Source organism: Lytechinus variegatus, chromosome 6 (assembly GCF_018143015.1).
Source record: "Lytechinus variegatus isolate NC3 chromosome 6, Lvar_3.0, whole genome shotgun sequence".
Lineage (NCBI taxonomy): Eukaryota > Metazoa > Echinodermata > Echinoidea > Temnopleuroida > Toxopneustidae > Lytechinus > Lytechinus variegatus.
Genome location: NC_054745.1, coordinates 39,446,970 through 39,735,327, shown reverse-complemented (window position 1 = coordinate 39,735,327; position 288,358 = coordinate 39,446,970). Strand labels below are relative to the sequence as shown.

General features: G+C 36.7%; 11 protein-coding genes, 1 long non-coding RNA gene and 2 pseudogenes across 20 annotated transcripts in view; 8 read left to right on the top strand and 6 right to left on the bottom strand.

The window, feature by feature from the left end:
* The window catches only part of LOC121416644 (allatostatin-A receptor-like), a 1,333-nt gene extending 224 nt beyond the window's left edge, over nucleotides 1–1,109 (bottom strand). Inside the window, exon 1 of the mRNA XM_041610121.1 lies at nucleotides 1–1,109. This exon is cut by the window's left edge and continues 224 nt beyond it. Coding sequence (XP_041466055.1) covers nucleotides 1–1,108 — 1,108 coding nt within the window. The 5' untranslated portion in view covers nucleotide 1,109.
* A 12,156-nt stretch (nucleotides 1,110–13,265) lies between these two features.
* Nucleotides 13,266–15,837, top strand: LOC121416643. The gene is made up of 4 exons (XR_005970225.1): nucleotides 13,266–13,303; nucleotides 14,157–14,240; nucleotides 14,503–14,706; nucleotides 15,713–15,837. It is a non-coding gene; the product is annotated as an uncharacterized LOC121416643 (long non-coding RNA).
* Nucleotides 15,838–56,820: 40,983 nt separating this feature from the next.
* LOC121417467 lies at nucleotides 56,821–66,181 on the top strand. 2 transcript variants are annotated; one of them, XR_005970355.1, is made up of 5 exons: nucleotides 56,821–57,303; nucleotides 59,018–59,178; nucleotides 62,429–62,567; nucleotides 63,606–64,241; nucleotides 64,436–66,181. XR_005970355.1 is itself a non-coding variant. In XM_041611187.1 (4 exons), the coding sequence occupies exons 1-4, from the start codon at nucleotides 57,259–57,261 to the stop codon at nucleotides 63,690–63,692; spliced, it is 432 nt and encodes a 143-aa protein (XP_041467121.1). In that variant the 5' UTR covers nucleotides 56,821–57,258; the 3' UTR covers nucleotides 63,693–64,311. The 2 variants fall into 2 exon arrangements, 1 of the variants encoding a protein (XP_041467121.1); XM_041611187.1 differs by lacking the exon at nucleotides 64,436–66,181 and having other exon boundaries at nucleotides 63,606–64,311.
* Nucleotides 66,182–70,903: 4,722 nt separating this feature from the next.
* LOC121417466 (ceramide-1-phosphate transfer protein-like) lies at nucleotides 70,904–77,748 on the top strand. Its single transcript, XM_041611186.1, has 2 exons — nucleotides 70,904–71,047; nucleotides 76,132–77,748. Exons 1-2 carry the CDS (start codon nucleotides 70,932–70,934, stop codon nucleotides 76,646–76,648), a joined length of 633 nt encoding a protein of 210 aa, XP_041467120.1. The 5' UTR covers nucleotides 70,904–70,931; the 3' UTR covers nucleotides 76,649–77,748.
* A 14,692-nt stretch (nucleotides 77,749–92,440) lies between these two features.
* LOC121417465 (plakophilin-4-like) lies at nucleotides 92,441–178,821 on the bottom strand. 7 transcript variants are annotated; one of them, XM_041611182.1, is made up of 29 exons: nucleotides 178,714–178,821; nucleotides 173,783–173,919; nucleotides 167,118–167,224; nucleotides 142,043–142,198; nucleotides 141,031–141,143; nucleotides 138,880–138,996; nucleotides 131,247–131,308; nucleotides 130,333–130,424; nucleotides 128,558–128,784; nucleotides 127,163–127,305; nucleotides 124,579–124,758; nucleotides 117,765–117,908; nucleotides 115,768–115,815; nucleotides 112,388–112,526; nucleotides 111,257–111,446; nucleotides 110,505–110,552; nucleotides 109,838–109,992; nucleotides 109,313–109,430; nucleotides 108,839–108,980; nucleotides 107,938–108,016; nucleotides 106,911–107,097; nucleotides 105,765–105,915; nucleotides 104,492–104,636; nucleotides 103,206–103,299; nucleotides 102,134–102,335; nucleotides 101,134–101,295; nucleotides 98,600–98,665; nucleotides 95,137–95,270; nucleotides 92,441–93,772 (listed from the first exon to the last, which is right to left on the bottom strand). In XM_041611182.1, exons 4-29 carry the CDS (start codon nucleotides 142,151–142,153, stop codon nucleotides 93,614–93,616), a joined length of 3,408 nt encoding a protein of 1,135 aa, XP_041467116.1. In that variant the 5' UTR covers nucleotides 142,154–142,198; nucleotides 167,118–167,224; nucleotides 173,783–173,919; nucleotides 178,714–178,821; the 3' UTR covers nucleotides 92,441–93,613. The 7 variants fall into 7 exon arrangements, with proteins under 7 accessions (XP_041467116.1, XP_041467113.1, XP_041467112.1 ...); XM_041611179.1 differs by lacking the exons at nucleotides 98,600–98,665; nucleotides 115,768–115,815 and adding exons at nucleotides 100,553–100,606; nucleotides 114,952–115,071; XM_041611178.1 differs by lacking the exon at nucleotides 115,768–115,815 and adding an exon at nucleotides 114,952–115,071.
* A 5,465-nt stretch (nucleotides 178,822–184,286) lies between these two features.
* LOC121417812 (ankyrin repeat domain-containing protein 65-like) lies at nucleotides 184,287–184,685 on the bottom strand. The gene has a single exon (XM_041611547.1). The coding sequence runs from the start codon at nucleotides 184,683–184,685 to the stop codon at nucleotides 184,287–184,289; it is 399 nt and encodes a 132-aa protein (XP_041467481.1).
* Nucleotides 184,686–189,213: 4,528 nt separating this feature from the next.
* On the top strand, nucleotides 189,214–191,559 carry LOC121417811 (ankyrin repeat, PH and SEC7 domain containing protein secG-like). The gene has a single exon (XM_041611546.1). It carries the CDS (start codon nucleotides 189,214–189,216, stop codon nucleotides 190,819–190,821), a length of 1,608 nt encoding a protein of 535 aa, XP_041467480.1. The 3' UTR covers nucleotides 190,822–191,559.
* Nucleotides 191,560–191,590: 31 nt separating this feature from the next.
* Nucleotides 191,591–194,741, bottom strand: LOC121417464 (annotated as a pseudogene).
* A 2,979-nt stretch (nucleotides 194,742–197,720) lies between these two features.
* On the bottom strand, nucleotides 197,721–204,472 carry LOC121416642 (di-N-acetylchitobiase-like). The gene is made up of 7 exons (XM_041610120.1): nucleotides 204,104–204,472; nucleotides 203,243–203,381; nucleotides 201,085–201,287; nucleotides 199,937–200,105; nucleotides 199,413–199,510; nucleotides 198,786–198,920; nucleotides 197,721–198,106 (listed from the first exon to the last, which is right to left on the bottom strand). Exons 1-7 carry the CDS (start codon nucleotides 204,275–204,277, stop codon nucleotides 197,912–197,914), a joined length of 1,113 nt encoding a protein of 370 aa, XP_041466054.1. The 5' UTR covers nucleotides 204,278–204,472; the 3' UTR covers nucleotides 197,721–197,911.
* A 9,327-nt stretch (nucleotides 204,473–213,799) lies between these two features.
* LOC121417462 lies at nucleotides 213,800–221,760 on the top strand. The gene is made up of 5 exons (XM_041611177.1): nucleotides 213,800–213,907; nucleotides 216,043–216,164; nucleotides 217,910–218,147; nucleotides 219,093–219,244; nucleotides 220,774–221,760. The coding sequence occupies exons 2-5, from the start codon at nucleotides 216,055–216,057 to the stop codon at nucleotides 220,946–220,948; spliced, it is 675 nt and encodes a 224-aa protein (XP_041467111.1). The 5' UTR covers nucleotides 213,800–213,907; nucleotides 216,043–216,054; the 3' UTR covers nucleotides 220,949–221,760.
* Nucleotides 221,761–223,647: 1,887 nt separating this feature from the next.
* LOC121417461 (histidine-rich glycoprotein-like) lies at nucleotides 223,648–233,879 on the bottom strand. Of its 2 annotated transcripts, none has more exons than XM_041611175.1 (4): nucleotides 233,598–233,879; nucleotides 229,194–229,388; nucleotides 225,538–225,616; nucleotides 223,648–225,105 (listed from the first exon to the last, which is right to left on the bottom strand). In XM_041611175.1, the coding sequence occupies exons 1-4, from the start codon at nucleotides 233,676–233,678 to the stop codon at nucleotides 224,756–224,758; spliced, it is 705 nt and encodes a 234-aa protein (XP_041467109.1). In that variant the 5' UTR covers nucleotides 233,679–233,879; the 3' UTR covers nucleotides 223,648–224,755. The 2 variants fall into 2 exon arrangements, with proteins under 2 accessions (XP_041467109.1, XP_041467110.1); XM_041611176.1 differs by having other exon boundaries at nucleotides 225,592–225,616; nucleotides 233,598–233,876.
* Nucleotides 233,880–240,452: 6,573 nt separating this feature from the next.
* On the top strand, nucleotides 240,453–245,171 carry LOC121417460 (tripartite motif-containing protein 12A-like). The gene is made up of 2 exons (XM_041611174.1): nucleotides 240,453–240,546; nucleotides 243,991–245,171. The coding sequence occupies exon 2, from the start codon at nucleotides 244,020–244,022 to the stop codon at nucleotides 245,028–245,030; it is 1,011 nt and encodes a 336-aa protein (XP_041467108.1). The 5' UTR covers nucleotides 240,453–240,546; nucleotides 243,991–244,019; the 3' UTR covers nucleotides 245,031–245,171.
* A 7,660-nt stretch (nucleotides 245,172–252,831) lies between these two features.
* Nucleotides 252,832–260,201, top strand: LOC121417459 (annotated as a pseudogene).
* A 4,968-nt stretch (nucleotides 260,202–265,169) lies between these two features.
* On the top strand, nucleotides 265,170–287,423 carry LOC121417810. The gene is made up of 3 exons (XM_041611545.1): nucleotides 265,170–265,388; nucleotides 282,313–283,500; nucleotides 286,754–287,423. Exons 1-3 carry the CDS (start codon nucleotides 265,354–265,356, stop codon nucleotides 287,262–287,264), a joined length of 1,734 nt encoding a protein of 577 aa, XP_041467479.1. The 5' UTR covers nucleotides 265,170–265,353; the 3' UTR covers nucleotides 287,265–287,423.
* Nucleotides 287,424–288,358: the final 935 nt, after the last annotated feature.

Below are 288,358 nucleotides of genomic sequence, written 5' to 3'. Positions count from 1 at the left end.
TGCAGAAGGCTAACAAGGTCAGGATGCGATTGAGATCGCCGTAAAGGTACGTGTAATCTATCACCCCGACGTTGAACAGGAAGTAGCCTATGCTGTTGGGCCCCCAACAGACTATGAAGATGATTATCACTATCAGGAGAAGCTTTATCACACGGTTCTTGGCTTTGAGGAGGCGGTAAGAGGAGGTTGAGCGAGCCCCACTTTCGACGCCACCTTTCCCGAAGAATAGAGCTTGTCGATAGAGGGCGTGAGCGGTGATTGCCTGTGTGCCCAGCATGATGAGCGAAGGGAACAGGAAATGGAGAAGAAAGGACGTAACTCCGGCAACCTCTGCCGCTAGCTCGGACGAGTAAGAGTAGATGCAGGATTGGGTGGTTGGGTCTACGGATATAGAGAGTGGGATGAAACTATCTGCGACAATGGCTGCTAGCCAGATCAACAATATGGCAAGGACAACGTGATGCTTCCGCAGAATGCGGTTGAACTTGATGGGAAACACGACGGCAAAGAAGCGCTCCATGGATATGGTTGTCAGGGTAAAAATGGACACACTGACAGATAGCCACATGAAGAAGGATGTAAAGAGGATTCGGCAGTATAGCTCGCCAACCCAGGTGGAGGGTACGATTTTAGCTTCTGGGATGGGGATGATCAGCACGGAAGTCAGTAAATCAGCAAAGGCCAGAGCTCCTATTAGAGTGTCCGTAGATCTACTGGCAGACCTTCGTTTAAACAAGACGATTATCACCAGAAGGTTTCCGATGATTCCTAAGATTCCTAGGACTAATTGTAGGACCATGTTCCATGTCCAAAGCACTGGTGCCCAGAAAAAAAGGTCAGTACCCATAGTCGTGACCTCTATTTCCTCCGTGGAACCAATACCGTAACCTAAGGTATTGAAGGTGACAGTTTCAAAGACATCATCTTGTGGAGGATACAGTGTGGTCTGGGTATCTTCTAATGCACCGATGCTACTAAAGGATACATCTGTGGTAGTTGCATCAGGAGTCGAAGTCACATTCTCACCCATTGTTCCTCCAAGGAACATCATCGAGAAGATGAGTAGTGCATACATTACCATTGCAGAGTGCGGCGCCATATTATTCATATCCAGGACAATCTGAGTATAGAAAGAAAATAAGAGTGGAATGTTAGACTGTAAACGTCTGGAAGGTATTAATACGTTTGATACTTTTAGGGTTATTCAAGGTTTTATACATATCAAACATACCACACTTTCAACAATGTCGACAACTCAGTACAAACAACAATATTAAACAAGACAAACAATAATATTATACAATACAAATTATTAAAGGTAAGCATAAGTAAATATCGTAAAATATGAAAAGTGTACTTAATATAACAATATAGAAAAATGTACTATAATGCATTCTTGTAAATGGTTGTAATATAATGACAGAGAAAGAAAATGTGAGGTGTGGATATGGGGAGCCAAAGGTAAAAGCAGAGCTTATGGCAGTATATTCCAATCACCATCTGCGCCTTACGGGCACAGCAAATCTGGAACCTTGCCCGATCATCGCTGTATAACAATCCTCTCGTTTAAACGATCAATCTAGCACGATTAAGCTCGACTATAATCTCAGTAGGAACTGGCACTCACAAAAAAATGTTACAGTTACACCAGCAAAACCGTCTCCAAGCCGACGGATGGCATGTCATCGGAAAGTATCGTACTAGCTTTGGGTCGGTCCAAGGTGTGTTTTGCCGATGTGACTGCAGCCCAAAGATTCAAATACCTCCAAGACATTGTGCCACGTTGGGTAGCAGAAGCTTGACAAACTCCCCAAATGTATGGCACTACAAGGCATTAGAGTAATGGATACATTTTGGCATTATGCAGTCCATGCACAACTTAAAATAAAACAGTATGAGCATGATGAATCCTATATATTTATGTATACGTGTATTTTTTTCTAACTAAAGGTTTCATTGTGGACAGACGGGTTGGTAGTGTTCAGGAATTTGTAACAAGATCGCGCACCAGTATATTTATTTATTTTGTTAATTTAGCCAAATGTCGTAAATATTGATGTACTTGGAAACGAAGGCCAACTGGAATGTTTATACCTGTTTTACAGATTATAATCCAGTAATACATCTGTGCGCTCCAGTTACTCAATCACCGACAGACGTATGAACGAATGCCCTTGGACACGTTGAAATTATCTAATTAGGGGGAAAACGTCGGTTATCCTTGTAAAGTGCAGGGGTGCCACATGTAATGTAGGCGGGGCGACCCTCCTCCCCCCCCCCATTTCAAGCAATAATATTAAATGAACAATAATATGTGATTAAAATAGCGCACGTAATCCCCCTTGTTAAGTGCTCATGGCGCTCTACTCCTCTACTCTATATAGCTAAGCTATAGTCTACCAATTCATATGCTCACAGCTTATGGAGGGATTACTTCCTGCCGGTGCCCATTTACCTCACAAGGGATGAGTGCAGCAAAATCTGGGTAAATTTCATGCTGAAGGAAAACACGCCATGGCTGGGAATCAAACCCACGCCCATCAGATTGAAAGACGAGAGTCCTGCTCATGTTTAAAAAAGCCCAGGTTAGAACTACACTCTAAATTGAATGAAATATTACCGGATTTCCAAAGCTTAAACAATAATGATAAATTTAAACTAATGATGTCGAATTCCGAAATAGACTTAAACGCAATAATAGTTAAGGGAATAAGTGCAATGTTTGATAAACGTCTGGAGCTCTTGCAACATAATAAGTAATGTATTCATAATAAAAATAATGACAATGATAATAGTGATAATAATAATAATAGTGATAATAATAATAACAATAATAATAATAACAATAACAATAATAATAACTAATAATAATAATATAACTTTTTATAGCGCCTAATACTCAAGGTTTTTAAGTGCTTTACATTGTAATTATTTACCCTTACCTATACCCTTTTATTTATTTATTTTTTCACCTGAATATGGCTAATAGATAAAAGTAGAAAATTTTTGTTATTATTGATCTGCTTATGTTTCAATATTGTTGTTGTCATTATTATTGTTATTATTGTTACCATTCTCCTCAAGCTCCCCTTCCTCTTTAAATATCACAATGTACTTATTATAATTTGTATTAATTCATTATTATGTAAATATGAATTATTTCAGTAGGTCATGTGACCTAGGACTCCACATACTGTATTATGTTTATGTTTATTATGTATATTATTATGTAAAAAGTGTGCTATATCCTATTATGTATCATATTAGGTATATGCCTATTATGTATTTTTATGTATGTATTATTATAATATTATGTATATCATTTAAATTATTTTGTTTCTGTTTGTGTTTCATTGTATAATTTTGAGAACAATCCAACATGTTTGTGATTATAATCAATAAATTTTGAATTGAATTGAATTGACTTACAACCTGATCACGATGAGCCACTATCATGACTATGGCTCATCAAAAAATAATGAATTTAAATAAATTGACCTATCATGTTTCCTGTGTCTTGGCGCATTTTGTGAGGTAGCGGGTAGGCGGGGAGCAACACAGCTGATAAGATCCTACGGGAGTTTCTTCAATAGAAATGATAAACAGTTAAAAGAAAGAGGGGACCTGTTGACAAAAGAAATGAGATGTTTTTAATGGGGATAGCTGCTTCATAGTCATACGTTATATGGTTCAGCCCTTTTAAAACGCCCCCCCCCGAGATGTCTCGATCGCCCCCTGAATGAAACCTCATGAGTAATTTAGTGCGATACTTCCGAAAATAATGATTTGCGCGGCAGTCTTTTGCGATAATTATTATAATAGTGGTTGCCCTCGGGAAATCCAGTTTCCGTTAACATTAACCAAGAAAATAACTGTACCGTGTTTAGAGGAGCCGCTTGACCGGGGGCTTTGGGCTGCTCCCCGTTCAATAATCGTGTTTAACTGATTGTTTGCCTTCCTCTGATAATAAAGATACATATAATCATGTTACAAATTATATTCTTTCATGACAAATAATTATTGTGGTTAATCTATATTTTTTTAATGGTGTTTTGTGAAAATGGAAGAAGAGAAACGTATATTTTAATTGAATGAACGAAAAGTAGTAGTACTATAGTAGTAATACTAGTAGAAGCAGTATATGCCTTATTATTATTGTTATTATTATTACTATTTATAGTATTATCATTATCATCATTATTTCTATTTATGTTTTTATCATAAATCATCAAGAATCCCAATATTTACAGGGAATTGGCAGGATAACAAAAAAATCAAAACATAGAATATATATCAAAAACAAAAAAGGCAGAATATAGTATACTATAATATACTATAATAAAACATACTAGTAAGGAATTATTATCATTTTATTATTGTTATTAATATTATTATTATCATCATCATTATTAGTAGTAGTAGTAGTAGCAGTAGTAGTAGTGGTAGTAGTAGTAGTAGTAGTAGTAGTAGTAAAATTAGTAGTAGTTGTTGTTGTTGTAGTAGAAGTAGTAGTAATAGTAGCAGTATTATTAGTAGTAGTAGTATTACTATTATTATCATTATTATTACTATCATCATCATCATCATTATTATTTCATTTTCTTTTATTGTGAAGATTCTTAAAACTATACTGGTTCACAATAGCCATGATGTGTTCCCGTTATTCCAGAAAAAACGCCACATATACTGTATACCCAGTACGTAACGGAGCAATACATTTATCCAAACTTTCAAAAGTAGTTATTTCGGCTTCAAAGGCTAATTAGAAACTACTTATCCAAACGAGTAACTCTTGCATCGACCATGATACGGCAGATTTTGGCAAATGCACACTCTGGTAAATTACCATCATGTGCAATTTATCGAATTTTTCCGTATCTATGTTACGGCAGATTTTGGTAATTTACAAAAAAAATGCAGTTGCCAAAATGAGCCGTTACATATAAGTTTACGACACATATTTGGTAACTTCTGGGATTATTCGCTTATTTGGTGATTGCATTTTAAAAAAAATACAAAATACCCTGTAACTACACAAGAGGGGAGGGGGGGGGGGGGGGCATTTGGTTTTGTCTCTATGTTCTATAAAACCACATCTATCTACAATTCATTTTGTCTAAGATTCTAAAGGTTCTAGGACTGCTAAGATTCTAATGGTCTTATACCCACTTCGTCCATTGCCACTTCAATTGCTTAATTATTTCAATTGACGGTTGATCCTATACTCATTTGGTCTAACTAATATTGGTCCAATACCCATGTGGTCTATTAAGTATAGGTCTACCCCGGGGGGCCACTTATATTGACGAGTGGATACCATGCGCGACCAAAAAGCACGTAAAAAGGATGTCTTTTTCACGATAGGGCACGTTACGTACGTAACGTAATAAGGGTGTAAAAAACACAAAAATAATGAAAAGAGGTATCTATTTCGCTAGGAAAATTACGTGTTTAGGGTGCTTTTCGAGACCCCATGGTCGCGCATGGTATCCACTCGTGAATGGAAGTGCCCCCCCCCCCCGGGAGGTCTACGCATTTGCGTGGCAATAACAGGTGCCAACGCCTCTGGCTCTTGCCTCTCACGCCCCCCCCCCCACACACACACAAACACATATTCACCCCTGTGAAAATTTTGACTTCCTCAATATCACATATTCGTTTTTTTCTTCAGATCACAAAATAAAAAAATTCATTTTTCCGATTGCCATTTGTTTCACAACCAAAACAGAAAACATTAACAGTAATCTGCCCAAAAAAATCATTGGTTTTTATTAAAATATCGGAGTCATGATATACACCACCTAGTTATAGAAATCCAGTGAGGTCAAACAAAATGGAATCTCCGATATTTAATTTAATTTATTGGATAACTCTGAAAAAATAATACGGAAAAAGATGTGGAATTTTTTTTATGTTGTTGTTGTTCTAAGATATTACAAGAGTTAAGCCTCGGTTATGCTGATATGACTCTCATTTAACTGTCAAATTCGCAGAAGCATGAGTGACACACCATATAAGGACGCGCTTAACTGTAATTGACATGTTAAAGGGGAAGTTCACCCTGAAGAAAACTTTGATGTAAAAATAGCAGAAAAAATATTTAAAAATATTGGTGAAGGTTTGAGGAAAATCCGTCAAAGAGTAAGAAAGTTATTAGAGTTCAAAGTTTTGGATTTGTGACGTCATAAACGAGCAGCTGCCCCATGTGTTATGTAATATAAAATGCATGAATTTCAAATTTTGCATGGTTCCTGATGACTTAATTTTGTTTTCTATTCATGATCGGGTGTGAAATGATTTGTCTATTGATATACATAAGGTACAGTGAAAAACCATTTTTAATTTTCTGAGAAAATGAAATTTCATTGATTTTTTACCATTCGTTATGTAGGAATGCTGCTCGCATATGACGTCACAAATCAAATAATTGAAATTCTAATAACTTTTCAATTATTTGATGAATTTTTCTCAAACCTTCGGCAATATTTTTTATTATTTTTTCTGCTATTTTTACAATAAACTTTTTGTCAGGGTGAACTTCCCCTTTAATTGCCCACTTTATGTGCAGTTCGATTCCCCCAAAAAGGATATAGTTTCCTCATTAAAAACCAAACCTGCATGACCTACACTCTAAAAACAAATCAGTCAAAAATGACTGGTTAATATGGTCAGCTGGGAGCAACTGTTATTCTAGTCATATTTGACTATTTTCTAGTCATATTTTACTGAAACAGAGTTACTTCTAGAATATATGTCAGAAATGTGAATATCAGTGATTGCCATATCAGTTGCTCCCAGCTGACTACTGGTCTAGTCAATGTGACTGATTTGTTTTAAGAGTGTAGGAGAAATTTAAAATAGTATTCATTTAATCAACATATTCTCTGGACTAAACACGCTAAAAGTAAACAAAAAAGTCTCACAGTTTCTTTTTACAATATTACTCGTAACCCAATTATTGAAACACTCGTTCCCCTTTTAAACATAATGGCCCGTATTCTGAAGTCGGTTTTAACTTAAACTCAGGTCTAAAGTTGTGGTTTAAGTTTGAGAAGCCAAAAGCATCAATTTTTTTTTATTAAGTTGTATGTTTCTTATGTTTACTGCGCTCATTCCTGATTCACTACTGGTGAAGACAATCATCTCATATACTTCCTACACAATTATGAATGATTTGAAAGCCGAGTGATCTGGAGTTTGATATCTCTACAGTTAGTGATTATGTAGCAATTGGCTGTCCATACTTAAACCGCAACTTTAAACCTGAGTTTAAGTTAAACCCGAATTCAGACATGTGAGAATACGGGCCAATGTGTTGTTTCTTCTAAAATTTTCTTGAAGTTACACGATATCACGTTCGTATACATTCGTAATTCCGAAGGTTCGTTAATCCGAAAGCGAAATAAGGTTCGTTGTTCCGAAGGATCGTTAATCCGAAAACGAAATAAGGTTCATTGTTCCGAAGGTTCGTTTATCCGAAAACGAAATGAGGTTTGTTGTTCCGAAGGTTCGTTTTTCCGAAAACAAAATGAGGTTTGTTGTTCATTTTTGTTTTCTGACTAACGAACCTTCGGAATTACGCATTATGAAAGATTTCTGCCTAAATGAGACAGAAAATCGTGTACAACTCTTGAACGCACACACAGGAGTGACCCTGAGTGCAAACAGCTGACTGTGTTACAACTTAGGGGTGATACATTTTCACAATAGGGGTGATCAAACTCACTGGAGGGACTTTAATTGACTTATAACAAAGAAATGTGTACTACAGTACTCCTGTTGAATGCTCTGATGAAAATTATATGAGTTTCAGATTCATTTGAACTGGAGGACAAGATTATTGTATATATCGAGTGCATTATGCATAAATCATACTACCATTGCGACCCCTGCCCGGCCGATGGTTCAGGCATGACGATCCTGAGTGACGTCACCGATAGAGACCTCAAATGCCAGGAGAGCCCATTCGACAACTAACTTCATCTAAAAAACACGTATTGAAGATAGCATCCAATGGGGAATGGATTTCATTTTCATAAAAAATACACTCCATTCTTCAATAAATCTTTCACCCCGTCGTTAACTGCCCATTCATTCTCGAGCAATGGGGGAATGAATACAGAGGCCCGAATTCACGAAAAACCTAGCTCCTGGTTTTTGGTGGTTTAAACCCCCTCCTGGTTTAAACCCCGAGCTGGGTTTTTCATTTACGTTTCACGAAAGAGGTTTAAACCCCGAGGGGGTTTAAATGCGTCATAAAACGTCATGAAACGTCATATTTTTTAGTCTGCTCTTAGATGTGGTTTAAACATAGAGATGTATATTATTGACACTAGAGGGCGGACTTCATCAAATTGCTGTGATTCCATGTTCGGGGCGGCCGCCATCTTAAAGAGGGCAAGAGCGCGGATTTATAACACACGGCTCTAGCAGTGATTCACCATATGATTTCTACTTTGATTTCCTCAAAATTAACTGAAAGGAGGGGAACTTCAGACCAAGCCCTGATCTACATCATATAATGCACGTACAGCAACCTATTTTTCCCCCGTTTTCTGGATGTTCAGTCCATCTCCTTTATAAAATATGCATGGTTATCATATATATTTAACATAAAAATGTTTTGCCTTGTGATTTTAACGTTGCATACAGCATTAAATTGAAAATATAATGTAAAAAAGTGAAATATGTGATATTCTCCCATAGAGCCGTGTGTTATAAATCCGCGCTCTTGATCTTGCCCTCTTTAAGATGGCGGCTGCGCAATGACAATGACAATGACAATGACAATGAATTTTATTCTTGAACGGCCCCGCCAGGGGGCATGGAAGAATAACAAACAAGTAAGATATAAAGATAACACAGAAAGCATATATATACTATTTACAAATCATGAACTTCATAAGGCAGACAACTTCAATTAACTAACTAATGATCAAATACTATTACTAAATAATAGTTAAATAGGTTCTTAATGGCAAACAGTGGCAGTAGTATCTTTCAAAATATGTATACAATGTAAAAGGAAAATAGTATGAAGACATCAAAATCTGGACATAATGATTTGACAGAATCGTGATAATTTCTTTAACACATTTTTGTTTCTAGAATTAAAAAGCTGCTTCATTTTCAAAACATTCGGTCGACGAGCATAAAAGGAATTAATCAGAGCTTTCCGATCTGTTTCAAAAAACGGACATTTAAAAAGAAAATGAAACTCGTCACCTGGATCATTCATTTTACACAAGGTGCACAATTTTACTTCTTGATCAGGAAATCACAGCCGCATTACGCGCGCGTCAATACGAGCAATTACTCTAGTGTCAATTATGGTTAATTGTACGAGCATGCGCACTTGAGGAGTTAATGAATAATCGCTGAAGCGCATAGTTGCCAGAGTTGGCATAATTATGCTTTTTGGCATAATTTGGACCACTTCAGCATCTGGCATTATGCTTGGCATAATTTGACAAAATTTAGCATAATTTTAGCATAATTTGGACTTTTTTGGTGAAACAATTTTCCCCGACCCTACAAAATGTGAGACGACTTGCCCTTGCTGAACCGAGGCCGGATGAGCGGTCTCGGGGTGACTGAGTTGTCTACCGGGTGAGTTGTCCAAAATTTAAACTCAAACTCGTACACGTACTCCATAATTCTCTAGCTCTCAACACTACACACAGTATGCCTTCCTTTGGAAGGCATGTATGCATATCGTATTTCTGTGTGTCAACACACAGAGATACGATCTTACGTATACGTATTGCTCCTAGAGAGGCAACTCTTTTCGCGCGTTTTTTTATTTTCCATAGGTTTTGTACATAACAAACATGGCTGCCATTTGGCCAATTTGAAGGTTGATTTTGGAAGGTCAATGTTTAATTCATGATAATGAAGTCAAAATACGCATAATGCACTTGTATGATTGGATAAAACGCTAATGTTTTATTCATGTCCTCATGCATTAAACATTTTTTCCCGTCCCACAATTCCCTACGATATCTGTGCGAAGTCATGTCGTTCTTTTTGATTCTGCGAAATTCAACTTTTTGAAATACAATAGCAAGTCTCAGTGGCGTAACTACGGGGGGGGGGGGCATGTGGGGGCACGTGCCCCCGCCCAATCGGCTGGCTAAAAAAAAACGGGGAAAAGGAGAAAAAGAGGGAAAAAGAGAAACGTAGTGGGGGAAAGAAGAAATTGTTGTTTATCATAGTATTATATTATGTTATGTAACATAAGAAGCATTTTTTCACAACTTTATGAAACATTATTTGCCTAATTGTGTCTTCATTGTTCCTGGCGCTCACATAGACATTTTAACGAGATATATAAAACTGCTGTACTAAAGCCTCCCGTTTTCAAATCAATGTACAACAAAATAATATATTTCCTCTCAATTAGAGTTATTATTGTTTTAAGTAGTAATATATTCTTTTTTATGACTACTGAAAGTTATTGCCCTATTTTAAGGTCTTAATATAAAACATTTCCTGTCCGTGCTAACGTTCGCATTAGTGGATTGGTGAGATTTCTGCTCTTCATGAACTCCTAAAATCAGTCCTTAAAATGTCAATTTTTCTGATCTGAATATAAAAAATTTTTTAGCTCGCGCTTCGCGCTCGCAGTATTTCATTAGTGAGATGCGTATGCTAATCATGATTACAATGACTTCAAAAAGTGCTCCATGTGTTTAGATGTAATTCTAACAAAATCAGCAAGCACTTGGCACTTGCATTAGATTACTATGGTGAGATATGTATAGGCCTACTCTGACTTAATGGATTCGTAACTATAGTCCTTAAAATATCCATGTTTGGGTTCAATATATACAAAAATTTCAGCTCGCGCTTCGCGCTCGCAATATTGGTTAGTCAAATACGTAGGGTCTTAGAGAATTCCTACAAACAACCCTTAGAATGCCCCTCTTCAGGTCTATATTTCCTAAATTTTCAGCTCGCGCTTTCACGCTTGCAGTATTTGATTAGTAAGATACGTATGATAATCATGATTACATGACTACAAAAGGTGCTTCATGACTGTGTTTAGATGTAATTCTAACAAAATCAGCAAAGGATGGCACTATAGCATTAGATGACTATGGTGAGATATACTCTTAATGGATTCTAAAATATAATCCTTAAAATTTCCTTGTTTAGGGTCAGTATATACAAAAATTTTAGCTCGCGCTTCGAGCTTGCATTGTTTGTTTAACGAGACAGTTAAGTATCATGATTACAAAACAATTCGCTTGTAATGTCAATTTTTAGCCCTCAATATCAAAAATTTTCAGCTCGCGCTCGCATTATTTAATCAGTGAGATACATATTCGTTTGATGGCACTGCATGTCCTTAAAATATCTCTATTAGTTCAGTATACCTGACAACTGAGCGCGCTTCGCGCGCTCTCTAAGTGACCCGAAATTTTTGCTGGTGCCCCCCCAATGCCGTGACCCACGGTACGCCACTGGCAAGTCTAATTATCTGTTTTTAGAATTGATGTTCGAAATTTGTTTAAACTTTTTTTTCCAGATGTCTTGTTAAACCTTAAACTTGAATGTTGTAGGTGTTTTCAGATGCCTTGATATACCTTATAAACTTGAATGGTTTAGGTACATGTGTCATCAGATGCCTTGTTGGACCTTTGACTTGACTTCTGTGTTTTCACTTTCCACATGCCTTTTTATATTAAACTTGAAACTTGTGTGTTCAGATACCTTGATATACATACATGAAACTTGCTGCTGTCTTTCCACTTGTCTTTTTTTATACATTACACTTGAATTTTGCTATGAGATGCCTTGCCATACCTCAAACTTGATGACTTGTTATACCTCAAACTTTACTTTTGTAGTTATTTTCATATGCTTTGCAAACTTTGACAACAAATATACATGCCTTGTTATACCTTATTAAGTAACTGCATAGCCTTTCAACCAATTCTATTCAAAACCAAAAAGAGGTACTCCCTCCCGTTAGTGTGCGAATTGCAGAATCTAGCTTATATGTCGGTCATTCCCATGTAAAATGTATTCAGTTGGCAAGTACATGTGTACTCCTGTTTTCATGAAGTAAGACTGTTATCTGCTTCTGAATTTTGGTAGCTATGTAATTGTTATACATGTTGGTAGATGCATTGTTATGCTTGTATATAGATTTGATATTAAGTCATGAGTTTAAAGGTCAGAAGTCTGAGGTATTTCATTTTGTGCATGCACACATTATAGATTATATAAAAATACTTATGTTGACTCAGGGTCTCTGTGAAAATACCTCACAAATAAGCTGCAGATGCCAATAATTATACCAGACATATATGGAAATATATGCGTCATTTTGTGTTGTTCTTTCTCTGGTTGTAATTCAGTTGTGCATGACAGATGTTGATTCATGATGTCATAATCGCAGTTAGGGAACAAATGGGTTGAGAAAAAAAATATACCATTTTTTAATTTTATTTTAAGCAGTCACAAAATTTGAGACAGAAATATTCAATAATGTTGTTGTCTTTTATAGATTTGAAGCAATTCCTGCAGCATCATTCAGAAAAAAAAGATATAACATGAATTTTACATGCTTACTACAAGAAAGTTTCCCCCTCAGTTACTATGTCAACCAAGTATTCCCATGCAGGATCTAAAAATCTTATTTTGAATATAGAACTATACCCCTTTCAGCAAGCTTGACTATTCTGTTTATTAAAGATTAGAATAAAGACAGGCAGGGTGTGAGTGGCGATGCAAGGCTGGATGCATTTTGTGTTTGTGTGGGGGGGGGCTCAGGCCAATATTTTTATGTTTTTTTTTAAAGTCTTCACAATCTGGACAAGATACATACAGGTTTTCATACCCCCTGCCCCTTCTTTCAGGCTTCTCCCAGCGCATGAGAACCGTGCAAGTCATTGCAAGCAGTTTTGCATCTACTTAGCAAATTGTTTTTTGTAATTGAATTGTCCAATTTTTTTATTATTTTTTTATATTTGATTTTATAATTTAAAAAAAAATCAAATTTTATTTTCAATTTTTTGTTTTTTTAATAGTTTTTATTTTATTTATATAGACCTATTTATTTATTTCATTTGATTTCAAAAAATTGTTTAGTCATCTCACCCATTTTTGCATAAATTTTAGCGTAATTTAGTATTTTTTTCTGCTCCATGTTGTTATTTCATTTGGCATAATTTTAGCATAATTTTGCGGTCCTCCCTAGCATAATTTCATTTTGAGCGCTGGCCACACTGCTGAAGCGAAGAAAACTTTTCTTGCGTTCCTGGACCTGTCAAGCAGTCTTCTTGATTAGAAATTCGTAAGTATTCTTCTTTGAATTCGTAAAATAAACTCCCTCTTTCCTTCTATGGAATATATTGATACGTTTTTTGCAGTTATATGAAATTGGTAGTATTGTTTTTCATGATTGCGAACGAGGTTTTTATATTGACAAGTCCTAGTCCAGACGATGCACTTTATCGTCGGGTGTGTATTGCCACAGTCCCATCCGTGCATTTAAGTGTTGGGATATTTTGACGCTGTGTTGTTGAACGAATTGAAGGTGCTCAGCCGCGGGCCGGGCTTAATTCATTGTTTTATGAGCTTCACAATGATGTTTATATTATTATGCCATCTATATCTTAATTTGTGAATGTCAAGATAAAAATGAAATATCTAAATCTATATAATTTTTGTACTATTTGGTGCATTTTAAGAGGAGAAACTCGGAAAGAATTTTTTTTTTCAATTTGATTTTGAATTTGCCTTGACTAAACTTTGTACTAAAAAGCCTGAATTGCAATTCAAAATATACATTTGTAGATCGAGACCTACCTTTTTTCTTTCAGCACAGGCCAATTTTTTAGGCTGTAGGAATATTAAAGAGTTGATTACTCAAAGTTTGGTCTAAACTAAAGTCTTTTCTTTTGCAAATAGAGAAAATAGAGCCCCCCCCCCAAAAAAAAGATTTAAGTTAAGACAGTCATTAGGCCTAGAGAGGCCTAATTTTGAAAGGCATATTCACAGTTTCAAACAAATTATTACAATGTTTTTTTAATTTATTTATCATTCACCGTGTTCATTGTGAGATTTGCATTTAAAAAGTGATAAACCAATGAATATTTTTTTTAAATGATTTTTTTTTTTTTTTAACTTTGACCATTGTTTCACAGAATTACATCGGCATCAGAGGTACCATACAGTGTAGGTCTCTATGGATTATCTCCATCTTCTTCACAGCCTTAAATTACTAAGAGGTATGATTATTAATTTGGTTTACATTGTTTTGATTTGTTTAAAAGTATTATTGAAATGATTTGTTAAGATATCGAACATGAAATATTTAGAATGAAGAAATGAAATGGCTTGAATGTAGTTTTTGTTAATCTCAGGAAGTAAATTAAGATTGCAGTAATTATGTTGGCAGATCAAATCTACATGCACATGTACAGTTTGGAATGATTATAAAGATCACAAAATAAAAGAATTAAAAATAATATTCAACTCTTCTGCATACAGCTACCTTTCCCAAGACATTGTGGGCTACGTGATGCTAAAAATCCATCAAAATCGTACAAGGATGGCCATCTCGAGATCAGTATCGACTGTCAAAAGAAACCGTCACCAATATGCTGGAAGCCGAAATGAAGAGGGACACACAGAGGATTGATCAACTTCCTGTTTATTTGCAGGTGTTGACAACTCTCCATTTTTATGCAGTGGGTAAGTAATTTAATTTTTCATAAACGATTATTGAATGTTTCTTGGCACTGTTAAATCTAAATGACTGAGATTGTTTCTATAATTTTAGGACTCCAGATAAAGCTGATGACAATATCTAGAAATCAGAGAAGGAGCACATAAATAAGAGTATCATTTCAGCAAACAGTCAAGTACCTATGAATTGCATAATTTAAAAATTCCAAAACTACCACAGCAGTAGTGAGGCTCTGCTTTTACAACTGTTATGTCAGGTTAGAGTTATAAATTTTGCCATTAACCCGTGGTAGAGCTTCATGAGGTTCACCAAACTTGTACACAAAATTTTGAAATTTTGAGTATAAAATTATGCTAATTTATGCAAAATTTATTCATGCTAATTTATGCGAAATTCATAATCACAAAAAATGCTTCTGTATTTGTAGACCAATTTTGATTTTTTTTTCATCCGTCTGGTAGAGCTACATGTACATGAGGGTCCCCAAATTTCCACACAGACTTGAAATTTTGACTAGAAAATTATTTATGTTAATTTATGCAAAATTTATTCATATATCACAAAAAAATGCTTCTATGTCACTTCTCTATTAATTTCAATTCTGTTTCCTCAATTTATGTCACAAATATAATTCACTAGTGACGACTTGGCTGAAATTAAAAATTGATGGTACATTGTTCGGGTACTGTACAACCCAATTATTTTTTTTTTACTTTCAATCAAAAGATGTGCAAAACTTCAAGGTAAAAAGTCATTAAAGCATTGGGCAAAAAAATTATTCAATAGTTGTTTTTGAAGTCAGCACTGCTGCTATATTGAATCGCATAATGATGGCGAGACTGCCAAAGGCGTTCCACTTGTTAAAATATATTGGAGAAAATTGTATGATATTTGTACACGTTGAATATTCATTGTTTAATTAACTTCTGTATGTGCTTCAATGAAATGTTTTAAATTACCTCAAAACAATCACCTCACCCATCAACCATATGGTTTGTTTTTATTTTACAGGATCATTTTAAAAGATGCATGGTGATGAGGCAGCAATATCGCAGTCATCAATGTGTCAGAAGCTAAAGCAAGAAGGAAGAGGCAATACATGAAGATTCCCACAACAAGAGAAGTTGAAGCAACTCAGAGACAGTTCTATCTTACTGTTAGATTTCCAGGAGTGAAAGGTGCAATTGATGGGACACATGTCTACAACAAGAGCCGGGGGGGGGGGGGGATTGGGCCATATGCTTCTTATATACCCCTTCCAACTTCATGTGGAGAGGAATGCCTATAACAATGGCAAAAGCATTAAGAACATAGAAACACAGAGTTCATTCAAATTCATGAAGAATACTTTACTTCTTTATTTGTTAATAAATTGATTGGTATAATTTCGGTATTTTATACCCCAGACTTTGGATTTTCGAACCCTGTTTGCCGTGGTCAGCAAAGACCGTAGCAGACAACATACGCTCTACTGAGCATGCTCAGAACCGTGGACTAAAATTAAACCATGGTTTAAACCATGGTTTAATTTTAAACCATGGACTAAAGAAACCATCAAGGTTTAAACCTCCTTTGTGAATTCGGGCCAAAGACGGAATTACGAACCTCATTTTCTTTTCGGATTAACGAACCTTCGGTATAACGCCAAAAATGTTCGGATTAACGAACCCTTTTCCGTTTTCGGATTAACGAACATCGAGGCATAGGCAATTTACGTGTTTCGGAATTACGAACCTTCGGAATTAGGAAGGGAATATATACTTGTCTGGATTTGCTTATGCACAATATATTTATGTTGAATTTTTTTTAAACATACACACATTATTTTAGTATGTATGTGTGTGTGTCCTGCAGGTTGCTTGTCTCTTTGAACATATTTTCTTCCTTGTTTAATATCTTTATATGTTGATATATGTATGTATTTGCTACTTGTAGGCAGGTCCCCCAAGAAAAACAGTGCTTAGTCCACTGATGGGGTTACCCTGGGTAAACAAAACGAAATAACTAAATAAATAAAACCATCGCGTTAGAATCAGTGTGTTAACTGCATGCTGTTAGGCCATACCGGGAGTACTTCCATTAAACTATTAAATCTTAATATTTTTCCCCATTTCCCATCATAATTGTGTAAAATTATCATAAAAGTCGCCCCTGATTATTGTGAGCAATGGTCTAGTTTGCTTGATTTATGAAATGAAATAATGAAAAACATATGTTTTTCACTGTCCCGCAGGCACCATAAAGATAAGAGCAAATGTTTACGCTGGATAATATTCCGGCTAATAATATTTACCAATGATTGCCAGTGTCAGTACTAGCGGGTTTCCCGGCATTACAACGTATGTTCCTCTGTTGCTAGGCAGATTGTATAACATTTTCATTGACACTAACATAGCTCCCTTCCGGGACTTCTATATACTTTTTTATGTTTGTCTAATATTAATGGTCATTATCGACAAGGTCTCTTTAAAAAAATACATTGAAAAACCCGAGCATTTGTGGCGTCGCATTCATAAGGGTAGTCATTCAATCGCGCTTAAATTTGAAGAGTTTTGTTCCAAAAGGAGCTAAATCCACTTTTTGTACGTTTCTGTAAATCAAGGTTTTTTAATTCTCCACTTTCCTTTAGCCACTGCTGTTTTTTAAATTAAAATTTATAGGTGATAGTACAACCATCTTAGATTGATTAAATCACGATTTCAAAAATCCAGCACCTATTATCAATGTTTTAAGAATTTTTGAAATTTTATTTTTCATGGATTTAGCTCCTTTGGAACAAACCCTAGGAAAATGTCAATATTTGCCAACTTAGACATGTTTGATATTGGAAATTGAACACGAACTACATAAATATGGCTAGCGGAGTACACTTCACATCTTTTCTGATGTTTATCCATTTGAACTACGAAAAGAAAAAAATGATATTTTGTCATCTTTTCTAAGGAATGTGACTTTTCGATAACTAATTCCTAAAGGAGCTAAATTCAAAAATATTCATAAAAATTGTAAAATTCTGTCATTTTCAGCAAAATTTTGCATTGATGGTGTGAACTTCTATCCACAACATGTACCTAAGAATTGAATGCATAACTTTATTTAAAATTGGAAAAATAACCAATTTTAAATAACCAATTAGTGGATTTAGCTCCTTTTGGAACAAAACTTAAATTTGCAATCAATTTTTACCATCATTTAATTTTTTTTTCAAATGCGATATGTTGCATTTGATTCTTACATCTAAGATACATATATAGTTGTATCAAAATATCAATTTTAGTCAAAGTGGATTTAGCTCCTTTTTGGCATCAAGTTCTTCATTTAAAGATTCGAAATTGTTATTAGGTCACATATTCAGGATGCTTATACATTTGTATCACTCACGACAAATATCTTATTTGAATGAATATTTGAATTCAGGTTTCTAATAGATTTCAGTTTCAATGTAAACGCATCAATATTATCAGGATGATGCCATTCTAGATGAAAAATATATAAAAAAGAATGAATTAAAAAGAAAATGTGATATGCATTCATCTATGTCCTTTAATGATCGCATTCACCTTTTAAGTTAATTCGATAGTTAGTAATAGCGGTAATAGCGGTGATAATGGGGTTACCTTTTCATGGAATCGAAATCTCCATCTAGACTGTCCTAAATCTCTTTCTATCTCTCTCATTTTTTTCTTCATTCTGTGCACAAGACTCGTAACTTCCCTCTTTTTCTTCAGATCTACGCCCCCTTTCTCTCTTTATCTTTTTTTGTCTCCCTCCACCCTCTTTACAGTATTATAAAATCACACTTCATTAGTTAAATTGGGTTACGATTGAATTTCCACATGATGCTTTGGCTTGATTTGTATTATTTTATATTACTTTGTATTTTGTTTTGAATGGAAATGAATAAACAAGAAATATAAACAAGATATATCATTGCACTGTTTGTCTGATTTTCCTTCCCCTTTCCTCTTGAGGCCTTCATCAATTTCAAGCTCTAAGCTTAAGATGAACGTCTCCCACATTTCAAATGTATTATGTTGATATATTTAAATATATGATTTTTCTCTGCTATTTTTATTTTATTTTGTTTACAATTAAAAAAGAAATTTATCAGGTATAGCTATATTTAAATAAGATTGTATATGCACTCTAAAAACACTGAGTAAAGTTTTACCCAATATTGGGTAGAAAGGGAACAGGCATGTTTGCTGGGTATTCCCCCCCCCCATATTTGGTCATTTCAACGCAACATTGCGTAAAAATTACAAAATATTACAAATATCTTTTTACCTAACCAACATACATGTTCCCATTTTACCCAATTTTGGGTAAACCTTTTTTAGAGTGTGTGTATATGTTATCAATTATATTATTTACTTGTTATGTTATGCTAAGAAAAAAATATTACTCCTGTATATGCTCATTGGAATGTGGAAATAAATCAAATCAAATAAATAACGCTGCACGTTTGTGCGTGTGTGTGTGTGGAAGGGGGGTTGTGGGTGCGTATGTCTTTGTACTACCCCCCCTCCCCCCCCCCCCCCAACATACCTTTCTCTTTTAGCTTTTAGCAATTGATTTACAGTCTTTTTTGTATCCTCTGGTAATTTAAAAAACAAATATGTCTATTCGCCACCGACATGGATCAATATGATGTTACTACACCGTTAGAAAATTTATTCTTCAAATTAAAGAAGTTCCAGCAGCAGAGTCTCGAGAATATCCGTAATCTTACCAGATTGCGTAATCTTATTTATATCATGTAAAATTACAGTATATTGGTATTTGGTGTATGGATCCTTACAAAATTCCTAAATAAAACACCCTTTTCCCCTTTTTAAACAGACCCGTTCTGTTAAATTACAGAAAGATTCCTGTTTTATGAATTTACAGAATGATTCTGTTATTGCTTTTTGCAAAATCTTGGGGTTTTTCTGTAAAATCAGGGTTTTTTAAATGTGTACGGTACATGGACTTTTGTTCACTGTATGTGGAAGCTTTGAAGCCAACTGTGATACGAGGAGCGATGATATTGTGTTGAAGTTTGTTTGTTCTCGGCAAATCTTTTTTTGGTAATTGTGAGGTCTGCATAGAGGATTGGGTTTTTTTTTCCAGGCATTTCATTCCATCATTATTTGTTTCAGTAGTCCGTATGCCTGTTAGACTGTCCGTAATACAAAATTAGGATTTGTAAATTATGTCGCAGTTATTTACCTCGAGTTTATGTAGTAAATTATTATAATAATAATAACGTTTTACTTTAATCATAAGACTGCTCTTCTAGCGGGCACTGCATGACATAATGGCCCGAATTCACAAAGGTGGTTTTGAAAACCTACGGTTGAGTCCATGGTTTTCATGGTCTTCAAACAGTAGACTCATGAATAAAATAGCGTATCTAACCATGGTAACAGGCGTCAATTTGGCGCACTGTAACAAATGCGCGCATCAGCATTGGACATGTTTTATACACGCGCCCGATACGCGCTAAATTAAGCGTAATTTATAAATTTATACAGGAAATCTGCATAAACCATGGACTCCACCTTAGGTTTTCAAAACCACCTATGTGAATTCGGGCCAATATGTTATTATTACCCTTCACCAGTCTAAATGCTGAGCGCCAAGCAAGAAGGCAGAAGGTCCAATTTTTATAGGTCTTTGGAATGACTCGGCCGTGAATCGAACCCACGACCTCCTATTCATGAGGTGGACGCTCTACCACTGAGCCAACATGCCCGGTCTATTAAATAAGAACACTTTGAAAGTGTGTGTGGGCGTGTCTAAAGTGAGGGTGTGTGTGTGTGTATATATATCTTCACACGCATGTCGTAAATGGCGATGATGATGATGCAATGTCATATAAAGAGAGAAAGAGAGAGAAATTAGATACATGAAATAACTTGTTTGTGTTTCAAGAACATCTAAAATACTATATTTATCTGCATGGGATATAATGTACATATATTCTTGATTTGATGATTATTTTTTTTTTTACTCGAATAGGGAAATAAGTGAAATGAAACTTGTGACAGCTCTCTTGTAAATAATAAACAGTGACACAAATACATATAGATAAATAAAGGTTAGGTATTTTGCCTGCTGGTTGATTGAACTCGGTCTCGCCTAACTGCTGGCCCGCCTCCGTGGTCTAGTGGTTAATAAGGCATTGACGTTCAGAACCTGGGACCCTGGTTCGATTCTCTGCGGGGGCATTTTTTCAAACTTTGATTCAGAATGGACGACATCTCTGTGGGACCTTGAGAAAAGCTACGCTACGCATCTGTTATCCTCTCATTATAATTTGTTTCACCATAATTATATTTAGGCAACATCCGGGAGAAAGAAAATCATGATCGATGGAGATCTCATTAAAAAAATGCACCGACTGAGCATAGAACTATTAACAGACTGAGTGTCGCTCAACGTTGATTGTGAAAGCTTTCATATTCCCCACTTCGTATCTCATTATCTCCCCAATTTATACAAACAACATCGTTTAGTTCATGAGATGAAACAGTACTTTCTTTCAACCTTGAATCAGGCCCTAATAGACCAATCAACGTAATATAAGAATTAGATCACGACGCCAACGCGGCCAAGCTAAGCGTATCTTACATTTTTCAATTTCTTAATCAGACCAATTAGAATGTTCTTGAAAACCACAATAATACAGTCGCATCCGGGCCATCTGGGATCCCCTACGGAAGATTACAAAATATGGTAATTTTGCCATTATATACCTACCAAGGAATCCTTGATTTTGTTGAATTTCCTATAATTCGTCGCCCCCCCCCCCCCACATCGAATCTTATAATACTCCACGATCGTTGAATAAGGAGCAAGTTAAAATAGAAGAGCAAATTAAAAGGAAAGGGGGCGAAATATAAATATCATTTTCTTAAAGAGAAATTCCAGTATATGCAGCAAACACTGATTTCATGAGAAGTCTGTAAAACAAGGCTTAATTGTCAGTATATCATCGAGGATCTAGATCTGGTACAGTTACATAATCTGAACTTTGTGAAATCTTGAAATCTACGCTGAAAAAGGTTCAGTCTGAAGATCCCCAACACAGATAAGCGCACGTGGGACCGTGTATAATTATTGCTTCGAATGTCGGGCCCGACGCTCTACCCGAATCCTGTGCTTATTTTATTTGCTGATTTCTCAGCAATTACACAATTTTTTGCAGAATCCTTTGGCACATACGTTTTACTTATACAAACAGACACTTTGGTGGTCATTTCATTGGATTCTGTACGAACTCATTTTGATATCGTTACCAAAACTAGCATTTACCTTTAATATCATGTCAAATGCCTGAAAGAAAATATGTATTTGTATCGATTATATCACTTTTCCTCGCTCGCTCTGATCAATTAATAAACAAGATCACTTTGGAAGTGTGTGTGGGCGTGTCTAAAGTGATGGTGTGTGTGTTTGTGTGTGTATATATATTTATATACATATATATATATATATATATATATATATATATATAGGCCTATATATATCTTCACACGTATATCGCAAATGGCGATGATGATGAAGCAATGTCATATAGAGAGAGAAAGTAGATAAATGAAAATAACTTGTGTGTGTTTCAAGAACCTCTATTTTTTCTATATGTGATATGTGATATCTGTATTTATATTCTTGTTTGGGATTTAATTATTATGTTTATTTTAACTCTTTGCATGCTGAATTAATTCTGGGGGATAATAATGACATTTGTTTCCATGCTATTTTCTTTAATTCAAGATTTCCATATTGCACCATTGATATTTATCATTATTAACCGTATCAGATATCTGAGCAAGGCAACTTTGATACATTGCTGCCTGCTTAAGGCCCTGGATCAATGGCCGGTCAATAACATTCAAATTATTTATCCACTGGCCCAATTTATTGCCCGCACTAGAAAGTCAATGAGAAAATGCGTGGAAACGTAGCGGGCAATAATGCAGAGCTAACATCCGGGTATTCTACACGTTTTCGTACGCGTCCTTGAACTGCACAGTGCTATACGTCATAATGGTAATAGAGTTGAGACAACTCTGGATACTTCGTCCCTAGGCCAAAGGCCCAGTCTGCTCAACATGACAAAACTAGATTCTCATTCTCAAACTTCGAAATATCTAAATTTTAACGATTTTTGCTCTAGATGTCTGATTTAGTTGATAATAGCAATATTGACTGGGCTAGGGGCGAAAGGACATACATCGCCCTCACTTAATTGATATCAACCTCGTCTACGACTCGGGCGATATAAATCTAGTTTGGGCGATATATTTCGTATCGACCCGACGCCAGTCAAATGTGGAGTTCCACAAGGATCGATCCTTGGCCCCTTACTTTTCCTTATATATATTAATGATTTGACTACTGTAATGCCTTTATTATCATTTGTATTATTTGCCGATGACACAAACATTTTTTGTTCAAACACTAGCTTAGAAACTTTAGTAGATACATTTAATCGTGAATTACCTAAACTATCTTTGTGGTTTAAATGTAATAGGCTCTCACTTAATATAGACAAAACAAACTTTATGTATTTTAAGCATACAAGTTCACATATTACTGAGTTTCCGTACGACATAAGCATAGATAATATTCCTCTCAAAAGGAAAAAAGAAACAAAGTTTTTAGGTGTCACAATAGATGAAAATTTAAATTGGAATGAACATATACGTTGTATAACTACTAACATCTCCAGAAACGTAGGTGTACTTTACAAAATGAAAAACATAATTCCTCATACTACACTTGTTTTACTATACAATTCATTAATATTGCCGTATACATCGTACTGCAATATAGTTTGGGCAACGTGTGCAAAAACTAAGATTAATAGAATACACTTATTACAGGAAAAAGCAATTCGAATTTGTACTAATTCACAATATTCATCACACACAAATCCATTATTCAATAAACTAAAGACTCTAACTATTTTTGACATAAATTCATTTCAAAGCTTACTGCTTATGTTCAAATACGTAAATAACATGCTCCCACCTTCATTTCACAATTTTTATACTATGAACACATCTATCCATTCATACCCTACGCGGAACTCTTCTAATTTCCATTTAATCAACCCCAAATTGCTTATTGCGCAGAGATCCATAAGACACCATGGTCCTGATTTGTGGAACTCTCTACCAGAATCTATAAAAAGATCCACGTCTCTTTACTCATTTAAGGCAAACGTTAAATCTATGTTGATATCAGAATATTTGAAGTAAAATTTCTGTGTCGATGTGTCATCATTAAAGCATCATCAGCATCATCACCATCATCATCCTCTCCATCGCCTTCATCTTCACCATTTCACCATCATCTTCATCCTTATCATCTCCATCTTCATTGCTCAAATTACATTACTGCTGTTTTTCATATAATGTACTGTTTTTTTTTAGATTCTGCTGTATTAATGTATTATATTAATCAATGAGTTTTAACCTGGGGTTGTCATTTTTTCAAGCAATCTGCTTATGATGACAATCCTTCTCCTGCAAATTGTAAATGTTAACTAATTTGGTATGAGATCAGTTTTGTTTGTAATGATAATTTTAGTACACTTAGTTATGATTCATGTCAAAACAGTTCTCAATTTACTATGTTTATATGTTAAGGAAAATGTATTATATACGAATGATGTGATTGCAGAAGTAAACAATAAAATCAAATCAAAATCAATTGCTTTATTATTTTTATGATATAGATGTTTTTCAAGAACTATTGCATTTCATTAGCTTCTGTAATTTGAAGGTAGGGGAGAAAACAAATTATTATGATTGTTGAATTTAAATGTACGAATAGGCAAGATTGCAACATTAGCGTGCAAAGGGTTAATTCAGTAGGGAAATAAAGGAAATGAGACTTGTGACAGCTCTCTTGTAAATAATAAACAGTGACACAAATAAAAAAAAATAAAATAAAAGTTGGGAATTTGGCTGCTGGTTGATTGAACTCGGTCTCGCCTAACTGCTGGCCCGCCTACGTGGTCTAGTGGTTAATAAGGCATTGGCGTTCAGAGCCAGGGACCCGGGTTCGATTCCCTGCGGGGGCATTTTTTCAACCTTTGATTAAGTATGAATGACAACTCTCAGGGACCTTGAGAAAGGCTTCGCTACGCATCTGTTATCCTCTCATTTTCATTTGTTTCACCATAATTGTATTCAGTCAACATTCGGGAGAAAGAAAATCATGATCGATGGAGATCTCATTAAAAAAATGCACCGACTGCGTGTCGCTCAACGTTGATTGTTCGTAATTGATATTAAGAGCATTCATATTCACCAATTCGTATCTCATTATCTCCCCGATTTATACAAACAACACTCGTTATTAGTTCATGAGATGCAAAAGTACTTTTTTTCAACCTTCAGTAGGGCTTAATCAGGCCCTAATAGACCAATCAACGTAAAATAAGAATTAGATCACGACGCCAACGCGGCCGAGCTAAGCGTATGTAACATCTTCAATTTCTGAATCAGACCAATTAGAATTTTCTTAAAAACCACAATAATACAGTCGCATCCGGGCCATCTTTTTTTATTTTCATTTCATTTATTACATTTTCAACAAAATATAAATCAAATAAATACAATCATAACAAGTCAACATCATAAAAAATATATCAATGTCATAAAATCAACTCGAGAAAGACATGTTATAACACAGTCACATATAAAATGATCATGTGTGAAGAAATTGTGATTTTTAATTTGTGAAAATTGAGGGTCCCACTGGGATCCCCTACGGAAGATTACAAAATATGGTAATTTTGGTATTATATACCTACCAAGGAATCCTTGATTTTGTTGAATTTCCTATAATTCGTCCCCCCCCCCCCCCCCCTTCACATCGAATCTTATAATACTCGTCGATTAAGGAGCAAGTGAAAATAGAAGTGCAAAATAAAAGAAAAGGGGGCGAAATATAAATGATATCATTTTCTTAATATCATGTCAAATGTAAAGAAAATATATATTTGTATCGAATAGATCACTTTTCCTTACTCGCTCTGCTCACTCGTGGCCTTTTATATTTAAAAATATTAAATTCTCAACAACAAACCAAAAACAAATTTACTATTGTTATATTCAATTTATGATAAATTAAGCATGGTCGTTAAAAAATTTTAAATACTTGTTTTAATACCTCGGTCACATTTGCTCTACGGTGGCCGTACGGCGAGTCGAAAACAGCCGTTTTATTAATTTTTATTCAAACCACCTATATGTAGCTTGTACAAAAAAAGGTTAAAACAGCTGTTTTTGACTTGCCATACGGCCGCCACAGAGCAAATGTGACCGAGGTATAACTGTATAACAACTACTATAAAGGTCATATTAAAGCGTTGTATAAAACTTGAACAGCATTTCGCCTATGTACATAAACGGCGATCATTTTAATACCGAGTGTCGAGGTTTAATAAACGCATGTTTTTATGAACGATCACACCAACGAGATCTACTTCAGACCGATACAAGCTATTACGTTATTACCAATGATATAACATTGGTCGGTTTGGAGTCCGTTTGTTAGGTGTGACTTTTATGAGACATTTTGCATATGAACGCACAGAGGTCAGAACAATTAAATGAAATGAGTGCTGTAATTAGGATATTAACCATCAAGGTTTATGCCACAGCAACATACGACCCCAACAGGAAAAAACAAAATCTCGACTCTCTCTCTAGCTCTCTCTCTCTCTCCCTTTCGCACTCACCATCCCTCTACTAGCATGATAGTAGACTTGTTAACTGCAAAAAAGGGGTGAACGCTGCATTTTTGAGTACAAATGTCCCACCTGGCACAAATGTTCCTTGAGTCAGAAGAAAATAATTCATCCAAAGAGACACGCTGTATCTATGCAAATAAGCAAGTAATTTGCATATATTTGCATATTAGGTCGATATAGTGAAAACAAGTATTTGAGAATATATATTTAACCAGAACTGCCCTAAAATTGGAAATAAAGACTTGGGGTAAGAAAGGGAAGAAAATTGACATAAAATGATTGGGATATCCTTGTTTATTATTACCTAATTTACATATATTATGCAAATTATAATTTAAAACAGAGTATTTTTTCATGAATCCTAAACTGTTTTATAAAAAACAGCAATTAATACACAATGTCAACATTCTACATGAAAGAGAATATATTAGCGAAAACATCGATATGCTTCATGACAGTATTAGTGTATTAATAGAAAGAGGGCAAATATGTCAAAATGTATGACGTGATATTGCGCTAAAACGAGACAAAAACAACCTCTATATCACAGTCACACTCACGAATCGGACAATAAAGCGATCAATGGTATGTCATTCGAGATAACACAATCTCAACACAATAGCTTCCGTCGGCTTCTCGTATCGCTTTTGTTGGTGTATCTGCCACACCGTAATCTATGGTATATACGGGCAAAATGCATTTCGGTATCGGTAAAACACTATTGATTTTGTTTTATTTGTTTCTGATTTGTTTCACTTGGAAAATTTACAGGAGACATTGCTTTACAGGTTACTGCTTTAATGAAGCTCTGGCACATGAATCATAACATGTACCCCACCTCAATCCATATTTTAACTTTGTTAAAATATATATCTTTTTGAGACCCTGAAGTGGCAAATCTGCATTCCCCCGCGGCATTCCCGCTACTTTACAAAACCAGTTTGACTTGTATTATCGACTTGGAAAAGACAGATGTATGAGACATCAGTTAACATGTTTCCTGAAGATATATATTTTTTATTTAAACCTACGTCCACGGGAGCCCTCCTAATTTACCCCCATCCCCTCTCTGTATTTCGACACTAAATAAAAAAAAATATCGTGTTTTAAAGCCACCGGCAAGGTAAATTGCGTTTTTGTATAACAAAGCAACTTTTATATCTATATTTCATATTTATCTGTAATAGTATTGTCATTATCATTATTATTATTGTTGTTATTATCATTATTATTGTTCTGCAGTTTGTAATAATGCTCTAGCACAGTAAAGGCTATAACCCAACAGGAGCATGCCTCGGATACCCTTTCCCCTATTGGTTTTATGTATTCAAAAATAGTTTATTGTCTTTAGAATTCTTAAAATATTACTTTTGTTTGTATTGATATCTTGGAATAGATTGAGGAGAAAATACTCTACAATAGACATGTAGAAGAGTTGTGGTACATTGAAGAAAAGCCACACGTAAGCTCTAAATATTTATTTTATTGATTCCACTCTATGTTAAATTTAAATATTTTTAGAGCCCATTCGGAAGAAAGATACATTTCTACTACACACAGTAAAGCCTCTTTACTTTCTTCTGTTGAAAAAAACATGGAAGGCATTGTTTCATATCGCATAAAATAAGTTCGTGTACATGACGGTGGCCTGTCGAAGTTGCCCAACCCTTCATTTTGTTTTGACAATATATATTTAGAATATCGTCTAAATGAAGCCCTCATCTGGAAAAGGACACTTATTAAAGGCAGCATCTACACTGGGGAGGCCCTGGTACTTGGAAGCGGGGGCTGAAGCCCCCGCAAGATTTTCCGGAAAGGGGGGGGGGGTGCTGCGTGTGTTATTCTGCATAGACAGCACCCCTGGTATTCCGACAGATGTGATAAAACGAAGAAAAAAGAAACGTTACCCCCAAAAAATTCATTTTGTCGTGCAATCCTTTTTGTTTATTTGCTTGTTAAATTTCTTGATGTAAATTTGAAAAGCAAAAAAGGTTATATGTAAAATTTTGGTCCCAAGAAATTTTAACAAGCTTTAGCCCCCTCTTCCCAGTGCCAGGGCCTCCTCTATATAATGGAGATGCTGCCTTTAATAAGTGCCCCTTTCCAGATGAGGGCTTCATTTAGACGATATTCTAAATATTATATTGTCAAAACCAAATAAACGGTTGGGCAACTTCGACAGACCACCGACACGTACACTAACTTATTTTTTGAGATATAAAACCATCTTCTTCTATGTTCTTTTTTTTTTCTAGAGGAGAACGCAACAGAGTGGAGAGTGGAGTCAATAAAGGGCTGTATGGCTGTTCTTCAATGTACCACAGCTCCTCTACATGTCAGTTGTAGAGTATTTTCTCCTCAATCTTGCAAGATATCAATACAAACAAAAGTAATCTTTTAAGATTTCTAAAGACAATAAACTATATTTTAATACATAAAACAAAAAAGGGGAAATGATATCCTAGACATGCTCCTGTTGGGTTATAGCTAGCCTTGACTGTGCTAGAGCACTATTACAAACGGCAGAACAATAATAATATTAATATTAATTATAATAATATCAATAATGATGAATGTAAATATAAAAATACAAATATAAAAGTTGCTTTATTATACCAAATAACGCAATTTGCCTTGCCCATGGCTTTAAAACGCGATATTTTTTTTAAGTCGAAATACGGGGAGGGGATGGGAGAAATTAGGAGGGCTCCCGTGGGCATAGGCTTAAATATAAAAAAAAAATCTTCAGGAAACATGTTGACTGATGTCTCTTATACATCTGTTTTTTCCAAGTCGATTATACAAGTCAAACTGGTTTTGTAAAGTGGCGGGAATGCCGTTTTTTTTTTTGCAGGTTGTTTTGGTCTCGTTTTGTTAGCGCAATATCACGTCATACATTTTGACATATTTGCCCTCTTTCTATTAATACACTAATACTGTCATGAAGCATATCGATGTTTTCGCTAATATATTCTCTTTCATGTAGAATGTTGACATTGTGTATTAGTTGCTGTTTTTTTAAACAGTTCAAGATTCATGAAAAATACTCTGTTTTAATTTATAATTTGCATAATTTATGTAAATTAGGTAATAATAAACAAGGATATCCCAATTATTTTATGACAATTTTTTTCCCTCTCTTACCATAACTCTTTATTTCCAATTTTAGGGCAGTTCTGGTTAAAAATACATTCTGAAATACTTGTTTTTACTACATCGACATAATATGCAAATTTAAGCAAATTACTTGCTTATTTGCATAGATACAGCGTGTCTCTTTGGATGAATTCTTTTCTTTTGACTCAAGGAACATTTGTGCCAAGTGGGACATTTGTAATAAAAAATGCAGCGTTCAACCTCTTAACAAGTCTACTATGACTGGTCTCAATATTGAGCAAACCAAACATAGGCCTATAGATCCATGTAAATGATACATGCTTGGTTTTTAACAAATTTATTCATTGATTCTTTCATCAATTCATTCATGCATGCATGCATGAATTCTTACTTTCATTCCTTCAATCATTCATGCATTTATCCATCCATCCATCCACCCATACAGACATATATACATACACACACACATACTTACATACACACACATACACCCAGGCAAGCATAATACATACATACATGTTTGTTAGTACTATACCTTTGTACATGCACGATAATGTAAATGATTTATCAAGATGACTTTGAAAAGTTAAACGAAAAAGTAATCTCAAAGAAACCTTAACTACGGTAAAGTTTTCTTTTCCCCGGTGGGGGAGGTGTTATATACATGTAATTTTGAGTAGAATTGTAAGAGCATTTACTTTCACTTATTTAGTTATTTTCTCTTTAAGGATATTTATAGCATAGAATGATTAAGAATATTCCAGAATGTCTCAGTAAAGCTTTGTTAGGCATGCCTACACATGTTTAAAGGTTGAGGAATTTTGTTATTTCTGAAAAGAGATTGCTACACAAAAGACTCATAGTAGCAGTGAAAAAAACAATAGGATTAGCTATGTTGTTTACAATGTTAATTTCACTGAGGTCATTCAAGAGTCTTCTAGAAGTGGACTATTCTGGAAAGAAGGAGAATGCTCTTTTTGAAAACAATACTAGAAGCTTCCAGTATAGTAGAAATTCTTATGTATAAGCTGGCAGTTTCTTCAAGGACATCATCATATGAGATCAGAACTCAGAGTTTCACACCAGACTTTATGTCAGAGCATAGTTTATTTCCAACTGGAATACATTTATCTTCTGTGGAATTATTTGCACGCCATCAATTAACTGTTTGCAGTTACTTTGTGAGATGAATTCTCAGCACTCATCGAGATCATAAAGCTGTTTTAATCAAAGCTTTTCACCCCATGGATTGCTGAAATTGACTGTTAATCATCATCAACATCGTCTTCACAGACATTTCAACTCGTTACATTGACTCTTGATTGTTATTCATCGTGCTTCAACATCATTTCCAACATTGCCATCATTGTGAACTTTAATTAAAGGAATCTTCGCCAACTGACTTGGGTTTTAATCGGATTTATATCATAACCTTGGATTGCACATCTAACTCTTCAAGACATGTAAAATCATTGTTTGTTTTTGTTTTGTTAAATGATCTCTTTTCTATGATAAAAGAAGGAAATCAAATTTAAAACTAAATTTTCATTGTTATTTGTTGCAGTAACGTAACAAAATACATACATACATACATTCATTCATTCATTATTCATTCATTTATCCATCTATTCATTCATTCCTTCATTCATCCATCTTTTCATTATCCCTCCATCCATCCATCCATTCATTCATCCATCTATTCACGTCCATCCATTTATTCATCCATCCATCCATTAATGTGAGGTATCACAGTTTAAGAGACAGTTTTATTAAAACTTTGATGCTATACTATCATGACAACAATTGTCATCATCTTGATGGTTATGAGGCATGTGAATGTTTTATTATATAGGACTCTATTAGAGCGAGATGAAGATCTCAATTAAAAAAATTGTGTAGGCTGATATAACTGATCAAAATTTTTCCGTTAGATATCTTTGTATAACTTGTATTTGCTATTAGTTTTCGGACTTTGAAACAGAGGGTCGTGGGTTTGAATCCCAGCCATGGCGTAATTTCCTTCAGCAAGAAACTGATCCACAGTGTGCTGCACTCAACCCAGGTGAGGTAAATGGGTACCGGTAGAAAGTAATTCCTTAAAAAGCTGTGTGCGCTATGAACGCTTAGCCGGGTAATATAGGAGCGCCTTGAGCACCTAACAAGGTGGATATGTGCGCAATACAAATACCCTATTTTATTATTATTATTATTATTATTAAAAATGTTGCGAGAACTAATTTGTATGAATGAGGCAAAAATTGAATACGAGTCGAGAAGATGGAGACTATTATTGAAATCTTGTATATTGCTTTTCAAATAAATGATTAAAAAATCGATACAATGTAAGCCGATAGATTGCTGGGGGAAAAGAAAATGCCACGAGTTTTATTTTTTCAATATAATCCGATTGTAACTATTATGCAGACCAGACGGTGTGTGCATGGTTGCTGAAAACATGAATTATTTGCCCAATATATCATACGTTTATTAGCCGAGTATGCCACATTCATCAATGAATAGGAATTAGGATTCATTGGATTTATTCATGGTTGCTTCGAATAAAACGAGAAACATAGACCTACTATGTATGTTAAGCGATTATTACTTGGCCCCAAGGCTCTCCGTCTTTACGTCAGCGAGCCATGCCTCTAAACATGCTGAATATAATTATGTCTTATTTTGATTAAATCATCCTCCCTTTTCTTTACCTTTAATGCACAGCAGCTGATGGAAGCATTCGAATATTGTCCGAGAGGTTAATTGCTAGTAATTGTCATGAAATTTCATAAAAATCCATTTTCAATTCAATATCAAATTAATCCACATCGCAGAACAATCGGTTCATGTGTTAAGTGGTATGTGTACGAAAGAGATTGTGAACCTAGGAAAGCAATCTCATGCTTGAACTTTGAAGCTTGATATATCCATTTAGAATCTCTTTCGCAACCTTAAGGCCACCGCACACCTTCGACTGTTCGCGATCCAATTTTGGAACAAATCGCATTTTGCTCATTTTCTGAAAATGCGAATGGAACATATCATTGTATTTGGGGTTTAAATTAATTGAAAGAATACAAAAATAACCATTTTGAAAGATTGCAAGCCATTATTTTGGAGTAATTAGTTTCAAATCGTAGTCAATCGTACGACTGCTAGACGTCATTACGACTAGATATTAAATTCGCTTTTATTCTAAGAAGGGTGATAGCATAGTCACAGAATTTGAAGATAGGTATATTCTTAAGATGATTTAGAACGTTACACAGTTAGCCATTCCAAGTCTCAATGTTAGCATCAAATTCTACTACATTTTTTTTCTGAAATCGGGTCACAGACCAATCGTAGGGTGTGCGGTCGCCTTTACACAGTAAAAACACTGTTTAAGATTTTATACAACGTTGTTTACTATATGAACCTTACAGCAGTTGTTTAACAGTTTAAACAATCATGTCTAATTTATTTAAGATTAGATATTGAAAATTAAGCTTTGTTGTATAAAATTTAACCTTTTTTTTACTGTTTAAACAATTAATGTAAGGTTCATATAGTAAACAGCGTTGTATAAAATTTTTAAACAGCGTTTTTACTGTGTAGGTCTGCTAGTTCATCCTTACTTACTGTACCACAGTCTCATAATTCATGGGGGTCGATCGTTTCAACATGCCTGGCCATTCCTATTAAATAAACTTCCAAAAAACAGCCGCAATATTTCTTGTCTCACTACTTTCAAAAGTTCTCTTCTCTAAAACATGGCTATTCCACACAAACTTATTATCCCCCTTTTTTCTTAGTAGGTTTCTATTTTACTTGCCTTTCATAGTATTCGTGGATCAGCACCACAATACAGTCTTTCATGTACCAATCACTACAGACCAGGCAGAGCTTTGCGCTCATCCACCTCTGGCTTACTTGTCATTTCGAAAGTTTCAAAAACTTGGGGGAAAGATCATTTGCTTTTGCATGCCCCACTTTGTGGAATAGCCTTCATGAAGACATTAAAAAATGTACCTCTGTCGAAACTTTCAAAAATCTTCTAAAAACTTTGCTACTTAACTCTTAGCTCTTTATGCGCCTTGAGCACTCTACAGAGTGGATTTGGCGATTTACAAGTCTCATTATTATTATTATTTATTATTTTAATTTTCATTTCTTTTCTTTATTGCTCCATGACCCTCTTTTTATGATGGATACCGGAGCATTTCAAAAGAATGTTCACATTGGCCCGAATTCACATTAAGGTGGACTAAAATTATACCGGGGTTAAGTTAAGACATGGGTTAACTATTACCCGGATCCACCGCGCTATTCACAAACGGTGGACTATAAGCCATGGGTTAACTTTAACATCCGGGGGTTGTTTGGGTTTCTAGTCGTATTTTACTATAGAAAATAGTTACATCTGACCACAACTGCACCCATCTGACTATACTAGTCTTGTAAATTTGACTGATTTGTTTTAAGAGTGTATGCATGAAGAACTGAGCCTGTATATCAATGGCTCCGAGTACACTTATCAATCCGTGTCTTTTTAAAGTGTTAATCCTGTTTTCTATAATGCATTTTGTTGTGATTTTATACGGTAAAAAAAATACAAAAAATGTACAATGCTGTTTGGATTCAGAGATCCCAGACAAAGACTGCTTTGACATTAAAGGTATTGTTTAACTTAGTGAGCAGCCAATTTAAAAAATTCTCAAACCAAGATGATACATGTGTACAAGTGCATGTATTATAACTAATAAACCCTGAAAACAGCCATTATTGAGAATGAAAAGCTAAACTATAAGGCAAACCCCGATTTTGTAAATAGGCGTCTTATAAACGCCTAAATAGTACACATAAGTGATTAAGTGTATGGGATGAAATTGAGATGGTGTTTCCGGTCACTTTATATTTCAATTTTTGAAGCACTAAATAATTATTTTCGAACGCATTTTTTTCTGGGCTTCATGTTTGTAACATATCACAGACACAGGTGACAAGTGTGACCTTCTAGCTCATATTTTTTAAAAGTCAAACCAATGTTAACCAATCACTTTAAGGGATTTTGACAATGGATTCTCTACCTTCCAGAAAGCGCGTGCTATAACTTATCTTTACTGTAACTCATAGTTATTTTTTTATCCAGAATAAAAGATAAAAAACAAATTTACAAAATCATAAAAACAAATTAGCTACATTTCTCCAAGGCTTTATAGGGCCTGCACGGTTAGAAAATTTATCCTTCAAGGGGAATAAAACCTTCAGAATATGTACGCTTGTGTCGAAACAGAAAAATCAAAGAATAAGAACAAAGAAAGTTTGAGAAAAATCGGACAAATAATGAGAATGTTATGAGCATTTGAATATTGCAATCACCAATGCTTTGGAGAACCTCCAATTGGCAATGCGACAAGGATGTCTGATGTCACATGTGAACAACTTTCCCTTTGACAATGTTTGATGGACTATAAAATACCCTCAAAATGTCTCTTTCTGCTTTTTCTTGTGGTGAATCAAACGCTTTATCCATGATGTATTCTTTAAAAATCTGTATTACATGCCCTCCTAAAAAAATGATCTACCGATATATTTGATAAAAGAGGCAATTTAAGTGAAATATATACTAAAGTAATGGGGAGAGTTGTTCACAAGTGACATCACACATCTCTGTCTCATTGCCAATAGGAGGATCTCCATAGCATTCGTGATTGCAATATTCAAATGCTCGTAACTTTCTCATTATTTGTCCATTTTTTCTCAAACTTACGTTGATCTATTTCTTTGATTTTTCTGTTTTCGCACAAGCTATCTTGTTCCAAAGGTTTCATTCTCCTTTAAAATAAAGAAGTTTCTCCAGCAGAGTCTCGAGAACACCTGTAATCTTACCAGATTGCGTAATCTTGCAGGAAATTAGTATTTGGAACCTTACAAATTTCATTTAAGAAAACACTCTTTTCCCCCTTTTAAACAGACCTGTTCTGTCAAATTACAGAAATATTCCTGTTTTATGAATTCACAGAATGATTCTGTTTTTGCCTTTGCAAAATTCTCCTTTTTTCCCCTGTAAAACCAGGGTTATTTTTAACAGTTCACCTTTCCATTTGTTACACTTCTTCTTGCGGTACCCTCGTCAATATTGAGCATGTGGGGGAAGAGTGCAATTATAAATGCATCACTTGACATTTTCGTACTAATCTTGTAGCATAATGTGTAAAGCCAGTCTTCTTGTGAAAAACATTTTTTTAAATAATGAATAAGGAAAAGGATTATGTTATCTTAGTAGTGTAGGCGCTAACTTCATCGAAAATTTCGCCCGAATTCAATAAGCCAACATTTGATTTCCCTGATTTGCAAAAGAGGATATATATAGTTTAGACGCAAAAACAAAATTAACAAAAAGTTATCCCTGAATGAGCGCGTTTGATTGGTTGAAAATCAAGTTGAGTTTATTTTAAGAGTTACACTTCATTGCAACTTTTTTTTTGCAACAGGGGCCCGGGTTTGTTAAAGTGACTAATGGTGGTTAATAATTTCTAAGAATTTGCACTATTTTGTTATTATTCATTTATTCTGTCTTGTTCACCATGAGAGAGCCGTTTAATAGGTTTATTTCCAATTTGTCGAATGCCAATTCGTCAAATTGCCCACTCACCTACTACCATTTTGTCTACCATCGGCTCGTCCACTATCCATATGGTATAATTGCCAATTCGTCCACCCCCCAATACGTCTAATATCCAGTTAGTCCAATAGCCATTTAGTCCGTATACAATTTGGTCTAATTAGACTAAGTGTTAATCAATTGGGCAAAATGAATGAAAGTAAACGAATATTAGACCAACTGGGGACTGTTTCATTAAAGTTGTCAGCACTGAAAAGTTGTCTTTCTCCAACAGTTACTATACACAGCAAAATTGTGGTGTTAACCGGTGTACATAGAGGACCACACCAGTTATTTTACACCGGTGTTAAATTGGTGGTGTTATTTTTACACCTGTAGGTGTTACTACAACACCTATGGTTGTTACATTTACACTCTTTGGTGTTATGTTCAATCTCTAGGGTGTTATTTGAACACCTCAGGGTGTGGTCCTCTAGTAAGACCAATTGGTGTCAGTTTTAACACCACAGAAAAAAAAAATTGTCTGCACGTCAGTACTGAAAACTTTCATAAAACACCCACCTGGGGTTGTTTCACAAAGATTTAAGTATGACTTATAGTTGCACTTAAATGCCAAGTTGCGCGCAGTATAAAAGGCATGACAGCATTGGTCAGATCATGCCAAGAGGACGCGCACCACTGCGTATTGATCAATAAGATCGCGCGTTGCATATCGTGTACGCGTCGACATTTAAGTGCGACCTAAGTCATACTTAAATCTTTGTGAAACACCCCCCTGGTTGTGAGATGACATAGTCATAGACGAACAAGTGATTGAGCCAAGTGCCGATTGAATCAAAATTGGATTAAAATGTAGTTAGACGAAATGTTAATGAACGGAACGGCGAAATGATGCTTGGACCAAATGGTTATTGAATCAAATGTTTTTTAGACTAAATGTTAATGGACGGAATGGCATTAGACTAAATGAAAGTCGACCAAGTGGTGAGCGGACGAATTGGCACTTCACTGTTTTATGAAGTTGGAAAGTATTTCATGAAAGGAGTGACAGATGTTCTAGTCAGTTTCATCTGACAGTTACCATATTGTAACAGTGCTTCTCAGCCAATCAGAATCAAGGAAAGTTGTGCAGATCTGGAAACTTGTTGGCCGAAAATGACGATGAAATCCTCTTTCTGATGGTAAGTTAGGGATGACTTTAAAGGTCAAGTCCACCTCAGAAAAATGTTGATTTGAACCAATAGAGAAAAATCAGACAAGCGCAATGCTGAAAATTTCATCAAAATCGAATGTAAAATAAGAAAGTTATGACATTTCAAAGTTTCGCTTATTTTTAACAAAATAGTTATATGAACGAGCCAGTTACATCCATTATCATGATTATGAGAGAGGGATGACGTCACTCACTCACTATTTCTTTTGTTTTTTTTTATTGTTTTAATCATACAATATTTCAATTTTTACGAATTTGATGATAAGGACCTCCTTGCCTGAAGCACAAAATGTTAAAATAATGGAATTCCACGTGTTCAGGGAGGAATGAAACTTCATTTCACATGACAATGATGAGAAAAAAAATCAAAATATTTCATATAATAAAATACAAAAAATAGTGAATGAGTGATGTCATCAGTTCCCTCATTTGCATACCGACCGAGATGTGCATATAACTGTTTTGTCCATGGTGAAATGAAGCGAAACTTTAAAATGTCATAACTTTCTTATTTTACATCCGATTTTGATGAAATTTTCAGTGTTATGCTTGTTGAATTTTTTTCTTATTCAAATCAAGTTTTTGTTGAGGTGGACGTGTCCTTTAAGAACGAGCGGTGATCCTTCCTTTTGGTAAGTGATATTTACTATTTAATATCCATTCATTATCTAGCGCGTCGTTCTTAAAGTCGCCCTCTAACTTACGAATACCACCCACCGGGACCAGTGTGATTTCTTCAATATACCACACTGCTTTACAATAGAGCCCTGTAGAGTTGCAATATAATCACCATACAATAAATAACATGACAATTATAAAACAGTACAACATAAAGCACAAAAAATGTAAATAGTACCCAAACGTTACCATCCGCGAAGGATTTAAAACACACATCTGATGTCATTAATTACTTTTCGTCTCCCTGACGAAAAGTTCGATTTAAAAGTAGCAGAAAAAAATAATAAATTATTGATGAGGGTTCGAGAAATTCCATCACGAGCCGTGGAAGCGCCGTGGTATAGTGGTTCTGACTCTCGCCTTGTAAACATAGGGTCGTGCGTTCGAATCCCACCACGGTCTGGCGTCCTTTGGCAAGGCGTCACTCTACAATTTGCCACTCTCTACCAAGGTGCTAAATGGGTACCCGCGAAGATACGAAAGTTATTGTATGTTTGAATTAAATTTGCCAGCTGCAAGGAATGCTTCCCAAGGGGTGGAAGTTGTGCACTTTTCGTGCAGGATTGAAACGAATCCATTGGTCGGGATAATAATATGCTGTACAGCGCTTTGAGCCGTTCTTGGAAAAGCTCTGTATTAAAAACTATCTATTATTACTATATTGTTTTTATTAACAATATTATCATTATTATTATCATTATTATTATTAGTTTAAAAATAGAAAAATATCGAAGGCTGTCATATAGATATAAATTTTGCTTAATCAATAGCTTATTATGAATATTATAATGATAGGTTTATTAATAATGATACTTCTGCTGATTGTAATATCATAATGGCGGCGATGGTGATAATGACAATGATGAGGATAAGGACGAATGACGATGAAGAAAAAGAAGACGATAATTATGGTGATGACGGTTGTGGTGGTGGTGGTGATGATGATTGTGATGATACTGATGATGATAGTAATGATAATGATGATGATAGCAATGATGATAATCACGGCGATGATGATTATGGTGACGGTAGTGATGATGATTTGTATGATGATGATGATAATAATGATAATGCTGATAATGATGATTATTGGTAATGATACCGATGATGACGATGATGACGATGATGATGATGATGATGATGTAGATGATGGTGATGATGGTGGTGATGATGATGGCGATGGTGATGATGGGGATGATGTTGATGATGGTGATGATGATAATGATGATGATGATGATGTTAATGATGATGTTGATGATGGTGATGATGGTGATGATGATGATGATGATGATGATGATGATGATGATGATGATGATGATGTTGATGATGATGTTGATGATGATGATGATAATGATGATGATGGTGATGATGATGATGATATTGATGATGATGGTGATGACGATGATGGTGATGATGTTGATGATGGTGGTGATGATGATGATGATGATGGTGATGATGATGGTGATGTTGATGGTGATGATGATGATGGTGATGATGTTGATGATGGTGATGATGACGATTAACATAATGATACTGATAGGCATAATAATGAAGGTGAAGATAATATCAATATTTCTTTTGTCTCCTTTTTTAATGATACAATGGACATAGTGAATGCCGTAGCCTAATAGACTTAAACGTAAGCCATCCATATCTGGCTAATAAAATCATTTTAGTTTGCTATAAAAAAAGAAAGTCGTAAGCATAAGTGAATAGCTCAATAGAATAAGAACTCAGCAAACTTAATTAAACGATGAAATGACATCTTACCTCATTTAAATTGACGATGATGCAGGAATCAAAAAATAGGAAAAGCACCGCAACTGACTTCCGCTAACTACCCGAAGTGTCGAACGTTACTTGAAATCAAATAAGGAAATATACTATGCGTGTATATTCATTTCGGAGAATAAATTCTGTTTAGAGAGAAGTAATTGTTGAGCACATTTTAATTTTCAGTAGACAACACGCTTCAAATTGATTATCTCTGCTCCAGACATGCCAAGGGCTTCTTGGACGCGGGGTTATGAATGTTCCTCCCCCTCTCTCTTACTTGTATCCCAAACATCGATCGTCTGCTTATAAACGGCGCTTTTCTGCGCGGTGGGAAAGTTATCGTTGTACGCATGCGTATTAAGCTGTCACTCAGAAACTCTTCAATTACTGCCATCTCGTATGTCATGTCTGTAATGCATGCCAAATCACAACAACAATGCCCACGTCTTTTGTTTTGTAATAATCTTTATTATTCATTCACTCGGAATAAAATTCATACATACATGATGAAGAAAATATCATAAAAAAATAATTCAACAAATTGATTGCATATGTGAATACAAAAAATAAAATGACATTATAGACAATTGGAGAATAAACATAGCAGATAAATTGTATCAGGAAAATCATACAAAAAATACATTTCTAACGACTACTGAATGCAGCTAACGCAATTGAATAAACTCTACGCAAACTTAATGAATGAATGTACTAATAGTATGCATTCTCCCGCCCAAAGGATCCCCCCCACATAATCAGACACCGATGCAGAACAAACTAACACATATACAGGTCGTGTGGTCCAGTGGTTAGGGCATTAGACTCATAATCGCAAGGTTGTGAGTTCGAATCCCTACTCTGCCATTGTCTCCCCTTTGTAAAAAGGCCCAAGAGTAATATCTGTCGTGTATAAAGTCAGCCACTATGACTGATTAAACTAGACTACGTAAAATGTTTCCTAGGTAATTGGTTATATACCAGCTTGGCGTTTACCAGCAACACGCTGGCCTACCGAGTTCCTACGGGAGTTAAAATAACAGAAACAGAAACTAACAATAACAACAACAAACATGAGAAATAGACAGAGGGGGAAAAAACGCGAATTCGTTATCGGGCATGAGTCCTTTTCGTTGGGCGTTGCTGGGGTTAATTCATTATGATTCCATGAAGCTTGAAATGACCAAGTCACAAGAACGACCCGTTCCAGATCCGATCAAAGGTTTCATGTTATTTCCAATGGAACATAATCAATTGGTATGGAGTCGGAATCGTCTGTATGTGACTTGGGCAGCATTGATATCATTCTTTGGGAGTAGCCTTGTAACGTTCGGATGTTCGCTACTTAATTGGCTGGCCAATCAAAATCAAGGATTTGACTGTTACGTTCAGATAATGGCAATGTATATTGTCAGATTATAGTGATGCCGGCTTCGCGAAACGGTGCCTAGATGTGTAATTGAAAATGTAATTTGTAACTAATATAAAATGCAAAACGTTTGAAAGACATCCAGTCGGCCTATGCCTTATAGGCATACATGTCTGCGATTTTTCTTTCCGTTTACGCTTTAAGCGCCATCTCATCAGGGGTCTTTTACCATGTTTATCAGTATCTGACATTTCATGCATTTAGGAAGTAGTTAAATCCGGTATTTTGTCGTTATGCCTACTCAGATTGCATTTCCGTAAAGAAGCATCTTTTAGTATATATATAGTTATATATACAGTGCGTCCCAGAATAAACGAAACCGAGATTTAGCGATCATTAATCATAACTTAATCCTAATTAGAATAGATAAATGACCTACCAATTTGAAGCTTAGAATCTCCTCTTTCATCTGATATTACTTAGCCTATTTCTTATTCACGCATGAGTGAGCGAAAACAATTTGAAGAAAGGATACCAAAAACTCATTTGGCGAGGGGTATCTGGGTTTCAAAACGAAAACCACATTTCTGAAAAGTTCAATATCTGCTCTTAATTTGATACCTCAATTACAGAAAATGGTCAAGAAATAAAAAAGTTCTGGTCATTTGAAATAAGGCTTGTATTTCCATAATTTCATGAGATAAACGGTTTCCCACAGAAGTTTCGCATGGTGAACAAAAAGATTTAATGCATGGCTGATCGTCAACAAAACTGAGTGTTGAGTGAGTTTGAAAGCCAGCCTGGAGAACCTCTTCATTTTATGAAATTATTAAAATTCAAGCCTTATTTCAAATGACCAGAACTTTGTTATTTCTTGACCATTTTCTGTAATTTAGGTATCAAATTAAAGAGGAGATATTGAACTTTACAAAAATGTGGTTTTCTTTTTGAAACCCAGATACCCCGCCAAATGAGTTTTTGATATCCTTTCTTCAAATTGTATTTGCTCACTCATGCGTGAATGAGAAATAATCTAAGTAATATCAGATGAAAGAGGAGATTCTAAGCTTTAAATTGGTAGGTCATTTGTCTATTTTATTTATGATTAAGTAATGATAAATGATCGCTAAATCTCGGTTTCGTTTTTTCTGGGACGCACTGTATATATATATATATATATATATATATATATATATATTTATTTATTTATTTATATGTATATATATATTTATATCGCATGAATGTTGAGTGTCTCATATAATAATGACAGAGGAAGGATATTGACGAAGAAGAAGAAGAACAGGAAGAAGTAGAAAAAGAAAAAGAAGAACAAGAACAACAACAACAAGAGGAAAAATGAGAAGAAAAAGAAAGAAAGAAAAACAAGCTGAACAAAAATTATAATACTGCTTCGTCTTCAGACTAGTAACCAAAAAGAAAATAGCATAAATTTCTCAGTTTTGTCATCTTGCCCCAGCTCCCTTTTTTCGAAGTCACCCTTGAAATAATCCTTCCATCGGCAGTGATTTTATCACGAAAATCATGTTCGAATGTCTGAAGCTAGGTCGATGAGGAATATACTGATTCCTTTAAAGCTATTTAACCCAATTCCAAAGCCACTTTAACACCTTGACATATAGCCTTATTGATGGGATTATCGGTGAGTCGTGTTTTGATGTGGTAAGAGGACTTGATCAAGAACTATAAAAAAAACTCTTTGGTCCATATTTTAGACTACGGTCAAATTCTGTGCTAAAATTATGGAAACCCAAAAGTGTCAAAATTGTCCTTATGATATGGGGGTTTTTTTTGGTTTACTGGTCTCACCAACTATTTATTGGATAATGAATTGTTTGAACCTTTCCAATCTGCATATAGGAAATGTCATGGAGTAGAAACTGCTTTGGTTCGTGTATCAAATTATATTCTTCGTGTTATTGATGACAAGAAGGCTGTTTTCCTCCTTCTGCTTGATCTTTCGTCAGCATTTGATACTGTTGACCATGATTTGCTATTGGATCGTTTGAAATATTGTGGCATAGAAGGAGTTGTTCTTGATTGGTTTTCATCTTATCTTCATGATAGATCACAGGTTGTCAAGATTGGTGAAAATATGTCGTCTCCTGTTAAACTTCCTTTTGGAGTGCCCCAAGGTTCAGTCCTCGGGCCGTTGTTTTTTGCCATCTATTCCAGTCCTCTTGCGAAAATTGCGCATAAACATGGCATAAACATTCATATGTATGCGGATGATACACAGTTGTATGTGTCATTTGATCCAACTGACCCTGCTAGTGAGTTGTCTGCCAGGCTTCGTTTACAAAATACAATAGATGATATGCGGTCATGGATGCTAAACAATAAGTTGAAATTAAATGAAAGTAAAACAGACTTGTTGATTATTAGTTCTAAATCACAAAGTCATTTGATTAAGGACCGGACTATACAGGTTGGGGACTCCTTGATTAAAGCCTTGTCATCAGTTCGAAATCTCGGTGTCGTATTTGACGAACATATGTCTATGGATGCACAAGTAAAGAAAATATGTCAATCAGTATACTATAATATTCATAATGTTAACAGCATTAGGAAAGTCCTTGACCATAAGTCTGCTGCTATGCTTATACACTCATTTGTACTATCTCGATTAGATGTTGGAAATGCTCTTCTTTTTAATATAACCTCACGCAATGTTAATAAACTTCAGTATGCTCAGAATACAGCTGCCAGGGTTTTAACTGGTACATCAAAATATCAACACATCTCACCAATTCTCCAAAAGTTACATTGGTTGCCAATCCGGAAGCGTATAGAATTTAAAATACTTCTTCTCACTTGGAAAGTGTTAAATGGTTTGGCACCAAAATATCTACAAGACCTTGTCACGCCTTATGCACCAGCTAGAAGCCTGAGATCATCACACCAGCAACTTCTTAAGACTCCCAAGACACGTGTAGCATATGGTGCACGAGCTTTCTCTGCCTCAGCACCTTCTCTCTGGAATAATTTGCCGTTAAATTTAAGAATTATACAATCACTGGAGACCTTTAAATCCAAACTGAAATCTTATCTTTTCTAACAGTATTAGTTATTGGCACTTTGACACTCATCCAAACTTTCTCATTCTTTCTTTTCTTGTGCGCCTCGGAATAGAATATTTCTAGATAGATGGCGCTATATAAATGCCTATTTTTATTATTATTATTATTATTTACTGTGCATTTTCTTAACTCGTGAATGGTGAAGAAAGCTATCTTATTTATCCCTCCGAAACAGTTAAGACGGGTTTGAGAGAAAATTGAGCTGATACATTACAATTATACTGTTAGATATTTATGCCACTATTGGCTATCCATAGTTAAACACAACGTGAAACCAGAGTTTGAATTGAACCCGGTTTCAGAATACGGGCCAGTGAATTGTATCCCTATTTAATCATTTATTTATTTATTTAATCTATCTATTTTTTATCTAATATTTTATTCACTTATTTTCTCATTCATTAATTATTTCAGTTTTTTATCTGCTTATTTTACATTTGTTCATTTTTCCTTCATCTATTTACTTGATCAACATATATATATATATATATATATATATATATATATATATATATATATATATATATATATATATATATATATATATATTATTCATTTATTTGTTTATAATAACAGTCATAATAATAATTACAATGATAATAGGCATTTATATAGCGCCATCTATCTAGAAATATTCTATTCCGAGGCGCGTTGTTATTATCATTATCCCGGCCTTAGCTCGAGCTGCCTTTCAGTGCTCATGCATTCAAGGAAATTATCCTGCCAGGTACCCATTCACCTCACCTGGGTTTAGTGCAGCACAATGGGGATAATCTTGCTGAGGGAAATTTCGCCATGGCTGGGATTCGAACCCACGTCCCTCTGTTTCAAAGTCAGAAGACTATCCACTGGGCCACAACGCTCCACATGCGTGTATGTTTATGTCTCCCTTGTAACAAATTGCAGCTATTATTACCTTACACATCACATTTGTCAATTCATTTGTTTTTCATTATTGGTTAAGACTGATGTTATAAAATGATTAAAGGTCAAGTCCATCTCAGAAAAATGTTGATTTGAATCAATGGAGAAAAAGCAGACAAGCAGAATGCTGAAATTTTCATCAAAATCGGATGTAAAATAAGAAAGTTATGACATTTCAAAGCTTCGCTTAATTTTAACAAAATAGTTATATGAACGAGTCAGTTAAATCCAAATGAGAGAGTCGATGATGTCACTCACTGTTTCTTTTGTTCTTTATTTTTTAATTATAAGATATTTCAATTTTTACGAATTTGATGATTAGGACCTCCTTGCCTGAAGCACAAAATGTTAACATAATGGAATTCCACGTGTTCAGGGAGGAATGAAACTTTCTTTCACATGACAATGACGAGAAAATCAAAATATGTCATATTTCATACAATAAAATACAAAAGAAATAGTTAGTGATGTCATCATGTCCCTCATTTGCATACCGACCGAGATGAGCATATAACTGTTTTTTTTTAATGAAGCGAAATTTAAAAATATCATAACTTTCTTATTTTACATCCGATTTTGATGAAATTTTCAGTGTTCTGCTTGTTGATTTTTTTTCTTTTTATTCAAATCAAGTTTGTGTTGGGGTGGACTTGTCCTTTAAGAATAACTGGGATATGACTCCTTCAGCTTGCCCGTTACATCTTCATAAACATGGTAAAGATCTAGACATCGATAGAACGGTTTCACCGAAATAGTGCAAAACTTTGAAATCTCCATAACTTTGAGATTCTTCGTCTGATATCGACGAAATTATCATCATGATTATTATTTTGTTCGCCTGCATGCTCTTATACTTCATCTTTTTGAATCATTTGAATTATTTTCAGCTCGGAGTACCCTTTTTGATCTTCTTTAGTCGTAAACTGTGCGTACCATCGAAGCGACGTGTCTACAATTGAATACTTATCTATCACTCCATCGCAATATGACTCGACATATTTTATTCTTGTAAGAGTAGACGCCGATTGAATTTTCGTTATGATGATAAACATGCTTTCGTAATTTCAATTTTATATTTTACGCCTCTACGTGTGGCTAAGTTTTCTAATCGCTTTGCATCTATAGGCCTACTGTCTCATCCGATTATGGAGCGATTTGACACGCACTGAGAATAGCGAAGAGTCTATGTTAGACGGCGACTCATGGTTATGATCCGTGATAGACTTGGTGGCTCCGGCTTTCATCGACGTCATCGTCGTCGTCATCGCCATTAGCATTTTTTTCTCCACCACGATCCTTACACTTTCATCGTCATCGGTGTTTAACATTAGCATGAAAATTGTCATAATTATAGTCATCATCTTCATCATCATCTTCGTGGTGGTGAAAAGGAGGTTGCTAGTGACGATGACGACGTCGATGAATGTCGGAGTCACCAAGTCTATTACGGATCATAACCATGCACAGCAAAAAACTGTGGTGTTTACCGGTGTACATAGAGGACCACACCAGTTATTTCACACCGGTGTTAAATTGGGTGTTAGTTTTACACCTACAGGTGTTATTACAACATCCTTTGTTGTTACATTTACACTCTTTGGTGTTATGTTTAATCTCTAGGGTGTAATCTTAACACCTCAGGGTGTGGTCCTCTATTCACACCAATTGGTGTCAGTTTTAATACCGCAGTTTTTACAGTGTGCATGCGTCGCCGTCTAACATAGACTCTTCGCCATTCTCCTCATTCGTGCGTGTCAAATGACCCCATAATCGGACGAGACGATGTAAAGCCAGCCTGACACTTGCACGATTTTGTGTCACGCCAAAGCGCAAACTAGTCGTGAACTGGCGTGAGGTGTGCGTAAACACGTCGTGACATGTCGTGACTGCGTGCCATGTCGGGACGAGAATTTTGAAATGTTCAAAATTTTGGTCAAGACAAAATTTACCGACCGGGTCGTGAACTATGCGCAAACTGTTCGTGAACTCGTCGTGAACTCGTCGGGACGATGCGGGAGGATGCGTGCCAGTGCGTGGCAGTGCGCGCCATGCCACGACTGCCACGAATGGTTCACGAACAGCTCACGTCGTGTTCACGAATAGTTCCGCACGACACCGTCCGAATTGCGCAAACTCGTCGTGCCAATGCGGGAAGTGCGTAAACTATGCGCAAACTATGCGTGAACTCATCGTGCCAGTTCGTGTCAATGTGGACACTGACGGGCACGCATTCGTGAACTATTCGTGAACTCGTCGTGAACTATGCGTGAACAAGTCGTAAAATAGTGCGGGAGTCTCCAAGTTCTTGCCCCAAAATGGCACGACTTGCCACAACAAAATCGTGGCCAAAAGTCGTGCAAGTGTCAGCCTGGCAGGACATTAAACCATGTGGGACGAAATGGAAAAGAAGTTAGACAAAGTGGCAATAATTTATATCACATGTCTACACTCTTAAAAAAAATCCTTACCAATATTTAGCAAACGGGAACATGTTTGTTTGCCCAGTAAAAAGATACCAAATATTTCGTAAATATTTTATGCAATATTACGTTGTAATGTATCCTTAAACCATGTATTTTACCCAATATCTATTCATTTATTTATTTACTTTTTGGGGGGAGGGGGGGGGGTATCTGTTCCCTTCTTTCCCAATATTGGGTATATTTTACTCAATGTTTTAGAATGTATACTGCTTTGCTCCAACTAGGACAATACCAATCAGAAAGATCAATCCAAAAAGAAACAAAAACCATTCAAACTGATTCTTGTAATGAATATATAAACGAAAACACATCGAGATCGTTATTGTTGGTGGGAATTTATCTTGTTTGTGTGGTTTTTTAAGTGAAGGGCTTTGACTCGAATTTTTAGAAAAGATTACGGGAGTATTTTGAAAATGGAATATTAATCGCATAGGTACCCACGCACGATTAGCGTTTGTTTGTTTGCAAAAGGGGTTAAATCCACTTTAGACCATTCCGAGAATATGTTTTTTCTCTCTCTCCCAAATCATTTTGTATCTCATATAGGATATTCATATCTTTATGCAGTGTCAATCATAATTTACATTATTTTGGCTTCTATGTTCTCCATGTCACCCTCCTCTTCTACATCACTTTCTGTTTTTTCTCTCTACCTGAATCAGTTTTCTCTTTCTAATTGGAGGACATACCCCCTCTTTCCCACGCTTTCTTTCCATTATTCTCATTTCTCTTTCTCTTCTTCTTCTCTTTCCCTCTTCCCCTTTGCTTATTTCTCTCTTTCTCAAACTTCAATTGATGAGATACATCTTTGAGTTGGAGATAAGTTTTGATGTAGAATACTATAATTATATTTTTATGCATTTGCTTTGTTCTATCTGTATATTGTACTTCATGAATTTTTGTAAATTGACCCTTTCAGCTTGTGCTGCTGGTCAATTTTTATGCATATATACCAATAATAAATATATTGTAATATCATTATGCGGAACTAGATTGTCATTATAATATCATGACAATATTGAAATATCGGCAAAAAAATATGAAGACAGGTAGATTTCTTTTATACTCAATTTTATGTTCATATGGTAGGGCAGTGAATTAGGTTACACTTCGTAATTCCGAAGGTTCGTAATCATGGTAATTCCGAAGATTTGTAATTCCGAAACACGTAAATTGCCTATACCTCTCTGTTCGTTAATCCGAAAACGTAAAAGGGCTCGTTAATCCGAACATTTGTGGCGTTATTTCGAAGGTTCGATAATCCGAAAACGAAATAAGGTGCGATGTTCCGAAGGTTCGTTAATCCGAAAACGAAATAAGGTGTGTTGTTCCGAAGGTTCATTAGTCCGAAAACAAAATAAGGTTAGTTAATCATTTAGTTTTCGGACTAACGAACCTTCGGAATTACGAACCTCATTTCTTTTTCGGATTAACGAACATTCGGAATCACGAACCTCACTTCGTTTTCGGACTAACGAACCTACGGAATCGCGAACCTCATTTCATTTTCCGACTAATGAACCTTCGGAATTCCGGACCTTCGGAAATACGAACCTTCGGAATAACGATTCTTCGGAATATCCGAACTTTCGGAATAACGAAGTTTCAGAATTACGAATGTATGCGACAGATTATACTACCCTACCATGTGAACATGAATTGGGTATAAAAGAAATCTTCCTGTCTTCAAAATTTTTCAATACCTTTTCCCTAAAAATTACCTGTGGATCTATCCCCTTTTGCAAACAAACTGAAAGGGATCTAACCCCGTTTGAAAGAAAGGGATTTTTCTTTGCCATTTTCGTTTACTTTTTAATGTCAATTTCAACTTTTCTCTTAGAGAGCTATTAAAAATCTATACAAAGAGACAAAAATATCAAGTTTGATGAAAAGGGGATCTAACCCCTTTTCCAAATGAACTCTTCAAATATCAAGCCTATTGTCCATTGTTTGCTTTTATCTTAAAAAACATGAAAATTGGGCAAAATTGGGAGACAACCCCCTCCCCCACCCACTCCCCTTCTATTCTTGTTCGTAAATATCGCGTTGAATATAATGTTCCCATGCAAATGCTTATTAATTCGTTCATCAACACTCGTGATTATGAAATATCGAATCCCCCTCGGTATATAGCTAAAACCTAATGTATGATGCAAAATGTTCATTATATTCATTAACAAGAAATTAATCATAGTCCCAGTTCTCTGCGGCTTCATTGTTAAACATGTTGACAACGCTCATTACAACTCCCAAGGGTGATTAAATTCAGCTGTTTTCCTCTTATTATCCCGAAGCTAAAACATCTACCTTATTAATGAAAAAATAATAATAATAGTCATGAAAATCAATGTTTCTCCTCACATAATCGTGGATAGATTATAGGCGCCGCTTATTCAATTTCTCATTGGTAGATTAATCAAATTATTTTGTTTGTAGTAATAAAATTTCACGATTTTTTTTTAATTTATTATTTCAATACTTTTTTCAGATTTGTATTTTTATCATTTTATAAGTTTCAGAAGAAGACTGGAGTACATGTATAATTCTTAGAAGGGGGGGGGGGCACAAGGGCCCATTTCGTCTTCCGAAATTCTCAGGGACTTATATTTTATTTTTAAAAATTGGAGTTGAGGGATCGATCGAGCTCTCATCATGCTCGAGTACATATTTTTAGGAAAGAAAATTCTTTGTTTTAAGAAAAAAAGGTACGACGTTTATCTTTAATAATATCACCATTTTATTTATTTATTGATTGAGTTAATTTATTAAAATCAATTGTTTCATTTATTTAATTTATTTGTTTATTTTCTTATTTAACTTATTTATTTGTTTATTTGTTGAAAATAATTAAACATCGATACATTTCATAATTTAGAGCAAAAATATCGGGGGTTGCCCATCCCTGCTATTAAGTTCATGCAGAGATTCTTCAAGCTCATTATCAGAATTGAATTCTGTGAAATGACGTCATCGCGTAAGCAGATTACCACCATAACGTAATACCACTTTAGCCGTAGATTAGGCCTAAAACATGTAAAATTATCAAGATAATCAATCAAAACCGCGCTGAATTTGCATTACTTGAGATGTTCCTAATATGCAGTAAATTAACCCATTAGACATGTTAGAAGGGGACAGCTGCTTCGCATTGATTACGAGTGCTCGATATCAAAACCCTAATAAATAAAACGTGGGAAAACTTAAATCATGATGATAGATCACTATGAAAATGAATTATGCCTCTAAATAAAACATAACACTGTCGTATATGATCACCACCATTGGTCACGTAATAAGGAAAACACTTTGAGAGGAGAATGCGTGACATAATGGGGCGAAATTTCTAACCGGGGTGGGTGAGAGAAGCAATTAGAGACCAACCTAAATTTGTGATAGATTAGATATTATTTCAGAAGATAGTGTGATATTTCACAATTTCCTTTCCTTTTCTGGCAATTCTTATTTATTTTAAATTTCTAAGAGGAACAGGTGTTTGGCTATATAACATGGTAATTTTCGGATAAAACAGGCTTTGTGGATAAAACATCTGACAATTCATTTCGCGAAATGCTCCAAGAATTGAATACAGGTACCTAATTCTAAGGGGCTAATTGTTACTAATCAGTCGCTTTCAATATTTTTATCACAACCACATGGCATGCGTAACGGGTTTTTTTTCGAGTGAAAATTCATATTACCTGATCACGTGAGCATCATTTCCGATCATGTGACACTCATCGATGGTAATCATAAAAACTCTAATTTATCCAGGCTAGCGAATCATTAAGCTTTCAGGTTCACAGCAAAAAGTGTGGTGTTAACCGGTGTACATAAAGCGCCACACCAGTTATTTTACACCGGTGTTAAATTGGTGGTGTTAGTTTTACACCTATAGGTGTTATTACAACACCTATGGTTGCTATATTTACACTCTTTGGTGTTATGTTCAATCTCTAGTGTGTAATTTTAACACCTCAGGGTGTGATCCTCTATTAACATCAATTGGTGTCAGTTTTAACACCACAGTTTTTACAGTTATTTCTACCGGGCCCCTGCAGAACATTATGGTATTATTTCGTGATACGAAGACCAGAATAAGAAAGACAGTAAAGTGACACTGATTGGAGGCTCTAACGCACCGACAAATAAAACAGCTGAACGAAGTTTGAAACACACTCAAACGTATCATTATAAATGTATAACAGGGGACCGTTTCATCAACATTTTTGTCTGACAAGTTGTCAGATCTGACATCTTTCCTTGATCTGATTGGCTGAGAGGCACTGTTTCTATAGTAACTGTCGGATAAAATGGGACTTGTCGGATAAAACGTCCGACAGGTTCTTTCATGAAACGCTCCCCTGCTTTGGACCTTGATTTAAGCTACGCCTACCATTGTTCTCTTCATCCATGTCTTTAAACAATATTTCAATAAAAGAGTTGCCAAAGCTGTTGTACATGTATAACTATACACTTTTGTATACTTTCTCTCATACGTGTACTGTATCAAAGCAATAGCTTTGATCCAGCTGAGGCATGGCGGCTTGTCATCGTTCAAAAACCCACCTTCACCCGACAAAGGAAATCATAATTGGTATAGTGTCGAAAATCTGTCTATCTGATCTGACGGTCAATCGGATCGGGTTCGCCCTAGCCACTAACCCGTCTCTGTGGTCTAGTGGTTAAGGCACCGGCATTCAAAGCTGGGGGCCCGGGTTCGATTCCCTGCAGAGACATTTCGGCATCACCTATTTTTCCAAAGGGTAGATAGCTCTGGGGAACCTTGATTTAAGCTACGCCTACCATTGTTCTCTCCATCCATTTCTTTACACTATATATATATATATATATATATATATATATATATATATATATATATATATATGGAAATGTATAATCTTCTTTCTTCTTTAATTTGGAATATTTAACCCTAATTTAAAATCATTTCACCAACCTACCAATTCTTTGATTAACAATGAGGTAATGTCAAACAATCCCAAAGTCGGATCTATAAAATTTAAATTCTGTTGATATTTACACTAAAATCAATTTCCCCTCTCCATCCTATATTTTTTTATATTTTTTATTTTCAATTCGGTATTTATCACCCAGAGCACATGTATGTTCGTGCCTCTGATGTTTTGTTAATTATATCTATATATATATATACCTACATCACTGATTTTTTTTCTCTAACCATGGTAAATATTGCATCTTAATTTAATTCATTGATTTCCTTTATGTCTTTTTGATATATTTGTTTCTTACGTCAACAGCTAGGATAGTGTTGAAAAACAGTGTATATTATCGGCACAAGCCATCCTACACGAAGATGTTTTAATAAATGAATAAGTAACAAAATAAATGTAATGAATAGATATACAAAATAAAAAAGAAATAAATAACTAAATAAACAAATAAATCTTCAGCTTGTAAAAAAAAGTTCCCAAACTGAATCAATGCTTCTTTCCTATTGCAAAGGTGTAAAAATAAAAAATGAATAAAAATGAAAATGAATGAATAAATAAATCTCTATAGCCAGTAAAATAGTTCCTAAACTGAATAAATGTTTATTTGCTATTGCAAATGTTAATAAATAAATGAATAAAAATAAATGAATAAATAAATCTTCAGCCGGTAAAATAGTTAAAAAACTATATGTTTCTTTCCTATCATGCCTATTGCAAAGTCATATAGTCGTCTACTACGAATCAGTGTGATCTTTGCAAATACATTACACTGCATACACTTTGGCAATCAGCTCAATCAAATTACGAAAATGAGTTGGGTCGAATGAATACACTTTACCTTCTTGTTGTAATTAGGCGTGTGGACCTCAGCGTAACTCAAACACAGCTCTATTTCTACGAATCGCGTCCTAGTTAAGTATACAGGCCCACTATGCAGCCAAAGCTGGGAATTAAACTGTGAGATATTATTAGGTTTGACCAGATGTCATCCGTGAATTATGCCAATTATAACTAATTTTATAAGTCACATGTTTGATCAAGAATAGCTAGTACCATTGAACATGCTTCGAACTTAACACTAGATTTCTCTTTTTTCTGATTTTCTCGTTCTTTATACATCCCGTCGAAGGCTTTATCGATTGATAAATTACATTTAAAAAGGAAATCATTTATATTGAATTGCAGTATCTTTTAATGTTTTTTTATCATTAAAATTAACCCCATTTTCGTGAAAACTTGGATCGAGCTGACTTATATTCGATTTATTATGTAAAAGTGCAAGGCAATTTTAAAACTCTGAGTGTATCATACAATTATGGTTTTAATCAAAAGTTTAGAAGGAATATCTTTAAGAAGGTGGGATCTCTTCTTTCTTAGATTTTAAAAAAGCCCTATGCATCATTCATCTCTGATTTTTTTTTCTTTTCTGACTTACATATACATTTTATAATTTATTAATCGAGATCCTGTATGCGAAGCAATAGTTCTCCATGAGAAGGCTTCATTCATTTTTTCACTGAAATTCGAATATCTGTTCTTGCAAAGAGGCACTGAAAATTAAAATCTGAATATCTAATAATGTATTCATGCTTATTTTGGGTTCTTACTTGGCATGTCCAAATTCGGCCTTGTCCTACTCGAAGTTTAAACGGTATCGATAGTTTCGATCAAAGATTTGTGGTTACACTTCGTAATTCCGAAGGTTCGTAACTCCGAAATACGTAAATTGCCTATACCTCGATGTTCGTTAATCCGAAAACGAAAAAGGGTTCGTTAATCCGAACATTTGTGGCGTAATTCCGAAGGTTCGTTAGTCCGAAAACGAAATGAACAACGAACCTCATTTCGTCTTCGGATTAACGAACCTTCGGAACATCGAACCTCATTTCGTTTTCGGATTGCCGAACCTTCGGAACAACGAACCTTATTTCGCTTTCGGGTTAACGAACCTTCGGAATAACGAATGTATACGAAGATTTGTAATGTAACGCACATAAAACCATTCCAGTGCCAAGGGCACACGAAGATGCCCATGAATTCTATTTACGACTTTTTAACTTTATTGTTCATTCTTTGAAATTAATTGTAGGTCCATATGGAAAATCATATTAACCGCGTTATACATTCGGGCGGGAAATAGTGTCTTTTGTATATAGCTGAATGTTGGATGGACCTAAACTTTACGCCACTTTTGTTCCTCGACTGAATAATAGCAGTACTATTGACCGTCAAGATTTTTTATGTCATTTTTTAAATGTCTTTCGTCCCCTTTATTCAGTTATCTTGGGAGGCAATTTTAAGGTTTGCTCAGGCCTTCAGGTTTGGACTCTAGACCAGTCAATTAAGTCGTTTTCTTTTTAATACGTCTATGCCCCAAAGTATATTCAAGTTCTGCTGAAGCGACAGGTCCACGCCAACAAAACATCATTTTGAATAAAAGGGGGAAAAGTCCAACAAGCATATACATGTAGCACTGAAAATCTCAAAGTGTACAGTAAGAAATTGTGACATTGTAAGTTATACCATGGTCACATTTGTTCTAAGGCGGCCGTACGGCGAGTCGAAAACTGCCGTTTTATTCATTTTCATTCAAACCACCTATTATTTAGCTGGCACAAAAATGTTAAAACGGCTGTTTTCGACTCGCCGTACGGCCGCCGTAGAACAAATGTGACCATGGTATTAGTTGTTTGATCTCACAAAGCAATCATGCACACCCTGCACGGCACTGGCGGATCTAGGGGAGGGATCAAAGCCGAAAGGACAAAATGTCATTTTTTTTTCTTTTAATTTTTGCTTTTATTTTTTTTTTTCGTCTGGACGAAATGTTCCCTTTTTTTTTGGGGGGGGGGGTGAAACATTGTTTTTTGCTTGTCAATTGCTTTGTTATATGAAATATTTTAATTTTCTTCTCACTGTCATGTGATGTATTCATTTCGTGGTTCAGTCAAGTTGATAGTTGTCCGTAAAATATGAAATATTTTATAATTCGAACAATAAAAAAACAAAATAAATAGTGAGTGAAGGACACGACCTCACTCACTAAGTTGTACATATTTATAACTGTTTCGTGAAAATAAGAGAATGTCAAAACTTTCTAATTTCATGTCCGATTTCGATGAATTTTTCAGCATAATGCTTGTTTGATTTTTCTCTATTCGATAAATCAGCATTTGCCTGGGATGGACTTGACCTTTGAGGACTAAGAATTTCACAAATCATGCAGTTACATATTTTGGAACACCCTGCAGCCATGGCCTAGATAATGCCACTCAATATGCACAGCAAAAACTGTGTCGTTAACCGGGGTGTACATAGAGGACCACACCAGTTATTTTACACCGGTGTTAAATTGGTGGTGTTAGTTTTACACCTATAATAGGTGTTCTTACAACACCTTTTGTTGTTACATTTACACTCTTTGGTGTTATGTTTAATCTCTAGGGTGTAATTTTAACACCTCAGGGTGTGGTCCTCTATTAACAACAATTGGTGTCAGTTTAACACCACAGCATTGTAAAACTGTATAAAAGTTGTTTTTATATCCCCTGTAATGCTTTGTTGATGTTATTGACCTTGCGTGGTTTAACATACATGACAAATGCTCCCGGTCTAGTGAAATAAGATATCGTGCCATCAATACGTCACAATGGTTTTTTTTTCTAAGTGCAGGCAATAATACCTATACAATGCTATATTGCATATACATACACCGGTAATCATATTCACGAACATGACGAATGCATGTACGCGGGCATTTTATATTCGCCTAGCTCAGACGTTCAAGTACAGGTTTTGTGTGCGGAAGCCAAAATGACAAAAGGTAGTTTATTTAGTGTAAAGAAATAGGTGAATGCTTTGTAATCGCGTTTGCGTTTTTAAAAAATCTTTTGTAAATCACCGACAATGAGATATCAGGGCAATGGTAGAAAATATAGCCCGGCACTGATAAATTTGACATCATGAGAAGGCTACACTAACACGCGTGTTAATATATGGGACTGCATCTGTGTGAGGATATATGTTGATTATTCGACGCACGACAATGCATAGTAAACTATTTTGATGAAAGATGATCGAAATTAGCATTTGCGTGTTAATCCCCCCCCCCCCCCCCACAAGAACAGCATTCCTGAACATAATGAAGTGACTAGGATCTTGGTAAGCAGCTATTTTCCAAGTCATCGCAGTTTTCATGGTATTCCAACCACCCGGATTTCCGGCTGATGGCAGACGGATCAGATCATCAGATATCTGACTTCGGTCCAAATAGATGTCCTCATTCCAACGGTGTTGTCATGCGACTCTGATGCCATCTGTCCATGATCTTTGCATTTCACAATAATAGTAATAATTATCATATTTCGAAGAATATTTGTCATACACATGCATCGTTGGATGTTGGACTGCGGAGTGCGGACGATAGAAAGGAGGAGAGGTATATAGCTCTGATCTCACAGACGATCAGACTTTTGTCACTGGCAAATCTTCGACAAAATAGACAAAATATAAATAGGAGCTGAATGTTCAATAGCCAGAGCTGTGCACAGGTTTCTTTCATCGCAGGTTAGCCATGGATAAAGAAATAACCCCAACCAAGCCAGTTGAACCTAAGGAGGTAAGCAGAATTCGAAGTCTAGGCCTACTTGCAAAAACTGTGGTGTTAAAACTGACACCAATTAGTGTTAATAGAGGACCACACCCTGGGGTGTTACAATGACACCCTCGAGATTGAACATAACACCAAAGAGTGTAAATGTAACAACCAAAGGTGTTGTAATAACACCTATAGGTGTAAAACTAACACCACCAATTTAACACCGGTGTAAAATAACTGGTGTGGTCCTCTATGTACACCGGTTAACACCACAGTTTTTGCTGTGTACTATTAGTAAAGGCCACCGCACCGCGCACACCTTGATAACGGTTGGTCTGCGACCCGATTTTGGAATCAAATTTAATAGAATTTGACGCTGAATACTGAAGCATGGAATATGTTACTGTGTAATGTTCTTCGTACGAAAACCTATGTTCAAATCTGTGACTAGATTATAATAGAATCGAATTTAATATCAAGTCGTAATGACGTCATAGCAATCATACGATTGGCTAAAGTAAAATTAATTTGTCCTTTACTGAAAAATAATGGCTTGCAATCATCCAAAATTGTATGATTAGTATTATCTGCGTTAATCTTACCTCAAATAAAAATATACTTTTCATTCACATTTTCAGAAAATAAGCAAAATGCGATATGCTCCAAAATCGGATCGTGGACCTAATTTCGTAATGTGGGTGATGACCTATATCATGTTAATACGTATAAATATAAATCAGTAGAAAAAGTGGCCGGCTGTACTAGTGCAGCAGTAGATACAACGCCGAGCTGCAGGGGTGCATGCTAATACTGAATGGTGATTCCATCATCTTAATTTAGTTTATTGTATGGAGACAGTAGTCCGGAAATTAATAATGAAATATGTACATAAAAATATGATGGTGATGGACATTTAGAGATTTTACGTGACATTTGAAAATGTGAAAAAGATATATAGTTGACTTGAAACATTGATGATCAAGATTTCAATATGGCTGCAATTATAAGATCTGTACTAGTAGTAGTAGTATATTAGTATCAGCAACATAGTAGTAATATAGTTGTAGTAGTAGTAGAAGTACAAGTACAGGTGGTAGTAGTATAGTAGTAGTTGTAGTAGTAGAAGTAGTAGTATAGTAGTAGTAGTAGTAGTAGTATAGTAGAAGTAGTATAGTAGTAGTATAGTAGTAAATGTAGTAGTAGTATTAGTAGTAGTAAATGGTAGTAGTAGTAGTAGTAGTAGTAGTAGTAGTAGTAGTAGTAGTAGTAGTAGTAGTAGCAGTAGCATAGTAGTAGAGTAGTAGTAGTAGTATATCAGCAACATATATCAGAAGTTGTAATAGCAACAGTAGCTACTACTGTAGTAGTAGTAGTAGAAGTAGTAGTAGTAGTATAAGTAGTAGTAAAGTATAAGTAGTAGGATAGTAGTATAGTAGTAGTAGTAGTAGTAGTAGCAGTAAGTTTAGAAGTAGTAGTATTAGAAGTAGTAGTAGTAGTAGAAGTAGTAATAGAGGTAGCAGCTAGCGGCAGCAGATTTCATTATTATATTATCTTCGTTATCAAATATTGCTATTTCTTAATTTGCAATTGCCATTTTTAATCCCATCATCATCTGATAACATATTCTTTTCCTTATAATTATTGTTACTTTCATTTTTTATCACTAAACGTTTTTATTACGATTTTCATATTTTCGACTTCCGAGTCTCGTACTATCTACTTCCGGTTTATGTAGGTTGAGGTCACCACGGATGGCGGTGAAAACGGAAAGGTAGTCGTTACGCAACCCATCCCCGAGGATCCGTCAGAGTGTGAATCAGATGACGTCATAAAGAAACGAAGTAACATGGTTGGGCGGGGCGAGTACGGTTACACAACAAAGGTCACATCAACCAGGTGAGCATGTTATTCAATACAGAGGTTTCACACCGCTTCCAAGAACATAGAAAATATATTGTCGAATGTCCTCCATGACAATTTGCAACCAAGAAGTCTTTGTCGAAAACTGGTGAATCAAAACAGAAGTGTTGTCCTGGGGGGCGTTTCATCAATATTTTCGTCCGACAAGTTGTCAGATCTGACAACTTTCCTGGATTCTGATTGGTTGAGAAGCGTTGTTACTATAGCACCTGTCGGATAAAACAGGACTTGTCGGATAAAACGTCTGACAAGTCCTTTCATGAAACGCTCCCCTGGACTCTCATTGACAAACGATGTATTTCGACGAGGTACATTCCTGTCGAGTCATTTAAAAGACATCTGAAAACATTCTTATTTTTGTTGTAAGTGCATATTGTAGCACATGGACAGTAGCAGGGGCCGCGGAACGGTTTTCAAAGTGGGAGGGGGGGGGGGGGGGCTGACCATGCTAAAAAATCACAATCATATGGTCATTTTTACACTTTTGTACACGGTTTTGGAAAAAAGAGGGGGGCTGAAGCCCCCCCCCCCCCGCCCCCCCCCCGGTTCCGCGGCCCCTGAGTAATATGTAAAGTGATTAGAACAGTTTTAAATGATTATGCACTGAATAAGCACTAATTCATTATTATTATTTTTTTTATTATTATCATCATCATCATCCTAGCTGTTCATTGTCTTTTGACAGGCATTTTCAATACATCGACGGTGCTCTTAGATACGTAGAACTGTTAATGCATAAGATATTGTTTGATAGTTATTTCCACATAGTATATTATGTTGAACTCTTTTTTTTTTACTGAAAAATTTCTACAATTCCCTCTAATCAATTAGTCCGTGTGCAACGACTACAAAATTGGGCAGCACGATTAATTTTACAGGTTTCCCGGGATCATCCTTCCCAACCACTCTTTAATTCTCTTCACTGGCTTCCTTTTAAACAGAGAATTACGTTCAAATTACTCTTGACACTGAATAAACAGGCTCCACAGTATTTAAGTAACTGCTTGAATCTTTATACACCAACTACAGCTCTTAGATCGGCCAGTGATCACCTTCGCCTCACATATTCATTAACTCGTACATTAGCTGGTGACAGAACTTTTACGGTATCGGCTTCAAAATTCTGGAACGACCTGCCACTAATAATTAGACAGTCTCCATCATTCATTAGCAAACTTCAAAAAATCATTACAAACTCATCTCTTTCATACTTTGTAGTTTTTTACATCTTATTAATTCATTGTAAGCGCTTCGGGCCTAATGGGAAAAGCGCAGTACAAATAATAAGTAATAATAATAATAAAAGATGCTCCTACAGGTTTCACTACCCCTATTAAACACTGACACTCATGGGAAGGTTCCATTCGAGATTGAGAATTCAACTTTAATAATCATTACTAGAATCATGACTATGGAATTCCTTTACAATTGATATAAAACAATGCAATTCTATACAAATGTTCAAAAAACGACTTAAATTATTTCTCCTGAATTATTACTAAATATTTAATTCATCAATTACAAATTAAGCCTTCAGTGTTAAGTGGAAAACCTTTAATAATTTGTATATACTGTGAATGATTGATATATATAATTTCTTTTAATATGATGCACATGATTTGTATTATAATGTATATATTACATAATGTAAATATTGTTGTTTTTTGTTTGTTTGTTTTGTTTCGTGTTTACAAAAAAAAGCAATTCAGTTGCTATAAACACAACATTAAGGGGGCCCTACATTTTACAAGCTCTGCTTTTCAGTTGGCCCTCCCTCCCTTTCAGTTATTTATATATCTCGATTTGATGATTGTCTATTGTGATCTTAGAATGTTATTTATTTTTTGTATGTACTTCAAATGTGATTATAATATGTTACTATGTCAATTGTATCATAATTGTAAATATGAAATTGAAAGTGGAAAATAAAATAAATTGAATTGAAATAAACACTCACAAAAATGCACGCGTGCGCCTAATATCTCATTGTCACGTCCGCTCCAAGTTAGCAGCAAGTTTGTGTCAATACATTGAGGCATATATGCAACACTGAAAATAATCAAAATAGGATTCCAATAAAGAAATATGACATCATCACCTTTTTTACATCCAATTTTAATTGAATGTTCAGTCTTGCGCTTGTTTAATCTTTCTCAGTCTGTTATATAAACTTGATGTGCGTCTGAAAAATTAATCGGATATTATCATAAAACTGTCTAAGATGTTCTCTATAAAATTCCGCCTACTTCCACATAAACAAGCTGAATATTATCGAGGTGGATATAATCATATTTGTTTGGGGTTTTTTCTAGCATGTATGTTATGCTTATTCATTATATTAGCAAACTTCCTTATGAACAAACAAAAATGTAAACGTTAATCCATAAGATGACAAAATTTTATAGGTGACATTTTAGTCAAAAAATAAAAACAAAAATAAGAAGTGGTTTTAGACCAGGGAGAATACCAGGTATACTATTTTTGTCGTTATTACTTCTATTTTCTTTAACTTACTTTCGAACGAGTGACAAATAACATTAAAAAGTTTCGATCGAAAGGTTGGTTTGTTCATCACCAAATCTTTGAAGTGTATAACAGCAACCTTTGAAAGAGGCATTATTTTTTTCTCACCTCTCCAAAGCAACCTTAGTAACAGTCATTATCTTTCACTAAATCACGTCTCGGACGCAACAATATAGTATTACCTCTCGTAAGCAACCATACTAACCATGCTGACGGTCATTATTTTTCACTATTTCACCTTTCCGAAGCAGCCATAATATTAATCATTACTTTCACTATTTCTTCCTTCTAAAGCAACCACAGTAACATTCATAATAATTTTTGTTTACTATTCCTCTCATTGAAGGGATCGGCCTTAGCCACAGTCCTTATTTTTCATTTTTTTCACCTCTTCAAAGCAACCATGTAATAGTCATTGATTTTCACCTCTAAGAACAATCAGAGTAACAGTCAATATTTATCACTATTTCACCTCTCCGAAGCAACCACAGTAACCAGTCTGTTGTACAAACCCTTCATTTGAGTAGAGGGTCTGAGTGTGCCCTGTGCAGCCTATTAAAGTTTCGTGTACTAAAGGCCTTCTATATATGCTAGTCTTTGTGTGGAGACCCACTTGTTGATCAAAGTTTCAATCTGGGTCTGTGCCTGCAGACTACATAGTAACAGTAGTTATTTTCACTATTACACTCCTCCGAATTCACAGCACTCATAGGACGGATGACCGATGTGCGAATTGGGATTGCCATGGTGACGGGGAATGTATGGAGGTACTCTTCGGATGTCTTCTGTGCCACTGTCTGTTCGGAGGTGACTCGAACGACTCCTGCGACGATTGTTGCTCGGTAAGACTGTGCTGATACCCGAATTATTTAACTTATTAGTCTTAGATAATGATCTCACATTGTGCTAAATACTGTTTCCGCTTGCTTTAAATGGTAAAGGAAACTATTATAGTTATCACCAGACAACTTTGAATGATTTTAGTGTCACCTGAACTGATAGATATACATGTATGTGTGTATACCAAAACCCTAGTTCAGAACAAGAGGGTTAGCTTAATTATTCAGAGAAATGTTCATACTGTCAGTGACGTCACATCGGGGACTGCTTCGCCTGATCGTTTCTAATTTTGCACTTTCGGTGACGTCAATTCGGGGACTGTTTTGCCTAATGGGATGGCCCTGTCGGCAACATCATACCCATAATACCTGGAACTTCCTCGCCTGATTAGATCTCACTGTTGGTGACGTCATATCAGGGAAAGCTTTTCCTGCTGGGATTTTACTGTCAGTGACGTCATATCAGAGATTGATTTGCCCGGTGGGGCCGCGCTGTCAGTGACGTCACATCAGGGACTGCTTCCTAGTACGTTGTACAAACCATTCACTCCAGTTAAATGGCCTGAATGCGCATTCTACAATTACTTGTGTACAGACATGACATGTATTTTGGACGAGATGACCTTACTTTTAAGGGTGATAACCATTTTTTTTTTTGCTTGTTATTTTTTCTGTGGAAATGACCTGGCATTAATTTTGTGGTGATAACCATGTTTATTTGTTTGTTTTGTTATGTTTTTTTGGGGGGAGGGGGCTTGTCAAATTTTCTAGCCCCTGGTCGATCCCCCTACCTTTGGGGAAAGATTTTCGCCCTTGCAAAATGCTAGTCACGTTTATGAACATTATCGCTCTAAACTAAAAAAAAAAAATCTTTAAAAAAATCAGAAGAAGAACAAAACAAACCATGTCAGGTTAATGATAAGATTGGATCTGTTGGAGCCACATACCATTCCGGGTATGAAATAACCAGGACAATACGTTTTGTGTGTGTGTGTGTGTGACTTACTGTGGCTTCTTTTTGTCTTTAATCGATTCATCCAGGCATGCGACTGCAAGGACTGTGGCGACTGCGACTGTGGGAATTGCGATTGTGGAGACTGCGGTAATTGCGATTGTAATTTCAGCTAGTCTTTGACACCGTAGCTGTCTGGGCAAGTCGTGAAAGGTGCGAGATGAATGATATAAACGACAGCTACCCAGGATCAAGACTGGCAATAAGGGCAAAGAAACGCAACCCATAAGAACAGCAATCCAATGTGATTCTTTCTCATTATCAGAGTGTCCATGCTTGGACAACCTGACTTCTGAAAGAGATTTGGGAGTCTCCGCAGCCAATATGCAGACGTTTCTGGGACGTAGAGAGTCTGTTGTCAAAAGCCTTACAATATATAGTTGTATTTGTAAAAAAAAATCGTTAAATTCAAACAACAGTGTCGTCCGTGACTCTTGGCAAACGACATATTGTTTGCAATTTTCTGTCAGCTCCAAATCTCAGGTCGATCAACTGTTCCGGTTCACTAATATTTTCGACAATGACCTCCCAGGTTTTCATTGTGCCTGCTAAGCTTGATTCCGCGTTGTTGAGCGAAAACACGCTATTATCACGATTATATGGACAATAGCTCGAATGACCACATGGACCACAGCCGAGAAGAAAATATGCTGATCACCAATAACGTCGTCAACATCAAGCAGGTCGCTCATGACGACGGTCTCCTGCGTTCTGAAATTTAGTTAAATAATATTTTTCATATACTTTTTTATATTCAGAAAGAGATTGTAAATGATACGTGTGTCTAAAATGTATATATATGTAAAATCTATGTAATAATTGATTATGTTGTATTATGTTGAACATTTCAAGCAAACAGACACCAGTTTGATCTGCTTCGAGTTTGAGCAGAAGATAACTCAACAAACGTAGAGGGCGCGCGTCATGAATGACCAAGGCCTCATGAATGACCAGACGAGTGGGGCATACGAATGCGACTTATTTTGCCTATACCAGTATATCGCAATTTTATTTATGGCCAGCGATAGCCGATGATTTTTTTATTTATACTTATACCTACAAACGTGTCTTTTAACTTATTCTTTGAGGAATCCACACTCAACAAGCCCTGCTTTTTAGTGGATCCCTCCATTTCCTCAACATTTATTTAAATAGTAAAGATGAATAAAATAAATCATATGCAAAACTCTTTAACATGAATAGTCTGCAGCTATCTGCAGATTATCTAGTTCATCGTAAATATCATTATTATTATGATTATATTGTTTCGTGTCTATTGTATATATTTACTTATGCCACATTGTCATACTGTATATACTTGCATATTCATTTATATATTTGTAATGATTTCTTTTGCTGTTAAAATTGATTTGAGTTGAAATGAAATAAACCAAACTGAAACTGAAATGATGATAATTTCCAATCGATGCACCTCACTGTTTTATCAAACAAAATTCATGATGCACACTCTTTTTAGTTTGGTTCGAAAGAGTATACTGCTGTATCACATATTACATCTTTAAGTTTTCCGCTCCATATAGATGGCGAAAATCGATAGAAAAAAATAATTTTCTCAATAATTAGACCTCACTATTTATATGTTACGAATTAAATAACTATGCAATGTGAAGTTCAGAGAACTGTCAAACAATTAGGTCATCGTGCTGTTGATATGAAACAAATACTCCCTCCCCCTTTTTTGTGTATAGGGATGCTGAATTAAATGAAACGTGTATTAATATAATCATTCGTGTTTGTACAGTAACAAAAGTAATTCTATTTTTATATTACCTGTATAATAACGTTCGGAAAAATTACTAAGTATGAGGCTATATTGCATTATCATAAACCTTTTTTTTCCTGAAAGCTGAAAATACACTTTTATCAACAGGCCTATATATGTTTATGTTTGCATGAAAGTGTTGTTTTTTAGGAGCAGCTGTGTAAAATAAGTATGAAAGAAAATTATTATTTTTGCAGTTTAGTTTAGTAATTCAATTTTTAGGGGCATCCCATTGCCTTTGCCCAAAGAATTTGTGTGTCTTGAAATATTGGTGTATCATATTTAGTAATATATATATATATTTCATTCTTTGTATCGTACCAGATTTTTCTGTATAAAATATCAAATGATACACTGTGTTGAAATTCACTTCAGAAATTTATGATGTAAATGAGGTGAAAACGATCTGTAAAATTAGCTGGTAAAAATGGCACCGTTCAGATCATTTTCATGGTACTTACATAACAAATGCCAAGATTTAATAAACAACTAAAACCAACCCCAAAATTAGGTACAAATATGTTTTTCTTCATCTAAAGGTATTGTAATTGATAGTATCCCATGTTATTGTATACTTCTCAGTTGTTTGTCATATAATGGTTATGTATTATTTTTGTTGCCTTATTTTTTAATGTCAGTCAAATTAATGTCAATGAGAAATATAAAAATAAATGAAATTAAATGAAACTGTATGTATTTTTTTCTGAAATGTTAAATCTCCTTGAAAGAAGAATAGATTTCTGTATTCGAAATAGAAATAATAGTTGTTGAGTTCAAATAATTTATACATCGGATGTAAAATAAGAAAGTTATGACATTTTAAAGTTTAGCATAATTTCACAAAACAGTCAATATAAGCACATCCTGGTCGGTATGCAAATAAGGTGACTGATGATGTCATCCACTCACTATTTCTTTTGCATTTTATTATATGAAATGGAAAGTATTCTAATTTTCCCCATTGACAATCCCCCCCCCCCAAAAAAAAAAACCTTCCTGAACACCTAAGATTCTATATGGCTCTTTTAAGTTAGCCCTTATTGTAAAATCTGTAAAAAAATGAAATAAAATTGCAAAAGAAATAGTTAAGAACATCATTTACTGTCTCATTTGGTTGTCTCTGACTTGTGCATATAACTGTAAATTTGTGGAATATAAGCGAAAATTTTAAAAGATGCCATAACTTTCTTATTTTACATCCGATTTTGATGAAATTTTCGGCACAATGCTACCTTTTTGATGATTTTCTCTAAACATTTTTCTAGGTTCTCCAAGAGTTACATTGGTTGCCAATCCGGAAGCGTATAGAATTAAAATACTTCTTCTCACTGGGAAAGTGTTAAATGGTTTGGCACCAAAATGTCTACAAGACCTCGTCACGCCTTATGCACCAGCTAGAAGCCTGAGATCATCACACCAGCAACTTTAGCATATGGTGCACGAGCTTTCTCTGCCTCAGCACCTTCTCTCTGGAATAATTTGCCGTTAAATTTAAGAATTATACAATCGCTGGAGACCTTCAAATCCAAACTGAAATCTTATCTTTTCTAACAGTATTAGTTATTGGCACTTTGACACTCATCCAAACTTTCTCATTCTTTCTTTTCTTGTGCGCCTCGGAATAGAACATTTCTAGAAGATGGCGCCGGGGATGGCGCTATATAAATGCCTATTATTATTAATATTATTATTATTAGGGTTGACATGACCTTTATAGCTAATTGTCACAGTTTTGGTTTGAGCTTTTTAATCGAAAATACTTCCTTCGCCATTGAACATGAATACAATGAAATGAGTACTGTTGTATATGAAATATAGATATATTTGAAATAATATTGTAGGCCTATATAACTATCGGGTGAAATGTTTGATTTATTAAAACGTTTGGCAATTTTGATTCAATATGAATATTGTTCATAGTTATTTCCGAAGGAATACATGACTTTGTGAGTGACGTGAGAGACTGCAAAACCTTTCTTTTCTCATTCTCTTCTCTGCTCTTCCCGTCCTTTCCCTTTCCTTTATCAGGCGCGTAGCCAAGGGGGGGCGGTCGCCCCCCCCAAAAAAAGTTCCCAAAAAGAAAAAAAAAGGAAAAATGAGAGGAGAAAAGGAAAAGGGAAGGGAGGAAAGCGAAGAAAGGTAGCTTTGTGTTTTTTTTTCTTTTTAATCTTTTTTTTTCTCTCAAAAGAGAAACTCCTTCACTCTTCTTTCTCTAAATTCATATATGTATTTTGCTTCCGCGCTGCGCGCGGTTAAATGACAATATTGAAGTTCTCCATTGTTTCCCCCATCTTTTCTCTAACCCTGTCTTTCCACCTCAGCTATGTGCTTCTTGCCAGTTAAAGTTAAAATTGTATACACTAGGGCATGAATTTGAGTGTAAAGTAAGGCCGAAGTAAATATATGAAGTTATCTTTTTTTTTCGCGCAACTTCTGGTCTGGTCGGCTCCGAGCGGGTAAAATCTTTATATCAGTTTCTGCCGTCACCTCCATAAAGTCAACTTCTCCCGCTTTTCAGCTAATTACTAAACAACCATAATTTGGGGGCAAAAGGTTCCTTATTTAAAAAGAGGAAGGTATGGAATTCGTGTCGTATTAAATAAAAAAAAAGTACAATATTTTTTTATCAAATTGTATTAAAGGGGAAGTTCACCCTGAAGAAAACTTTGTTGTAAAAATAGCAGAAAAAATAGTAAAAAATATTGGTGAAGGTTTGAGGAAAATCCGTTAAAGAGTATGAACGTTATTAGAGTTCAAAATTTTGGATTTGTGACGTCATAAACGAGCACCTGCCCCATGTGTTATGTAATATAAAATGTATGAATTTCAAATTCTGTATGGTTCCTGATGACTTAATTTTGTTTTCTTTTCATGATCGGGTGTGAAACGATTTGTCTTTTGATATACAAAAGTTACAGTGAAAACCATTTTCAATTTTCTGAGAAAATGACATTTCATTGATTTTTTACCATTCGCTATGTAGGAATTATGCTGCTCGCATATAACGTCACAAATCAAATAATTGAAATTCTAATAACTTTTTAATTATTTGATGAATTTTTCTCAAACCTTCGGCAATATTTTTTATTGTTTTTTCTGCTATTTTTACAATAAACTTTTTGTCAGGGTGACTTCCCCTTTAAACTTCATGTCATTTCCCTGTATACATTCATCTCCTGTCCTGTTTTGCGCCCTCAGTTTGAAATTTTGAATGACACTTAAGTTTTTATATAAGTCTTTTTATTCAAAATGAAGCGCTTCAGGGTAAGTAAAAAAAATTAGGCATCCTTTATTATATAGATAGATAATTTTAATAAATCACAGAAGTTTATACTTTTTGCGCACTATTTTCCTTGTAATGAAGTTCAATAATCTTAGAAAATCAATTGAATTAGGGCCGATTGGGTATTAGAGATATCTACATTTGATGAAACGTCCGCCCTTTGAAATTTCAGAGTTTCACTGCTCTGCGCGGGGAGGAATATTTTCCTCAACCAATCTTCTCTGTTTTGCGAGTTAAAAATATGCACTGTTGCTAAATTGTTTGTAATCAAATCTGATCTTTCCAAAGAAAGTTTCAATATATCTTTGAGAATACCCTTTTCTCGGGACCCTTCTTGTGGCAAGAAAAATTGATAAAACATTTTAGCTTCCGCGCTTCGCGCGGAGTTATTATCATTTTAATTTCGGAGCTCCATTGTATACCTCTTTTGTGCGTTCACAATCACTTTTGAAAACAAGTTCAAAATCGCAATATAGTCAACCGAATTGGAGGTACTAGAGACAAGAGAAACGGCTCCTTTTCATTTTAATTTATGAAACACTAAAAGCTTCGCGCTTCGCGCGGGAGGGGGAAACTCCCCCTCCCTGCGCCCACCCCCTAGGGAGCGCGCTTCTCGTGCATTGGCGCCCCCTCCGAAATGAAATTCTGGCTACGCGGTTGTCCTTTATTACTTTCTTCTCTTTCCTTTTCCTCTTATCTATAGCTTCTTTTTTATCCTCTTATCTCTTCTCATTTCTTCTTTTCACTTCACTTTTCTCCTCCCCCTTTCTCTTCTCTTTCTTTCTCTTCACTAGCTTCCCAGAAGGAAAAACTAGTTGCACTGGACCAGTATAATTTTAACTGGTAATTCTGGAAATTGGAACATCAGTTTACTGGTCTAACTGGAATTTTATACTGGTCTTGTCTTGTTTCTGGTGGTTGATTCTGGTCTCATTGGTCTTCATACTGGTCTCACTGGTCCTCAAACTGGTCTCACTGGTCCTCGTACTGGTCTTACTGGATCAGTTTATTACATGCATTTGGTTTGTTATATACCATGGCCAGTGAAATGTGATGGAAAAGATGGTTAGTAAATTAATCTTTCTGCCGTTATTTTGAATGTGCTGTATGAAATTACACATTTTCATTATGAATTAGTTCACACACTTATTTTGAAGGGTTTTCAAACAACAATGAGTGCTATTGCAAGAATATTCCATTATAAATCCTGATTTTTCTTTAAAAAACAGGAAATATGCAAATGAGGTAAACCACATGATCAGCATCATCAGTATTACTGGTCTTGACCAGTTTAATTTCAAACATTGAATTACTTTAGACCAGTTGACTCATATCAGAGGACATCTTGCTTTGATCTTAATCATAATTAGAGGAAATATTTTTTTAATGATAATATCAATACTTGATAATTATGATAATATCAATACTAATAATAATTACAATATCATAATAAAATTGTTGTAATCATTCTTATTTTAAAAAAATCGCGTCAGAAAAACATTATTTAGTGCTTCAAAAAGTGAAATATAAAGTGACCGGAAACACCATCTTAATTTCATCCCGTACATTTATGTGTTGTTTTTAAGTGTCTTTATAAGACACCTAATTACAAAATCAGGGTTTGTTTTGTATATTTAGCTTTTCATTCTCAATAATGGTTGTTTTCATTGTTTTTTAGTTCTAATACATGTAGGCCTACTTGTACACATGTTTCATCTTGGTTTGAGAATTGGTTCGACCACCATTATAAGCTTCTGATATCGTCTCTCGATCCTCCTAGCTCCTACTTCTCCTCCTCCTTCTTCTGCATTCGACTTTAATAATTATAGAAAGATAAACACCTTTTTATTAATCCCCATATCGATGTACCGACAACAACAATTGAAACTAATAAACAACAAGTACGCAGCTATATTCTACGTCATAATGCATACATCAAGTAGTGGTCAGGGATATTAACACAAATTTGTTACATAACGTCAAATTAAACACCGCAATCAAGATGTAGCCAGGGTGAGGTATATATAAAGTTAATATGTACATAATTCAATCAACAACCGTTTCTCATTAGTCGAAGGTTAAAAACCAAGTAAACAAGCAGGAAAGATGAAAACTCAAAATTCTTAGAATAAACAAATCCATTTCGTCATCAGCGAGTCAAGGAAACCCTCCTCTTGTTCATGGATATGAGTCATGCAGCTATTTGCATATCGCATCATCGATCGCATGCATACCAATATTATGACAACGTTGGACTTTAGCATTCGAAACGAAAACCGTTGAAGAAACATGGCACCAAACGGGTTCGATTTGGAGAAAATTCGAAGAGAATTCACGGCAGCCCTTCACGAAGATGGTACAATAGATCTGGACCACTATTTATGCGGGCATTGTGAGATAACAAGGTGAGATTTAGAGAATATATTTGTCATTAAAAAATCATGCCTCACGCGATTTCGATTCATCGCAGATGCGCAAGCACATACATACCGGTACATGTACACTGCCAATAGCAAACGCTAGCTGGCTGAGCTGCCGCCCCGCCTTGACTTTCCCGGCCGATTTCAGGAAGTGGGTGTGATGTGAACTCATGCGTTTATTGCGTAGTCCCATGGTCAATTATTGGTGTGTGTGTGGGTTTGACAACACTGTCTGTGATGTGTTTTAACAGAAATACAATAGAAAGATGTGTAAGATCAAAAGAGAAGAAAAAAAGTGTGAGACTGAGAGAAGGCGGAGGTTAAAAATAATCGAGATGAAGGATATAAATAATGGACGCGAATCGATTCGATTTACACATGATTTAAGGAGGGGCAAGAGAAAAATGGAAATAAAATAAAATATTTTGAAATTGAAATTCATGCATTTACTTTTACATGTAACAAATAGGGTAGCTGCTCGTTTATGACGTCACAATGCCCAATCTTAATAATATTCCAATTACTTATAAGGCAGTGTATATGATGGGGTGTCCAAACTTCGCGCACTTTTCAAAACTATTCATCAGGCTTAAAAGTTTGTCCACAAATTATTCATAATGCATACAAAACCAATTCAAGAAATAGTAACCACATTGACGGCAAGATCGTAAACTATAAAATCATAGACGAAAATGTAAAGTAGGTCAAGGGGTTTCGCCGGTATCGCGATCTCAAAATTCTATTCCGATCGGCGAATGCGGGCTGTGCTGGAAAACCGTTCAGAAAAAGTGTGACCTAACTTCGCGCACCAAAGCTTTTGTGGATATTTAAACAAAGACTCAAGCTCAAAAAGTGAAATATTTATATCAGATTAATGGCAAAATGCTATGGAATCGGTTAGTACCACATTTAACTCACATTTTTTATGATTTCTGCTTGTAAAATGGTGATATCATGATGCTTGTTGCTTTCTTCAAAACGGGCGCTAACAGTGACAAATTTGCCGATCTTTTGCCAATATTTTCATGAATACTGGACTAATCCTAAAGAAACTTTCAGCGAAGGGTAATTTTAGGTCGCTTTTCACATTGATGATGTCAGATTTTAAGGATATTGGCTAGTTTTGGAGATAATGACCGTCCGCGAAGTTTGGACACGCGCGAAGTTTGGACTCACTGCCATACAGCCACACGCGTGTGTCTTTACCATCCAGCCACACGCGTGTGGTTATATCCAGAACACCTATCTGTGGATACCGCCACACGCCGCCAGTAATAACAGTAAAACACGTACCGTATGTAGGTCTGACCGTCTATATCACGATCAAAATAACCTCATTTCTTCATTAAATTCTTACATTCTAAACCCCTTTGATATCCTTAGATCGTTTCAATTTCATTCTCACCGTCTTCTCTCCTTGCTTTTCTTGTCTTGTTACAAACGGTCGTCTGTTTAACAGCAAATTCTCTTTTTCTACTTGTGTCGATTCTGGCTTCCTTCGCGGTGGCAGACCCATACAGCGTTAGCGCAGCGCAGTAGTAGACATACAGTTTGGGTTACGTAAACCCAAACTGTGTATGTCTACTACTGCGCTGCGCTAACGCTGTATGGGTCTGCCACCGCGAAGGAAGCCAGAATCGACACAAGTAGAAAAAGAGAATTTGCTGTTAAACAGACGACCGTTTGTAACAAGACAAGAAAAGCAAGGAGAGAAGACGGTGAGAATGAAATTGAAACGATCTAAGGATATCAAAGGGGTTTAGAATGTAAGAATTTAATGAAGAAATGAGGTTATTTTGATCGTGATATAAACGGTCAGACCTACATACGGTACGTGTTTTACTGTTATTACTGGCGGCGTGTGGCGGTATCCACAGATAGGTGTTCTGGATATAACCACACGCGTGTGGCTGGATGGTAAAGACACACGCGTGTGGCTGTATACACTGCCTATCTTTATTGGATTTTCCTCATATACGGTGTATTTAAAAAAAAAATCTCCGTTATATTTACAACAAACTTTTTTTCAGGGTGAACTTCCCCTTTAAAGTGGTGCCATTAAATATACCCTCATAAAACATGCAATGTTGATCCTGTGTAGATGTATAGGAGAATGACCTAGGGTGGTATTCTGAGGTCATTTTATCTTTAAAATATTTTATTTTATCTCTTAAAATGAAATTGGTATTCTGAGACGAGATTTTATCTCTCAGATAAAATTATAGTTTTTATCTTGCGTATAAATTTTATCTTGCGTGTCTACAGATGATACGCAACAGAACAATGCCTGCGTACACATACCCATCGCGTATCTGGCCATTGCAACGCAGATGATGTGCTTGCGCCCACGTTACTTTGAAGAAAAAATAAAATAAACTTAAGAGGGTAGAGGCTATTTTATCTCTGACGTTGATTTCACCAGTATTTCTAGGTAAATTAACCCCGGGGGGGCCACTTCCATTCACGAGTGGATACCATGCGCGACCATGGGGTCTCGAAAAGCACCCTAAACACGTAATTTCCATATTCTGAAAATGCACCCCTTAACAAGTATTGGCGTGTGAAACCCTACCCTTAACAAGTATTGAAAACAAAACGATACTCTTGGCAAATATTCCCTGAAATGAACCCCTAAACAAGTACAGGAATGTTTTATTGTTACGGGTCCTTCGGTCGTCGGCTTTACCTTATTTGGTTTAGTACGACCCCACCTTCTACACCTCGCGCAAATCGGACTCTAAACACGTAGTGTTGGGGCAAAAAGGACTTCCTTTATAAAACATTTTAATTTTGTTTTATCATCCCCGCTAAGTCGACCCTAAACACGTAATTTTCCTAGCGAAATAGATACCCTTTTTTCATTATTTTTGTGTTTTTGACACCCTTATCACGTTACGTACGTAACGTGCCCTATCGTGAAAAAGACATCCTTTTTACGTGTTTTTTTGGTCGCGCATGGTATCCACTCGTCAATGTAAGTGGCCCCCCCGTGAAATTAACCCCAAATGATGATATGAAAATGAAGAAAAATTATATATTTATTGAGAATAACACCTTAACGTTGTTCCTGTACAATCAGAGAGTATTTCATAAGACTTTTCTTGACTAATATTGTCTTTGAAATGATGCTTGAAAAGATGCGATATAGACTTCGAAAAAAGATGAGAGTATTGTCCTTTTTGTTAAAAAGAAATCTCCGTAAAGACGCGCAAGCGTATAGTGCAAGCGTATTTGAAGTCAATAAATTGACGCAATCTCACCCCTTTGCCACACCTCCTGGCGGAATGGATTTTAATTGGTTGAGTGATATGAGAGAGCTATAAAAGCGCGTTTCTAATTGGATATTGATTAAAAAATAGGTGTGTCTTACAGAGATAAAATGAAGATAAAATGGTTCTCAGAATACCAATTCGGAGAGATTTTAAGGGCATTTTATCTCACTGATTTTAACGGAGATAAAATATTTTATTTTATCTGAGATAAAATGGATCTCAGAATACCACCCCTAGTCTTGAGGACGCAATGATGATGATTTTTTTAAGATATGTCACATACTTCTTCATCATTGACGTCTTGACACTCCAAGACTCCATAGTGTCTTAAGCGAAGGACCAAAACAAAGATGGATTTCCCTAAGAAATCCATCTTTTTAAACCAAAATCACGAGAATTCTATTAATTTTATTCATTCTTACACCTTCCTACGCCTAATGCGTAGGAAGGTTTTAAATATTATTACATAAAAATATAAAAAAATGAAGATTTCTTACCTAACTGATGCCGCGTAGACCCCTCGTTCCACATGTAAACAACGGGAATACAATAGCGTCGACCCTTGAACCGCTTATGTATGACGTACTTCCGGAAAGCAATGCCGTCTTAACGAACAATTTAGTGATATAAATTCTTATTTATATACAGCTGTATATATATATATATCTATATATATAAGATGAAAAAGATTTTGATGCACGTTATGAGGAAGAGTGATGGATATTTTCAAGGTGATTTTGCAATCCTGAGCTTTTAGAAACTGTCAAGCGAAACTGCATTTACTATTTATCAAAGAGTACTGTATATGGTTTTATTTGGTTTCAGGGGCCCGTATTCTGAAGTCAGGTTTAAAGTTGTGGTTTGAATATGGATAGCATATTGTTACATAACAGTAGAGATATAATATTTCACCTCATTTGGCTGGTTTTCATAATCGTGTAGGAAGTAAAATAGATGATTGTCTCCACCATCGATGAATCAGGAAAGAGCACAGTAAACATAAGAAACATGACTTGATACAAATTTTGTCACGTTTGGCTTTCCATAATTTTAGCACTGGAGTTAGGCCTGACTTCAGAATACAGGTCAATGAGTCGGGGTAATTCCTTTTGAGCTTTCTTTAAAGGTCAAGTCCACCTCAGAAAAATGTTGATTTGAATCAATTGAGAAAAATCAGACAAGCACAATGCTGAAGATTTCATCAAAATCAGATAAGAAAGTTGTGACATTTCAAAGTTTCGCTCATTTTTAACAAAATAGTTATATGAACGAGCCAGTTACATCAAAATGAGAGTCGATGATGCCACTCACTATTTCTTTTGTTTTTTATTGTTTGAATTGTACAATATTCCAATTTTTACGAATTTGATCATTAGGACCTCCTTGCCTGAAGCACAAAATGTTAAAATAATGGAATTCCACGTGTTCAGGAAGGAATGAAACTTCATTTCACATGACAATGACGAGAAAATCAAAATGTTTCATTTCAAACAATAAAAAACAAAAGAAATAGTGAGTGACATCATCTACTTTCTCATATGGATGTAACTGACTCGTTCATATAATTTGTTTTATGAAATAAAGCGAAATTTTAAAATGTCATAACTCTCTTATTTTACATCCGATTTTGATGACATTTTTAGTGTTATGCTTGTTGAATTTTTTGCTTTTTATTCAAATCAAGTTTTTGTTGGGGTGGACTTGTCCTTTAATGAGGGATATCAATATCAGAGACTTTTAATTCTATGGACACCCATGATATTACCATTCAGTATGTTTTCATTGCTTCATCTTTAGATTGCTATCACTCCTGGGCACGGTGTTCGGGTTTGTTGCGTCCGACATGAAAACCAAATGCAACATCATCGACAGCCATCGAGAGGACCACCCCGAGGAATTCACCACCGTCCAGACTATGATCGATTACGAGATGCGGGAGAACCTCACGGCGCGGAAGGACGAGAAAGGGCGCGACAGCGGCTGCCGGACTTTCCTCCGACTCCACAGAGCGCTCGAGTTCTTCTGCGTCCTCCTCAAACGGCTGAAACCCGCCAAGGGGACGGACCCAACGTCGACTCTCACGTCGAAAACGTACGGGGAGACGCTCGGGAAGTACCACCCGTGGGTCGTGCGGCAGATGGCGTACCTCGCGATCAAGACATTGCCGAACAAGCAGCAGCTCATTCACCGTTATTGTTTGCAAGACGCGGAGGAAGCGCAGGCACTAGTTATACTCTCCCTTCAAGCGATGGAGGTGGTCTACGACAAAACGCAGGATATCTTGGCGCACCACGATCTACTCAATTTACCTTAACCCCTTCTAATAGCCACAAACCATATTTATATAATATATGTACACCTAAAAGCAACTGAATTTTATGGTGGGGAATAAAATTTGTGTAAAATGTCAATGCCTAGCGTCATTTTTGCAAGTCTTTTTCCAGTGTTGATGCCCTCTTCTGCCAAAAAAGAACTTGTACGAGTACTAGTAATTGAATTGTTTATATTAAGATTGCATATTTTTCACAATATGTAATGTTCATGTATGTTGTGAAACGCCTTTTTCCCGTAGACGATAGAAAAGGGTTTGCCGCACAGACGCAGTTTGACCTTTGACCTTCGATTGGGGATGGGCAGTATGCATAGACCAAACCCCTTGAGCCTAGCAGTGGCAAGGGAAAATGATGTGCTATGCCTAGATGGCAATGCAAGCTGAATTCTATTACGTAGGCTGGTATGACCAACTGCAAGTGCTATGAAATGGTTTTTCTATCAGACTATGGATTGATTGTTTCTTTTCTTCTTTTTCTTTCATTGTCCGTATTTGACACCCTTATTATTATTATGAACTGTATCGCACAGAAACCATACCAGTTATTGAGGCTTTATATACTATTATCTTTCATTGTACCCTAGAGCTATTCAGAATTTTGATGAAAATAATGTTCTATTTTTATTTTATTGAACTTTCATCAATGCCAACTACCACATCTTAGCAGCATATACGCACGTGTTTTACCAAGTTGCCCATAAAAAGCAAAAGTTATTGAAAAATGAAATTTTTAGAGAGTAGGTATGTACACGTATGTGAAGCCTCAAGTTTTGCAAGCGGTATATTCATCCTGAAGACGACAAGAACACACTTGTCGAAACTTTGAGGTCCTTTTCAGGACCAACAATGCCCAGGAATGATACACGGTGTACCGTGAAACCTACTACACTATTCTTCTTCAACATGGAAACATTCAGAAGTTAAATAAAGAATGTATTTGTTGTGTAGCAAAGAGAGGGAAAATGATGCTTCCTATGTTTCAAACCAAGACATACTGTAAGCTGAGATCTCTTTCTTTGGTTTATTAAATGACAAGTCCACCCCAACAAAAAATTGATTTGAATAAAAAGAAAAATTAAACAAACATATCACTGAAAATTTCATCAAAATCGGATGTAAATAAGAAAGTTATGGCATTCTAAAGTTTCGCTTATTTTCATAAAAATAGTTATATGAACGAGCCAGTTACATCCAAATGAGAGAGTTGATGACATCACCCACTCACTATTTCTTTTGTATTGAAATATGAAATATTTTTATTTTCTCGTCATTGTCATGTGAAATGAAGTTTCATTCCTCCCTGAACACGTGCAATTCTATTATTTTGACATTTTGTGCTTCAGGCAAGGAGGTCCTAATCATCAAATTCGTAAAAATTGAAATATTGTTTAATTCAAACAATACAAAACAAAAGAAATAGTGAGTGACATCATCGACTCTCTCATTTGGATGTAACTGGCTCGTTCATATAACTATTTTGTTGAAAATAAGTGAAACTTTGAAATAACATAACTTTCTTATTTTACATCCGATTTTGATGAAATTTCAGTGTTGTGCTTGTTGAATTTTTCTCTTTTTATTCAAATCAAGTTTTTGTTGGGGTGAACTTGTCCTTTAATAGCGTACTGCTTTGTAAACAACTGAAAATTATTGGCATGCTTTAATGCTTGCACCTACATTTAGTCATATTGGTTTTTAAAATAAGTCACATACGTGAACCCTATAGTGCAATTGTGAATAGAGGCTTTGAAGTCAAGATATTTTCTTTAGTTTAGTGTGTTTTGCATATTTTTTAATGATCATTATTTTTATCACAAAACTATTGTATGGATTAAATTTCAACTTTTACATTAGATATAGTTTGGTATGATTTTTAAAACTACTGTACTATGAATTATTTGGATATAAGAGAGAGCCTTCTGAATCTGACCACTCTTGCAATGTGAAAATATTAAAGGTCAAATAATTATATGCGTATACTTTTTGTAGTATGGACCATATATATAATGATCGTGATGTAATGTTGAAAGCCTTTCAAATCCTTATTTATTTTTTTTAGAATTTCTATTTTAATTGACATAGTTTGCACTGTACATTGTATTTCACTTCGATGGCACAATCATCTGTTTTAATTACCGTAGTTTAGCATGACCGCACAAACTAAGAGTTTGAAGTTAAGAAGAAAGAAAAAATCTTTGTTAATTACTTAAGAGGAGGCAAATGTAGACAGATTTTGGAATTGATTATTTGTTTGCCTGTCGAATATTTGATGCGATAACTGTCAAACAAATTTTCCTTCCAGAATGGATGAATGTAAAATTTTCAGAAAACCACCCCCCCCCCCTTCCAAAAAGGCCTATTTACGCTCATAGACAGGCATGCCTGCCTACAGAATAATACAACGGGGAATAATTTTGCTTTTACAAATTTGAATAGCATTTTTGGTCCTAAAAGAAAAGCTCTCAACTACATGTAAGTAATGTACAGTCCTATGTACAAATATGCTATAAAAAAGACTAAGTTATGCTTAGCAGTCTTTAAATAAAATGTGGAGCAAATTGCGATGCGATATTAGGAAAATTACTCCCTGTACAACTAAATTATGGGAATACTGAATGGTTTGAGGAAGTATTTTGCCAATCTGCTCTTCGTATATGTTGAGAAAAGGAAGAAAGTGAAAAGAGGTGTACTTTCCTGTACATGTGTATGTGTCAAGAGCATACTACATGTACATGTAAATGTGTCAGCCATTTGTGTGCACATGTGTGTGTACTGTACACATTGACACTATTAAATCTATGGGTTGAGCTTGGTTGAGCAGAGCAACTCTACATTTATACAAAATCAGTATTAAACAGCATTTTCTATGAACGTGGAAGAAGAAATCAGAGTGTAGTTCTATGTGAACACATTCAAAGTAAACAACATCCTCTAGGGATTTGGATGATCTAATTGTTTTCTTTTGTTATACTGCATTGTCCTCTAAAGATGTGCGCTACATTATACTTTGTACACGTATGTAGTTGCTTGCCAATAGTTTAAACATTTTGCCAAGTTATATTTTTTTTTACATTCATGTATTATTTGTTACATTAATTTGTGTAGAGTAACCAGGCATACTTAGTGTCTTGTTCATGTAGCAATAATGTGGTTACATTTTCTCATTTTCGATAATAATGTGATATGATCGAGATGTTCACCTTTTATGCACTTTATAATTGTATAAAGACGATATTGTACCAGCAATTTCTTATGATTAATTATATAATTGTTGTATTGGTAAGTTACTGGTAGAGAGCGCTTTAAAAAAGGGTTTTAGTATTTGATGATACCAGAATACCGATCATTGATTATATATTTTGAAGATTTTTGCTATGTACATGTAGTGGCAAATTCCTTGTATACTGTAATTATTTCACTGGTAAGTTGCTTGTAGGGAGCACTTTAAAAGAGTTTACTAATGATACTGGAATAAAAAAAATGTGCTACTTGTACGTTAAAGGCAAATGACGGATCGGAATCCCAATCATGTGAATTTCAATCCTGATGCTTTCCAGTGTTTGAAAAAAAAATCAAATTATGGGGGAAATCTCTTTTTTGTTTCAAAGGGAACTGAAATTGATTGAATTTGTACATGTATGTTTACACATGGTCAAATAATTCTTTCCATGGACTATGTGTACTATACTGAATATCTTGATACAAATTTTCATAATGCTCATCAACCAGACAAACACGCACATCATGGACAAAGTATGGTTTGAAATTGATTGACCTTCCTTGAAATACACCGGTACAGAATTTGCAAGGTGATTCTGTTCATAAGAGTTGGACATGCAGGGCTATTATCTGAAGCTGATCTGTAACTGACAATCAAATAAATAAATTAATAAATAAAGTTAATAAATAAAGAAATAAATAAATGATATGTAAATGAATAAATAAATAAATAAGATGAAATACATGTATAAATTTGAATATATTAGATATGAATGAATAAACAAATAAAGTAACTAAATAGGTAAATGAATAAATAAATAGATATATAGATTGATAAATAAACAAATGAATATTTTTTTAAAGTGCATTTGCATATATTTTGCATTGAATTCAGTACTCTACTTTCAGCTGCCTTTTAAATCTGTTCTAAAGTCATTGAACTTGCAGTTCATGCTTTAAAGAATGGAAAAAGGAAAAAAAACAGAAAACAAACCTCACACACACATTGCTAGAATACTTTGTCATTGAAGGTTTGCTGATAGTATCTTGATTTACACATTGTATGTTAATCATGTTTTTGTTTCTAAATGATGTGTTTTATTTTGAGCCAAAGAGACGATTCATTCCTGACCATGAAGCCTTTGATAAGGGCATTTACCTAACCATGGTCCATTATCTAACCATGGATTACTTTCTCAGAGATCTATAACTTGGCTAATTTATTGATCCTTGAAATGTGTATTACACAGACACTATTGACTAAAGGCCTACTTGTGTGTGATTTAGTTTTTTCAGAAATGTATCAATCAGGTAGATGATATTTACATTGTAGAGGTATTGTGGCTCAGTGGGTAAGTCTCTGGACTTTGAACCACAAGGTCAGGGGTTCACATCCCATCGCATCACTCGCGTCCTTTGGCAAGGCGATTATCTACATTTGCCACTCTCCACCTAGGTGTGGTGAATGGGTATCCGGTAGGAAGGAATTCCTTGAATGCTCGATGTGCCCGATCAGGATAGCTGTGCTAAAGCCTGGGTAATAATATGCAGCGCTTAGATTTGTATCAAGTGCTATATAAAATGTTGCATATTATTATTATTAATACGTGTACATCTGTGACTGACCTTTTCTGTCTAGAGTTTTATTAGCCTCTAGACGAGGCTTATTTAAAGTGATTGGTTAACATTGGCTTGACTTTTTAAAAATTTGAGCTAGAAGGTCACACTTTTCACCTGTGTCTGTGATATGTTACAAAAACGAAAATAATTATTTAGTGCTTCAAAAATTGAAATATAAAGTGACCGGAAACACCATTTTAATTTCATCCCATACACTTATGTGTACTATTTAGGCGTCTATAAGATGCCTATTTACAAAATCGGGATTTGCCTTGTAGTTTCAGCTTTTCATACTTAATAATGGTTGTTTTCAGGGTTTATTAGTTCTAATACATGCACTTTTACACATGATTCATCTTGGTTTGAGAATTTTTTTAAATCGGCTGCTCACAAAGTTAAACAATACCTTTAATAGGTATTTTCTTCCTCTTCTCCATGAATCAGTACAGGGCACTGACTCTTGACTCTTCATAGACTAATACATGTATCATTAAAATGTGGCTGAATCCATTTCTTTGCCCAGCATAGCAACACATAATAGTAAGTGTTACAATGGCTGGTATACAATACAATTATATGAAACCGTTCAAACTTCCCCTTTCACATCAGGGACTTTCCCTTAATGTATAATGACGTCATGTATTGAACTGCACTATACTACATGTAGCTGGAAGTCCACCGAATATTGTTGAATTTATTGTACCTTTATTATGTGTGTTTATTATACATTATGTACATTTTATATGCTGCTTAATCTTGCATTCTATGATACAGTAAATATATTTAGAAATAAAATGAAGTATCGGTACAAACTTCATCACAAAGTATAACCTTATTGTGTGTACGTGTATTTACTTTATAGGGTATTGTGAGTCAGTTTTACATTTATATGTTGCCAATTTGCATGGTGCTAGTGATCTATTTGATGAATGGAATTACTGTGCACAGTCATGTAATAGTTATAACTATCAAGGGGCTACGTGTGGATATGAATGGATATTGCCATTATTTGTATGTGGGCTAAGAACCTTAGCCCCCCCCAAAAAAAATTTAAAAAAATATAGAAATAAAAAAAATATATAAAAAAATAAAATCAATGAATGCAGGGCTAACTGAATTACTGACAGAATAAATGATTGAATGGATGACTGACTGACTGACAGAATAAATGAATGGATGGATGAACAAATAATTAGAAATAAGAACAAATCAATAAGTTTTTCAATATTCTACCAGAAGTAGTCTGCCATTTATATGTAGACAGGTCAAGTTGAATACATAGAAATCATATTTGAAAAATTGCAAATAATGACAACTGATAAACGATACATTTATTTTTGTAAATGAATGCCTTTTTGTGAACATACAGTTTAGAATATTAAACTGCAGAGGAACCGAGAGAATGAAGAGATTGGCAATGAAGGAGAAGAGAGAGGTGTGGGTGAGAGAAAGAGGGGGGCTATACCACATTAGCCCCCCCCTTAAAAAATCCCAGATTTTGCGAAAAAGTATGTCAAACACACAACTATTATATATGGCCTGAAAGAATACGTTCTCCCCAATAATGTGATACAGTACCACATTTGTGTGGTATGTGTTAATGCTTCAATGACAGTATTCTTTGCAGTATATGTTAATTTTGACTTCTGCCAAATTAAGGCATGACTTCAATGAATGAATCCAGATGCCAATATGTCTTAATCATGCATGCGTTTTTCAATAGAATTTAATGCAACCCTTTTAGGATTATGACATCATTAACATCTGTCTGGATTCATTCATTGCAGTCGTGCCTTACTTTGGTGCAAATCAAAATTAACATCACAGCAAAGAATACCTCATGATCATCCAAGCGTGAACACATACCCCATAAATATGGTACCAAATTATTTGGGAGAACATACTCTTTCAGGCCATATATCTAATATTATGTGTTCATGACATATTTTTTCTTAAAATTGGGGATTTGAGAGGTGTCGATTTTTTTTTTACCATGCACACAGTAGTATAGGGAGGAAATGAGGTCCCAACGAGGTGGGGGTAGGAAACAGTGATATTATGAATGCCTGACACAAAAATGAGAAATCAAATCTTTAAAATCTTTGAAATATAATAACAAGATACTGCATGACTTTGTTGTGATATACAGTTCCTTTCACTTTGTATTTCTTCTCCGTGTAAGCACAAACTACTTGCAAAATTTAAAACTTGGCGAAATTTCCACTTTAAATCATCTTCTGTTGTCACTATATTTTTGCTAGACACCCCAACCCATATATACTCTTACAATTAATTACTTTTTAGAGGTTTGTATTCCTTATAATTGTGACAGGTTTATAATAGATTCATATTATGTATGTCGTGTTCTATATACGTTTTTAAAAACAATACTATTACTACACATTTTCGACATTTTGTTGCAATGGAAATCTCAGCAATCCTCTTGAACGCCTGACCTCATTGATTACATGGCAGATTTGGAATTTGATTTATTACTGGTACTCTACATGTATTAACAGCTAGATGAGGGTTTATAGTATTTGCTTTCATTTTCAGTTCAGCAGTATTGAACAGCTCAGCTTTGTACATACATGTACTGCAGGTAGCTCAATGCATGTCATTGATTTTGTGGTTTATTTTCAATTAGTCTACTGCAGATTTGTCCAATTGCCAACTCGTCTACTATCATTTGATCTACCATCAATTCATCCACTATCCACATGGTCTAATTGCCATTTCATATCCAATCACCATTTGGTCTAATAACCAGTTGGTCCAATAGACATTTAGTCCATATAGGCCTAAAATTTGGGCTAATTTGACTAAGTCTTATTTTGGCAAGAATGAAAATAAAATATTAGACCAACTGGTTATGAGACAAAATGGTCATAGACGAACTGGTGATTGGACAAAGTGATGATTAAACAGTTGTTAGACGAATTGTTGATGGACGGAATGGCATTAGACTAAATGAAGTAAGACCATGTGTTGAGTGGACGAGTTGGTAATAGACAAATTTTCAATTTACTGATCGAGTTTGTAATAGGTACACACTGTATAAAAGAAAAAAAGCAGGAAGGAAATTATATGAGCAACGATTGCTCTGCTATGAATTTCACTGATTGAAAAACGAACTTCAGTTAACCTACATTTAACACTATACCCTACCCAAAAAGATCCCTAAACTTTGCTTACAACCCTATAAAATTATGGGTTACACTTCGTAATTCGGAAGGTTCTTTATTCCGAAGGTTCGTGATTCCGAAACACGTAAATTGCCTATACCTCGATGTTCGTTAATCCGAAAACGTAAAAGGGTTCGTTGATCCGAACATTTGTGGGGTTATTCTGAAGGTTCGATAATCTGAAAACGAAATAAGGTTCGATGTTCCGAAGGTTCGTTAGTCCGAAAACGAAATAAGGTTCGTTTTTCCGAAGGTTCGTCAATCCAAAACATAATAAGGTTCCTTGTTTTGAAGATTCGTTGGTCCGAAAACGGAATAAGGTTTGTTAATCATTACGTTTTTGGACTAACGAACCTTCAGAATTACAAACCTCATTTTGTCTTCGGACTTATGAACCTTCGGAAATGCAAACCTCATTTCGTTTTCAGACTTACGAACCTTCGGAATAACAAACCTTCGGAATATCCGAACTTTCGGAATAACGAAACTTCATAATTACGAATGTATGCAAAAAATTATGTACTGAAGTGTGACATCATCAATTTTCACTTCTTGCTAATATCCTAAACCAGGCCAATAATACACAATGGAGCTGATTGTGTATTCATGAGTTCACATCTAAGGCTTCCATGGCCATGGATTGATTCCTTCCCACCAAATTTTGGTAGCGGGAGGTTGTTTTAATCATGCCCTACCAAAAGATGATATCAAATACACAAATCGTTTTTTTTTGTGACGTCATAACAACGGAACTGTAGCCTATTGCAACCCTCATCGTATATCATGAATTAAAGCCTGGGGGGTGTTTCACAAAGATTTAAGTATGACTTAGAGTCGCACTTAAATGCCTAGTTGCGCGCAGTATAAAAAGCATGACAGCATTGGTCAGATCATGCCAAGAGGACGCGCACTACTGCGTATTGATCAATAAGATCGCGCGTTGCATATCATGTACGCGTCGACTTTTAAGTACGACCTAAGTCATACTTAAATCTTTGTGAAACACCCCCCTGGAGCAATTGTTGCTGGAGCAAATGTCACGTCACCAGGGAAGACATATCAATGCCATCATAATTAAATATACCAGTAATAATAACGCAGTTTTTGTATAGCGCATATCACATAATGTCATAATGCCCCTTTGTACTTCCAAAGGACTTTGATATTATTACCCTAATAATAATGTTTTATTTACCCAGGGTAGCCACTTCAGTTAGGAAACTGCTCTACCAGCGGGCCCTGCATAACATTATATGTTATTATTACCCTTCTCCAATCTAAATGCTGAGCGCCTAGCAAGAAGGCAGAAGGTCCCATTTTTATAAGTCTTTGGTATGACTCGGCCGAGGATCGAACCCACGACCTCCCGTTCATGAGGTGAACGCTCTACCACTGAGCCACCATGTCCTGGCTTTAGCCCCGCAGCCTTTTACTGCGTGGTGGCATTTCGAGGAATAAATTCCTGCCAGGTACCCATTCACCTCACCTGGGTTGAGTGCAGCACAATGTGAATGAATTTCTCGCTGAATGAAAGTACGCCATGGCTGGGATTTGAACCCACAACCCTCTGTTTCAAAGTCAGAAGACTAATCCACTGGGCCACAACGGTCCATAATGTAATCAAAATACAGAAGAGGAACAAAAACTAACAAAGATAAATCATATCTTGCAAGTTTGTATTTTTATTGATTTAAATCAACCTTCAATGAACACAAACAATGTATTTAGTCCATTATCGTAAACATTACAAAACACTAACAAAATAAGTTCTTTCAAAGCTAACATACGGAAGAATATTAGTAATATCGCTATGACAATCATAGGATCTGCTTAAGTTACATGTATTTTCTTTGAAAAATCTAGCTTGAATCTCACATATCATGTTTCTTTTCTTCAAATGCAAGTGCACAAAATATATACATGCTTTTTTCAAATGCAAGTTGAACTTTAACAAAACAAAGTGTTTACACTTATAAAACAGCGTTTCTCGTCTTGAAGTAACGCAACGTCGACATGATAGCGTCAATCGGAAGTCAAAGAAAACAGGTGACTCCTGACTATTACAATCATGAATACATTACATCAAATGTTTTAGAAACAACATCAAAATTATCTCCCTTTTTAGAAATCCTCAAATGTTGAATAAAATGCCCTCCTTTGAATAATACAATTGCAAATCTGACTCAGAATTTTAATGCAAGAATAAACACTTTTCTTTATAGATTTTTTTTGTTGCTGTTGGTGGGGGTGTATATACATGTATTTCCAAATAGGTCACACACGTTCGCTTTGAATATTCAGCCAATATATGTGACAATTTTTGTTAAATTTCTTTGGATGCAGAGAGCCCCTATTGAAATTGGTTCTTGTTCATCACGTTACTAACTTTAAACCTCAAACTTTCACTCGCTCTCTCAACTTATAACTAGTTTTCACAACTTACTAACTAGTTGTCTCTGCTTTCTAAACGGTGGATTAAAAACCGATAAAGCAAACAGACACCAGAATGTACACAACAATATCAAACATCTCTTTGTATGAACGCAGCAAGAAATATATAAAGCAAGACATTCCTAATTCATAGTCAAAATACCTTCTCCTATCCCTCTTTTAACATGTACACGAACATCTTTTTTTCTTTTTATTTTACATTTTTTATGAATACAATTTGTGAATAATAAATAGAAAATGGTGCATGACTGTACACTTTAATATTTCAAACTTTTCACAACGATCTACACAATATAGTACCTTTTGCATTTAACTTTGATTTCAATTCTATTTGGTTTATTATCATCAATTCTGGGGTAAATGCCATCCATTTTCTCCCCTTTTCTTCAAATTCTGACCTAATTCATGCCATAAATCAAATATCTTTTGTGTATTACACATCACAATTTACACGTAAGGAAATTTATGCATACTATCGACATATGCCAGTACTCTGAACTCTGGTTCAACGTAAACCATGGTCTGAATACAGAAGTTGTGGTTTTTACTATGACAAGCCAAACGGGGGCATCAATACCTAGCATTAGGTGATCAAGTTCTTACTATCATTTTTGGCATTCAAATCATTAACAAAGTTCTTGAATTGAATACAACAATTTTCTTCCTTATTATTGGAAAGATACCAGTAAACACACACACACAAAATGCAGTGTTAACAATATCTTGAACCTTGAAGCTTCTCATAATCTTATTCGACAGTTAGACCATAGCCTAAGTTAAACTGGACAATAGAATACTATCTTTTGGTAGTTAAAAGGCATTATCTACATAAGTAATTCATGTTGACATACATGGCCAATGTCCTTCTACCTCCAATGATGCTTTATAAACAATACAATCTGTAACATTTATTATGACTAGCATTTATTAATTTGTACAAGTACTTTCAAATGGCAATAATTTTCCCTCAAACATCAATCATTCATGCACCCCCATCTACAACAATAGACCAGCCCGTCAATATGTTGAAGCTCAATATGCTGCTGTGCTTTGGGAAGTTCCATTCATTTCAAAGGGGGTGACTTTACAAAGCTTTGTATGCACCCATGTGTACATAGGCCCAAATGAATGAAAACATAATTATGTACAGTACGGTTAATATAACATCAATTGCAAGTGTATATCAATGACAAACATTGACTTAGGGCAAAATGACTCAATGATGAAGACTAAAATGAGATGAAAAAAAAAAATCTTCAAAAGCAACAAAATTCTGATGAATAAATAATCTCGTAAGACATACAGTAAGGGATATAGAATAAAGAAAAATAGAAAAAGAAAGCAGGAGAGAGATGTGATAAAATACTGTATATCACTCCAAATCTCAATTTTATTACAAATATATCTTTTATATTTTCACAAAAACTTTAAATTTACTACAAGAGCATATTTTACCTGAATACATAAAGTGGACAATGCAAACAATCTTAGAAAAGCATAATCATCAAAATCATTATCACTAGTCTATTGTCATCATCATCATCATCATCACCATCACCATCATCAACAACATCAACATACAAAGTTAATGAATTTCTGACCAATTATTCTTTGTACAAGACCAAAATGTAAGGCATTTTCTCCACAAAAAAATATTTCCATCCTTTTCTAGATATACTTGACAAAAAATGAAACAAATATTTCTTAATTTTTGATCAACATAATGTATTAACATAACTTTGTTACTGTTCATGAAGACATGGATGCATTTGCATGTATGTAGGTATTGTCACGATTCTTTTGTCCTTTGCGATGAGGAGAAATTGGGAAAAAGTCAGTAGACGTTTTCGCTCAACTCAGACTTACAATTATGGTAACTTTGCTATTACGGTGTCTACAGTGAAAAGCTTGATTGTGATTGGCTGCTGAGCTGTTACCATGGTAATTGATATAATGACATTATGGTTAAAGATAAATGCCAATTAAGGTTTCAACATCAAGATGAGTTCGAACAGAATCCAATAAAATCGCTACCCAAGTGTTTGTATACTATGAATAAAAAATATATGCCAAATGACTCTTGAAAAAATGTGTAATTGCTGAGAAATAAGCAATATAAGCACAGAATTCCATGGGTTTTTTTTTTAAGTAATATAAAAACACTGTCCCACATATGCCTTTTTGTGTCAGTGATCATCAGAATTATCTGTTTTCGGCTAAAATATCAAGATTTCACAAAGATAAGTAGATTTCAATGTACCAGCTCTATACCTGTGATAATATGGTGGTAATTACCCTTGATTTTAAAGACTTTCTCATGAACTAATTGTCTGCTGCAACTACAGTGTACTCTTTTTTTACCTTTAAGATACCATAATTGTCTGTACTTAATAAAACAGCAGGGTGAGTAGTCAAGGCTGGCAGTTCTGAAACATGTGAACAAGACTCGGTACGAGGCCGAAGCGAGGGTTGGCAACATACGGCCACGACTCCATCCCTGCAAAACTGGACTCTGGCTAATACCTAACCCCTCAAATATATTTCTCTCGCAAAATCTTTCTGGAATACATGATAATCACATAAAATGTTGTAAAAGGTCTAAGCACAGTAGGAGTTGGCACGTTACTGATCCCAAACCTAGAGAATTCTAAGTACAATTTTTAAAGCTGCTGCGTAAGCAATAAATTACGACTCTAAACTACTCTGAATACATGTGACGTATGAATACAAATAAAGGGCATGACTGATTGATTCATTTGTGGCCTTTGAAAGCCGTCAATAAGAACTCGGCATTAATGCCAAAATTTATGGTGCACAACAGAGTGAGATATCATTTTGTAAATGCACTCAACATGGAAATGAACAATGATTAGAAAGATACAAATCGGAAGTACATTTTTTCTGATGGAAAGTTATTTCGAGGGTGTTTCACCTTAACTTTTTACAAAGGAAGTCTTACAATTATTTGAATTATATTTCATTATTTTTAGAGATTGGAAGTAATAATGAATGAAAACGATCTAAAACCAACTCTTTCTATGAGAGTGCACATTGCAAAGGTGTATGATTTTAGGAAGAAATATTAATGAAAAGAAATTGTGCTCTAAGCATTGGTGATAAAATAATGTGCAAAAAGCTATCTTCCATTTTATACACATCTGAAAGCAATTTTTTCACAACCATTTTCACAAGCTTGTCAAGCAAGGTGACATCAGGACCCTGTCTTACAAAGAGTTATGATTGATCCAATCGATTGTAACTCTATGGAAATCCATCAGGGTCATAATTTGTTCAACAGGAAATTTGCAAAATGTCCTTTGAAAACTAAGGAGAACACACCCAATTGTCAAGAAATCGATGAATTTCTGAAAATACATCACATCTAGAATTTTTTTTGTACAGACATGTATTTTATATGTTGACTTTGCTGGCTTTCCATAGTTGCGATTGATCAGATCAATCTTAGAACTTTGTAAGACAGGGCCCAGGGTCCCGTCTTACAAAGAGTTGTGATTGATCTTATCAAACAAGTCTATGGAAAGCCAGCAACGTCAACATATAAAATCATGTTTAAAAAAAAATGTTTTATGTATATTCATCATTCATTGTTTTCTTTACTATTCAGTATGTCCCGCTTTGTTCACAGAAGGACAATGTGGATATTTCCTGTATGAAAAATGAAGACAATAATGGATTTCCAAATAGTCGAGGTTGATCGAATTACTCAGAACTCTTCATAAGACGGGGGGCCCAGTTTGACAAAAACAGCTTCGAACTAAGACATTAGTAAACATTCAGTTCTGAAAAGCGTTGATGTCTTTTTTCCTTCATCACTCCATAATTATAATACACGGTAACTTCATACCGGTGATCTAACTACTGAAAAAAACTTTGATGTCAGAGTCAAAACTTTGATGCGACAGATCCGGACAGGTGAAAGCATATCAAGAATTATTCTATGCCTAAACTTCCTTAATTTTCTCATTTGATTCGAAGAGGGGAAATTTATAGAAGTGTACATTTTCATGATGTTATGTAAGTATACATGTAGGTATGCCAGGAAGGGAATACTCCCATTGGTGAAATTTACAACAACAAAATTCAAATATTGCATTCTTCTGAGTTCTTAACAAAGAGTGCAATTCCCTTGATGGGGAAATTTGGCAAATGCATTTTTTTTTTAGAAAAAGCAAGAGTATGATTTAGTTTGTGATTACATATTGATCTATATAATGTGCAAAACCCCCCAAAATGAATACAATCATGATTGCAAAGTTGAAATGGGCATCTATTCCCCAAAAGAAGCAAAAATACAAAATCTACCCATCCTAACATCCACACATCACTGAAAAAAAAGTTGAAGACAGTGGAAAATTTAGGACCTAACGCAAGAATTAATATCATTTAGCATTGGCCTCTAGACATTTTACGTTTTACTTTCAAGTGTTGGAAGCATTGATCATATAAGAACTAAAACAGCTTTACATGTTGAAAAGCATGTGCAATGTATTTGACGATATAAATTCAAAAGTCCAAAGTAATATTAGTGATTGTTTTTTTTTTGCTAAACTCGAACTATGAAAAATTGAACTCCTCAAAGTACATGCACAGATCCTCAGAATTGGATAAGAACTTACATGAAGGTAGAATATGTTACATAATAGCAGCAATGATATAATAACCATCCATATTTGGGCTATTTTTTATAAATTGAATACATTATCATTATATTTCAGTATGAATGTGAGAATAATGATAGGACAATAGTGAATTTGTGTACGATCATTCTTTACGCATTATGTGAATTGGAACTATTAAAACAAAATTCACACCATCAAATTCAATGTTCAAATAAGCAACGTAACACAGTGAAACATTGATTCTCTTCTTCGATACATACAAATTTGTGGTCATTATTTAGCAGAGATGATGGAAAAGCACTAGTCTGTAGGCGCAGACCTTTTGGTTTTGCACAATTCGCGTAGTGCATAATGCAGAGTCTGGAGTAGTGAGACTAGACTCATTATGTACTTTGGCTGCATTTTATTTGACACAGACACAGAGCATTTGGAGTCTAGTCTCGACTCTAGACACAGTACCTGTATAATTGGTTAAACTTACCAAATTTGAGTCAGTACTTGCAGAGTGGGGAAACATGGTCATAATTTGTTGAGCAGTGACAGTTATTTATATTCTGAATATTCAAATCTGGGGCCCCATTTAACAAAGGACTTGCAACTGTTGTAACTTTGCCATTATGGCAACTACCATGGTAACGGGGATCAGCAGCCAATCAAAATCAAAGTTGCCATGGTAGTTGCCATAATGGCAAAGTTACAACAGTTGTGAGTCCTTTATGAAACGGGCCCCTGAAACATATTTGCTGTTTAAATTTATTCCTAGTCCGAACAGTTCCTGGAACTACTCCTGAATACATTATGTACATTCATGGTAGGAAAAAATGTCCATCTTGATATATTAGTGTACAGAAAACTATCAATCATCAAATTATTTTCCTCAAAATGTCAAACTCTACACGAATGATAAACTGAATACAGGTAATTTAAGCTTACAATTTTGTAAGTACAGTCAAACTAGTGTTAGCGACTACCTGCCTATGGTAACCACTAAAACTGATTCCCAAGAGACAGATTGTGTGTATAAGAACCTGTCTATAGCAGTAATCTGGCTGCATGTGTAAAGGCAACATTTTGTGTTCCCCTTGGGTGGTCACTATAAACAGGTTTCAATGTACTTCAAGTATGTATAATCAATTCTTAGTTTTAAAATTACATTGAGCTAGATGAAATTCGACCTCCTTGCTTTCCAAATTGATCATCAGTCATGAACCGCAGCTGACTGAAATTTGCCCGAGTAGAAAGTACCAATTCATCTTGGGATAAAAAAATGGCATGGTCAATGTAGAGGCATACTTTTACACCCATTTCTGTTTATCTTGGGTTTCGAGCTTGTCATGTTAAGCAGTAATCCAATTCATACTATTCTTATTCTGTCATCAACATCTCAATATAGGTCTGCGATTAAAGTAGGAAGTGCCAATCCTTGATGGGGTAAACAAAAAAGGGGGCTTGGTCGGTAGAGGGTGTACTTTTACACCCGTTGGTCTCCTGTCTGTTTATCTTGGGCTTGGGATGTCAAACAGCAATCCAATTTATACTTTTCTTAATCTGCAATCAACATGTCAATATAGTCTATTGAAGCAGATAGTGCCAATCCATGTGGGGTAAACATAAAAAGGGCGTGGCTGGTGGAGGGGTGCAGTCTTACACCCACAAGTTACTTCCCGGTTCATCCTAGGCTAGGAGCTTGGTATGATAAGCAGTAATACAATTCTTAATCTGTAATCAACATCTTGATTAAGTCTGCTGTTTAAGTATAAAAGATAAAGATAGTACCAATCTCCATTGGGGGTAAACATGAAAAGGGGTGTGGTCGGCGGAGGGGTGCAGTCTTACACCCATGAGTCACCTGCCGGTTCATCCTGGGCCTGGAGCTGAACGTGCTGAGCAGTACTGTAATCACCGTAATCTTTGCTGCGGTCGTAGGAGTCGTGGCTCATCGATTGGTTCACCGAGGCATAGTTTGAATGCTCAACTTGGGGTTCTGGAGCCTGCATAAAAAAGGATTTTTTTTTTTTAAATCAGAAATCAAATAAAAATCATAAGATACTTTAACCCCTGGGGCCCGTTGCATAAAACTTTTGCCTTAAAAAACTCTGGCAAATTTTTTCCAGAGTTTTTGTTTATTTACCAGAGTTTTTTATGGCAAAAGTTTTATGCAACAGGCCCCTGGGCCTAATCCAATCAATGACAACTATGGAAAGCCAACAACGTCAACATCTGTTATGCATGTTTGTTCTAAAATATTTTCAAACTATGATGTACATGTACAATCATGCATTCAATGTTTTCTTGAAAATTTGCTGTGCTTCTCTTTGTTTACTAAGGACATTGTGCAAATAACCTGTAGAAAAAATTATGACAATGGTGGATTTCCAGAGTTACGATTGATTGGATCAATCGTAACTCTAATAACCTTTCTTCTACACATAGGTCCCTCGATAATCATGGGTCGAAATTGCAATCAAGGCCAAAAACAACTTTGTTTATCACCTTGCCTGAGGTTATCAGGCATAGCAACAAGCAAAACAGCGGGGGTGCCTATTTTCTTCAGGGGGCGCTGCGTTTGCTATTTACCGTAGGCAGGTGCCCCCTGGCAAACGGTGACAAAGCCAATTGAACGGTGTTGAGCATCTCACAGACGTCCTTAGCCTTATCCTTGGAATCTAAGATATTTCAACTCTATCAAGACCTGATAAGGACGTCCGTGCTGGAAACTGTGGCATGCTACATGTAGCTCATTATCTGTGACCACTGGTTGGTCATGTAAATAGGTCAACTTTTTTGTGATTTCAGATAATCAGCAGGATTCCCACAGTCATGAAAAATCCAGGAAAAGTCAGGGAATTTCGAAAATTTGTAAAAAGTCATGTAATTCATTTATCTCTTGGCTATGGCAGCTCTCCAGTATGTCATGACTCGCAACTCTCATACTCTGCTATTATAATCGGTGCTCGTGATTTCCATTTTTCCCAGTTTCGTGACATCCAAAATTCTACATTACTCCCGGGACGTCACAGGAAGTCATGGAAAGCAGCAAATTTGCAGTCGTGGAATTCTGTTTTCAAATTCCTGTGGGAACCCAGGGGAGCATGTCATCAATATTTTCATCCGACAAGTTGTCAGACATCTTTCCATGATTTTGATTGGCTGAGAGGCACTGTTCCTATGGTAACTGTCGGATAAAATGGGACTTGTCGGATAAAACCTCCGACAAGTCCTTTCATGAAACGCCCCCCTGATCAGGGAGCCTTGTTTGAATTCTTTGACTGTTTACTCTGGCGAACAATCAAATGGCAACAAGATTATTCATCCCAGGGCTTATAAAGAATCAAGAAATTAAAATAGGACTCACCCTTCCATAGACAGACACTCCTCCGATGGGTGCAGATTTCCGGCCTGTGCTGGCGTAAGGATTATCAGCATAATCTGAGGAGAGTGGTTGCATGGGTATCTCCTCTCCAGGTATCATGTTATCAGCTAATCGGTCTAAAGGAAAAGAGAAACAAGAGATTCATTTAATCAACAAATTGGCAACAATAATAGTAATGTTTATTCCAAAGAATAAAAAAAAAACACATTGAAATACATCTATTTGAACTAAATACTTATATCAAGTTGGCAACGATAATGGTATTTTTATAACAAAATATTGCACTATATTTATTTCAATTGAATATTCATTATCATATTGGCAACGGTAATGGTAATTTTTTTAACCAAAATAGAAGACAACAAAAAAAACCCAAAAAGCACTGCAATATATTTCTTTCAACCAAACATTTTGATATCAAATTGGCAACATTATGGTAATTTTTAATACCAAAGAATAAAAAAAAACATTGTAAAACATTTATTTCAACTATATATTTCTAATCAAATTGGCAACAATTATTGTAATTATTTTACCAAAGAATGAAAAAAAAAAACACCGCAATATATTTATTTCAACTTAATATTTATTTAGAAATTGGCAATAATAATGGTACCGGTAATTATTTTACCAAAGATTAAAAAAACACTGCAATATATTTATTTCAACTAAATATTTATCATCAAATTGGCAACATTAAAAAGCTAAGCAATTTGAATCAAGCAAAAACAGAAGATGATAAAAACGCTGATCCTGTAAGTTCATCAAATTGGCAACAATAACACTTCTGAAACACTTCATGAAAAACCAACAAATCATTACAGTACGTTTCAAATGAATTTTTTTTATCAAAGTGGCAATAGTAATAATGCTTCTTGTACTATGTAATTTAGTATTTTGATTAAATAATTTTCATAAAATTAGCAACAATGATAAGGATTCTTGTACTGCCGCACTTTAAAAATAAATATTAATACATGCAATACTATGAAAAATACAATGATTATATTTTGCTGTCAAATATATTTTTTTCATTATAATTTGAAATTCAAGGAAAAATCATTAACAGATTTTCTAAAATTTGGGAGCGGCATGACATTCTTCAAATAGTCGAATAATTTGTATAAATAAACTATAATTAAGCATAATTTTAATCAACAGCAGAGCATGTGCACAAAGTTATGTATATTTTGAATAATACGGTATTGACTATAATTCCTTTTGAACACATTCATGATTAATATAAATATGAATTCAAATAGGTAAACACAGAGAGGAGAGAGGGAGAAAGAGAGCTGGAAGTAAGGATGTAAATAGTGAGAGAAAGGGAGAGATAAGGAGGGGGAGGGGCTGATTAGCCACACCCCTAAAATCACAGTCAGTCACACCCCAAATTCAACTGAACTTGGACACATAGGCCCGTATTCCGAAGTCAGGTTTAACTTAGACCATGGTCTAACTCTGAGCTAGAATTATGGGAAGCCATAAGTGTCAAAATTGTGTTTATATTGTATATTTCTTATGTTTACTATTTAGAGTCCTTTTGCTTTGATAATGAAGCAAAATACTTCACAATTCTTCAGTTATCATTTCCAGACAATTATGAACAATTTGAGTGTCCAATAAGTTAAAGGTATTGTTTAACTTTGTGAGCAGCTAATTTAAAAAATTCTCAAACCAAGATGAAACATGTGTACAAGTGCATGTATTAGAACTAATAAACCCTGAAAACAGCCATTATTGAGAATGAAAAGCTAAAACTACAAGGCAAACCCTGATTTTGTAAATAGGCATCTTATAGACACCTAAATAGTACACATAAGTGTATGGGATGAAATTGAGATGGAGTTACCGGTCACTTTATATTTCAATTTTTGAAGCACTAAATAATTATTTTCGAACGCAATTTTTTCTGGGCTTCATTTTTGTAACATATCACAGACACATGTGACAAGTGTGACCTTCTAGCTCATATTTTTAAAAAGTCTAACCAATGTTAACCAATCACTTTAATAAATTGGATGTGTACTGTTAGTGATTTGTGCTCTCCGTACTTAAAACACAACTTTAAACCAAGGTTTAATTTAAACCCGAGTTCAGAATACAGGCCATATGCCTGTATTCTGAAGTTAGGTTTAATTTAGACCATGGTCTAACTCTGTGCTAAAATTATAGGAAGCCATAAGTGTCACAATTTTTATTAAGTTTTGTTTCTTATGTTTACTGTGCTCTTTCCTGATTCATCAATGGTGAAGACAATCATCTATTTATACTTCCTAGACAATCAAAATGATTTGAGAGCCAAATGAGCTGAAATATGATATCCCTACAGTTAGTTATTTGTGTAAAAATTGGCTATCCATACTTAAACCACAACTTTAAACCCGGGTTTAAGTTAAATAAACCTGACTTCAGAATACAGGCCATACAGTCTTTCAAGTAAAACTACGAAAATGTGGAGTTATATTTACATCATTTCATGTTAATTCATGCATTGATACTAATGAAAACAGAGAAATTCTCTAAGAGATGTCAACATTTCTAATGTTATCTTTTTTTCTGCATCGAATATTCAGTCATTTTCATATCCCAATTCAGTGGGTACTCCTATCTAGAATAATGTATGTGGAACACATTATTTAAGGGGCTTTCACAATAGCTTGTGAGATCATTTGCGATCGCCTGGTCACATTATGGCCCAAATTCACAAAGGTAGTTTTTAAAACCATCAGTTGAACCCATGGTTTTTGCAGATTTCCTGTATAAATTACACTTATTTACCATGTATATTAAAAAATGTCCAATGCTGATGCATGCTTTTGTCACTGTGCACGAAATAGATGCCTGCTGCAGTGGTTATCCCTGCTATTTCATTCATGAGTGCACCGTTTTTAAATGAGTCCACCCTTCAAACAGTGGACTCATTAACAAAATTTGGCGCACTGTGACAAAAGCCCGCATCAGCATTGGATGTTTTTTAAAATATACGCGGTAAATAAGCATAATTTATACAGGGAATCCGCATACACCATGGGTTCAACTGATTTAAAAACCACTTTTGTGAATTCGGGCATATATGTTGCAAACAATCGTGACAGTTTAAAGCAGTCGCACCACCAATTGTGAAAGGGGCTTTTAATAAAGAGTACTAGCATCGCTAGACAATATAATTGTTAAAACACAGTGCAATGGGTTATTTCAAAAGAGTTCTAGCACCCCTTCCAGGTAACATGGAAGAATCTTAGTGCAATGCTACCATGCAATGCAAGGGATTATTCCACTCACGCAAGAGGGGGTTTACCACCTATCCTACTGTATGTGGATACACTTTCCTGTGTACAGAATTCTAGCACCCCTCCTAAAAACATGGTGCAATCTCAGTGCAATGCTACCGCACAGTGCAAGGGGTTATTCCACTCACCAAAGAGGGGTGTTTGCCACCTACCTTGACTATTGTATGTGGATATGCTTTCTCTAGCATAGGGTTCTAGACGCTGCATCAAATCATCCTCTACATACACACACACAGGGCAAGAGAAGCACAGACATGGGGAGAAAAGCAATGAAGAAATACAAAATGGTTTAGGAAATTAGTATGTTGCAGCTATTAGCCACCCCTGTTAGGCATAATGGCACATTCCATGTGTAGAGGAGCATGCAGGAATTAGATCATTCCATTCAAAATTAGGGGGTGTTAGTTGAATTAATAAACAATCAATCGAATACATAAATTTAGCCAAGTTCTTACACCAATCAAATAAATATAATATATATTATCCATTTCCCATGCACAAGGCAATTGATACAGTTTTAGCAAACAAAATGTAGTTCCAACAAATATTTTAGGGAGTTCACATTCTGTTGCATTGCATAAGTGTCAAAGTGTCATGGTTTATTTAAAGTTCTTGCAACTTAGACAGATTTGATGCACAATATAGGAAAATATACCCAGTACAATGCCAACAAGAATTATGGGTAATTTGCTGCACACACGGGAAAGATAGTGAACTGGCAAGCTTGAGAAATAGCAACTGCATTAATCTTTCCAGCCACATAGAGCACTAAATGTAAAAAATGTCCCCCTGCGAGCAGGCACGGCGAGCACACATCCTGGGAGTTGGTAGGACTATGGGGGGGGGGAGGGGGACATGCGATCCCCCCCAGTAAATTTGGCAATTTTTTTAATGAAAAAAAAATCAGGTTTTAGTGCATTTTAGAATAACATTGTGGGGGATATATATAATATGGATACCCGCTCTGCCTTACTCACAAAATATTACAAGAAAAAATATTTATGCGACAAATTATTTAAAAATCTGCGGAACTCCACTGATCCACTGAGAGAAATAATGCCTAAAACTACTGCTAATTTCTATCATCAGGCAGGATCATGCTTTCCTATTGATGCTCACAATCATCAGTGATATGATATAAAGATATAACAGATCAGAAAAAATGCATCTTCATCAAATGTTAAAGCTGTGTATATTATGGAAGGAAAATAAGCCTTGGAGAGCGTTTGCAAAACGTTAATGAATGCTAATGTGAACTCCCCTTAGGCTATAGTTACACCAATGAACCCGGCTCAAACTAATCAATGGCATGCCATTGGGTAAAATGCAATAGCTTTGATCGGTCTGGGCTCCGTAACACAAAGATTAGCAATTAATCGCTAATATGAAAGAACAATTCTGATTGGTTCCTATCAGTCTAGGGAGCAAACATACGCATGCAACGATAATCTTGATAGGCCATTTCATTTAGCGATTAATCGCTAATCTTTGTGTTACGGAGCCCAGGAGTCGGTTTCGCTAGCATGACAGTGGCATTAAGTATTAGAGTCATGCATGGAAGGAAGAAATATTAAAGGACAATCTTTGGAAAGGAAATGCATGTTAAAGACTGAGATAAATAGAAAGACAAATAAATACAGCCCTTTTTTGATGGCATGCAAAGTACATACTGTATCTATAGAGTCAAACCCACACCATAATTAAGGGTCTATTTAGAGCATGGTTAAGCTGATGTTTAATAGCGTTCAAGGAAAAGAGCAATTTAAATATATTTTGGGGATAACTTATATAGTTCAGTTTAGTATTTTCAGAAGGTAGATGTTCTATTTAAGGAGGTGGAATAATTGTTAAGCTTGTTTCAGAAAGGGTAATTCATAAAGTTAACTTTAGTTTTCTTAGACGGTAGATGTTGCTCATATCACTTTGTTTGAGGAAGGGGAATGAATATTGATCAGTGATAATTTCTCCATATGATTTCGAATAGAAATTACAAGAATAAATATTTGAATATCAATGAGTATATTTTTCAACGGGATTAGATGAGAGAGTATAGAGCTACTTCAGAGTAATTTCATAGGTAAAAAGGATCATAAATCAAATGTTACCTTTTGACCTGAATCTATAATTTGTATACGGATCGTCCTTTAATCGATTCTTTTCTGGAGTCAAAAGTAAACACATTATCGTTCTTTACTAACAAGAATACTAGATAACCAAGAAATGTTTGCAGTTACATGTAGCTCATATGGGAAAAATAATAATAATAATCAGTTCTTGTATAGCGCATAACATATTATTAATAACGTCTCTATGCGCTTCCAAAGGAAAAGCATTAGTGCACTCATTGTCATGCCTAAGGTAAGTTCATGGCGTAAAAATTGAGAAAAGGGTATATCAGACAGATAAAAAGGTTGATTATTTTATGGACTTGCCAAGGGCCATCTAACACTTGGGAAAACATGTAACTTCATCTACAACTTAATATATGTACTGTGAATACCAGTACGCACACAAAAAATCGACATGAGGGGCTTGCACCATCAAACATGAATAAATGCTAGCTAAAGGTATGTTGAGTGTTGATAAAAAGCGTTTTTTGTTGAATAAAAAAGATGGTAATTTTAGAATGTTCGATATCTATGAAAACATTACAAAATTGAAATAAATTGTTTATATTCATTCTTACCTGCAGCAAAGTCCCTGTCAACGGATCGTTCGTCATACATTGGTTGATTCCCTGTATTCATCGGGTATGGGTCGTCAAAAGCAGGAGGAGCCTCGTTGCGATGGGTGTCACTTAGCTCCGGGGCGGGTCTCGTGGGCTGGCTGATGTCGTAACTGTTGGTTTCTGGAATGATGAAGTTAGATGGTGGAGCAAATAGAATGATTGTTAGGATTACCATGGCGATTCAGTATGAGTACCATGGTAACCTTGGCTACCATTGTCACAAAGATCATTGTAATCATCATCACCAACATCACCATCACAATCTTTATCATCATCAATATCATTGTCACCACCACCATCATCGTCATCATCACTATCAACATAATCTTCGTCATCATCAATATCATCATCATTATCACAATCATCACCATCATCATCATCATATTTATCATCATCTTCATCATCAGTACACCCACCACCAATACAACCACCACCATCAGCATTATAATCATTATTATCTCCTTCATCATCATAATCATCATCACCATCATCATCATAATCATCATAATCATCATCATCACCATCATCATCATAATCATCATAATCATCATCATCACCATCATCATCACCATCATCACCATCATCATCATCACCATCATCATCATACTCATAATCATCATATTCATCATCATCATAATCATCATAATCATATTCATCATCATCATAATCATCATAATCATCATCATCATATTCATCATCATCATATTCATCATCATCATATTCATCATCATCATCATCATCATATTCATCATAATCATAATCATCATAATCATCATCATCATATTCATCATATTCATCATCATCATATTCATCATCATCATCATCATCATCATATTCATCATCATAATCATCATCATCATATTCATCATCATCATATTCATCATCATCATATTCATCATAATCATCATCATCATTCCTCATGACCACCATCACCATCCTCCTCCTCAAAGTGACTCACTACTTGTATGCCTCTGGACAGTGTTCGTCCTGCTCGTCGGCTCGCTCTTGCTCTCGCTGGCCGTCGGCGGCAGGGACCCATCTACTGTCGTTTTCCTGGGGAGCGTCGTGAAGGTGCTGGAGGCGTGGAAGAACTTCTCTTCCCATCCGTCCTTCTTGTACTGAGGACGTAGGTCCTTGTAAGCCCACATGGCATGTAGCACCTGTGTAGGTGTTAAAAGGATGCAAGTCATTAATGGATGTATCGACTTGGAAGGGTGCAACAAGCCTTATTGTACAACACCTACATGTACTTAGCTTGTTGTACGCGAGCAAATGAGAGGCTGAATGTCAAACATTTGTACAATTGCACACATACCACTTCACAGTTCAGGAAACAGTGACGTCCCCACAAAAATATCACTATCAAAAGTTTCTTTCTTATTTCAATAGATTTATGTCTACTAGGAAAATCCGATCATTGTTCATATTATCGCTAACTTCAGAAGCATTGTACAACACAAATAGCGAATATTCTTCTTCGTGCAATGGTGAGAAATTTCGCATTTGGTGAAAGAAAGATACACTCTATTCAATAGAGCTTCTTTCACCTCATGCGAAATCTTGTCCCAACGCTCTCATGCCTATTTCACATTTTTACATTGGCTGGTCATCCAGAATTGTCTCCAGTTTAAATTGGTGTTTTGTTTAGTCCCCATTTGTGGATTGCTGTTAATTGCTGTGTTCAGTTCAGTGTTGTATTCAATTGGTGCTGTGTTTAGATTGCACTGACAGATGGTTGCTAAGTGTTATGTTGACTTTTGTGATGTGTATAACAAGTGTTGTGTACCATTGGTGTTATGTCAAGGTCAATATTGTGAATGGTTGTGAAGTGTTGTGTTCAATTCAGTGCTGTGCTCTAACGCCAACACCTGATAAGCAGCAACAATAAACAGTGGAAGCCTAATTTCAGTTCAGTGCCATAACTGGACTTTCAGTGTTACATTCGGTTCAATCTCATGCAGTTTTGTTTAGTGCTCTGTTTTCAGTGTAGTATCTGGTGTAACGTCGACACCAGTTTCGTAGACACCTACCTGGTAAGCAGCCTTGATGACTGACGCTGGGTAAGCACCGTTGGTTTTGGTGAGAGAGACCAGACGCTCAATACCTGATGCACCCCGCAAGGATCTGCAGATACATCAATGTTGGATATGATCATCAATCATCATTATCATGAGAGATGAAAGAAATACATTTAGATTGATTTAGATTAGATTGATAGCATTTATTCCATTCATCATAAAAAACAAATACAAAGCACATACAAAGTTTACATAAATTACATAAGAAAATTTCAAATATCACAATAATAAAATCTGGAAAACAGTTGAATAAAAGAAAAGAGTGTACATAATTTATAAATGAATGAGGAGGCAACTAGAAAGGGAAAGCCTTATTAGTGTTGCCACCTTAACAAAATCTGGAAAATGAATATAATTATATGATATTGTAAAATGTAAAATGTAATAAATACTGAATACCAGAAATAAACATTGAACATAAAAGGGGAAAACACAAATTATAACACAATGACAATATACATTAATAATATATCAACGATTAAAAAAAAAAAAATAAAAAAAAAAAAAATAAAAAAAAATAAAAAAAATAATAATAATTACACGTATACATAAAATAATTATAATCATAATCCCCTTTTAAGCGCTATATAAATGCGGATTATTATTATCATAAAATCAAACCTCCAATCAAAATACGTCTCTCAGGGCTTTACAGATATACACCACGGAACAACGCCTATAAGCGCTTTACAGATATATCACTGGTGACACAACATTTGCTCGTGCGACATTTGCTCTGAACTTAATATATCAGAAGGCATGCGGTTAGAGTTGGGATTAAAATTGAGTTTGGGGTTCAGAATAAGGCAAAGATAAGGATTATGGTTTATTTATTGGAGGCTTGACTTTATGTTGGGCTTAATTTGCAGATTTTCCATCGGAGCAATTGTCGCCAGAGCAAATGTCATTGAACCATATTATTACTTCGGTCATCGGATCATGGGTATACCCGCATACAATGTATGCACTTCCTCCACTCCCTGGGGAGCTTTCCAATAAGAGTTCAAAGACTCAATTGCTAGGCATATTACATAATTAGGCTTTCGCATCCTTCCGGGTAACCAATTAACACTTGGGGTGGAGAGTGGCACAGGGTGGATTGTTGCCATCTAAAGATTGTTCAAATATGGTACAGCAGACAAAGCTCCGCAACAAAATTTTCTGTCTTTTTTTCTTTCACCAAACATAGGAACTGCCCTTATCAATGGGATACAGCTGGCAGGTTTCACTCTACTTACTTTGCATTTTCTTGGTTCTTCGTAACCAGTTCCGTCATCGTGTTCAGGACAGCGACGACGCCTTCATGAGAAATGTCTTTGGCCGATCGTCTGCTGCTGGTGGAGCTCGGGAGACGTTCTACAAGATCCTGCATACCATACTTGCCTGGATAACAGAAAGAAATAGAAGAGAGTGAAGAAATACATAGTGCTGCCAGAGGAAGTGGTTGGGACTATGGCTCCCGAAGTGCCATCGGAATATTCATTCCTACCCAACTCAACAAGTACACAATTTCCACATTTCCCCAGTGCGCACTGTTCTTGCCCTTAAATCATTTGCTATTACAGGGCCTTCTTTTTGGAATAATTTAGACACCCATATAATTCAGGCACCCTCTTTATATTCTTTTAAATGTAGGCTGAAAATATTTCTTTTACAATCATCGCTAGTGGATATGCGGCTTGTTCGAGTGACTATCATGTAGACCTCTTTATAATGTATTGATTATTTTCCATTGGATTTATCTCGCTTCATTGCGTTAGGATTTTTAATCCTTGATTATTTTCTTCTGGTAACCTATATGTCTACAAGCTTTGCTTTTTAATAGGTTTCTCATATTTCACGTAATTGTATTTCCTTGTAAAATACTACAACCATGTATTTTTGTCATTATATTCTCATAATTATGTTCAAGATGTATGTTTTTGTGGAATGTGAAACAATAAATCAAATCAATAAGACTTTTTTCTAGAGAGGCGCAACCCCGTAGGAAAATGGTGGCATTCGCATCACTGAGAGAGGGGATCACAGATTCACCAAACCTCCAATCGAAGGCCGAAATTATTTGGTTTATATCCAACCAGCTCTCATCGGAATTAAACACATCAGGATGCTACAAACTGTTGTGTGAAAGCCTGTCTAAAACTTTGTTAAAGGTATAATAATATGTATTAGAAGGTTCAGCTATCCTGTCTACACACATTGTAAATGGACCAGGGCTCCATAACACAAAGCTTTGCAAAGAATTGCAAATATGAAAGAATCGCACTGATTGGTCCCTGGTCAGTATTTTAAACCTAATGCGTGTGTAACATTGATATTGATTGGACAGTTCATTTAGCAATTGATCACTAATCTTTGTGTTACAGAGCCCTGATCTAGATTTACTATGATACGGTGACAATTGACTTTGATTTTGATTCTTTTAAACAAAATCATTGTTTTCTTAACTTCAAGTTCATCCCAGTAAAAAAACAAACTTTGTAAACAAAAGCTTGAAGATCATCCGCTTACCAATGAGATCTTTATTTCTTGGATCCATAGCGAGGTTGCGGAGAGCCTTGGCGACGGCGATCATCACACGGTCATTCTTCATCCTCAGAAGCTCAACAAGGATAGGTAAACCTTTCTCTTTCCTCATCTCAGCACGGATATACATTGCCCACTGAAAAGAAAGTTTAAGAAGAAATGTAATTGACATTAGTAATATAAAATTTACAAGACGTTGACAGGAATATTGAGCAATGGTTATTAAAACGATAGGTCTTACAAAGGTTGATGACAAAAAAAAAACATTATAAAAAAATAATTGTTAGAAATTTCACTGCGATACGTAGACTTTCAGCTTCCCCATCTCAACTCAAATATACATTTCTTATTAAAATATTTTTTATATCTAGTGGGCAATGTATATTTGAGTTGAGATGGGGAAGCCGAAAGTCTACGTATCAAAGCCTACTTGCATGCATACATATATATATATGCATGCAAGTAGGAGTATTATGCTATTGTTATCATTACATGTACATGGACATACTTAATTCTTACAAGTTTCACTAGGATAGGTTGATCTTTCTTTTTTTGGAAACTGAACCCCAACATACAATTGCTCCTGGGAAAAAATTTCAAGAATCATAATCAACTTAATTGCACAGCCCCAATAAAATTGAGGGAAATCCCATTTGTTATTCAGGGAATCCCCCCTACCCCAGAACACTCACCTGCCACTCTCCAGCTGTTACATTCTGTATCGTTCCAGCGGCTGCCTCCAAATAGGCCGGTCTGGGGCATTCCCATAGTACAATAAAATCAAAGTTACAGCTACAATGAAACGAGGGGAGTCCCCTTCTTATTCAGGGGATTCCCCCTACCCTACAACACTCACCTGCCACTCTCCAGTTGTTACATTCTGTATTGCTCCAGCGGCTGCCTCCAAATAGGCCGGTCTGGAGCATTCCCATAGTACAATAAAATCAAAGTTACCTACAGTGAAACGAGGGGAGTCCCCTTCTTATTCAGGGGATTCCCCCTACCCTACAACACTCACCTGCTACTCTCTGGTTGTTACATTCTGTATTGCTCCAGCGGCTGCCTCCAAATAGGCCGGTCTGGAGCATTCCCATGCTCCCCATGAATTCCCCCATACACCATAATACTCACCTGCCACTCTCCAGCTGTTACATTCTGTATCGTTCCAGCTGCTGCTTCCAAGGAGGCTGGTCTAGAGCACTCTGATAGTACAATAAGATACGGGTTGATGATACTTGGTTGCCAGAGCTTCTCCACACCTTTGACATCCTTCTTCAGGTTAGGGATCGGTTGGGACGGGTTCCAGGTGCCAGTTTTACTGCAAGAACAGAATCAGGTGTATACTTTGAAATATCAGTAGCCTTGGGCGATTCTGACCTAAGGCATTGGTTCCGAGAGGGGTCAACTCAACTGACACTAAATACCAGATAACACACAGAGTTCTTTTTATGCCCAAAGAGTAAATGGACCTACACACTAGCATGGCTATTTTTTTTTAATCTTCCTCTCTTTTAATACCCCTCTCTCTCTTTCTCTTCTCAAATCAAGGTTTTGGGTTTCTTTTTCATTGAAACCTTGAATGTGTGTCTTTGAAGGAGGCAATTATGTGGTCAGACAATAAGAGAAGTCTGACCAATGTTTCCTTTATACACAGTCCCTACATGACACAAGCGGGTCTGGAGAATCCAACTGCAACTCACTAGTGTATACAAATTCTAAACAATGGTTTGAGCATAGAATTATAAACTAAGTCTTGAAGGAGTATCAACAGGGCTTTTAGGTGTTGTTATAAAACAGGATCGGCTCTCGTGAACAGTGGATCCCTCAGGTTCGAGTAATGGACCTTGAAAGAATGGGGGTCGGCTCCTCGACTCTGGAAACAAGAATCGGGAAGACTCGATTACTCCACTCTGATGCCCAAACCTAAATACCTGTGCCATGCTAAATCTTGATTGGTACGCAGTAGAGCACGTCCTCTTAGCATGATTTGACTAATGCAATGATGTCTTTTCTACGGCACACAACTAGGAATTTAAATCCGACTCTTAAGTCACACTTAAATTGTTATGAAATACCCACCCAAGTGCCGTCTCAAATTTTAAATCATATCTGACAATGGTCAAAAAAGGTCATCTGAATGATTGAATATTAAACTTACCCTGCCGTTCCGTTTGAAGCTAGCTGGGCATCTTTCTTCTTACTCCCACCAAAACAGATCAACGAACCACTCTGTGGACCTGGTCAAAAAAACAGACAATAGAGACTTTTAGAAACATACATGTACGTCCACGTAGACGACTGGTACAAGATGACGTCATTTTTTTGGCCTGCCATTATGCGTCAGGTCCTCACCATTGCAGAGTATCAGATTTGAGCACCTCGCCACCTCCGTTCTGCAATTCTCCTACATTGAAGCCGACGTGCAAGTGAGTGACGTCATCTCAACCGCTCAAGCTCAGCATGAAGATCAATTGCTTGGAAAGATCCTACTAATTGGCGGTTGTGTCACTCTGATTCGATGGGTTCACAATACGGTGCGTCATCTCTCAGTTGCAGTGGACTGGCCGAAATTCACAGTGCCTCATGGGAAAAATTCAGCTCTCACCGATGCAGGTGGGAGAGAAATGTGCCTCCATATTTCTAAGCGTTTTTTGTGAATTCTTGCCGTATGGTTTTCATTTCTGAAGCATCACAGTGACAGTACTGTGCGCTACCTGCGCCTGCATGCAATGTCGACCCCAAAGTTAGACATTTGGCCTGCTCTCCTCAAACGATAGATGGCGCACCATATTGTGAATCCACCGAATTGGTAGTGATGGTGAACCCACCAAAGGAGGCGCGATAGCTCAGTCGGTAGAGCGGGGGTTTCGTATTCCAGTGACCCGGGTTCGATTCCCATTTGGTGCGCTAGTGCCCTTTGGTAAGGCATTAATCCTCAGTACCAGGTCCTTTGGAGAGGACCTTAAGCCGTTGGTCCTCTGGTTGCTTGCTTACAAGCATTCTTGCTCTCTTAGCAATCAGGTAAAAAATCACCACCAACCATACGTGGATCAACTTACTCTTCTTCTGTTGTGATTTGGGCATGGTGTCAGGGAAGTTTGACGATGTGTTGCTGCGTAGGGGGATGGCGTCCGGGTGGTTGGCCTCGTTCGCTATACGAAACGTCAGGTTCCTCAGGATACAGAGGGTATTCTCCACAACCTGAAAGAAAGACAAGGCAGGAAATACTTGAAACATAAAAGAATCTTAAAAAGCATACCATGGGCCATAGTTAATACACAAACCATGGAAAATGATGGTGTCGGTGATGATGATGGTTATGATGGTGATGATAGTGATGATGATGAGGAGGAGGAGGAGGATGATGATGATGGTGATGATGGTGATGATGGTGATGATGATGATGATGGTGATAATGATGTTGATGGTGATGATGATGGTGGTGATGATGATGATTGTGGTGATGATGATGATGGTGATGATGATGATGATGGTGATGATATGATGGTGGTGATGGTGATGATGATACTCACTTGACTATCCATGTCATTGTTCCTCATTGACGAGCTGAGTACATGGAGTAGACTGTCTACCAGACCCTCGCACTCTCTCATCCGATGCCTGGCTTCAATCCCACCTGAACTCACATTCCTGTAGTACAGAAAGAAGTAATAATCATATTGAATATGCAATAGAGTGACTGGTAAAGAAGTCTAATCCATGTACATATGGTAGACTGTCTACCAGGCCCTTGTATTCTCTTATCGGATGCCTTGCCTCAATATCCTCTGAACTCACATTCCTGTAACACAGGAAGAATTAAAAATCTCAATGAATATGCAATAGAGTGACTGGTTGAGGAGTCTAATATTTGTTCCAAAAAGCAAACTGTTTACCAGAACCTCACAGGCTTTCATCTTATGCCTGGCTTCCATTCCTAGGAACGTTATACTTTGCTCATTAAGTAATTTGCTTTTGTGTGCTATCAATCCTCCTTGCATACACTGTAAGCACACTTTCCGCTCCCTGGTGGGGAATATTCTATCCGCATGTCATACCTCAAACATCCTGTAGCATTGATGAAAGTTTTAGTCCATGGTTCGTCGGCCGGCTTGAAAGGACTGTTGCCGCTAGGCTTCCATCCAGACTCTGGGATTAATACATTGTTCACTAGGACACTCAGGGCATCCTCCAAGATAGTCTTCTTCAAAGGCTGTTGGGATTAATAAAATACAAGACAGAATATTTTTTATTAATTCACTACCAGTGTATCCCTAAATGGACCGAAATCTGACGAATATCACATGGGCTCCTGTACAAAACTTGCCGTTGAATACGAGACCAGATTCAACATTCTAGTGCCCATGCACGAATGCGTGAAACGTACAACGCCGAACAAAAATTAAAGTAATGCCATGCGCAGCATTGAGCACAATGATACTCAATGACGTCTTAATGAACTACATGTACATAGGAGTTGCATGTTAATTACTAAATTTGATTTTATAAAGTGATGATGCCCTATAAAGTGACATGACCATATCCCTATTTTTTTTTTTTTTGGGGGGGGAGGGGTGGGGGATGGGATAGTTTATTATATTTGATGATTTTTTCATGAAATAGCAGAAATATTCGACTGGTTAGGGCTGATATTTCAATAATTATCCTTCTGAGACATCCAATATTTAAATTGTTGATAAAAGCAAAGAGTAACAGTGATCTCACCTCAGAAGAGCTTAGATTCCATAATGTTCCTGCAGCAAGATCTTTGGTCTAATTGAAAGAGATAAAATAAAATTGAATTGATAAAAGATAAATGATAAAAGATTTCATTCATGAAAAAGTTGCCAATTATTATTTCACTATCAACAGGCCATATAAACATGTAGAGGACATCATTTCCTTCTATTGGCAAGGCAATGATCATAATTATCACCATCACCATCATCATCATCACCATCATCATCACCATCATCACCATGACCACCACCATCACCACCATCATCATCATCACCACCATCATCATCATCACCATCATCATCATCACCATCATCATCATCACTATCATCATCATCATCATCATCATCATCACCACCACAATCATCATCATCATCACCATCACCACTATCATCACCACCATCACCACCATCACCACCACTATCATCATCATCATTACTACCATCATCATCACCATCATCACCATCTACACCATCATCATCATCATCATCATCATCACTATCATCATCATCATCATCACCACCACAACCATCATCATCATCATCATCACCATCACCACTATCATCACCACCATCATCATCAACATCATGACCATCATCATCATCATCACCATGACCACCATCATCATCATCACCACCACTATCATCATCATCATCATTACCTCCATTATCATCACCATCATCACCATCACTACCATCATCATCATCACCACCATCGACACCAGCACCCCTTCCCCTCACCTCTGTATCTGAAGATGTTCTTAGCAGCCTGGCAAGTGCCGGTATACCACCGTTGGCTTTGATCTTGACTTTGTTCTCTTCGTGTTTTTTACCGTAGCTAAGGTTCCTCAAAGAGCCACACGCTGTCCGGTGGATCTCGGGTACCGGGTTGCCTAGCAACCCGACCAAAGGTTGGATACCTCCCATTTCCCTGTAGAGAAAAGAACAAATATGATTTCACTACACAGTCATCATGTTTTAACTAAATGTAATTAGTGTTGAAATTTAACATACAAAATACCATTGGCAAGACAACGCATCTTGCCATGCTGCCATAATACGGCTTTTTCATATATCTGTCAGTTATTTGCTCTCCCCAATTAGATGCAAGGATTTACAGTAGCTTATAACAAACGTCATCATGGCAAGTTACATCATTATAATCCAGAACGTAAATCAACTTGGTCAATTTGGCAAGATAACAAATCTCGCCATTTTACCATAGGGCCATTAAATTTGACTTGGCGAGATAATATATTAAATCAAAAAGTTAGTGCACCCCACCACCAAATGCACTCAACACTGAAGACAACAACACTGCCATGTTCGGCGAGCCCAGAGATACAAACTTCATTGAATGGAATATTTTATCACCTGACTTCACAATTAGATATCTAAAATGTCAGAACTTTAACACTTGAAATATGTTCATTTTCTGATGGTGCTCACTCACTTTTAAGCACAACTGAATGTCTATTATCAATTATGATTAAATACAGGTATAATCTGCTGGATAATCGTCCCAACTAGTTTTCATGAATGAAACTTGACTTTGACCTGTCTATTCCTTCTCGGTACTGGTTTAGGCTGATAAAAAAACAATCATACATGTAACATAAATCCTTCCATTTGGACAACATTCACTAAAACCGAGGAGGGATTATCTATCAAATCCATCAACTTTTTTTGAGGAGATTACAATGGTTGGAAAGCCCAGAGAAACAATCTTTATTGAATGTAATATTCTATCCCCTGACTTCACCATTAAACATCTATAACACGGCAGAACTTGGACTCTTTAAATGCGTTCATTTTCTGGTGGGGGTCCCTCAACTTTTTAGCACCACTGTACATATAATACTGGATAAATACCTTGTCTTTCTCTTGATGTCATCGTTCTGGTAGGAGAGATGTTGTATGTAGCCTGCTGCGTGTGCCACAATGGACTGGTTTGGATGACCCAGGTAATCAATCACTTCCTGTAGGTCAGGGGCCCTCCATTTGCCATCGCCTACAAAGGTCAAAGAGGAAAAAAATTATCAAATTATTGGTTTATTACTTTTAGGTTATTCCAGGCTTGTTCTCAATTCGTTCCCATTGGCCTTGTAGATTTGGTTTTACATTTTTTTTATTTTTAAATTGGTGCAGTAGAAAAGAGATGTGCCCTCAAAGGGAAAAATGGGTATCTGGTATTCAATATAAGGACTGCAAATCTACCATAGCAAAGTTGGTTAAGTAATGAAATTTTTCTAAAATCAAAGTTACCAATGGTATAAAGTTTCAATAATATCACCAAGCACTAGACATGTGTATGAGGTAAAACACCGAATGTGCGCTATTATAGTTTTGTGGATACTACAGTATGTACATGCAGTGATACTCAAGCTTACATCTTTACAAGACGTAAAAAGGCAAGACAGAACAGTCGTGTACACAGTATACGTGTGTGCATAAAGTTTAATAGGCCTGTACAAATCACTGTTACTGCATGGAAAAGCATGCAAGGACATGAAGAATGAAAATAATATGGATATAACTGAGATGCTGGATGCATGGATGAAAGTACATGTATCTGATACGAATATTCAACATAAAAAACAAACACAAAATGACAACTACATAATTTTGTCCATTCATACTCGTATCTCAAAACCTATGAATTCAGTCTGGATTATTTTAATAATCAAAATATAAATTTGCCCCCCCACCAAAAAACAAACGAATTGAGAACTATTCATTTGTATGTAATGCAATGCATACTGGTACAATAGGGAAGACATTCTTTATTTCTTCTTGCCACGTCATCCCCTACATGTATATAAAGACTTGTTAGGTATATCATTGGATGTTTCATCCAATAGTTACCATAGGAACTGTGCTCCTCAGCAAATCAAAATGAAGAAAGAGTTCCATATGCACTCCCACCAAAAATAACAAAAGATTGTTGAGACTTCCGGTTCGTTCATTTTTTTTTACTGTTGCTTACCTTAGTTGGGACTCGAACTCACCTCATTTTATCTGCAGTCAAGACCTCGTCCCGCTATGCTCGCGAGAAGCGCTGATACCGGAAGGGGTATTTTAACGATTATCAGCCGATAGTTTGACTAGTCTTGACTCACAGACCCTTTACTGACTAAATAAACCAATGTCTATGGACAATTACACGCACTCGATCCTGCTCGAAATTTGACGGAATAAAGCCATATTTTGGTATGTATTTCCACTCCCCCATCATATATGTTCTATATTAGGGCTAGATATATTATTCTGAACCTTCTCCATGTTTTTATTTTCAATTTTAGTGGGGGGTGCATATGGAACTCTTGCCAATGAAGGATACTGTGGCAGTGGCAGATCTGACAAATTTGACGGACAACAAAAATTGATGAGACGCTCCCCGGGATGTGTCCAGGCCTTTTAGGAATTGAGTGAGACTGTGACAGATGAACAGTCTATTTTAAAGATTTAAAAAAAATGAATGGAATTTGATCTCTTGTGGATATTTAGTAAAAACAGTGACAACAAAAACACCACCATGAAACTATACATAAAAATTAAAATACATAACAAGATTTAACATAGCATGGAAGTGTAGAACATTGTAAGTACATTGTATACTAGCATCTGACTCACACTACATGATCAAATTGTAATCCAAATTGTAATCCAATTCCAATTATGACCCAATTATTGAACAAATTATACTTTGCATTAAATATAAGTTTGAAAAGTGGAATTATTTTCATTCTTGTATTTTAATTTGAAAGAATGCTAGGAATACTAAAATCAGAATTCCGATTGACTGCATATTGGTTGGAGCAGGGTCAAAAGCGACTTCAAACTGCAGTGGATTGGAAATTTTGCTTTGACGGCACTGCAATCTGGAAACAACAAATTTCCAATTATTCATCCAGATAAGTTTGCTAAAAATTACAGAATACAGCCTGAAAGTTCAATGATAATCTTCATTTTATACCATATCTTTGGAACTTTGATGATTAAAATTTCAAAGGTTAGATAATATGCCATCGATTTTTTTTCTCCAAATAGGATGGAAAATGGATCATTAACACTGGAGTCATATTTCCCCTACAGCCCCGTATGGCAAGTCGAAAGCAGCCGTTTCATTCATTTGTATTCAAACCACCTACAGGTAGCTAGTACAAAAAATGTTAAAACCGGTAGGAAGTAATTCCTTAAGAAGCTGTGTGCGCTATGAACGCCTAGCTTAGCCGGGTAATATAGGAGCGCCTTGAGCACCTAACAAGGTGGATATGTGCGCAATATAAATACCCTATATTATTATTATTATTAAAACGGCTGTTTTCCACTTGCCATACGGCCTCCGTAGAGAAAATGTGACTGAGGTACATGCAGAAGTGTGTGACTGGCTTGAGATAAATAAACAGGGGACATTTTGTCGAGGAGTTTCTCACCAAAACTACATGTACTCAAAGATGAACGAGACGACTTCCTTGATAATAGATCTTGATAGGTAGGGAGATGGTGATGATAGTGGCCCGAAAGGTATTTGGAAGGCCGGAAAATGAATTGCGCTGTTGTTAGGTTGCGTGTTAGAAGGAAATTGCATGTTAGGAAGAGATATAAAGAGAGCAAGACATAGTGTGAAAGGGGAATGGAAGTTACAGTGTTAGATTGGGTTAGAAATGGAAGAACAGTTCACATATGAAAGTTAATCCTGAACCATGTTCACATTTACAGCAACATCAGGTATTAATGCCAAGAATTAGTATGTCAATGCAAGAGATACATGATTAAAGAGACATGTTCAATGAAAAACAACGTTTTCAAGTCGGAAAGCCTATCAAGAAATAATTTTATTTGTTCATATGAACATAAATGAAATGTTCACCATATGATCACAAACTTATCAAAAAAATATCAAAATCTAACCTATTTATATATGCCATAGTACTTCCTTGCAAGCTCACTTAAAACATTTTAACTATCCAGCCTTTCACAATTCAAATAAAGTTTTATTTGTAAAGAAATTTTATTCGTTCATGTAAAATGAAATGACCACCATACAGTATGATCACAAACTTCTTACATATTGCTAAAATCTAACACATTCATATATGCCAAAATATGTATGTTTTATGACATGAATAGCAAAAGTTATGAGCATCATTTCCTTTGAAGACAAGATCACGGTTATGACTGGATTACATATATTTCATGTGGATGGTAATAGGCTGAAACACATTTACTGAGTATCTTAAAGAATATACCTTGGCTGTCAGGTTCATATTCACTCTGTTGGCTTTCCACAAATTCAGCTACAAGAATTTGAATATATGGTGAAATTAAGTGATAAAGATCTCTACATGTATCCTATCAGTCTATAAAATACACAAATTAACTATGCATTGTTAGTGATTGTTCTATTTTATCTGACTTCAGCATACCTCTGCATCATTAGATCTTTTAATTTATTCCTTTTTTGTTAAGGCAAAGATACTACAAGGGGAAGATCGGACAGTACATAGACCGCGTAATGAAACGCTCGGGAAGAGCGCCCAACAGCGTTGAGTAAGTAACGACCTTTTTTGACCTTTGCGTATCGCGAGATAGTTGTGTACAAAACATATGAGAGAAATGGTGAAGGGTTGAAGGGATAGACTATTTTTACATTTCATAATTTTTTTTCTTCAAATTTTCCCCCCTTATATTTGAGATGAGTATATTTCAGATGTTTCTTGGTAAGAAAATATGGAAACATTTTCACGAGCCACTCTTGAGCCCTCTCCAAACTCCACTCTCTCATTTTCCCCATATGTTTTATACACAGTCGCGTGCCGATATGCGAAGGTTTACTTACTCAACGCTGTTGGGCGCCCTTCCCCATAAGCATTTATCGAGCGTTTCAAAAAATCGCCGAAGTGTTTGATCTTCCCCTTGTAGTATCAGGGGGTTCACATTTATAAAGGATGCAGAGAGAAGCTTCAAACAAAAATTCAGCTTCAAGTATTTGAGGTTAGTTTTGAGATCTGAGAAAGCTATCTATATTACATGTAAGCTGAGCATTATCATAAAGTCTAGATACCAATTTATTATGCATTGTTAGTGATTTTATAAACTGACTACAATACTCAGAAAATATATATATACGCACTGTATATGTGCCTTAAAGAGCAAACAAAGACCTATAATATTTTCTGACACATGAATGTGTTATCCTATTTTGTATATTTTCTAGTGAATTTTGAAAATAGGCCGGGGCGAAAATAAAGGCATCTTTAATCAAGCCTTAGCAACTGACTGACCGACCGATGAAAACAATGCACTAGCGACCCGTACAGCGGCATTTTGACATGACTAGAATGCATAAAACACAAACATCTCATTCATACTTTGTGCTGAACGTCATAATAATCGAGTCTACCCATTTCGTTTTCTACAAGTTCACAAATCTTTTCAGAACTTTCGGTGCTGTTTCGGACATAATTCCATTGTTTCTTATTCTTTGTTTTCATCGCCCTAAGGTCAGTGCTGTCGTCGTTAAGCGGATGTAACGTCACTCCGCCCCGGCTATAGGGATCAAATACATAGCACTGATCAGAGCAAATAGATGAGTTGCCCCACCCTCCCTATCCTTTAATATATTTTCTAGTAAATTTGGATAATATATATGTGTAGATGAGTTGGTTCCTCCACCCCCATCCACCCCGACTTTAAAGAGAAATGCCAGTAGTTGCAGTAAACACTGATTTCATGAGAAAGTCTGTAAAACCAGGCTTAATTGCCGAAATATCATCGAGGACCTAGATCTGGTACAGTTACATAAACTGAACTTTGTGAAATCTTGAAATCTATGCTGAAAAACGTTCACGCTGAAGATCACCAACACAGATACATGTACATGTCGGCACACGTGGGACAGTGTATTATTATTGCTGGAATGAAGACCCGACGGAAGTGACCGAATCCGTGCTTATTTTGCTTATTTCTCAGCAATTACACGATTTCTCCCAGAATCCTTTGGCACATAGTTTTTATTCATACAAACAGACTCTTGGGTGGTCATTATATTCTATTCTGTAAAAAGTCATTTTGAGATCGTTACCAAAACTGGAATTTATCTTTAACCCTTTCAATAACAGATTTCAATGGTACATAGATTTCCAATAGACCTGAGGTCTTTTTTTACTTTCGCATAGGGATGAATGTGTTAAAAACAAATATAAATAAAAAAATATATACCCACAATGCATTTCTAACAACTTACCTTTTTCTGGGGGTATGAACGGATCATGTGAGGGCGTCCTATCAAGTGTACCGGCCGGCGACCTGTCGTTAAGGTCAGGGTCATGACCTCTGTTGTCGGCATAATCGTCATAAGGCTGCCGTGACGACACGTACGGGTCCTCTTCTATTTCAACAAAAGTTCAAAAGGTTAAAGGTGATAAAGAAGAAAAGGTTAAAAAACGATTCATTTCACGAAGGATGGGAGGGGAGGGGGGTTGGGGTGATTACAGTATTAGGAAAACATTGAATTTCGTGACTGAAAACATCAATTCCCACAATCATGAACAAAAATACTACTGTACATTGGACTTTGGTGTTTGGAAGTTCTCTTTCCCAAAGCTAATATAGAGGGCACATGACTCCCAATCTCTAATCAGCGCCAATCCACTCATCTTCCCTCCTCGCCTGGGGGGCGTTTCATCAATATTTTCGTCCAACAAGTTGTCAGATCTGACAACTTTCCTGGATTCTGATTGGTTGAGAAGCACTGTTGCTATAGTAACTGTCGGATAAAACAGGACTTGTTGGATAAAACGTCCGACAAGTCCTTTCATGAAATGCTCCCCTGGAGAACTTCCAAATACCAAGGTCCAATCTGGACTAGTATATCAGTGAAAATTGACATATTCTTCATGTCGATCTACATGTATATGTAGGTACAAAACATGAAAAAAAAACTTCAGATGGATAATACATTAGGCAAATTAAATGTTAAATTGACTACACATAGTAAAGGCTGGTGATATGGATTATAGAGATTAGTATTAATTAAAAGCTTGAAAATAAAAATTATTTTTTTTCAGAGAGAGAAGGTACATGTACAGTATGAATGGGAAGTGGGCTGCACACTTGAAACACGGCAAAGTACGGTGCATACAAACAAAAGAATATCACTCACACAAGAAAGTGCATCATTTGGTATTTAAAATAATTTTGACACCAGTTTCAAAAAGAGTTGCAACTTTTATAACTTTGCCATTATGGCAACTACCATGGAAACCTTGATTTTGATTGGCTGCTTAGCCCTGATACCATGGTAGTTGCCATAATGGCAAAGTTACAATAGTTCATGATACAGGCCCCTGAACTATGATGCAATAGTCAAGAGGTACATGCCTTCTAAGAGTTCATCCAGACTCTGCGTCTTTTGCAGAGGTGCGAACCATGCACTCACTTTATCCATCTTAATAACATTCAAGATCTTCATGGAGTATCAGTTTTTCAATCTCATATAGTCACGATTGATCTTTAATTCGCAAGACTAAAATAGCAGGTCAGCCTGCATGCAGTACATTCACCAAAATGTGGTATAAGTACTGTATATCAATGATTGGTCTATCTTTCACTTGAGTATGTGCATTGTAAAAGTTTGAAATATGTTCCCAGGAAAATGTGATCTAAGTGCATATCACAAAGTCCCTTGGAAAGGATGTAAAGCCATAGGACCTCTGGTTCCCTGCTGATTTATCACACGTATGGTCCCTATAAGGAGTAGACTTCTGATCTTGGAAATATCACTATATATACCGGTATATGTATGGATATTCCAGTACAAGTCCCAAGCCAAGTGCGAGAGTTGTAGAGAGGCTCAAAAGACAGTAAAACTCCTTTGGATCAATGATGTACAAGTTTGTTGTTAATCAAATGATATTCCAAATATTCCGAGTATATTTCCAAGCACACATAGAAGTACCACAAAGGGTAGTAAGTATAGATTCCTAAAGAAAAAAAATACATGTATCAGCACATGAATATTCCATAACAAGTTGCTACCCAAGATCGATTTGACGGGCTCTTGAGGCATAAAATGATGTATCAACAGGGAATCATTTTCCCGGTGTTGCATCGAAATTCGCTCCACATTTTTCAAAAGATTGCTTTGCATGAAGTCTTTCATGAAGCACATTTTTTACCTAAGACTGTACATTATTTTAGTTGAGAGCTTTTCTCTTCTGACCCGATATGCTATTCAAATTCGTAAAGCAAAATTATTCCCTGCATCAATGATGAACGATATTCCACATGTTCGTACATGCAGTACTGAATCTTTCCAAGCTAACGTCCACAAATACATATAGTAGAAGAAACGTATGCATTCTGTTATACTACACAGAAAATCAATGCTATAATTGTGCAGTGTTTTGCTGAAATGGTGTGAAGCGCACCTGGTGGCTCGTTTCACTGTGCTTTAATACTTGAAAATCTCCTTTCCATCCAATTACAAGCTCGTTATAAAAATCTGTCATGCCAATGATCACTTCACACTTAAAACCTTGAATACAGGATCAGTGGTTTTCTCATCAAGGCGAACATATCGTTGGCAAATTAAACCAGCAGACACGATGTTGGCTATTGAACCGGCAGATGCATCATTGACTTTTACCAATTCCAGTTCAAAAATTGGACAAAGCTCCTACATGTGTTCACATGGGTTGTGAGCTCAAATGTACATAAGCAAGAAGTTATTTAAACATTTTATTTCAATATTCCCAACTGGACTTATCCTAGTAAAGTTTCAAGGAGTAAAATGCTGAAATGTTTCCCCGTGATCAGAAATGTCTTTACAACAAACATGCGATGTCTATTTGTCAATCAACTAGGGATGAATAAAAACATTTGAACGCAATCGTTGGTAATTAAACCAGCAGATAGTGCTGACTATTGAACCGTGAGACAAATCTATGGCTATGAAACAGATTCCAGTTCAAAAATCGGACAAAAGCTCTTGCATGTATACAGCATTACAGGTGGTCTTGTATTAAAGCTCAATTGTACATATATTGACTTATCATTTGAGTCTACTATTACCTAAAAGTTACACCCAAATTAAAGTAGCAACATGCAGAAATGTTTCCAGTGATAAGAAATGTCTTATAAATAAACATAAACCAGATGACCACTTGTTAAAAAACAAGGGCCGAGTCAAAACTTAAAAATGTTCAAACGTTGTTTAAATACTGCTAAAAACATTCCTGTTGTACACTTGTCAACCGTTTGACCCTAAGGAAGAAACAAAAAGCAAACTGATGAGCAACAGAAAACAACCAAAAGATCAATTCAGAATTGTATCCATTTTTTATCAGATAAGAAGCGGAGCTTTGGTGATAGTAAAACAAAGCAAAACAATATTCCACATCGTAGAAGTATGTTGTGTAACAATCCATCTCAAACTCAATACAGCAGGTAATTTCTCCTTTAAGAACAAACAGAACTCTACGAAATTAGTACCGGTAGTCCATTACGTAATCCAATACTCATTTAAAGCACAAAGTGACATGGCTGAGAGCACAGACTGATCAAAAAGCAAAATTGATATTTGAAAATACAGGTAAGTCGCAGGCAATAGTTGATCATCAACATCACCATGTTTTAGACACAAGAACGCATTGTCGCTGATTCTAAATGATAAGAGCCGTCCAAAGGGTACGATGTTTCAGGACAGATAGTTATAGCACAATCAATAATACTATAATTTGTATCCGCAAATGAAACAGCTGCAAAGGTGTTGTATATACCTCTTGTGTATAATTCTGAAATAATATACCCGAACTGGACTCATGTCTTTATGCCGAATAACTACAATGTATGAATATATCTATTATGTGTAATAAGATAAACACACAATATATACATGTACGTGTCGGCTGCAGTATGACATCATACGGGTACCGGTAATTTTTTTTTCCATGTAAAGTCCCTCACATATTTGGTTAACCCATCTAGCCGTGGACGACATGACTGGGCACTTGTGTTCAGATGGCATCTAATCAGCCAGGGCATTTAATGCGTTAACTGTGCAGTCGTATGGGAATCTTCTATCTGTGTAAACACACCTTTGAACTGTGAAGATCTCTACGTGAATAAATGCATTTCTTTTTCTTTGAATGTTATTGAAAAATGATTGAAGTATAATGTGGGTTGGTGACTGCTATGTATCATCACACAGACTGTAAATGGCTGCGTCATATTTGTGTTGGTATATGAATAGGAATGGGATGACAATATGTTCACGCCCTGTTCACAATATATGAAATAGGCCTAGATGTAAATTGTAAAGTATCTCTTATAATCAATAAATTTACATTTTTAGATAATTCATAACTTGATCAATAAATCTTTCTATTCACGTCCTTTCATATGTATTTTTATATCATTTTTTAGTCTTGTTGATTCACTTTTAATTGATTATTTAAAAAAATATGTATATTTTGAAGTTGATACTTTTTACATTATTGTTGTTTTTTCTTGCCCAGTATCTTCATTTAACAAACTATTTCAATTCAGTTTATTTGTTTGGTCTCACTATACTCACTACGTCTTACAAAGAGTTACAATTGATCCAATCAATCGTAACTCTGGAAATCCATCAGTGTCATAATGTCCTTTGTAAACAAAAGAAGCACAGTGAATTTTCAAGAAAACAATGAATGCATATACATCACAGTTATGAGTAATATATGTTGATGTTGCTGGCCGTTCATAGTTGCGATTGATTGGATCAATCTTAACTCTTTGTAAGATGGGGCCCTGATATCAAAACATGTCTACAGGTACATGTGTGCTGTATTATAACACTGCATCTTTAATTCATTTCATTTTCTCATCAGTGAGAATGACCCCCTGTTAAATGTTTAATGTCAATATCATCATAAATGCGAATAGTCCAAGGTTCAAGATGAATTCCTGAAAACAAACCCAATAAAACAAATATATCTACAAATAGAGATGATATTAAAATGAAACTACCAAATGAATGTCTCTGGCATTCTTCTTCAAGAGAGTGAAACTAATAGGAATTCCACCTCACTGCACAAGTTGAAAAATGGTTCACATATTCAAAAAGTAACGATGACAAATTGATTTTTTGTTGTATTTGAACAATATTTTGTGACTAAATGTGCATCACTTTGTTTAACCAGGATGTGCATTGCATGTAGTGCAACCAGGCATGATTCTTTTTTAAGGTAAAGTAAATGGACTTACAATAATAATAACAAGACTTATAATGGAATGAAAAAGGCTGTAAAGAAAGTTGCTATATAATGCAAAGACAGTGGTAGATAATAATCAAATGTGAAAAACAAGAAAATGAGTGTGGAATTTTTTTTTGTCTGTTTAATTTTTGTTATAATTTTCTTTAATTTTGTGAATTACACAAACTGATTACCCAAAATAACAAGATATGCTTGTACACGAAACAGTAATAAAAAAATCTAACTATCTAAAAATGAACTTCAATACATTACAATTATCACCATTTTTGCGACCTGCATTTATTTTTCCAAAATTGAATCCTATTGAGAAATATTGTCTCTATTACATTTCTAATTCATAAAACTTTACACAAGATTAGGTTGAGTTGATGTATGTAATTTCAGGTAACTAGACCCAAAATAAAAGGTCATGTGTGGGTCATCAAGTCTCCGTGATAACATTTTTTCTTTTTGGCCCGATCGCTCCACCCAAATCATCAATTTCATAATTTTGGTGGCCCGCAAAGCAAATATTAGTGGCCTGAAACAATAGAAAACATTACAATTTATCAAAACTTTGGTAGCCTGACCGGGCCAAAAAGTGTTGGCTTTTAAAGAATTTTGGTGGCCCAATTTTTATTTTTGGTAGCCACTGCTGTCGAGCCTTGGGGTCATTATTTCAGAACACAGTTCTCATTCCCAGAAGTTGGCGGATCTGGTTTTAAGGGTCGGGTTGAGAAGTTCCCTTTTTTCGCTGGAAATTCCTTTTAATTTTGCTGTTTTCATTATTTTTTGTGTGTGTTTTCATGGCAAAAGGTTCGCAATTCTGGTACCAGTGCTGTACTTCATCACAATACCAGCATTGGCGATGCAATGACAACAAATAAAATTGCTATTCAATGTCAAGTACACTGTAGCAACTAGTTATGAGATAATGGAATGATCATTTTTTAGCAGTGCTCAAAAGTTAGTGGAATCCACCAGAAGATGAACGATGAAGAAAGAAAGATGGAGACAGTAGTTGGTTAGTCATGTAATACTAGGGCAAGTCCACTCCAACAAAAAATTGATAGAAATAAAGGGAAAAATCCCACAAGCATAACACTGAAAATTTCATCAAAATCGGATGCAAAACAAGAAAGCTCTGACATTTTTAGCGTTATGCTTGAGTTTTCTTTATTGATTCAACTCAAAAATTTTCGGGTGTGGATTTGACCTTTAAAGAATTTTTTGATTTGAACATTCACTAGTTAATGCGATGAATAATATTAGTATGTCAAAATGGCCTGTTACATGTACATGTATTCATGGCAAGCAAAGTCGGTGGAGTGAAGATCCATGTTACACACGGTATGCACACACCTGTCCGCGTGACTAGGGAAAATCAATAATGTTGTCACAAATAGTGCCACCGCATTCTTTATTTATGCTGCCGTACTTTGGCAAAAGGAAGCAAGTTACAAAAGTATCATTTGTTGTAAATGAGCAATGTGTGTTCATTATTTACATACTCATAGACATAGGCGTCAATTAAATTTAACAGCATACTTTTGTCAATATATTTCCATAGAACGATCATTTCTTCCTCAAATTTTGTCTGAACGTGCAACATACGAAGGGTGTTTCAGGAACAACAATGGCTCAAATTTGACCAATGTGTCACTTGCTTCCTTTTGCCAAAGCTGGGCAGTATAATGTACTCACGCCACATCCACTAGTGGACATACATGGAAATATCAAAAGGTTCTTAAAACATATATTTGGTGATTGTCACTGAACTGCAAACGTGCCTCACATTCAAACACACCACACCAATCATACTTGGGCCCGGGCTGGTCGCAGGGCGGGGATGGTCGTAGTTATCGCGGGGGTTGACCCCCGAGGCTTCCTGGCCGGCGTCGCTGGGGGCGACCTCGGGGTCAGAGGTCAAGGGGTAATCGTCCCAGGGGTTACCGTAGTCGTCGACCCCCGAGGGAGGGGTGGGTTGGATTGGGGAGATGACTGGGACGGAGGGATGGTAGGAATGCATGCAAGAAGATGAATATGGAAAGGAAAATTAGCAGATCGTTGAGGATTGCATCAGATAAACACATATCATGCAAAGATTATGGACTGCTAGAGAAATAAACTGAGAGGTCAAAGCAAGCAAGGATAATCAGATATTTAATATGAAAGCAGGTGGGTGTTTCATAAAGCTGTTTGTAAGATACAAATGACTTTTACGCACAACTGGTGATCCTTTCTTGTGCTATGTGATATTCCTTATGTAATAGATTTATGACCTAAGAACATTTTCCAGTCGTGTGTAAAGTTGTGCGTAACTTAACGAACAGCTTTATGAAACACCTTCCAGAAATATATCAATATATGCTAAAAAGTAAAAAGAAAATGGGCCCCCTGTTACATTATAACAAAAACAATGTGATTGATTAATGTTAATCACAGCTATGGAAAGCCAGTAGGGACATTATATTGATAGCATTACAGGAATGCAATTGAAAGGTGCGACTCTTCTGCTAGTGAAAAGATTTGGATCTACTTGCTCTATCTAGATGAAGCCTGGGCATTGTATTAAAAAAATGTCACTATCTGCAAGTTCTATACAAATTCTAAAAAAATGAATGTATGGAAATGATAAGGTTTGAGAGAGAAAGCAATGGGATGAAAAATTTAGAGACGGCTAGAAGATGGAAGGGGCAAGGAAAGAAGGCAAGCGAAGAAGGTAGCAAATGGAGGTAGGAGGCAATGGGGAATTGAGATACTGGAGAAGAGAAGAGAAGAGAAGAGAAAGGACAAAGGAGGCAGGAAAAAATTGGGAAGCTTGAGGCAATGGATAGGGGGATGGAAAGGGAAAGGGAGGGGAAAGGGAAGGGAAGGGGAGGAAGAAGGAGAAGGTGGGTGAAAAGAAGCCGAAGGAAGGAGGCAAGAATTCCGGTACAGGTGAAGGAAAAAAAGGAAAGGGCAAGGGTAGAGAGGAATTGCGAAGATCGAAGCAACGGATGGGGGATGGAAAGGGAAGAGGAAGGCACAAGGAGAAAAGGGGGCATGGAAAGAAGGCGAAGGAAGAAGGCAAGAACAGGTGGAGGAGAATGAAAGGGAATGGGGATTGGCGGTACAGGGGAAGAGAAGAAAGGAAAGGACAAGGAAGGCAGGAAAGAATTGGGAAGATCAAGGCAACGAATGGGGGATGGATAGGTAGGGGGAGGGGGAAGGACGGGAGAAGGGCATGAAAAGAAGGCAAAAGGAAGAAGGTAAGAATGGGTAGAAGATGGAATGCTGGAATGGAATCCCACCACTGCCACCATGATCCAATACAAAGGACTCTGGTGGAGACTTTGGTATGAACGTATATAATAATAATACATAACATTTATAACGCGCTTACTACTGTTGTTTCTAAGCACACTGTGTTCTGTTTATGGTTTGTACTTGGGTTTTGAAAAAAAAGAGTGGCAGGGGATAATGAAACAGGTAATACAACTATTGTAATAATCAAAACTCAAAACTGGTGTGCACCTCAATTGACCGACCCACAACTGTGAATTATCTGTTAAACAGGTAGGTTAACAGGTTTATTATACAGGCCAGCTAGGCAGGTCAATCAACAGGCATGGTATCCATGTTGCGGGAGGTGTATGGAGTGCTTAGATATCCATACTGATATCGTAACAGTACAGGGGAAGAGGAAAATGGAAAGGATGAGGGGGGAAGGAAAGAATTGGAAAGATCGAGGCAACGGATAGGGGATGGAAAGGTAGGGGAGGGGGAAGGGCGGGAGAAGGGCATGAAAAGAAGGCAAAAGGAAGAAGGTAAGAATGGGTAGAAGGTGGAATGCTGGTACAGGGGAAGAGGAGAATGGAAAGGATGAGGGGGGAAGGAAAGAATTGGGAAGATCAAGGCAACGAATGGGGGATGGAAAGGTAGGGGGAGGGGGAAGGGCGGGAGGAGAAGGGCATGAAAAGAAGGCAAAGGAAGAAGGTAAGAATGGGTAGAAGAAGGTGGAATGCTGGTACAGGGGAAGAGGAGAATGGAAAGGACGAGGGGGAAGGAAAGAATTGGGAAGATCGAGGCAACAGATAGGGGATGGAAAGGTAGGGGGAGGGGAAGGGATGGGAAGGAAGGCAAGAGGAGAAGAGGAGACATAGAAAGAAGGTGAAGGAAGGAGGTAAGAATGGGTGGAAGAAGGCGGAAGGAAAGGGGAATGGCAATACAGGAGAAGGGAAGAAGAGAAAGGACGAGGGGGGGCAGGGAAGAATTGGAAAGATCGAGGCATTGGATGGGGGATGGGTAGGAAAGGGGAGAGGGGGAGGAATGGGGAAGAGGAAGTGAAGGTACAAGGGATGGTATAGGGGAAGGGGTGAGGGGATTGGGGAGGGAGGGGTCTGAAGATGTGGGCGTGGCCTACCTGCTGGTGGAGGGGTGTGGGCATATTCCCTGTATCCTGATGACGACTGGTATGGGTCCTCTGTCTTTGGCAGTGAGCTGTAAGGGTCCGGTCCGATGGGGGAGGGTGCACGGTAGGGCGCATCATCACCAGCACCATCGAATCTAAACACAGAGGGAAAAGATTTTAAAAGATGTTGTTATTTGTCGTAAAAACATACAATTTATTCATTTATGGTAACAATTTGAAGAGGAGTATTTATAGTAAATGCTGCTCTTATTACTAACATCTTCATCATCACCGTTATCATCATCATCTGCATCGCCATCTTGATCATAATAAGCAAAATTTTCATATCCATTACCACAACCGTCACTATCATGAACACCATCACAATCACGATGGTCATTATAATCATGATCATAGCTACATGTACATGTACCTTTACTATCATTGTCATCACCAAATCAATAATTTTGACCATTTTATAAAATATAATCACCAGTTGCTAACCCTAACTTCCATCATCGTTATAGTACCATTGTCATCAGCATCATCACCACAACCATGATCCACCATCATCATCACCATTACCATCATCATCATCATCATCATCTTCACCATCACCATCATCGTCGTCATCATCATCATCATCACCATTACCACCACCACCATCATCACCATCACCAAATCCCTCTCAGTCCATCATCATCATCATCTCATTATCATCATCACCATCATCATCATCATTATCATCATCATCATCAACATCACCATCATCATCACCACAACCACCACCATCGTCATCATCACCACCACCACCATCATCATCATCATCATCATCACCAACACCATTGTCATCATCACCACCACCACCATCATCATCATCATCATCACCATCACCAACACCACCACCATCGTCATCATCACCACCATCATCATCATCACCATAACCACCACCATCATCACCATCACCACCACCATCATCATCATCATCACCATCACCACCACCAAGTCCCCATCAGTCCATCATCATCATCGCTATCATCATCACCATCATCACCTACACCATCATCATCATCATCATCACAATCACCACCATCATCATCGTCGTCGTCATCCCCATCATCATCATCATTACCATCGTCATCATCCCCATCATCATCATCATCATTACCATCGTCATCACCAAGTCCCCATCAGTCCATCATCATCATCATCATCATCACCATCATCACCTACACCATCATCATCATCATCATCATCATGACCATCATCATCACCGCCACCACCATCACCATCATCATCATCATCATCATCACCATCATCATTATCATCATCATCAAGTCCCCATCAGTCCATCACCATCATCATCATCACCATCATCATCAGCACGAACCTCCACCATCTCCTCACCTATCCCTGGTACCGTAGGGATCCTCCATCTCCACCACCCTCGGGTCCACCTCCCTAAAGCTATCCCTTGGTTTGGTGTCACTGCTATATCCATTATAATCATCATTAGAAGGGGGAGGGGGGTCTGCGTACCCGTAGCCCCCCTGCCCGCTCTCTGAAGGAGGGTATTCCTGGTAGTTGGAGTGATGCGGGCTTCCGTAATCCGATTGTCTGTCATAGCCTTGTGACTGCAAATGAGAAAGAGTAAAAATATGAAGACATGAGTGCAATAAAAAATTAGGTATGGGAGTAAAACTTACATGTAAACAATCAATACAGTTGATCAGTTTACCAACAAGCAGTAACCGAATACTACTATTACATGTAACACTACAATTGTTCGTCGGATGTAAATGGTAAAGATCTTTTTTAACCTGATTGCTATTAAAGAAAACACAAATGTTTGTAAGTAAGCAACCAGAGGACCAACAGCCTATGGTTCTTTCCAAGGGACTGGGTAATGAGGATAAATGCTTTACCACAGGTGTGCAGTGGGAATCGAACCCGGGTCATCGGAATCTGACACCCCAGCTCTACCGACTACTGTTTTGAGACAATGATGACTGATTTGAGACAGTCACTTTAACATAGTGCAAGATAAGAAATGTAACTGTATCAGGGTACAACATGCTATGGTTTGACAGGTTTTCATTTGCATTGACAACAGATTATTCCAAATTTTATCATTCAGACTTTTCTTTTTAGTCTCCTATTTTTTGTCTCACCTGCATGGCAGAGCAAGACTATAGGCTCGCTTTTCCAATGATAGCGGTGGCAACAGCATCGTCAACAATGAAATCTTAACCAAGGTTAATTTTTGAAAGGTCACTTAACATTGACAGAAAATGAACCGAGTTCATGAAACTTAAACATAAGAGCAATCACTGATCAGTTTTGCATGAGTTTCAGGTCACTTGATCAAGGTCAAAGTTATTTAAGATCAATTAACTAGTGTTTCATTATCATATGAATGGAGTTTTTGTGAATAATTATTCATCTTTAAGTTGTTTTGAAAGTAAGCACTGCTTCTATATTGAATCGCGTAAGGCAAATCTGCCAGAGGCAGTACACTTGTTTTTTTTTAGATATTGTCAAAGACGAACGAGTGAAAGTGAACCAGGAGTTTAGACTAAGAGATGAGCTTGACATTGACAAGTAGTCATAATCTGAATCAAAACTGGACCGACAAAAAAGGTCTATTTCTGTCAGGGATATGCTCTGCTGAGAATTCGTCTGGTTCTGCAAAATCCCCTCCGTCAATTGGTGGAAATTTATGCCGGAAAATAGCTAATTTTAATGACAAACAAATCAGGTTCTTCTACGATCACCGTCAGCGCAACTACAGCTGAACATACATGTACGAACGTGCCAGCCAATTCGCTGGCGCATCCGTTCGCTCAGCTGTAGCTGGCTGATCCTGATCTGTTTTGTCATCAAACTTTGCGATTTTCCAGCATTATTCTCAGAAAGGTGGCAAGCTGATTGCATTCAATATTGATTTATCTTTATTTCTTCCTTTTTCCCCCCATCAAAAAGCAAAATTTAGGAGTAATCGAGGAGGGTACGAAAATGCACCCTTTCTCCATAGACGATGTAGTCAAGTGGCGGTTGTTTGCTCGACCATTACGAGCCCAATGGCCGTCATCCATCCGTGTAGGAGGACAAGAAAAATCAGAAAATGTTGAAAAACTCCTCCGAAACAGCAGATTTATCAGTCTATTATAAAACATACTTACCCCTGCATCGTACGGATGAGGAGCATAGTCTCCGCCCCCATACGGGTCATGTGACAGTGATCTGGTTGTGTTGCCGTATGGGCTGGCATATGCTGTAAAGAAACAAAAGACAATTAGAAAAACGGATGAAATATTAAAAATGTGTTCTTACACTGTATTAAACAATACGCATTAGATAGAAATATATAAAAGGATATCAAATTTATTAAAGCCTGTGTATAGCTTTGGTAAAGGGTCAATAATGTGATTGATAATCGAATATCATCTAATATGACAGTCTTACTGAAGCGTAGAGACCGTTAGATATTTTTCCAACAGCACTTCTCTGAGAAAATTTCAAATGTTCAAATCTTGGATATATAGCGCCCTCTCTCGGCGTTGCTTGTTTTAAATTTAAAAAATGGGCATTCAAGCACTTATCTTATAAATTTAGTGATTAGATATCCAAAAGTTACAGACAAAGAACATATCTTGAAAGTTTCAGCCCATTCCATGATTTGGAATAGGATTTAATTGAAAGACAAAAACACACAGATATTTTAATTTGATCGGGTGACCCGATCAAGTTAAATTTCCATGTAAAATCACAAAATTTATCCTGTAAAACACATTTTCATTTCATATCCTCCACATCATAACTGTTATAGGGCATATCCATTCATATTAGCTAGCAATGAATTGGAACAGTGATAGATGCATTTTGGTGGATTTACCAAAACTATACACAAGCTGTAAGATAATTGTTGTAAAACAAAACAAATAAAAGTTTGATATCTGAGTGAAAAAAGTGTGTTTTAGAATTAGAATGCTCGATCAGTGATAACACGTTGTAGGATTGATGATATTTAGGAAATCCATATACGCAGAAATCTGGTATTAAAACACTGAATTGAAGTACAATTTGAAGTACTTACGATCTGAATACTGTAGTGATTCCATGTTGGGATCTTCGACGTTCCTCTCTCCTAATTCTCTTCTGCAAGATACAAAACATTAATTAAAATTGTAAGTGCCTATTAAACTACACATATGAAGTAAAGCTTGGGGTTCAATTCATGGCGCATGCCTACTGTCCTTGAGTACATTTAATATTAACATACAAAGCATTTTTATATACATCACATACACGATAATGTATTAATTGACACCAATATGTGCACATGTTTTGTAGAAAAAAGATAAGAAAAAATATATCCAAACTATAAAACATGCAAAAAGAAAATATTGACACAAACATTTCGAAAGCAGCACTGTATAAAGGCAAGCAAAATAATTGAAGATTTAATATAAGGTTAGTGCTCATAAGTTGTTAGGATCACAGAAAGTCACAGTTTATGAACATCATGGATGTACAAGCATCGTAGCATGCATACAACTTTTCTAATAGAACACTGATGCCAACATTCACAAGTATGAATTGTACATGTATGTAAATATGGTGTTTTAATATTTTATATTTTGCATTATGAATGGCTACATTTTACTCATGGATGTTCTAAAATGGTGTAAATCTGTTTTAACTGAAATTGATTAAATACTGAAATGAATTGCACTGAAATGAATCGGAATTTATGCTTGATTATATACTTGTGGCACTGACAGCCACTGACTTCAAGTATCATACATGATTTTTTAAAGGAAGAAAATAGACATAATGAATAATGCATGAAAATGTATTGTATTTGTATGCATGGGATGAACATGGCATGCAGATTTCACGCACTGAACAGAACAAACTGAAACAACATGAAAAGCCAAGGCAAAAAAAAAACGAAAACAAAACCAGGAGAATCCGCATTACAACAAAACAACAAATGAATAAATGTCAATTTGTACTGCTATCAGAGTGTTTAAAACAGCAAGATAAATGCATGTACCAAGTTGTGTAGAAGGCCTATTTTCACACCTACTATAGAACAGACAAGTTGCACTTTCACACACATACATGTATCATGCGTAGATGTGCAGATGAATATTAGAACAAAACATATCATACTCCGTGGCTTTGTCCTTTACAATTCTGCGATTGGCATATCAACAAGGGTACACCTGTAATAGCACACAGTATATTTTCATCTTTGTATATTTATCTTTCTGACTCAACCTTACCAGCAGTCATGTCTCAAGAATGTGCGGTTCACATAACGACTGCACAGAGATCATGAGAAAGTTCAACCCTAGAGGGACTCCATGACAAAACATCTTCCTCGTTTACTTTGCTACTTCTTGAAGGTGACAAAACATTTTGTAACTTTCAACACTTGTAGATTTACAAGTGTGTCAGTGTTCAACCTTAACTGCAAAACATTCTTTATAGTTTAATTGAAGTAATGATTTCTTTTATGGGGGAGGGAAGGGGCACAGCAAAAATTATTTTTACAGTTACTCAAAATTCGGGGTAACGTAAAATTGTGTAAATATGTAGCGTAGGCCTGTAAAATGCACATATGTGTGTACCTCAATGATAAAAACCTACACGGATAATTGAAGGTTCACATGAATGTCTAAATTATTAAACTTCTTGAAAACATTTTGTAGATTATTTCATGATTTGAGGACTGGAAGGGGGGTTGGCACCACCAATTACTGAAGTACATTATAAGTTTGTGTCTCAACAATGTATAATTTGTAATTTTTGTGAGTGCTGAAATTCAAAGCTCTGCAAAATATTTTGTATCTTGGGCATGCTTCTATAATAAAAGAGGGGGAGGGGGTGAGTTGGGGTTTTCAGTTTCATTGGCTGGCTGCTCCTTCAACTTATAAAGGTAATGAAATATCTTGCAAATTTGTTTTTCACAGATGTAGATCTTTGTCAATGTTTAACTTTGTGCTAAAAAAATGTTATCTTTATATTACAAGCCACTGTAAATGGTGATTAAAGAGGCTATAATTCACAAGAAGAAGAACCGCTCAAATATCTGCAAAACATTTTCTCATAAATGTCAGCTTCTCCTGAGAAACAGCTGGGGATAAAAAATATTTTGTAACATTGTATCTTTATTTTGATTAACAAGGATATAAAATGTTCATACATGTAGGTCACAGTTGAAATTTTGGTGCAAGACAACCTCTATCTATGAGCAAATAATAGTGGCTATGGATGTGTAGGCTATAAATGTCAAGGCAAACGTTCTCTCAAAACAAGATCTTTAACAAAATAAATGATTGCTCAACTTTGTATTGCATAATTGCAAAAAGAATATACCCTCATGGTAGAACAATAATGCTTCCACTTTTAGAAAACTGACTTTGGCACAACATTTTTTAGAAATGAAAATAGTAGAATGGTTTTCAAACTTTGAACTTTGTAATATTAAGGAAGTTGTAAAAAAAGTCATAGAAAAGTAATAGCCATCATTGAAAATCTGTTCACTGAAGTCCCCATTGCTAATCTGTACAAGTAGTCTGCTGGCACAGACCCTAATTGAAAATTTGATACACAAGTGGGTCTCCAAGCAAAGACTAGCACATGCTGTTCCTGAGTAAGAGGACCTTCAGTACATGAGTAGGCTGCACATTCAGACCCTTTAAACTCGAGTGAAGGGTTTGCACAGCAGACTAGTATACGGGCTCAAGGAAAACTGTATGTTTTCCCTAAAATGATTATTCAATAAACTCTGCCATTTTCAATTGCCCATATTTACAGGACTGTTCGCATCATTTTGTCTAGTTTTGTCTAGCAATGACATTTATCATTTGAAAATTTGACTTCACAAACTAACTTTTCTCACATCATCTCTGCACGTCTCTGCTTGTATATATTGGGCTGCGTTCAATAAGTAAATGATTCGCAGAGTTGCAAAAAGAAATGTAATTTGTGGTGCATCAGTATCAATTTTAACATGCAACCTGTATTAAAGTCTCTTTTTAAGGGCTATATACACTTGCGCATATTAGAGAAAACTTTAACAGCAATATTAAAGAAAACTTTAACAGCAATATTTAGCAATCAAGAATATTAGCTTTTGATATGACAGCCACATCCATCATGGCATCATGTCCATTTAAAAGTTTCGTTTGCCTATTCACATTTTGTTTGCGCCCTGGCAAGAGAGCAAACATGCAGTATTAAAGGTATTTGAGAAGAGGGTTCAAGGGTCGAAAGCTGAAATTAAAAAAAGGAGAGGCTCACTGGAATATTTCGCCATAATAGGACTTTATACTTTTTATACACAGTAAAAACGCTGTTTACTATATGAACCTTACAGTAGTTGTTTAACAGTTTAAACAATCATGTTTAATTTAATGAAGATTAGATATTGAAAATTAAACTTTGATGTTTAAGATTTTATACATCTGTTTAAACAATTACTTTAAGGTTCATATAGTAAACAGCGTTGTATAAAAAAATTAAAGTGTTTTTACTGTGTAGGAGGTACTATTTCACTATGGATTACTGCTTTTTAAGAAGAACAAGAAATATATAAAATGATGATCATCATGATGATAATAAATTGGACTTGTATCATGTCGAATCCAATCTGTAGAGTGCTCCAGAAGCTTTTCAAGAAATCTTGAAGGAGATAGAAGAATTGAATAGAAACATTTTTACATGTTTGTTTTTCTTTCTTAAAGTTTCAGAAGTTAAACATTTTCAAGTGTCTATGGGAAGGCTGTTCCATAAAGGGCTGTTCTATGACGAGGATGGGTGGAAAATGATCTTTCTGTCCACAGATTTGCTCTTACCATTAAATCTGCAAACTTGAAACTCTTAGGATAACAGAAATCTACTCAATTTTTGCAGCAAAACTCAACATAGATGTACATGTAGAAGATGTATGTATTGTTGGTTTGTCTGTTTGTTTTTGTTGTTTTTAGCATCTATAGACCTACATGTTAATGGGTCTGAAAAATTCTTCAATTTTGAAAGATAATTATCCTACTCACAGAAGGTTGAGTTATTGAGACTATTGTGTATCTCATGGGTAAAGTAATTCCTTTCTGATTCTCATTATACAGGATATTAAATTGCATTGAAGTCCTGAACTAAGTTTATTCAAGGATTAACTATCAATATGAACAAGGCCACTCAATGACATAATAGTGCAAAGCAAACCCTTCTTTAGCTGACAGCTGAATTGTGATAGATGTGTTCATACAAGACATAATCTCCAAATAGCAAATTACAGATTATCATAATATGAACAAGGCAAGGTCTCCTCTCTTGAAATTCTGACTAATATGCCATGTGAATAAAAAATAATGTGAAATTAAGGTTTACATGACATCCTGAAGGTATTTGTCCTTTATACTCTTTCAAACCTACTGGGAAAACGGTATAATTGCAGTGATATTGTATTCAAGATGGAGAGATTATTTGTCGTTTTCTTGACTTGAGGGCCTTACCAGGATAAGCCTAATATTTTGATGACTATGATACCCCCAACACCCCCCCCCCCCCCATTCACATTTGAAACAAGAGTCATACCCCTTTCATAAACCCAATTACTATGAATTAGGCGGCTAATAGCAGCATAATTTGGTCCTAAAATTGGAGGAGGACAAGAGTTATCCGCATTACTCTGATGCTGCTATTATCCGCATAATAGCGGCATCGGGATAAGACTCTGAGTTTATGAATGCATTTCCAAATAATGCGGATAATTGCCATGGTGCGGTCACAAGGTCACCCTTTTCCAACACAACCGCATCGGAGGGGGCGTGTCCAGTTGTCATGGCGATTATCCGCCTTTTTCAGGACGGGCGCTCGTAAAAATAATGCGGCTTATTTTCGGAGTTTATGAACGCAATTTTTATTGAATTATCCGCACTTCTCTTAGGCGGCTAATTGGAGGATAGGTTTATGAAAAGGGTATCATTGATCTTGTTTTAGTACCATGGACCTATTGTGTTTTTTTACATATGATCTGTCCCAATATATGATATTTGGCAATTCATGCAGCGTACAGCCTAATGATAACATGTAAATTCACATATACTATATAAAGTGATTAGTAAATGTATGGTAGGGGGTCCTAAAGCTACGCGGGTCCTAAAGCTACGCACCACTCATTGCGCATGCAGTTTTCAATGGCAAATGCGCACTCTGTGTGTGGAACTGTGACTGCAGAGTGATGAACAATTCCTATTAATTTTTTTCTACAGAGGCTGCAGTAAATCTCTAAATGCAGAGAAAACCAACTACTGTTAGGGAGTTTGGAGTTATATTCGCTTTAATTTCATTTTATCCTATAATAATTTGAATATATTTTGGAAATTGAGGCACAGGAAATATTATTTTTTTTGCATGATAAAGCGAGTGCGTAACTTCAGGACCCCTTCTACATCGGGCGGCGAAAATCAAGAGGTGTTCGAAAAACACGACGGGATTTTCGTATAAGTGAGTTTTGTGATATTTTCTACTTGGTTAATGATCTTTAGAATGTTTGCCACAAATTATTGAAATATAATTTGTTGAAATATTAAAATTGGGACAGTTTTTATTGTTTGAAAACAAAGTGCGTAGCTTTAGGTCCCCCATCATACATTCAACAAAGAGAAAGGTCATGTATTTGTATTGGATTTTTACCCAAAAAAATCAGTATTCACACTTTGTCAAAAAATGTGTCTAAATTTTAAATGAACTGTTATAGCAACAACTGTTATAGAAACATAGCACATGACAAGGTTAATATGGGAACAGGGCAACATTCTAGATGTTGGCCTACATGTATGCATTATATATCAACACTGCACACTGAAACACAAATGGCATGCAAATGTGAACAAGGTTTACATACATACACTCAATGGGGCATTCACGCTTCAATATGTCCAGAGACAAACAATACCAAATATGAACAAGGCCAATGCATGAAACCTTTATTGACGAAAAGGCCAATAGATGTGGCTTTGAATGAGGCCACCTCACTCTGCAAATATGCAATGTAAACACAACATGCTACAATGCACACAACACGCAAATATTCATGTTTTACACGCAGTGGAATATAAACCTTTCACAGGTGTATAATTGGTGCATCATTTGAATGGAAAGGTGAGGTCATGAAAGCGGATAATTTGTTAAGATCTGTTTTGTGGGGTTTCGTTTTAATTTGAATGGAGGAAGGTTGTTTGAAAGGTCAGCAGTTTCCAAACAGTTTATTTTATGAAGCAGCTCTGCTCTTGAAGAAAAACAAGACTACAATGCATGCATGTGTATGTAGATGCTGATAAACATGTAGTATTTTCCCCATTTCACACATAAAGAACTTTTTAAAAACAAAACATTCTACCCCTCCCCCCATTCATTGTTTCCACAATTAATCAGTTACAGCATGTTCTTTATGCAATTGCTCTTCTTGTTTCTTTCTAATTCTACTTGCTCTTCTGTTTTATTCTCTTTGTCCCTTTTCTCCTCCCTCTTGTTAAATTCTGCCAACTTGTATACTTTTCTCCTTATCCTGCATCTCTTGTGTATTCTTTAATTGTACACAATCTGGTAATCATTTTTTTGTTGTTTATTTTGCATACATGTAATTTGTATGTCTTATCTTTTTTACTCGTATGATTCTAGAGCATTGTCTTTTTCTTTAGTTCTGTGATTCTGGTCATAGATGTTAATGTTGTATTGAACATATTTTGTCTTGTGACAATTTTTGTTTATCTTGATATTATGTATTAATTTGTTGCTTTGTTGTATTGCGTTTTTGTTGTTATATTGTGCACTACATATGTATGCTATTTCCATTTAATACACTCTAAATTACAGGGATTTAAAATAAGTCCAGATGGACTGTAGTTAGGGACCAATCGATTTCTGGATTTAGTTTTAATCCTAAAGACTTAAATTCAAATCTCAAATGATTTAAATGTAAATCTTTCGAGATTTGAAATGAATCTTTAAGGATTCAAACTAAATCCGGAATTCGATTGGGCCCTAACTACAGTCCATGTGGACTTATTTTAAATCCCTGTAATTTAGAGTGTATGATTTCAATCTTTTATTTATCATTTTATTTCATTATGTACATTACTTTTATTTGTGAAACAAGCAATGAAGCAATGTAAATACATGGATGGCATGCAAACACAAGTCATTGAAACTGAAAGCGAAACCCAATCTACAAAACATGTATTAATAATGACTGCTCAAACAAAGGTTATTACAAGTGCATGCTGAATAAATGTCACACAACACAAAAAAATAGCACATTGCTAATTAAGCCTGTCACTCTAACAAAAAGTTGTTTAAAGTAACTTTTTGTAATTGCTTAAACTTTTTAAACAACATGTTTAATAACATTAAACAGTTGTTTAAAAAGTTTAAACAGTTGTTTAAAAAGTTTAAACAGTTGTTTAAAAAGTTCAAAAAGTTGTTTAAAAAGTTCAAAAAGTTGTTTAAAAGTTCAAAAAGTTGTTTAAAAGTTTAAAGAGTTGTTTAAAAAGTTTAAACAATAGTTGTTAGAGTGATGGGATTATTTAAACATGTCTACAATTTCAATCAGCGTTTTTACAGTGAAGCTTTATCCAAAGAGTTAATGGACGTATTAGAAAGAATTCCAAAGAATGAAATCATCTAGTAACCATGACAACCACACCACTTACAAACAAGAATCAAGCAGATTAGTGGAAGGCACGTCCACCACGAAGCTACTGCCTTCGTCCATGTGAGACTCTGTCTGGCCGGCAGAGCGCCGCCAGGAGAACGAATCGTTTGTCTCGCTGTAGTGATGGATGCATCATGGGAAGGTTGCGACCCGGGGGGGAGGGGCAAGGTAATAGGAAAGAGGTAATACAGAGCAAAGCATGCAGATAAATAATAGTGACTTGGAGGGGAAATTCACCCTGAAGAAAAGTTAGTTGTAAATAAAGCAGAGAGAATAATGAATATTGGTGAAGGTTTGAGGAAATTCCTTAAAAGGTTAAGTAGTTATTAGAATATGAAGTTTTGATTGTGACATCATTAACGAGCAGCTGCCCCATATGTTATGTATAAATATAAAATCCACAAATTTCAATTTTGTTATGGTTCATGATGACTTTTTTTTCTTTTTAAGAACAGATGTGAAATGATTTGTCTATTGTTATACTTAAAGTACCATCAAAACTATTTTTAATTTTCTAACAAAATGACATTTCATTGATTTTTTACCATTTGCTATGTAGGAATGCTGCTCCGATATGACCCCACAAATCAAGAAATTAAAAATCTAATAACTTTTATCTTTGATGGATTTGTCTCAAAGACTCAAACCTTCTGCAATATTTTCAATTTTTCTGCAATTTGTACAATAAACTTTTTGTCAGGGTGAATTTCCTCTTTAAAAGGCCCATTGTGAAATAAAGAGTTACGTTTACAAGTCCATGTAGACCTACATCAGTACACAAAATGTAGGGGAGACCAGGGTTAGTTGGAACATGGGGTAAGTTGAAACATAGTAATTTTCTTTCAAGCCTGTAAAATAACTTTATGCAATACTGCCCTCAATTTATTGCTATTAATAATACAACAGTGTTGAATCATTATTGCAATAAATTGAGGGCAGTATTGCATAAATTTACATGTATGTTACAGGCATTTAAGAAAAGCACAATGTTTCAACTTTTCTCATGTTCCAAATAACCCCAGTCTCCCCTACACAAAATAAACCATCTTCCTTTATGCTATTTAATAGACAGCAGCTTTGCCCACTTTTGTTCTATTTTATCACAAGTTCTATAAAAACCAGTACAAATATCAAGGGGATAGAAAGAAAATAATATCAAAAAGCATGGATACCATTAAGAATAGAAAAAATAGACCCATGTAAATATCAAGAATGGGACTTCTTGTACACAAAAAATGGGTTTTCTGCGATGAAAAATATTTGAAAAGTCTGAATTTTTTCATCCTTGACACAGAAAATAAAATACATGTAGTGTGGTCAAAAGACTAAGTCAGAAATTTTGCAAAGAAGAAAATTGAAAGCTCAATAAGTTCATTCCTTTTCATTATTTTGTTCTCTTTCTTTTTTTGTCTATTTTCTTCTTCCAGAATAAGTGCTGCATCAAGCCAAGGTCTACTTTCTAACAACTAATTTGCCGCCAGTTTGAAGAAATGTTGACTTGATAATGAGGAGAGTGTAGAATTAGTCTTCCTTGCATTCCCCAGTAATCAATTATTTTTTTTTTGTACAATGCATAATTTCACCAATTGTTAGATTCATTGTTAACATTAGAATTTCCTTTGGTGATATTAGCAAGTATGAATATATTTATATATAGGAATATGAAACTAATATTCCTTTTTAAGTTTACTGTAAAAGGGCCTGTTACACCGTGAAACATATATAAATTCAGTCCAAATTTTTTAGGGTTAAATGAATAATCCTTTCAAATACCAGTTCATGCACTATACATACATTCCATTCATGCTTTGGGAGCGTGCAAGACTGAAATACATTCATGAACTTATATTAAAAGGGTCAGATACAAGTCACCAAATAAAGCATATAATAATAGAATACATGCCATGATAAACTGAGGCATTAAAAAAGCAAGCAAACAATAGCAAAGGCATTACAATCAAACATATTGAAGTTCTAATACTAGTATAAATTATCATACATTAAATACATATGCTACCATTTGAAACAGCTCATATACTGATTCCTGCTATTCTGGCATAATCAAGAGTGTGGCAAACTGATTGGTCTAACGAGGTCTTATTGCAGTTTAAGTGAATAAGACCATTCACCTGATTGGTCAATACCTTACCTGATACTATTCAGAGTAGCGGTGTCCGAGTCGACTCTGCTACGGTTAATCTGGTTGGCCGCAATCAACTTGTCGGCCTCAAATTCTCTGGTAAGCTGGGCAAACTGGGCTTCCTAGAATATGTTGAAAATTGCATGAAAGGAGATAAAGAGGTGATTGATTGCATGCAAATAATACTTCAAAATAACAAATTTTAGCATTTTTTTGGAATCTCAATGCAAAACCCCACTTCTTGTCAATTATTAATAATAAAATTTGTGATTATCCTTAGTTGTAGCTATAAACAAATAAACAAATAATTTTGTTATCCTTTATATATTTCTTCATATTTTTTTTTTTCTAATGTTATGCAAAATGTATGATGTATTATGTAATTTGTATTGATTTGATTGTTTAGCCCATTTTTAAGAAACAAAATGAAAAATTTCTTAAATCAGAATCCAGCACCTCCAGAATTGGGCTGCCCGTATTATTTTTGAAGTCCGCCGTGACACACCTCTTGAACCCCTGTTATATGATTTACACTGGCTCCCGATTAGACAACGTATTATTTTTAAGTTACTACTTCTTGTATACAAATCACTCTACAACCAAGCCCCAAAATACTTGTCTGATTGTTTAGAAATTTATGTCCCAGGTAGAAGAACTAGATCCTCTGAAGACCCACTTGAATTAACATATCCAACAAAAAGAAAACAGACTGGAGATAGAACATTCACCGTTGCATCCTCAATGGAATGGAACAAGCTCCCTCTCGCAATAAGACAATCCCCAACAATCAAGTCCTTTCAGAAGTCCCTTAAAACTCTTTTGTTCTAGGCGATTGCCTTCATTATAATAATATATCATTCTGATTTTTGTTTGTATAAATATGTTAATTGAAATTGCGAGCGCTTTCGGCCATTTGGGAAAAGCGCGTTATAAATATTGAGTATTATTATCGTTATTATTATTATTAAAGTGAAATGATCATTTTAAACTCGGAGTGTGGCAAATGCAAATTAATTCTTACCTGTTCTTTGACTGATTTCAGAATGGTATTTGGGTAGTCCGAGCTATAATCGTGGCCTTTCTGCGACGAGTAAGTCAGAGTTTGGCTGTTCCCATCGTCCCACCCGGGCATTATAGAATTGTGTACAAATCAGAGTACAGTTCTGGGAGCAGCAAACTGAAGAGAAGATATATAAAGACATAATAAATTATTATATAAACAAATATGTAGAAAGATAAAGATGGTAAAACATGACTAAAGATGTATCAGGCAGCAGTTTCACAGCATGATTTAAAATGGTAAAAAGGAAGTTAAAAGATATAAATTTAAAAGAGACAAATAGTACATGAATGACCAAATGGATGAATGAATAATTGAAAAAAATAATTTATTGAATAAATGAATGAATGAACAAATGAATAATCAAATGAATCATTCAATTATAGATTGATTTAATAATCAATTAATTGACCGAATAAAAAGATAAAACAAATGTATGAATGATTTTTTTAATCAAAGCACATTTATGATTGTACATGAATGAATTATTAAAGTAATGAATGGATGAATTGACGGACGGATGGACGAACGAATGAATGAATCAATCAATCACTCAACTAATCAATGGATGATGAATGAATGGATGAATGAATGTGATATTGAACAAAAGAATTATAAACTTACGAGTAAATTAATATAATTCAATAGAATTACTGAATAAATACAAAACTTTTTTATCTCAACATCATGAGAGGAATGTGGTGACTTTGTGCATAATAAAGTGGATAATGTGACTTTACACAGTCAGCATATTTCATCACATTCTGACCAAACATTCATTTGGCCACCAAACCTGCAATGTGCTTTACCCTCCCAACAACCTTCCAATAATGTTATTCCCGAACCCCAATGAATTTCGTTTGTTTATATGTTCACTGTCAAACGTGTATAAGCACTGGTAGAGATGGATGACTGGGAGAGATAGGCCAAAACATCTGTTACCCCTGGATCAACCCATCTCCCGTCAAATAAGATAACTCAATCAAGCAATTATTGCCAGGTTCATACTGTTCCAATACAAATGAATCATGTCGATTTGTTGCAGGATATTATGCCATTTACAGTATGAATAAGTGGGACTAAATGAAAGCAGTTAAGGCCGGCAAATTGAAGCCATAAGATCTAGACTCCATCCCAGGATCGAGGGAGGGGGGGGCTGATTTTTCAATATGTGGACTTTGCAAAATGAACCCGTTATTGTTAAAAATCTTGCTCCAAAACTCAGAGAAACGTGGTCCACAATGTCTTGTTTTTTTGTCATGATAGGTTGAAATAGAGGCCTATCCCCTATTCCTGCATCATGAGTATACTACATGTAGGCTGTTGTACATTGAGTCCTTTTTTTCCAATTTAGCCAATTATAGTACTTAGCCTTTCAATGGAAGCAGGTACATCGCCCGTTCATGAAAGAAAAAACAGATTTTTTACATGTTTTTACAAACAAGCATGGTGCTCACCTTGCAAAAGCCTCCCCCCCCCCCACCTACTGCCCCATTCACTTTTCACTCAGTTTACAATCACCCTGAATGTACATGTACTGAAGCTTTTAAAACATGGTATGAACACAGATCTGACAAGATAATTCAATCATCCAATTTATACAGACATGTTCACGCTTGGGAGTTCATTGGGCTAACATCCTGCATTCCAAAAGAATTATAATGCCTCAGTGTTGCATACAGTGTACATGGCGACACGACATTTGCTCGGGCGACAATTGCTCCAGGCTTTACATCTAAGAAGATATAGGGTTAGGTTTAAGATAGGGTATACATGTACTATGAAAGCCAGGGTTGAAGTTGGTCATTCCATTTGTGAGTGGAATTGAGGCCTTTATCAATTTCAAGCTCTTAGCTTAAGATGGAGGTCTCCCACATTTCAAAATGTATTATGTGCATAAATGTATATATAAATATATTCATTTTCTGCTAGTTGTTTTAATGATTAAAAAAAATAAATTTATTAGTAGGAGTGGGCTATAAATGGGTGATTTTTGGTTTTACTGTGGGAACAGTTTTTTTGTGTTCCTTTTACCTTATCTCAACATGAAATGACAATATTTTTTGTCTCGGGTCCGAGAAAAAAGTGTGCCGGGCCAAAATCCAAAATGGCCGCCAAAACCCCCCAAAATCACAGTTTTGGCCACAACTTCTTTATTTGGTGGTCTTTTTCTCTGGTTTTGGTGTCTATTCATATGTTTTAGGGGGCAGGCAGTTTGTTTTTCCTATAATTAGCACTTTTAAACCATTATTTGTAGAGTTAAAAGGTAATTATACCTAAATTTTCCAATTTTTATAGCCTTTTTTCAGCCAAATGTAGGTTTTATCGTCCTGGAGTTCTTGGATATTAGATGGTACGAGGTCAACAATAGCAAGCAGCTTCATAGAGCTATATTGCTTTTATTCCTCTACTATGGGTTTTACGAATATTTGTGAAATATATCTTATTAAATAAAAAAATGTTAATTATCCATAGTGGCAATACTATTGAATACAGTACTATACAATGTACTGTTACTGTACATATTACAATGCATATTTTCATGCATTGACCACCATGACATATGACAAGGCCTGTATATAAACTATAGTGTCATAGAAATAAGCTCCTAAGGTTTAAAATTAGATTGTGAATTGTGAATTTGATTGCTTGTCAGCTGATGTACATGATGAAACCAGCAATGTAAATTGCACATAAAACATCATATAATATACGTACATGTACATCACATACATGTACATGTATCTACATGTAGCCATATCTTCTTTATTTGGAGGCTTTTTTTTACCTGGTTGTGGTGTCTAACTGACCAATGTTTATGGGTCAGGTAACTATATAATCATGGTAACGTTGATCAACAGCCAATCAGAACCAAGGATTCCATGTAAGTTACCATTAAGTTAACATAATGGTAAATTTTTATGCAACGGGGCCCAGAATATCTACAGTGTAAATGCCATGATGTGGGGTTAATTACCTTTCTCCGCCCCCTGAATTAGCATATTTGACAAAACATGTCCTCAGTTTTTGAGACAAAACATATCTTCAATTTCTGAGGCATCTAATTCTAAACCTAAGAGCTCATTTCTACATGTATAACACTATAGTTTATACATGCCTTGTCATGGTGGCCAATGCATTTATGCAGTGCAGTACATGTATGTACAGTACATTGTATACTGTATAGCCCCTATGGATAATTAACTTTTTTTTTATTTGAGATATATTTCACAAATATCCGTAAAACCCATAGTAGAGGAATAAAAGCCATATAGCGCTATGAAGCTGCTTGCTATTGTTGACCTCGTACCATCTAATATCCAAGAACCCCAGGACGATAAAATCTACTTTTTGGCTGAAAAAAGGCTATAAAAATTGAAAAATTTAGGTATAATTACCTTTTAACTCTACAAATAATGGTTTAAAAGTACTAATTATAGGAAAAACAAATTGCCTACCCCCAAATACATATGAATAGACACCAAAACCAAAGAAAAAGACCACCAAATAAAGAAGTTGTGGCCAAAACTGTCATTTTGGGTGGTTTTGGCGGCCATTTTGGATTTTGGCCCGGCACACTTTTTTCTCGGACCCAAGACAAAAAATATTGTCATTTCATGTTGAGATACATTACAAGGAATAAAAAAAAACTGTTCCCATATTGAAATTACAAAAAAAGTATTTTTGACCCATGTATAGCCCACTCCTATTATTAGGTATAAATTTATTTCAATTAGATTGTTAGAATGTATATGTGCATATATGTTATTCATTATGTCATAAGCTTATTATGCTAATAAAAAATGAATACACTTGTATATACTTTTGTTATTGGAATATGGAAATAAATCAAATCAAATCAAAATTTATAGCAGAGCAATTGTTGGCAGATCAAATGTTATAGAACCGTCTACAGGGGCCCGTTGCAGTTACCAAAAGTTACCATTATGGCAACTTTGCCATCCAAGGGTAACTTAAAACTTTTTCATTATTTATAGAATGGTAATAGCTATAACATATAAAAAAATTAAATTTTTGACCAATTTTACCCTGTTCGCGAAATTGGACCACCTTATGACATGCGACCATTTATGTATTTGTATAGGGTGTATTAATGTTAGTGAATCTGATATTATATTGTTACTTGTTCATTGTAGGAAGGGGTGCACTCTCTCCCATCCCACTTGTTTCGCGAAACACTATAATACAAATTCAAATTCAAAAGTTTATTGATATAAAATCTTGACATATAAGGATCATCATCAAAAACAAAGAAACATTAGAAAAAAATAATACAACATAAACATAACATAGTGACAACGAGGTATTAAAGAAGAAAAATACAAAGAAAAAAAAGAGAAGAAAAATACCAATCTTGGGCGCAATGAGATACATAATGCATACAATATACATACACATACATAATATACCTAAACATTAATACACCCTATACAAATACATAAATGGTCGCATGTCATAAGGTGGTCCAATTTCGCGAACAGGGTAAAATTGGTCAAAAATTTAATTTTTTTATATGTTATAGCTATTACCATTCTATAAATAATGAAAAAGTTTTAAGTCTCGAATACCGTTATTTTTCCTTAAAATGACTAATTAACAGCTAATCATTACATAGATGTCAATGTAAATGTGAATTTTGAAATGCGTTTTTCTCAAATTGGACCTTCTGCACACAAAATGGTGTCAAAAGTTAATTAATTAGTATAATTAACATGCATAAAATAATAGATAATTATTTTATTTTTGGTACAGATTTAATCATTGATGTTTATAGATTATAACTGCAAAATACTAGGGTGATCCAATGTAACATGCATAAAATAATAGATAATTATTTTATTTTTGGTACAGATTTAATCATTGATGTTTATAGATTATAACTGCAAAATACTAGGGTGATCCAATGTTGCATTAACAGTATTTAATTTCACATTTTTACCCCCAAAATACCTGTCACTGTATTTATATGCTTGGCAAAATGACAACATCATGGGTAGAAATGTTTGTTGCAATGATACACAACATTTGTACTAAAAATTAAGATTACAAATTAGATAATTAACCAAATCTCTCCGGTTTACTAATTGATAAGGTTGCAGATCAGAGCTGACATACACTTGATTCCATTGCTGCATATTTTCAAAATTGTCAAATCTTTATGACATTTAGTTGTTCCCTGCTTTAAAACGCCCAGAAATATGAGGATATCAGTCATATTACATATTATAGTAAGTTGATAATTAGGTTTAATTAATATTTTATCATTTACCGCATCCACCGGCTCCGCCACCCCTGTTACTTCAAACTTAATGTGCTATAGTTTTTGTTCCTGATATTGTATTAATCTAATTCATAGTAATATATTTAGCCTATAGTTCTAGCTTCAAAATGAGATATTACTCAATAAATTTGGTCAAGATGCTGTGATGTAGCAACAATTTATCCATGGCAGCATGTGGAAAATTGTTCATACGCCACCCTTTTTGCATACCCAACTTATGAAATGCAACCATTTATAATCCTTGATTTTGATTGGCTGTTGATCAGCATTATCGAGGTAGTTACCATTGGAAGGCAAAGTTTCCATAGTGGTAAAGCAACGGGATCCAGGACGTATGTAGCTCAACTTCATTGAAAATTTGAAGTATGAAGAGGATGGATGGGTAGAAAAATGTGAAATTGAGAGGAAAGGGAAATGCATTATCCTCTTACAATGTATTCATAGTTCCCAAAGAATGTGTGAAATCCTTGTCTTGTTGACACTTAATTAAATGTTACAGGCATTTTGCCCTTTTTTTATTTGACAATTCACTACAAATTAGTGAGTGTGCGACATGTATGTGTATGTAGTTGAATTGGATATTCCTTTGTTCAGAATGACAGATGAAATATCAATCAGCAGTGCCTTGTTCATTCATTAATTAATCAGCCTTGCATGTCTTGACAAAGACATAGGCCATTATTAACATGCCAAGATGCTTGGGTGACATCAAGTTTGCGATAAGTGAACTTGTGGTAACGATCTCATTATCTCAAAATGAGTTGGACCAGAATCCAATCAAATCACCAAATTGTTTAGATATAAAAATACAAAAATATGTGCCTAATATGCATGTAGCTCTGGAAAAAAAATGCTTACTTGCTCAGAAAAAATTACTTATGAATTTTAATGAAACCTATGGATCCAGCAAAATTAGTAACAATGCCATCCAGGGTAGACGAGTAGGCAGGAAAACGAATTGGCAATTTAATCAGAAACATACATGTATATTATAGGCCTAAACTGCCTAATGAACTTATCATGGATGAGAACTCATACATGTACTTGACCACTGCTATGATAGGGATATCATGATGTTGATCTGTTATTGTAAAGGATATCTCTGCTTAAGAGATCAATAGGTCTGGACACCACATGTTATAACAGACATATCATGAACTGTCCATTAGAGGTCAGTTCATTCCCACTACCGACAAAATGTAGAGTGGACATGTAGTGCCCTGCTGTAGTGTGAATGTGGTCCTTGATGATGTCATGGAGATGGAGGTATGTGTACAGGGTGTGTTCAGTGTCGAGTTTCAAATTTAAACTGCAACATGAATCGTGATTGAAAACTCAGCACTGATCGTGTTTGTGTCCTGTGTTTTAAACACACTGTACACAAACACAATCAGCGCTGCACTGTTCAGTATAGAAAATACGAAGTTGCTTTTATGTTGATGATCTCTAAATTTCCCGCTTTCATTAGCGCAGCTTTATTTCGCAACTTGACCCATCACAAGAAAGGTCAATATGGCACCTGCTTGTGTAGGCTTCCACTGTGAGAGCTAATTTAAAGACGTTTCCAAACTCAATCACGTTCAATGTCGCATTCGCGATGCTGAAGGTGATCGCGTTGCATCTTTTTCGACATTTAAATTTCCCCCAAATCGTGATTTGAAACATGTTTACTTTTCCGAACGGGAATAGAGGACATTGAACACACCCTTTGTTTTTCGTTACAATTGCGTTTTGAAATCATGTTTTCAATCGTGATTCATGCTGCAGTTTAAATTTTGAAACTGACATTGAACACACGCTTTATAGTCAATTGACTCTCATTATAAAAAGCCAAGGGTTGAAGGGCAGGCAAAAAAATGATGGGGGGGGGTGAGCTACATGTACTTTTCCCAACATACTGCCTAAATCTGCAACATAAGAAAGCTTTCACTTTTCAATGAATTGGGATAGTCCAAGGGTACATGTACAGTACCGGGTACTTTTTTAGTTCCAAGGCCCCGTTTGAGCATTTAGGGTATTTTTTATTTATTTACTCTTTTTTTTGGGGGGGAGGGGGGTTGAAATCCAGGAGACCATGTGTGATTTTTGCCCCTGCCCCCCTACCTCAATCCAAACAGGAATGATGTCCATAATAATACTAGACATCAACAAGCTATTAACTACTCCTCAGCTTATATGTCACATGTAATAGCATTACGGCTGAAGAACACGATGATATGATCGTTTCAACAGCACTCCGCAATTACACATCATGATGGCCTCTTTATGAGTGCTACTATTCATGATCCCCTAAAGCTTGACTAGAAGCTGTTCACATTGACATTTCTTTGGATATCCCCTTCCTTTGAACTTACCAGAATACATTCATTTTCGGTTGTACATTATAGTTATCATTTTCATTCAGTTAATTTCCTTTCTCTTTGCCAAATAAACAATACAAATGCATATGTATTGGCACTTGCTTGAACAAATACCCCCCCCCCCCTTATTTCAATAAACACAGAGGCCTACTTCAAAAGTGGGCCTTCATATTTTCACACTGACTTGATTTTTCAATCACCTTATAATGATAGGGCTCAAATTCTGTAGGTCTATATGTTTGTTAGCCTTATTCTACTTCCACTGACATAGCAACAGTCATGGCCAATTGCATCTAGCCTAAGCAAATTGCATTGAAGAAGCTTTTGTTAACCTTTTGATCCCCCTTCCACCCCACCCCCTTGTTTTAATAATGCCACCATCACATCAATTGTAGTGCTCTAAACTCTATTAAAAGGGAGTTGATCTTTGGGCCAGTACAAACTGCTTCAAACCCATGTGATGTCTCCCCCCCCCCCCATTCCCTCCCATCTACGATACAAACTGGCAATGTGAAGAGGCCCATCATCTCGGTGTAAGTATACATTCATGAGTTAAGATGTTTAGAGAGGCCCTCCTATCATATTGCTATGTAAGGAGATGCTATTTGGCCCCCAGAGAAAGGATGCAAGCAAGCTACCACACTTCATCTACATGTACATCTTAGAGGCATTATCGTCACCCGTATCGACAGAGTCACGACTTAAAGCACAAATCGTCATGTCGGTGCAGGAAGGAACTTAGCAACCACACTTCCACACACCTCACCAGTGCAAAACGCCCTTTATACACAGTGCCCTTATGTGCACTACCAAGGGCGTTTCTGCGCGCATACAATGCGCATAATTAAAGTATGGTGTTAAGGGCGTTTCTGCACTGACAGACGAAACAGTTAGGTTTGTTGACTGTGCTCAATGCACATCATTAAAACCAACATTGATCTCCACAGTATCTGTACATGAAGGTCATACATAATCAAGAGAAAGTGAAATTTTACAACAACAAAAATGATGATTTTGCATGACACTGTGATAGACCTTTCTTTTTTAGGAATTTCCATTGAAATTTTAAATTGTCATCCACAATTTTATAAATATAAAGTCCCTGTACAGTAGTATAAAAAATTCTTGTCTTTTTTTTTACTCACGAACAGATTTTAATATGAAAGACCCACAGGCTCTATTTTCAAGCCTGCAGTACAATCCTATTGAAAAAAAAATAAATCCTATTTGGAAAAAACAGCAATAATCATCACTCTTAAAAGTTTTAAAAATAATGTGTTTTGTGGAAAATTCTACTTTGTGACACCTTTCAAAAGTTTCAACTTAAAACTCCTACAGGTAAATAGGATAAAATTGTAATTGTCAGCTCTGTACATCAACCCCATTAAAATGCAAGTTAACTTGACCTAAAAAAAGTCTGAATCCACCCGCATTTCTCCACCATGGGACCGCACCTTGTCTACACCTGTTCTTGACGTATTCCTTCCATACTGAGACAGCAGAGCATGATGGACACTAATCAATACCGCTAATGTAACCCACATTAAATGCACTGTATCTGTTTTACATTATTGACAGTTATGGGGGCCATTTCATAAAGCTGTTCGTATAGTTCCATGTAAGCCGGGGGGGGGGGGCACTCAATATGTAATGCATAGTGGGTATGTGCCGCGGAGGGGACCCCCATTTTCACACTCAAATTTCCGTTCCAAGGCACAGCATTTTTGCCTTGTTGAGAAAAAGAACAAAGAAAGCCGCTCCAAGGCATAGCATTTTCTTCTTATCGAGAAAAAAAAGAGAGAAATCCGCTCCAAAGCTTCGCATATTTTTCGTTACGCCGCTCCGATCGCATTGAATGAGCTGCAGTTTTGGTGAAAAGCGGCCGCAGAGCTCCCCCGGCGGAGGCGGCGCTAGCTGCATCATGCACACATGACCGTTCCATAGGGATGCATACGCACTCACACGCTGGCGATCCGTTTCAAGGACCCCCGTTTTCACAAACATTTGTCGTTCCGAAGCCCGTTCCGAGGACCCTCCTTTTTACAATAAGCCCGCTCCAAGGCCCCCGTTTTTTGTCTCGCCCGCGGCACACCCCGCCACTTTTTTGGTCGAGTGCCCCCCCCCCCCCCCGGGCATGTAAGAGCAACTTGAAAAACGACTGGTGATCCTTTCTTGTGGTAAAATGATATTCAACATTAAATGTTCATTGGTGATGGTTTTAATAGTGCAAGAAAGAATACCAGTCGTTCTTGAAGGAGTTCTTGACACTCATTGACAGTTCTGGGGGCCATTTCTTAAAGCTGTTTGCATGAAGTTAAGAGTGACTTTAGGAACAACTTGTGATCCTTTCTTGTGTATCACTGGCGATGGTTTACTTTAATAGCCTATACCACCCGTTCTTAAAGTCATTCTTCACTTTTAATACGAACAGCTTTATTAACAAGTGGAATGCCTCTGGCCGTCTCACGTGCATCACGCGGTTCAATATAGCAGCAGTGCTGACTTTTAAAACTACTCTAACTCGCACAAGATGTTCAGTGATACATGGTTACTCTTATGTCCACTTTTTATGAACTAGAGTTATGATGGTTATTCAACAAAAAACCCCAACATGGCCAATGTTCATTGGCCTTACATGACCTCTGACCTTGATCATGTGACTTGAAACTCGCACAGGATGTTCAGTGATACTTGATTACTATGTCCAAGATTCATGAATCAGATCCATAAACTGTCAAAGTTATGATGGTAATTCAAAAGATACACCCAATTCGGCCAAAGTTCATTGACCTTTGACCTTGGTCATGTGACCTGAAATGCGCACAGGATGTTCAGTGATACTTGATTACTCTAATGTCCAAGTTTAATGAACTAGACCAATAAACTTTCAAAGTTATGATGGTAATTCAACAGATACCCCCAAATCGGCCAAAGTTCATTGACCCTAAATGACCTTTGACCTTAATCATGAGACCTGAAACTTGCACAAAATGTTCAGTAATGCTTGATTACTATTATGTCCATGTTTCATGAATCAGATCAATAAACTTTCAAAGTTATGATGGGAATTCAACAGATACCCCCAATTCGGCCAAAGTTCATTGACCCTAAATGACCTTTGACCTTAGTCATGTGACATAAAACTCACGCAGGATGTTCAGTGATAATTGATTAACCTTATGTCCAAGTTTCATGAACTAGGTCCATATATTTTCTAAGTTATGATGACATTTCAAAAACTTAACCTCAGGTTAAGATTTCGATGTTGATTCCTCCAACATGGTCTAAGTGACCTTTGACCTTGGTCATGTGACATGAAACTCTAATAGGATGTTCAGTAATACTTGATTAACCTTATGGCCAAGTTTCATGAACTAGGTCCATATACTTTCTAAGTTATGATGTCATTTCAAAAACTTAACCTCAGGTTAAGATTTGATGTTGACGCCGCCGCCGCCGCCGTCGGAAAAGCGGCGCCTATAGTCTCACTCTGCTATGCAGGTGAGACAAAAACCTGACACAATCAGATAGAATGAATGTACAGTGTACGTCTGATTTGGGGGTGGGGTGGATTGAAGCAGAAACTGGGCCAGCTATAAACATTCATTTGTTTTTACCCTCTTTTCAATAAAGTCTGATTTGAGGGCAGAGAATGTCGTGAAACAGAAACTGGGCCAACTACATGTATGTAGGCCTTATAATCAATTTGTTATGCTCATCTTCCCGGCGGTTTCATCCCGTTTCATTTCATCCCTCTTTGGAGGTTATTTTCAACAAACCAAATATAGCCCAGGACCTATGAAATTGCATCCCTTATCCGAAATTTCTACAAGCTTTTTCCTTCATCATCCTTTCTCTTTTCGGTTAGTCTGCAGGCACCAGACCCTTGATTTTCACAATTCGCACAGTGCATAATGCAGGGTCTGAATTAGTGAGACTACAATCACCATGTAACGATGGCTGGTTCAACAGACAGGTTCATATTTAAGCCAGTTTATAGTTCCTTTCTGCGCATGATCAAAAGATTCTACGCATGATCAGAGGAAGGTCATTTGTACTAAAGTGACACGGTGGCTTAAAATCTAATGAGATAAGCACTAACGCTGATATCTTGATTATTCATATATTCTTTTGAATTGTGGTTTTCATTTACATCCACAACAAAACAATGCGTCCACAAACGACTGGTATTTCACAGTTTGCCAAGTACATTGTCCAACATGCTATGATATGCATTCAAAGTAGGAATACAACAAATACCTTCTTAAAGTGTTCATTGGTGTGCAATTCTAGTCACCCGGTCTATTCAATTTCTTCATCCTGCTATGTAAGGCAAGCTTACGTAATATCTTGCTTTGAAATCTGCCCATCATAATGAAAGAAATGAAAGGTCATTTGACCAAAATTGTCCATGAAGTAAACTACGAACTGGTCTATTCTGATAGCAGGTTTAATTTAGACTCAGGTTTAGAGTTGTGGTTTAAGTATGGAAAGCCATAACCCATAAGTATCAAAATTTTTATCAAGTTGTATGTTTCTTATGTTTACTGTGCTCTTTCATGATTCATCGATGGTGAAGACAATCATCTATTTATACTTCCTAGACAATTATGAATGATTTGAGAGCCAAATGAGGTGAAATATTATATCTCTACTGTTAGTGATTTATGTAACAATTGGCTAGCCATAATTAAACCACAACATTAAACCTGAGTTGAAGTTAAACCTGCTATCAGAATACGGGCCACAGGGTCTTTGGAGTCGAGTCTTCACACAAGACCTTTTACTGGTTGAAGTGTCAAATATTAGTCTGAGCTTGCAGACTACTTTTTTATCTCTTCACCTGTTTGACCTAGTCTACATGCACAGACTCAAATTTGACACATGAGAAAATTATGCCACGTCGAGAGAGTGAAGACTTCAATCCAAACTCTGTCTTTGAAGCTCATTTCATGGTATTCCACAGTACATAGGCCTATACGTGAATTTAGTCTCAATACTTAGACTGCATTAATATGCAGCATAACGTGGGCACGTCGTGGTGCAGTGGTCCCGACTCTCGCCTTTCAAACAGAGGGTCGTGGGTTTGAATCCTAGCCCCGGCACAATTTTCTTCAGCAAGAAATTTATCCACACTGTGCTGCACTCGACCCAGGTGAGGTAAATGGGTACCGGCAGGAAGTAATTCCTCAAAAAGCTGTGCGCACCAGAATCGGTAGACTAGCTTTAATAGCCGGGATAATATAGGAGCTCTTGAGCACCCAGCAAGGTGGATACATGCCCTATACAAATCCAATATTTTATCATTATTTAATATGTGAAACTTTAAAGGTCTGTGCCTGCAGACTACAGTACTTTGGACTCATCACCCTCGCTCCTACCTCACTCTCCTACAAGTTCATTTTCAAACAAACCAGAATAGCCTTGAAGATCGCATCCCCTCTTCCAAATTGCCTTGAGATGTTTACCTCCATCATCCCCATCTCAGCACGGATATAGGTTAATAAGCTCCAGGCGTTGCTGTTGGTACTACTTCTGTCTGTCTTGCGACTCTTGAAACAATGCCGCAGACGTCCTTGTCTGTCACTCAAGCTCAAATGGTCTCTGCCTGTTCCTCCTTCACCCGATTCTCAATCAATTCTTCTCTCATCTTTCTCATCATATTCAGCGGGTCCAATCTAGTCTGCATGGCAAACCCTCCGCTCGAGTTAAGGGTCTTAATGTGCAGCCTACTCATGCCTTGTGTACTAACAGCAAGTTTTGTATACATGTGCTAGTCTTTGCGTGGAGGCACACTTGTTGATCAAAGTTTCAATCAGGGTCTGTGCATGCAGACTAGGTCCAATCCTCATCTTCTCATCATCTTTATGACCTTTCCCATATAGGCTTTATAATCCTTCCTTCTCAACCCAACATATGAATATTATTTTTTTCATACATGAAGGTCTGTCATCGCATCAGGGCCCAGTTTAATAAAGAGTTGTGATTGAGCTGGGCCCCATCTTACAAAGAGTTGCATTTGATCTGATGAATTGCAACTATGGAAAGCCAACATATATTAAAATGCATGTTTGTTCAAAAGATTTTCTAGATGTAAATGTATATCCATGAATTCATTGATTTCTTGACGTTTTGGTGAGTTCTCCTTTTTTTAACAAAGGACATTTTGCAAATCTCTTTTAAAAAATGATATTTCTCCAACTCTCCCTTTTCTACATCACATACATGTACAAGCTCCATCATCGCATCCCAATGTCCCCCCACACCCCCACACCTCCTCCCCCCGTCCCCTTTCCAATATGCCCCCTGGCCCAGCCCAGCGCCAGACACACTGCTACTGGTTCTAAATCAGTCCCATCCCCGCCGGTTTTGAAGTCTAATGTCAAGCCGCAGTCATGCCATGAGCATGAATAATGCCAAGAACCCAAGACCGCATGTTGTGCTGATGTCGAACATTCTGATTTTGAATTCCGTACGTGATCGTGTACAACAGTCGAGTCAAAACCCTACATAGATGTGCCACAAACTTCCCATCGATCCAGTATAAATTATGTAGAGCCTACATACATGTACACCGTGACAGTCACGCTCCCAAATGACAAAGCCATTTGTCTATTGTCAATTGTTTCATTTGGGTTTTCACTTGGGTGGTAATGATAATGGCTTGGGCTACATGTAATTGCAATTTTCTGGTCTACTTGTATACATGTACTATTAATATGAAGTTCAATACAATTTTTTCTCTCATTACTTTAAAGCTCAAGTCCACCCCAGGAAAATGCTGACTTGAATAAATAGAGAAAAATCAAACTAGCATAGTGCTGAAAATTTCATCAAAATCGGATGTAAAAAAAGACAGTTATGACATTTTTAAAGTTTCGCTTATTTTTCACAAAACAGTGAATACACAACTCGGTGATTCAGTCAATGATGTCCATCACTATTTATTTTTTATTGTTTGAATTATACAATATTTCATTTTTTTTATAGATTTGACAATAAGGACCAACTTGACTGAACCATATAGTATCAAACAATGCTAATTCCACATGTTCAGGGCGGAATTAATCGTTGTATCCTTGACAATATGGAGAAAATTAGAATACATCATATTTCATATTGATACATATTGTTTTCAAATTTTAAAATGTCATAACTTTCTTATTTTACATCCGATTTTGATGAAATTTTCAGTTTTGGATTTTTCTCTTTTCATTCAAATCAACTTTTTGTTGGGGTGGACTTGTCCTTTAATAACTAAGCAGGAAGTTCTGTATCATTTGGGGCCTTCAAGTGAATGCATTTGAACTTGGAAACCCTTGCTGGCCATCAATACGTGAAGTATACCAACTGATATGATCTGGAATTCTGGATAAATAAAATGAATATGGTTGCAATTCCTTTGCCTCTTTTTTTCACGTTCAGTGTCTGGATAAAAAAAAGGTTATCCATTATACTTGGCCAAATAATGGCTCATACTGTCATGACATCAAACATTCATGAATACAATAGGTGGTTTCAAACCGCCTCAATCACAAGAATCCCCGTTAAATTACGAGAACTTTTTAAGGCTAAATAATACCCGTTAATTATTCCTGCATTCACACCGCCCCGAAACACATCCTTCGGGATAAGTTCCCGAAGTTACGAGCATGCGCAGTGTGGTCTGATAAGCAGGCATGGCGGGAGATTCAAAATCACTAGCCCAGCAGCCACCCACGCCGCCGCGCCCAACGACACGCTGGGATAAAAGTTCCCGTAATTTGCTTTCACATCGCCAAAATACCTGCGACCTTGGAAAAATCCCCACGAAAGTTCTCGTAATTTCGCCAAGTACCTACTATTTAGCGGGTATTTTCTTTCGGGGAAATTACGCGTAGTTTGCTTTCACATTACCAAAATACCTGGTATTTTCTGATCGGGGTAAATTTCCCGATCAGAGAATACCTGGAACTGGCGAACTTCGAGGCGGTCTGAAACCGCCTAATGTATCTACACATTATAAATCACAGTCAAAGTCGCTGCATGTAGCTGACATTTGAGTGTTTTTCCCACGCTCTCCCCTTCCATAACACATTTGGTCTGAGGATGTTTGTTTGTGGGCTCTTGGAATGCAAACAAGATGTTCCTCACCTGCCAAGCTTCTAGTCTAGCATCAAGGATAAATTAAGGTTTTTAATTAAATTCCATCAAAACAAAATTCAATTAAATACTATTCAATTTGATTTTGATTACTACCATGTACTGTAGCATGGACAATACAAATGCAGTGTTTACATAATTCAGAAATTAAACTTTCAATCCCTTTCGGCCTACATTGTGAATAATAAACTTATATTATTCCCCCCCAAAAAATATTGTATTGAACAATGTATGTTGATATGGATACATTATATACACATGTAGGCCTATATGTTGTGTACATTATCCAACAGAATAGGCCACCCCGCCCCAAATCCCCCAGATGCTGTTTGACACTATTTAAATCCACATCTAGAGGAAACATACTGATGAAAAATGGCACAATGGATGCCTACATATTTCAGCTGAGATAATGTTGAAAACGTTTTTTCTGTATTGTTTCGCAATTGTAATTCTGGTGCAATACAATTTTGAATGACGAGGCCAATTATTAGAGGTCTATTCTACCACTACCAAGAAACCAAAAACCATTTGTTTGTGGTCAGACCATCCTCCAAACAATGTGTACTACAAATACAATGTACTATTAATAAATACAGATAAATTCTTGAAAACTCAATGCAAACAAAGAATCGTGGAAGAGTAGCAGAGAGAGAATGGCAACATTACACGGATGGCTTGGTTTGAACGAAGAAGACGTATGCAGAACATGTATTCTATCTGATGTTAATGCATGCATAGCTAAAAGCTGAAATCATGCTCTAATGGAGAGATTTTGAAGTGAAAAGGCAAAAAATGAAAGGCACAATTATACATACAGTGGATAGATTGATACAAAGAATATGAAGAAGGTTGTACATTGTACAGTACATTGCTCATACCAGATACTGAAGGGCTGATGATTCTAAATTTATAAGCCTTGAAAAAAAAATTGTAGGGCCAATGAGGCAAGTATTATCCTGGCCTATGGACATGGTCTATCAATGGTTTTATCCTCATCTACAACATAGAGCGTTTAGCTGATGCATTTAATACAAACACATATTTTGGACCTAAATCCAATGAATATCCCATAGGCTGCTGTACAACATTTGCCATTAAAATTTATGAGACTAACCCCCACAGAAATTTTCAAGCTTGCGGCAAGCGTGCGACTACATGTAGCTTGCGGCGTGCTAGTAACTAGCATGCGGCTAGCTTAATAAGCGTGTAATATGCGTGCAGAGTAATAGTTAAGCAATCTTTTAATGAGCAGGGACTGTTCGCTAGCATGCACTCGCTTTAATATTAAGCGAGCGCCCTGCTAGTCGCATGCTAGTTACTAGCAAGCGGCACGCTTAAATTTCTGTAGGGGAATATTCAAAGGTGTATAGTGCCAAACTGCGCATGCGCGAATGCGATTGCGTGAATGAAAACAATGAAAGCAATGTGATGCGCAGCGTCCATGCAGAGTGCAATGATGTCACAATCAACTACACGTTCGTTGCATGTCAACGGCTAACTTGATCCCCATGAAGTAATGATGCCATAAATGTGATGTGATATATGGCTTGTTCAACCAAATTCCTCCCTCTTTTCTTTTTTTATGGGGGGGGTGGGATAGACGATGATTATAATGGACGGCTTAATTTCATGGGGTACCAGAAATATTCCACCCATTAGGGCCAATACTAGGTGGTTTCAGACCGCCTCGAAGTTCGCCAGTTCCAGGTATTCTCTGATCGGGAAATTTACCCCGATCAGAAAATACCAGGTATTTTGGTAATGTGAAAGCAAACTACGCGTAATTTCCCTGAAAGAAAATACCCGCTAAATAGTAGGTACATGTACTTGGCGAAATTACGAGAACTTTCGTGGGGATTTTTCCAAGGTCGCAGGTATTTTGGCGATGTGAAAGCAAATTACGGGAACTTTTAGCCCAGCGTGTCGTTGGGCGCGGCAGCGTGGGTGGCTGCTGGGCTAGTGATTTTGAATCTCGCGCCTTGCCTGCTTATCAGACCATACTGCGCATGCTCGTAACTTCGGGAACTTATCCCGAAGGATGTGTTTCGGGGCGGTGTGAATGCAGGAATAATTAACGGGTATTTTTTAGCCTTAAAAAGTTCTCGTAATTTAACGGGGATTCTTGTGATCGAGGCGGTTTGAAACCATGCACCTACTCATTTGCCTAAACTCGGTGGAAAATTTCTGGTATTCCATTCTGAACCATCCAATATTTTATTATAAATATTCAACATTGCCTCCCATTCATCAACAGGTTTTTATTTTATGGGTGGCAGCAATAGGAAGCTCCTTGGTAATACCAAATCAGCAAATGCATCTCATTAATAACACTGTATTTTGGCAAGGCTTGTCATAAGCATCATCAATCATTCCTACATGTGCATACATGTATAAAGAGGGAAAATTCATGTGCAGTGTATGTCCACATACTGAGAGAAATAATTCTTCCAGTTTATTTGACTTTTATTGTAGTTTCATGGGTTTTTCTCTCTCTCTCTCTCTCTGGTCTTTTTGTCAAAGTTTGATTTAGTTTTGACAAAAATGTGTATAAGAAAAAGATTTTCGTTCAGATAGAGGAAAGGACTCTTTATTTTGTTAAAGGTTTTTTATGTATAATAGTGCCTGTTTCAGTAAGGGTTTTTTTCATATATGACATCATGCAATGTGACATTTGAGGTTTTGAGATCGAAGGACCATTTCATGAATGCAAGTTTAATATCAGCAATGACAATTTTCATGTCATTATTCAACAGTTATAAAGCCAGACACCTGTACATCCAAAGCCATTCAAAACTGAGCTGTCAGATATTTGAATTCGTCAAATGATGATTAATGAACACACATTTGGACTCTGTGTGTACATGTCGTCGGCGGTCATCCAAACCAATGTATCAGTCAAGCAATGAATATGTTGTAAGGCTGGTGAACTATTATTTAGTGAAAATTATGGTAAACTTTGGAGTCCATTTTCTCTATTTTAATGGGTTCGCATCGCCGTATGTGTGATACAACGGTTCGGATGACCGCCGATGGTAGACCCTACTACTGACATGATTAATTACATTGATTATTTATTACAAATGCATGATCAGTTGTTAAATTCAGCCAAACGATCAATCACTAGATGCATTATCAGATTAAACATGGCTTTTGCCTTTTCATACAGTGCATCCCAGAAAAAAGGAAACCCGGATTCCCATACTTTTTTTCTTCAAAGGCAAATGAAATATATGATATCTAATAATCATATACCAGTAGTTCAATTATTCCTCTTTAATTTGATACCTTCATGTAATATGTAACGAACACTTCACGCAATAACGAGCAAAGCAAGTTAATGAGCAAATGAGCATTAATGAGCAAAACTACATGTTGGTTGCGCAGAAATATTGGACAAGATATTTTAGATTGGTTCGTCATACGGCGAACATGCTTATTTGACGATTGGCATTTCTTTCGTATTCTTTGTTATTGTTTCTCTCACTGATCCCTCAAATGAGAGTGGATTCAGATTCAAATGCAAGTTTCTGTCCAAATCGTTTCTGATACTAGTATATGCAACAGTGTAATTGTTTGTAATCTGTCATGCCTGAATGATTTGCTAAATTTTTTGGTTTCAAATTACTATGAGATTCCACTCTTACCACGAGTATCAAATTTATAGTAAAAACATACATGTATTAAATATTTCTGAAATCTTTCTCTGAAAACGGGTTTCCTTTTTTTGTGGGATGCACTGTTACATGTATTTAAGCCATGAAGTGTATATTAAGTCGACATGAAAGCATGTACATCGATTTGATTATCAGACACTGTAACAGTCGTGTAATGGAGTAAAATCAATAATCCATACGGGGGATATTATTAATGACTACAAACAATTGTGATTCATTCAGGGCCATTCAGACAAGCAAAACGTAACAGAATACTGACTTTTTAGTTTTTAGATTAAATATACATAATTTGCAAAACGATTAAAAAATAAAATAACTACATTAAAACAGGCCTATAATAATGCTTGAGCAACAGGAGGATTGTTTAAAATATCTGGGTAAACTCTCAACATTTTTTTCATTTAAATCATAGGGTCCACGCATAGGCCAACATGATGTATTTCCTCATACATGTACATTATGTAATTAGTCTTTATACAGTAAGAGCAAAATCGTGAGGAATTAGACTGTGGATACATGTAAGAATGAATTAAGTCATGCTATGGTATTAAAAAATCAGACCCCCCCCCTCCCTCCCCAAATGTACCCATGCAGAAATCCTGATTGTTGAAAAAATATTTTAAAAAAAACTTAAGAACATCAAAAAGTAGTCACAAGTCTGAGCAATCTCCACACACACTGCAGCAGAATTGCTGAGAGGAGCCATCGATGGCATGATTGTCAAGCTTAAATTTTCTAAAATGCACCTTGGCAAAAAGCACAAAATGATCAATAATTTGTCAGGGACACTGGTATTAAATGTGGGTGACACAATTAACAAGCCAGCTGTGAATGTTGTCACAATGTAGTGTCATAAGGCGGTTTCAAACCGCCTCGATCACAAGAATCCCCGTTAAATTACGAGAACTTTTTAAGGCTAAAAAATACCCGTTAATTATTCCTGCATTCAGACCGCCCCGAAACACATCCTTCGGGATAAGTTCCCGAAGTTACGAGCATGCGCAGTGTGGTCTGATAAGCAGGCAAGGCGGGAGATTCAAAATCACGAGCCCAGCAGCCACCCACGCCGCCGCGCCCAACGACACGCTGGGATAAAAGTTCCCGTAATTTGCTTTCACATCGCCAAAATACCTGCGACCTTGGAAAAATCCCCACGAAAGTTCTCGTAATTTCGCCAAGTACCTACTATTTAGCGGGTATTTTCTTTCGGGGAGATTACGCGTAGTTTGCTTTCACATTACCAAAATACCTGGTATTTTCTGATCGGGGTAAATTTCCCGATCAGAGAATACCTGGAACTGGCGAACTTCGAGGCGGTCTGAAACCACCTATATTCACGTGCAGACTGTTGTCACTTGACAGCTCAAATGCCTATTAAACAAAAGTGATAGGCTTGTATGTAGGCTAAAATGTACACTACCCAAGAACTTGGGGAGGGGGGCTGAAGGCTAGTACATGTACATGTAGGCTACCCAAGACCCGGGGGGGGGGGGTTACAAGGAATTCAGAGCGATTTCACCCCTCGAAATTCTAATAAGACTTTGAAAATTCCCATGCATTGCCATGTCTGTGCTTATCCAATGAGATTTTGGCAGTATAAAGTTGAAAAGTAGCCCCCAAAATTAAAATATCATATTTTGCCTGCCATAAAGTATGAGAGGGTCCATGTACATATAAACATACAAATATGTACATTGTAGTATATAGCCAGTCTTGTAGCAATGGATAGATTTTCAATGTTTTTGTTTTATTTTTACAATAATGGATGAGGTTTTATTATGTCCGATTGGCTATCAATCATTAAATTGGTGAAAGATAGAAGACCTTCCATGACATTGGCAGATTAAAGCCAAATGGCAAATATTAGTTTGTTGACCCAAAACTTGGCTTGTCAACATAGACATAATACAGAATTTTTTTCTCGTTTACAGTTTACACTATATACATGTAGGGCTCAATCTAATGTTAAGATGTGACTTGTACAATGTACCTCCCCACCCATGGAAAATTGAGCAAAAACTATACAGAACATGATATTGATACCAGCCCCTACAGAAATTTTCAAGCTTGCGGAAAGCGTGCGACTAGCTTGCGCAAGCCTGCGGCATGCTAGTAACTACATGTAGCATGCGTCTAGCTTAATAAGCATGTCATATGCGTGCAGAGTAAAAGTTAAGCGATCTTTTAGCGAGCAGGGACTGTTCGCTAGCATGCACTCGCTTATTAAGCGAGCGCCCTGCTAGTCGCATGCTAGTTACTAGCAAGCGGCACGCTTAAATTTCTGTAGGGGAGAACTTACAATTCTCCCTGGCTACAGTACACTGTACATGTACATGTATGTCCTTTTCACAACATACAGTACAGCCTCAATCAGCAACAGCTCCATTGCAGCGAATTCATTTTTTTTTAGGGGAAGGGGGGCCTTTTGAACATTTCAGTGGCAACAGGGGAAGTATTATGTCTACTTCTTGTACTGACAAAATTGAAGCAAATGAAAACTGACATTTCTGAAAGATATTTTTTTAGCACATACTGTAGGCTACATGTAGTGCATGAGTTCATGATACACTATGACAATGGTACCATGAATGATGATAAGTATTGGGTCATTTGATTTCTTCAAGACTGGACCTAAAAAAATTGAAAAAAAGGTAAAATGAATACCCTACCCATCATAGGAATTTGATCCTACAATTAAATCAGATAATACACTTGACCTCACGGTCCTCACCTATAAAATGCTGATAGGCATCAAGTGTTAGAAAAGATCAAATCTTCCACTACAATACAAAACAGTGAACTGCATGACATTGTAGTGGCTATAAAACAAGTGTCTTTTTATACAATACTGAGCGTTCTCGCAGATCTAAGTTTCAAATGGCTGGATATTTGAACCAAAACAAATTTGCCTCAAACAGTCACATGAACCTTGTACACCTGAGCCTTTATCTAGTCTCAACACCAGGGATCTGTTGCATAAAACTTTTTACCTGAGAAAACTCGGGTTGTTTTTACCAGAGTTTTTGCCATGTTAAAGTCAATGGCAGTAATCAGACTAACCTTACTGTAGTTTTCAGTTTTTACCAGAGTTTTCTCAGGTAAAAAGTTTTATGCAACAGGCCCCAGGACAGTACAAAGGGACTTTTAAAAATATGAGTGTACATGTATGTACATTGTACAGACTCCAGGATACATTATATGGGATGGGATGTACAATACAAGCCTACATACAATTACGTGTAAATAGGCCAAAATATTAAATGTTGACATAAATTTTAGGTTTTCTTCCAACTGTAATGAATGAAACCTGTACCGTACACCACGAGCCTATGTAAACTTTAAATAGTGAATTACAAGATCATGTATTGTACAAAGTGCAATTTGATTTTTTATACAAGTTTTGTTTAATACATGTGTAGGCTGATAGTGTGAAAATACTTGGGCAGTTCAATGCCAGGTTTTTAATACACACATGACACACATTCTGCACAAACCAGCACCCCCCCCCCCCCCCCTCTTATCCCCGTCACTGAAAAATGAGCTTTTTTATACTTTGTAAGTAAAGGTTACATTACTCTTCATCAAGTTGAAAAGCCTCTCCACCAACTGTCTCAATCAAAAGAAATTGCAAAGGTAATTCAAACACATTACGACAATCCATACAAATTGGCTTCCCATTCAAAAGCAATCTGGCTAAATGTTTCAGAGTTTACAGTCAACTCAGGCCTCAGCAACCTGTTTTACAGCCACAGGGGGTGAGCACTGTGGCCAGGGACTGTTGGATTGAAAATGCATATGATGGTGGGCCAGCCATATTGAAAACGGCCATATTGAAAACGCATCCGACTCCCAACCCAATGCCATTCAATAAATTGCGAACAACGTGAAGAATCAGCATGAGTACAATACAAGATGGATGGAAGGTGGATTTGGATTGAAGTTCACTGCTGAGTGATGGATGGGTAGTCTGATATCCAGACCTCTCTATTTACATAATTTGCGTTTTAATATGGGACATACATGTATGTATTACATGTACATGTACATACATGTTTGTGCACACTCACAGTCAAAGTTTTTGAAAATGTATCTCACATCAATTATCATCTTCAGCAAGAAGATGTTTTCCTTCAGCAAGAAATTTATCAAAACTGTGTTGCACTCAACCCAGGTGAAAATGGGTACCGGCAGGAAGTAATTCCTCAAAAAGCTGTGTGCACCTGAATCGACAGCCTAGCTTAGCCGGGTAATAATAATAGTGCAGGGCCTACCGGGAGAACAGTTTTCGGAACTGAAGTGGCTACCTGGGTAAATACATGTATGCCATTATTATCATTACTATCTTCATCAAAATTACAGTATGAAGATGAACAGAACAAAACATAAATATTGGAAATGGAGGTATTAAAAAAGAAATAAAATGTAAACGAAACTAGTGTACTTAAGTTATGGAAAGGGAGGTGCTAAACGAGAATAAAGAACTACAGGGGCGAGTCATGGGTGGCTTCATATACCGAAGTTCAGACCAGTCTAATGAATATGACCTGTGAATTACCTGTATACATTGCTAGTAATTCACAATGAAATATTGAAAAGGAGGTAGGGCTGTTTTTATGATGATTTTCAAAGGTTGAGTACAGGTCTCAACAAATGGAGGAATGAAGAATGACTTGGGTACGGCCTGTACAATACAGTATGAATACAACATAGCAAACCAAATGGGGTTCACTTTAAAGGGGAAGTTCACCCTGACAAAAAGTTTATTGTAAAAATAGCAGAAAAAATAATAAAAAATATTGCCGAAGGTTTGAGAAAAATTCATCATGTAATTAAAATGTTATTAGAATTTCAATTATTTGATTTGTGACGTCATATGCGAGCAGAATTCCTACACTAGCGAATGGTAAAAAATCAATGAAATGTCAGTTTCTCAAAAAAATTGAAAATGGTTTTCACTGTACCTTTTGTATATCAATAGACAAATCATTTCACACCCGATCATGAATAGAAAGCAAAATTAAGTCACCAGGAACCATACAAAATTTGAAATTCATGCATTTTATATTACATAACACATGGGGCAGCTGCTCGTTTATGACGTCACAAATCCAAAACTTTGAACTCTAATAACTTTCTTACTCTTTAACAGATTTTCCTCAAACCTTCACCAATATTTTTTACTATTTTTTCTGCTATTTTTACAACAAAGTTTTCTTCAGGGTGAACTTCCCCTTTAATATCACTTTTGGATAAAATCAACTTCAAGTAAAATCAAAGTATGGTATATACGCCTACAGCACACCATTATTAGCCCATTAAATTATTAAATAGACTAATGAATGCATGCATGTGTGTAGAGGCTACTGTCAATGTATGGATTTGAGAAAAAAATGAAAATGCGCAAGAGCTTGGTTTTGAAACACCAAAAAGTTGTTTTGATAAAGTCAATTAAAGTATGTATGGCACATAAAGGCAAATCGATGTAATGGCAAAATCAAAGGCGATGAATATTTTGGATGGAAAATTTTGATGTGGAATGTTGGAGCAAGACTTACTTTGTTTTTGGCTACTGAACGTAGCGGCAGATGGTTTACGGCAAAATTTGGAGCAGGGTCAGAGAGCGACTGTCGCTCTTTGGCAAACTTTGATAAAGACCAAGGTGCTGTTCAATATGAAAAGGACATGCAAATCACATTTTTTCAAGCTGAAGTTAATAATACACACAAAAATCAAACACAACAAAACAAAGTGTTGATTGATAAAACTTGAAATGAAAATTTCAATAAAAAATATTTTTTCTAAATGTACATGTAGGCCTACATGTAATAATGTACATGTACATCAAAACCTAAGCTCAATACACTGCACAAATTCAACGACCACCAAAACCTATAAAAATTAAACCAAATTCTGGTATTCATCATGCTCAAAGTACTGTAGCAGTATGCTGCAGGTCAATGCACAATTCAATTTCATTTTTCATTTTTTTCTAATTCAATTTTTTTTGCCTCCGACGAAGATTCTGCTAGGATCGAAAGCTTAGGCCCCTTTTAACTCTTTGATTTTTATTCATAATTATTCTCAAAATAGTATTTAAAAAAAATTGTATACACGCCTATTAAAAACTGCATCATCTGCTAAAATGGTGGAAGAAAATTACCGTCTGTGTGCAAAAAACATAGATAAATGTCAAATGAATCACTCAATATTTTGTAATATCAAACTTTATACTCAAATATTGCTTTTGACAAGTGACAAGTAATGGATGACTGTGGCTTTTGTTACAACCCATTGACCTGATGAGGTCAGGGGTCATCTGAGGTCGGTGAGTATCAACTGTATTGAGTTTATCCTAGTTTGCTGGGTAAATAATGCCCTTGGTCATTCAACACCTGTTACAGACAGAGAGGGATGCACCAATAACAAACAGTTCTTTATAAAAGGAAACCTCTCCCTCCACAATTAGCTTTATGGGAGAATCAAGTATATTTATGTACTGTACGTCATACATTATCATTCACCCTTTGCAAGCATACACAATTGGCAAAAAAAGTAAACAGCATCAATGCCCTTTTTACACAGGATTTTCTTAACCCCGGACTATCGCTAACCCCGTACTATCCTTAACCCCGTACTATTTTTTTTTCCTTTTCACACATGCCAAATTGTTATTGCTAACCCCGAATAAGGAATGCTTGCTTTTTACACACGAAACTCGCTAACCCCGGACTAGTGGTTTTTGTCGATCATTCGTAGTACAAGTGCTTCACTCGTACACTTTTTACACACGCTACAATTTCCTTAACCCCGTACTATAGGTGGGGCCAAATTGCCATTTAGCCCCACCTATAGTACGGGGTTAAGCTTAGCCCACTTTCGTTTTACACATGCGATCTTAACCCCGTACTATTGCTCTTAGCACCGCAATTGGTGGGATAACCCTGCTTTCTTGCAGGGCCAAATAATCCTGTACTATAGGTGGGGTTAGCCCACTTTGCAAAAACGCTGTGTAAAACGAAAGTGGGCTAAGCTTAACCCCGTACTAAAGGTGGGGCTAAATTGCCATTTAGCCCCACCAATAGTACGGGGTTAAGGAAATTTTAGCCTGTCTAAAAAGGGTATAATTGTATCCAGTATTTTTAATGCACATTCGGATGCACCAACAATACCGGTAGTTGTACAAGGGCGTGAGAGGGAGATTGTACGTGTAGTACATGTATGTCTGCATACATGTACATGTACACAGTATGATAGAGTAATAGCATTATATTGGAGCCAAAGTTTGCACCCTTCCCTTTGCATACAAAATCTTAAAGGAGAATGAAACCATTGGAACAAGATAGCTTGTGTGAGAACAGAAAAATCAAAGAAACAGATCAACGAAAGTTTGAGAAAAATCGGACAAATAATGAGAACGTTATGAGCATTTCAATATTGCGATCACTAATGCTATGGAGATAGCAAATTGGCAATGCGACAAAGATGTGTGATGTCACTTGTGAACAACTCTCCCCACTACTTTAGTATATATTTCACTTGAATTGCCTCTTTTTATCACATCTATCCATAGATCATGTGTTCTTTCTACATGAGGGCATGTAATACATATTTTTTAAGAATACATCATGGATAGAGAGTTTGTATCATCATAAGAAAAAGCAAAAAGAGACATTTTGAGGGTATTTTATAGTCCACCAAAGGGAAAGTTGTTCATCAGTGACATCACACATCCTTGTCGCATTGCCAATGGGAGGATCTCCATAGCATTAGTGATTGCAATATTCAAATGCTCATAACTTTCTCATTATTTGTCCGATTTTTCTCAAACTTTCTTTATTCTTATTCTTTGATTTTTCTGTTTCTACACAAGCCTATTTTTTCCAAAGGTTTCATTCCCCTTTAATTTGCCTTTGTAATAAAGTGAACCATGTCAAATTTTCAGGTAATTTTCTTTTTAATAGTGTGCATTACCACTGCAAAAATATCATTCCTTCATTTTCATGCACTTGTAAAGAAGAATTTGTACATGTGTGAATGATTTGTACACACAATACTGTATATTTTGTAATCATACAGAGAGAGGAATGTACACCTTATTTCACACAATACAGCTTTGCATTATTCCGCCCAGCATGAAAGGAAATTCTTTCGGGAATTAGCAGGATTTACCGCTTTGTAGACCCCACATCTTATGAACATATGTACATATATACTAGAAGCCCATAAAATTCTTTGAGGGCTTTGCAGATTTATCTGATTCAGAATTTCAGATCGAAGGATTCAGGAAGAAATTGTACAGTGTGTACACAATGGGTTTTTTCACAAGTGAATCTTTAATCATGTTGTAAATGATTGCTATTGTACATGTAATCGTGACTGTGATTAGCATTCGTAATTGCAATCATGTTCCACATGTAGTTTGATTTCACACGTGCTAAAATGTCATTAGCCTTATTTCCACTGGAATCATCATTCAAATTTAAAACATTTTTTTTAACCGTGTGAAAAGGCTGCATGTCCTATGGGCTACACAATGGGCTTTACACATGTGAATCTAAATCTTGAATCATCATTGAAAATGATTGCTAAATTGTAATCGTGACTGTGTACTATAGAAGTAGGCCTAATATGTACATGTACATGTACAAGGAATATCACTGTCAGCTTGGGTACAAATTTACATTACTAGCCTACAATACAGTTTCAGTATGCCTTCATGACTTTCACCCCTTGATTAGGGGCGCAGAATCCAAAGTGCAAAAAGGCCTCAGTATTGTCTACATTTCAGGTAGGCATACATGTACTGTGATGTACATGTACATCTTGTCAATCATGGCCCTACATGTATATGGGCTTTGCAAACAGACATTGAGACAAACATTGTTTAAAAAAGCTAGCAATACTCGGTCAGTACATGGATAGAATACTCCCCCCCAAAAAAAAAAAAAAACTTTTTCACGCAATCAGAAGCATTCATATACATGTACATGTACATGTAGATCTGTCAGTGTGTATGACCCTTGGGTGTTTGACACGACTGAGCGCATCTATTGAAATGCGTTGAAAAGGGGAGAGAAAGGGTGAATAGTGACACTTCACCTCATGCATATAAAAGCATTTCTCATTCACCAATTCAAAGACTGCACTCAAAAGGAGTGTGCCACAGTATACTATACATCATTGTATGCAGACCAGCATTTACTGTCTGCCTACAGAGGTCTCAAACCTACATTATATAGGCTTGTTAATACTTGTGCTGTTGTTCACCGTTTGATCCTTCACATTATGTTGCTTTCTATACATGCGCGCCCTATCATTAAAAAAAAACATACGCTGTACAGGCCTACTGTACATGTAGAAGCCCTTACATGTAGGCTAGGCATCTCTCTAAATTACACATGTACAATTGTACATGTAGTCTTTAACAGTAAAGTCCACCTCAGAAAAATGTTGATTTGAATCAACAGAGAAAAATCAGACAAGCACAATGCTGAAAATTTCATCAAAATCAGATGTAAAATAAGAAAGTTATAACATTTCAAAGTTTTGCTTATTTTTTACAAAATATGAACGAGCCAGTTACATCCAAATGAGAGAGTCGATGATGTCACTCACTCACTACCGTATTTTGGGGGGTTTTTTATTATATGAAATATTTCTATTTTCTCATCATTGTCATGTGAAATGAAGTTTCATTCCTCCCTGAACATGTGAAATTCCATTATTTTAACATTTTGTGCTTCAGGCAAGGAGGTTCTAATCATCATATTCGTAAAAAATTGAAATATTGTATAATTCAAACAATTGATTCAAATCAACATTTTTTTGAGACTGTGGACTTGACCTTTAACGATATTACTCTTCAGTATTTGTAATTTCTGAATGGGAATTCTTCTATCATGACACAAGAGATGATCATCCCATCCCCCCCCCCCCCCCTCCTTCCCAGCCAAGACAAAACTCTGAGTCTGAACTCTAGTGTCTCACCGCCCACAATGGTAGAATTCTTTTGCCATGACAGTTCAACCTGTCATCTCAATAAACAAAGCCTTGCAGGATTCATGCTTGTTCAAGCTCACGCCCACATAAAATGAAGTGTAAATTTCACAATTTTGGTATATATTGAAGAAGTGCTATAGTCTTTCATACATGTACATCATACTTGTACATGCTTTGAAACAAATGTAAATTTCAGAATGTACAGTATGTACATGTACATGCATGTAATAACACAAACATGTACAAATGTAAGACAAATGTATGTACATGTACATGTAGGCCTAAAAGTGCACACAGGTACATGAACTGTACAGATAGTGTGCACAGCATACCAGTAGGGACTCTCAGAAAATTGTGCACGACTCTCCTGATTTTGAAATTTTCATTTAAAAGTATGAAATTGGAGGAATCCACAACAATAAACATAGAAAAATATAAAACTCTCAGCATGATGTTTAGGGGGAATGAAAACTGAAAGTTCCACTAGGCCTGGCACAGTAGGCAATAAATCCGTCAAACAGAAAGAGGCCTGTTTACTTTTTGTCCTCAAAAAGGAGGAATTATTCATTAATTTTCCTCCCATGCTGTGTAAAGGTCAGCGAACAATTTTCTGGATTAAGATATATCTGACCACAGCATTCTTTCTGCTGCATATTAAAACTTAGTTTATTGAGGACTCATTACCATGTACATATTTCGATACTGAGGTCCATTTTTTTTGTAAGTAGAGACATGTGCATAAATATTTGAAAAATACATGTAGGCCTGTATGATGTTCATAACTTCAAAGGAAAGTGACAAAAAATAAGAATTTGCAGAGACACGAACCGTCCTCTCTGCGCAGAAACAGTGCGCTATCGCGCCTCGCAATTTCACCACGAACCGTCCTCTCTGTTACGATACCCACTATGGCATAAATACATGTAATTCACTTCAAGAAAATGTAAAGATACGGGATGAAACTTTGGAACCTGAACTATCCAACAAAGACACCAGTAAATAATTTGCTCTCCTTATAGGTGCACTGATTGCTGGTTTTAAAAACCTTTTTTTTTAATGCGTTCTCTGCAAAACTAACTTTCGCATCGAAGTGCGCAGAGAGGACGGTTCGTGGTGCGTGCGACGATATATATGCAAAGATCCACCAAAATCATCAGGCCCTACATGTAGATATAATATCCAGCTATATGTAGTACTAGTTTAATGAAATCTCCCCTCAAATTCCCATCCACCCCCCCCCCCCCCTATGATTACACTCATCAGTAGGCCTATGCTTTCCCTCTGCAATGAACATGTACAAATGTACACAAAGGACTTGCAGCCATGCACACTACCTTGCCTCTTTCTCTGATAACATTTTATGTCCCATCTAGGGTCCGTTGCAGAAAGAGTTGCGTTTAATTGCAAGTCAAAAATGCACGCTGTTGATTGGTTGAAAACCAAGTTGCGATTGATTGCAACTCTTTCTGCAACTGGGCCCCTAGTCCTATAATGGGAAAGGCCATTAGGCACAAACAACCCTTTTCCAGCAGAGACACAAACAACAAGATTAAAGCATTAAGGGTACAAAAAATCAATAGGACTACAGGTTTCTCACTGACTCACTTGGGTCAATAAAAAAGAATGAAAGAAAGTAAACTACATGTAGATTGTCTGTTATAAAAAAAAATGCTATCCTTGACTGAACCCAATATCTGCACACAATGAAAATGCATTTATTGCAGGACTACAGGTGTACATGTACAGTAATGTCTCTAAAAAAGGCACTTTATTGTGTACACATGTAGGTCTGTATAGGTCTGTGCATATTGTACATGTATGTAGGCCAACAATATTACCAAGGCTAAGTGTGTACATGTACATGCCTACATTTATACAGACATTCATCAGGCCCAGATGTAAATCTCTAGAAAAACTCAAAAGAGAAACAAAAATTAATCATGTGATATAGGGCTAAACATGCACACATGTAGCACATGTACATGCATGTATGACGTATATGCAGGCCTATAAATGTACATGTATATTTTGAGGCCTACATGTATTACTCTCACATTCATAACTCTTTTTACCAAAACATACTACGGTACATTGTATAGGCTGAAGTACATGTACATGTAGATCTGCATTCCTCATCCTGCAAACAAATACGAATGTACATGTATATCAGACTACATTATAAATGTAGACTTTCATGAGTTGAAGGATTGAGTAAACTTACCTCACAGGGTAAAAAAAGAAATCTTCAAGATGTTTGCCGTCCTTTGGTAGAATGGTCCTTGGATTCAAAATGTGGGAAAGAATAAAACAGGCAGTCTCCTTGCTGAAATTTTCAATTGAATCTTCAGTAGTGAAAGTCTGTATTAAACAAAGTGAAGAAAAAAATGTTTGTCCATATCGTAACAATGTACAGTACATGTACATCAAGTTGCTCTAATTTAATAGCCCTTCTTTTCTTGGATAAAGTGAAAATTTAAATTACATTCAGAAGCAACCTGATTATTGACCAATTGCAATAGTGTGTACATATGTACATGTATACCAGTGAAGACCAATCTGATGTTTGGAATTCAATTTGTAAAAAGATGCACTTGTATAATGTCCCTTTCAATTCATGACAAAAATCAAAATATATGAGGCATGGAATTTCAGAAGGCTGTGCAAGGTCAGAGGTCAAATTCACTTGACCCATATTCTATTAAAACGTATTGGGGCGATCATTTGACACAATAGTCAAGGTATTTTGGCAGCCAGTTTGTTGGGCTCAAACCCCTCAGTTCGATCAACATACAGCTATTTGTAGAAGAGGACTGCATTTTGTGTAATTGAATCCTTTGACCTGCTAATATCTATAGGCTACAAAAGGTGAATTCTCAATGCTTTCGTAAGTACCTGATCTGTCACAAAAAAGCTGGCATTTAAAGGGAACTTTACCCTGACAAAAAGTTTATTGTAAAGAGAGCAGAAAAATAATACAAAATCAGTCAAAGAATATTTAACTTTTTTTAATTATTATAAAGAAAGTCAAAGAGTTTTCTTTAGGGAAGGGGACTAGAGGATTTCACTCTAGCTTCAGGAGTCAGTTTTATAATGGACCCTATTAAAATTGTTAGTTCTAGTAGGATATGTATGGTAGATGTGAATATTGAAATCAACCAAGGAGTTTATTGATTCGACTAAAATTGCAAGTTTGCTTCTTCTTTTTTCTCAAGGAAATAACAGCAAATTCTTAGGGAAGATTGGTGAAAGTCTGAAGAAAAAAAAATAAACACAACACACCCTCCTAAAAAACAAAACAAAAATAAAATGTTAATGTATGTATGTACATGTAGGCTTTAATAAATGAAATACAAAGAGAAGACAATTATGAAAGTTGTAATTGGAATAAAAGAGACCTTTTAGTAGGCTATGCCTATGGATATTTACATGTTTTATTCCAGACCATTTTACTGTAAAGGCCTACACTCACTTCAGTTTTTAAACTGAAAATCTCAAACAGCCGGGTCGGATAGCAGCTCAATTTTGTTCTCCTCAAGACGGTGTACTACAGGCTACTAGAGTGTCATTCAAAAATGTAGAGAATGTTTTACTGCCTTTGTCAGCTTTAGATATCGGAGTCATGGTTTATTCTTGTTTCAAAATGTCATGAGAATAACTGCAGAGACCTTGAACAAATACATACTAGTACTGTACATGTATGAGAGAGAGGCTCTTCCTAATGTCATGTAGATCTACATGTACAGTACATGATGTACAATGTAGACATTATTACATGTGTAGACCTATAATTTTGAGGTGCATGTGAAAAAAAAGAAGACGGGCTACATGTAGGCCTACATGTACATGTACATGTATATACATGTACATGTATAAAGGGCAAGCGACAAGTCCCTAAAATTTTGAAAAAGCCTATCAATTGAGAAATGAGCCAAATAATACTTCTGCCAGTCATAGTGCAAATATCTGAACACATTAGACACACTTCGATGTATAAACCAGCCCTAAGATGAATTTGATTTTTACAGAGCTGTAAGTAGGAATGTAGGTCTTCATGAATGTACATGTACATGTCTACTGTACAGTGTAGTATGTACATGTACAGGGTAGGACCCTACATGTTCATGTGTGTACACAACCTTGCCCAGATTTGTCAAGAAATTAGATTTCTTGAATTTGAAGACTAATTGAGACATTCCTGAGGCATGATCAATATGAAATGTAATCTACCCCATGGGACGTTTGAATTTATAGGCTTTGATTTTAGAGGTGTTTCAGAGAGCTAGACAAGATATACATGTAGTCTACCCATGCAGACTTATTGTAAAACAATTATTAAAGGACAAATCCAATAAGAATCAAATTTCAGCTAATTTTCCTGAAATACTACATTTAGGCCTACGCCCTGATTTCTCTTCTCGTTGACAAACTATGGACGTTTCCTGAATTTCCTGAATTTTTCATCTATTAAGAAGGGTGCATGATTCACGTTCATATCAAGGGAAAGACTGGATCTAGGCACTAAAATTATAACATTGATGCAAAGCATTATATGAAGTCGGAAAAGTGTCCAATCTTTTTTTGTAGGGACTTTGGTGGAACGTTTGTTGACAAACGAATGGGGGGTTCTTCTTTTTATTTGGCAACCAGTCAATATGACTATATTTTGCCATAACGGTAGCTCGCACTGCTGGCTTCATTTAAGGCACATAGAATTTTATATTTTTTGTTTCATGTGTCATCGCTTTGAATGTTTCCAAAAAGTTTTATCGTCAGCAAAAAGTATGTTTTTTTAAGATTGGTGTCCATATTTCAAACAGTCATAGGAATTGCGCATTGTATACAATGAATTTAGATAAAATACTGCCTAGCTGAATTAGGGTTGTGAAATGTATTAGCGCCACCAACGAACTTCCTTTTATTTCTGTGGAATAGACATGCGAAGCCACTTTCCAGGCCTTTGCGCTCTCAACACCAAGTGTCTACCAAGGAGACTACTAGGGCGTAAAACTGCCTAAAACGAACAACAACAACAATTTCCATGCCAAGGTACATGTGAGCGATTATTATCAACAACAAAAATTAATAATTGAAAGTGGTTAGCCCATCACCGGAAAGAGCCCTGGTGAACTCATTTAATAGCAGTACGAGTTTTGGCAAACATTAATCCTGTTAAGCAATGTTAAGCGACAACTGTAATCATACTCGTAATACAAGGTTAGTTTAGTAAACCTTGCAATATGTGTCAGCGGATAGGCCAGGGCTCACCCGCATGTATTTCAATGTTAGTATGCTATAGGCCTACTAACTTTGCACTACGAATGTGTTAATGGATTTTTTGAGTTGCTGATTAACATTGTTTCATAACGGGAATAATGCTAGCCGAAACTCATTCCGCTACTCACCAGGGCTTTTTCTGGTTACGAGCGTTCCATTTTCAAATTTTTAACTATTTTTTTTATTTAAAAAACACATAAAGAAAGTGCAAAAGCGCTCATCTCGGCCTGGAAAGTGGCTTTGCATGTCTCTTCCACGGAAAAAAAAGAAAGCTCGTAGGTGGCGCTAATTTACAACGTTAATGTTAATTCAGCTCGGCAGTATCCGATAACTGGATTCTAGATTAATTGGATGTGGTCGCATGTCATAAGGTGGTCAAATTTCGCGAACAGGGTAAAAATGGTCAAAAATTTTATTTTTTGATATGTTATAGCTATTACCATTCTCTAAATAATGAAAAAGTTTTAAGTCTCAAATATCTTTATTTTTCCTTAAAATGACTAATTAACAGCTAATTATTACATAGACGTCAATGTAATTGTGAATTTTGAAATGTGTTTTTCTCAAATTGGACCTGCTGCACATAAAATGGTGTCAAAAGTTAATGCAACGTTGGATCACCCTAGTATTTTGCAGTTATAATCTTTAAACATCAGTAATTAAATCTGTACCAAAAATCAAATAATTATCTATTATTGTATGCATATTAATTATACTAATTAATTAACAGTATTTAATTTCACATTTTTGCCCCCAAAATACCTGTCACTGTATTTATATGCTTGGCAAAATGACAATATCATGGGTAGAAATGTTTGTTGCAATGATACACAACATTTGTACTAAAAATTAAGATTACAAATTAGATAATTAACCAAATCTCTCCGGTTTACTAATTGATTAGGTTGCAGATCAGAGCTGACATACACATGTATTCCAATGCTGCATATTTTCAAAATTGTCAAATTTTTATGACATTTAGTTGTTCCCTGTTTTAAAATGCCCAGAAATATGAGGATAACAGTCATATTACATATTATAGTAAGTTGTTAATTAGGTTTAATTAATATTTTATCATTTACCACATCCACCGGCTCCGCCACCCCTGTTACTTCAAACTTAATGTGCTATAGTTTTTGTTCCTGATATTGTATTGATTTAATTCATAGTAATATATTTAGCCTATAGTTCTAGCTTCAAAATGAGATATTACTCAATAAATTTGGTCAAGATACTGTGATGTAGCAACAATTTATCCATGGCACCATGTGGAAAATTGTTCATACGCCACCCTTTTTGCATACCCAACTTATGAAATGCGACCATGCGCAATTCCCATGATTGTCTGTTAAGACATAGGCCTAGATGCATTGCAATAACTTAAAAAATATACCGGTACTTATTTTTGCTGAAGTCCGTAGGCCTAGTATATCAATATAAATGTTTGGAAAACATTTAAAGTTAAACTTTAAATTAAAGCGATGACAAATTAAACGTTAAAATAGAAAATTCTTTGTGCCTTGAAATGAATAACATAAAAATCAATCCGCATCAATCATCAATCAAATAACACAAACACATATTGGATTAGGAGGAGCTGCCGAGCCCGAGGCCGAGAACTAGCGCTAGCCTCTGCACTAGGCCTAGCCCTAGGTCTAAATTACAAATTGTATGGTTTCCCGAACCCGGATCTAACGGTCACCTAACGGTACCCCGGCGCTGCCGCAGCACTCCACGGACGGGCAACGCCAACCTCTCGCTCTCAAAATCGGTCAATAATCTCACCTTCATTGCAAGACAGACACACAAAATTAACCATCAGAACTCAAATCAAACGTTCTTTATAAATTATCTAAGGGAATGAGGGTTAAAACTCACCTAAGAAAATTATTAAAGGGTAGAAATCCGAGTTATTATTCCACTGACAAGTGAGTGACTAGCTGTCCAAATTCACAACATCGACGTTCGCGTTGCTCGACACTCAACAAGAGAGGGCGATAGACCACAATGTGAAAACGTTTCGTACATAAATTATACGGTACGTACAGACAGGATTTTGTATCATGAAGTATATTCATGACCAGTCAAAAAAAAAGTTTGTCAATTAACGCTGCATTTTTTAGTACAAACGTCCCACTTGGCACAAATGTTCCTTGAGTCAAAAGAAAAAGATTCATCCAAAGAGACACGCTGTATCTATGCAAATAAGCAAGTAATTTGCATAAATTTGCATATTATGTCGATATAGTATAAACAAGTAATTCAGAATATATATTTCACCAGAACTGCCCTAAAATTGGAAATAAAGACTTAGGGTAAGACAGGGAAGAAAATTGTCATAAAATAATTGGGATATCCTTGTTTATTATTACCTAATTTACATAAATTATGCAAATTATAATTTAAAACAGAGTATTTTTTCAAGAATCCTGAACTGTTTTATTAAAAAGAGGGCAAATATGTCAAAATGTATGACGTGATATTGCGCTAAAACGAGACCAAAACAACCTCTATGTCACAGTCACACTCACGAATCGGACAATAAAGCGATCAATGGTATGTCATTCGAGATAACACAATCTCAACACAATAGCTTCCATCGGCTTCTCGTATCGCTTTTGTTGGTGTGTCTGCCACACCGTATTTATGATACATACGGGCAAAATGCATTTCGGTATCGGTAAAACACTATTAATTTTGTTTTATTTGTTTCTAATTTGTTTCTCTTGGAAAATTTACAGGAGACATTGCTTTGCAGGTTACTGCTTTAATGAAGCTCTGGCACATGAATCATGACGAATGTACCCCACCTCAATCCATATTTTAACTTTGTTAATATATATCTTTTGGAGACCCCAAAGTGGCAAAACTGCATCTCCCCGGCATTCCCGCTACCTTACAAAACCAGTTTGACTTGTATTATCAACTTGGAAAACACAGATATATGGGACATCGGACAACATGATTCCTGAAAAAAAGTTTTTTATTTTTGTTTATTTAAGCCCACGGGAGCCCTCCGAATTTACCCCATCCCCTCTCCGTATTTCGACTTTAAATAAAAAAAAATATCATGTTTTAAAGCCATCGGCAAGGCAAATTGCGTTTTTTTGGTATAATAAAGCAACTTTTATATCTATATTTTTATATTTACATTCATCATTATTGATAATATGATTATTATTTAGACGATATTGTAAATATATATTGTCAAAACAAATAAAGGGTTGGGCAACTTCGACAGGCCACCGTCATGTACACAAACTTATTTTATGCGATATAAAACAATGCCTTCTATGTTTTTTTTTCAAGAGGAGAAAGTATAAAGAGGCTTTACTGTGTGTAGTAGAAATGTATCTTTCTTCCGAATGGGCTCTGAAAATATTTAAATTTAACATAGAGTGGAAGCAATAACGGGGTTTGAGTATTATAGAGCTTACGTGTGGCTTCTTTTTCCAATGTACTACAGCTCGGTAAAACACTATTATTTTTTTTTATTTGTTTCTAATTTGTTTCTCTTGGAAAATTTACAGGAGACATTGCTTTGCAGGTTACTGCTTTAATGAAGCCCTGGCACATGAATCATGACGAATGTACCCCACCTCAATCCATATATTAACTTTGTTAAAATATATATCTTTGGAGACCCCAAAGTGGCAAAACTGCATCTCCCCGGCATTCCCGCTACTTTACAAAACCAGTTTGACTTATATTATCAACTTGGAAAACACAGATATATGGGACATCGGACAACATGATTCCTGAAAAAATTTTTTTTTATTTTTGTTTATTTAAGCCCACGGGAGCCCTCCGAATTTACCCCATCCCCTCTCCGTATTTCGACTTTAAATAAAAAAAAATATCATGTTTTAAAGCCATCGGCAAGGCAAATAGCGCTTTTTAATAATAAAGCAACTTTTATATCTCTATTTCATGTTTATCTATATTAATATTATCATTAATGTTATTATTATTATCATTATTATTATTATTGTTCTGCAGTTTGTAATAATGCTCTAGCACAGTAAAGGCTATAACCAAACAGGAGCATGCCTAGGATACCCTTTTCCCTTTTGGTTTTATGTATTCAAAAATAGTTTATTGTCTTTAGAACTCTTAAAAGATTGCTTTTGTTTGTATTGATATCTTGGAATAGATTGAGGAGAAAATACTCTACAATTGACATGTAGAAGACTGTTATTTATAAAACAGTTCAGGATTCTTGAAAAAATACTCTGTTTTAAATTATAATTTGCATAATTTATGTAAATTAGGTAATAATAAACAAGGATATCCCAATTATTTTATGACAATTTTCTACCCTGTCTTACCCTAAGTCTTTATTTCCAATTTTAGGGCAGTTCTGTTTTGAAATATATATTCTGAATTACTTGTTTTTACATATCGACATAATATGCAAATTTATGCAAATTACTTGCTTATTTGCATAGATACAGCGTGTCTCTTTTGATGAATCTTTTTCTTTTGACTCAAGGAACATTTGTGCCAAGTGGGACATTTGTACTAAAAAATGCAGCGTTCACCCCTTTTTTGGCAGTTAACAAGTCTACTATATAGCTTATTCGCGAACGGGTATATGTAGGCATATGGCTATGCAATGCCCTGTATTTTTGTTTTGCTTGTTAAATGTTCTGCTATGCATTGTTGATAAATTTCATGCTGATTGATTGATTGACTGACTGACGGATTGATTAATTGATTGATTGATAGATAGATAGCAGCCGGCGAGCAAGTCCCCCCCCACCCCCCCCCCCCCCCCCTCCTTACTGTATTAATTTTCCCCTTCTTAATCGGTATCATTATAGAGAAATGTACAATGCTCAGTCTGGAGAGGGCGCTAGACGTGATCGTATAAACGTAGAGACTTATTTTTTATTGTCTTACAAAATATGAAGATATATATATATGTACATGTATATATATATATATATATTTATTATTGGATAGCCTAAACAAAGAATTATATATATCATTTTTATTATTTGCTCAGAACTCAAAAAGTCTTTATGATTGGTTTTTTTTCATCATACAATACCGCATTATTATACAGTAAATACAAATGAAAATATCTGTTTTCTCTGTTTGTATATGGGTTGTGATAATCTTTGTTCAAAAAATGTTAATCAGAATATATGATATTGTATTGGTTATATTGCTGTATGCATGTACTTCATTTCATTTTGTATATTTTGTTTATTACCCATGCATGTATGAAAAATGTGATATTATCTGAATAAAAGCATTAAAAGGAAAGTAAAAGGTAGGGTAAATTGCCAATTCGTCCACTGCCAACTCGTCCACTCACCACATGATCTACCTTCATCATATTCTAATGCCATTCCGTCCATCAACATTTAGTCTAAATCATCAATCCAATCATCACTTCGTCTAATCACCATTTCGTCTATTACCATTTCGTCTCATAACCAGTTGGTCTAATACCCATTTTCCCCCTTCATTTTTGCACAATTAATTAGACCAAATGGTACACTGCAAAAACTCTGGTGTTGACTTAACACCAGCCCGGAATCTTTATATGTCCACACCAGAGAAGAGTTAAACAGCACCATATTTCAATAAAGTGAAGTTTTACACCTTTACTGGCCACTATCCCAGCTCTTTACCCCTCTAAAATTAATGATTACTGCCATATCTACACCTCATCAGGTCTCTCTTCTTTGCTGAAAGAACTCTAAGACATATATATGTCACTATGCAGGCTTCGCTCCTTTGCTCAGAAGGAACAGCACCATATTTCGTTTCGGTCTAACATCAGATACTAGTAGGTGTTTACAACACCAATTAGAATTAAAACAGCATCGGTTTGATTCCAAACTGGTATTGTTTCAATACTTCTCTGGTGTGGACATAATCCGGGCTGGTGTTAAATCAACACCGGAGTTTTTGCAGTGTATATGGACTAAATGGCTATTGGACCAACTGGTTATTAGACGGAATAGCATTAAACTAAATGAAAGTATTCCGTGCGGTGAGTGGACGAACTGATGGTAGACGAGTTGACAATAGGACAAATAGACGAATTGGAAATAAATCGAAGGTAGATTCACGTGGATGACATAAGCATCAGCTACCTAATGATTATGAAAAAAAAATAAAAAAAGAATAAATATGAGAGGGCGACACATCATGTCGTGCGACAAATATCTTCCCGAGGAAACTTTTTTTTAACATGATATTATGAAAATTAGCATCATATCTAATCCTCTCCCACTCCTTTTCTATCTGTTCCTCCCTCTAATTTTCTCTCCTTTTTCTTGGTCGTGAAACTTTTTGGGGCCATGGCCCCCAATCCCTAAGTGTCAAGCAAAGTATGCATAGGGGAGCGTTTCATCAAGATTTTCATCCGACAAACTTTCCCTGATTTTGATTGGCTAAGAAGCACTGTTACTATGACAATCAGACAAGTCATTTCATGAAACAATCCCCATGGAGGGTCCCGTCTTACAAAGAGTTAAGATTGATCCAATCGACCACAATATGGAAAGCCAGCGACGTCAACATCTTAAACAAAATAAATATGTTTGTTCAAAATGTTTTCTAGATGTGTGTATATACACATATATATATATATATATATATATATATATATATATATATATATATATATATATATATATATATATATATATATATATATATATATATATATATATATACACACACAACATATGTTGTAGTAGTAGTATAGTAGTAGTACTATTTTTATTACTATTATTATTATTATATGATGTATGTATATGCATACATTCATAGTTTTATTGAAAATTTAGCTTGCTTCTTTTTGTTTCGAAAATGCATTGTGCAAATTTTCTGAAGAAAAATTATGACGTTGATGGATTTTCATATACTTGAGGATGATCAGAAAACCCTTTGTAAGACAAGGCCCAAAACCACAATAACGACAGACACACACGCATAAAGACTTCCACAATTGAATATGATGACATTTTTATGTTTGCATTTATGTTTTTGTTATCATCGTGTTAATTCATATACTTTGATGTATTCTCTATAGTCCAGGTTCCTCAAATTCATTTCAAATTTTCCATCGGAAGGGTAAAGGTAAAAAAATATGATACCAACAACGTAAAGGGGGTCTATGACAATTATCTACAAATATTTTTTTGATGTATATCATTTTAAAGTCCTTACGACACAAATCATGGTTTATAGATACCAATTATTCCGGCTGATAGGTCTCCCAGCACAGACCTTCGATTATTACTCTCTTTAGTCAAGTAAAATTCTATTCAGATATGGCGAGATAAATTATATATCCCTGTACAATAAAGTGAAGTTTTACACCTTTACTACTATCCCAGCTCTTTACCCCTCTAAAATTAATTATTACTGCCATATCTACACCTCATCAGGTCTCTCTCTTTGCTGAAAGAACTCTAAGACATATGTCACTATGCAGGCTTCGCTCCTTTGCTAAGAAGGAACTCTACGACATCCTGGTGCCCTCCGGACGAAGCGATCTGCACCGGTGTCTTTCCGAGCCAGTCGATCTTCTCAATCAACGCTCCCTTACCGACAAGGTACTCCACGACATCGAGATGACCACCGTCAGCAGCGTGGTGCAACGGCGAATTACCCCGACGGTCCTTGTCCTCGATCTCGACGCCGTGGTCGACCAGGTACTTCACGATGTCGAGGTGGCCTCTTTGAGAGGAGATGTGGATCAGTTTCTCGCCATCGGGGTCGGGGAGGCTGTAGCATACTTCACGTGGGTCGGCGCCCTTCCCGCAGAAGAGGTCTTTAAGACGTTTGAGATCGCCTTCCCTTGTGGCTTGAAAAACCAGGTTCATGGTTCGATCGCTAAACAGTGTTAGTCACAAAGAAACCCCCAAAGAGCGTGGGGTTGTGGTGTTCACTGCATTAAACAATTCCGAATTAAAAGAGTCTTTTTTTTAATTCACAGATTATACAAATTGTCCGATATTAAGGACAGTATAAGCGTTAGTGTCTAGATGGCAATCCTATAACCTTCTTGATCGATTAACGAATGAGTGAAACAGCATTTGGCGTAGTCTTTCACTGACTCGAAAGCACAGCCTAAGAAGTAAACAGAAAAGGAATTTAAGAGTACTGGAAAGTGTAATTATATTGAAACTTATCCGGTATCAAAGTGATTCTTTATAGAATTAGAACTGTGCCTAGTTAGTATAGTTCATTCGAGAGTTGGAGTGATAGTACTGGTGGGTGTTCCATAAAGTTGTTCGTAAGTTAAGAGCGACTTTAAGAACGACTGGTGATCCTTTCTTGTGGTAAATGGTATATACATTGGCGATGGTTACGCGCGTAAGAAAGGTTCACCAGTCGTTCTCAAAGTCGCTCTTATCTTACGAACAGCTTTATGAAACGGCCCCCTGATTTCATTATCAACACTAAATTTGAACTTTGAAATGTGACATTTAAAGTACTGTGAACTTGGTGCAATAAGAAATCACGAGGCATCGTTGGCCTATAAGCTGGGGATAGTTCTCGACTAATGCACTCTGCCAAAGTTGCATTCCCCTATGCCTTTGGAATCCTTGAATTCAACGAACGGAGTGTTGGGCACGTTGCTACATTTTAGTAATCAATTACTATAATTGTAAAATTCTAGACAGGTCTGGATTTCGGTTGATTTCAAATTGGTCTAATGCCAGTTGGTCTAATTGCCATTTCGTCCACTTAATATTTCGTCTAATAACCAGTTGGCCCAATAGCCATTTAGTCCATAACCATTTGCTATAATTAGATGTTAATTGAGGGTGAAATGAATGAAAAGAAAATGGGTATTAGACCAACAGTTATTAGCTGAAACTGTCATAGACGAAGTGGTGATTAGAAGTGATGATTGGACCACATGGTTGTTGGACGAAATGTTAATGGAAGGAATGGCATAAGACTAAATGAAGGTAGACCATGCGTTGAGTGGACGAGTTGGCAATAGACGAAATGGCAATTTACCTGGATTTCAAGAGAAGATATGTGCTGAACACTATGAAGTGCAATGAGAAAAGCTAATGGCTTGGTAGGACTACAACATCTGTCATGTCTGTTAAAGATGCATTATCCTTGCTCAGGATTTTTTAGAAAAAAATTCTTTGGACAAATCGAATGTTCTAAATAATATACAAATATAACCGAAGACCGAGGCTCATGATGCAGCGTTACCGTCAATAGATCGTCAGCACTTTTTCCTGTTCATCATGTTCATGGCGATACCTTCGCAGAATGAAGTAGTATTATGAGGTAGAGGTCGTCGTGCAAAATAATTTCAGAACTCTATTCTGTTCACCGCATATTTGCATCTGGTGTTTCGATCCCTGAACTCAATGTGGTGTTGCAGAGTAAATATATATATGTATACACTGGTCGATACCAAACAAAGCTCAACATAATAAACCTAATATGATTATCAATTTAAACCAGGGAAATTGTTCCCATTATTCTAATTTGCATATTCACCTTTGAACTGAAAACTGAACTGAACAATAAGTTTCATATTTACTTAATGATTATGTTTGCATACTGTATTGATTCTGTAAATGGCAAACATGATGGGGGGGGGGGGTCAAATATTAGCCTATGAAACCATTCATGCCATTAGCGACCGGCCAGTTTGGGCGGGGGGGATGGGTGTGCATTATCTCTTGAATTCGTTTGTGTTCTCTCTTTCTTATTCTCTTTCTCTCTCTAATATATTTTTCTATATCGTTACTACTCTGTTTTACAACGCATACATTCATAATTCCGAAGCTTCGTTATTCCGAAGGTTCGTTTTTCCGAAGGTTCGTATTTCCGAACGTTCGTTAGTCCGAAAACGAAATGATTAACTATATTTCGTTTTCGGACTAACGAACCTTATTTCGTTTTCGGATTACCGAACCTTCGGAACATCGAACCTTATTTTGTTTTCGGATTATCGAACCTTCGGAATAACGCCACAAGTGTTCAGATTAACGAACCCTTTTACGTTTTCGGATTAACGAACATCGAGGTATAGGCAATTTACGTGTTTCGGAATTATGAACCTTCGGAATTACGAAGTGTAACCGTTTTACAATGCTTCTTTCTTGATTTCTCCCTCCCTTCTTTTCTTAAAGGTCAAGTCCACCCCTGAAAACGTTGATTTGAATAAATCAAACTAGTATAACACTGAAAATTTCATCAAAATCAGATGTAAAATTAGACAGTTATGATATTATAAAGTTTCGCTTATTTTTCAAAACAGTGATATGCACAACTCAGTGACATGCAAATGAGACTGTCAATGATGTCCCTAACTCACTACTAGTATTTCTTTTCTTTTTTTATTGTTTGAATTAAAAAAAATATTTCATTTTTTACACATTTGACAATTTGACTGAACCATAACGCATCAAACAATGCTACTTCCACATGTTCAGGAGGAACCATTCGCTGTTTCACTTGACAATGAGGAGCAAATTAGAAAAATACAAAAGAAATAGCGAGTGGGTGACGTCATCAGTCTTCTCATTTGCATACCGACTATAGGATATGCATATAACTGTTTTGTAAAATTAAGCGAAACTTTAAAATGTAATACCTTTCTCATTTTACATCCGATTTTATGATATTTTCAGTGTTATGCTTTTTGGATTTTTCTCTTCTTATTCAATTCAAATTTTTGTTGGGGGTGGACTTTTAATAATCACCAACGCATTTTGAACAATATCTCTGAAGAAAGTTGAGATGGAGCCCCCTGATAAATGGCCCCGCCCATTTTCGGTGACTGGCGGGGGGGGGGGTTTGTCTTTGCAGTTCATCGAAGTGTTCATTTTCTTTTACAATGTCAATAAATAATGTCATGATTGAACCCCTGAATATGTGTTGTCCCCCTCCCTTTTTTTTGGGGGGGGGTGTGGATGTCAATGAACTGAAGTGTTCATTTTCTACAATGTATTAAAGGACAAGTCCACCCCAACAAAAATTGGTTTGACTAAAAAGAAAATTTCATCAAAATCGGATGTACAACAAGAAAGTTATGGATTTTAAAGTTTCGCTTCATTTCACAAAACAGTGTATGCACATCCTGGTCGGTACGCAAATGAGGGACTGATGACGTCACTCACTATTTATTTTGTATTTTATTGTATGAAATATTCTATTTTTCTCCTCATTGTTCTTAAGAACAAAGTTTTACTTTCCAATGAACATGTGGAACTACCATTAAACATTTTATGGTTTAGTCAAGTTGGTCCTTATTTTCAAATCCGTAAAACTTGAAATATTGTATAATTCAAACAATAAACAACAAAAGAAATTGTGAGTGAGGGACATGATCGACTCTCCCATTTGCATGTGGCTAAATTGTGCATCTCACTGTTTTTTTTTTTTAAATAAGCGAAACTTCAAAATGTCATAACTTTCTTATTTTACTTCCGATTAAAATGAAATTTTCAGCATCATGCTAATTGGATTTTTACCTATTTATTCAAATAAAAAAAATTCTGGGTGGACTTGACCTTTAAGACCCCCTAACTTCCCCGTGGATGACGTGATACAAATGCACTTCGTTAGGCCTTTATAATAGTGACGAAATTGTAGTAATACTAAACGACACTGCTTAAAATGTCTTCCTGGCTATTTGTCTAGTGCAAATGTGTACAATATTGACTCAATTATTTTGTGCGACAGATTTGAACAATATTTTATAACTTATACATTGTGTATGGAGTTATGTGTCATGGGTATTTTTGGCTGGAGCTTTGTGTCAACAGAAAGTCGAATTTGCCCTGTTGGCTCTTGGTATGAAAGAGGCCATGGGCGGAAATCCAAGGGGGACGCGTCCCCCTTACCAAAAAGTTAGTGGAGACACACCCCCTATTATATTTTGTTGGAAATAAATACGTCATTTAAAATCGAAATAAAACAGGTATTTTGTACGAGATGACGTTACTTTGGGGCTGATTACTCTTCTCCCTTTTTTTGCTTGCTTGCTTGTCAAATGACCTTGCTATTTGTGTGATTACCCCCTCTTTCTTTGCTTGACAAATTTTCCAGCCTTTGGTCCCCCTTACCTTTGGGGGAGATTTCCGCCCTTGAACTGTTGAAAGTGACAGCGTAGTGCCTGATCAAATATTCAAACATCGATCACCACTATATTGTATATTTTCAATGGCACTCTGGCACCGTCATGCACTGTTGTGCACACTGTCTATATGAAGGAATAAGCTTGCCAAAACCAAACATCTGGATAACTCATACCAGTTGATACATATCGGTAAATATTTCGTAGAGTTGAGTCAGTACAGTTTAACATCCAGGGTTTTCTTCTTCAAATGCTATTTTTAATGTCCTTTAAACGAATTGAAACAGCATAAAATGGATCGTATTTTTCTTGCAGCGAGCTCTGGCAAGCTGGACAATCTGATAGCCATCTTCGAAGGCAGAGCCGGCATTGACACGAGAGAAATCAGCATACATCTACCAAATGAAGAAGGTCAATTCCTTATCCATGTTGCTTCGCAGCGTGGCCATACCGATATTGCAAAATTCCTCGTTAATCTAGGAGCTCAGTTGGACCAAGGAGACAGGTACGAGAATACAGCTCTACACTATGCTTCGTCGTGTGGTAAATTGGATGTGGTGCAGTATCTCTTAAGCAAGGGCGCGGATATTGAAAAGTGTGATATGAATCGCGTGAGGGCACTTCACTGCGCTGCATCTAAAGGTAATCTAGATGTTGCTATTTGCCTTATCAGAGAAGGAGCTGAGATTGAGGCTGTACAAAAGGACGGGAGGACGCCTCTTCACTACGCATCTTGCTATGGTCGCGGTGCTGTGGTTGGGTATCTTATCAGTAAGAGGGCACAACTAGATGCAGTAGATAATCATGGTCGGACTCCTCTCCTAGAGGCTTCGTCCAATGGTCACGTGAACGCTGTTCAGTATCTCACGACGAAAGGAGCAGAGTTGGAGAAAGTGGATGACAAAGGAAGAACGGCATTGCTCGAAGCATCCAGCAATGGTCACCTGAAAGTTGTCGAGTATCTCCTTGGTAAAGGGGCGAAGCTGGAGATAGAGGATAAAGATGGCCGAACACCTCTCTACTATGCATCACTCAATGCCCACCTGGATACCGTTCAGTGTCTTCTTGACAAGGGAGCAACGCTTGAGAAACCTAAAAGGGATGGTTTAACCCCTCTCATTAGGGCAACATGCAGCGGTGATCTTCCAGTGATGAAGTACCTAGTAGATAACGGAGCCAACCTTGATGCAGTTAATATAAAAAACATGTCACCACTGCATTTTGCCTCATCCAAAGGGTACCTTGACGTGGTTCAATATCTCGTTAGTAAAGGGTCACACTTAGACAAGGTGGACAAAGATGGTTTGACGCCGCTACATTATGCATCAGCCAATGGCCATACCGAAGTTACCAGGTTTCTTGTAGACACAGGAGCAGAGACCGAGAAAGGAAGCACGACTGGTGTGACACCTCTTCACTTTGCAGCTGCAAAAGGTCGTCTCGATGTCGTTAGGTATTTCATTGGTGAAGGACTAGACCTTGAACGAGTGGATGATTCTGGTGAAACAGCTCTTCACAAAGCCGCATCCAATGGTCATCTTGGTGTTGTCCGCTTACTCATCTTAAAAGGAGCACAAAAGGATGAAGGTGATAAAGACGACATTACACCTCTGCAGAAGGCATCTTTCAATGGCCACCTGGACGTTGTCGTACTTCTCGTCTGTCAACAAGCGCAACTTGACAAAGGTGACAGTAAAGGAATAACTGCCCTTCACTGCGCATCCGCCAGAGGTCATCTGAAAGTTGTCCAGTATCTCGTGAGCAAAGGAGCCAAAGTTGAAAATGTTGACCATGATGATGTCCCTAGCCCATTACATTGCGCTTCCAAGCTTGGTCACCTGGATATTGTCAAGTTTTTCGAAAGTCAAGGTGCACTTCTTGAGAAGGGTGAAAGTACCTAGATGACGCCTCTCCATCTTGCGTCACGTTGGATATCTCCTGGATAAAGGGCACCGCCTGGTAAGATCGACGAATGCGGTATGACAGCGACATTCATGGCATGCTCTGAGTTAACCTAAAAACAGTTCGCCAACTGGTCAACAGAGGGGCCTTCTCAGCACAGATGATGACGGATTGGGAATACGCTTCTCTATACAGCAACCAACGGCCATCTAGATGTTAACCAGCATCAGGAAGATCGAGGTGTATAGGTTTTGTCCATAGTGACAACAGCGGAAATATTCTCTTCACATAATTCGGTGGCCATCTTGACCTACTGCGGTACCTTCTTTGTCAAGGAGCCAACACGAGATTGGCAATGACGATGTTCACACTCCTGTTCATTTGGCAGCTGCTAATTGCCATATCTTCTCTGTCACGGTGACTGGGCAGCTGGAAGCGATCAACAAATCAAAAATTAATTTCATGAGCTGCATATTTTTTCAATAATAACAACCAAAGCACGTTTTTATTTCACATCTCACCAAACTGTTTAGCATGTATACATGTGACTTAGAACCGAAATGGACAAGTGATTTGCATTACTTTTAGAGGATTCAATAAATCTTCAAGTAGACTTTAAATAGCCGTTAAGTTAGTTGTTTGTCATGCAATTTACAGTTCATTACTAAGTAATATCTGAAGGTTTCCATGGCGAAGAAGAATAGTGTAGTAGATTTCACGGTACACCATGTATCTTTCTTGGGCAAGAGTTTGGATGGTCCTTTCGGGACCATTACTTGCCCAAGAAAGATACATGGTGTACCGTGACACCTACTATACCATGTATACAGTAGTTCATTTCTTCCTTGTCAATTTACTCACAATTACTTCTCAGCATTTTACTCCTCTACAATTAGGCTATTAGTGTTAATTCTTTATATTATGCTTTTTAAACCCCGATTCCATGATGTTGTAAACCTGCTTCATGATAGTAGTGGTTGGCTCGATCAGCTCCAGCGCCTGCGCAGTGTCCTGTTTCAGATAACTATCAATGAACTCCTTCCGGGTCGGCAACCACTTCATGGCCAGACGCGCCGCCTGGCGCACGGCGAAGTTCACGTTATTGCTGAGCGTCTTGTCAAAGGCCTGGCGGGAGAGCTCGGAGCATTTGCTCTCGTCGTTGCCCGCTGCCAAGGTGATGAACATCTCGATGAAGAATTCGATGTCGAAATGCATCTCGTGGAGGGCGCGGTTCCCGGACAAGCCGCCGCGTTTAGACTTCCGTTTGATGCCGTTCGATGTTTCGTAGTCGAGGACGGCTTGGACGGTTTGGTAGTTGGCGGAAATGCTGTCATCGGAGCGGTGTGTCTCCAAGGCTTTGAGGCGATAACGCATGTCCTTGGATACGAAGGTAAATAGAGAACCCATCATGTCGTAAAGTCTGCAAAGAGAAAAAAAGTGAAAACGTTTCACTTAGCCATGATCACAACTCGTTCAGCATCTTATGGATGCAATCGCATCGCAGCTGCGACACTATGCGTCAATAAAATATTTCGTAATTACTTCATGGGCAATTTTGGCCAAGTGACCTTTCATCTCCTTCATTATGATATGCAGATTTCAAAGCAATTACGTAAGCTTGCCTTACATAGCAGGATGAAGAAATTGAATAGATCGGGTGACTAGAAAATCACACTTCAAAAGAATAAATAAATAACCAAGACAACAAAGTTGGTGCTTATGTCATTAAATAGTATACCGCCGTGTCACTTTAGTACCAATGACCTATTATGATCATGAGAAGAATCTTCTGATCATGCGCAGAATGGAACTATGAAATGACTTATACATCCGACACGCCGTGCATCTGTCTGCATCTTGCATGTCTTGGGCCTACATAATATCGCCCTACTCGTGAGCATGGATGTGCCATTTTGCATTTGAAATATCTTGAAGTGAACATAGAGCGCCACTCTTGGAAGGGACACCACCATCAGGGATGCCGCTATGCTATATTGCCACAACAGGGGCTGCAGAATTGTTTTAAACGCGGAGGGGGCTGACCATGAAAACACTTTCTGATGGTGATATTTAAGGTGACTTTTTTGAACGGGGCGGAAGCCCCCAGACCCCAATTCCATGGTCCTTGGATAGGGGGAAGAGGGATGAAAACAAAATAAAGTTCGTGTAATTGTTCCCTCTATTAATATTTAAGGGTCACATAGAATTAACTTGAACGACACATAAGTTTTACTAGATCCTCGAGTAATAGGTTTAACATAGAATTAACCGGCCCCAATACTAGATTTTAACCACAGATCTTCAATTAATACTAAAGGGTTACATAATGTTAAACGACCCCCACCAAACCACGTTTTTACGCTTTTCCCATTTTCATCATTTTATTCCCCCTTTGCTTCCACTAACTTCGAGTGTTGACCTAGAACTGCAATGGTAAGGGGCAATTACGGTTACGGTGACATTGTAGTTTGAGTGTCTTTATTTTTCTCATAGGAAAGAGAACATTTATGTTTTCGATACTTGTCTTTCTTCACTTCTCTCTTGTTGATTTTCACTCACCTTATGGAGGGGGGGGGGGCATCCCATGGTACCACTAAGGCATCTGTCACCTCTACAAATAATCATTTCACCAAGATTTCTACAACCACACTCTCTAAGCCTACAGTCCTATTTTTAAAGACGTTCTGAAAACTTCGGCAATACATCATTCAAATTTCGCTAATCGCAAATATGCAAAAGCTAATGAATAAAATGATACTAATCATTACAGCAATACTGCGGAGTTTTCCACGAAACAAATGAAAGTGTTCATTTGATTTATTCTGAGCCAATCAAATGCAATGATTGCAGTAGCTTATAGCTTGAAAATTACTGGCCGATTGTTTCGTGGAAAGATCCCCTTATTTTTACCTTGCAATCTCTTCGTATCCCCTCATAATGTCTTCAATATTGATGGTCCCATCCTCTTTCTTGGCTGCCTTGAAGCAGTCCCTGACAACCTCTATATCCATCTTCTCCGTCATCTTCAAGAACGTCTCCTAAACCCTTCACCTCCTGTGAAACGCTCGACCGCGTGATAAACCAATGCAGACGCAAGAACGACGAAGACACAAGGTTGAACTGTTCTCACTGGCAGTACTGCGCTATGATTCTAGGTCTCAGTTACGTTCAGATTCACATCCGAAATCGATACTGCATACAGTAGCCTTGTGCTTTTTTTTCTCCGAATGAACGTTGAGATCTATCTCACAGTTCAAAGCTCATATCGAGGTGATCAACACAATTCAAACGTTATCTCTTTTGGCTTCACTCGACATGCATACACGAAAATGTTGCCGATGTCAGTATAAACTATAATGTTCTTGTTTTCTCAAGAGTCAAGATTCCTGCAATGGAAACCAAAAAGACGACGATAGGTCTTCACTTTATCTCATTTTATTTTGGTTTTGCTTGACAGATTTCAGTTTTGTCTACGCCAGGATTGTCGGCCTCAGTTGGATTTGGGTTTTCGATAAGTCTGCACTACACACAATAAGTAACACCAAAGTTGAAAGTGTACAGATGTAGGCGATCGTCTCCAGGATTCAAACTTGATCTCAAATGAGCTCTTTCGCGCGTGCACAGCACACTTGCCAGAATACCAGAAAACCTCTCTCAGTAGTAGTGGCTGTTGCTTAGTCCTTCCACTATTACATGCACCTGTAGTGACATCGAAGCTAAAATGTTGACAATTATATTATCTGAAGAGTTGATACTTTATCTCTTTTGTATTTGCTAGCTTCCTTTACCTAGCCCACGGAGAGCGATTCTATCGATGTCTGAATGCCTAGTTATCTCAATATCGTATATTCTTTGATAACCTTGCTCCAAACTTAAGGTCAACCCATACACCTCTACAATAGAGATCAAACACTGTGATTATCAACTTTAAACTCGATTCCATCTACTCACGAGGCTGCGATTGTTATATATCTAATTACCAGGTGAAGAAATGCTTACGATCACTTTAGGATCTGGTATAATTAAGAGCAACCGGATACTTGTATTTAGTTTCAATCTGGTATTGAATATGTTCACGGGTCTAGGTCTATTGATTTCATATCTAAAAAACGGAAATATTATTCATGGGCGGCATTATAGATCGGGGTGAAAGCCCCTATATGTTTTTAGAAGTGGCAGGAGGGGGGGGGGGTGATGAAAAAAATTAGGAAGGAAAAAGAAGAGTGTTGAAAAGAGATCGATGTCTGTGTAGTTTACCTACAAACTGAAATCCGACTACCCCATCAGGTAATTGTTCTGCCACCCCCCCAAACAAACACTCTTGCATCTCTCCTTGTATAAAATCATGATTGGTTGTACAGTCGAACTTAATTTAGTCTTTACCAAAGACTATAAGATATTGTTTTTACTAAGATATCCATTCAACTTGCCTTCTAAATCTATGACCAAATAAATACAAATTTTATTGAAAATAAATGGCTAACTCGATTCGCTCGCTCCAAAGAAATGGAATCGTGTGGGACACTATCTGAAGGAAAACACTTCAAATTTATCCTTCATTATATCAGTGTAAATAGTGATCCAAGACATAAATTCTCTATTAAGATGGATAGATCTGAGCCACTTGACATTGTTTAAATATTTGTCTGTCTTATCCAGCGCCTGGCAGCGAGTCTACTAATTACTACTAAATAGTTCGATATCGATAGATAACGAGAGATGCGTGTCCGCTGAAGATGTGATCTTTGAACCTATCCAAACACAATTAGCCTGTACGTATTCTGAAGTCGTGGTTGTGGTTTAACTATGGATAGCCAATTGTGACATAAATCTCTAACAGTAGAGGTCCATTGAATCAGCTCATATGACTCTCAAATCATTCTTAAACCCTCTGGAAAAATAAATAGGATAGCTCTCTTCACTATAAAAGAATTAGGAAGCAGCTCAGTGAACATTAGAAGCATTCAATAAAAACAAAATTTTGACATGCTAGGCTTCCCATAATTTTAGCACAGTGTTAGACCATGGTCTAAGTTAAACGTGAGAAAGACCGGCTGTATCAAGGTATCAGTCGAAAATTTAGATTTCATGCTGATATCAGTGTGGTTTAAAAGAAGATTAATGAAACACCAAGTTTTTAGGATTTAAGTATGTGAGGATCAAGAAAATAGCTTTTCCTTAAATATTACCATGATGTCAATATCAAACAATGCTGTACCTGCCACTTTCGATGATTAATAATGAATCTGGAATGTCTGCACTTCACGCCCACTGAGTGTCCAACAGGGGGGGGGGGGGTTGACCATGCAAAACAAAACCACATTCATATGGTAATTTTTACGTTTTCGTACACGGTTTTGGAACAAAAGTGGTGGAGCTCCGTGGCCCCACAGCCCCCGCTTCCGCGGCCCCCGTCCCAGGGTATTGGTTCAAAACTGAGGAAGAAGTTCGCCCAAGTTTCTTGAATTATTGCCATATACGTTTTTACCAAGGGAACGTAGTAACCCAATGCATACACCTGCAGTCATTAATCAATTTATGTGACGTGTCTCCAGAGCATTGGGCGGAAACTGAGGAAGTTGTTCGATCTCAAGATTTGCAAACTCCTATTCCCTCTTTCGATCGTCTTAAGTTGGTGACATAATAATGACTGAGGATTTCGCATTTTATGCCCTTTTTTGTTTCTTTATCTTAAAATATTCTAAAGAATTCACGAAAAATTTAGCAAAATGTTAACCAATGCATATATATATATATATATATATATATATATTCTTGTTCAGAATCATAATGATTATGATTTCGAGAAACATGACAGAAACTATAATGCATCATTCGAAATATTAAACAAATAAGAACCCAAATGGCATGTATAATTTTGTTTATAATGGAGTAATTTTATTGAAAAGATTCGCTGATTTAGCACATATATAAAACAACCTAATACTAAATGTTCATCTATAGTTTGCACTTTTCATACATGGTAGATCTTCTACCTCGAGACAAGAATAATTGCAGAAGCATGACCAAACAGTCACGAGAACAAGAGGTGTGCTCTTAGCCAATCAGGCATAGGTATTTCAGAAGCTTATAACAAATAATCACTGAAAAGCACGTTTCGTGAAATGCCCCCTGGAGCTTTTCATGAAACATTTATTTTAAGAAACCGTCAGATGATTTAGCCATCGACATATATATATATATAAAAAGAAACTTGGAAGAGCAACAACGCGGTCTCTTGATACCACCGGAAGCACTTAAAAGTACTCCAAAAGGTCAAGTGCACACAAAGATTTACAACACACACTTTTTTCGATGTCACGATCCAGAAGCCGTGAACGAACTCGGTCTTGGGTCCGCGGATAATTCGGTTTATAACTCATATCACGGATATTCGTTAGTATATATCCTTATTTGAAATTGTTTCACTGTTCACCGGGAGGCGATGAATGCTAAGACGCCCATTAGTAATGTTTATATAACATAACATTATCGTACTTTACGTAAATGAGTTGGAGACTTGATTCCCTTTTTAAAATCCATTGTTATGTTTTCTCTTTGAATATCAAATAGTAATCAACTGAATATGTCCAACATGGGGGCCCATTTAGGTTTTTTACGTTCCGGCGGCTCTTGCAGATATTATCACACAATTTGAATGCATAATTCACAGCTTTGGTTCGGCTTGCTGCTCGACTTTGAAATGACTTAATATTCTCCCACAAAGGTGTGTGTGTGTTTGAATTTTGTCAGATGTGTATCAATCAGAAATGATTATTTACGTCTGAGACTGACCTTTAACGTCACCATCCAAAAGACGTGACCAGGGCTCGAACCTCTGCATCATTATTAGCAACTTCCCCACAGCTTGGATTACAGGCGCACGCCACAACGCCCACATCGCCCAGGTATCCCACATTGCATTAGTCGCATTGGCGGCCGTTTTTTTTCATTTGAATATCGAAAAGTGATCAACATGTCCTCCATGTTTTTATCGTTATGTTTAGGTGGTTCTTGCAGATATTTAAACACAGTTTGAATGTATGATTCACAGTATCGTTTCGACATGGCAATCGAATTGGAAACGATTTAATATTCTCTCACAAAGGCATCCCACATTGCTTTAGTCTCATTGACAGCCGTTTTGTTGGTGCTGTAATCCAGAGTATCGGCATGATACACAGACACGCCATAGAGCTGCTTTTCAGCTGCCAATTGGTACCGTAGAGCGAGACTAGACGGGTCATCGTACCATAACTGGTGGGTCTCCCCAGAACCCATATCCTAAAGAAAAAAAAGAGAAAGATTTTTTTAAAAAGGGAGAAATGTCTCATTTTACAGTAATACTGCGGCGAAACATATATACTCCCTTTAGGCCGCCTATAGTTTTTTTTTATTCTTATATATTTTATTTCAAGCACGTGCACACTTTGATGTGAATGATGCTTAAAGCATCCTCGCTTATGAATAAATGATAAAGGAGCGATGTGCCTTCCACGAAACGCCTTCGAAATGAAACCCCGGAGTTTCTTGTGTGTATTCATTATAGAGAGAATTTTCACTCGGCGAAAAAAAAAACATAGAAAATATTTTGTCTAATGCCCGTCATGACAATACACAACATATAAGTCTTTGTCGAATATTGGTGACTATAAAACAGCACAGCAGATAAATCCTTGGTTCTGAAAAAACGACGTTAATTATTTGTCATATTTCGTCAGCTCTAGCGAGACTAGCTGATAATTAGGACAAAACTGCTGCCCCCGGCCAAAATTGAGAAAACTTACATTTTTCACTGAACTTTACATTTCAACTTTACCTTTAATTTAACTTTACATAAACCTCAAGCAAAAAAAAAAGAAAAAACCCAGGCTCCATGCTTTCGCTACCTTGCTTTTTCGCATCCCCCCCCCCCCCCCCCCGAAGAAGAAAAAAAATGCGTACGCCATGATTCTATATTCACCTTATAATCGAAATACGGCGAACCGTATTCCTTGCTCCACTTTCGACCGGTAGTAGAATTGTTTGCCAGGAGTTTCATGATATTACCGTATTGCTGCTGCCTCCAACCGCCCAACTTGTAGTAACAAACATCGTCCTAAGATGTTCAGTAAAACAAACGATGTCACCTTTTACTGCTTTTAAAAATGTTTAATTTCATTCATATTTCGTTGTTGTTTTTTTTTGTTCTGATCGCATTTGCTCTACTATTTTCATTTACTGCTACAAAATACGGTCAGTAACTCCATCCGTATGTATTTTGTTATGATACACAATACATGGGATCGGGTGGTATAATGAAAGCAGGAAGAGGTAGTCTAAAGGGACAGACCCTGATTCAATCATTGATAAAAAGTGACGGGGACTTCACACAAGACTAACAATAAATAGAGTTGTCTGAATGAGAGGGGCCTTCTACCATGTCTACTGCTGCAAGGAGAGTTAGGCTGCATATTCAGACAAATTTTCTCGAGAGATCATGATTGTGTTTGCACACAGAAAACTTGGCCAGGGGGTGGGGCGAGGAGTTTGGGTGGTAAATGGTCACGTGTTAAGTCGGGGGGGGGGGGGAACCTATTTTTCAACCTACCTCGTTTAAAACTGAACAAGTGAAGTCGTACCCGTACCAGGGCACGGCAACAACGAGCTTACTGGGAGAAACACCGGCTCTCAGGAAGTCATCAATACCTGCAAAATATAGGTTTATAAACAAAAGCATCACTAAAATGATGAATGCTTTAGAAGTAAGCTTTCTTAATTTCGGCCAGAAGTTTGGTTTTGGAATGGAGTTGTGTGCTTTGTCCTTAGCGCTTCAAACATACCCAATTCATGAATAAAACTGAAGATTAAATGCATGTGTTTAAAAGTAAAGTCTAAACATTCTTTTTCGGCAAGAAGTTTGGTTTTGGAACCGAGTCGAGATGCCTCAAACATAGTCCTATTCAAGACTGAAAACTGCTTGTTTTCTCTCTTCAATTTAATTGCCTTCTGTGAACCGTTCAAGTTAATATTTCTGCGTATACTCCCTCTCTCGACAGAGCTTGACCAATATTGGGAATACCCCCCCCCCACACACACAACCTCAATTCATTACAATGCAATATTTCTGGTCACCTTGTCTTGTTCTATTCAACGGTGCATTGGCCATGCCTTTAAGTCCTACGAGGTCCAACTCGTCATACGCCATGATTACGATGTAGTCGACGATCTTGCTGATGGCGAGGTAGTCGTAGCACCGTCCGAACAAGGTGCAGTTTGAGGAGTATGACGAATCTAGCGTAACCTAAGGTGAGGAAATATATACAAAACAACAAAAACAAGTGATTAATGATGATGAGGAGGGGGAGGATCATAATGATTTTTGTTTGTTGTGGATGATTGGCGGTGGTGATGATGATTATGATAATGACGATGATGCTGTTGATGATGGTGGTCACGGTGGTGGTGATGATGAGGATAATGATGATGATGGTGATGAAAATGAGGAGAATTATGATTGATGATGATAATGATGATGATGATGATGATGATTATTATAATGACGATGATGATAATGAAGGTGATGATGATGATGAGATGATGATGGTAACGATGATTATGATGTTTATGTTGGCAACGATCTGATAAATTGACGATACCGAAGACGACGTTTGCACAGTTTAAACCCCTTCTCTCTATATTCTTTGAAACTCTTGATGAAATCCTCCTCCTACTATCAATCATGTACTCATGTGGGTTATTGCTGATAACTTTTGACAAGTTAAAAATCATGTTATCTGCTCTTTCAATGTCAATAAGAACTTCGAAATTCATCATGCTCATATTCATGATATTGGGCGATTTATTGTAGGTTTTGGGATGGTAGGTCAGATTACTTTGATGATTAGTGGATTAGTCTTCGGACTTTGAAACAGAGGGTCGTGGGTTCGAATCCCAGCCATGGCGTAATTTCCTTCAGCAAGAAACTGATCCACAATGTGCTGCACTCAACCCAGGTGAGGTAAATGGGTACCGGTAGGAAGTAATTCCTTAAAAAGCTGTGTGCGCTATGAACGCCTAGCGTAGCCGGGTAATATAGGAGCACCTTGAGCACCTAACAAGGTGGATATGTGCGCAATATAAATACCCTATATTATTATTATTATTATTATTATTACTATTAAACTACCCAGATGCCATCCTGTGGCCAGCTCATGATTCGAAACGAGCCAAAAGATGAGGGTCAATGGTAGCATATGTCCATGATGGTCGGAATGACTTACTACTGAGTATGGCAAAGCTTTCTTGAAGGCGTCTTTGGTCTGTTTGATCATTGCAGTCAGGACAGGTGCCTGTGACGTCAGCAATGGGAATTCAAAGTCGATATTGTACCCATCGATGAAATTATTCACTGCGTAGTTCACGGTATCCTCGACCCACCGATTGCGGGCGCTCTCGTTGAAAAGGGTTTGCACGGAAAAGTATCCTACGTGGGATTAATGTTAACGAAAAAAACCCGGAATAAGTTGTAATTAAGTCATGAAAAAAAATATATTGCAAATTACATTCGTAGCTGAGCATGTGCAGAGTTACCACGAAGAGTTAATCATTGTTAATTATTGGCTAAAGATATGGTAGGCTGTATTTACCAGTGCATCCGTAAGTGTGTAGCCCCAATATGATATTACCCACTTTCAGCGATCCATACTGCCTGAGAATGGGCGTGGTCATTCTTGCCACACCCAATATTATATTTAGATAACTTGGGGAGATGGTGCTTTTGCCTGTGCAGCCCCAAAATTATGGAATGGTTTGCCATATGTAATAAGATCATGTCCATCAGTAGAAACGTTCAAACTTATAATAAAAACCCATCTGTTCAATTTCTTTTCCCCCTTTTCTAAATCTATTCGCAAGCATTTCACTAACTCTTAATTGCAGCGTAGTAGAATATACGCATATAGTTTCTGCGCTATATGAATATAGTATATTATTATTATATTTACCACTACAGTGATCCGAACACCCGAAAATTGGGTGTGGTTATTCTTACCACATCCAACTAGTATTTACCCCAATCATGCAGTGTTAGAACAACGTTAAAATGGACGTTGGTCATTCTTGCCTCATCCAACATCGTATTTACCCCATACAGTGATCTGAACACCCTCAAAATGGGCGTAGTCATCACTTATACCTAACATAGTATTTACCCCATACATTGTAAGAACATCCTTAAAATGGGCGTGGTCATTCTAACTACACCCAACATATAGTATTTACCCCATACAGTGTAAGAACTTCCTTAAAATGGGCTTGGTCATTCTAACCACACCCAACATATAGTATTTACCCCATATAGTGCAAGAACTTCCTTAAAATGGGCTTGGTCATTCTTACCACACCCAAATAGTATTTACTCCATACAGAGTTAGAACACCATCAAAATAGCTGGAGTCCTTCTTTCCTCACCCAACATAGTCTCTAACCCATACAGTAAACCAAGCACATTCGGAATGGGCGTGGTCAGTCTTACCACATCCAATATTGTATTTACCCCATACAGTAAACCAAACACTTTCGGAATGGGCGTGGTCATTCTTACCACACCCAATATTGTATTTACCCCATACAGTAAACCAAACACATTTGGAATGGGCGTGGTCATTCTTACCACACCCAATATAGTATTTACCCCATACAGAGTTAGAACACCATCAAAATAGCTGGAGTCCTTCTTTCCTCACCCAACATAGTCTCTAACCCATACAGTAAACCAAGCACATTCGGAATGGGCGTGGTCAGTCTTACCACATCCAATATTGTATTTACCCCATACAGTAAACCAAACACATTTGGAAAGTACGTGGTCATATACCACACCCAATATTGTATTTACCCCATACAGTAAACCAAACACTTTCGGAATGGGCGTGGTCATTCTTACCACACCCAATATTGTATTTACCCCATACAGTAAACCAAACACTTTCGGAATGGGCGTGGTCATATACCACACCCAATATTGTATTTACCCCATACAGTAAACCAAACACATTTGGAATGGGCGTGGTCATATACCACACCCAATATTGTATTTACCCCATACAGTAAACCAAACACTTTCGGAATGGGCGTGGTCATTCTTACCACACCCAATATTGTATTTACCCCATACAGTAAACCAAACACATTTGGAATGGGCGTGGTCATATACCACACCCAATATTGTATTTACCCCATACAGTAAACCAAACACTTTCGGAATGGGCGTGGTCATTCTTACCACACCCAATATTGTATTTACCCCATACAGTAAACCAAACACATTTGGAATGGGCGTGGTCATATACCACACCCAATATTGTATTTACCCCATACAGTAAACCAAACACATTTGGAATGGGCGTGGTCATATACCACACCCAATATTGTATTTACCCCATACAGTGACCCGAACACCTTTGGAATGGGCGTGGCATAACAACTCAGGGTCAAATCCTTCTTGGACAGCAACTGTTGTGATATTGTCCCAAAAGTAGTCTTTCCAGTTCGGGCCATCGACAGAAAATACGTGAATCTAAAATGACAAAGGGTCAACTTTTTATTAATTGGTGATTGGTCACAATTACAATTACATTGATTTCGTAACATTGAGTTTGCAACATCTTAGCTTCTCTGAATAATAATACTGACCAGATGATGCGAGTAGCGCTTAATCATTTTGTGAAAATAGGCCTCAGCAAAACTTGAAATATCTGAAACGCAACGCGCAATCTTATTGATCCATACGCAGTAGTGCGCATCCTCTTTGCATGATCTGACCAATGCGGTCAAGCCTTTTATACCTCGCGCAACTAGGCATTTAAGTGCGACTCTAAGTCATACTTAAATCTTTGTGAAACACCCCCAAGGTCTCGGATCTCGTCACGTCCTGTTTGAGATATGGTGAGATGACTAGATCTTGGATCTCGACGTACCATGATCTCTTATCTCGTCATGTCTACATGTTTTAGAAGAGATGATCGGATGATCGACACAATCATGGATCCGATATCTTCTCAGTCTTCTCTCCTGCAGGATGTAAACAGGACGAGATCCGAGATCTTGTCGACACATTCTAAAACGATGTACACATGACAAGATCCAAAATCTCGTCATCGGGTCATTTTTAAAGGATGTAGGCCTATACAGACAGAAACAAGATGATCATCTAAAGATCCTGGTGGCACATTTAAGCTTCCATTTTACTACATTCACTCTCATATGTTAACAAATCGTCCTACGTAGCTAAAACTTTACCTCTTTCTTCGGAGTAGTTTTTATAGGATCACACAATGTCGCATCAGAACAGTGGCATGGTGGACGTCCCCGGGGTGGACGTCTCCTGAAATAATCAACACTGTCAACAGACGCCGACAACCCCAATATCAAGACCATACACGAAAACAACACATGTGGGACTAATAACGCCATTTTCAGTCAGTCTAAAATCCAGTTTGATCTGTAACTGTTGTGGACGCTAGATGCACACTAACCATAATAACACCGAAACACTATATAGATACAATTCGTTTGAATGCTATTCATTAGGGAGGTCTACAGATTACAGTTCAATGATCACGACTCATTGGGTGTATGTTGAACAATAATGACAATCACGTGTGGGGGTTGTTTGTTATAATTAAATTATGACAAATAGGCCTATACAGTGCGTCCCAGAAAAAAAAGGAAACCGGGATTCCCACATTTTTTCTTCAAAGGTAAATTAATTATGATATTTTATTTATACCATAATCAGCAAAAAACTATTCCTCTACATTTTGATACCTAATATGTGACGAACACTTCACGCATTAATGAGCGAGACGAGTTTGAAATATTAATGTCAAAATCAGGTTGCGCAGACAATATAGGACAAGATTGGTTCGTGAAAACAACAACCGTGCTTACTCGACGATTGTCTCATTAGCATTTCTTTTGTATTCTTTGTTAAGTTTCTCTCACTGATCCCTGCACAGTTAAAACGTTGTTTAAGATTTTATACAACGCTTACAGTATTTTTTTAACCGTTTAAACAATCATGTGTAATTCATTGAAAATTTGTTTATTCGACGATTGTCTCATTAGCATTTCTTTTGTATTCTTTGTTAAGTTTCTCACACTTGATCCCTGCTCAGTAAAAACGTAGTTTAAGATTTTATACAACGCTTACAGTATTTGTTTAACCGTTTAAACATTCATGTTTAATTTATTGAAAATTAGATTTTGAAAATTGGTTGCTTAAAATTTAAACAGTTGTTTAAACTGTTTAAACAATTTATGTAAGGTTCATATAGTAAACAGCGTTATTTGTTTTTACTGTGTGAAATGAGAGTGGATTCAGATTAACATGTGAGTTTCTGCGCAAACCGTTTCTGATAGGCCTCAATATTTGTTTGTAATCTAGATCTGCCATGTGTGAATGATTTGCTGAGCTGTTGGTCTCAAATTTGAGATGAGATTCTATTCGTACCATAAGCCTACATACGTATCAAATTCATAAAAACAACGTATTTTATAATTGTGAAATCTATTTATGAAAACTGTTTTGTTTTGTGGGACGCACTATATATCTCTCTATGGTGGGAATATATGGTCTTACAGCAGGGAGTTGTGGTTTCAGGAAACACGGAAGTTCCGGGATTGTTTCACAAAGACAAATAACAAATCCACAATTTATATAACATGGTAAAATTGAATGATTTGATAAGTAGCTTTATACAATTCGTTATTGTAACCGGTTCAGTGAAAACGGGCACTTGTCCCCTTATTAAAGTATGTGCTCTTATTTAAAAAATTGAATTGTTTGGAAAATTGATAAATGATGATGTCGACTGAATATTTCATTAATATTTCATAAATATAGAAAAGTTCAACTTATTATGAAAAAATGAAAATGAAAAAATACATAATTTATTGTTCGAAATAGACATAGTATTACATAGAAATAGACATTGTTTGCCATACAGGCAAACAATGTCTACTTATTCATGTTCTACAAAGATATCTCCCAAAATGCAATTTATGATGAATGTAGTCGCAAGAAACACATGAAATATACGAACAGATTAAAAAAATTAGATTATGCGATCTATGCAAATAAAGCCCACCGCACACCTTATACGATGGGTCGTCTGCTGACCCGATTCAAGTATAACATCGTAGAATTCAAGGGCCGCGGAAGCCGCCGGGGGCTGGAGGGACTGCAGCCCCCACTTTTTTCCCCCAAAACCCTGTGAAAAAACGTAAAAAATTACCGTGTTTTTATAATTATTTCCCCCCTTTTCAAACAATTTCAATCATGTGTCTATATTTTAATTTTCATTGATCTGTTTTATACCCAAACATTGGAGATATGTTATGCATTGACTTTAATAAATACATGAATAATAAAATATAAAAAGATGACCATATGATTGTGATTTTTGCATGGTCAGCCCCCCCCCCCACTTTGAAAACCGTTCCGCGGCCCCTGGATTTCGACTCTAATATTGAGACATGCAATATCTCATTGTGTACTGTTCTGAATCATCTTGCGGATATCGACACTGTTAAAAATAATTCAAACAACGCTGTTTAATGATGTTTAAGATTTTATACGACAAATCGATTAAAATACAAATCCTGAACATAAACAGATGGAAATTTCAAGTATAAATCTAATAACAGAAAACTGTGTGTGAAATTGAGAAAAATGATTTAACCAAAAGCTACAAGTGGAAAGTAAAAGGGGAAAGAAAGAAAGAAGGTAAGGATGAATTGAGGTAAAAAGAACAAAGCAGAGAGATAGAGCAGGAGAAGAAGGCATATCACCATATACACTATAATGCAATATTATAGTCAAAAAATATAATTCATGCTTATACAGTAGGACGATGTAAAGGAAGATTTCGACGTGAAGTTTTTAACTTCATTAGGAATGAATTGTGTCTTGTTTTTTTTTAATTCTTGATCTTGTGAGTTCGATTCTGTTCGTGGATCTTTTCATTTATTTTTTATTATTTTTTTTAAGTATACACCTAGTTACCAATAATGCATATAACATTTCCATTTATTTAAAAGCAGGATAAAAGAGCATTGTAGATTAAATGCCTTGCTCACGGGCATATGTGCCGCGGCCGGGGATCGAACTTCGGACTTTCCATGTATAGCCAGGCGCCTTAGACCAGTCGGCCACGGCACCCAAACTAATTTATTCAGTTATTGATCGATTGATGTACATGTTTTTTATTTGCTTAATTGTTTTACTTTTACTTTTAATTCAATTCAGTTTTAATTGACATTTAAACTATGCTAACCCCATTTTCATTTTTTCCAGCTTCGGATGGGGAGAGGGGGGGGGGGGGTAGTGCCCCCAAAATCCCTTATCTGAACATGAGTCGTTATCAAGGTTCACATGGTTTGCTTTATCTTTAATTTTGATGAATAAGCTTTAATTAGTTTATTTAATCCGCACGACCATGTTCTTCAATGTCGAGAGCAAACAATTTAGTCTCTGATTTTATTTGCTTAGTATCGTTGTGTTTCCTTTGCAATTATTTGATCATGTTCCAACAACGGTTGTGGTTCTAGTTAGTTTAATGTTAACGTTCTTAGTACAGTACTTTTTTCGTTATAAGTGTAGTCCAGTCTGAAAATAATTATAGCTAAATAAAAGTAGTAACATTTACTGCGCAAAACGCTGAAAATTGTATCAAATTAAAATAACGAGGTTTTCGAGTTCTAAGATTTAGCTATAGCATTACGAAAACTATATAATTACTAAGCATGCTGTCATGAATATTCATTAGTTGGATTAATGATGTCATGTCCCCTGACTTTTAGTTTTCTTATGTTATTACATGAAATCATAATAATAATAAAAAAACATTTTCACATAGCTCCATGGTAACAAAAGTTAGTTGCAACAGTGAATATCACATGTATGAAATCAGTTGTCAATCCATTAAAAAAAATCTTTGTTGGCATCGTTTGAATGAATAAAATGTTACATAGATGGAATAAAATCTTAAAGAATAAATTTGGATATGATATCATCAGCTTACTTAATGCATATCTATGAGAACATGCTTGTAACTGTTTTCCGAAACAGTTCAAAGCTATGTGAATTTTTCATATTTTGTTTGTGTGATTTTTTCTTCATCATTCTGTTCAAATGATATATCATTTCCAGCCAGGAGTACCCCTTTAAGAATTGGCAAACCGAATAATTATCAAAGTTTAAATTCATTGTCAGCTAAAAAGAAATAGTAAGCCTATATCATATCCACTTGAAACATGTTATGTGGAATACATGTACGATAACATGATATCTTTTTTTTCTAATTAAAATGTCGCAGTGCGTAATAGAGTCTGAAGTTGTGAGACTAGATTCAATATTCAATTCAATTCAATTCAATTCTTTTATTTCATTTCCATTCAAAACATAATACAAAGTAATATAAAACAATATAAATCAAATACAATTTTACAGAAGGGCATTCTTACTTCGTAAAAAAAAACACAGTATAATATAGAGCATAAATGGATATGGAAATGAGGGGGATCCACTAAAAAGCAAAGCTTGTAAAATTGTGGATCCCCTAGGAAAAGAAGAAATTATAGTCGACTTACTATATGCGTACATGCATGTATTACAGGAAAGAAAAAGAGAAAAAGAAATCATATTGACGGAAACATAAAAACTGAACAAATGCAAAGCTTTTCACACAAAGAGGTCTTCGTTGTAAAGGATATGTTGCGCAAGACAGGAAAAAACAGAGAGAGGGGATGACAAGACGTAGAAGACAAGACAAAACAAGAGACAGGACAGTACAAGACAACTAGTTTTTAAAAAGGAGTAAAACTAAGAATGGGAAAGGGCTGACCATGAACCAGCTTGATCTGGTGAAATAACAAAGGACTGGACAATATAGATGAAAAAAGATAAAATAAAAGTGAAAAATGTAAGGATTATAATCAAGATAATGAAGTGTTAGTTCCGTTGAGAAGAATTATAGGAATTAAGCAGGATACGTTTGAGTTTACGTTTGAATGAATTCAAGGAGACACTGTCTTTAACATTATTAGCGAGTGAGTTCCAGAATTTAGGACCGTTGAATAGGAATGTATTTTTGGCCAGTAAAGTTCTGTAAAGTGGGATGTGAAGTTCGTCAGAGTGTCTCGTGGGGTAGTTATGATAAAATTGATTTTTAGGGAACATGGCATCAAAAATATGGGGAAGTGCATTATTATTATAACTATACATGAAGTGCCCTAACTGTAGTAAATACAGGTCTTTGACTTTCAACAGTTTACTTTCTAGAAAAAGTGGGTCCGTATGAGAACGGAAACATGTACTATGAATAATACGAAGTGCTTTCTTTTGCAAAAGCAACAATTTATCTAATAAATATTGATGGGTATCACCCCAAATAAGAATCCCATAGTTCAAATAAGGCAAGATTAAGGATGAGTAGAGCATGATTAATGATGTGGAGGGAATGCAAAATTTTAGCCTATTAATAATACCAATATTTCGTGAAATTATTTTGGATATATTTTCAATATGATTTTTCCAAGAAAGTTTACTGTCAACTGTTATTCCAAGAAATTTGGTGTAAGGTACCATTTCTAATGGGGTATTATCAAATATAATATGTTCTTTGGCTGAACACAGACCATGCAGACGGAGAGCTTTGCGTCTATTTTAACTGTTTAAGTTACAAAAAGTGCTTAGAATTTCCATTCTTTGGGTAAAAATGTCAAAAATTCAGATCGCGCTTCGCGCTCGCATTATTGATTTTTAAAATATGTAACTTCTTCATGGCTAACTCCATGCTGGCATCTTTTCCATCTGTTCATTTTTGCTCGCGCTTCGCGTTCGTAGAAATTATTTAGTTGCATACACATCTTTTTTAACGATAACAAACATTGCCCAGAATGTTAAAATGTTAGGAAAAAAAACTATAAGGTTTACAAAAAAAATATATAAATAAGGATCATGATATTATATATTTATGTTGATTAATAAGAATAAAGCTAAAAGGTGACTATTAGGACTATCCCTTCAAAAGCACCGAAATCGTCTTCGAGCGGCCGATCGGGGAAAATGTGGCTGAAAAAAATCCGGGCCCCCCTATTTGCGAAGGCTGGATCGGCCCCTGGTTCTAGCAGACTATTAATCATTACTGGAGGACCAAACTTTAGGCTACCAAGGCGGTAATAGGCTTCCACTGTAATTAATCAAATTGAACATGATTTCATGTACATGAAGTTCGAATGATATATAGAATAGGTTCATATGGCGAGCGAATGGTTTGACAAAAGAAGATTCTTTTTTTTACCGCTTGAAAAAAAAATCATGATGGGGACCACGCTGTCTCCCAGCCCCCCTCCCGTCCTTTAGCGCTGCCCTTGTATTTATCAATTCATATCAGGCTAGTTATCAAGGAGCCTGCATATTATGTCCTTTTCAAGGTAACATAAAACAAATGATGTAGATTTTAAGGGGCAAGACTATACTAGTATATGAGTCACTATTATAATGAAGAAATATATATTATCTATGATTTCTAGTGGAGATATTTGCATTGCACTCTTAAAATCTCGGAGCTGCGGAAGTGTTTACTTGTAACAGATCCTTGAAGATAAATTAATGATATTAATGTGATAAAACACGGTAAAGGTTGCCTATTGTTCATATTTAAAAGAAGAGTAACATGCACTTTATTCATAATTGATTATCGGTATCTGTCTTTCTGATCTATACTAGTGTCCCAAAATTCAGTTAATATATAATCTTCTTTCTTTCTTTCTTTCTCTCTCTCTCTCTCTCTTTCTTTCTTTCTTTCTTTCTTTCCTTCCTTCTTTTTTTCCTTCCTTCCTTTAATTCCTTTTCTCTCTTTTTTCTTTCTTTCTTTCCTTCTTTCTTTATCTCCCTCTCGCTTTTCTTTCTTTCTTTTTTCTTTCTTTCTTTTTTTTCTTTCTTTCTTTCTTTCTTTCCTTCTTTTTTCCTTCCTTCCTCACTTTAATTCCTTCCTTCTTTCTTTCTTTCTTTCTTTCTCCCCCCCTCTTCTCTTGTACTTCCCTTCTTTCCTAATTTTTCCTTCCATTTTTTCTTCTCTTTCCTCCTCCTCCTCTTTTTTCTCTTCTTCCTTCTTCTTAGTCTCCATCCCTTTTCATCTGTCAGACATGTGCGCAAAGCCATACAACGATTGTGAGACTTCGATTGGTACAGGAAAATGTTACAGGGTGAGGTTCCGTGGCCGAGTGGTCTAAGGCGCTCAACGACACCACGAAAGTCCGAGGTTCGATTCCCGTCACAGCCTTGACTAACGCATTTTTATCTCTATTGCTCTCGTACCTTGCGTCAGATAAATCAAAATGCTTTATATATTATTAATACCAAACATGTTTCTCTGTAATTTTTTTAGTGAAATGTACACTTTCTTGTTGGTTACTGAAATTCAATCAATAATTCTTTATGAAAAGTACGTTCAACTCGGTGAACTGCAAAGCCAATCGCCTGTTTTTTTTTTTTAATTAATTACGATTCAACCAATACATTGGTAGTTATAGAGAAGTCACATTAGTCTATGCTTATTTTAACCTATGATGAAATTTGGCATGTATAACGGGTGCCTTTGTCAAGTATACATAGCAATTATCACGATTATAATTATGAATTGATAAAAGTCATGAACGAACGCTTCAGACATGATCGCGTTGTCGCAATACGAAGAATGGCTGTCAGCTGTGCACTGTCGGATTTTTTTGTTATCCAGCTGAAAAGTTCGGTAAAATATGGCCTCTGCGAACTGTGGGTTAAAAGTAAAATCCGAACTCATTTTTCATACAATTTTGTTTTAACAGAAGTTAGTAAGTTCATAATAGGGTGGTTATATAAGTCCGAGAGGGCGTAGAACACCTCTACAAATCGAATGTTAAAGGTATTGTTTAACTTTGTGAGCAGCCGATTTAAAAAATTCTCAAACCAAGTTGAAACATGTGTACAAGTGCATGTATTAGAACTAATAAACCCTGAAAACAACCATTATTGAGAATGAAAAGCTAAAACTACAGCGCAAACACAGTTTTTGTAAATAGGCGTCTTATAGACGCCTAAATAATACACATAAGTGTATGGGATAAAATGAAGATGGTGTTTCCGGTCACTTTATATTTCAATTTGTGAAGCACTAAATAATTATTTTCGAACGCATTTTTTTCAGGGCTTCATTTTTGTAACATATCACAGACACAGGTGACAAGTGTGACCTTCTAGCTCAGATTTTCTTAAATTCAAACCAATGTTAACCAATCACTTTAACATGGTCCCTCCCTTAACCAAATTAAGAAGTCAAAACGATAAATACCTCAGACCCTTTATCCCCCACTGAAAAAACAATTGGGTAAAATTTTTAACACCACGAGGGTAATTATGTGTCCAACCAATTTGGGGCAGTATTTTACCCAGTGCGGGAAGAATATTGTCCAGTAAAATTGAAAATTAAGCAGCGATTACTTTATAGAATGGGCGAACTGGATAAATAAAAATGCCATAAAGAAATGCCCGATGTTGGTTGAACACGTAATAATCCTCATAGAACACTTCTACCCAATGTTTTTAGAGTGCCCCCCCCCCCGGGGGGAGGGGGGAGGGCACTCGAATTTGAAAATGGTCAGGGTGGCGAGCGGCCACAAAATTTGAAACCATGCACCTAGGAACTTAAATGGTTATGAAATCAGAGATCAACTTAAGAAAAATAGTTGACCCTCTGCTAATGTGGTGCTTGGAACCTGGAAATTAATATTGAATGGGGGTTTTCGAGAACTGTAGTGAGGGGCTTAAAAATTGTGGAAACGTCGTGGTGTAGCGGTTCTGTCTCTCGCTTTGCAATCAGATGGTCGTGTGTAGCGTCCTTTGGCAAGGCGTCAATCCATAACTTGCCACTCTCCACCCAGGTGTTAAATGGGTATACGGTAGGATGGGGATGCTTCTATAGTATGTCTAGCAATTGAGTCTTGGAACTCTTAATGGAATGCTCCCCAGGGAGTGGAGAAAGTGCTTACACTGTGTGCGGGCATGCAAGGATCCGATGACCGGGGAAATAATAATTGCAATGTAAAGCGCCCAGAAACCAAGTTTAAGCGGTTCATAAATGATGATGATGATGATTATATTATCATAGTTATGATGATGATGATTATGATGATGGTTATTATCATTATGAAACGTTGTGGAGCGTTGTGGCCCAGTGGATTAGTCTTCGGACTTTGAAACAGAGGGTCGTGGGTTCGAATCCCAGCCATGGCGTAATTTCCTTCAGCAAGAAACTGATCCACAATGTGCTGCACTCAACCCAGGTGAGGTAAATGGGTACCGGACTATAGGGAGTAATTCCTTAAAAAGCTGTGTGCGCTATGAACGCCTATAGCTTACCCGAGTAATATAGGAGCGCCTTGAGCACCTAACAGGGTGGATATGTGCGCAATATAAATACCCTATATTATTATTATTATTATTATTATATTATTATCATTAAAAATGAAATGCTTGGGAACTGCTGGCAAAACGATGAAAGGGTGTCTGAAAGTAATACACCCCCACACTGTCGTTATACGTAATTTGCCCCCTGTCCCTCCAACGGGCGATTCAACTCTTAAAAACTACTTAATAAAATCTTAGCTTGTTTAGTGTCGAGTACGTCACTATAATCAATTAATGAACCCCTGATCTCCTCACAGTCAGATAGGTGTTATCTTATCATTGCCCGTGATTGGTGTCTGGTAAATAATATCAACCCTTACATGCACAAATACACGCTGTTTCAGTCACACTCCACCCTCTGACACCTAATCGACCGATAGCCTGTCGTTGGTAATAACGTGTTAGAGTTGATCGGTGTGGAGTTAGTTTGATCGGTGTGACTGATTCCTGGTTGAGGTACCACCTACGCCCTGGAAGCACCAGGGCACCTTGCATTTGGCGGCGTGTGGTGGATTGGACTGGGTGTGTTATAGGCGTGCTCCCTGAAAGACGGTTGTGGTCAAATCTTTGGTTAATTTCATCAAGAATTTAAGGTACATTTTTCTGATTCTTATTCATTTTCATTTTATTTTGACATTCCCATGTTATAATTATATGCATGTTGGAACCGCATGTTTTATCATTGCTAACATTCTCCGCAATCTTTTATTTTTATGTATAACCATTCACCCTAAAAAGGAAGAGTGAAATCAAGATTTGAAAGGTAAGAGGAGTAATTTCTTTATAATGTAGCTCTTACCACTTTAAATCGTTAAACCAAAATTCTTAAATTGTTGCGTTTAGCTTTCTGCAAGGTTGGATAAGACATTTAAGAAAATGCTGTCACCCCTCCAACCTTCATTTTTAGGGTGTTCCCTTCCCTTTCTTTCTTACACCCCATCTCTTTCTCTTTTAAGTAGCAGCAGCAGCAGCAGCAGCAGCAGTAGTAGTAGTAGTAGTAGTAGTAATATAGTAGTAGTAGTAGTAGTATAGTAGTAGTATAGATATAGTCGTGGTGGTAGTAGTATAGTAGTAGTAGTAGTAGTAGTAGTAGTAGTAGTAGTAGTAGTAGTAGTAGTAGTAGTAGTAGTAGTAGTAGTAGTGGTAGTAGTGGTAGTAGTGGTAGTAGTAGTAGTAGTAGTAGTAGTAGTAGTAGTAGTAGTAGTAGTAGTAGTAGTAGTAGTAGTAGTAGTAGTGGTGGTAGTAGTGGTAGTAGTGGTAGTAGTAGTAGTAGTAGTAGTAGTAGTAGTAGTAGTAGTAGTAGTAGTAGTAGTAGTAGTAGAAGTAGAAGTAGTAGCAGCAGCAGCAGTAGTAGTAGTAGTAGTAGTAGTAGTAGAAGAAGAAGAAGAAGAAGTAGTAGTAGTAGTAGTAGTAGTAGTAGAAGAAGAAGAAGAAGAAGAAGTAGTAGTAGTAGTAGTAGTAGTAGTAGTAGTAGTAGTAGTAGTAGTAGTAGAAGTAGTAGTAGTAGTAGTAGTAGTAGTAGTAGTAGTAGTAGTAGTAGTAGTAGTAGTAGTAGTAGTAGTAGTAGTAGTAGTAGTAGTAGTAGTAGTAGTAGTTGCAGTAGTAGTAGTAGTAGTAGTAGTAGTAGTAGTAGTAGTAGTAGTAGTAGTAGTAGTAGTAGTAGTAGTAGTAGTAGTAGTAACTCAAAACAAGTACTGATTTTTTTTAACTTCATCAACATGAGGTGAGAGCACATATAGGAAACCTAAAGTATGGTGCAATTTAAAAACAATTTGGAATATTTGGCTTCCCATAGTCCATGGTCAAGTTACACCGGACTCCGGACCGGACTTCAGATAAAACAGGCAAGTTTCTATCATATCTACCGGTACCGTGATCAAGCTAGACTACACAATATGGTTTGAATGATTGATGATATCCCATCTGTTCGCCTTTGGAAATGCCATTTGGATTTTCGTTATTAAGCACACTCGTTACTTGATAGTTAATTGATCACCTTAAGCTTTGCACTCCTGTAGCCCATTTCACAAAACCTTTTCTCCGATAACAGTTAAAAGCTACTGAAATCCTCCAGTCTGATTGGTTGATAGTACACTTGTCATAGAAACTGTTCCTTTGTTTTTTTTATAATAAGTCCTCATGACATGTATGAAACGGGACCTTGAACATACCCATTATGACCATACCGCAATTTAGGCCTGCACTAAAATAAATACAGGAAGGATGTGCGTAGTAAATGAACAACAAATAGTTAGTAACGCACTTTTCTTTACCTCACTTGAACATACTAAATACATAAAAACAAACAAGGGTATAATATAGCTTATTCAATGAGCATAGTCGAAAAGGATAAATTAGTTAGCAACCCTGGATGCGTGTGTGGAAGAGAGGGAGAGAGAGAGAGGGGTGGGGGTGGAAGAGGAGAGGGAGGAGGGCTATCTATCTATCTTTCTCTCTCTCTCTCTCTCTCTCTCTATCTATCTTTTATCTATCTATCTATCTATTCTATATCTCTGTCTTTCTTTCTTTCTTCTTTCCTTCCCTTTTCCTTTCTTTCTTTCTTTCTTTCTTTCTCTTTCTTCCTTCCTTTCTTCCTTTCTTTCTTTCTTTCTTTCTCTTTCTTCCTTCCTTCCTTCCTTCCTTTCTTTCTTTCTCTATTCTGGTTCCCCATTCATCCATCTATCCCTCTATTTATCAATCACCCTTTCTCCTACTATCTCCATTTCAGAACTTCATCAAGATGACAGCCAAGATGGATGTTGCCGTTGTGAAGGATACCTTCACCGCTGCCAAATCGGGCAATGACGTCGAGTTTGGACCATTCCTAAAAGGATATGACGAGATAGCAAGGTGATGTATAAATGCACCTCAGAATGTAAACCCCACCCCGAGAAATGATAGCAAGTTCTCGATCCGCTATGTACGTATGGAGTATTCAAGACCAGAGAATAATGTGTCATGTAAAGCCCGTCAAATGACACGGAATAGTTTGGAGGTTTCTGTCGAAAGTTGCTAAACCGGAAGAGTAATTCCATCCAAAGTTTCGGAGCTGACGAGAAGTTGCAATTATGTCGTTCGTCCAAAGTCAAGGATGAAACTGTTGTTTATTTTCGACAAAGACTTCTTGGATGTTCTTTGCCATGTAGGGTATTTGACAATATATTTACTATGTTCTTGCACGCTCCGTACAACACGGAGCATAACCTCCTCATTGAAGCCCACGCAATGTAATCATGATAATTTCGGTAGTTGTTGATGAATGCTAAATCGAAATAACGAGAAACTCCTCCCCCAGATACGTAAATAACAACTCGACATACTCTTTTGTGGTGAGTTATCAGCTGTAGAGAAATGCCTAATTAGTCTAAGGAACCATAAAAATAAGGATTTTTTTTAATTTTACAAAAATTATATTTGTCAGAAAGGAACGAAAATGATGATAAATTTAAGGCATTTAATGATATCAAACTGCATTATATCCCCCCTCAATTTCAACCCTTTAATATTCTTTAGGTTTTTTGTGTTAGTCTTTTGTAAAGACCCAGTTGATAAAAAAAAATCAATCAGGATCTAAGTCTTCAGACTACATGGTTTGGGACCTATCCGATCCACTATTTAAACATGATAATGAAAACGCAAAGTTCAATGATCAGATTAGTTTTTTATCAAACCTCTTACCATGCTCACCTTATTTCATATCTGCAAAGGTTTTGTCGTTTGTTATCTCGTCGCAGACTAAATGATTTCGCTGTATCACACAAGGGCGGAAATCTCTCCCCAAAGGTAGGGGGACCAGGAGCCGGAAAATTTGACAACACCCCCCCCCCCCCAAAAAAAAAAAAAACCAGGTTATCACCCAAAATAAAAGGCAATTTCGACCAAAATAATTTGATAAGCAAAAAAATAAGAAAAAAAGTTCATCACCCAAAAAGTAATGTCATTCATACATTTACTGTTTTCGTGACAATTCAGTGTGCTTCTTTTGGTTTTAAAGGGACATTGAGCAAATTTTCAAAAGGAAAAAAATGACATTAATGGATTTCCATATACTTGAGATTGATCGGATCAATTGTAACTCTTTGTAGGACGGGGCGCTGATCAACAAGGAACCATGGCAAACAAAGGGGGTTGAATAAATCAACGCTCGGGGCCGCGTCACACAAATGTAATTAAATAATCTCTAATTTGAAAGAACAATTCTGATTGGTTCGTAGACAGTCTACTAAGCAAAATGCACATGCAAGGATGATCTTGATAGGTCATCTTATTCAGCGATTAATCGCTAACCTTTGTGATACGGGCCCATGCAGAAATTCATATAAAAACTCTCCTCGTCTTTGTACGCCGGACATGGTGGCTCAGTGGTAGAGCGTCCATCTCATGAACGATAGGTCGTGGGATCGATCTCCGAGTCATACCAAAGACCTAAGAAAGGGCACCTTCTGCCTTCAGTTGTCAGGCGCCCGACTTATAGAATGGAAAATGGTTAAAAACGCAGGACCCGCTGGGAGAACAGTTCATATATAAGATCCAAAGTGGCTACTGGCTACCCTGGATAGATTATAATGATCAAAATTATTTCGTTACCTTCAAAGGTTGTACGACAACATGGGCCAGGTGTTCCACTTCGCGTCCAAGGACATGCGATCACGGATCAAGGCAGTCAACAACCTCACCAAGGAGGATGGGTCCGTCTACACCGCGGTCGTCAAGGCGCTCGATCACGAGAAGGCACAGGGGATCAAGAAGAAGACCAAAGGCGGAGCCACTGCAGCATCGAAGGTCCTCCTGGAGATGCACTGGGATGTGGCCTTCTTCATCTTGATTATGAAGGTATATATACGCCCTTACTGTTTAGTCTGCCGGCACAGACCCTGATAGAAACTTTGGTCAGCAAGTGTGTCTCCAAGCAAAGACTAGCACATACAAAACTTGCTGTTTCGATTCAGGGCGAGAGGGCCTTCACTACACAAGGTATGTTTAGGCTGCACATTCAGACCCTTAACTCGCGTGAAGGGTTGCACAGGAGACTACTTACTGGTCTGGTGTGAAACCCTTCACCCGAACTAAGAGTCTGAATGTGCAGTTTATAATGCCCTGTGCATGTCTATAGTACTGAAGACCCTCTCGCCCAAGTTTTGTATATGCTAGTCTTTGTGTGAAGGCCACTTGTTGATCAAAGTTTCAATCATGTAGGGTCTATGCCTGCTGACTATATATACTTACTCTCACCCCCCCCCCCGAAAAAAATGGTGACACTGCAAATATAGTATTCATTTTGGTATATCTCTAAGTTACTTTACAGAAAATCACATCGAATATAAAGGGTCAGACGATCGCAATGTGTTCCGTCTTTAATAAGGTGTTCAGATTTTAGAGTTGCACTTTAGTATTATTATCATTTGTATTATTATCTTTGTTACTTTTATTGTCATTATTATTATTGATATCATCATCATTTTTATTATCATTGTTATTATTATTACTATTATCATCATCGCCATCATCATCATCATCATCATCAGCATCATTATCATTGTCTTTATTATTATTAATAATGATAATAATAATATTATTATTATCATTATTATTATTATCATTATTATTATTAGTAGTAGTAGTAGTAGTGGCGGACCGTGACCCGGAGAAGACAAAGTATTGGAGGGGCACAGCATTGTTCACAAACAATACAGTGCCCCTCCAATGCTTTTTCTCCACCGGGTTCACGGTCCGCCACTGATTACTATTACTGTTTTTTTTTAATATAATTATTTACAGAGAATGGGAGAAGCCCAAGACGACACTAAGATGTCCCAGCTCGCAAGGAAGGCCTACGATGATTCACTCGCCCCTCACAACGCTCTCCCGATCAGGACCGCAGCAAGACTCGCCTGCAAGACCCTCCCAGTTAGGAAAGATTTCGTTGATAAGTAAGTTATAGGGACTTAAATCATGCTACATTTACATCAGCTATTCCGACTATATACAAAGTGACCGATGGTATGTCTTTGAAAACAACGCAGTGGATCGGTGAATTGCCAGTTCGTCTACTACCAACTCCCAACATGCTCAAAAGAATGCTGGAACCTAAAACAGAAACCCCGAAAATCCCAATTTATTTCCATGTTAAAGCTTATCCAATTTTGCAGAATTAGGCAGTATGATACCGTGAAAAGTAGCCCCCGAAAAATATGCATATATGTGTTTTTTCTGGGGGGGGGGGCGGCTGTTCTACCTTTTGCATTATCAACTTACATCGTACATTATGTACATGAAGTGAAAAGTAGCCCCCGAAAAATATGCATATATGTATTTTTTTCTGGGGGGGGGGGCGGCTGTTCTACCTTTTGCATTAACAACTAACATCGTACATGATGTACATGAAGTGGTAAATTGCCAATTCGGCTATTGCCAACTCGTCCACTCATCACATGATCTACTTCCATTCAGTCTAATGCCATTCCGTCCATCAATGTTTCGTCTAACAACCATTTGGTCCAATAACCATTTGGTCCAATCATCACTTTGTCTAATCACCATTTCGTCTCATAACAAATTGGTCTGATATCCATTTCATTATCACTAATATTGCACAATTAAAGGTCAAGCCTACCACAAAAAAAGTTGTGTTGAATCAACAGAAAAAATCAGACAAGCATAATACTGAAAATTTTATTAAAATCGGATGTAAAATAAGAAAGTTATGACATTTTGAAATTTCGCTTATTTTTCACAAACTAGTTATATGCACAATTTACCCTCGTGCATATGAGAGAATTGATGATTTCCATCATTCACTATTTCTTTTGTTTTTTATTGTTTGAATTATACAATATTTCAATTTTTACAGATCCGACAATTAGGACCAACTTGACTGAACCATACGATGTTAAGCAATGATGTTCAGTGAGAAATAAAACCGTATTTCACAGGACAATTAGGAGAAAATTAGAATATTTAACATTTCAAATAATAAGATACAAAAGAAAAAGTGAGTGAGTGATGTCATCAGTTCCCTCATTTGCATACCAACCAGGATGTGCATATAACTAATATGTAAAACTAAGCGAAACTTCCACAAATATCATTACGAAGAGAGACTGACCATCTTGACAAGAGCTCTAAACATCGCCCCAAGCCAACGCCCTCCTCCTGCTCATTCTAAATCTTTCATTTCCATTTCCTTTCGAGGCCTCCTTCGATTTCAAGATCCAAGCTCAACATGGCGGTCTCCCACTTTTCAAATGTATTATGTCGTTATTTATGTATTAAAAAAAGACTTAGTTTTCAGGAGTTAGTATATATCTTGATTAGAATAACGTTATGTTTGTATAATAATAATCATTGTTGGTTGCTTAAATGTTATATTTTGTTGAAAAACACTTTCATATACTTTTGATATTTTAATGTGGAGATCAAATCTAATCAAATCAAATCCTTTCCATTATTTTTTTTTCAGGTACCTGAAACAGGACACCGCCGAGGCCATTGCTCTCCTCCCAGCAACAGTGGGGGCGCTACAGACTATCCACTCAACCATGGAAGCGGCATTCATCAAGAACGATCTCATGAAGGAAGCCGAGGCTGAAGCAGCAAAGAACAAGGCGGAGGACGCATCACAGCCAGCGGTCTAGAGGCGTAGAATAAGACCGGGGACAGTGACGTTCCCTGAGGAACACCTGAATGATTTTCGTGCAATGTTGTATTCGAAGATGCAATCAAGTTATTTTGTAATATCTTGGAATATTTTATAAATAAGAGAGGGATAATTCATGTCCGCTTATATATTGGATCTAATTATTGCTTACTGAAATTTGTATGTTTTGCATAGTATCACCAAATGGGAAAACATTAAGCCATTCAACCATCGGTGTCTAATCATGAAGTGCTGATTTGCTTGGACCAACACAGTAATTCTCCACAAGTATTATATTCGTGGTGTTATTTCCACACCTGTTGATGTTATTATCATGACACCTTTGGATACATTAGCACCCTTTAATTTTTAAATAATATGATCAAATCCGAGGGTTTCATATATGGGCGTGGTTCTCTGAAGAAGCCGTCTGGTGTCAGATTTAGGATCACAGTTTTTTTTAGAGTGTAAGCTTTACGAATTGTTTGAGATTTGTTTGCAGTTTGGTCAAGATTGATGTTAGCATGTGGTTGATGAGGGTACGGTGTGATGATAGGCCTAGAGGGTCATCTGAGAAATACTCTAATGAATCTTTTCACCGTGGGGGACTCCTCAAGCTTGTTTGACACGCAAGCCGGTGAAACCATCGAAGAATGCGCCAATCATGTTCAGTCTCCTTTCACATACTATAATTTATGCACTGTGTACATCATTAAGACCGAACTTTGATACAGATCATAACACATATAGGCCTATTAAATTTTGTTCGTTTACATTTCAAATAAAGGTCGTTCTTGCCGCCCATATCAAGATAGCGTGTACGAAGTATCTCTTTGTTCTGTGCCACGTAAGTAGATTATAATCACCGACTATGAATTTCGAAAGTATATGATACAGGACACCCTGCTAACGCCCCCCCCCCCCCCGGCTGCACTCACCAACCACCCATCTCTCTCCCTCGCCCCCTCTCTCAATCACATTATCCGTCTCCCCAACTCCTTTGCAGTGGGTTTTCCGTTTTCCCATAAAGGCGCTGGGAGGGAGGGAAGGAGGGAGGGGGGGGGGCAATACCATTAAACGGCGGGTACCATGCTCATGAAATTTCAAAGCGGACCCTATCCTCCGATTTTATCGGGGCCCCGTCTTACAAAGAGTTACGATTGATCCGAACAACCTCAAGTATAGAAATTAATCAACATGATGAATGATTCTCTCTTTAGGAAATTTGCACAATGTCCCTTTTAAAGAAAGAGAAGCACACTAAATTTTGAAGAAAGCAGTTAAAGTGTGCACTACATACAGAAAATAACTTGAACAAACATGAACTTTAGATATTGACGTTATTATAGCTGTCCATAAACTGTGGTTGATTGGATCAATCGTAACACTTTGTAACACGGGACCAAGATTGTCCCGAACAAGAATTTTGCCCTGTTCAAATTTCTTCACCATAATAGGTCTCATTTATTTCATTTCTTTGATAGGGGTTTAATATATACAATATACGATTTTTAAAAGGGTGTAATGGCTAGGTCCTATGCTTTTTTTTATTCTGTTGGTGATTTTTGCTTTTTTTGTACGCGTGTACATCGCCCGATCTTCGAGAGCAACCCCTTTTACGTCATCATGGTCATTTTGTATAGGAGTATATTGTTCACACTATAATGGCAATTCCGACCTTGCCATCCTTCTCGTTTTTCTTTCCCTCCCCTTCCCTCTTTCCATCTCCCTCCCTTCCCTCTTTCTATCTCCCTCCCCCTCTCTCAATCTCTCTTACCATTGCTTACTTTTTTTTTTACTGCGAACAGTATTTCTCCCTCCCAAAAGCTCCCCTTCTCACTCCCCCTTCTCTCTCTCTGTTTTTTTTTACTGCGAACATCATTTCTCTTCACCCTAACAACACCCTTTCTCCCTTCTCCCCCCCCCTCTCTCTCTTTCCCTCTCAACAATCATACAATTTTACATTGTAAAAACTGTGGTGTTAAAACTGACACCAAATTGGTGTTAATAGAGGACCACACCCTGAGGTGCTAAAATCACACCCTAAAGATTGAACATAACACCAAAGAGTGTAAATGTAACAACCAAAGATGTTGTAATAACACCTATAGGTGTAAAACTAACACCACCAATTTAACACCGGTGTAAAATAACTGGTGTGGCCCTCTATGTGCACCGGTTAACACCACAGTTTTTGATGTGTATGAACGTAATATTCCTCTAAAGTACCCTTAGAAGAGGGATCGTTCCCCTCATTTCATGACTTCTTTCTCCTATTTGCAACTTAAGGTAAAAAAAATCAGAAAAAAGAGATGGAATTGTATCTGGGGCTAGGTTTTCTTCCAACGTTATTCGTTTTATTATTGGTCTATTCTACAGTCTAGCCAACCAAGTCTAAACATCGGTGTTAATGTAACACTAGCATGGTATCTGTATCAGTCCACACCACTAGAGAGATGTTGAAACAACGCCGGTTTGGCGTTAGGCTAACACCAATTTGGCATTTAAAGGGCAACACCAGTTAGTGTTAAACCAATATTGGTTTGATTCTTAACTGGTGTTGTTTCAACGCTTCTCTGGTGTGAACCGATATAGATACCAGGCAGGTGTTAGATCAACACCGACGTTTTTGCAGTGTTTAGTGTCCACAAACATCAAACTACGGAAAACATTGAAAAAAACTGCTTCATCAAAGAATTAAAGGTGAATTTCTTTTTCTTTTTAATGATAACGCAAAAAAATTATGAAGAATAATCTCCTCACATTCAGCCCAATTAGCAGAGAACATGATTGAAGGCACGATCAAACATTAATAAATGATGATTACGTTGAGAGATGGAGAGAGCGGGAATAAGCGACTAATGCTGGAGCTAAGCAGAATAAAAGAGAAGAGGGCGAAAAGAATAAAATAAGTAGGTAGGAAAAAAGCCAAGAGAGGATAGAGGATGGGGTTAAATAAAAAGGCATGGAGGTTTAGAGATGAAGGAATGGATCGAGGGAGAGAGAGAGAGAGAGATGGAGAGAGCGGAAGTTAGGACAGTTAATGTTTAGAGAGTAAGGACAGGAACGGAGGGGGGGGGGGTCTAAAAAGGGGAAGGCCGCAGTGAAGTATTGTATTGTATTTATTTAATCACGGTAAAACTTACATTCAGTCATAACAGACTGCTTTTCAGCAAGTCCGTGAACATTAAAAAACATGTAAAAGTGAGACAATACGAAAATAAGTAAAGATTGTGGGTCGAAAATCCAATACTCTCCAGTATGCCTAGATATTTTTTTCTACATGTTCAATTCCAATTTCTACTCAGTAATTGGTTTTCTGTTAATAAAGTTAATATAAGGCAAAAAATGCCAAATAATAGAATCTAATAAAAAAATGGCTCTTATTTACAATGTGTGAAAATAGATTAAAAGCTTTGTCATTGTATACATGTATTGTTACTACTTCTAATAAAAGCAATGATGATCGATTCATAGACTGGAAATCAAACAAACTCAATGTCATTAAATCACTGATTTATCACCGCAAATCACATTGCAGCACATCGTGTGTATTCAAGCTATTGTTTTTGTATGTATCTATTGCCAACCTACGTCCAATTTTTATGTACTATTTTTTTATGTTTTGATATTGCATTCTTTAATTGTTCTTTTGACGCATGAGAAAGAAAAGAGCCCTTGGACTGAAAAACTGAACTGAAATAGTTGACGGGAACAACTGGCAGTTTATCAAAGTTGAATGTCGTGCGACCGTGAGAGTGAGTTGTGTGTGTTTGGTTAGCTATCGATGAGGGCGCCCTCCCTCTCACCACATTGTGCCGTCTTCCATGAGGTCCTCGTCACCAGCATCGGTCTCGCCTGAATCCAAGGGTGGCTCTTGGTGTGGCCCGTGGTCTGGACCAGGGTTTGGTCCATGGTCTGGTCCGCCGTGTTCGCTGCTTTCACCATGTCCATGAGGACGATCATCATTCTCTCCAGGGTGTCCCGGTGGTCCATGGTGTGGTCCGTGTTCATGGTGTGGTGGTCCATGATGCCCCTCTTGTTCGCTGCTACCACCGTGATGCCCATGGTGGTCGTCGTCATTCTCCCCAGAGTGTCCCGGTGGACCACGGTTGAGGTGATGTTCTTCGCTGCTACCTCCATGGCCACCATCACCTGCAAGTAAAAGTGAATTGAAAGATTGTGATCTTGAATAATACAGCTCTATAAACCAAAAAGTGGAAGATTTGCTTCCTTACATGACACTTAAAATAATTACTTTGTGCATATAAATGGTTTGATACTATTTCTATGGTAAAATAATGATGATAATATCATCATTATTTCAATATTATTATCATAGCATTTGTGAGGGGCCGAATATCTAGTTGCCTATTCACTGGCACTCTCTATAATATATACCGCGTCTTTAAACCCCAGCTGCTAAAGGCGCTTCAAGAAATTAATCCTCTTGACTTCACCTGGGTTGAGTAAAGCACGATGAGGAGTAATTTCTTGCCGAATGAAACTACGCCATGGTTGGGACTCGAATCCATGACCCTATATTTCGAAGTCAATATACATGATATACCCCAGTCAGTTTCTTACCATTTCCCGGAGGAGGTGGTGGTATTTCAAAGCCATGGTCTACTTGAAACTTACCCCAACGGTGATGACCTCCACCACGCTACATAAAAAAAATAGAGAGGAAGAGAAATAATAAATTATGTTTTTTAATCTACATCATTCTTTAAAATACAGAAGTCGAACAAAATAAAGCAGTCATGTTATTGATTAACTTACATAAATGACATTCTCTTGAGTGGTTCAGAAACTATTTGTCCGATAGACGTCAATTTGTATATTTGAATGGTCATGCATCCAACATGCAATACATTAATTGTGGAGTCACGCAAGGCAGTCTGTTAGGCCCTTTATTATTTATCATTTATATTAACGACTTTTGTAAATCATCTGATGTCCTTTTGTTCATTCTTTTTGCAGACGATTCTAATATATTTCATTCCCATAAAAATCCATATATCTTAGTAAATACTGATAATAATGAACTTTTAAAAGTCACACAATGGATAAGATCCTACATATTGTCTCTTAATCTACTTAAAATTAAATATATGCTATTTAGCAATTCCATTGATACAATTCCCATGGACATTGTTTTAGATGACACTAATTTAGAAAGTGTCACATTCATTAAATTTCTCGGAGTTACCGTTGATAATAAGCTTTCCTGGAAATACCACATAGATTGTATCAAGATTATTTCGCGAAATATTGGCATTATCAATATACTGAAATATCACTTTTCGTCGTCATCACTTTTAATGCTATATTCTTCCCTGATCTTACCTTACTTGAATTATGGGATACTTGCCTGGGGCAGCACCCACCAAACCATTTTAGATAGACTGTTATTACTGCAAAAGAAGTCCCTTCGGATTATTCATAATTCAGCTTTTCGTTCACACACTGACCCACTATTTTTTTTATAGCAAATTGCTGAAGATAAGCGACCTATACTTATTTCATTCAGGACAATTTATATTTAAATTTGACAAAAAACCCTTCCAGGTGTATTTGATTCTATGTTTCCTCTTAATCGGTCTTTTCATAATTACACTACTAGGCAATCTAACGAATTTCATTTACCCCGTTTTAGAACTTTATTGGCTAAGAGTACATTTATGTTCGATGGTCCTAGATTTTGGAACTCCCTCGACATTAACATAAAAACAGCCCTTCCATATATTCTTTTAAAAGAAAACTGAAAAACTTCTTACTTAAATCCCACCGAGGTCTTCATTGCTAATTCCCGCTCGTTATCATATCTCCTCTCAGACTTCATTTTGTTAGTCTTTATCATTTTGTTTTATTCTCTCTTTTCGGTCGCAATTTGTCCTGACTCTATTTATGTTTATTTCTCTCTTTGTCGTCTTTTTTATCATTTTATCTTATCATTTTTTCGTTCTGTCTTGTTCTGTGAGTTATCCTGTTATGTTTAATCTATTCAGTAAATCTCCGTAGGCAAACAGCAACCATTGCGTCTATCCCCCTCTCTTTCTCCCTCTCTCCTCTTTTTCTCTTCCTTGAGGGGGGGGGTCACATTATAGAAACTATGCTTTTAAGATATCTTCTACTATTCAAACTATACAGTGCGTATCAAAAAAAAGTTTACACTTTGAAAAAATCCTGTAAAATTATACATTTGTAATATTCTGAAGATTTTTCCACATTTTAACATTAGTACAGATCCATTAAAGCAAATGACGATATAACTGTCGAAAAATATTTCCGCTTGAGTGAGCACCACTTACTTTTGAAAAGTTAGTGAAAAATGATTTGCGCAGAACTTTGAAATAGTTATGAGAATAAAAGTAGAACTTAAACATGAAGAAAAAGTGGAATTTAGCTACTAAAATTGATTTAAAGATATCTTTTAACCTTTTTGACTTGTTTCCTTGCCCACAAACACTTCAAAGTGTGCGTTGCGCCCCACCCCACTCCCCCACACACCGAGGCCATCGTGACAATATTTGCTTTACACTGAGCTGTGATTTACATGGAATGGCTTAGGCTTTATTTTCATTTTGTTAATCAGTATCGAGCTTGGAAAATGTGTGGAGAAATAAGTATTAAATGAAAAATGAAACGTAGACCGACTTTCACTGATAAAATGTTCGTGAAAAAATGCTGGAGATGTCTGATATAAACTTTTGTTCAGATTCAGTTATGTCCTCAGATCCAGCTGGCACTAAAATGGTAAAGGTACTAAGTGTTGAAATTTCAATTTGGGTGGCAAAATTGTTACAGAATGCTTGAATGTGTCCGCTTTATTTCAATTGACTAAAATTGCAAGGGAAATGTATGAGAAATGTTTCGCAGGGCAAGTTTGATTTCGCCCTTCCCCCTTGACACAGCATGAAAATGAGCATTTCTGCGCAAACAGATTTCTGCGAGCTTTACAAAAATGGACAGCGCTCACTCAAGTGTAACATTCTGACAAAACTTTTACTTGAGACCCAAACCCAAAATTATATGCGAAAAATTTACCCACATGTTGTATATTTTTTCATTCCCAGGGCTTTTTCAAAGTGTAAACTTTTTTTGTACATTATAATCTGTCTACAAAATGTTTCGTATAATCTTTATAATTTTTATGTTATCATGATTATCATTAATGTATTATAAATATTTGTTATAATGTAAGAAAGTGATTTGTATCAATATTCATGTCATTTCTGTTGGAAATAAATTTAAATCTGAATCTGAATGTGATATTGCAGGGCAGGCCTAGCTACCTGCAATTGTTCAAATTTACCCTTCGAGCTATTCGTTCGAATTGAAACTGAAACATTATGATGTTATCAAACAAGGAATTAAAATCAGGAGCTCTTGTTACAATGACGTCAATATAATACCATCACAATTTATCGTAATACGTAATGTATATGATCACAAGCAGGATATATTCTCACAAAGAGCACAACAATTTATGCAGGCGAAAAGTCCATTCGAACAATGAATGAAATAACAAATGTCACAGAGACAAGCCACTGATAATTTCATCAGTGAGTAAAGAAACATTTTCAGTCTTGGTCCTTCTCCCTTTTCTCTCTGCTAGCTCCTTCCCTCCTCTCCCCCTCCCTCCCTCCCAACCCTCTCTCTCCCTCACTGGATCTCTCACCCCCCCCCATCTCCCTCGGCGTCCCCACGCCTCTTTCCTCCCCCTCCTCACTGTACTTACCGAACTCCCACCAATCTCCCCTGATGACTAGCACCCCACTCACCCTCGGATCCCCTCTCCCCCTTTCTCTCTTCCTTGGCTTCCCCTCCCCCTTTTAGCCCCTCCCTGTCTCCCACTGTGCTTACCTAGTCTACAAATGTAGACCCACAAGAAATGGCTCGCTTCGCTCGCCCTATCAGTAGCAGTAGCAGATCCCACCTCACGAGCCATTCAGAGTCTGCATAGCAGACTAGTGCTTACCGAATTGCCGCACCAGCCTCCCCTGACTAGCACCACCCCTCAGTCTCCTGCATCTTACCCCCCCACGTCTCACTCTCTCCTTGAGTTCCCCTCCCTCCCGCCCTAGCTCCCCCTCCCCGTTCACAGATATGCTTACCGAATTGCCACACCAGCCTCCCTGACTAGCACCCCCGGTCTCCTCTTACCCCCCCCCCCCACTTTATCCTGCTTCCCACCCCTCCCTCCGGCCCTACCCCTCCCCGCTCACAAAAGTGCTTACCGAATTGCCACACCAGCCTCCCCTGACCAGCATCCTGTGAGTAAAGAACCCGATGCATCCCACAAGTAACAGTGCTGTCACCACACCCAGGGTGATCTTCTGCCATCGCTTCAGGGAACTACAGCAGCCTCCTCTAGCGCCCTCTCGCGTCTGGACGGCGAGTTCATTTTCGAGTTTGTCTGTCGGAATTGGTACCTGTAGAACGATATTTTATGGATATTTATTATAGGGGCTGCGGAACGGTTTCGAAAGTGAAGGGGGCTGACCATGTAAATCAGTTGGTCATTAATTTACGATTTGTATAGACGGTTTTAGAAAGAAGTGTGAGACTGAAACCCCCTGCCCGGTTCCACAACACCAAACACTGTAATAAATGAAGTGCTAATTTAGCACTTAAAGTGCTTGTATAGTGACTGCACTACGATTGCTGATTTTCTAGTTCAAATTCAAACTAGAAAATCAGCACTCGTAGGGCAGTCACTATACAAGCACCTTAAGTGCTAAATTAGCACTTCAATTTTTGCAGTGAAGTTTGTCAGTTTGGGCACCAAGTTTCTCGTGAACCTGCGGAATAAACATAGTTTGTCATAAAAGACGGAGGCCATAAACACAATGTCAATAATAGGCATAGGCAATTAAAGGACAAGTCCACCCCAACAAAAACTTGATTTGAATAAAAAGAGAAAAATTCAACAAGCATACTGAAAATTTCATCAAAATCGGCTGTGAATTAAGAAAGTTAACGCATTTTAAAATTTCACTTCATTTCACAAAACAGTTATATGCACATCTCGTTCGGTATGCAAATGAGGAACTGAGGACATCACTCACTCACTATTTCTTTTGTATTTTATTATATGATATATGAAATATATTCATTTTCTCGTCATTGTCATGTGAAATAAAGTTTCATATCTCCCTGAACACGCGGAATTCCATTTTTTCAATATTTTGTGCTTCAGGAAATGAGGCCCTAATCGTCAAATTCGTAAAAATAGAAATATTGTATAATTCAAACAATAAAAAAACAAAAGAAATAGTGAGTGAGTGACATCATCGGCTCTCTCATTTGGATGTAACTGGTTTGTTCATATAACTATTTTGTTAAAAATAAGGGAAACTTTGAAATGTCATAACTTTTTTTATTTTACGTCCAATTTTGATGACATTTTCACCACTGTGCTTGTCTGATTTTTCTCTATTGATTGAAATCAACATTTTTCTGAGGTGGACTTGACCTTTGAAGTTTAATCATAATATTGTACATCTAATCTCTAAATGAGTGAAATTTCACTTGCTTTCCACTCCCTTGGTGACTGACTACGACAAGGATCACTCAATATGGAGTGAAATTATAATGAACACGCAAAATTTACACTTAAAAAGGGTGACATTCACTCAAAAATAAGTGGAAGTCACTTTATGCAATTTAAATAATAAGACTATAATCTGCCATATATCATGTATAGTTACCTATGCTAGCCAGCCATACAATGGTACTGGAGTAAATTCAATTAAAACTGAATCACATCACTGTACATATAATCTCTAAGTGAGTGAAATTTCATTCGCTTTCCACTCCCTGGTGACTACGGCAAAGATCACTCAATCTCAGGGGCGGAAATCTCTCCCAAAAGGTATAAGGGGGACAAGGAGCTGGAAAATTTGACAAGCCAAAAAAGAATGGAAAAAAGAAGGTTATCACCCAAAATTTGAGGTCATTTCGACGAAAATAAATTTGACAAGCAAAAAAAAAAGGTTATCATCCCGTCATGTCGTCCTAAAATACATGTTTTATTTCGATTTTAAATGATGTATTTCTTACCATCATAAAGACCACAAATAGTAAGTGGGACATTTGATATTTTGTACCCCTACTACTTTGAGTAGGGGGGACACGTCCCCATGCCCCCCGTGATATCCGGTCATGCTCAATCTTGAGTGAACTTACAATGAACACGCGAACATTTCATACATATTACAATTTAAAAAGGGTGACATTTACTCAAAAATACATGTAAGTGGAAGTCACTCTTAATCGAGTGAATTTCATTCACTCGATTAAAAAAATGGTGTCTCAGAACGGCGTCGCTACCATTCCTATTAAGTAAATTATATACTTGGCGATATTTGTTTAAAGTACGTGTACAGCTACACAGAGACGGAACTAGGTTATGAGTTAGAGTGGGGGGGGGGACACCTAAATAACGTCATTTTCTTTATCAGTAGAATACCAATAAATTTCAATTTCAATAGAAATGTCCTGTGATAGTATAGATTACAAGGATATTGGTGTTTTTTTTAAATAAGTAAACTAAGTAGCATTGGCTGGCAGTTGCGTAAAAATGGGGGGGGGGGGGGCTCTTGCTCTTGTTGTTCGCTCACTCGCAAGTTTTGTTATTAAAGAGATTTTGCCCGATATAACAAATCTGGCTCATCAATACACCATTGTTGGCTTTGTGCCCGAATGGATCCTTGAATCATCACAGAAATCCGGTATGCCTCAGTGCCGGATCGAGAAGGGGGGGGGGGGCACAGAGAAGGGAACTTAATCATGCCAAAACCCCACCAGCAGATTTTTTTTTCTCGAAGGGCTTGTCAAATTAATTTTCTCGAGGTGCCCCATAAAATACCCCCTCCTCATTTTTTTTTTTTTTTTTTTGGGGGGGGCTTTTAAATTCCTTTTCTTAAGCAATTAGTGTACTCCAACACCACATTGACACGGATATCCGTCACTCGGCCAATATTATTACATACATGACGTGAACTATGAAATGGGGAATTTGCGTCCTGTAGGGCACTGAACTTCACTTTGCTTATATGGCCAGCGTTATTTCGAAATTTCAAGTAGGGGTGAATCGATTCGGGCTTACAACGTATAGGGATAGGGTGGGAGGCAGTGGCGTACCCAGGATTTTCCAAGGGGGGGGGGGGTGGCAAATTCGTCCGCCAAAAATTTGACAACCCCCCAAGGTCTTCAACCACAAATAAAGGATTTCGTACCTGAAACAAAATTTACAAGCTAAAGAAAGCAAAAAAAAGGTCTTCGACGACAATTAAAGGACATTTCGCAACTGATAAAAAAATTAACAAGCAAAAAAAAAAAGAAAAAAAGAAAAGGTCAAGTTCAAAAGAGGGGAACACTTGTGGCTCGTCAGGGATCGGTTGTGACTCGTCAGGGGATGGGGGCAGTCTGCCCCCCCATACATGTACATCGTTTAAACTTTTAATGACGAGCATAGCTCAAACGATAGTAACTTCCATTTATTGTAAAGAAAAAAAATAGCGTAATATGTTCCTTGTACCGACGATCATGGGTTTCTGCACTGAAAAAAAAACACGGCCACATATCTGATCATACTGAGCGACCTTTCCTAAATGCCTTATATCGCTACAAGATTGGCTTTGTTATTTTTTCTCTCTTTTTCGATCTTTTGATATTTTTTTTTTCAAAATAAATTGTTTTTGCAGAAGGAGAGGGGTCATCTCGTTTTCGTCAAAAGTCTGACTATCCCCATAAAATACCCTAATATGCAATACAAAAAGTCCGTCATGAAAGCAAGATACGCCACAACCAATCATAATTTGTACTAATAGATTATTAATACAGTAAAAGAACGGTATAGAGTACATTTACATAAATCAAGCTGTCAAAGTGTCATGATTACATTATGGTGCAACATAGTTAACATGGTTATAAGAAGCAAACATAAATGTAAAAATGGATGAACAACAACAACAAAAATCATGAAGATCATTTCCTCGGAAATTAAGTATCAGTAGGCTCTATTGTTTTGGAGGGGCTAGACGTGACGTATAGGGCAAAAATTCCTCAAAGGCTACCCAAAATTCATCTTCTTAAAACAAATTCTTACACTCTGATAGATTTTGGCATAATAATCACAAAAAATATCATATTTCACCGTGTTCCTTCCTCTTTCTTTCTTTTCCTCCTTTATTAATTATTGGTAGTTAACATTTTCTCGCTTTTTGGGGGGTTGGGTGGGATTACCCCCTTCATCTGTGCCCTAGCGTTAAGTGTGATTTATAAATCATGTCTACATAAAATTGTGAAAACGAAACAGCCAGTATGCAAATTCAAATTCAAATGTTTATTGATATAAAATCCTTACATTGAAAGATCATCATCAAAAACAAAGTATGCACGTATACATGCGATATGCGATTATATCCTTCCTCATCGTAAAATATAACTATTTAAGCAAGACCGCAGTTCCGTATACAAATTAGGTATACATGTCCTACTTTCATTAAAAATCAAAACAAACGAAAAGAAGCGTATATTTTCCACACGCTTGCAAGCCGACGTAAGCTGGATCTTGTTATGTTAATGTAGACAAAGGGAGATAGATAAGTAAGATATAAAAATATAAAAAATATTACCTCAGTTTGACCAGCTTCTTTCGCCTTCTCTGCTGCCTTCTGCTGGGCCGGATCAATGGCGAAAACACTTGGTTTTACCATCGTGGTATATCATAAAATATACACCGTATAATAAAATGCAAAGTATATAATTTCTTATATGTTCCTCTGAGTGAATGTAATACGCATAAGCAACACGACCGGTGAGTTTCATCTACGTGCGAACCCACTCCTCGATATAACATGGATTGAAAAATCGATAATTAGCAAATATTGTCTGAATACGTCATAATAACACTCAAGTGGTTCTAAGTAAAATCGTTATTCGTCTCTCAAGTCGTCAGTGGCAATTGAATAAAAAAAGTTTTCCTCGATCTATTTATTGGGATCCTAAATAGATCAACTCCGTTTTAAATGCCATTAATTTTGATTCGTTGTTAATTCATTGATGAATGAACGCCTATAAATCCGTTTCTCTATTTGATGTTGCCGGCCGAAAATATTGGGGTAACGATTCAACGAAATCGATTATGAAGAAAAATTTTCCTTAATCATATTCATATTTTGTTTTGTACTTTGCTAATTTCTGTTTGAGTTTGAATTGAAAAAGAACAAATTCAACCAATCAATCAATCAATCAATCAATCAATCAATCCATCAATCATGACCATCAATCAATTAAATAATTACCTTCCTTTTGGAAGCAATAATATTTAGGTAACTCTTCTGCAAACTCATAAAAGTTGCAATACTTAAACCCCACCCCATTACACCCCCTCCCTCCTCCGAAAATCTGCAAAACCATATAGGCCTATAAATTGAGTGAACAAATGAGCAAACAATAAAATTTTAGGATAGTTTCCCCGATTTTCATCCTTACAAATATCGTATTCATGTCACTCTAAAAACAAATCAGTCAAAACCGGGCATGGTGGCTCAGTGGTAGAGCGTCCGCCTCATGAACGGGAGGTCGTGGGTTCGATCCTCGGCCGAGTCATACCAATGACTTATAAATATGGGACCTTCTGCTTTCTTGCTAGGCGCTCAGCATTTAGATTGGAGAAGGGTAATAATAACATAATGCTATATGCAGGGCCCGCTGGTAGAGCAGTTTCCTAACTGAAGTGGCTACCCTGGGTAAATAAAACGTTATTATTATTATTAAAAGTGACTAGTTAATAGGGTGAGCTGGTTGCAACTGCTATTCTAGTCACATTTGACTATTTTGTAGTCGTATTTTAATAGAATGCTATAGTATTGCTGACTAGAATATAATTCAGAAATATAACTCTGACATAATTTATCAGTTGCACCTGCGCGCTGATAGTGTAATCAAGGAATAGAAGTATTCATTTATTTCGTTTTCTTTGTCTTTTAATAATTTATCTTGATTATAATAGATATCACATATTATGTATTATTTGATATTAAAAACTCTTTAATTTTTGTATTTAGTTTGCTGCTGGTGCCTTTTTACACATCATGTTTAACTTTTTTTCTATTTATTCAAAAAATTTGATGTGTTTATATCTTATCATAATATATTATTATAATATTTTAGAGAAATATGTGGGTTTCTTGTTTGTATTTTTTTGTTCATACGTATATTTTTTGTAAATATGTAAAAATTCAAATGTAAATATTTTTGAAATGTTGTTGTGTTCTCCAATACCCGTTGGGGTGCTGATCTGAGAATAAACATTACTGTCATTACTGTCAATTTGACTGAGTTATTTTAAGAGAGTATAGGATACTTGTAAAATAAAGATATTATCCTTCATCACTTCATAGATCGCGTCCCTCCATCCACCCCCCGCCCATCCCATAATTCTCTCTGTTGAAAACCCATCTAGTCTCACAAACTACAAACGTTTTGATGTAAGGCTATATCATCAATGCCAATTCACACTCGGTCTTGCAATTACCATAACAATCGCCGTGGCGCTCCGAACCAACCGAAGCCTGGCACGGATCCGCACGACATTATTATTAAATGCCTGGGAATTCATATTGTATACATCGCATACAGAATTACTGTTTGTTCATGAAGCCGGTCGGAGGGTGGTACGTAATGTCGATCGTACATTATGTTTGCTTCCAGGAGGAGAACGAGAAGAATAAAAAAAAAATGAAATGAAAATAAATAAAATGAAGAATTGTCAGCCTAGCTATTGTTCTGTCACAAGCAGACCCCGGAGCGGACCAAATGCACGATCGTTTGTCGCGTATCTCTCTTTTTTTTCTTTCCAGGTATGACAGAGAGAAGGCAAATTAGAAGGCAATATAGTTGTTTTCATTTTATTCGATTTGTAAGGTTATGTGAGGTTCAAGGTGGCAGCCAATGCTTTTGTGTGCCCCCCCCCTTGCAAAAGTTTAGATAAATCTATGACGTCATGACCTCTTAATAGATGGGGGGATGGGGGGGGGGGGTGCTCAAGAAATAGGACATACGAGGATGTGCGGCAGGAATGGATGACTTTTTTGGAAGAAATTCCTCAACATGGGGTATAGTAGTATGCTGGAAAATCCCTGAATATACTGAATATACGCCCCCAATTTTTAGATACTGGCCTTAAAAATTGGCCCCTTTTAATTGCCCCAATTCTAGATACTGGCCTTAAACATGGGTCAAAATAGAAAGAATATGGGTCCATATTCTTCATATTATATATTGGATTTGTAACTTATGTGTTGCGCTGTAATTGTCCACAGGTTTGTTTTGTCATATGTTTGTATTAAAAATGGTCCAATATGTGTGGATTTTGATCAATAAATTTTAAAACATGAAACAACTCCAATTTGGGTGATAACCTTTTTTTGGTACCTTTTTAGCCAAAATGACCAGTATATATATGGGCATGGGTTGAACCTCCAGCCGCACACCCCCGTCCACACCAAATCTAAGTACCTTACATCGGGATGTTCTCTTCGGGGAGTGAAGTGGTGTTTGTTTTTTCATACTTTGGGTGTTATTGTTTTATTCAATAATGGTATATCAAATTAAAGCTTATCGGTCTCTGCACCAAGTCAGTTGTCCACGCACTACAGACATAGTGAAAAAAAATTGTTAAAATTTATGACTTAATTCCAGAACGGATGGTTGTGTGCATGGGCCTTCCGTAAATTAAGGGTTCCATGACATTTTCTCCGGCGACAATTGCTCCCCTGTATATATTTCATCCACTAATCGAATGACCAAATTCAACCCTGGATTTAACACTATACCCTATCATATATGCCTATAAGGCTAATCCTAACATAAAACCCTTCTCTAACCCTATAACCATAACCTTTAGTAAAAGAGGAAAAAAGGCCCAGCCGGAGCAATAATATTGTCGCCGGAGCAACGGTGTTGTGCCCGGGGGGCAGGGGGGCAGTCAAATGTATTGCGGTACACATGCGTGGCCAAGTTATTTCCAACTACCCCCTAAACGAGTTGTTCTTTGTGTGCAAAATAACCCGCTAAACAAGTTTTTTTTTTTTGGCGGGCTTTATTTACAAATTTTGGCCCCTAAAGAAGTTGTCGCCGGGAAAAAAAGCTTAGGGGAAAACATACCCTAAACATGTTTGGCTAGTCTTTAGAAAAAAGGCTTTGAAAAAAAAAACATATCCTTTATACGTTTTACCCCGCGATTGACCATTGACCAGTTTTTCAAAACCACCTTTTTTTTGTAAAATCGTTGTTTTTGACATTTGACACCGGCAATACGCTGGTTTCCTGAGCGAGCCCGAAAATATGACAGGGGCGGATCCAGCTTTCGCCAATAGGGGGGCCGAAAAATATTTTGATCAACATTTTCTCGATTGGCCGCTACAATCTGGCCTTTTTTTGTTGGTTTTTCAGGGGGTAGCGTCCTAACTACTGAAGTTTTAAGTATATGTTAGTATTTATTGCTATAAACAATATAAGGTATCTCATGTGGTCTTGATATATAATGCGAGCGCGAGCTAAAAATCTTTGATATTTTATGTCCTTAGAACTGAAGATTCAGAGTAGTTTTTATAATCATGAACAAAGATAAGTATCTAACTAACAATGCGAGCGCGAAGCGCGAGCCAAAATTTTATCATATAGTAACGTGAAAAGTGACTCAACTAGGACTGTTATTAGTGATTAATGAAGGGGATACAAGTATCACCAATTAAATAATGAGAGTGCGAAGCGCGAGTTCAAAATTTCTGATATCCCGACCTCAAAAAAATGAACACTTTTCTAAGCGCGTTTTTATTTAAATAAACAAGCTGTGTGTCTCAAACAATTAAATGCGAGCGCGAAGCATGAGCTTAATTTTTTAATATACTGACATGATAAAGGAGCATTTTGACAAATTTTGGTAAGAATTTCCAAAGAGCATAGGTTTCTCACAAATCAAACAATGCGAGCGCGCAGCGCGAGCTGAACATTTTGATACACATTAACAATTTGTGTAAATCAAACAAAGTAATGAAAGCTTGATGTGTGAGCTAAAAATTTACGTGCAAGTGATATCAGAACTGGATATATTATATTGGTTATATATCAGTGTCATTTAACCCTCTTGAATGGAATTCATTACACAGGCAATGCGAGCGCGAAGCGCGAGCGAAAAATTGTATATAAAGTCTATTTTCCAATTCTTCCCCTAAATTTTTTTTTTCCTTTCGGGGTCGGGCCGGTCGTTACGAGGCTGTAAATTACACATCATGGGTAAAATACCTCTTTCTTACTTTTCTTTCTGTTTTTCGTAGTTTCTATCAAGGTAAAGGAATACACTTTTTTCTGCAGGTTGTCAAAAATAGGGGGGCCGGGGCCGGCTCGGCCCCCTCCTGGATCCGTGCATGTATGAAATATAAATTTGCCAGCGTGAAGCATGAGTTGAATTGTTTTTAATAGTTCATTTCAATTAGCACAGTAACTAAACAAACGAAGCAAAGAATGCGATCGCGAAGCGCGAGCTTATATTTTATATACCGACACGAAAAAGGGGCATTGCTATTTCAATCATCGATTGAATTCATGGAGTAAATATAGTATACGCCTATTACTACACAAATAATGCAAGCGTGAAGCGCAGTATTTTTTAATCAGATTGATATAATTATATTCACGCTTTTGTGGTGAGAATGCATGGTCCTTGAAATTGGCCAGTTATTTTTTTTTCACTACTTCTCCTTCTACTGATGTCATTCTTTTCGATCTTTTCAAAATGTTTCCTTGCTCGTTTCCTTCTACAGTTTCTTTGTTTTCTTCTACTTTTGTTTATGGTCTTTGTACATTTTCTATAGCTTGCAGGGGTATAGTCCTTCGAGGACCTCGCCACATTATATGCAGCGCACCTTGGAAATGGGGGTGACAACCCCCCAAAAAATGAATAAGTAAAATAAAATAAAAATAATTATAAAAAGAATAAAATAAATAAATGAATGAATAAACAAATAAATATATAAAGATAAATAGATAAATAAAAATCGATCCAAGTGCCCTGGGCTACGCACGGCCTCTTTTCCCCTCTTCGTTTCATATTTGAATTTTTCCTTCAACATTTCCTTCTATCTTATTATGGAGAATGAGAAACCTGATATACTTATGGGAAAATAACAATTATAAAAACTCTAGTATGTTCTCAATTTGTTTGCATTGGCCGTGTCTTCCAGTTACAACAAAATATGCGCACACCTAATAAATTGATCTATAGTTTTCTTTGGGGTTCAAGAAAGAGAAGAAGTCAAGAAAGAGGCTGTTACTAGTCGTGCTCCAATGATAAATTTACGAACCGTTATCGTTACAATTATCATGGTCCTTAAAATATTTTAATGGTGATAAGTCACAGTGGAGACTGTTTTTCAAATTCTGGATAAGTCTCATCGGGGATGAACCGCAAGTTTTGGAAATAAACTGTTCAAGCAAAGATATGTCTTTTTTAAATATGTACGATTTTTTTTTAATGTACGAAGTTTAAATTATCAGTTTGATGTTAATCTGCTTGTGCACTGGAGGGAATTATTTTTTAGAACGTTAAAAACGTGTCCAATCAAATATTATGGAACAATAGAAACATTTTAATTAAACACGGAAATTACCTCTTATTTCATAAATGGAGAGTTAACGGGATTTAAAAAGTAGGTGACCTTTTTAAAAGGGGCAATTGATAAAAGGGGCAATGGATATCGTGTGACTCATTGCAAAGACAGTTGTGCATAAATTATGATTGGAGGCACGCATCGATTTTAAGTTGAAAAATATTAGATATGATAAAGTAAGACTATTTCAAATTACTGCACAATATTTCACCTTTGTAGATAATCTTTTTAAATGGGGTCGTCGACTATTATTTGTTCATTTTGCAAGGAACCTGAATCATCTACTCACATAAAAAAATGTCACAAACTGTACCTGATTTGGGGGAAAGGGTTCACAAAGTGATTTTAGATTGGTTTCTAAAAGACATTTATTTAAAAGAAAAAAAAAATATTGTAATTGGTTTTAACACCAGCGAGTCGAAATTTAATTTCATTAACATATTGCTATAGTTTATGCACAATATGCAATTTACAATGTATATATGTTAAATTACTTTAGAAATGATTTTTGTAATAGTCATTCCATTTGGATGATTATTAAAAATGATTTCAGGTATTATGGTGAGTGGAAATACAAAAGTCAGAAAGATATATTAGAAGAGCTCGATATGTTTCTGGTCTAGATATCCTCACTCTTTCTGCTTCTTTATACCGTATTCCCACCTTTATTTTGTTTTACATTGGTTGTTCATTTGTTTCTACAGTGATTATATTGTTATATTAATCTATTAATAATTCAGAAGAGGGAAAAAAATCAGACATTTTTTTTAGCTGGATATAGTCAGCGTTCCATAGAACAATTCTTCAGCTCTTGTCACGCGTATGAACGAAGTTGAAGTCTCGACTTTCTTCGGGTTTTTTTGTTTCGCATGGAACTGAAAGTATGTCCTTGGTAACATGACTTGTCCAGGTAAGCAGAGTGTGGAATTCGAGCTATTTTTTTTCTCTAGATAAGTGTTCTTGATATGTTTTTTTTTGTCATGTGGAGCTCTAAGTTTATAGTCAGTTGCAGGGAGACCCGCCAAGCAAAGGGCTGTACGGACAGTACGGTATGGTGCTCCCGCCGCGTTGGCAGGGCCAGCGTGCCTGCCTGAGTGAAGAGCCTAGGCCGCCTTCACTCATTCTATGAACAAACAAGGTTGCGTCCGAAGCCACACTGAAAAGATTCAGCAGAAAACAGGCTGATTTAGGGGAAAATGGGGCCCATTTTTTTTTTTTTTTTGGGGGGGGGAGTTCAGGCTGATAGAAAAATGTGATCTGAATTGATTATTAACTTGTGAGTTGTGTTTGGCATGTATCATCATGATCATTCATGGAAAAATAAAAATTCATGGTCTTTTGACAGTAAAGACAAGTTTATATGATCATTTTAAATAAGGATTTAGAGATAAATTGCAAACCCTTATTTGTGTGTGTGTTGAAATTGTTCTTTCCCCATGTGTTTTCTATCGGAAAATGAAATGTCTGTTTTGCACAATTTTTTTTCACTTCGTCGCAATTTTTCATTGTGATCTGGTTTCTAAATCTTTATTAAAATCATACCATCAGAAAGAGCATAACAAATTATATTTGACTTTTTATGGACAAGTTTTTTGGCATTAATGATAAATTTATAACAGCTCTCGGATTGTTGTTGTTGTTCGTTCGTTTTTGGCCTGTTTCACGCCCTAGTAGTCTCCTCTGTAGACACTTGGTGTTAGGAACTCAAAGGTAGAAAGAACTGCTCTAGAGGTAATTTTTAGCTCTCGGAAGCTAAAAAATTGGAATTGTGTGTGTCCATTTCTTAACTACACAGTCTATGGCAGAGAAATGTTGAAAATTGACCTAATTTCATTCTTCTTTTTTGCAGCCAATAACTTGATTTTTTTTTCAGAAATGTTACATTTTTGTCAGTCTGAAGGTCATTCCTCTTCAGATTCAGAAAGAAAATGTGATATGTTATTAAAATAAGAAAAATATTTTTTTCTCCAGACACTGTAGGCCCTATACAGTCCGACCTCTCTTATCCTGCCTCCCCTTATCCGGATCTCTCTATTATCTGGACGCACACTTGCCGAGTTTTTTTGTTTGTTCAATCTAGTACGTGAGGAAATGAGATATCAATCTAAACTCAATCCTACTGTATATGTAATCTCACTTAGATTGCATATATTTCCCATTATAGTCAACCTACAAAAAAATTATTTTCATGAAATTATCTCACCCAAATCACCAAAAAACTTAGGCATGATTATCTCCAGTAAATCAGGGTGCAGCGCAAACATTTCATCACGTTTCTCTTTTTTGCTTCGCGGGAAAAACAACACATGCCTAGCTAGCTAACGTTAGGCCCCAATACGGACAGCGCCATCTATCATGTTTGAGCCTACAGTATGTGTAACAATGGCTGACATTGCGAAGCTGCGATACTCGCCGCAATGATCCAATTGTAAAACTTGGTTTCATCGAGTCATTCTCTTTCTTTTGAGATATGCTCGATGTGTACCTCAGTCATTTTAGCAGGTAAATTATCCAAGAGTTTTTGGCTATCGATCGATTTCATTTCCTTAAAAACACTGCCTATAATTTGCACTGATACTGCAGTGAATACTGTCTGTACGCCCACTACAATAGTGTAGCTACCGCCGTTGGCCTGGGAAGGCAACCGGCAGCGCAGCTGCGTGTAATTAATATTGGGTCTCCCAGATTTGGATAAATCCTTTATCCGGAATGGTGCTGGTCCCAACGTGTCCGGATAAGAGAGGTCGGACTGTAACCTCACGCGGATGAGTGGATATAACCTTGTTCTCTGTTACTACTCCCTGAGTGGTGAAATAAGATTGGCAATGTTTGGCTTATTTTCTCTTTTTCTTTGGGACAAATGCTTGATTTTTGACACTGTCAGATTCAATTAAAAAAATCTTACAACTTGGCTCTTAAGTAAATTTGATTCTTTGAATTTTTTCTTGATTAAAAATTGGGATTGAAAAATGACAATTGTGATACTTTCCACCAATAGAGGATTTACAAAAAATATGCCCCGAAAATCAAGTTTTTGAGCGCTCTGGTGAATAAAAAAATTACTCCCAAGTTGCTAATGAAAAATGAATTGCAACTGTATGGAAATTAGTATTTTGGGTCACAGAAGTGATATTTTAATGATTTTTAAGTGTGCTATGTACAGCATTGGCATACTATACTAGTGCTACCTGTAGATTCTCCACAGGCAGGATGGTAATAAACCCTTGAGTGGGCCGCCTCGTGCTTAGTCTGGAGGCTCCTGGAGAGGAGAGTAAAAGTCATTTTACTGAAGTAGGCTTATTCTCCATGGAGCCTGGGATGGTATAGACCCAACACACACCAAGTATTTTGGAGGCAACAATGTTGCTTCAAAATGCTCATTTCCTTTAACTTACTAATACTAAACTTATGTAAATGGGCTGCAACTTCATTTCCCCCCACTAGGAAAAAAAAATTACACAAAAATTTTGTAAAAAAAAGAAAGAAAAATCATGCAAGAAAATGAACTATACTCACAGATGTTACTGTCAATATCTTGCCATCGTTGTTGTCGTAGCCAAAGATACAGACGCATAAAGGAGCATGAGCAGTGCCAACTTATATTTCAAAAAATGCATCGGCCGATAAAAAATCATGAATCGTTAAATATCATAAAATGATTTCATGATATTTATTAGCCGATGCAAGTATTTTACAATCCATTTGAAATAGCAGACTTTTACTCAAGGAAAAGAATTTGATTCTCCTTAAATCGCGAAATTCATAGGCCCGAATTTGAAAAGGTGGTTTTGAAAACCCACGGTTGAGTCCATGGGTTATGCAGATTTCCTGTATAAATTACGCTTAATTTAGCGCGTATCAGGTATGTGTATTTATAAAAATGTCCAATGCTAATGCGCACTTTTATCACAATGCGTCAAATTGACGCCTGTGACCATGGTTGGATCCCTTTTTATTCATGAGTCCACTGTTTGAAGAGTGGACTCATGAATAAAATAGCGTGGATAACCACAGCAACAGGCATCAATTTTTAGTACACGCGCCCGATAAGCTCAATTGAGCATAATTTATACAGGAAATCTGCATAAACCAATGACTCAACCGTGTTTTTTCAAAAACACCTTTGTGAATTCAGGCCTTTGAATTTTGCGACTTAAGGAGGATCAAATTCTTTTACTTGAGTACATGTAAAAGTCTGCTATTTCAAATGGAAATAAATCACTTTTTTCAGCATTGGGTAGCAACTTTAGACTCAAGAAACATGTCAGAAAATGCTTCAGACTCAGAGATTTATCTCCAATATAAAGCATGTAATGAAAGCTTGCAATTTCCTCCTCAATTTTCCCATTTGCAGTGTTAGACTGAGTTTTGGACGGGACTGCAATGGCCACCAAACCAGATTCGGTCCAGGGATTGCACTGTCCAATGTGTCTCGATGTCATCAGGGACGCGACCATCCTCTGCTGTGGACATTCCTTTTGCAGGGATTGCCTGGAAGCATATGACAAACAGCACAAGGACCTGAAGCACATTGTCTGTCCAGTCTGCAGGAAGTCCACCAAGCTTGACAAGGACCGCATCGCGGGATTAACACCCAATTTCCTAGCCAAGGGACTTGAGGATATCCTGAAGGTCAGAGACAGCAAAGAAAATATTGAAGACGCGTATTCTAAATTCTGTCCAGTGCACAGTGACATCTACCAAGATATATACTGTCAGGCTTGTACTAAGTTCATCTGTCTCTCGTGTTTTATTGACTCTCATCAAGGTCATAAGATTAAGAAAAAGGAGGAGCTTGAGCGGGAGCTAAAGATCAGGAAAGAAGCTGTTCTGCAGAGAAGCGAAATAAGAAAGACCCAGCTTGAGAAACACTTGAGTGAAGCTGACCAACAAAGAGAGCAACTGAAATCCCACCTGGGTAGTTTGGAGATGAAAGTCATGGATGCCTATGCCATCAAAGTTGATATTCTTCAGCAAAATAAAGAAGAGTTGCTAGAAAAGATAAAGGGTCTCAAAGTATCTTCTGACAGGGTGTTCGGGCATTGCACTTCGCAGTTGATGGAAGTGATGGACAGGATAGATCAGTCTAGCAAACTTTTGATAAGTCATTCAAAGAAGCATCTTGATCCAAATGTGATTAAAGGGGACAATCTTAAATGTGACAATCTAGAAAAAGCATTGGCAGAAACGACGGATGAGGAAACTTTAGTTTGTGCAGCACAATTATTGGAAGATGTAGAGGCCCTACAATTCAGTCCTGCTGATGATAAGCTTCTTGACCTAGGCTGTATGGATTCTGGTCAGAAGAACAATCTGAATGGCAGTCGAATGCCGACGTCATCAACTGTTATTTTTACTCTCTCATTTTTATCCTTGGAAATATTGAATTTCTGAACATAACTTCTGGATGTACGCCTAGAATATGACTACTTGATCTCCTGCACTGGGAACTGCAACTGGTCAATTCCAGCGTAACGGACATGACGTTCAGACAAATTTTTGTAATTCAAAGGTTTATACAGTAGAATTAGCAGCCTTTTGATAATTGTTACTAAGCTTATCAGACACCTTTAAGTATCAGTTACATACACATAAAATTTCAAATCGTTTCGTTGAACAGTTGCAGAGAAATTGCACTCTTCGTAAGCGTAACGGACATGACACGAAATGGACGAAGCATTTTTACCTCCAATTGCTTATCAAAATTCCTGTGAATTCTTAGATTGCATGCACCCGACGTTGGTGATAATTTAACCTTAAGATCTTGCTCTATCCAAAAAATGGTGTTTAACAACAGTTTTGCAGTGCATTCTGTATTCATAGCTCAAAATGTAGCGTAACGGACATGACACACGAAGCGTAACGGACATGACAGTTTCGTCCACTTTTTGTGAGCAAATATAATTGTTTTATTACAAGATATGGTACAAGTCTAATTGTTTACATGTTAAGGCCAGAGGTTAGAGACACACATCATAACTGGTAATCTGTAATATCTCCTATTATTTTGCAATTTGAGAGGGGGGCTTTTTGTACAATATTTATGAAACAAAGAAATATTAAGAAAAATTTCCTTTACACCAGTTAACAACAGTTAATGAGTATTTTCCAGTTACTTCCATCTGCCACACCTAATTAAAGGAGAAAATGTTGATAGTTAAGATTATTTTTATTCATGGCTTACTATTTGATAATATACACTAGCGTAACGGACATGACACCCTTACGAAGTGATCTTCATCAGCACTTCTTAGTTTCAAAATGAAAGAAATATGAATAATGAATGTAATTATGTAACAGCAAAGTACTTTACTAACATTCTTAAGAAAAATATGTAGATATTATTGACAGGTATCAGTAATTTAATAGCTATGGCCTACATGATAATTTTATATAGAATACAATGTTTATCGTACCACTTCGGCACACTGAGAAGACCAAATCTCATTTTTTGTGAGAAAAAAACAAAATGTACCAGACCTGTATAAATCCAAGATGATCATATGATATGTACATGTATTTTATGATAAAGAATATGTACTAGTATTAATGTCAGTTTTAAGATTTTTAAAAATGATATTAAAAAGTATTTTAAAATTTAATAGCAGTACCTGGAAACCAGTCTTTCATAATTGATTATGTATGAGTTGAAAGGTAATCGGAATGTTCATAAATTGCTTCTGAGATATTTTTTTTTCATTCAAAATAAATATCATCCTGAGTATAATCATCCTTATTCCTTTCATCAAATCTTGAATGTTCTAAATATTACGATCTTGCTTGCTGACAAATGTGGCTGTATATAATTTTGTTGCATTGTCCGTGCTTATTGTGTACGAATGAAGATACATCATTCAAATCATGATTATGGCTGACCAAAATACTATGATGACATAATTTATTGATTGCGCCACATTCCTTCCACAGCCCCTTTTGCTTTGTGATATTGCAAAGAAGTGCCACTGTAGATTCATGGATTCATAGAGCTACATCATGTAACACAAATATCTGAATCAATACAAACTTGTTTTTAAATGTGAGCCCGCGCTATCACTAAAGAAATAGAGGTTGGTGAAAGTCAGATACTTTGAAGCAATATCATCAATGATCTCATTCATAAGTTGGAGTTTTACCATGCTCCAAACTGTCAGTGCAAACACCTACATGTAAGATAATAAATTGTATTGTTCAAACACAAATGATGCAGATTGTGATCTGAGTTGTTGCCAGATCTAGCTGCATCTTATCCTGTGGCATACCGTTGATTCTCAGAAAAATCTACCAGAACAAGAGCTGAACTTTATCATTCACCAACTTCTAAAAACAGCTTGAATGACATGCAGATTCTAGGAGTTATTACATCCAGCTATCCTCAAGCAATTGAGACTGACCACAGTCTGTGTTACTGAGCCTAATATTTTGTTTTTGTGAATGTTGCCCTTTGTCATATAGAAGGCGTCATGTCCGTTACGCGAATTGTCATGTCCGTTACGCCATTTTTATGAAAGTGAAAAGTGGCAAGAGAAAATGATTGCTACACATGGTAGAGGGTGTAATTCTAACATAGAATCTGAATCTGCAGTACCTTTAGTCAAATTTCCTGTAAGCTGTGAAAACTTTAAGTGAATAACGTAACGGACATGACACTGATAATGGTAAAGAAATCACACAAATCTGACGACAGATTTCTCTGAAATTGATGAATGGCATAAAATTTAACAATGATTTTCTGTTGATTTAAACATTAATCAACTATTCAAAAGTTAAAAGAGACCTCTGGGACCTTGTTTGCTTTTAGTAGAGACAGGAGAGATGAATTGTTTAAAAATAGCCACATTTTGTACATTTTGCAATTTACTATTAGAGGTGGGCTATAGAGGGTCAATTTTAGGTCACATTTTCAGAACATGCTCATCACACCCTAGTTTGATGACTTTATGCCTACTGACACCACTTTTGAAAAAAAATGAAAAAAATGCGAAATCCGGGGTGCCCTGGCCGAAAACGTAAAAAATCCGAGATGGCCGCCGTTTCGGCTTAAAAAGGACATTTTTGCCTGTAACTCAGTCATTTTTTTGTCTATTGTAATAGTTTTGGTGTCTAACCCCATGTTTTAGGGGTCAAAGAAACTGAATATAATGATATTTTTGGTGTAAAACCTAATCTTCTACATTATACTCACAGGCGCGCCGGAACACTTTCAGTTTTTTTTTTTGGGGGGGGGCAAAATCCCGAAGGGGGCACAATATTTTTGACAGTGTGAGATACCGAAGCGATCGAGTGGGAGAGGCTGTGGGACTCCCCCCCCCCCTTGGTAAGGTCTTTGTGTAAAAATGGAGTATAAAAGTTGCGTTTCTAATAGCATTCAAAAATAAATTTCTTGAGAATTAAACAGTCTTGGAGTTCTTTTTGCTCCTTCTGTTTCCTCCCTTCTGACCCAGACTGGTGTTTCTTCATGATCAGGGTCGCAGTTCCAGCAAATTACGAGCCTTATTGCAAACGAAATTGTTTCAAACCAATGTAATATAGGCCTTTTAAAGACTTTAAGATGGCAAACATGACCGTACGCAGCCGGGGCCGCCGATCGAGAGGGCAAAATTCACAAAATTCACCAAAAGTGTGCACGAAATCCTTCAATTTTATTCTAGAAAATTTTTAAGCTCCCCCATCACAAACCCCCTCGCTCTTAAGTTTCTTCGAAAATTTAGGTCTTGCAGCCCCACCCACTCCCGGATTATTTTTAGATTTTTGCAAACGTCCATGAATAACAAAAGCTGGGATGAACCAGAGAACATAGCTGCCATCTCGATCTGATTAGTAACAGGTAATGGGAAGAAGTTTTGGAATCTAAAATACATAAGTGCTATATCATATGAGCTGAAATAGTATCAGACAAAACGCCTTCCAGTCATGCCAATGAAAAGGAATAGAGGAAAATACGGGGCTGTGAAAATATCTTAAGATTTTTTTTTATAGTAGAGCAGTACTGTAACGCTTATTTTTTTCTTTTATATTCTTTATTTACATTTTTATTCATATCTCGGATAATATGAGTCCGATCAAGAAGACACTTTCACAGATTTGATTTTTTTCATGTCTAAACATTATCTCAAGTTGCTTTCGAGTGGGAAGTGATGTCGGGTCCGGTCTGAGCGTTTCTGGCCGACCGCGCGTTTGTTAGACGACACAGCCAGCATCAAGGAGTTATAAACCTAATAATTGGTGGACCACTATCAATTTGCCATTCGCTATTAGTCTGAACTGTATTCATTAAAAGGTTAAACGTTGTCACACTGTAATAAGATGGAAAAGGGGCTTATCAAAGGTATGTTTCACAGAGGAACTGTTCGTCGAAAGACGCGAGGCTTACTATGATAATGTATTTGCCCCGTCAGGGGCAAAATTTTTTCATTTTTGACAATGGAAATGACAATTTTCAGGCAGAAAAGTGCCTTCGTTTGCTTTTGTCCTTAAATAATTTATCCTTTTTTTACTTTCAGGGGGGCGCATTGGGGGGGGGGGGCAAAATCTCGTTTTGCCCCCCCCCTGCCCACCCCCGCTTCCGGCGCCCTTGGCGGGGAAAACCACTTTATCTCACCGTGACCATGTCTATACATCCCATGTCCTATGTATATGCAGATATTTGAATTCAGCACCCTCAAACACATGAGACATATCACACACCCCTTTTACGCTGCTTAATGTTTAAAAAATATGGCCAAAAAGCCATTTTCCCGCCTTTTTCAAAAATGGAGGGAAAATAGCCATTTCTCACCATGCCTATATATCCAATGACTTATATATTGAGATAATTGAACTCAGCACCCTCAAAAACAAAGAGAGAGACAAATACACCCCCGAAATTGCCGTTATATATACAAATATGGCAAAAAAGGCAATTTTCCGGCCATTTTTCAAAAAATGGATGGAAACGATATCAAACCTCATTGGAGGTCAAAATGGTTGGCGGATTCGTTTTCAGCGGTAAAAATGGCCATAGAATTCACCCGTTTTTAAAAAAAATTGTCATTTGTCCACCCCTACCTTTAGTTCTAGGCGTCTGTAGGCGACCCAGATTGTTTGGCTCGATCCTCCAATGCGCCTTTGAATGTCTTTGACAGATTATATGACGCTATAAAAATGCTGTGCAGTGTGCATCATCATCATAACTTTCTTATTCCTCGTACAGTTTCGACCCAGAGTTTTGATATTTTCAGAATTTTTGTTTGTCTGATTTTGCATTTTCTGTTCAAATAAAAGCCTTGAGTACCCCTTCATAAACGGATATCATATTCGAAATAATTAATTTGAAATTATTAGCATTTCTCAATGTGACAAGGATATAGGCCTATCTACGGTATATGATGGTGGGCCCCAGGTCTGCACACCTAACAATTTGAGTTAAGATTTAACATGAATTTCTTCTTATTTCACAAAATCTTTCAGTTGATAATGTTCCTTACATCATAATGAGTAAGTGTGCCAAATATCTCATAAAAATTTGAAAGAAATATAATTTTCTTGGATAAAATCTCGGGCAGTCATTTTCAGATTGAAAAAAAAAAATGGTACCCCATGTCTGCGCACTCATTCACTTTGCACACGATTCTGGGATTTTGATAACAAAGGATGTATTTTGACTTGAGGCTGTCACATGAATGCCCTGAATATTATTTTTCCACCATTTTGAGTCGGATTTTTTTATGAATAGGCCTACCTGTCTATGTATTGCATTATGTGTAAGGATCGTGCTCGTTGCGTATCTTCTTTTGCTCATAGAGATGTATATTATTGACAATATACATCTCTATGTCTTTTTGCTAGAATCGCGCAGATACGCGGGTGCCCAGACTTGGAAGACCGCGCAGACATGGGGGAACTGACCATATATATACCCACTCGTCATCCCCGACCATTCGCCATACAGCAAAAGGCAGGGGATGGGACTAGTGGTATGGTGAGACTACCACATATCGACCACCTCTTTTTAAACCGACCATCTTGCGCGCGTTGAAATTTTTGCTATTACAAACGATACGCGCGGTAGAGTAGGCGCACTGTCCATAGAAACGGTAAGAATCGATTTTACGAGAAAAAAAGAAGCAACAAAGAAAAAAAATTAGTAAAATTAATCAAAATTGTATTGACCAGACCCAATCATGCCAATCGCCGCTAAAAAACCAAGAAATCCGATATGAAATGGCTTTAGAACAAATATCCGTCGTCACTCCGTCGAATCATGTGCCGGAGCTCACAGTGAGACGATCATTTAGCAGGTTGACATCATAGAACTAGAAGCGATTTGGAAGAATTCAAATATTTCGCCAACGCGACTAGAATCGGCCGGAAACTTATATGCCGTTATATATAAAAATAGGGCAAAAAGGGCAATTTTCCCGCCATTTTTCAAAAAGATGCTGGAACCAATATCAAACCTCATTAGAGGTCAAAATGGTTGGCGGATTTGTGTTCAGCGGCAAAAACGGCCATAGAATTCACCCGTTTGAAATTTTTTTTTGTCATTTGCCCACCCCTAATATTAGAAGAGCTCGATATGTTTCTGGTCTAGATATTCTCACTCTTTCTACTTCTTTATACCGTATTCCCACCTTTCTTTTGTTTTACATTGGTTGTTCATTTGTTTCTACAAGTGATTATATTGTTATATTAATCAGAAGAGGGAAAAAAATCAGACATTTTTTTTAGCTGGCTAGCTATAGTCAGCGTTCCATAGAACAACAATTCTTCAGCTCTTGTCACGCGTTTAACATGAAACGAAGTTGAAGTCTCGACTTTCTTCGGGTTTTTTGGTTTCGCATGGAACTGAAAGTATATCCTTGGTAACATGACTTGTCCAGGTAAGCAGAGTGTTGAATTCGAGCTATTTTTTTTCTCTAGATAAGTGTTCTTGATATGTCTTTTTTTTGTCATGTGGAGCTCTAACGTTAGTCAGTTGCAGGGAGCCCCGCTAAGCAATGGGCTCTACGGTCAGTACGGGCGCTCCCGCCGCGTTGGCAGGGCCAGCGTGCCTGTCTGAGTGAAGAGCCGAGACCGCCTTCACTCATTCTATGAACAAACAAGGTTGCGTCCGAAGCCACACTGAAAAGAGTCAGCAGAAAACAGGCTGATTTAGGGGGGGGGGGGGGGGGAGTTCAGGCTGATAGAAAAATGTGATCTGAATTGATTATTAACTTGTGAGTTGTGTTTGGCATGTATCATCATGATCATTCATGGAAAAAGAAAAATTCAGGGTCTTCTTTTGACAGTAAAGTCTAAAGACAAGTTTATATGATCATTTTAAATAAGGATTTAGAGATAAATTGCAAACCCTTATTTGTGTGTGTGTTGAAATTGTTCTTTCCCCATGTGTTTTCTATTGGAAAATGAAATGTCTGTTTTGCACAATTTTTTTCACTTTGTCGCAATTTTTCATTGTGATCTGGTTTCTAAATCTTTATTAAAATCATACCATCAGAAAGAGCATAAAAAATCATATTTGACTTTTTATGGACAAGTTTTTTGGCATTAATGATAAATTTATAACAGCTCTCGGATTGTTGTTGTTGTTCGTTCGTTTATGGCCTGTTTCACGCCCTAGTAGTCTCCTCTGTAGACACTTGGTGTTTAATAGGAACTCAAAGGTAGAAAAAACTGCTCTAGAGGTAATTTTTAGCTCTCAGAAGCTAAAAAATTGGAATTGTGTGTGTCCATTTCTTAACTACACAGTCTATGGCAGAGAAATGTTGAAATTTGACCTAATTTTCATTCTTCTTTTTTGCAGCCAATAACTTGATTTTTTTTTCAGAAATGTTACATTTTTGTCAGTCTGAAGGTCATTTCTCTTCAGATTCAGAAAGAAAATGTGATATGTTATTGAAATAAGAAAAATATTTTTTTCTCCAGACACTGTAGGCCCTATACAGTCCGACCTCTCTTATCCTGCCTCCCCTTATCCGGATCTCTCTATTATCTGGACGCACACTTGCCGAGTTATTTTGTTTGTTCAATCTAGTACGTAAGGAAATGACATTTCAATCTAAACTCAATCCTACTGTATATGTAATCTCACTTTGATTTGATATATTTCCCATTTATATAGTCAACCTACAAAAAAATTATTTTCATGAAATTATCTCACCCAAATCACCAAAAGAACTTAGGCGTGATTATATCAAGTAAATCAGGGTGCAGCGCAAACATTTCATCACGTTTCTCTTTTTGCTTCGTGGGAAAAACAACACATGCCTCGCTAGCTAACGTAAAGCCCCAATACGGACAGCGCCATCTATCATGTTTGAGCCTACAGTCAGTGTAACAATGGCTGACATTGCGAAGCTGCGATACTCGCCGCAGTGATCTAATTGTAAAACTTGGTTTCATTGAGTCATTCTCTTTCTTTCGAGATATGCTCGATGTATACCTCAGTCATTTTAGCAGGTAAATTATCCAAGAGTTTTTGGCTCTCGATTGATTTCATTTCCGTAAAAACACTGCCTATAATTTGCACTGATACTGCAGTGAATACTGTCTGTACGCCCACTACAATAGTGTAGCTACCGCCGTTGGCCTGGGAAGGCAACCGGCAGCGCAGCTGCGTGTATTTAATATTGGGTCTCCCAGATTTTGATAAATCCTTTATCCGGATTGGTGCTGGTCCCAACGTGTCCGGATAAGAGAGGTCGGACTGTAACCTCACGCGGATGAGTGGATATAACCTTGTTCTCTGTTACTACTCCCTGAGTGGTGAAATAAGATTGGCAATGTTTGGCTTATTTTCTCTTTTTCTTTGGGACAAATGCTTGATTTTTTGACACTGTCAGATTTGATTACAAAAATCATACAACTTGGCTCTTAAGTAAATTTGATTCTTTGAATTATTTTTTCTTGATTATAAATTGGGATTGAAAAATGCCAATTGTCCTGTTATACTTTCCACCAATAGAGGATTTACAAAAAAATATGCCCAAAATTTAAGTTTTTGAGTGCTCTGGTGAATACAAAAATTACTCCCAAGTTGCTAATGAAAATTAAATTGCAACTGTATGGAAATTAGTATTTTGGGTCACAGAAGTGATAATTTAATGATTTTTTTAAATTGTGCGCTGTGTACAGCATTGGCATGCTATAGTCCTACCTGTAGATTCCCCACAGGCAGGATGGTAATAAACCCTTGAGTGGGCCGCCTCGTGCTTAGTCTGGAGGCTCCTGGAGAGGAGAGTAAAAGTCATTTTACTGAAGTAGGCTTATTCTCCATGGAGCCTGGGATGGCATAGACCCACACACACCAAGTATTTTGGAGGCAACAATGTTGCTTCAAAATGCTCATTCTCTTTAAAGGTAAATGCTAGTTTTGGTAATGATATCAAAATGAGTTCGTACAGAATCCAAGGAAATGACCACCAAAGTGTCTGTTTGTATAAATAAAACGCATGTGCCAAAGAATTCTGGAAGAAATTGTGTAATTGCTGAGAAATCAGCAAATAAGCACAGGAATCGACGCCCTAAGCAATAATTATACATTGTCCCACGTGCGCTTATCTGTGTTGGGGATCTTCGGTGTGAACATTTTTCAGCGTAGATTTCAAGATTTCACAAAGTTCAGTTGATGTAACTGTACCAGATCTAGATCCTCGATGATATGACAATTAAGCCTTGTTTTACAGACTTTCTCATGAAATCAGTGTTTACTGCAACTACTGGAATTTCTCTTTAACTTACTTACTAATACTAAACTTATGTAAATGGGCTGCAACTTCCTTTCCCCCCACTAGGAAAAAAAAATTTACACAAAAATTTTGTAAAAAAAAGAAAGAAAAATCATGCAGGAAGATGAACTATACTCGCAGATGTTACTGTCACTATCTTGCCATCGTTGTTATCATAGCCAAAGATACAGACGCGTATAGGAGCATGAGCAGTGCCAACTTATATTTTAAAAAATACTTATACTAATCGTTAGATATCATAAAGTGATTTCATGATATTTATTAGCCGATGCAAATATTTTACAATCCATTTGAAATAGCAGACTTTTACTCAAGGAAAAGAATTTGATTCTCCTTAAATCGCGAAATTCATAGGCCCGAATTTGCAAAGGTGGTTTTGAAAACCCACGGTTGAGTCCATGGGTTATGCAGATTTCCTGTATAAATTACGCTTAATTTAGCGCGTATCAGGTATGTGTATTCATAAAAAATGTCCGATGCTAATGTGCACTTTTATCACAATGCACCAAATTGACGCCTGTGACCATGGTTGGATACGCTTTTTTATTCATGAGTCCACTGTTTGAAGAGTGGACTCATGAATAAAATAGCGTGGATAACCACAGCAACAGGCATCGATTTTATTCCACGTGCCCGATACGCTCAATTAAGCATAATTTATAAAGGAAATCTGCATAAACCATGTCACTCAACTTGAGTAAAAGTCTATTTCAAATGTAAATAAATCCCTTTTTTCAGCATTGGGTAGCAACTTTAGACTCAAGAAACAAGTCAGAAAATGCTTCATACTCAGAGATTTATCTCCAATATAAAGTATGTAATGAAAGCTTGCAATTTCCCCCTTCTCAATTTTCCCATTTGCAGTGTTAGACTGAGTTTTGGACAGGGGACTGCAATGGCCACCAAACCAGATTCGGTCCAGGGATTGCACTGTCCAATGTGTCTCGATGTCATCAGGGACGCGACCATCCTCTGCTGTGGACATTCCTTTTGCAGGGACTGCCTGGAAGCATATGACAAACAGCACAAGGACCTGAAACACATTGTCTGTCCAGTCTGCAGGAAGTCCACCAAGCTTGACAAGGACCGCATCGCGGGATTAACGCCCAACTTCCTGGCCAAGGGACTTGAGGATATCCTAAAGGTCGAAGACGGAGAAAATATTGAAGACGCGTATTCAAAATTCTGTCCAGTGCACAGTGACATCTACCAAGATATATACTGTCAGGCTTGTACTAAGTTCATCTGTCTCTCATGTTTTATTGACTCTCATCAAGGTCATAAGATTAAGAAAAAGGAGGAGCTTGAGCGGGAGCTAAAGATCAGGAAAGAAGCTGTTCTGCAGAGAAGCAAGATACGAAAGACTCAACTTGAGAAGCATTTGAGTGAAGCTGACCAACAAAGAGAGCAACTGAAATCCCACCTGGGTAGTTTGGAGATGAAAGTCATGGATTCCTTTGCCATCAAAGTTGATATTCTTCAGCGAAATAAAGAAGAGTTGCTAGAAAAGATAAAGGGTCTCAAAGTAACTTCTGACAGGGTGTTCGGGCATTGCGTTTCTCAGTGGAGGGAAGTGATGGACAGGATAGACCAGTCTAGCAAACTTTTGATAAGTCATTCAAAGAAGCATCTTGATCCGAATATGATTGAAGGGGACAATCTTAAATGCGACGATCTAGAAAAAGCATTGGCTGAAACGGCGGGTGAGGAAACTTCAGCTTGTGCAGCACAATTATTGAATGATGTAGCGGCCCTACAATTCAGTCCTGCTGATGATAAGCTTCTTGACCTAGGCTGTATGGATTCTGGTCAGAAGGACAATTTGAATGGCAGTCAGAACATGAATGTGGCTTCTTTAGTATCTGAAGAGTCCAGTGTTCCGCAGGCTAGCAGTACAGAAACCTTGAATTTTCTTCTGAATCCCGTGAAAGAAGGAAAGGGAAAAAGGAAACGTTTGAGGTACAGGAAAAGAGGTAAGCAAGCTACAAGGATTGATCCCCCATTTCCAGAATATGTGCGGCTTTCAAAGTCTATGAAAATTGTTATGGCAAGGGGCTTCTCTTCCCAGGAAGGTCGCTTGTTTGGACTTGCAGCTCTCACAAAAGATTCAGTTGTTCTCGGTTATGCCATGGACCGAAAGGGTTGTGACCGCTTCACTCTCTCTGGTAATGAGTCTCCATACTTTGGTAGTCAGGTAGGCGATGTCTATGATGTGGCATTCCTGTCTGATGGTCGGACCATCATCTCAAAGCACGGAAATGAGTTCTTTCTATACAGCTCCTGTTCCAGTAATGGAGTTAGATTTACTTTGAAGCAACCTGATGGGGGATTCGTTCGAGTATGCACTGATATTCATGATAACATTTATGCTGTCAATATCAATCACGAGATCTGCATCTTCCGCGCCAGTGACGCTAACCCACAGAAAGTGATCCCCACCGGGGGGAATCCGGCCAAAGCAGATCAGCGTTACCAAGACTGGCATAATGATCACCACTACCGGAGACATCCAACCTAGCACGGTCACAGTCTTTGACCAGGAAGGGCGTGCCGGAACCTCCATCGTCGCTACAAAGGACTTTGAGTATGTGTACGCCACAGTGGACAGCCAGGACCGCGTCTTGGTAGCCACAGTGCACAGTGGTTCAGACAAGATAGTACTAACCAGGTACAGGTTGCAGGGTCTCCAGCTTGTAAAGGAAGTGATCTTTGCTCCTGTTACAATGTCCTGTCCAATCTATTCCAGTATGTTCTTGAGTTCCTTCTTTTATATTGTCAGCCTTAGCCCGGCCATGGTTGCAGTTGCGACCAGGCACCATCTCTACTTCACAGAGCTTCAAGCGTAGCTATGATGTGTTCTGGTTGACTGTCCCCGACTCCCCTAGTCCAACTAATGGTATTCTCCACTCATTCCAACAAAAGTTTCTCCAAACAGACCGATGGTATTTCATTGGAAATAGAATAATGGCTTTTGTCGGTCTAGAGTCTGTTTCATCGTATGATGGCAGCATAGCGCCAACCGTAGGGTTGCTGAACATAACAACCCACGAACGATTTCATTTCTTCATGTTAGCATTCTAGGTAAAGTGTGTCCTACCTTGTATTCCAAGGACTGTGTCTTATCTTTTCCTCTATGTTTAATTACTCTCTACCAAATTGTTCCTAATGTTGTATGTTTCACCAAGTGCAGTGACTCCAAACCTACCTATGGGATGTCTTTGGTATTAGCTAACATGCTTTGTCAGTCTTGGCCCTGTCTTACAAAGAGTAACAATTGATTCAATCAATCTCAACTGTATGGAAATCCATCCATTCCATAATTTCTTTCATATTAGCTCAATCTCCTATTAGTAAACAAAGAGAATCACGTTGAATCTTGAAGAGAACGATGAATGTATCAAAATAGATCTTATCTAGAAATTATTTTGAAAACAAATTTACTTTTTAGATGTTGACGTTGCTGGCCATCCATATTTGTAGTTCATTGGATCACGAATCATAGCTCTCTGTAAGACGGGCCCTCGAGTCAGTTTATCAGGTGTGACTGATGCGTTTCTCTGTCGAAGGGGGTGTTGCAAGAAATTTTTGCAATCGATCGCAACTATTCTGTTTTCGTTTTACAAGCGATAGATCAGTTTGAACTGTAGCAAATCAGATTACACTTTTTGCTTCAAGAAACAGATGAGCAATCAATCACAAATTTACAAATAATTGCAAGACATATTAATGATTTAGGGACCCAAAATAGACTTGCAATTGATCTCAAATTTCTTGCATTCCCTGTAAGATTCTTCATGTGGCCATTTACCATGTCTGTATTGTACCATGAGCTATGTCGTTTACATAATTTATATAAGGCATCTTTGTTTCATCTGCAATCTAATGGTCACCGCACACCTTACGACTGGTCCACAATCTGATTTTGGAAAAAATTGCATTTTCCTTATTTTCTTTTAAAAAAAATGAATGATAAGTATCTTTTTCCCTAATAAGGTTCAGATTATAACAAGTTTTGATGATTTCAAGCCTTTATTTTGGAGTAAAGGCTAAAGTTAGTTTCTAACCATAGCCAATACTATGATTGTAATGACGACATTACGACTAGATAAAGTTTGCTTTTATTCTAATAAGTATGGTAACATGTATATTCATACATTTGAACATAATTATTTGTACGATGATTTAGGACTTAACACAGTTGCTCCATTTCTCACTATTTGCATCAAATTTTAGGTTTTATTCCGAACACATGGCAGACCAATAGTTAGATGTATGGTGGCCTAAATAGTTTGGTATGAAATGATTTTGAAAAACAAAACCTGCGTACATAATTTTTAACAATGGCCGTTTGCAAATATTTTCGACTGCCCCCCCCCCTAAAAAAAACCCAACTCACTACAACCACATCCTAAGCAAAACTGGTTTGAGAAGTAGAGAGATGTTTCAAACTGTTTGAGACAAATGATTTTGATTACTTAAACACATGTTTCCTTAGACTCCAGACGGTTTAATAAAAGGGTCTTCGCTACACTCTATTTTCATTCAATTGGAAACCAATATCTAATTAGATGTAGGTTGAAGTTAAAAACCAATCAAAATCAGATTTAAAAATAGATTGATAATTAGGTTTCTCTATATCCTCTGTTCCATTAAAAGGAATCCATTCTGTAAGGATGAAGTTTGAATCCAATCCGAAATAAATTTGAAAAAGAGATATTTAATCCATTAGATAACTAGGTTTCTGTTCCATTGATTGGAAACCAACCTATATAAGGTTGAAATTGGTACCAATCCAAAATCAGATTGAGAAAGAGATTGATATTCAATCCATTAGATAAGTTAGGTTTCTCTGCCCTCTGTTCCATTGGTTGGAAACCAATCTATAAGGTTGAAATTTCAAACTAATCGAAAATCAAAGTTAGAGAGAGATAATTAATCCATTAGTTAATTAGGTTTCTCTACCCTTTTTTTCCATTGATTGGAAACCAATCTGTAAGGTTGAAATTTGAAACTAATCCAAAATCAAATTTAGAAAGAGATAATCCATTAGTTAATTAGGTATCTCTGCCCTTTGTTCCATTGATTGGAAACCAATCTATAAGGTTGAAATTGGAAACCAATCCAAAATTAGATTGAGAAAGATATTTTAATCCATTAGATAGTTAGGTTTCTGTTCCATTAATTGGAATCCATTCTATAATGTTGAAATTTGAAACTAATCCAAAATTAAATTTAGAAAGAGATAATCCATTAGTTAATTAGGTTTCTCTGCCCTTTGTTCCATTGATTGGAAACCAATCTGTAAGGTTGAAATTGGAAACCAATCCAAATCAGATTGAGAGAGATTGATAATTAATCCATTAGATCATTATGTTTGCACATCTATATTTCTTTGAGTGGAAACCAACATGTACATGTATACGGTTGAAGTTGATATCAAATCTATTAGATTGAGATGTTAAATTTAATTTTGGCCTGGTCCTGCATTTCAACCTGAACAAGATAAAGAGTGGTATTAATGGAACTGAATAGTTTCTGAAGCAGTGCTATAGTAAAAAAATTTACTTTCTCATTACTTTGATTTAAAGTTATTTGCCTGTATTCTCATTTCTGAAGTCAGGTTTAACTTAAACCATGGTCTAACTTTATGCTAAAATTATGGGAAGCCAAAAATGTCAACATTTTTATGAAGTTGTATGTTTCATATGTTTACTGTGCTCTTTCCTGTTTCATGGATAATGAATACAATCATCTAAACTTCCTAGAAAATTATGAATGATTTGAGAGCCAAATGAGCTGAAATTTAATATCTCTACTCTTAGTGATTTATGTAGCAATTGGCTATCCATACTTAAACCACAACTTTAAACCTGAGTTTAAGTTAAACCCGACTTCAAAATACGGGCCATTAGGTTTTATTGTGGTTTATTTTCAATTATTTATTTTTTTTGTATAGCAGGTTAAACGGCAGTTTCATCACATTGTTAAAAAGAAACGAAAAATGATTATTGATATAGAAAAAAAGATGATGAATTTTGTCTCACCTGCATAGCAGAGTGAGACTATAGGTGCCGCTTTTCCGACGGCGGCGTCGTCGTTAACATCAAATCTTAACCTGAGGTTAAGTTTTTGAAATGACATCATAACTTAAAAAGTATATGGACCTAGTTCATGAAACTTGGCCATAAGGTTAATCAAGTATTACTGAACATCCTATTAGAGTTTCATGTCACATGACCAAAGTCAAAGGTCATTTAGGGTCAATGAACTTAGACCATGTTGGGGGAATCAATATCAAAATCTTAATCTGAGGTTAAGTTTTTAATGTCATCATAACTTCGGAAATATATGGACCTAGGTCATTAAACTTGGACATAAGGTTAATCAGGTATCACCAAACATCCTTCATGAGTTTCATGTCACATGACCAAGGTCAAAGGTCATTTGGGGTCAATGAACTTTGGCCGATTGGGGGTATCTATTGAATTACAATCAAAACTTTAAAAGTTTTTGGATCTGATTCATGAAACTTGGACATAATAGTAATCAAGTTTCACTGAACATCCTGTGCAAGTTTCAGGTCACATGATCAAGGTCAAAGGTCATTTAGGGTCAATAGACTTTGGCTGAATTGGGGGTATTTGTTCAATTACCATCATAACTTTGAAAGTATGTTGGTCTAGTTCATAAAACTTGGACATAAGACTAATCAAGTATCACTGAACATCCTGTGGGCATTTTAGGTCACATAACCAAGGTCAAAAGTCAGTGAACTTTGGCAATAATGGGGGTATCTGTTGAATTACCATCATAACATTGCAAGTTTATTGATCTGACTTTTGAAACTTGGACATAAGAGTAATCAAGTATAACTGAATATCCTGTGCAAGTTTCAGGTCACGTGATCAAGGTCAAAGGTCATGTGAGGTCAATCAATTTTGGCCACATTGGGGGTATTTGTTGAATTACCATCCTATCTCTGTAAAGTGTATTTATTGGTCTAGTTCATAAAAAGTGGAAATAAGAGTAACCAAGTATCACTGAACATCTTGTGCGAGTTATAGTAGTTTTCAAAGTGAGCACTGCTGCTATGTTGAATCGCGTGATGCAGGTGAGACGGCCAGAGGCATTCCACTTGTTGATTTCTTTCACTTATACATGTAATAGTACTTAACCCTTTCATGAATCTACAGTTGTGTTCAAAAGTCGGTGAACCCCGCCACAAAATGCACCTTTCATACTGAGTGTTGAATGTAGACAACAACACTATAATGTTCGGCGAGCCCAGAGAAACAAGCCTTATTTGAATGTAATGTTTTATTTTTATCACCCGACTTCACGGCTAAATATCTAAAACATTTTGGAGGAGAGACCTGCGGGTCGCAGTTCGGTGTGCACGCCCTTCTAGGCGACCCAGATTGGCTGGCTCCTCCAAAAATGCGCCTTTAATGTCTTTGACAGATATATGGCGCTATACAAATGCTGTGCATCATCAACATGACGTAACTTGAATACGTTGAATTATTATATTTTCTGGTGGGGTTCATTAACTTACTAACTTTTGAGCACATCTGCATATAGTTTATCTAGCTGATTGTTGTGTAATTGTTCAAGAAAGAACATTTGTGTTCACTGACTACTAGGATGAAAAAAGTAATTTTCAGTACTTTTCTAAAATCTTTATACATTTGTTTCTACATGAGAGAAATGTTTTGCTCTGTTTATTAAAGAAAAACCTTAACAAGCAAAACATTGATTCTGTAAATTGGTTGTTCTTACGCAAAGTCTGATTTATTTCTGTTGTGAGAAATACGCGACCGGGGGAGCATTTCATCAACATTTAGTTTTCCGACAATATCTGACAACTTTCCTTGATTTTGATTGGCTGAGAACCACTGTTACTATGGTAGCTGACGGATAAAACGGGACTTGTTGCAAAAAACGTCCAATGACGCCAGGGGCGGATCCAGTATTTTCCAAGGGGGGGGGGAGACATTTTCCCGGAGGAAAAATTTGACAAGCATAAAAAAGAGAGAAAAAAGGTCCTCACTTTCAAGGGGGGTGGGGCACAGCATTTTACATTAACAATTCTAATTGTGCCTCTCAAGGGGGGGGGGGAGCCAGTTGTGCCCCCACCCCTCCCCCTTGGATCCACCAGTGTATGAGACATTTTATAAAATGCCTCCCCAAGTCTTGATTATGAAGAGCTGTATCATTGGTTACCAGGGGCGGATCCAGGATTTTCCAGGGGGGCACATTTTTCCGAGGAAAACTTCGACAAGCAAACAAAAAACAAAGTCTTCACTTTCAAAGGAAGGGGTCACAATTCTGTTTTAATGGCATTTTTAAATTTCGAATTTTAATTTTGCTTATAAGGGGGGGGGGGGCACGGGCAGGCTGTGCCCTGACTCCTGGATCGACCAGTCATGATACAGCATTTGCAACTACCATGGTAACGAGGCACACCCAGTAAAGCAGCCAATCACTATCAAGTTCCTTATGTTGAAGAGTAATAATAGTAATTTTTCATAGTTATTATTATTTGTTTGGCGTCACCTGTGCCTGGGAGGCGAAAAGCGAACTGAATCACTGTGACCCGCAGGTCTCTCCTCCCGATATAACTGATTGGGGGAATGCAGGTGGACCACTACACCGGGTTTCCCCCTACTCTTATACGAATAGTGCAATGGGTTCTTAACGTGCAAAGGTGGTGACTCTCCTCTACACGGGGCCTCCATTTAACGTCCTATCCGAGGGACGGAGTGTTTTCCATTGTAACATAGCCTGCATCTATGAAACATGGGAGAGACGTTTACACACAACGCACTGGCTTCAGTCATCCGCCCGGGGTGGACTCGAACCCACGATCTTTGGTTCGACGGGCAGACGCGTTACCGACTGACTTAATGTATAATGGTCCCAGTATTAGCAGAAATATTGGCAAAGGAGAAGGGTATACATGTATACTCATTTTGTGAGCAGTTATAGATTCTGTTACTGTGTAGTGATAACAAGTTGCTCCTCAAAATCGGGGGGGGGGGGGGTGGAAGAAGAAAGGGATAAATCTGCACGCGGCATAATGACCAAATTAGACCATGCAATCTGATTCTAAAGCACAGATTACTTTGCTACCCCCCCCCCCCAATCTGGCAAAACTTTTTCTCAAATTTTCACCATACTTCCGTAGGAGTCGGTGAACAATATTTTTCGCAATTTATGGCGCATTTACAGAATCTTCATTGAATGCACATGACCCCCTTTTCATTGATTAAAAGTTAAACACAAGCATTTTTCCAATAAATTGATCAGGGGGTATTTTGGGAATGAAGAGGTGTGATTGGGCGACCCAAATACGCCATTTTATTGATCGAAGAGTAAGGATATTGTAAGCTGGACATTCTCTTTCTTCCACCTTCCATGTTTGCGCTTTATTTGTTTCCTTCTTTATTTTATTCATTCCTATAAGATAGAGGGGGTGAGCACCCTGTCTACCCCTAGTGGCATCGCCTCTCTGATTGCAGCACGTGCACGTACCCCCTCTCATACGCCCTTCCTATCGACAATGTTCGCTTGTTTACCCTCTGATGTGCCTTCATGTACCATTTTTGATTTTGTATTAAAATGATTAATCCAGGATGACGAGGGGAATTTCATAGCACCCTCTACGTTTGCACCCATATATTGGAGATCCGAGCAAGTTGCCTTTCGAACTTATCTCGCATTTGGTCAATTATGATACAGATTCCCAAATGCAGTTTAAATGCGAATCATTAATCTACATTTGCCGGTGTCCATCCATGCAGGTAATGTAACAGAAATTGATATAAGAGAAGCAATTGCTTGGATGTAACCGCACCGTGTCACTCGGAATTCTGGACTCGCCTTTTTTATGATGAAAATGAAAATATAAATTTGAATATTGTATCTTTTGTCATGATTACTCTTCACCAGCATAATCCTAATCTTACTGGTTATGACACATAGCATATTCACACTTTTTTCATTTTTTTTCACATTTTGTTCACACTGTGGAACACTAATTGCTCGAACAGGGTATACCATTTTGAATGCTATTTAAAGAGTCTTCTGTCTGAACAGGCACCTTTTCACATACAAAGACCTGTGCGCATATTGACAGTATCAGTGGCGGACCGTGACCCTGAGGAGACAAAGCATTGGAGGGGCACAGCATTGTTCACAAACTGCAGTGCCCCTCCAATGCTTTGTCTCCTCCGGGTCACGGTCCACCACTGGTCAGTGCATATACATGCACTGCGTTGTACTGCGAACGTTTCCCCATTTATCATGTTTATGCCATTTGTAATCTTGTATTCCTTTCGTTACCATACTACATATTCATAACAACTTGGAACTTAATTGTTTATCTTGGCAGTCTATCACTCTTATATTCTTCTCTTTCTTTTCTCTCTTCCTTATTCTTGCATTTTTATTTGTTTTTTTTTGATGCAAAACCAGTTTAAAGGTGCTTCAACAAATCAAGCTTTTAGCATATGTTGCAACACCCTTGTATGTTCATTATTTACTTATGTTTTATATTAATTTATGTAGTATCTGTGTATTCGTTTACATTGTAAACACGCATGAATAAATAAATAGAATATAAAATAAAATAAATATCCCTTTTTCACAAAAGATCAGTCCCCTCCCCCCATCTCTCCTCCCCCCCCCCCCCTCTCCCCCATCCTACACCAACGCCATCACAACATTCAAATGTGTAAGTCGACATAGGAGGGCGTTTGTTTCGACACCGAGAAATTGATACAGATGAATGCGTATTTCTGGCATTCCAGATAAATATTTTACCGCGATACAATCATTACCTTGTCAAGCTCGCAACACATCACCGCCGGAGATGCCGCGCAGAAAGTGATGGTGGCTCTGATGAATCTTGACCTTGTCCTGGAAACTATTGATTGTAGTATTGGAAGACATCAGGGATCATTATTATAAACTTTGAATTCGGATTTAGTATGGATTATCAGTTGTTTGTAACCTCTTTACTTCGGTAAGTATTTTTTGTTTGTAAATCCATCGTTATTATCAAGGCTGTGAAGTGGCTAGGTGTAGCACGTGATAGGAAATCAGATATAATGACAGTTTTCCTTCCTCATTTCATTTTTTCCTAATTGATAGGGTATACTGCCTCAATTACTTCAGTAATCTATTCTGAAAAAATAATCGTTTTAAACATCCACTGATCTTATCCAGTTTTCATTCTAAGTTGCAGGGGATTAAAAAGAATCAAGATGGAGTGCAATTAAGTGGATGAATTGAATTCTGGATTTATTTTGAATCCTACAGATGCATCTTGAAATCTAAAAAAAAAAAATAAATTCAATTTCTTCGAGATTAAAAACTTTTGTGAGAATTCAAGATTTAGTTTTAATCCTATTCAATTCTTTTATTTCATTTCCATTCAAAATATAATACAAAGTAATATAAAGTAATACAAATCAAGTACAATTTTACAGAAGGGCATTCATACTTCGTAAAACAGACCCCCCAAAAAAGTATAATACACAGCATAAATGTAAATGAGGGGGATCCACTAAAAAGCAAAGCTTTTCAGTGGATCCTACCCATAGGTCAATATCTTTTTTTATAAAATATGAGAAACATTAAAGCAGCAATGTTCAATTGTTACTGCTTAAAAGATTAATAGGGCCTATTGTTCAGACTTTTAAAATATTTGGTTACAAAAGTTTCTTCAAACTGTAACTCAGTTTATATAACATCTATACATGTTTAATTTCCTGTTTATAGCCCAAATAAAAGTAAAGAATGACTACACTGTATATACGACACTGTTTATAAAGCTTACCCTATAGATGTTTACACTCTTCAAACGAGACGTGTTTGAAATCTAACAACTTTAATATGAACTGAACTGAATTTATTACCAAATAATGTCAAAATACATCGTTACAGGCCTTGTCATATATACTTCATTGGTAAAAGGACTCCACATAAATAGCAAGTACTGCTAATGGGACGTGGAGCCCCTATCCTACAATGTACATAATCATAATTGATAGAATGAAATAACGTTTAAATAGTGAGTTAACAAATCATGCTCTTCGGCAAATAGCATATCTAGTGTATAAAACAAATGAATAGGTCTAGCACAATAGGGTAAAAGCAAGAATTACATACAAATGAATTAAAACATAGGCCTATATAGAATATTGACAAATGATTGAGGAACTCATGAATATTCTTGTATGAGAATGTTTTCAAGTGCTCTCCTGAAGGAATTTACAGATTAAAGCCGTTTTACTTCATCAGGTAGGCTATTCCAGATTTTTGAACCCATAAATGAATATTGAACCTCAATACATTAAGGGTCAAGTCCACCCCAGCAAAATGTTGATTTGAATGAATAGAGAAAAATCAAATTAGCATAACACTGAAAATTTCATCAAAATCGGATGTAAAATAAGAAAGTTATGGCATTTTAAAGATTCGCTTATTTTTTCACAAAACAGTGATATGCACAACTCAGTGACATGCAAATGAGTCAATCGATGATGTCCATCACTATTTCTTTTGTTTTTTATTGTTTGAATTTTTCAGTATTTATTTTTTTACAGATATGACCATAGGGACCGACTTGACTGAATCATATAGTATTAAGCAATGCTAATATCACATGTTCAGGGAGTAATTGATCACTGTTTCACTTGACAATGGGGAGAAAATTAGAATATTTCATATTTCATATAATAAAATACAAAAGAAATGGTGAGTGGATGACGTCATCAACATCCTCATTTGCATACCAACCAGGATGTGCATATAACTGTTTCAGTATTATGCTTGTTGGATTTTTCTCTTTTTAATCAAATCAATTTTTTGTTGGGGTGGACTTGTCCTTTCAGCATGGTTATTCAAACTCTCCTTAAACAACTACAAAATTCATATAGTAGGCCCCTAAACAATGTTGAATGATATTTTGAACAACGTTTTTCTGCGTACGTCAATAATTGGTGCGTATATCCCACCGGCGACATTCATACACGGATACATCACGTTTTGTTTTATAGTTGTTCATCGAAAACAATCATTAAGAATATATACGCATCTTAAAGGTCAAGTTCACCCTGACGAAAAGCTTACTTAAAAACAGAACAAATTAAAACTATTGATAAAAGTTTAAGGAAAATCCATCCAGAATTTGAAAGTTACTTTTTGATTTTGTGACGTCATATGCAAGCAGCTTCCCATGATATATGGTGTGGTAAAAATAAAAAAACAATGAACTGTAATTAGAAAAAAATGTGTAAATGGTTTAATAAAATAGGCCTACTTCCAGCATATTAACATACAAATCTTTTCCCATAAGCTACTAAAAGAAAACCAATTTTTGGTCATCAGGAACTATTATAGAATAAAAATTACTGTTTTTCCTATTTTGTAATATATGCTGTAGCTTCTCGTATATGACGTCACAAATAAAAAAACATGAAATTCTAATAACCTTCTTAATCATGGATTTTTAATACTCGAATCTTCACCAGAATATGTTTTTCTTTCTTTTGTTATTTTTACTACAATTTTTCACCAGGGTAAAGTTCCCATTTAAAAAAGAGATAGGTATATTTCCGTGTTATTGTTTGTTTGTTGTTCTTTTACTGAGATATCCTGTAAGTGCATATTCTTATCTCTTTTGTCTTTCTCTTTCTTAGCGCCTTTTTCAATTCAATCTTTCTTTTATTGCAACCGTATGGTAAATTTTACATGGTTGGATTATGTACAAATAAAAATGATTGACAATATACATTTGATATTACAGAAATTGATAATTTATATACTTTAATTGAATAAACATTATATTCAAAACGTTTAAAATAGGATTTTATGATTATTTAACATTTAAAAAGAAGAGAAACACGTACACACACATACATAAAATCAAGATACTGTCTTAAATTGCATGCCCATAATAATGCTATTAACATGAAAAACTCTATCCAAACTCACACAAGAATTCGAAATAGTCAACGAAAAGTCCGTATGAAGTGCTTTATAATTTTAATGTTATTATTTATTACTATTATAATATTCACCTACTATAAATTCATTTACAATTAATACGTATTCCTTTTCATTGCTAAAGTAAATGTTACCCATGCAACATCTGTTTTATTTATACAACCAACAATAGCGTGAATATAATTTATCATCTCATTCATGTCATAAATAAGCCGGAAACTCGAAAGCAAAACCGAAACGACATTTTAATGCTGGCAGTAATTCAAAATTGGACGATCGCGTACATAATTATAAATGCATATATTGGAAGCAAACAACACAATCTTATGGACACAATCAATACACTTTAAAATATATAATAATGATAGATGGACAAAACAGCTGGGATAAATATAATGTCAGCCCAATTTAGGTTCACATATACAATTTGTCAACGTGCAATATCTTCAAGCTCAGTATTCTCGTTAAGGCCACCGCACACCTTACGACTGTTCGCGATCCGACTTTGGAACAAATCGCATTTTGCTCATTTTCTGAAAATGTAAATGGAACAAATCATTTTTTTTGAGGTTGAAATTAATTGAAAGTATACTAATATAACAATTTTGAAAGTTTGCGAGCCTTTATTTTGGAGTAAAGGCCAAATTAGTTTCAGATCGTAGCTATGACGTCATTACGACTGGATATTAAATTCGCGTTTTTCTAAGAAGGTTTTATTCTAAGAACGATTATATAGCATCGTCACAGATTTGAAAATAAGTATTCGAAAGATGATTTAGAATATTACACGGTAAGATATTCCATGTCTCAATATTAGCATCAAATTCTACTACATTTTATTCTGAAATTGGGTCGCAGACCAGTCGTAAGGTGTGCGGTCGCCTTTAGATCCCACTTCGTCTGCAAACGATTGAAAGGAAACCAAAAAACTCAAGAGGAGAAGCAATCTTATTAGAAATATTAAAATGAGAGGAACAATTCAATACAAGTTTCATCAAAATCGGTTCCGAAACAAGCAAGTTACGTGTTATGATGCTGCAACAAATAACAGTAAAAAAATTTAGATAATTAACAAAACTAACCAAAACATAAATAAATATTGATCTTACATGTGCATTTCTTGAGGTGACAGATGTGCAATACTATATCCGAGGAATAGTCCAAATTGTTTGGCGAAGATTTCGCAAATTAAAGTTTACAATGATGGCGATGATGAAACTGATGTTGAAGCACGATGAATGAAATAAATCACTGTAACGAATTGAAATATCCGTGAAGACAATGTTGGTGATGATGATTAACCTTCAATTTCAGCAATCCATGGGTTGAAAAGCGGTCATTAAAACAGCTTGATGATCTCGATGAGAACTGAGAATTCCTCTTTCAAAGTAACTGCATGAAACTTTAAGTTCTGATCTGATGAAGTGATCTGATCTAATACTGTATGATAAAGTGATCTTGCTTATATACAAATTATTCACTATTATGGAAGGTTCTAGTATTCACTATTCTAGAGGTTTCTAGTATTGTCTACAAAAAGAACATTCTCCTTCTTTCAGGAGCAGTCAAAGTCTAAAACATTCTTGAATGACCTCAGTGAAATCAACATGTCAACAACATAGCTAATCCTATTGTTCTTTTCCACTGCCGAGGAAGCCCAATTGTCTGCCTTAAATAACAAAATTCCTCGGCCTATTGTGTAGCATTCTCTTTCATGTATCTTTGCAAATTGCAGAAATAACATAAATTACTTTATCTCACTAAATATAGTGCCTAACAAAGCTTTACTGTCAGGACATTCTGGAACACTCTTAAAGAAAAAAAATAACTAAATAAATGAATGTTATTCTTATACATAACATACGGACGTTCAAAATGTCTTGTTGTGCTTTCTATGGGGATTGGCAAACGTGCTTCAAAATGGCTGATTTTGTGGACAACCCTCTATCTGTTTTGTACACAAATTTTCAGATTTCCCCCCTTTATTTTACATGTTCGCATGATCTATTGTGGAGCGTTGTGGCCCAGTGGATAAGTCTTCTGACTTTGAAACAGAGGGTCGTGGGTTCGAATCCCAGCCTTAGTTTTATTTCCTTCAGCAAGAAATCTATCCACGTTGCGCTGAACTCGACCCAGGTGAGGTGAATGGGTACCCGGCAGGATTAATTTCTTGAATGCATGAGCGCTGAAAGACAGCTCGAGCTAAAGCCGGGGTAATAATAATAACAATAGAATATTTCTATATAGATGGCTTTATATAAATGCCTATCATTAGTATTATCACCTCCTGTCCTTGGCAATTATGTGGTGTGAATGAAGTTTGTCAATGACATGTTGTGCACAGAAGGAGGCACGATGCTTTTTTTTTTTAAATAATGACCCTGAATGAGAAAAAAATCTGAAAATTTGTGTACGAAACAAATGGAGAGCTAGCCACAAAACCAGCCATTCTGAGGCACGTTTGCAAATATGAGTATTCCCATAGAAAGTACAACCAGAGTTTTCAAACTCCCATAACTTGTTTATCCTTTAACTGATTTTGATGAAACAAGTTTTAAATTGCTCTTCTAGTTTTATTTTTCAAATAGATTTTCTTCTTGTGTTTTGGTTTCCATTAAGTTTCTAAAGTCAGTTTATAGTTCTAAAAGACACTTAATCAACTATTCATATCGCATCATCGTATAGAGCGGATAACCACAACAATAATGGTGTAAATTATTACAAAGGCATGAAACTTTCACAAGTATTATACTCCGGATAATAGCTGGTTTTATTAAGCGTTTTTTGCCTGAGTACACAAAGCGCTGTCACACAGAGCTGTGTTGCCAGATACGCTCTGAAGCATTCAAAGGATTCCTTCTTACGGGGTATACCCGTTCCCCTCAACTCATACCTGGGTTGAGTGCAGCACAGCGTGGGTGAATTTCTTGCAGAAGGAAAACTGGACCATGGCTTGGTATCGAACCCACGTCCCTGAGATTGAAAGACGATCTCGTGTCTTATCCACTAGACCGCGACGCCTCCACCTGCCTATATACCTAGTCGGTCTAATTATTTACCCCGTCTAGGCGTCTACATATTATTTATTTTTTATTTTTGTCAAATCAAACTTGGTAAAATTAAAATAGCCTTAAAGGCTAAGTGGTGTTACACCAATTAAAGGGGAATGAAAGCTTTGGAACGAAAAGGCTTGTGTCGAAACAGAAAAATCCAAAGAACAAAGAAAGTTTGAGAAAATTTGGACAAATACTGAGAAAGTAATGAGCCTTTGAATCTTGCAGTCACTAATGCCATGGAGATCCTCACATTGGCAATGCAACAAGGATGTGTGATGTCACATGTGAACAACTTTCCCTTTGATCGACCATACCCCCCAAATGTCTCTTTGTGTTTTTTCTTAAGGTGATACAGATTCTTTATCCATGATGTATTTTTAAAAATCTGTATTACATGCCCTCCTAAAGAGAGAACACATGATCTACTGATAGATTTGATAAAAGTGGCAGTTTCAGTGAAATATATACTTAAGTTTTATAGGGGGAGTTATTCACAAGTGACATCATACATCTTTGTCGCATTGCCAATGTGAGGATCTCCATAGCATTTGTGATCGCAATATTCATAACTAACCTTTTTCATTATTTTCATGATGAATAGAAATGGAAGCTACTAAATTGCAAGAAAGTAAAAACATCTGGAATTTCAAATGAGGTTCTCAAGTATTTTGTTTGTCGCACTTATGCGTTTTTTTTTTTAATACTTAGCCAGGAAAGTTTCGGGGGTTTCGATCGAACCCCCAAAATTTTCCAAAGCAAAAGCAAAAAAAAAAGGAGGGGGGGGGGAGGACAAACAGGTTTTCGGATAATAAATATCAAACATTCTCGAGTGATGAATTCCCCCACATCCCCTCTAAAACATATCTTGCTTATCAACTTTTTCAGCCAAAAAATAGAATGAATCGACCCCCCTATTTGAAACTCCCTGGCTACGGGGTCGTCAATGTTAATCATTATATCCGAGAGCTTTCACATTATTGACAAGGGCCCGAGTATAACTGGGATAATCCTTGAGCATACGATGGCAAGGTTGGGAGTTCGAATGTACAAAAAAATATGAACAATTTATCCCCTTTTGATAAAAATTGAGGCGAGACAAAGACAAAAAAAGACCAAAAAAAAAAACAAATAGCTTTGGTGGCAATCGTCATTACATAAAAAGTGAATAGAATGTATCTTTCTGAGGTCCGAATCTCGAAAAGTTCAATTAACAGGACGGCCTGGCCCGAAATTTTGGGCCTACTGTTTTCCTGCCAGTCCGTCTCTCCGGTCACTCGAGTCTACCGCCTTTTCATTCATACACTCTGAAAACCAATCAGTCAAAAATGACTAGTTAATAGGGTCAGCTGGTGCAATTGTTATTCTATTCACATTTGACTAATTTCTAGTCATATTTTACTAGAACAGAGTTAGTTTTGACTAGAATATATGTCAGAAATGTGACTATCAGCGATTGCCATATCAGTGCTCCCAGCTGACTACTGATCTAGTCAATTTGACTGATTTCTTTTACCTGTTTTACCTGTTTTAAGAGAGTGTTTGCAAGAATGCATCAATAGTTAAACCACAACTTTCCGACCAGAGTTTAACCTGTGTGTTGGCTCAGTTGACACTCTGTAAATACTGTGGTGTTAAAACTGACACCAATTGGTGTTAATAGAGGACCACATCCTGAGGTGTTAAAATAACACCCTAGAGATTGAACATAACACCAAAGAGTGTAAATGTAACAACCATAGGTGTTGGAATAACACCGGTGTAAAATAACTGATGTGGTCCTCTATGTACACAGATTAACACCACAGTTTTTGCTGTGCAGAGAGTTCATCTCCATGGTCTCACAATCAAGGTTTGGGTTTCAAAGCCCGGCCCCGTCAGACTAAAAGCCCCGGGGGGCCACTTCCATTCACGAGTGGATACCATGCGCGACCACGGGGTCACGAAAAGCACCCTAAACACGTAATTTCCATATTATGAAAATGCACCCCTTAACAAGTATTGGCGTGTGCTGTGAAGCCCTACCCTTAACAAGTATTGGAAACAAAACGATACTCTTGACAAATATTTCCTGAAATGAACCCTTAAACAAGTACAGGAATGTTTTATTGTTACGGGTCCTTCGGTCGTCGGCTTTACCTTATTTGGTTAAGTACGACCCCACCTTCTACACACGAAGTGTTGGGGCAAAAAGGACATCCTTTATAAAACATTTTAATATTTTGTTTTACCATCCCCGCAAATTCGACCCTAAACACGTAATTTTCCTAGCGAAATAGATACCCTTTTTTCATTATTTTTGTGTTTTTGACACCCTTATCACGTTACGTACGTAACGTGCCCTATCGTGAAAAAGACATCCTTTTTACATGTTTTTTTTTTTTTTGGTCGCGCATGGTATCCACTCGTCAATGTAAGTGGCCCCCGGGGCTAAAAGCTAGACTTTCAAAGAGTTGCTGCTACACCCCCTTGGGCGTCCAACGATTGAAGGGATAGAGCCTCGTCGTTTTGAACTTTAAGCTGCGCAGTGGCTGTCGGGCCCACGATCAATTGGGCAAAGCAAATTTTCTGAATATTTAATTTCATGTCTATGTCGAACAATAAAATATGGATTTTATTTTTAACATAATTCAAGATTCCACCCGAGTTCAGAATACGGCCCGAAGTGCTTAAAACCACAGTCACCCCTTCACTGCGGGTGAGGAAATGTAAACAACTCGCAAACAATGATGTTATTTTTGCTTTGTTGCTAGAATTTATTTGTGTTTTCCTTCTTTTTTTGGTTCAGAGTATACGCAGACCGTAAAACGTGGAACGTTTCCAAGGTAAAAAGAAAATGAACAACGAGGAGCATTTTCTTTGACACCTAAAAGTTGTTTTATACAGAGTGGCAATATAGGCCACATTGGTAGGGTGGGATCAATCAAAAAGAGGCATTTTCCCCCTAAAGAATGGGTGTGTGAGTGTGTGAGGGGTTAAGGTAGAACGTGTGTGTGTGTGTGTGTAAATTGGTTTATCCTGACTTTTATAAATCAGTTATACATTTTTGGAAGGAGTTTCTGCATTTATTGTAGAGTCAAAACAGATTTACAATACATAAACATAATTATAGTATTACATCACAGTACATGCAATGCAACAAGTTAGAACCAAAGTAATAAACAAGTGAAGCGCTTCTGGCAGTCTCACCTGCATCACGCGTATAGCAGCAGTGCTGATTTTGAAAACTACTATAAAATAATTATTCACAAAAACACTATAATGTTACAGTACTATGTTCATTGACAATAAATTACATTTGACCTTGATCATGCGACCTAATACTTGTCAGTGATACTTTATTACCTTTGAAAGTTATGACAGCAATCTAAAGGCCACTGCACACATTACGACCCGACTGGTCGCGTCGGCGACTGGCTTGCGACTGGGTGAGGGGAGATGTGACGTCACAGCTCTTGTCAGCAGTGAGCGTCGCAGACCGCGTACCGGTCAGATGGGACTTTTTGCAATCCTCACCGACGATGATATTGGGTTCCCTCACACAAAAGTTAACGCTTAATCATACACTTGATTTTTAAGATTGATTGTACATTATAGTCAAAAGAATCAAACGTAGAAAACTGCTATACAATCAATGCTAAGCTTTGTGTTTCAGGGGGGTTACAAGCCCTACAGATCTGCTTTTCGTGTGTAAAATCCTTTCCCGCGACACTCGCACCATACACACACGTATATTACGACTGATGGCTGGAGATATTCGAAATGCAGGACCTAAAATAGATTATGACATGGATAAGTACAAACAAATCGAGTACATATTGAGTGAGGAAAAACTTACTGAATGAAGGCTTAGATATAGATCATTACAGTCCATCGAATCGATATTGCATTTAATGTGGATTATTGGTGGATCACTGGCAATTGATTTCATGGGTCAGATCAAGCTCTCTAGCCGAAACGATTTCCGTACTCAGCATGTGCAATATACGTTTGAGCATGGACCCTAGGGTCCATGGTTTGAGCTTACGGATTTCTTTTGTTCTATTGTTTACGCCTTCTACACAAACGATATGCCTGTAGGCTGTAGCACACGATGTAATGGGCATTAGGTTTTACTTTCCCCAGAAATGGGGATTAGATTCAAATTCCGGGGACCACTTCGGACTTCCATTGATGAGTGGATATCAGGCGCGACCATGATATGGGGTTTCGAAAAGCACCCTAAAAATGGAAGTAAGTCTTTTCCAGATTATGAAAATGCATCTCTTAATAAGTATTTGGGTTGTGACACCCTACAAGTATTGGATATATATCCCTTTTTTAGCATTTTAAACATCGTTTTGACACCCTTATAACGTTACATAGGACTATACGTAACGTACTTGCCCAATCTGCCCCCTTTTACGCGTGGTTGCTCCTGGTATCCACTAATCAATGAAAGTGCCCCCCCCCCCCCGCGGGCGGCCTCTCGAGCTTTAGGAGGAGTCAAATGTGGCTTTGAAAAGTCGTCCTCAATCGGATATATCGCTGTTACCATAGTAGCAACCAGAATTTTGAACACGAAACGCATATTGAATGTTTTCGTCGCAGATGCGAAACGAAAAAAAAAATCTCATGTCACACAATTTGCATTGCAGGACAGAGTTTTACGACCATGATGACGGGCCCCAAAAGTCCCTTCCAAAATCAACTACCGTTGTAAATTAGCGTGCGCGTCCTCAAATGAAAGGTCGGGATCGACAAGTCGGAAGGATTTGACATGTCGAATCCTTATGATAGCCATTCTGGAAAAAGAGGCCTGTTTAAAGTTTAAGAAGAATTTTGGGGTAAAGGTTGGGAACCGGTCTATTTCACACAATTCAAATATGCTGAATCTGATGGGATTGGTTCCCAAGGTAATTTCTCATGTTTTGACCACCTAATTTGCATAAAGAAAATGGCTGCAAAATCGATAATTCAGAATATTATTATGACAATGTTCTTTACTTATATTCGCTTTCATAGACATGAATACTGCAAAATCCTGCATACATACGTACCTTTCGGGAAAAATCGTTTTGTTTCCGGCTAATCAATTATACAGATTTATGCATATTTTGGATCATTATGCTTTAATTAAGTCGCCGACTGAGTGAGGGGAGATGTGACGTCACAGCTCTTGTCAGCTTGAGCGTCGCAGACCGGTCAGGGTCAAGTCGCAAGGAAAGGATTTGACATCCTTATGACTGGATCGCAAGCTCAATCCAACCTCCAGCCAATCAGACAACAGAGTTGCATTACGCGTATTATGATAAACAACGTGCGGTGGCCTTAATGATAATCTCCAAAGTGGCCAAGTCCATTGACCTTTGACATTGGTCATGTGACCTGAAACTCGCACAGGATGTTCAGTGATACTTGATTACTCCTATGTGTCCAAGTTTCATGAAATAGTCCAATAAACTTTCAAAGTTATGACATGTTATGATGGCAATTCAACAAATACCCCCAACATGGCCAAAGTTCATTGACCTCATATGACATTTGACCTGGAACATGTGACCTGAAACTTGCACAGGATCTGCAGTGATACTTGGTCACTATTATGTCCAAGCTTCATGAATCAGATTTATAAACGTTCAAAGTTATGATGGTAATTACCGAAATTATCAATTATCGAAACAGCACCAGTTTGGAATCAAGTCGATGCTGTTTTAATACTAATTGGTGTTGTATATTACACCTTTCTGGTGTTAGACCAAAACGAAACTGGTGTTGTTTAACACTTCTCTGGTGTGGACTATATAGATTCTTGGCTGGTGTTGAATTAATACCGGACTTGTTGCAGTGTAATGATGATAATAATATATGGGACATACAATATGCACAGACAACTGACAATATAGATTCCGGGCTGGTGTTGAATTAATACCGGACTTGTTGCAGTGTAATAATGATAATAATATATGGGACATACATGCACAGACAAATGACAAAACCATATTAAAAACTTAACATATGCTGATTCATGATTTCTATTCATTCGTTTTGTATGATGTATGATTTGAATTAGATTAAATATCATTATTTCCTCATTCCGGTATTGATTTATCACCAGTCCGGAATCTATATATGTCCACACCAGATAAGTGTTAAACAACACCAGATAAGTGTTAAACAACACCAGATTCGTTTTGGTCTACAACACAAAGTAGTATCAGAACAACATTGGTTTGATTCCAAATTGGTGTTGTTTCAATACTTCTCTGGCGTGGACATATATTCCTGGCTGGTGTTAAATCAACCCCGGGGGAGGGGGGGTGGGGCACTCGACCAAAAAAGTGGTTGGGGTGTGCCGCGGGCGAGACAAAAAACGGGGAACTTGGAGCGGGCTAATTGTAAAAAAAAGGAGGGTCCTCGGAACAACCAGTGAAATGCGCGAATAGTGACTTGTTTTTTACGGTTAATCGCAACTCTGTAGACTGAGGTGCTGTGGGTAAGTGGATAAGTCACCGGACTTTGAACCAAAAAAAAAATCCGGGATTTAAATCCCATCACAGCTCTCACGTCCTTTGGCAAGACACGTAATCTACATTTGCCACTCTCCACCCAGTTGTAGTAAATGGGGAGTGTAACCCCATTTACTACAACTGGGTGGAGAGTGGCATAGGCGGCGGAAGCGGGGGGGGGGGGGGGGACGTGTCCCCCTAAATTTGAGGAGGGGGGGACGGTCCCCCCTTACATTTGTTGTTGATGACTTCTTTTTTTTTTTTTTGCTTGTCAATTTATTTTCCTACGTCCCCCCTAAAATTTTTGGGTTGAGAACCTTTTTTTTTTGGTTGTCCCCTCCTAAAATTTTTCGCTTCCGCCGCCAATGGTTACACTTCGTAATTCCGAAGGTTCGTTAGTCCGAAAACGAAATGAAGAACGAACCTCATTTCGTTTTCGGATGAACGAACCTTCGGAACAACGAACATCATTTCGTTTTCGGATTAACGAATCTTCGGAACAACGAACCTCATTTCGTTTTTTGGGATTAACAAACCTTCGGAACAACGAACTATAGTTCGCTTTCGGAATATCCGAACCTTCGGAATTACGAATGTATACGATAAATGGGCACCCGGTAGGAAGGAATTACTTGAATGCACGAGCGTCCGATCAGGATATAGCCGTGCTAATTAAATAATTTAGCCGGGGTAACAGTATGCAACATTTAATTTAGAAAAAGATTGACAGCAGATTTAATGCATAAGATATTTATCACTGCAACTTATTTGTTTTTACAAGGGAGACATGTCATACACACATAATATCAAATAACTGTGATTCATATATAGTAGCATAAGTGTGGACATAACTTATTAGCCTATATATTGCGAATTCAAATTCAAATCAAATGTTTATTGATATAAAATCCTGATTTATAAGGATCATCATCAAAAACAGAAACATTCATGACGGCGTGGCTATACATGTTAGAGAACCCATACTAACAAGCTTTGCTTTCCAGTGGATTCCCTTTTTTCATTTCTGTGTAATGATATTTCTGTGTCATGCTTTACATTGTACTTTTTGTTAGATTTTGGAATGAAAAAGAATGAATGCAATCAATCAATCAATCATGTACTTTTTATTGAAATAAATATAACTTTTGAATTCGATCACCTTATTTTTTACCATCATTTGAAGAAATTGTCAGTGTTTTGCTGTTTTTTTTGTTGGACATGAAACGAATGAATGAACCAAGGAGACAAAAGATTGAAATATGTTATTTATTATGAGAGCAGCTTACCCCAAATACCATAGTACATGTACTCGTATTAAACAGATATGATATTGATAACCGCTTTGGCTCATGTTCAAGGTCACTGCACTCTCATGAACAATCGAGAGAAAGCGAAGCCAGGAACATTATATCCAAGCCATTGACGAGTCAATACAAAGGGGAGTCATATGAGAGAACATAATTAAATGGTACTTGGAGTTCAATTACCACATTGAAAATAAAATTATACGAGCAAAACACCGATCTCATCAAAATCGGATCATGTTCATTTGATTGTATAGTTGTGTAGGCCTAATATTTCGGTCATGTCGGCGTGAATAGACAGAGGAGCTGACGATATCACGCCCCTTCATGGGCGTATGCAGCATTTGGGGTAAGGCTACCTCCAGCTATCCCCCTTCCCCCCGAAATTATGAAAACTTACATTTTTACAGAACATTTTCACAAAATTCACCACTTGGTACTTATCTTTAAAACAAATCTTGAAAAATAAAGTCCTGACAATAACAGTGTGTTATTCTCGGGGCTAGAAATTTGATTAATGTCAGAAATAAAATATCACCCCCCCTCCCCACCAGAAAAAAGGGGGAATGACACCAACCACTGGTGTCGATCCGTGACGTCATACAATAGGTTCACAACATAAATCGACACTGGTGACACCAACAACGGTTTCCTATTTATTGCAGCAATAATAATGACACTACTTGATGATATTAATTATAATAATGATAACAATGATAATCAAATAGTGTTAATAATTATGATATTAATAATGATAAAAAGCATATGATCAATAATAAAAATATGAATAGCAAATTAACAATGAAATAAATATTGAAAGATACAGGTTATTCTCATGGCGTCGTTGGGTATGGAGCAAGCGCGCAGTTATCACCCTCAACTGATAATCAAATCAGATTTATTTTGAAATACAAGGGAACAATGTGTCATGATTTTTCGCAGCAAGCAAGGATAATCTCATTGATGTTAATGAGGAGCTGACGACAACGAGACCATCGTAATTAACTCTTCAAAATCTTTCATGAATCTGAATGAAATTTATTTGTAAAAGCACGTCGATTCATCGCAACAATAATTTTTGATTTCGAATCTTTAGTGATGAAACTGTGTCTCTACCTTCAACATGTTCAAGATATTTGAAATTGGTTGTGATATGTCATTTCCTCCCTTGAAACAGAATGAACACGTGAATTTAGACATTATCAAGGAGTGAATGAATGAAGGAATGAATCCAGATTGATTATAGAGTTTATGAATCAGACTGGATCCATTCTAATATCACCAGTTGTTTACATGTTAATATAGTATAGTAGAGTAGTATAGAATTTATTTTAAAAAAAAAATACAAAACGGAGGATTAGCCCATTTTCAGTTTTATCGACATGACTACTGTTCTTCCATGGGGTCCAACCAATACAAACCAATACAAAAGAAAAGAAATATATATATATTTATATATACTTAATGAATATAAAAACTTTTATACTTTTCATTACGGAGTGTTTATATTTTTTTAACTGTTTATTGGAGCAACTCCGAGCAGAACATTTCCACTTTGTTTTATTTATATATATATATATATATATATATATATATACACTGTTAAAAAACACGTGATTTTCCCCCCAAGAGAGAAAATATTTTGCAAAAAGGAATAACAGAATCATTCTGTTAATTCATAAAACAGACAATTTTCTGCAATTTAATAGAACAGGTCTGTTTAAAAAGGGAATAAGGGTGTTTTATTAAAGGAAATTTGTAAGGTTCCATACACCGAGTACAAATTTCCTGTGGGTTTACACGATCTTGTAAGATTACATGTGTTCTCGAAACTCTGCTGCAGGAACTTCTTTTATTTTAAGGTTAAATTTTCTAACAGTGTTTGTATTACACCCGAATGAAAATACAAATTACACGTTATTTTCTATGTAATATTGTGTACAAGGTAAAACGCGGCATACTAAACGATGGTGTTCGGGATTCCGTCTCTTGTTGTTTCAAGGACGGCTCCTATTTATTTACTCTAACTCTATCGAGACAGTTAGCACAATAAATATAGATCGCATAACGAGTATGAGGGTCAAATCTCAAATATGAAGGTCGAGTAAGCGAGACTGTTATCATTAGAGCATCTTGCCAAATTCAATGCGCTCCTCCGGCGAGTGATATAACGCTGCACTTATGGCTGCATCAGCGTGGGGCCTAGAGAAGCAGTTGCCCTTACTCCGCAGACATTTTGCAAACTTGTAATTTGTTTCCTACCCCCCCCCCCCCCTGCCACAAAATCCTTCGATTTCTTCCATAAGAATCTTCAACCCATATGAAAAGCTTGGTCGCTGTGCTCCCTCGGTTTCAGGTTTTTCGATTTTTTTATATCATCGCCCCCCCCCCCGCCGCCGCCGTAGAAATTAAAATATCTAGGGGGCAACAGCCTCAAAATAGTGCGTTGTTTGCCCTATCCAATTTTTTTTGTTTTGTTTTAATATTGACGATACTACGTGGATAACGCGAAAGATAAAACATTCTGCTGAAGAGGGCCATACAGCACGAATTAAAAAAAATGATTAAAAGAAATCCTCGCAATCAATATCTGTTGGGTGGAGCTATGCTCTGGCACTTATGCTGCGAATCTATTCTTATGCAAGACAGTGTTCGAGTGAATTCGGTGGTATTCTGTTCTCCATCCGCGAATGCAAGACAATTCGGGAGGGATTCGGAAACATTCCCATACGAATTCGGCTCGTTTTGAAATGGTCAAAACCAGCCGAATACCCTCCAATAGACCCAATTGCGGCCGCGACTAATTTGATTCTGCTCACTTTCGGGATGTACTCAGATGAACATAAAAACTCTATAGCAAAGTGCCCGTCATGACAAAGAGCAACCAACCAGTGTTTGTAATAAAAACTGATGAATCAAGACTACAGCTTAGTCATATGACTAAAGTCATAACATACGTCTCTTCTACATGTATGTAATTCGAATAATACCAGCCATTCGTTTTGAACTCATATTTTGTTTTGAGAGGAATGATTGTAGAATTGAAGCAAATCGATTTCAGTAATGAATTGTTTTTCTTGTTCATGTTGTAGTGTTTTGAGGAACATGATACTTCGGAGAAAGTTCATTGCCCTGGCTGCCATTCTCAGTGCTGCTTGCTACTTGCAACTGTTTCTTCTCATCGGACAGACCGACCTGAACAACGGCAGGGACATCATCATCCCCGTCAGGTCACCAGACTTAGAAGAGCCGAGGAGGACCATCTCCTCGAACGGATCAATGACGAAAGACACAAGGGAATCAGGGTCTTTGAGCCAAGCTTTGACCCGATCTTGGACCACAGGAAACAACCACGTGAAACAACCACGTTACAGGAATTTCAGGACAAATTTAGAGGTAAAAAATGCCGTGGTTAATAATACCTTGGTGTCAAGGACTAAGCCAATGATACAACAGTTCAATTATGGAAGGGAATCCACGATAAACCACACCATAGCAAACGACAATGACCTTACGTATCACAAAGGCTCCTGGAAGAACCCGGGTGTGAAAAATCTTTCGGGTATTCCAATGACAACACGCTTACGAAATCAATCCGCGGTAAAGCAGGGCGCCGATCCAGAGGCAAACTTCTTGGTAAAGCAGCCCCAAAACGGTACGGAATCGAAACAAAAGCAACAAATTGTTGACAAGAAGCTTCGAGAGCTTGACGCAGAATCTGTACTCCTCAAAGCCGAGATTGATCACCGGAAGATACATGTTTCGACGACAAGAGCCCCATCCCACCGCTGCCACCGAAATGTACACCTGTGGGCTAACGCAGCCAACGAACTGGGATACCGTAAAGGTAAACACCTGATAGACTGCCCCAGAAGTGTCTGCGATGTCCAGCTAACCCTCGACATGGACGTCAACACCATGCAGGAGAATGAAGCACTTGTCCTGTTCCATTGGTCGAGCTGGGACTGGGAAAAGCTGCATAGCTTTCGGCCACCAGGACAGAAATGGGTCTTCTACACCCTAGAGAGTCCTCGGCACACACGGTTTCATGTCATCCCGCCAGACAAGTACTATAATACTTCGTATGATTACATAATGACATTCAGGTACGACTCGGACTTCCGTGCTGATTACGGGCAATATAGGGCCGGGATACCGGAGCTTGAGGTGGACGACAATCAAAATTGGGCGGAAAATCGAACCAAGCTGGTTGCCTGGATGGCATCGAACTGCCGCGGCACAACGTGGCCAAGAATGGACTTTGTTCAGAGGCTCTCAAGGTAAGAGTTAGCTAGAAGAACATTCGGACCCCGTCTGACAAAGAGTTGCGATTGATCCAATCAACCAGACCTATGGAAAGCCAGTAACGCCAAGTATAACGCATGGTTGTTCAAAATATGTTGTAGATATGATGCGTTCATCAATTCTCTAAAATCATTGTGATCTTTTTGCCGACAAAGGAGATTGTGACAATTTCCTGCCGGATTTTTTTTAGCATTGACAGATTTCCATACAGTTGAGGTTGATCAGATCAATGGTAACTCTTTCAAGACGGGATCGGTTTTATAGTGCAGCATTACTACTACCTGTTTGACCATTCAGGATAATAAATCATGGTAGCATTACACGAGCAACTGTTAATCTTCAAATCGGCAACATTGATGTTTTACTTTCATAGCTCTATGGTTAATGCATTAAGCCTCTCCAAAAACAGCCTGCTGTTCTTGATGTGGTCAATTGCGAGTTTTCGCAATGCCACGCAGAACACACCTTACATGTCTTAGAACACATTATAAATGTCTTGAAATGTTCGTCGAATGACTAAGAACGTCATCCATAGTCCAGGGGAGCGTTTTATGAAAGGACTTGTCAGACGTTTTATCCGACAAGTCCCATTTTATCCGACAGTTACTATAGTAACAATGCCTCTGAGCCAATCAGAATCAAGAAAATAAGTCAGACCTGACAACTTGTCAGAAAAAAAATGTTGATGAAATGGTCCCCAGGGCCCCATCTTACAAAGGGTTACGATTGATCCAATCAATTGTAACTCTATGGAAATCAACCAGTGTCATCGTTTTTTCTACACAAAATTTGCAAATTGTCCTTTGTAAACAAAATGAGAACACACCAAATTGTCGGGTAATCAATGAATTTATGGATATGCATTCATATGTAGATAATTTTTGAGCAAACATGCGTTTTATATGTTGACTTTGCTGGCTTTCCATACTTATAATAATAATATTATAGGATATTTATATTGCGCACATATCCACCTTGTTAGGTGCTCAAGGCGATCCTATATTACCCGGCTAAGCTAGGCGTTCATAGCGCACACAGCTTTTCAAGGAATTACTTCCTACCGGTACCCATTTACCTCACCTGGGTTGAGTGCAGCACATTGTGGATCACTTTCTTGCTGAAGGAAACTACGCCATGACTGGGATTCGAACCCACGACCCTCTACTTGAGATAGATCGGATCAACCACAACTCTTTGTAAGACGGATGAAACTGCTGTTTTGATTCACCACATTTCGACAAAGACTTATTGGCTGTTCCTTGTGATGAAGGGCATTGACAATACATTGTTCTGCGTCACTGTGCGAAAATATCCTATTAGTGGCGTCCAATTGTCAATATAAAATGACAAACCGCATTACGTCACATCAACGAATTCGCCTCCAACAGACCCATAGTAAATCATCGCAAATGACGAACGCTTTAAATACGTCTGGGTCTCGTCTTACAAAGAGTTACGAGTGATCCAATCAACTACAACTATGGAAAGCCAGCAACGTCAACATCCAAAACACAAGTTTGTTCAAAATATTTTCTAGATATGACATATGAAGACTTTACTTGCAAAAGGGGTTAGGTCCACTTTGGACCATTGCGAGAAAAACCATGTTTTAATTCTCACTTATTGCAATATTCTTATAAGAAACTATATTGCCATGATGTACTACCCTATCATGTGAATATAAATTTGGGTATAAAAGAAATCTACCTGTCTTCAAATATTTTCTATATATTTTTGAAAAAAATATCATTGTGGACCTATCCCTTTTGCAAGCAAACTGAAATAAATCCAATCTCTTTTGATTAAAAAAGTGATTTTTCTTTGCCACTTTCATTTTAATTTAAAATTTTGTTTGGTATCATCAGTGACTAAAAATTTAGAGCTTTAGAGACAGAAAACGATAAAATTAATGAAACATGGACCTAACCCCTTTTGACAAAGGAGTTCTTCAGAAGAGTTTAGTTGCAAAAGGGGTTAAGTCCACTCCAAGAAAATCTTTTTTTTTATTCTCGCATATTGCCATATTTTTATGCGAAACTGAATTTTCATGATACCCTTCCATGAGAACATAAAATTGGGTATAAAAGAAATCTACCTGTCCTCATTTGTTTTATGATATTCTTTACCAAAAAGATTCTATGTGGACCTAACCCCCTTTGCAACTAAACTGAAATGAACCTAACCCCTTTTGAAAAAGGTGATTTTTCTTTGCCATTTTAGTTCACTTTATGATAGGAATTTCAACTTTTCTTTGGTATCATCTCATAGAGTTACTAAAAATCTATACATTGAGACATAAAAATCAAATTTGATGAAAAATGGACCTAACCCCTTTTGCAGGTGAGCTCTTCATATATATATATTTATACATTCATAGTTTTCATGAAATTCAGTGTACTTCACCTTGTTGATAAGTCGTTTTTTTCCAGAGTCTAGGACGAAACTGCTACTTTGATTAACCACATTGTATAAAGAAATAATTACGACATTGGTGGGATTCCATATACTTGAGGTTGATTGAATCAATCTTAACTTTTTGCAAGACGGGGCCCGGGTGACGGTCGGTGTCGTATGCCAGGGTGCCTCTTGCATTTAAATTTGTTTATACCGTCAAAAAAGGGCATACAGATAGCGCGCCTTGGGATGCTTGCCCCCCCCCCCCCCCCCTCCCGCAAAAAGGAAAATAAATGAATTAGTAAATAAATAAATCATAACCAGGAAAAAAGAGAAAAGGAAAGAGAGAAGAGTGAGTATTCTATTTTGCTGAATATTATGTCAAAATCTATCACGAAATTTGCAATAGATATCGAAAAAAATTCCCGCTCGCAACTTTTATTCAATTTTGCCCGATACGCCATAATTGCCCCCTCAAAATTTTGGCTCATATGATAAACCACTGCCGTCAAATTTCAAACATTCAATTCGACTGACAATGTTAAGCAGTAGGTGAGTCATAAGTTATCGACCCCCCCCCCCCCAGAGCTCCCTACCTTATGTCTTTGCTTTTATTATCATTGGGTGGTTTCAAGTCCGATGTTAGTGTTGGAAGGGCAATTTGGATTAGATTTCCTAGCTCAAAAACCTATTCTGAGATTACAAAAATAATCCAGATCACAATATTGACACCTTTTATGATTAGTGTTATACTCATGTAAACATTGATCTCAAACCAACACCAAAGGGTCAACACTGAACTTGAAATTACTCATTCTGCTCATATTTTTGCAGACACATCCCAGTTGATATGTATGGAAAGTGTGGCAATCTCAGCTGTCCTCCCGGTACTCAAGAGTGCAAAGAAAGACTGAAGCAGTACAAGTTCTACCTCGCTCTCGAGAACAGTGAATGCACGGACTATATCACCGAGAAGTTCTGGATCCAGGCCCTGGTTCGGGGTCTGGTCCCAATCGTGTATGGTCCTCCACGGAGCGACTATGAAAAGGTCGCACCTCCGAATTCCTTCATCCATATCCAGGACTTCGCGACGACGAAGGAACTGGCAGCGTATTTGCAGAGAGTGGACGAAGACGACGCGCTGTATAACGCGTATTTCCAATGGAAGAAGGTTGGGTCCTTGAAACCTTACGGGACTGAACCGAGTATCTTCTGCCAGCTTGGGGATCGCTTGACAGCCGACGAGAGGGCGCTGCAGGCTGGAACATACGTACCTTCTCCGCAAAAAGACTGGAAAGTCTGGTGGGGCCAATCATGTAGAAGGCTGGGAGATATACCCGAGTAGCTGTTCTCCTATTATTCGATTTTCAATCAGCCTTAATTACCGTGTGTGCATCAAATTATTTTTATTCAAAGTGGTGGATTGAGTATACTTTCTGGGAAATATTTATTGTCTGCGAAGCATTAAATTGGAAACTGGGGGAGGTAGTAAGGATGGTCGAGTTCACACGGCCCGTATTCTGAGGCTAAGTTTAACTTAGACCTCGGTCTAACTGTATCCTAATATTAGTGAAAGCGACAGATGTCAACATCTCCTTTACATTCGTGACATAATTATATAATCATGTTTCTCATTCTTACTGATTATTTTCTTATAATAATTTAATAATGACACACATTGTATTAGTTATTATGTCCATAGGGTTGTGAGTAAATTGAGTGTTAAATAAGTTGATAGATGACATCAGCACTGTTTAGGGTTTGTGTCGCTAATGGCCATAGTTAAAGCCACAATGTAGACGAGAGATTAAGTTGAAACCGATTGTTAGAGGCTTATGTCGCGATTGGCCATCCATAGAAAAAAAATCACATTCTACACTCTAAATACAGAGAACAAAATTTTATACAATATTGGGTTAAAAGGGAACATGCAATTTTTGCTGGGTAATTTTTCCCCAATATTGGGCAAATTGCATGTTTGAAGGTTAAATTTCAACGCAACATTGCGTAAATTTTTACAAAATATTTGTAATATTACAAAATATTTGTAATATTTTTACCAAACAAGCATGCATGTTCCCATTTTACCCAATATTGGTTAAACTTTCTTAGATTGTAGACGAGACTTTCACTTAAGCTCGTGTTCAGACTGCAGTCGATTGGCTGGTATTTTACATGCTTCCATAGATATTTGTTTATATTAGTCTTTTATGTTGAGGCCTTCATACTTCAATATATGAAGAGTTTTGGTTTCAAAAGGGGGTTGGTCCACTTTGGACCATTCCGAGAAAAATCATATTTTTTATACTCACTTATTGGAATATTCTTATGAGAAACTAAATTGTTATGATGTACTACCCTATCATGTGGACATAAAATTGGGTATACAAGAAATGTACCTTTCTTCATTTTTTGTCTATATACTTGAAAAATTATCAT

Excerpts from the sequence above, each read along its gene's own strand:
- LOC121417811 (XM_041611546.1), top strand. The coding sequence starts at position 189,214 with ATGGATCGTATTTTTCTTGCAGCGAGCTCTGGCAAGCTGGACAATCTG.
- LOC121417466 (XM_041611186.1), top strand. The coding sequence starts at position 70,932 with ATGGCACCAAACGGGTTCGATTTGGAGAAAATTCGAAGAGAATTCACG. Across the intron at positions 71,048-76,131 it reads GGGCATTGTGAGATAACAAG|ATTGCTATCACTCCTGGGCA; the intron begins GTGAGATTTAGA and ends CTTCATCTTTAG.
- LOC121417462 (XM_041611177.1), top strand. The coding sequence starts at position 216,055 with ATGACAGCCAAGATGGATGTTGCCGTTGTGAAGGATACCTTCACCGCT. Across the intron at positions 218,148-219,092 it reads TCTTCATCTTGATTATGAAG|AGAATGGGAGAAGCCCAAGA; the intron begins GTATATATACGC and ends AATTATTTACAG. Across the intron at positions 219,245-220,773 it reads AGGAAAGATTTCGTTGATAA|GTACCTGAAACAGGACACCG; the intron begins GTAAGTTATAGG and ends TTTTTTTTTCAG.
- LOC121417467 (XM_041611187.1), top strand. The coding sequence starts at position 57,259 with ATGGATAAAGAAATAACCCCAACCAAGCCAGTTGAACCTAAGGAG. Across the intron at positions 57,304-59,017 it reads AGCCAGTTGAACCTAAGGAG|GTTGAGGTCACCACGGATGG; the intron begins GTAAGCAGAATT and ends CGGTTTATGTAG. Across the intron at positions 59,179-62,428 it reads ACAAAGGTCACATCAACCAG|CACTCATAGGACGGATGACC; the intron begins GTGAGCATGTTA and ends CCGAATTCACAG.
- LOC121417812 (XM_041611547.1), bottom strand. The coding sequence starts at position 184,685 with ATGAACCTGGTTTTTCAAGCCACAAGGGAAGGCGATCTCAAACGTCTT.
- LOC121417461 (XM_041611175.1), bottom strand. The coding sequence starts at position 233,678 with ATGGTAAAACCAAGTGTTTTCGCCATTGATCCGGCCCAGCAGAAGGCA. Across the intron at positions 229,389-233,597 it reads AAGAAGCTGGTCAAACTGAG|GTACCAATTCCGACAGACAA; the intron begins GTAATATTTTTT and ends ATCGTTCTACAG. Across the intron at positions 225,617-229,193 it reads GAGGCTGGTGTGGCAATTCG|CGTGGTGGAGGTCATCACCG; the intron begins GTAAGCACTTTT and ends TTTTTTATGTAG.
- LOC121416642 (XM_041610120.1), bottom strand. The coding sequence starts at position 204,277 with ATGGCGTTATTAGTCCCACATGTGTTGTTTTCGTGTATGGTCTTGATA. Across the intron at positions 200,106-201,084 it reads AAGCTTTGCCATACTCAGTA|GTTACGCTAGATTCGTCATA; the intron begins GTAAGTCATTCC and ends TCCTCACCTTAG. Across the intron at positions 198,107-198,785 it reads CGCCGTATTTCGATTATAAG|GATATGGGTTCTGGGGAGAC; the intron begins GTGAATATAGAA and ends TTTTTTCTTTAG.
- LOC121417465 (XM_041611178.1), bottom strand. The coding sequence starts at position 142,153 with ATGCCCGGGTGGGACGATGGGAACAGCCAAACTCTGACTTACTCGTCG. Across the intron at positions 112,527-114,951 it reads TTTGAGTACATGTAGTTTTG|GCGATGGCAAATGGAGGGCC; the intron begins GTGAGAAACTCC and ends TGACCTTTGTAG. Across the intron at positions 108,017-108,838 it reads CAAATCACAACAGAAGAAGA|GTCCACAGAGTGGTTCGTTG; the intron begins GTAAGTTGATCC and ends TTTTTTGACCAG.
- LOC121417810 (XM_041611545.1), top strand. The coding sequence starts at position 265,354 with ATGGATTATCAGTTGTTTGTAACCTCTTTACTTCG. Across the intron at positions 265,389-282,312 it reads TTTGTAACCTCTTTACTTCG|TGTTTTGAGGAACATGATAC; the intron begins GTAAGTATTTTT and ends TTCATGTTGTAG. Across the intron at positions 283,501-286,753 it reads TTTGTTCAGAGGCTCTCAAG|ACACATCCCAGTTGATATGT; the intron begins GTAAGAGTTAGC and ends ATATTTTTGCAG.
- LOC121417460 (XM_041611174.1), top strand. The coding sequence starts at position 244,020 with ATGGCCACCAAACCAGATTCGGTCCAGGGATTGCACTGTCCAATGTGT.